This window comes from Cupressus sempervirens, chromosome 3, assembly GCF_028749045.1.
Source record: "Cupressus sempervirens isolate cs-2001-9-10 chromosome 3, ASM2874904v1, whole genome shotgun sequence".
Taxonomy (NCBI): domain Eukaryota; kingdom Viridiplantae; phylum Streptophyta; class Pinopsida; order Cupressales; family Cupressaceae; genus Cupressus; species Cupressus sempervirens.
This window is the reverse complement of record NC_143120.1, coordinates 724,115,020-724,403,377: the sequence shown is the minus strand read 5'-3', so window position 1 is coordinate 724,403,377 and position 288,358 is coordinate 724,115,020. Positions and strand designations below refer to the sequence as shown.

At 32.9% G+C, this 288,358-nt stretch overlaps 1 protein-coding gene and 1 pseudogene across 1 annotated transcript; both read right to left on the bottom strand.

Moving 5' to 3' along the window:
• Positions 1–84,754: 84,754 nt before the first annotated feature.
• LOC149568816 (floricaula/leafy-like protein) lies at positions 84,755–248,752 on the bottom strand (annotated as a pseudogene).
• Positions 248,753–258,345: 9,593 nt separating this feature from the next.
• LOC149568815 (protein IQ-DOMAIN 18-like) lies at positions 258,346–263,678 on the bottom strand. The gene is made up of 6 exons (XM_089821697.1): positions 262,541–263,678; positions 261,666–261,831; positions 261,019–261,351; positions 260,509–260,736; positions 260,070–260,183; positions 258,346–259,873 (listed from the first exon to the last, which is right to left on the bottom strand). Exons 2-6 carry the CDS (start codon positions 261,789–261,791, stop codon positions 259,088–259,090), a joined length of 1,587 nt encoding a protein of 528 aa, XP_089677823.1. The 5' UTR covers positions 261,792–261,831; positions 262,541–263,678; the 3' UTR covers positions 258,346–259,087.
• Positions 263,679–288,358: the final 24,680 nt, after the last annotated feature.

The following is a 288,358-nucleotide window of genomic DNA, read 5'->3' as shown; positions in this document are numbered from 1 at the left end:
GTTATTTGGCCTAGTCAAATTTAATTACAGGCCAAACAGAGTTCGTTTGTTGGGTTTTCAGAAAGAATTACTATTTTTAGTAAGCCAATAGGGGGATGTAGTGCCTTCAATTTTTAGTGACATGATGAGATGCATTTTGTTGGGCTCTTTCTGATGAGCTATTATATGTGGGATTTTGATTTTATTTGGTATATTATTTTAATGTTTGAAGTTACAACCGTAAAGTGACTATTTAAATTAAATATTATAATGTTTCATAAAGTCACTTTATAAAAAATCAAGAGTCCCCCTTTTGAGTACATACATGGAATTTGTATAAGGAAAAAGAGAAGAAGTTATATTAAAACTCATGTATTATATTAAAAATCATGTATTATCCCACATTGGCAAGACGGAAGTGTGGAGCAAGTGAGGAAGGGATTAAAAGAAAGAGGATAGCTCTCATTTATTCATGCTTGGAAATATCAAAGAAATTGGAAAATTTTCTGGAGATTATGTCTCAATAGTTTGGAGGATGAAATCCCTTCAAGCTAGAAATCTTAACCCGATTGAAAGATATGGTCTTGAGATTTAACATAGTAGCAGTTCGAAAAAGTGGAACAAAAAATGTAGGCTGAAAAAGTGGGTACGAAAAAGAAGTCTGAAAAAAGTGGAACCGAAAAAGCAGAACCGAAAAAAGTAGGCTGAAAAAGCAATTCAAAAAAAGAAAAGCAGAAGGGGCAGCATAGAAGGAAATTATTACAGCCATCTACAACCAGGTTCTTTTGTTTGTATTGTTTTTTAGGGTGTTATAAGCTTTCAGTTGTAAGTGTGCATTATACTAGCATTATCATTTTGTAATCCATGTAAATGCCAAAGTCTTGGCCATATTTCATGAGCATTGTAATTTTCATTGCAATTAAGAAGATAATAGTTGTTGGTGTCATTTAAGCAATTTAATATCATTATTTATCAGCTAGTTAGTTTGCATACCAACTATTTGTAAAAATGCCAGTTGGCTGTAGGTGTTCATTTCTCATGCTTAGATCATATATATATATATATGCACTAAATATTGTCAAAATTAGTAGCACACTCATTTTAGGTCATTGTGTACTCCATTGTAGTCTTCTAGCACAAGATTCTCATTGATGCAAATTGAAGAAAAAGTCATTTGAAGCTAGCTGAAATACTATATCAGTCACACGTCCCTTGCATGTGAATTGTTTGATGAAATTCCTTGAGCTTTCATCAGCATTTTTGAGGGCAGATTTGAGGAGGGTCATTATAGTGGTATCAGAGCTTGCTTGCAAAGTGTTTGACGAAATGTCAAACCACTGAAGTATAAAGATTTTTGGTGTTTGAAGAAGTTATAACCTATTGGGGTTATTACACAAGGAGATAAGTTCTTCTACATCATTGATGTCTCCTTGGATGATACTTGCTTGGGGTGGTAGTATGCTTTGCACTTCTAAAATTTGTAGAATTATCTTTTCTTGTTCAACCTTAATTTGTTGAATTAGGTGAAGGGTTGCCTAGGTCTTAGGTAAATACCCTGATACTATATTAGCTACATAATTGAACAAGGTTTGCATGAAGTGAATCTCCTATTGTGCTAGTTGTATTGTCTTCTCCAAGTCATGAGTGAATGAGCTTGGATCAAAATCCTTTTTGTAGTATAGATTCAATGTCCTTAAGTGTCCCAATAATTTAATATTTTATCTCTTGTAGTATTGTCTTTCTGAGCTCCACTAGGTTCACAAGCTTCTCAATTCTATTAGTTTCCACCTTCTTTTCCACTAAGTCCTCAATGTCTCTTAGTTTTTCTTTGATGTCTTGAACTAAAATCATAATTTAAATGATTAAATTTACATTAGGATCATAAGTGTCATTTGAGGTTATCTCTACAATGATGTCCCTGGTCTTGACTAGTATTTAGGCCCTTTTTTTGTCTCATGCTCATGACATTGAACTTCTCACACCTTTTCAAAATATTTGAGTATTCCTTAAGCTCTAAAAAATCTATGTTTAATCCTAAGCTTACATTCTAAAATGATTGTATCCAAAATTTTCTTATCTTCTATTTCTACATCTTGTTCAAAGGGTTTTCCTTCATCTTCAGAACTAGATGATGATGATGACGATATCAATTATCGACCTTTTTTCCTTTTCTTCTTGGATAGATCACCTTTTTCTCTTATTACACACTTCTTGCACTTCTCATGCTTTTATGTCCAAGGATTTTTCTTTCCAATATCTTAGACCTTGAAGATGCTTCTCCTATTGTTGTTGTTGTTGTCTTGACCTCTTTATGTTGTTCTTTCTCTATTGTAGAGTCAAACTTGATCTTTATCGATGACTTTGTTTTACTTTCTTCTTCTTTGGAGTTTTTTCCTTTGGGGGTTCTTCTTATTGTACATATGATTGTGTAATCTTAGATGTGTTCTCTTTTTCTATTTTCCTTTTTGGAGATGATTTATCTACTTGAGTTTCCACCCTGATAATTTCTTCAATCTCCTTTTGAGTGAAAGTATATGGTGACTTAACCTTGTTCTCACTTTATTTTATCCTTAGGGAGTTGGTAGCCTAAACATTATCATGTGTGACTAGTGTGGCATTGCCCCTTTTTTTGAATCCACAATTTGAATTGTTAGTGTATATTGTTTCTTTTGTAGTTCTAGGGAGTTCTCTTTAGATTCTTTTATTTATCTCTACGTGGTGTCCACCTCTTGTGGTACCTATTCTATCTCATAGCAAGATGTAACTTCAACATGACCTCTAAATATCATGCCTTGGCTTACTCCTTGTTCTTCTATATTTCTTTATTTTTCTTGAGCATCTTTATTTTCTTCCTTTCTTTTTGATCCTAATAGCTCCTTGATTCCCCATTGTTGTTTTTTGGGATGTACTCATCTATCTCATAAGCTACCTCAAGTCAGTGCTTATCTATGCTTTCTTAAGCCTCTTTAATCTGACCAATTATTATCTTGATCATATTTTCATGCATACAAAACCTATTCTTGTATACTTATATACATGTTTTCTTATATATGTATTCTATATTTGGCTTGAATTTGGATAGAGTTGTTAGATAACTAAGGGGTGGGGTGAATCAATTGGATCTAGTTATCATATAGTCCATTCAAACATTTATGTGCCAAAAAAATCATAGAATTCAACAATAATCATTCGTAGTCATTCAACTTAACACTTAACTCTTTCATTCACTTTTATTCCAAATTGTTAACTCACTATTCTTTGCACTATCAACTGTTAGTAATACTACTTAGTGATTATTATCAACCATAATTTTTTTTATTACCTAGTTATTATTGAGTTGTAGTAAATTGTAAAAACATGTAAAACAACTTGCAATGAAAATAACATTCATAGATTTGACACCATGAATTTAACGTTGAAACCTTGTGAAGTGAAAAATCACCTAGGACCAGGAACCCAAAATTTTTCACTCTTCTAAAGTGAGCTCTACTAGGAGCGAACCTTGTTAAAAGTTTCATACACATTGTTAATGTGACCTTGTTAGAGGATTTCACCAAAAGATCATCTAGACCTTATCACTCCTTGTTTTGGACCAAAGAGTGGCCTTATTTAAAGGACTTACAAACACCACTAATCAACATTACCATATAGGATTTTGTAGACTTGTTAGGTTCACTCAGTACTTCTAAGATTTTATACTAAAATGGTTAAAAAGTAATAATATATATGATTTTTTAATAATAACAACTACCTTTTCTTGTCCAAATCTCATTTCCTTTCTCTTTTTGCATATGATCTCTTTGTTGTATCTCCTTTCACTTTGTACTCTAACTTGGATGATTAACACCTTCTCGTTTTCCAACTCTTCTTGGTTCTCCTTGCTCAACAATCTTCTTCCAATTTCTTCAACTTTGTAATCACATCAACTTAATACTCTGACAATATGACCATCAATTAATTCAACTTCAAACCATCAACCTAAAACTGTCTTTGTCTCCTCCTTAAATAGCCATCTCTAAGCTTCCATATCCTTCAATATTTTTCCTCTTAATCACAATCATTGATCTTAGGTTCATGCAAAATTTCCAAATTCAAAAACTTCATACAATGAATCTAGACACTCCAAAAATATAACTTGTATATAACTTTGTGCACATCCTTGTCCTTCAATATCCATCATAATATCCTCATTGAATTTTTAGATTCATCGATCTTGCAATAAAATTTTTCCACCAAAAGTTGGCCTCAGATTCCAAGTTTCCAAACCTATTCATCCAACTGTTACTTGGTAAACATAAAATTTACTTGGGTAATATAGAACTTGGTTATTACTAACTCACTCAAGAAATACTATGTTTCTTTTTCTTTACCAATCACTTAAGAAATACCATAGTCTCTCGGTGAATACAACCTCCCTTCATTAAAATTGTCACTTAGTAAAGCTTGCATTCTTTAATACATTGCAAAAATACATGATTATAAAATAATCAAAACTAGTATTACATTAATAATATCCAACTCATTCAAGTACCCATTGAATACCTTACATATCACTTATCTTCATCATACTTTTCTTCAAATCCGCTTCATCAATCTAATGATATGGTGCCCTACTGAGTTAGCATAATGTCTATCCAACTAAGAATTTGAAATCAATGAAAATATAACAATTGATATGACTCCTTTACATGCATCTATAGCATTATTAGCTAGCAATCTCCCACTATTGATTACTTTATCAGTTGTGGATAACAATCTCCCCCTTTGGCATTGATGAAAACACATAACATAATATTTTACATTATAATGCATTACATAAGATAATCAAATGTATATATTTTCAATAATACAAATTTCTAGTTGAATATCTTCAATCTGGTACGTGGTCTATATCTTTAGCATCAACAACTTCTTCAATAGCTTCAAAATTTCTCACCCTTAGGATATGATCTCCTAGTGCAGGTTTAGTCTTTAATCTCATCTTTATCTCTATAGCAACTTTTCTCTCTTTAGTGTGTGCTCCCCCTTTGACAATATTTTCTCTTACTTATCTTCTCCCCTTAGTTACTCTCTCTCTCTCTCTCTCTCTAATTATTTTTACCTTATGATCATACTTCTCCCCCTTTATAGTGATCACCTCCCCATTTGACAACAATACCAAAGAATATTATAAATTTCATAATGAAACTTATAAAACCTTGTAGTTATCCTTGTACCTTGCATGTATTGATGATGTTAGTTTCATAACATTCAACTTCACAACTTCAAAAATGTTCCCAAAGTCTGAACACTTATGCATCAATTGTTGGAAACTACAATTGGAGCAATTGTTATGTTTTCATTGATATCAAACCTATTGGTAAGATAAAGTATCAAATCTACTAGAGAGATAATTTACTAATTTTGTAGACTTCCATATCATTTAATTGATGAAGAGAAATTGAAAAGAAGAGATATCAAGGTAATCTAGTGGTGTTGAAATAATGGGAAGTTAAGTATCATGAAAATAAAATGGTCACTTGATAAGTTAGTCCTTGACAATACAATGCATTGTTCAATCAATACATGCAATGAAGAAGATAGTTGGATTAAGCTTAGAGTTGAAACAAGTCAAAATAATAAAGTTGATTGAGTATTAGTACTAATCAGTCAATGAAGGAGCTGAAGTAGAAGATTAAGGAACTTGAGTAGAAGTTGAACAAAATACTTGAAGCTAAGTGTTAGTTAGTGTCAAGAAAATGTATAAAGAAGTCTTAGCAGTGATCAAGCATAGTAATGGCCAAATGATGTTTTTGATGCTGAGTGAGATAGTAATGGCCAAGTGATCTTATTAAAGGGCATGGAAGATAAAGATTGATGAGCTAGCATATTTAATGCACGAGAAGATTTTTTTAAGTGATCGAAGGAAAGAAATTTATCAAAAGTTTCTAGAAGAAGGAGAACACAAAGATGGAAGGATTTGATGAATTTGAACTAACCCTAAGATCAATAGTGATGTTTAAGTAGAAAAAAGATCAAAATTACGTATTTAAGGAGGCATAAGAGATATTTTTCAAGGTTAGTTCATTTTTGATTGGAAATCTTATGGAGAAGATGTGAAGAGACGAACAATAAAGGTGGAGTGTAAAGAGTTTGGTGAAGAAGTTATTTCTTGAGGAGATGCCAAGAAGATTAGTGATGGAGATATTAATGGAGTCTAGTCAGTAAACCAATAGATGAACGAATGGAGATCTAAATTTTCAAAGTGAGTTACACTTTATAGATCAAACCTACTATTACATTCTAACCATTATATTAGTCAAAATCCTTTAATCAAGGCTGATCTAATAGTCATTTTGTAAATCCTTTAATCAAGGTGATATTCTAATAAAATGATCTAAAGTCCTCTAACAAGGCCACTCCTAATAGGGTGATTAATCCTTTAACATGGTCACATTTAATAGTGTGTTGTATAACCTTTAATAGGGTTGCATCTTAACTGATCTCACTTCAAAAGAGTGAAAAATTGGTAGCATTTTACTTGGTGTTTTTACAAAATTGGGTTTCCACATTAAATCCTAGTGTCAAAGTTTTAGTTTAATGTGTGGAATTTATTGTTATGCATGTTATATTTTTAGTAGTTTATTTACTAATAGTTTACACATATAGAGATAGAGAGTTAAGATATTGCATGAAATGTTAAATTGCTAATGATATGCTATAGACCAAGTGGGTATCTGAGATTGATCAAGTATTTCAAAGTTGGTAAAAGTTGAATTGGTACCTAGGGATAACTAATCACTCCCTTCTTAGTTATTCAAAATTATAATAATGATTGATATAAGAGATTTGATGCTTATAAGGAAATTTTGAAGGAAACCAAGCCAAAGATCAAGATGTACAAGAGAGAGATACCTAAGATAAACAAGGAGAACTTCCCAATATGACAAAGATTGAGGAGATTTCACTTATTTGGTATTAGATATTCCACATCTTACTATTTGGAAAATGAATACATCGAGGTGTCTAGACCCATGAGAGTTGAGAAAATGAAAGAGAAGGAGCATAACCAAATGATGATTGAACTTGAAATAACCCTAAGTTATAGTGAATTCGATGATGTGAAGGAATGCACTACTACTAAGAAAATGTGGGACAAGTTGGAAAAAATCTATGGAGGAGACAAAAAATGTGTTGATTGCTAAGGCATAAAGCTTAAGAGGAAAGTTTGATGACATGAGAATGAAAGAAGGTGAGACTATTGCACAATATTATGGACAAATTAAAGAAGCGATGAATGCTATCAAAGGAGCTGAAGGAAAAATAAATAATGAGGCTATGATAAGTAAGGTATTGAGGACTTTACTTCCTATCTATGCAATTAGAGTATCTACAAGTCACGAAATGAGGTGTATGCTTGGTGATGATTTGACCTTGGATAGTTTAATTGGTAGACTTACATCATTTACATTATCAAATTTTGGGAATTATTCCCTTGCTAGTGTTGAATCTACATTCAGAACACAACTAACCCTTGATGGATCTAAGAAAAAGAAAAAGAGTAAGTATGTAGAAAGTGATAGTGGGTTTAATGATGACCTTGATGATCTTGTAGCATTATTGGCTAGAAGACTTCCTAGAGAAAAAGGAAAATATAAAGGTAAACTTCCTATTATCTATTTTACATGTAACAAAGTTGGCCATATTGCTACTAGATGTCTTGACAAAGATGAGAAAGAGGAAAGAAAAGACTTTAAGTACAAAGGAAGAAGATATGATAGAGGAAAAATAGATAGAAGAGACTACAAGGACAAAGGTAAGAAATTTTGTTATATTTCTAAAAAGAATGGTTTTGACAGTAATTTTGATAATCATGATGAAGAAGTTGTTTATGTTGCAATGAAAGATGATTCTAATGAAGATGAGAATGCTGCATTGATCTCACATGTGAGTAAGAATTATAGATGGATATTTGATAGTGGTTGCTCACATTACATGACTAGTGATATAGATAAGTTTGATAAGCTATAACATTATATAATGGAAGTAGTGTTAAGTTTGGTAATGATGCACCATGTTATGTGAAAGGTAAATGATCAATTAAACTGAATGATAAGATCAAGTGTGATAATGCATATTGGGTTAATGGTTTGAAATATAAATTGTTGAATGTGGAACAATTGATAAGTTTAGGCTACAGAGTTGATTTTGAGAAGAAGAAGGAAAAGATCTATGATGCTACTTGTGAACTAGTTCAAAGTGGAGAACAAACACAAGGTAACTTGTTCTATCTAGACCTATCAAAAGACACTTGTCTATTTGTACAATGTGAAGATGTCTGATTATGGAATAAGAGGTTATGTCATGTGAACTTTGATAATTTGGTAAGCATTAGTAAGATGAAAAGAGTGAGAGGATTACCAGGACTAAGAAAACTTGAGAAAGTGATGTGAAAACAATGTCAAATGGGTAAAATGACAAAGTCTAACTTCAAGAGCAATACCTATTATTTTAATGATATTTTGGAGTTAATTCATATTGACTTTTGTGGTCCTAGTGGAGTGCAAAAATATTATGGTGATAAATGTTTCAATTTGTTTGTTGATTACACCTTCTAGAATGATGACTATGATGTTTCTTAAGGAAAAATATGATGCATTTAAAATGTTTAAGTGGTACTTGGTTAGAGTTGACAAAGAAACATGATTTTTTTTGAAATATTTGAGATCAGATAGAGGTGGTGAATCTATTTTAAATGAGTTCAACATATTTTGCAATAATAAAGGAATAAAGAGGCAAATGAATACACCAAGGAATCAACCACATAATGGTATAGTTGAGAGAAGGAACATAGATCAATTATGGATTGTGTAAGAATAGTAAAGGTGGAGAAGGATGTCTCATAGAAATACTAGAGAGAGGCTATAAGTATTGGAGTCTTTACTATAACCAAGTTCAAGTAAAGAAAGGAACAAACAAAACACATTTTTAACTCTAGTATGGATATGCACCAAATGTGAATTATTTTAAAGTTTTTGGAAGAAAGTGTTACATATTGAAAGATGAAAGAAAAGGTAAACTTGATGCTAAAAGTGATGAAGAGATATTTCTAGTTTATTTTACTAAAATAAAAACTTATAAGTGTTTGAATTCTAATACTAACAAAATCGTGGAAAGTGAAAATGTTAGAGTTGGTGAATTTGCAGAGAAAAATGAAGAGGAATCCAAGAAAGAACCCAAATATGATAAAAAGTTTTCTATATCCATGAAGGTGAACCTAACACCTTACCTAAACAAGAAAATATGGTTGTCAAGCATTAGCAGCTAGACACTGCTAAGGTTCTACAATAGAGTTCTATTGAGCATCAACAAACTAAAAAGCATCATGCTACATGAGTTGAGTCATAAATAGATATTGTTGACCTATAGAGAGAGGAAGCTGAGTTGCAACCAAAGACAATTAAAGAAGTTAAACATGATGAATCTACTGAACAACAACAATAAGAACCAAGACTTGAACCTGTATTGGCTAAGTATGTGAGAAGACATCATGCATTAGGTCAAATTATTGGATACAAATATTCAAGAGTTATGAAAAGAATAAGATTGAAGAATGGTACATGCTTATTATGTGAGTTTGAGCCTAAATCTATCAAAGATGCTTTAGAGAATGAAGATTGGACCAAGGCAATGAGTGACAAAATTGAGAAAATTGAGAAGAACAAGACTTGGACATTGTTTCCCAGACCAAAGGATACAAATGTGGTTGGAACTAAGTGGGTTCTTAGAAACAAGTTGAATGAGAAAGGTGAAGTCATAGGAAACAAGGAAAGATTAGTTTGTAAGGGATATGCACAAGAGAAAGGATTTGACTATGATGAAACTTTCACTCCAATTTCAAGGTTAGAAGGAGTGATAAATTTTCTTCCATATGCTTCTTACAAAGGATTCAAAGTACATCAAATGGATGTAAAATCTACATTTTTGAATAAAATTTTGGAGGAAGAAGTCTACATTGAAAAACTTGAAGGATTTGTTGATTCAAACCAAAAGGAATATGGTATGTAAGCTACACAAAGCATTATATGGTTTAAAGAAAGCCCCTAGAGCATGGTATGAAAGGTTGCACAATTATTGGTGAAAATTGGTTTTGTAAGAACTAATGAAAATAGCAATATGTATCTGAAAGGTGAAGCCAAAAATAAGATATTTCTTATTGTTGTTAGAATGTTTATAATAACTGGGGGGGAGGGGGTTGAATCAGTTATCTAAGGTCTATATGTACCAATTGAACAATTAAACAGTTAAATTACTTTAGATCTTATCATCCATTAGCTTAACTTCTATAGCCAATTATTAATAACATCAACTAGTAATCCACTGTCCTAATAATAACAGACTCGTAGAGTGCAAAACATTAATAGTAAATCATCACAAATAACATCCACACAAATTGACACTAGGATTTAACATGGAAACCCAATTTGAAAAAAACCACCAATAACATGACACCAATCTTTCACTCTTCTAAAGTGAGCTCTTTTAGGAGCCAACCCTGTAAAAGGTTACAAAAAATATTGTTAAATATGAACTTGTTAAAGGATTTAATCACCCTATTAGGAGGGTCTTGTTAGAGGACTTTAGAACATTCTATTAGAATGCCACCTTGATTAAATGATTTACATAAGACCGTTAGGTCAACCTTGTTTAAATGATATAAATACTAATACAATTGTTAGGAAGTAATAGTAGATTTTGATTTGACAAATACAATTCACTTTGAAAATATAGATCACAATTTAGCTCGTAAGCTGATCCATTGAATGGCCTCCATTGTCCATCTCTATCTTTGATGTACTTGGAAACCCTTGAAGCAATCACTCCTCACCTCTTCAAAACAATTCAACCTCCTTCTCAAGTTTTCCAATCAATAGCATCAATAACTACTCCAACCTTGTTAGGTTAGCCCTTGTACCTCTTTAAATAAAAAATTGTAATCTTTTTCTGCTTAAACACCACTGTATATCTTAGGGAATGGTTAAATTAATTGAATCCTTTCAACATTTTGTCTCCTCTTTTCTCTTTTAGAAACTTCTCCAAAATTCTCCTTGAATCCTTGCATAGAAACACACAAACATAGTTTCCCTTGAATTAAATGATGCAACTTATCATCCTTATCTTCCACACACTTTACATATTCCAAGAAATTAGCTATGTTGGCTGGAAATCACAATTTCCTCATAAACTGTTAAATGTTATTCCTTGGCCAATACTAGGTTCTGATGCTTGGTTATCATTGAGTTACTTAGTCACTACTAACATTTCTATTTGGCATATATACTGATACTTGGTCAACACTAGCATCACTTGACATATACTTCAAGTTCTTTAATCTTCTATTCTTTTTCTTGGTCAAGCCTATGCATTTGGTCAATCTTTGATTACTTCTTCAAGGCTTTAATGTAACTATCTTCTTTACTTGTAGTATGATTTATACAATCACTTTATCTTTTCAAAGTCTAACTAATCAAGTGCCCATTGTAGGTTTCTCTCATAAGTCAACCTTTCCTCTAGGTACTTTTTTTTTGTCCATCTTCTCAAATCCTCTTCATCAATCATTTAGATATGACACTCAAATCAGATAGAAAATTGTCTTACCAATAAGGTTTGATATCAATGACAACATAATAATTATTCCAATTATAGTTTCCAAAAATTGTAAGATGAGATTTTTGTTGATGACATCATATTTGGAGGAAAATATTCATTGAGAAAGTCATTTGTTAATGAAATGAAAATGGAGTTTGAGATGTTAATATTTGGAGAGATTAAATTCTTTGTTGGATTACAAGTTTATCAAAGGAATAAATGTATTTTCATTACTCAATTCAAGTATATCAAATAAATTTTGAAGACTTTGGTAAGGAAAACTCAAGACTAGTTGGAACACCTATGGCAATTGGACATAAATTTTCAAAGAATGATGATTCTGTCAAGGTAAATCGAACATTATACAGGTCAATGATTGGAAAAATACAATATGTTTTACATAGTAGACCGATATTACATTAGTTTTTTGAATTGGTGCTATATTCTTTGCTAATCCCAGAGAAAATCATATGATTGCAATGAAGAGAATACTGAGATACCTAAAAGGAACAAAAGACTATGGTTTATGATATAAGAGAAGTGACAAATTTGAGTTTAAATTTTACATAGATGCTAATTGGGAAGGAAATGTTGATGATAGATAACATGCAAGTGGAGGAGCTTTTTTCAAGGAAGAATATTGATCTCATGGACAAGAAAGAAGCATAATTATATTTCACAATCTACAACAGAGGCTGAATATGTTGCTTCAACAATGAATTATTCAAACATTGTATGAATCAAGCAATTATTGAAAGAAATGAAGGAATATGTCACTGAAACCTATTGTACTATATAGTGATAACACAATGCTATAAACATATCAAATAATCTTGTGATTCATACAAATATTAAGCATATTGAGATCAAGTATTATTACTTGAGAGAGATGGTACAAGACAAAGAAGTGAGATTGGAATATGTGAACAAAAAAGAGCAATTAGCTTACATATTTATAAAGGAACTACCTAAGGATGCTTATGAGTATCTAAGAGATAAGTTAGGGATCATTTCTCTACTTGAATAAAACTAAGAAAAGATGCTACATTGCATCAATTACTTTAATCAAAAAACCATATACTTTTATGCAAGAGGTCACACTTTAGGAGCTACCTAAGGGTGTGAAAAGAAAGACACTAAACTATGAGTAGATGAAGCTACAAAGAGTTAATATTGAGATGAAATTTTTATATCAACCATTCGAATACAAGTTAATATTTTTGGAATTATTGTCAAAGAGGGAGAGATTAATATGATTGAGTTACCATACAAAATTAATCAGTTAAAGAGGGAGAGTAAGATTAGTTTACCATACAAGGATAGATACAAAGAGGGAGATGTATGATAGATACCATTCATATACCAAGGGGAAAATTTTATGTAGATACATATGTTGTTGAACTTGTGAGGTGTTGCTACAGAGGAAGAGTATGTACTGATCTCGTAGAGGGGGCATCCTAAGATTGCATGGATGAGAATCAAAATGAATCTAAGAAAGAGAGAACACAAGTTGACAATACAATATTGAAAATTTTGGATTGCATGGTAACTATTTAAGTGTGTAAAGTGTTTCCATCAATGAAAAAGAGGGAGATTGTTGGAAACTATAATTGGAGAAATTGTTATGTTGTCATTGATGTCAAACCTATTGCTAAGATAGAGTGTCAAACCTACTGCAAATACATTTTACTAATAGTGTAGAGTGCCATATCATTTCATTGATAAAGAGGATTTGAAAAGAAGATATAGCAAGCTGAGCTAGTGGTATTGAAGTCATGAGAATTTAAGTATCATGGAAATATAATGGGCACTTGATAAGTTAGTCCTTGACAAGATAATGTGTTGTTCAATCAATAAATGAAGTGAAGGAGATAGTTGGATGAAGCTTAGAGTTGAATAAGTCATAAGGATAAACTTGAATGAGTATCAGTACTAATCAATCAATGAAGAAGTTGAAGTAGAAGATTAAGGAACTTGAGTAGAAGCTGAAAAAAAAATTCAAGTTGAGTGTTAGTTATTGCCAAGAAAATGTACAAAGAAGTGTTAGTGGTGACTAAGAATAGTAATGGATGAATGAGCCTATTAATGCTGAGTGTGACAATATAGTTTATGCAAAGCTACAAAGTAATGACCGAGAAGAAGAACATAGTGATCGCCAAGTGATAGCAAAAGTTATAGTTTAAGAAAGAATTGAATTTGAGGCCGACATAGTTGGGATTTTGAATCACTCAAAGATAATGAAAGATAAGGATTGATGATATCACATATTTATGCATGGGGATATTTTGTCAAAAAATAAAAGGAAAGGATTTGATCAAAAGTTTCTAGAAGAAGGAGAACAAAAAGATGGAAGGATCCAATGAATCTGACCTAGCCCTAAGATCAACAATGATGTTTAAGAAGAAAAAGATTGAAATTACATATTTAAGGATGCATAAGAGATGCTTTCCAAGTTTGGTTTGTTGTCGATTGGAGATCTTAAGGAGAACATATGAAGAGAAGAACAAAAGAGGTGAAGTGTAAAGAGTTTGGTGAAGAAGTGATTGCTTGAGGAGATGCCAAGCATATTAGTGATGGAGATATAAATGGAGGCCAATTAATGAACCGACATATGAGAAAATGGAGATATGAATTTTTAAAGTGAGTTGTACTTCATAGATCAAACGTACTATTACATTCTAACCATTGTATTAGTCAAAATCCTTTAATCAATGTTGACCTAACAATCATTTTGTAAATCCTTTAATCTAGGTGGCATTCTATAAGAATGATCTAAATACCTCTAAAAAGGATACTCCTAAAAGGGTGGTTAAATTATTTAACATGGTCACATTTAATAGTGTGTTGTATAAATTTTAACAAGGTTGGCTCTTAACTGAGCTTACTTTAAAAAAGTGAAAAATTGGTAGCATGTTACATGGTGGTTTTTCCCAAATTGGGTTTCCACATTAAATCCTAGGGTCAAAGTATAATTTTCATGTGTGGATGTTATTGTTATTCATGCTATATTTTCATTAGTTTATTCTCTTTCTATCAACACATATAGAGATAGAGAGTTAAGATATTGCTTGAAATGTTAAATTGCTGATGATATGTTATATAGACCTAGTGGGTATGTGAGATTGATTGAGTTGTTTGAAGTTGGTAAAAGTTGAATTGGTATATTTGGACTTGAGTATAGATGATTCATCTCCCCTATGAGTTATTCTAAATCATTACAACATCAACTCCATAAAGATATTACAATTCATCCATGAATTGATGTGACATGCCTCTTCACCTAAAGAATTTTGGATAGGGGTAGGACCCCCAATTTACCTGTTAGACACTCAAAATAATCCTTAGGTAAGGGTTTAGTAAATATATCAAAAAATTGTTTCTTAGACTTCACATACTCAAGAGTCACTTATTTCTCTTGAACTTGTTCTCTTGAATAATGGTATTTGATTGATATTTGCTTTGTTTTTGCATACATAACTAGATTCTTTGAAATACTTATGCCACTAGTATTATCACAATAAATAGTAACATATTTGATTACCTCTTCTTGCATTCCTTCTAAAAATTTCTTAATCCATACAATATTTGAAAAATTGACTGCAACAATAGCATATTCAACTTCAATAGTAAATTTTGAAATACAACCCCATTTCTTGCTTATCCATGTAATCAACCTTTCTCCTAGAAAGAAAGCTCCACACTTGTGCTTTTTTTGTCATCAATATTTCCAACCCAATCAACATCTATGTAGACTTTAAGATTAAAGTCATCATCTTGTTTGTAACATAGGGCATAATCTTTAGTTCTTTTAATATATCTAAATATCCTTATCATAATAGTCATATAACTCTCTTTTGGATTAGATGGAAACCTTACAACAATTCTAACAACTAGTGCAATATCCAGTCTACTATGTACAACATACTATAATTTTATAATCATATATTTCTATAGTATTTCATTCACCTCACTAATTAAGTCTTCTTTTGATAATTTCACTCTAGTCACCATAGGTGTACTGATTAGTTTGGAGTCATCCACCCCAAATATTTTCAAGATTTCTGTCACTTACTTAAATTGAGTAACATAGATATCTTTCTTTTTTTGATAGAATTGTAATCCATTGAATTTTTTTATCTATAAAACATAGAAATTTTAAATTTAGTACACATTTGTTCAACAAATGTCTTACTCAACATGCCATTTCCTCCAAATATTATGCATCAACGCATATTTTAGAAATCAACACCATATCTTTAGATTCATTTTTAAAATACAAATTACTATTTTCACTTATTCTAGAAAATCCAAGCTTAATAAGATAAGAGTGTGATCTTTCATACAATACTCTAGGGTATTGTTTCAATCCATACAACACTTTGTTCAACTTCTAGACCATGTTCTTCTTTTTGTGCTCAATGAATCCTTCAGGCTGATAAATGTAGACTTCCTTTTCAAGTATTCCATTCATAAATGTAGATTTGAAATCCATTTGATGTACTTTGAACTTCTTATATGTGGCATAAGCCAACAATGTTCTTATTCCTTCCAATCTTTCCATAGGTGCAAAAGTTTCACCATAATCTATTCCTTCTTCTTGTGCATATCTTTTGCAAACCAATCTTACCTTGTTCCTTAGTCAGTTGGTCATGTGAGCTTAGAATGTTATAACTTCATAGGTGGAGATTCATCTTAGATATATTATCCTACCAAATGAGTTTCATTGTCATATCATATGTATAAGTGAAGTTACTGCAGTTTTTAGTATAAATTTTTGGTATAAAAATTTAGGCTCAATTTTGAAGGCCTAAATGATCCAAAGCGATATCAAACCTTGATTAGTGAATTCTTGCATCATCAACCTCTATAGAACACGAGCTATAATTTTTGAAAAGGGGTTATAATAGCAAATCATGCCAATGGTTTGTAAACTATGATCTCCAAAAGTTGGGCCATTCAAAAATGTAATTTGTCAATTGTCTTTAGCTGATTCTATGTAATAAAATAATATAAATTGAGGTTGGAAAACCTCAAGAGTTAGGGATAAGAGTCTAGAACCTTCATGGGTAGTGAAAAATGACTATATAAGGAAGCCTCATAGGTTATCTAGGGCATTTATGGGTGGTGGTTTGTAGCTTTTTCATGCTGAATATTGTAAGGAAGGTGCTCATGTCAATTTGCATATTATAGTTTTGAATTTTGTAATCCCACACTTGTGGAGATGATAAGAAGCCCATATTTTTTTCTTGCAAATTACTTTTTCTTCTCTATGTTTTTTAATGTGTTTTTGGTATTAAGAGGAGCACCCTTCATTAAGTGATATTAGAGCAAGAGTTCCTAAGTGTGTAGACAAACCATCGACTATGAGGTAGTTTATACCAAGACCATAGTTTGAGTTGAGTGTGTAGAGAAATTATTGATTGTGAGGTAGTTTTAACTACGGTTTCAATGATAAGGCTACATGAAGGGAACCTTGAAGAAGAGCCACATGTGTGATATCTAAGGGTTTTAGATCCCTCCAGAGACAAAAAAAAAAATTGCAAGAAAAAATGTGCAGAGGGATGAATCTTGTCATAAGAAATAAAAGTGAGGATGAAAGAGAAGAAGAATAAATTTTGAGAAAGACGAAGGAGAAGTTATGAACAAGGAGGAGGAAAGGATTTTAATGGATATTTTCAAGCTTGGGAAAAGACCCAAGATTGAATTTCCCACATTTTTGTGAAACCTTAACTCAAAGGAATTGATCGAATGGATAAAAAAAGTAGAAGCATATTTTGCGTATGAGGATTTTGAGGATCCTAATAGATTCAAGTTTGCAAAGGCTAGACTGAAGGGTCATGCAGAGATCTAGTGGCAGGAGATACAATCAGAGTGAAATATAAGAGGAAAATAAAAAAATACAAGATAGGATCTAATGATGGCTAAACTGAAGTGATAATTCATTCTCATTGATTATGAGCTTGACTCATTGAAGAAAATGTAAGGTTTGAAGAAAGTGGGAAAATCTTTTCAAGAGTATACAAAAGAATTCTACCAAGTTCTCATTAGAAAATTCCATTTAGAAGATGACAAGGAGAAAGTTTCTCAATACCTTAGTGGGTTGAGGCCAAGAATTTTGGAGGAATTGAGTTAGGTTTGAATGAATAGTATTGAAGGAACATACCAAATTTCCTTAAGAGTAGAGGAAAAGATGAATAAGAAGTTTGAGAAAAAGAAAAGAGGAAGAGGCTATGGTAGAAGTTCTAGTGGATGGTCTTATGGAGGCTAAAATGAAGATCAAAAGAAGAAGAATGATGAGGCAAATGGTAGCACTCAAAACTAGAGGGGAAATTTTTTTAATCATTTACATGATCAATATAATAGAGATTAGAGAGGAAGAGGAAGAGGGAAAGGATTTGGAAGAGGAGGTTTCCATGGAAAATGTTTTCATTACAAAGAAGAAGGGCATAGGGAATTTGAATGTCTCCAACATAAAGGAAAGATAGATAGGAGAACTAGAGACCATATCAGAGTTTCAAATGTGGATGAAGATTCCAAATCATCACATTTAGAAGATGTTGAAAGAGAAGACATCCTAGTTAATAGAAGAGTCACATTGAGTGGTGAGAATGAACCTGATTAAAGGAGGAGATCATTTTGTACTACCTATAAGTATGATGATAAATATTCTGATGTGATTATTGATGGTTGAAGAACTAACAATTTGGTATTAGAAAAGATGGTCATAAAGTTAAAGCTCAAGAGATATAAGCACTTGTATCCATATCAGATTGCCTAGATGCAAGATGACTACAAGGTCATGGTTAATGACCAATTACTAGTGAAGTTCAAGATTAGGGGCTACCATGATGAGGTAATATGTGATATCATACCCATGAATGTATGTCATAGGTTACTAGGTAGGCCATGAAAATTTGACAAGTGTATTGTACATGATGGTCATACAAATACCTACTCTCTAACAAAGGGTGAAGTGAAATATAAGCCAAAGTCATTAAAGGGCATAGAAGAAAAGGTATGCAGTAATGCCAGAATATGTTTTTTTGATGGAAGAAAGTTCTTAGAGAGTATGAGGCATGAGCATATACGCTTTTCTATAATTTAAAAGGAGGGTAAAGAAGAGGTAGAAGATGTACCTATAGAAGTTCTAGGTTTATTGGATGAGTTTCTAGATATTATATCCAATAAATTTTCCTAGTGGATTATCACCGGATTAGTCATCAGTTTGATTTGATTCTAGAATCCAATTTCCCAAGTAAAGCCGCAGAAAAAATAACACTAATAGAAAGTGAAGAGTTGAATATATAAGTGCATGAATTGTTCAAGAAGGGGTTGATTCAAGAGAGTTTGAGTCCATATGTTGTACTAGAATAATTAGAACCAAAGAAGAATGAAGAATATAGGATGTGTATATATCTTAGAATATCAACAAGATCATAATCAAGTACATGTTTTGACGTAGCAACATCCTTGGTTGGCTAGAAATCCTTCATGTTGGTATTGTTTGACCTTGGAGTTGGAGGACTCGGTCAAAGAAGGAAGTGTGACTCAGTCAATACTAAGTTGGTTTGGGTTGCTATGTTAACCAAGTGGCTCAATTAATGAAGATGTTTGATAAATCTTGGTGCACTCAGTAGATATTGGGAGCTCAGTTTTCACTAGGAGCTCGACAGTAGCGTTTCCTGAGTCATCTTGATCGATGAAGGGACTCAGTTGCTTCTGGAGGATTCGACACATACTAGTGCTTAGTTAGTGAAGGGAATTAGTTAGGTCTAGTGGAATGCTAACACTTAGCATGGTTTTCTCTAACACTTGGTTTGGTCTTGGTCCTTGTGGTGCCTGAGTTGTTCATGAGCTAACTTTTAGAATTTAATTTGTGTATGGGTATTTATTTTGTGTTATAGACAACTTGTGGCTTATGAAAAAATTTAATGTAAAAGTTTATTTTAATTTGTAATGGGATAAGCCAACTTTTTTCTTAGTTGGGTATAAGTAAGTGGTCTTGTAGAGTCTTTAGTGATGGGCATCTAGCTTGGAGAAGAGGATAAAGAGTAGGAGAAAACTTTGAGAAGGGCTAGTAGCTGAGGCTTAGAAAACTAGGAGATTTCTTCGAGGGCTTGCAAGAACAAGTTGAGATTTCCTTAGGGTTTTCTTCCAGAGTGTAGATTTGGACTAGCTAGGATTAATGTGGAGTTGGATCTTGCATAACTGTTTTGTAATTACTTTAAGTATTTGGCCCTAACTTAGAAGGCCTTACAACCAGGAACATTACATGCAAACAATTGTTTTATGAATAAAGTGTCAAATTTGGTATCATATTATGTATTTTGTGTTGTATTTCCACTGTGTGGTTATTTGAAAGAATTCAGATTACCTTTAGTAGGGGTTCCCTTGGATTCTTGCTACATCATGTTTCCATTACTAAGGATGGATGATATTATGGATTATTTGAGAGGAGTTGTGTATTTAACAAAGATAGATATGAAGAGTGGATATCATTAGATTTAGATTAGAGAAGGAGATGAATTGAATACTTTCTTCAAGAAAAAGGAAGGATTGTATGAGTGGTTAGTCATGTCTTTTAGGCTAACCAATGCACTAAGCACTTTCATGTGGCTCATGAATGAGGCACTAAAGGAATTTTTGGGTAAGTTTGTCATTATTTACCTTGATGATATTTTGATCTTCAATAAGAAATTTAAGGAACACATAATGCATATTATTAGGGTGTTTGAGAAGTCAAGAGAAGAAACATTGCTGAATAATTTGAAGACAATGTAGTTTTATAAAGAAAGAGTTAGTATATTTGGAATTTTTGTTTTCAACAGAAGATCTAAAAATAGACCAATATAAAGTGAATGCTATCCTTGAAGATCTACCCCAAGGAGTGCTACTGAGGCTATATCTTTTCATGAATTAGATAGATTTTATAGAAAATTTATTAGAAGTTTTAGCAATATTTGTAGACCCTTGATTGAAATAATGAGAGGGGATAGGAAAGGGTTTAAGTGGAGACACTATGTTCTTCCTATGGAGTATTTTTGTATACATATCATCAAGCTTTTTAGTATTTGAATAGTCAAGGAAAATTGAATTAGAGGCATTTGAAATGAGTCAAGTTTTTGTAGAATTACATATTTGTTTTGAAACATAGGAGTGGGAAGTCTAATAAGGTTGTAGATGCTCTTAGTCAGAGTCAAATTTTTCTAACAAAGATGTAGATTAAAGTGGTTGGGTTCAAGAAACTCACAAGTTTGTATCTAAAGGATCCTGATTTTGGTGAAGTTTGGAAAGTTTGTATAAACACTATTACACTTGACATGAAAAAGTGGTTGGATTTCATCATCCAAGATGGGATACTATTTAGAGGGAGTCAATTGTTTATTCTCAGGAGTTTAATGAGGGATGATTTAATCAAGGAAAAGCACAGTGGAGGATTATCTAAATATTTTGGTATGAATACAAACATTTCTTTGATTATTAAGAATTATTACTAGCCACAATTACAACAAGATGTCAAGATGTTTGTGCAGAGTTACAAATTATTTTAGATGAAAAAAGAGTGAATAAAAATAGAGGGTTGTATCATCCATTAATTGTACCATAGAAGCCATAAGAGGATTCAACATGGACTTTTTCTTGACTTTCGAAGGAATTAGTGAAGTCATGATTTAATTTTTGTAGTGGTTGATATATTTTTAAAGATGACACATTTCATTCCCTGTATGAAGAGTAACAATGTTGTTCATGAAGGAGAGTTATTTTTTAGAGAAGTGGTGAGACTACATGGTCTTCTAAAGAGAATATTTTTAGATCGAGACATTGTGTATTTGTAGCACACATTATGGAAGAAGTTGAAGACATATTTAAAGTTTATCTCATCACATCATCCATAGACTAATGGAAAAATAAAGGTTGTGAATAAGAGTTTGGGGAACTTACTGAGATGTTTGGTTAGAGATGGGAAAAAAGGATGGGATTTTATTTTACCATAGACAAAATTTGCATAAAATAGTTCTATCAATAGAATCATTGGTAAATCACCATTCCAAAAGGAACGAAGAAAAATATAGGGTTGTATTAGCCATTACTTATACCAAAGAAGCCATAAGAATATTAAAAATTAATTTTTTCTTTGCTTGCCAAGGACTCAATGAGGTCATGATTCAAATTTTGTAGTGGTTTATAAGTTTTCAAAGATGGCACATTTCATTCCCTGCATGAAGAGTAATGACGTTGCTAGTCTACCAAAGAGCATAGTTTTGGATCGAGACACCAAGTTTGTTGGGTATTTATGGCACATACTATGGAAGAAGTTGAAGAAAAATTTGAAGTTTAACTTATCACATCATCTAAAAAATTATGGAAAAATAAATGTTGTGAAAAGTGTTGGAATTTACAAGTGGGAAGATTTAGTTCTGAGAGAGGGGGGTAGGGGGGGGGGGGTGTGCGGGGGGCAGTGAATCAGAACTAACTAACTAAAACATTTTCAAAACCTTTTAGCTAGAAACATTCACATGCATATAATTCATCTAATAAACATAAAAGTAAAAACATGCATGAAAATAGATAACATAGGAATTTGGTAACCTAGAAACCCTCCAAAATGAGAAGGTAAAATTGGGGTGGGGATGACAACCACAGAGTATCACTACATCAATATGTAACTATTTAAGGTTACAAAGTTTGACCACTTCCAATGGTCTGCCCTGTAAAAGGCATACATCTTGTTAAAGACTTTACACTCTATTAAAAGTGACCTAGTTAAAGGATTTAGAAACATTCACTTCAAATGTTACCCTATTAAAGGATTTAACACCTTGTTTAAAGGCTTACAACATGGCTTTTAAACCAACCTATCTTCATAGGATTTTCATTCCTAATACATGTGATAGAGAGTATTAGAAAGTCTTGACCTGATGACTTGCAATCCTTAATTGCTGATTCTAGATCCTTGTTTTGCTCTAATTGTTCTGATCCTTGCTTGATCTGATATATCTCTTCTTGAAACTCTGATACTTTGTTCTCAATCAACTAAAATCTGCAATGTTGTTCTTCACTTTCTAAGTCTTTAAACACCCCTCTAAACTTCACTATAATTCATGAATACATTTCTCACATACATGCATATAATGGGGTTTCATTCTCCTTTTAAAGGCTTCAAAGACTTAGGGTTAGGTATGAATCTACGATCAACATTCATTCTTCATTTCCGACTCAATTCTTGCACTTTTCCTATTGGTTGCATGCCTTCTCCATTTTTCTTCTTAGCTGCATGCTAATTACATAGGTAATGTAAATGATTCAATCTTATCTTCAAGATCCTTTGAGATTCATCCTATGTCAGCTTAAAAGCAATTTACATCTAAGTTTGTGAAGATACAAACTCATATGCTGATTCTATGTTACTCAACACTTACTAATTGTTGATGCTTTACACATATAGGAATTTAGTCTCACTTGGCTCCTATAGTAATTTTGTTTCACTCGGCATCTATACTCTACTTGGCACCTATAGTGACTTGGCATCTATAGTGACTTGGCATCTATAGTGACTCAACATCACTTATCACATGGCACTTGAACTTTGTTCAGCACTTAAAGTTTACTCAACACTTGAAGTTCACTCGAAACACACTGTAGCTCAGCTTCTATATTATACTCGGCATTATTTTGAGAATTTTGTTAAGTGTGTTGACACTCAATTGTCAAAACCAATCTGAGACCAAAAAAAAGGAGTTTGGGGAACTTACTAAGATATTTGGTTGTAGATAAGTCAAAAGGATGATATTTGATTTCACCACAAGCAGAATTTGCATACAATAATTCTATCAATAGAAGCACCGGTAAATCACCATTCCATATTGTATATGGGAGTAGTATCATAAATTCTTTTGAATTGAGGAAGATGGACAAAGGAGAGATAAGTAGTGCTAAAGTTGAGGATATTGCAGAACACTTAAAGAATATCCATGAGGAGGTGAGGAAGCATATTACCAAGATTAATACAAAATACAAGGCTAAGGAAGATGAAAATATGAGGCATAAGGATTTCTAATTTTGGAATGAAGTCATGGTTCATTTGAGGAAGGAGAGATTTCTAGTAGGTATATATAACAAACTAAAAATGAAGAAGTTTTTTCCATTAAAGATACTTAAAACTATGATTCAAGAAATGCCTATGAAGTAGAGTTTCCCATTGAACTAAATATATAACTACTATTTAACATTTTAGATTTAATAGAGTATCATAAAGGAGGTAGTGAAGATGAGGTCATAGAAGTGTAGTGGAGTATTTTAGAAACTACTTCAGATATAAGAGAGATTGAAGATTTACTAGACAGTCCTGTTAGCAAAAAATTAAGGAATACGGTATATGGATAATATCTGGTCAAATGGAGAGGGCATCTAGTAGAAGATTCATCATGGCTAACAAGGGAGGAGGTTAACCATCTAGATTTTCCTATGAACATCTAAGATATGACAGGGACACTTATCAAATTACCTTGGATGTTTGATGCAAGAGCATCCTAGGTGTAAGGGAAATCTTACATCACCCAAAAATATTTCTATTTCTATTTCTATCTTTTTAATAAGGGCTATTTTAGTGCAAAGTTTCTATTTAAGAAAACTTTCTATTTTTAGTAAGTTGGTCATGTGACCCTAGAATGTCATAATTTTATAAGTAGAGGTCCATCTTAGATATATCCACCTGCTAGATGAGTTTCATTGCCATATCATATGTATCGGTGATTGCAAATTTTTTATATGAATTTTTGGTATAAAAACATTAAGCTTAGTTTTGAAGGTCTAAATGGCTCTAAAATGAGGTCAAACCTTGACTGATGGATTCTTGCACAATCAAATGCTATAGAATAGGAGCTTTCATTTCTAAAAAGGAGTTATAATAGCCAATCGAGTCAAAATTTTCTAAGTTATGGTTTTCAAAAGTTGGACCATTCAAAAATGTTATTTGTAAATTATCTTGAGCTGATTCTATGTAATAAAGTGTAATAAAATAAAATAATTTCAGCTTGGTAGGCTTCAAAAGTTAGGGCTAAGTGTCTCAAACCTTTTATGGTGGAAGAAACTACCTATATAAGAAAGGCTTGTAGGTTGTCTAGGGTAGTTCTCGGTGGTGGTTCGCAACATTGTCTTACTGAATATTGTAAGGAAAGTAGCCATTTGGGTTTACATAATGTATTTCTAAATTTTGTAATCTCACACTTGTGGCAACAATAAGAAGCCCATATTTTTTTCTCAAAAATTGTTCTTGTTTCTCTATTTTGGTGTAGTGTGTTTGTGGTATTAAGGGGAGTGCCCTTCATCACTTTCTTTATGCAATCTCACACAAAGTTTTCCACTATGACAAATATCATTCATTATTTCTAATTTTTAGTATTTTATGTTGGAAATATAAGAGGAGTAAATGAGAGTAGAGGGGTGAATCGATTACCACTAAATTAAATCCCAGATCCTTAGATGTCAGTACATAAAATAAACTCTACTAAAAATACTGATTCTTGGTAAACATACAGGCACTTGGTTAATACTAAAAATCTATTGTAACTCAGCAACTGCTTAACATGAAAATCTTAAGATATTATCTATGATTAACCTTACTTAAATTAGTTTCATACACAAAATAAATAGCATGAACACAAGTGACACCAAGATTTAACGTGGAAACCCAATTTGGGAAAAACCACAAATTGCAACTAGTTACTGATTTTCACTCTTCTGAAGTGAGTCCTATTAGGAACCAACTCTGCTAAAGGTTATAAAACACACTACTTGGTATGACCCTATTAGAGGATTTAATCACCTTGTTAGGAGTGGCCTTGTTAGAGGTCTTTAGACACTTCAATCTAGAAATGCCACCTTGTTAGAGGATTTACAAATAGATGTTAAGCCAACTCTATTAAGAGATTTAAATCACTACTACAATGGTTAGAGAGTAATTATGAGATGACCTAATTTATGATGCAACTAAATTGGTGATTATAGATCTCAATTTTGGCTTGTATACTTGATCCTTTCTAATCAAATGTATCTTTGTAGCTCCATAAGGATATTCTACTTATCCTTCTAATTCACTTCATCTAAGCATCTTCTATTCTTCAATTTACTTCCACAGATTTAATCTTCAACTTGACCTTATACTTATACCTTATGCATTATCAAGTCATCTTGAATACATGTTAGAATTATTAATATTCATTACCTCAGTTAGCTAGAACCAATAAATTTTTTTATTGAAATCAATAAGTCAAAACAAGAAAATCCTTTGTTAGTTGACCTTACTCAATAGACACTAACTTAGAAATGATTTTCCTATGTTAACCAAGTGAACTCAGTTAATACTACATTTTCACAAACTTTCTTTGGTAAACAAGTGAGCTTGGTTAACACTGGTTCCATTCAAATTTTCTTTCATTGATTGAGTGAGCTTGGTTAATACTCATCTTCTTTGAACTTCCGTTTGACACCCGAGTGAACTTGGTGGTCACTGACATATGAATTTGGAAAATTCTAGAATGTTCAGTGCTCGAGTGAGCTTGACATACACTAACTAGTAATGATATGAAATTTTGTGTAACATCAAAGACAATACACAATAAATCAATTGTTTTCAACAATCTCCCTCTTTGGCATTGATGGTAACACAACATGTCATAATAAAATAAATTTTTAGAGAAAAAAAATAGTAAGGAAACTATCCTTAGTTTCATTCTAATTCTCATCCATGAGAACTCCCTCTATTAGTGTGAAATCCCTCTGCCTTCAATTTGTCCCTCTATCAACAAACTCTATCTTCAACATGCTCTTCTAATAGAAAATTCAACCTCTTTGATATCAGACCAAGTTCTTCCACTTTGACATCTTCAAGCAAAATTTTTGTGTGATATGACACACAAAAATTTTGTTTCTTTGACATCTTATGCCAAAGACAATATTCTGTAAATATCAATGTACCTTATGTACTAATTCATATGTAATCTACCCTTTTTCAATGTTGCATCAACTGATTGATCTTCAACATGCTCTAGTTGATGCATCACTAAAATTTATTTAGTGAGCTTCAGATAGGGGAATGACCCCTAACTTATCTCTTAAATACAAAAATACATCCTTAGGTAATGGCTTAGTGAATATGTTTGCAATTTTTTCTTTACCATTTACATATTCCAATCTTACCTCTTTATCTTGCACTAATTTTTTCAAAAAATGATATTTTATAGAAATATGGTTGGTATTGGTATGCATCACATGATTCTTTGATATATTAATTGCACTGGTGTTATCACAAAAGATAACCACTGGATCCTTGATCTCTACCTTCATACTTGCCAATAGTTGTTTGCACTATTAGTGCCACATACTCTGCCTCTGCTATAGAGTGAGAAATACAATTTTGCTTCTTACTTGTCCAAGACACTAGTCTTTTACCAAGAAAGAACACTCCACCATTGGTGCTCTTCCTATCATCAACACTTTCTTCCCAATCAGCATTTGTGAATTCTTTCAAATCCAAATTGCCTCCTTGTTTATACCATAATCCATAGTCTTTAGTACCTTTCAGATACCTCATGATTCTCTTGATTGCCATCATATGGTTTTATTTAGGATTTTCTGAGAATATTGCCACCATACCAACTACTAATACAATATTAGGCCTTGTATGCACTACATATTTCAATTTTTCAATCATTGATCTATATGTGATCTAATCTACCTCCTTGGAATCATCATTTTTTGAAAGCTTATGTCCAGTAGACATAGGTGTTCCAACTAGTCTTGAATCTTCCATTCCAAACTTATTTAGTATCTCCTTGATATATTTGTATTGAGTAATGTAGATACCATCTTTCTTCTATTGAATATGGAATCCAACATTTTTTTTATCTCTTTAAACATGGGCATCTCAAATTCTTTACTAATCTATTCTAAAAAATCTTTGCATAAGTCATTATTTCTAGTAAATAATGTCTCATCCACATATATTTCTGCCAATAGAATCTTCTTGCCTAGTCCTTCTTTGATATACAGGCTGTTGTTATCATTTGTTCTTTGAAACCCAATCTTTATCAAGTAGTTATGAAGTCTTTCATACCAAGCTCTGGGAGATTTCTTGAGATCATACAATGATTTGTGCAATTTAAAAATCATATCCTTTTTACTAGGATCCACAAAACCTTCAAATTGTTCTATGTAGACTTCCTCTTCAAGAATTCCATTCAAGAATGTAGATTTCACATCCATTTGATAAAATTTAAATCCTCTATGTGTAGCATAAGCAAGTAAAGTTCTAACACCTTCTAATCTTGCAATAGAAGAAAAAGTTTCACCATAATCAATACCTTCTTGATTATAAGCTTTGCATACTAACCTTGCTTTGTTTTTGAAAACTTCTCCATCTTCATTCAACTTATTTCTGAAAACCCACTTTATGCCAATTACATTTTTATCCTTGGGTCTAGGAACATTAGTCCAAATTGTATTCCTCTCTATCTATTCTATTTCTTCATTCATAGCTTCAATCCAATTTTTTTATCCAAACCATCTTTCACTAATCTAGGTTCAAATTTAGTAAGAAAACATGTACCTTTCAATTTGTTTCTTGTCATTGTACCATCTAACTTGTCACCAATGATATGATTAGGTGCATGGTGACTTTTGACATATCTTTATAATATAGGTACTTTGGATTTAGAAATTGTACCACTAGTCTCTCCATGATCTTCTGTTTGAGATTCAGGTCCTTTAGACTCGATTTTCTCTGTTTGCAACTTGATAGCCTCTAATTGTGAGTTAGATCCTTTAGACTATGATTGGAGTTGCATTGGTTTCAACTCAGGTGCCTCTGGAGATTTTGGGGAGTTGGAAGGTGAGGCATCCTGACTTCCAATTAGATTTGGCAATGTATCAGTTCATAGTAAATAAACCTTATTTAATCCTTAGGTCCTTTACTACTCTCTTCTTCACTCCTTTTTAAAAACTCATCAATTCTCACATGTGTACCTTCTACGATCTTATGAGTGGATAAATTCAAACATTTATAAGATTTACTTCTACTAGAGTATCCTAGGAATATGCCTTCATCACCTTTGACATCAAATTGTTGAGATTATAGGTGGGAAGATTTACTTTTGAGAGGGGGGGGGTGGTGAATCAGAAGTCACACAATTTAACCTTTAAATTTTTTTGCTGAGATCATTTACCTGCATCTAACATATCTACTTAACATGAAAAATAAAGACATGCATGAAAATAGATAACACAATATTTTGGTCACCTAGAAACCTTCCAAAATGAAAAGGTAAAATTGGGGTGGGGATGAGACCCACAAATTATCATTTCTACAATATGTAACTGAAGGTTACAAAGTTTGACCACTTCCAATGGTCTGCTCTGTGAAAGGCCTACCTTGTTAAAGGCTTTACACCCTGCTAAAAGTGACCTAGTTAAAGTATTTATAAACACTCACTAGGAATGTTACCCTGTTAAAGGATGTAGCACATTGTTAAAGGTTTACAACATGGTTGTTAAACCAACCTATCATTATAGGATTTTCATTCCTAATACAATGGCTAGAAATCATTAGAATGTGTTGACTTGATGACTTACAATCTTATATTGCTGATTCCAAATCCTTGTTTTGCTCAATCTAATCTGATCCTTCCTTGATCTGGTATGTCTTTGCTTGTATTGTTGATACTCTTGTTTTGAACAACTTGATTCTACAGTGCTACTCTTCCTCTAAGTTCTTTCACTCTTCTAAACTTTGATAGTATTCTATCATGCATTCCATATACCTCTCTTACACACACAAACTATGGGGTATCAACTTCCTTATAAAGGCTTTGAAGACTTAGTGTTAGGTATGAATCTATGATCAATATTCATCCTTCTTTTTCCACTCAAATCTTTATACTTTTCCTATTGGTTGCATGCTTTCTCCATTTTTCTAATTGGCTACATGTTGATTACATAGGGAATCCAAAAGTTTCAATCTTATCTTTTAGATCCTTTGAGATTCATCTTGAGTAGGGTCAAAAATGGTTTACATCCGATTTTGTGAAGGCACAAACTCATATGCTGATCTTGTGTTACTCAAAATTTACTCATTGCTGATGCTCAACACATATAGGAATTCTATCTCACTTGGCTCCTATAGTAAATTTTTCTTGCTCGAAATCTATACTTTACTCGACACCTATAGTGACTTGGCACTTGAAACTTTCTTGGCACTTGAAGTTTACTTGGCACCTATTGAATCTCTGGCTGAACACATACTATACCTCAAAATCTATATCATACTCGGCATCAACTTTAGAAATTGGTTAAGTGTGTTGACACTCAATTGACATGAGTGTCAAAAACACTTAACTAAATATTATGAATCTAATCTCTATGAGTATAATACACATTCTATTTGGCATATGTACAAGACTTCAAAAACTTGTTCAAAATTTTGTATAAGACTATATACCTTAAAAACTTGGAACTCCCCCTGAGCTGATGTGCCAAATTTGTATCCAAAATGTCTTATGCTAAATTTGTCTCATGCCATTTCTATTTTATGCCTTATCATTCCTTTGCTTCTATTTTTTTCTTCTCTATTTTTGCTATGTTTGTACTCCCCCTTTATTTCTACTACCCCTTTCACACATCACCTTGCAGTTTTTGTATCCTTTTGGCTTTATTTCCTTATTTCTCCTCAAAATTTTATTATCTCCATCTCAAAAATTTATTTCTCCCCCATATCTACATAATGTATTATCTCCCCCTTTTGACATTGATGTCAAAGGGTCCTATGAATTAATTAAATATTTAGCCAAAAAAGATTTATTTACCTCCATAATAATTTTTAGAGAAGCATCCAAGTTGTCTAAGGAAATTTCTAGTGCTTTGAGCTAGATGGTTGTCTTTGCTACAAGGTATACTAGACCTTCTAATGTAGAAAGATTTGGATCTTTCTTTAAAACATTTTTTGCATAGGCCATCTCTTTGTGCAATACTTCCATGTGTGGGGTTATTCCAGACTACATCTATATCAATTTGGCCTTGATGTTAGCCTCTTTTTTTGTGAGTATAGCTAATTCCTTTTGAGTGTAAAGCATTGTGGAAAAATGCTTCTCACTTTGAGCTAGATCTTTCGGTAGCTATGTGCTTGATATCTTGAGGTTCCTCTCCAAACTCAACATTCTCTAGCTAGTCTCTTGTGTGAAATATGAGGAAACATACAATTTGGAGTACAATGAGAATATGTTCTTAAGTAATATTTTCACCTTCTCAATTTTCTTATTTTTTTCAACTTGAGATAATGCTATCTCACTAGATATTTTCTCATTTACCTTCATTTAAAATTTTTTCTCAGACCATTCTAGTAATTTGACATTGGTATCAAGGTCTTCATTTTGTACTTGGTCCACTATGTTGGATAGTTGCTCCATAATAGGCTTTGTTTCATCAAGTACTAGTAAGTTGAATGCATCAAAAAAGATGTCCTAAATTTCTATTAATGCTTGCCTTTGTCTATACTCATTTCTAAGTATCTCCTACTTTTTCTTCTTCTCTAGTGCCTCTTCCACTTCATTAATCTATGCTATGTTCATTATTTTGTAGTCATAACTTGGTATGACTATTTCTTCATCAATTGCAGGGTCTCCATAGTGAAGTACCCTTGCTACCTTGGTAGAGCTTGAGCTTGGTGCTGCTATTTGTAGTGGTACTGCATCAGTGCTTGGCTACTTAGTAGGAGTCCTTGTAGTAGGAAAATCAACTAGTGTTTGTATTGCCTCTTGTTCTCTCTCCTTAGGGGTTTTCTCCTTTTCCTTGTCTTCTTCTATTCTTACTTGATCAATTATAGTGATTAGAGGAGGTACACCTTAACTCTGTGCTATATGATCAAAGGCATCTTTCGGTCCTATCTTCTCATTTGTTTGCTCCTCGATAGTTACTATGACTATAGTGTCAACCTTGGCAAATGTGTCTTGTGCTACTTTCTCTTGTGGTTGACCACTTGTAGCTCTTGGAGTTTGTTAAGGTGGTTCTTATGTATTCACCTTCTCCTTGGTTATTTCAGCTACAACCTTTTGTAGTTCCTCTACACTCACCATAAGTAGATTAGTACACAATTGTGCTTGTAGTGAGGTCTGGTGAAGGATCTTTTTGAGATCCTTTGTAGTTAATGTGTTGATGTTCTAACCAGAGGTATTAGGAACATCCTTCACAATTATAGTTTCTATAGATGTAGGTGTTGCATGTGGAGGACTAGGTGGTGGCAATTGTGTGTCTTGGATACTCTGTTCCTATTGTTGCTTCTCAGCTATTGCCTCATCACCTTTTTGTGTCTCCTTCTCCACTATTACCTCTTTCTTTTCTTTCTCTCCTTCGTCCTCCTCATTTTCTTGTTCCTCTTCATCATTATTTTTTCCCTCAAAGGGATCTTCTTACCCTTCCTTCACTATAGTCAGCCCATAAATCAATTTCCACATTTGTGTGGACTTCTTCACAACATCTTCAATCTTATTTTATAAAATGTTGAAGGCTCTGCATTTGGGTGCAAATTTTCTCCCATGTTTCTTGCTAGCCTTGCTTATTTGACATTTAGTTAGGTTAGGCATTACATGAGCCAATGTTGACTCTCTTATTTCTTTCTCCATTTTTAGGCAATAATGCCATTTATTTTCAACAATGGAGTATAGATGGCATAGTATTGTCCAGTTCAAGTGGAGTAGTTTTGAACTTGGCCATCATAGTGTAGATTGATTCTTCCACTATGTTTTGTTCCTCTCTACTTATCTTATTAAAATCAATATCTTTTAACCCTAATAGATCTACATTATCCCTAATATTATCACAAACATTTTCTAGGTCAGATTTAGTGGTGTGACTTACTACTTTGAATTGTTCATTATTTGATTCTGTCCTCTCCTCATCTGACTCTAGGGGTGCAACATATTTTCTTCTCTTTTTCTCTACTAGTCCTCCTTGTTGTGTTTCTTTTTGCTTCTCCTATTCCTTTGCCACCTTTGATGTCCTTGTGTCTACCTTGGTAGTAGGCTTGGATGGCTTGGCTTAGCCATTTTCTTCTTTCCTTTAGGCTATGTAACCGGCTATTTCTATGATTTCCTCTTCTTGGGCTCTGCTTTTGGTGCTTCTTTCTCAGCATCTTCTTCTTCCTTAGCATCCTTACCCATGCCTTAGGTTAATGCTAGTGGCCCTTGCCCTTGTTCATCTTCATCATCATCTACCTCTTCATCTTCTTTTTCCTCCTTTGCCTTTGCTGTGCCTTCTCCAAAATTGGCCTTGAGCTTCTTCACCAACTTATCCCTTTTCTTTAATGTGGAATTAGTTTTCAACTCCATATCTACCTTTGATGTTACCACATCATAAGTCCCAAAATGTGGTGCACTCTTATCCACTTCCTCTACTAGCAATACTGTTATGGCTATTGATGCCTCTTTATTTCATATCCAAGAGGTCTATGCCATCTTACTCTTGGTATGGTTGGTTGAATGTAAGTATAATCAATATCTACAAGAAAACAAACATCATTTACATGTTTCTCAACTAATGAAATAGGTATCCTCAGTCTCTATTTCATGAATTTCTTGAAGTCTTCAAAATAACTTGTCATAAGTGTTTCAAAATTTGCCTCCATTTGTTCAATATATTCATTCACTTGGGCTACAATAGACCTTTTGCTTTTCCAACTAACTTTTCCAAAAGATGGAAATTCATTCTATACATAGAAAAATATGTGAATCAAAATTGCACCAAATTTACATTGTACTCCCTTAGTTCTCCTTATAGCTCCTAAGTTCTCATTGATTTGCTATAGTTGCAATTTTGCTAGGTCATATGTATGATCCTTATTAACCAATTTGTAGCCAACATCTACTGTAATGCAAGGAACACTATTGAGTTTTCTAGATTGAAAAAACTTGTGGGAAATGACTCTAACAACAAAGTCAACTAGAGGATCCTAAATAGTATGTATGGTCATGTCTCTCTTGTTCCATTTGGCTCCTATATTCTTCTCAATAGCTTCCTTGGAGTCACTTCTTAGGGTCTTGAGCCAATCTAGGGTTGGATACCCAATTATCCTATGAACAATCCTCTTTGATATCTTTATTGGGCCATCTTCTAACGATAAACTTACATCATGAATCCTACTCAGCACTATTCAGAACCATTTAGTTTTGAAAATAGTAGGGAAATCCAGGACACGAGTTAAACTCTTCATTTCAATGATTTGGAACTCTTGCTTCAAAACTCTATTTTCACACAACTTATCATAAGCATCTCCTATAGCACCTATCTTGTAGTTATAACATCTCCTAACATCTTGCACCATTACTACCTTAGTAGGAATTATGATAGGGCTTCGATTGGGTCATTTTTGGATGCAACCTCAATGATAGGTCAAAAATTTGGTTGTTTAACTTCATTTGACACTAGTTGGACTTCAAATGGCTCTTTCTCTTGACGTTTCTTGGAACTAGAGGCCATTTCTTCTATCTAGGGTTTAAACACAAAGAAATTTGAAACTACATAGCTCAACACTAGTATAAATACCTTGAAATTGATGAAATTATGTTGAATCTATGTAGAAATATTCTCAAATGCTTGGAATATTGCTTGAAATTCACTCAGCTCTCTTCTTTGTCTTTTCTTTTTGTTTACGATGAGGAAAAATGATTCAAAATGTGAACATATACCCTAATTTCATAGTCTTTAATGCTTAGTATGTTTATAGTTGTCCACTCAACTTCTTAAGCATTTTTGCATTACTTAGCTTCAATTGTGTTTCAACACTTGGCATACACTAGAGGTTCCCCTACTTGGCTTCAATTATAATTTCGCTTCACTCAGCTTCTACTACCAACTCAACTGCAACTAACCACTACTTCTACTGATTTAGGAAGATAACTCGCCATGTACTAGATCTTTATTTCGCATTCAAAGGCAACTCGATAATATTTGTAAAATCCTGAAATTTTAATTTTGCATCTCTATTCATGCCAATCTCTCCTTTTTAGTTCTTTCTTTTCTTGGAAATAATGAATGATAAAGCTTTGTATATTAGTCCCACATACTCTCTTTTGCTTAGTTGGATGAAGTGTAACCACTTGACCTTTTAGGTGAAGTGATCCCTTCATTGGATATGTTGCTTCCATCTTTCTTCTTCCATGTCTTATTCATTTCACCTCTAATGTGTTCAACATCTACTTTTCTTTTTCCTTTGTTGAACTCTAAGTTGGGTGCCTTTGACCTTTTTCAAAAAATTTTGCTGATATGACTAGTCTTCAAACAACTAAAGCATGTAGTTTGGCTCAACCATCTGTTATAGTTCTCACTGAAATGTGTTCTTATGCAATTTTTAGGGATGTGTCCACATTCCTGATAGTAGTGACAACTATACCTAGTGTTGTAGTCCCAATTATACTGATGTCCATGATTATTTCCCCTTGGTGGTTTATTAGGTGTCCACATAGGCTTTGATTTGCATTCAAAAGCTCTATGTTCATACTTCTTGCAATTGTAGCAGTGACCTTCAAATCTTGGTGTCCTGATGGTTCTAGTCTTGCAGTCATGTGCTTGATGTCCTTGCTTGTTGCACTTGTGACAGTGACCTATATTTTTAGGTTTGTCATGCTGATGGGTGTTCTTTCTTCTATACACATTAGAGGTATGTCCTTTTTTACCACAAAAATGACAAGTATGTTTAGTGTTCTTGCCTTTATCACTTCTTTCTTCTGCAGTCTTGGATGATTATCCTTTTTCAATGCTGGTGTATCCTAGTCCTGAAGTATCATTGCTAGCTCTTGGTGATTTCAGTAGTTGCTCAAAGTACTTGATGGCCTCATTAGGTTTGTTAAATTTTTTTTCAATTTCTTTTTATCTTTTTAGGTCATTTTATAGTTGTTTATTTTGCATCTTTAGTGTGGAGATCTCAATATCCTTAACATTTAGTTCATGATTTGCATTCATCATTTGACTTAGGGTGTCTAGCTACATGTTGAAAATTCTTGCAAGCTCAATTTAATTTTCTTCCAACCTATTAGGAAGGTTTATATTGTCCTCTTCTAGCATAGCCTTATCTTCAATGACTCTTTTCTTCTGTTCAGTCATTTCACAAAGCATCATGGCTTGAGATTCTTGTTCAATCTTGAGAGTTCTAATCTCTTCTACTTGAGCTCTATTCTTCTCTATCAAATCTACTATTGTTGCATCAAACTCTTTGGAATCTCCATTTGCAAACACTTTTGAGGTGTCAATGTCCTTATATTGTGTATCTTTCTCAGCTATGGCAATTTCTCTTCTTCTCTTTAAGGATTTTCTCAATTCTTCCCTAGCTTCTTCCAAAGTATGTAGAACAAGTTGTATATCAATCACCTAGTTTTCTATAACTTACCCAAGTTTTTAGAATTCCATTTCTAGATCTTTTCTCTAAGTTGTAAGGCTCCTCCTTGTGAGAACTTGGCTCTAATATAAATTGTTGAAATTATAGGTGGGAAGATTTACTTATAAGAGGGGGGTTGAATTAGAAGTAACAGACTTTAAACTTTAAAACTTTTTAGCTGAGATCATTTACATGCATCTAACATATCTACTTAACATGAAAAATAAAGGCATTCATGAAAATAGATAACACAAGATTTTGGTCATCCAAAAACCCTCCAAAATGAGTAGATAAAACTAGGGTGGGGATGAAACCCACAAATTATCATTGAAACAATATGTAACTAAAGGTTACAAAGTTTAATCACTTCCAGTGGTCTGCCCTATGAAAGGCCTACCCTATTAAAGGCTTTACACCCTATTAAAAGTGACCTAGTTAAAGGATTTAGCACCTTGTTAAAGGTTTACAACATGGCTATTAAACCAACCTATCATCATAGGATTTTCATTCCTAATATAATGGCTAGAAAATGTGTTGACCTGATGACTTACAATCTTATATTGCTAATTCTAGATCCTTTTTTTACTCAATATGATCTAATCCTTCCTTGATCTGATATGTCTTTGCTCATATTGCTGATACTCTTGTTTTGAACAACTTGATTCTATAGTGCTACTCTTCCTCTAAGTTCTTTCACCCTTCTAAACTTTGCTAGTATTCTATCATGCATTTCATACACTTTTCTTACACACACAAATTATGGGGTACCAACTTCCTTATAAAGGCTTCAAAGACTTAGGGTTAGGTATGAATCTACGATCAATATTCATCCTTCTTTTCCCACTCAAATATTTACACTTTTCTTATTAGTTGCATGCTTCCTCCATTTTTCTTATTGGCTACATGCTAATTACATAGGGAATCCAAAAGATTCAATCTTATCTTTTAGATCCTTTGAGATTCATCTTGAGTTGGCTCAAAAATGGATTAGATCTAAGTTTTTGAAGGCACAAACTCATATACTGATCCTATGTTACTTAGCACTAACTAATTGCTAATGCTTGGTACATATAGGAATTTTGTCTCACTCGACTCCTATAGTAACTTTGTCTCACTTGGCATCTATACTTTACTCAATAGCTATAGTGACTTGACACCTATAGTGACTCAGCACTTGAAACTTGCTTGACACTTAAAGTTTACTTGGCACCTATTGAATCTATGGCTTGACACATACTGTAGCTTAGCATCTATATCATACTCAGCATCAACTTTAGAAATTGGTTAAGTGTGTTGAGACTCAATCGTCAAAACCAATCTGAGACCAACACAAATTTACCTTTCCCAGTCTCTCTCAGAATTTAACATTTTCTACCAAATACTTTCAAGTAACTTATATTATGTTTTTAGCTATACCATATCTCATAAGGAGTTTGATTTGAGTCTTTCTTCAATTGTACTTTGTTCAAGGAATGCACTATAGTATTGATTGCTTCCTTCCAGTATTTGATTGCAACACTCTTTTCTATCATCAAAGTTCTTGCATAATCCATGATGGATCTATTCCTTCTTTCAACTATACCATTTTGTTGAGGTGTACCAGGGGCTAACACTTGTCTTTTAATTCTTATTTTAGTGTAGAACTCATTAAACTCATTAGAGATGAATTCACCACCTCTATCTAATCTCAAATACTTCAGTTTCTTTTTCCACTCTTGTCAGATACCATTTAAACTTTTAAAAATCTTCTAACTACTCTTTCAAATACATTACAAGCATCATTCTATAATAATCATCAACAAAAAGAATAAAATACTTATCTCCATTGTAGCTTTCTATTCCAATAGGTACACATAAGTATGTATGAACCAACTTCAAGATTTCTTCATAATGATAGTTCTTGTTTTTGAAACTTGTCTTGCCCATCTTACCAATTTGACAATTTTTGTATAGGCCCATATCAAGTTTCCTCAAGCTCGAAATACCTCTCACCCTTTTGCTTTTGCTTATCTTTATTAGATTATCAAAGTTCACATGATATAACCTTTTATGCCATAACTAGCTTTCTTAATATGAACTTTCATTAAGGTCTAGGTATAATAGATCACCTTTGGTTTGTTTACCAAACCCAACCAAATTTCCTTTTCCATCCAGTAGCTTGGCCTTCCCATTCATGAATTCTACCTTGAATATAATGTTATTCAACTATGCCACACTTAGTTGATTATGCTTTAATCCTTCAACCCAATAATCATTATGACATCTAAGTTCATTGGTTAGTGAGATACAATCTTTTCCCTTTATGCAACATGATTCATTGTTTCCAAATCTCACACTTCCACCATCATAATGTTCCATATGTTCAAACTTTGTTTTTCCACTAGTCATATGATGTGAGAAACTAATATGAATAATCCATGTATCATTTTTTCTAACATGAGAGATAAGTGCCATTTTATCTCCTTCATCATCAAATTCATCTTTTACAACAATACATACCATTTCATCATCTTCACTACTATTTGAATCTTTAGCCATAAAAAAAGATTTCTTACCTTTGTCCTTGTAGTCCTTGAAGTTCTTAAAATCATTCTTGCCTTTTTATTTGGTGTGCTTCTTCTTATCTTTGTCTTTTCTATTTGGGCATCTTGCAACAATGTGTCCAACTTCTTCACAAGAGAAACATATCAAAGGAAGTTTACCTTTGTACTTTCCTTTTCCTTTGGGATACCTTCTTGCAAGTAATGCTTCAATGACTTCATAATCATTGTGAGAATTATCTTCCTCTTTACTTTCAGATTGTTTACTATTTGACCTTTTTTCTTTCTTCTTCAGTGATATCTTGGCTTCATATGCAGACTCAAGATTTCTAGAACTAGGAGCATAATTCTCGTAGTTATCTAGTTCAAATACAATCAATCTTCCAACTAGAGAATCCAAAGTTATCTTATTATTTGGATCACATCCCATCTCTTGAATAAAATACACTCTAATTACATAGATAGGAAGAAGGGTTTTGAGTACCTTTCTTACCATTTTCACATCTTCAATTGTTCCTCCAGAGGCTTTAATAGCACTAACACTGGCTTTGATTCTCTCAATATATTTTATAATGTTTTCATCCTCTCTCATCTTTATCTAATCAAGCTGTCCTCTTAAGATTTTTACCTTGTCTCTTTTCACATTATCACCACCTCCATAAATATCCTTTAGTTTGGTCTACATGGCATGACTAGTAGCACATCCTTTGACCTCATCAAATTCAACATAGTTAAGAGCTGATGCTATGTCAATCATTATTGTGTTATGATTTTTCTTTTCAGTAATCTATTTTATAGTCAATGTTCTAGTAGGAGCTTTGTAAGAATTTTACAAATACTTCAAACCTAAATCACTGATGGTTTCTAAGTGCAACTTCATAAGTTCCTACAATGCCTCAAAGTTATATCTATTAAGCTTAGGAATCTCTCTTCTATAAGACATACTAATCTTTAGCCTAGGTCCTTGGAACCATCTCTACAAGCACCAAGAAGCTCTGATACCAATTGTTGGAAATATAAGAGGAGTAACTAAGAGGGGAGGGTTGAATCAATTACCACTAAAATAAATCCCAGATCTCTTAGATGTCAGTACATAACATAAACTCTACTAAAAATATTAATGCTTGGTAAACATATAGACACTCGGTTAATATTGAAAATTTGCGATAGCTCAAAAAATGCTTAACTTGAAAATATTAAGATATTATCTATGATTAATCTTACTTAACTTATTTGCATACACATAAAAGAAATAGCATGAACACAAGTGACACCAAGATTTAATGTGGAAACCCAATTTGGAAAAAACCACCAGTTGCAACTAGTTACTGATTTTCACTCTTCTAAAGTGAGCCCTATTAGGAGCCAACATTATTAAAGGTTACTAAATACACTCTTAGGTGTGACCCTTTTTGGCTTCCCAATTAGATCAATAATTTTTTTCTAAAAACACAACTCATAGATTGGACATCCAGAATGAGTAGTTATCTTTCTTACGGAGAAGAATCATTTAAATTGTCAATTCGGGGATGTAAATTTGAAACAAGTATGCAAAGTAAATGCTTTACAAAAATCTCTAAGTTATTCTATCATTGTAAAATATAAACTATAACAATGTTGAAGATAAATCTAAGCACATAGTAATGGGTACAAAAAACTGCAAGAAACTACACAGTAATGGCTGTAGGAATTGTATACTACAACTTTATATATCTATCTATCTCCATATACATGTTTTCATATAAAATACTTGATTAAAATTTCAAATAATAAGCTTATTTACTCTCTAACAACAATCTAACAAGTGTCTCATCATTCTTTTAAACAAAGAAGAGACTTATTACAAAACTAATGACTAAGTGTGCTGATTTTCTATTCCACATTTTTAGTAGTCCACTAAAACACATGATGCTCCTTTATTATTATGAATTAGATCAAACCCTTTTATTAGGTTATTCTCCTCCTTTTTAAATTTTTAGATAATTTTTGAAATCTTAATTCCATTGAGAAATTTAGAATTTATGATCATTTAATTGAAAGTGGTTTTTTGCTACCTGAAAACGTGCCACCTTTTACTCAATCAACTTCTGATCCATGGTGCTCATTAATTATTTTGAACCAACTCAAACACTCAAAAATTTTTGTGCACCTTTTTTTTATATTTATAAAACTATAATCTATTTTTAATTTCATTAAGAATTGAGTGAAATATGCTTGTTTTACTCAAGCTGTCTTTTTGACTTTTTCTGCATTTCCTACAACTATTGAATATTGAAAAATGTCAACTTGCTTCTCCTTCTTTCCAGCTACATGAAAGATTCAAATATCTCACAAGAAACATGTTAATCATCTTAAGATAATTATTATTCAATAATAACCATTTATCATAATAAATCATCACAATTTTGCATTAACTAGCTACACATACAAACATTAATCAATAAATCATTTATCATAGTTAATGCTTCATAAATCAAGTTCATGTATGGAAATGGCTTGGAAAAATATTGAAATCATGGGGTAAAGTGTTATAATAAATGGATATAAATATGATATTTTATAGGCTCATCAACCCTATTAGAGGATTTAATCACGTTGTTAGGAGTGGCCTTGTTAGAGGTCTTTAGACACTTCAATCTAGAAATGTCACCTTGTTAGAGGATTTACAAATAGCTATTAAGACAACTCTATTAAAAGATTTAGATCACTACTACTATGGTTAGAGAGTAACAATGAGATGACCCAATTTTTGATGCAACTAAATTGTTGATTGCAGATCTCAATTCTGGCTTGTATACTTCATCCTTTTTGATCAAATGTATCTTTGCAGCTCCACAAGGATATTCTTCTTATCCTTCTAATTCACTTCCTTTAAGCATATTCTATTCTTCAATTTACTTCTAAAATTTCAATCCTCAACTTGACCTTATACTTATACCTTATGCATTGTCAAGCTAGCTTGACTACATCTTAGAATAATTAATATTCATTACCCTAGTTGGCTAGAACTAACCGACAAATCTATTGAACTCAATATGTCAAAACAAGAAAATCCTTCATTAGCTGACCTTGCTTGATAGAAACTAACTCAAAAATAATATTCTTGTGTTAACCAAATGAATTCAGTTAACACTGCATCTTCAAAAACTTTCTTTGGTGACTAAGTGAGCTTAGTTAACAATAGTTCCATCCAACTTTTCTTTTATTGACCAAGTAAGCTAGGTTAGCACTCATCTTCTTTGAACTTCCCTTTAACACCCGAGTGAACTTGATAGTCACTGAATTCTGAATTTGGCAAACTCTAGAATGCTCAACTAACATAGGAAATTGTCTTCAATGCTTGAGTGAGCTCGACATACACTGACTAGTAAAAATATGACATTTTGGCTAACATCAAAGGCAATACACACTTAACCAATTATTTTCAACACTATGTTTGGGTTTTCTTATAATAGTTGGGTTTCTAGTTTTCTATTATATTTTAGAGTAGTTTGTATCTATTTTTTATTTATCATATCTAAGGTGTGAAATAATCTTGCATTCTTAAGGAAAATAGAGAAAGAGAATTGCATACTGATTCTTGGTGGGAGCAATACATGTTCCCAAAGCTTGTATTTGGAGTCCACATGGAGGTGGTCTCAAGGAGTCTATAATGGTTTTCAACATTAGAATGATCATTGCCTAAAATAAAACACACACCCAATTACTCACAAACTCAGAATAATTTTTTTTTGTACATAATCCAATTCAAGCTCCATGCTCAATTTTTTTTTGTTGTATAATGATATTTGGAAGTTTATTTATCATGAACTATAAAAAAGAAATATTTCTTTATGTTTTTAGTCATCTATTTAGTGGGAGGTCAATTTCTTAAGAAAGAGAACAACATAACCTTTATTGCATACCACTCCTTCAAATTAATTCTCTAATTCAATGAATGTGGATCTCAATATAGTTTCTTTTCTAATAATGACCCAAACTTTTTAAGATTTGGTTGTCACATAGAATGTAAAAATCAATCAAGATATTCTAAAATGAAAGAGCTTGAGTGGTGGCATTAACAACTTCCTAATACTCACAATTCACTAACAAATCTTTGTGTAGCTATTCGTGCCAATTTGTACACTCTCATCTTGAGCATCTTTGATATGAAAATGATTAGGATAGAGATATGTAACATTGAATCTAAGACTCCTATTCAAGCAAGTATATCAAATATTAATTCTTTTTGTTTTCTCTAATATTGTATAAGGAATGATGTGTTTGACTTCAATTCATTGAGGGAACACATCCTTTCTCTCTACTATACATATAGATTTTAATACCATTCATTAGTTAGTTGAAGCTGATGCCTAATATATTGCTGTGCCTCCTCCATATTCCTCTATTGTTCGACATGTGATTTTAACATATATTAAACTTTTGCTTACAATGTCTCAGTCTAATATGATCTCTTATTATTTAGGAAATTTATCAACAAGAAATGAATGAAACTTTATTATTTCAAATCAATAAATTATTTTTTGAAAATAAAATAACCCTCTTATGCCTCTGGCTTACTAAAGGGCACTTATTCACTAATTTTTAAAAAGGGACAAATAGGCACCTAAAAGGCACCTATCATGTTGTAGGAGGCATCTGCAAGTTTCCAAATTTAGATAATTCATTCCTAAAGTAATTTAGGTCTTCCAAGCTAAGACAATATGGTATCTAACACCATTCTAAGGAAGATAAAAAATAACTTAGCTAAGGGTCATAAGGAAAGACCTCACTTCTTAAGACTCACATCTTAAAAGACCAAATTGTAGACAATGTAGCCTATCATCTACTCTAAACTTGTATAACAACAAATAATTGTTCCCACAGAGATCAACTAGAACACACTTATGATGGTTCTATTAGAGTAATTAGATATTTCCTAATAACTCTAGTCTACATAAGCTAAACTTTAGGCATCTAATAATTAATTCTTTTATTAATTAGTATGATGTAACCTAGGTTAGACCTTTTTAGGGTTTCAATCTCCTTTATAAGGAAAATATCTCTTTGTAATTATTTATCAATCGATTCACTTTTGATAATAGAAATTTCTCTTTTTTCTCATCAAGAATGTCTCAACTATGGATCTGGGAATTCTAGCCTCCATAGATTTTTCTTCTCTCTTTCTATGACAAGTGATTCTTGGGAACTATGGGTTGATCTTTCATCAACTTCAACATGGTATCGAAGCTCTAGATCTTCATGCCCCTATTATGTTCTTAAGAGGTTTGGCTTGGTTTTTGGATACGTGTTTTTCTCTTTTAGAGGCTTTTAGTTTTTAGAAGTGTTTTGTATTAGATTTGGGGGGACCTAATTTTTTGAGAATAGTGAGCCCAAACATAAATCACCATTGAGCTCAAAGTGCTCAAAAACCCTCATTTCAATATAAAATAGATCTAGTTTGGATGTTGTCAAAATCTAAGGCAATTTTTTTTTTTGCACCCAGGCCATTTTAACTCGAGCATGCAAAATGAGGTGGCTATATTTTTTATTATTTAAAAAAATATATGTCAATTTTTTTTTTGTCTCCAAGCCATTTGACAGAGTGCATGTGAATTCTTTTGTCCTCTTGAGACAAATGGTAGGTTTTTTATGAGCAATGTTGTAGGATGACTTTGTCAAAATATTTCCTCTCTATGCTTCTAGCTTTATAGTTTTTTCTGACTGATTGTGTGGCCTCCTCAACTTCCATGTAGACACTTTTATTGGGTCTTTTGTGCCAATGTTTTTAGATTTCTGGCATTAACTGTGCATGTGATTGGTGCAAGACTTTGAAGAATTGGTCCCCTTTTAACATTGCATGGTATTGTGTACACATAGGTCTCTTGGTAGCATGTGTGGTTGGAGCCTGCACCACATTTTAGGATTCATCTGCTCCTAACCAAGGGTTGTGCACAATTTTTTTGGAAGAGTCACGTGTCTCACATGAATAGGCATAGACATTGGTGAATGATTTTGGCCTTTGGAGATTGTGTGGAGGGCACCTTACTTTTGTAGGTTTTATGGTATGATTTTTGCCAAAAAGTGGACTCGTGGCCCCATACTGGCCTCTCGGCACCCTAGTGGGAAAATTCTCTTCCCTATGACATGCGTTGATTGAGCTTGCTATTTCTTTGCCACGATACCAATTTTTTTGGCATGGCATTGACTATGCTTGGATTCTAGTTATTGCCTTGGTTAGCACCTTGATTCTAGTGATTGCTGTTAGGTTTACCTATCTACCAAGTCACGCTTCAAATTTTGCAATGTGGCCTTTGACCACTCAACCATCCACACTAAAAGTCACTTTTATTTTTGGTTGGCCCACCCTTCATGTTTAGCTACCTACACACTCTAACCAATGAGTGCTTTGACTACATTTGGCTTGAGCTATGTGTTAGGAAACATTAGAAGGGAGCATTGCCAATATTTTGGAGCTTATTTTTTGGCATGGAATGTGCCTTATTTTGTAATTTTTTTGGGGTCCACATCAATGACCTAAGACCCCATTGGCAGTGGTTAGACCAAGCTTGCACTATCATTCTTTACACTCCCTGTTGGAGTTTACACTGATGGTGTATATCTAAATGTGAATGATGATATGCCCTTTATTTGCAACCTTTTTTGGGAGACACCACTTGAATTTGGGAGATGCAATTTTAAAAAGTTGTGTAAGCCAAAGATGCAAGTTTTTGGAAAACTCACATATTTTTTGTGGAGACCTCCTACAATCCAAATGGCATGTGCTCCTCCTAAGAAATCTCACCATGTAACTCCCTATGGGCCTTTCTTTTTTTGGCATCATTTATGGGTAGTTTCCAAGTTTTCATTGCCACCTTTGTCCATGCTTTGGGATTTATTCACATCAGTGGAGTCAAAGCCATTTGTGCACTAGTCTTGTTTTCCTCTTTCCACACAGAAGTAGGAAAGTTGTTTTGGCAGTGCATTTTTTTGGAGGCATGTTATAAAATTGGGCTCAATTAGCACATTGGAATGCATGTTTTCCTTTCCCTATAGGCAACATTTTTTTTGGTCATCTTGTGATTGGACCCTATTCTTGGATATGACTCCACATGCATGTTTGGCAACTCAATTTTTTTCTTGCATTGACCCTTTGTCCGATGCATGCTTTTGGTAGCTAGATACTTTTTTCTAGTAGGGGTAATTTTTCAAGCATTTTTTGCCTCAACAACCATTTGACCATCAAATTTATGCTTGTCACTTGCTAACATTAGCACTGCATCAACATTTCTTGTCACCTCTTCAAGCTCTGTTTGGACTTAACTTTGTGTTGTTGGTCATATCTTGAACATACAAACTCTGATTTTTGCAAACGAGATATCACCAAAAAGATGGTTCTGAGCCTGTCACAGTGGTATAGGTGTTTTTTAGTTTTGATGCTTTGTTGATGGCTTTTTCTACTGTCAAAGGTAGGGGTATAGTTTTGCAATCTGGGAGACATATCTTGAGCATCTAATCTCTAGTTTATGAATTCTTTATATCATTGGAAAGGTCTTTTAGAGCTCTTTCTAGTGATGCTGGTTGTTTTTCTAGATTTTTCTCTAGGCACATTTTATTCAATCTTTTACATTTTTGCATTCTGGTGGATATCTTGGTTGTTTCAGGTCCAGAGATCAATTTCATTTCTTTAGATGATTCATCATGAAATGCACTATATATTTTATTAGTCTTATGTCTCTTCTAGTCTATTTAGAAATCATTGTATGCATTCTTTCAAATGCACTGAGATAAAACACCATATTGAATCTATATTTTTGTTTTAGTAGTTTTGCCTTGTTTTTCCTTCTAATTCAAGCACTACCATTTGAGGACACTCATGCAAATTATTATATTCTTAGGATTCATTGTATCTTGTGCCTTATTGTACATGCACTACTCTTGATTAAAGTGCCATGGGGGGTTGATGGTTTTCTTTTGTTTGCCATCTTCCCTTGTCTAGTGAGCTTCTCTTCTGTGACATCAACCTCATGATGTATTTGAGATTGATCACCTTTGTACACACATATGTACTATTTTGTGCATCTTGATCATGGTTCCTTTGACATTTATTTCTTTTGGCCCACATTTTTAGTTGCCTACACCTCACCCTTTTCTGCATTAGGGGGGTTCCATTGTTATTTCTCATGCTTCCTTTGTTTGATGGACTGAGCTATGTATTCATTTTTTGTTTCTATGTACTAGGCAGATGCAGTGGTTGGGTACTTATGCATTTTGGTGAGATGGACCATTTACCATATAGACTCTCTTCTTTGCATTCCTACTTTGGATGCAATCTTCCATGTTTGATTGATCAACTCGTAGGCTTCAATTTTTCATGACATTTTTATCTTTGAGTTTAGTTGTTTTCCTTTGTGTACCTCCTGATTCAATGTAGATTATAGTCTTCTATACCTGGTTAGGTTCTATTTCAATGGATGTTCTTTAGATCAGCAATTACTTTTGACAAAGCTTTGCAACTTCTACATTCTTCAGTGATGTTCTTCATGATCATCTTTTTGTTCCTATCTTCTAGGACATTCTCTACTTTTGAGGCTTCTTCATTCTTTCACTAGTTTCTTTTAGCATGTTTTCCATCTCTTTTTGGAGTAGGGTTTTTTCCATGCAGTTTTCTCCATTTCTCCTTTTTTTAGAGATTTTGTTGTGCTTGGGTACCTAATTAGGCTTTGTTGCTGGGACCCAAATCTAATTTTAGTAGTAGGTTCTAGGTTTTTAGCTACTCCCTAAGTTTATCTTATCGGGGGGGTTGCCAGAGTAGTTAGAAGTTTTCTAATTAACTCTAGTCTACTTAAGCTAAACTTTAGGCATCTAATAATTAATTCTTTTATTAATTATTATGATGAAACCTAGGTTAGAAATTTTTAGGGTTTTGATCTCCTTTATAAGGACAATCTCTCTTTGTAATTATTTACCAATTGATTCACTTTTGATAATAGAAATTTCTCTTTTTTCTCATCAAGAATGTCTCAACTATGGATTTGGGAATCCTAGCCACCATAGATCTTGTTTCTCTCTTTTTGTGATAGGTGTTTGCATGCAAGTGATTCTTGGGAGTTATGGGGTTGATCTTTCATCAACTTCAATAGGTTCAATACATATAACATTGACATGAAAAAAGGAAAAAGAATCAAGTACACAATCCCCATAATTTATCAACAAACATGGAAAGGTGAGAGAGTGCCTCATGTAAAGAAAATTCTATAGTATGCACCCCTAGACTACAATCCATAATATATTATTAAAAGAAAAAATAGAAATATACAAATAATATGGTATATTTATTCACCTACTAAATAGAAATCCAATATTTCCAACCTCTTTTCCAAATACAAGTCATTGGGCCTTTATAGAACAACCTTTTGTCAAGATGGCCTAAGAATGATTAGATTTTCTTATAACCAATTAGAAATGCTAATAAATCCAATATAGATTGCTTACTTTCATATGTTTCAATAAAATTATTGAATCTTATTATTTCACCACAAGAATGACTTCAAATTGGGTTCCAATTGCAAAGGTGTGATAGTTTGATTAGAGTTGCCATGATTGCATAGGCAAATATGAGCATTGGAAAGTGAATAGCCATATAGAGAGATATTACTTGTGAAGCTTTATCTATAATGGGAAATCCCTATGATGTATCATTATACCCTATTTAAATAAGGGATTTCATAAGGACATGTGGAAATCAATTAGATCTTGAAGGAAAGATTAAAAATGACTAATCTCACCCTATTAAAAATATGACCACTTGCACCCAACAAAGATCAAAGGTCAAGTATTTACTATTCCAAAGTGTTGTCTAGGGGTCTATATTTTGGAACATTTTAATGTGGTAGATAAATACCTCTAATTTTTCCCGTGGCATGTGAGCGAAGGACATCTCATCCTTATTAGTACAAGTATCAAATGTGAATTGTATGAAATCTAGATTGGATATCCCTACTTTTATGAAATTAATGCCATGAATTAAAAAAATTGAAAAAAATATATCCATGAAAAAATATAATTTAGAACATATACCTTGTAACACATTTCCTTTGGTGGAGTTGGCTATCTCAGCTATCTAGGGACTACAAGATGATCAATGGAAAAAATACACCTACTTCAACTTGTAATATGAAGGAAACAATGTTTTTAAATGATACGCATGAGGAAATATCCATATTCATGAGGATACATGTGACAAAATATAACAAAAAGGTTCCAAACCTAAAAAGTGATGTCATTTTCTCATCTTTTGGTGCATGTCATTTTCCCTTCGCATCCAAAATAATATTCTTCCACTTTGAATAGAGAATGCACGTGTAGTTGCATTCCATATGCATGGACAATAGGTGGAGCTAAAAAAATGCACCATGTTTACATTTATTTAATAGGTCTATTAATTTTTTAAAATCATAGACCATCATGAACATTAGAAATCTAGCTGCTATGGTTGAGAGAATGTCCTCTGCAAGCCAACACATCAAAAGTTTTGATTTTCTTGCATGTTGAGGACATTACACTCTCCTATAAGAGTCAAAGTTACAATGTTTGTGATGGTCTATAACTTAAAATACCTAATTAAAGACCTCTAACAAAAAATAAAATTTGTTACATTTTTCGGCTACACTTGATGTCCTATGCATATGAATTGAGATCACATATTAAATTATGGACTCCTTTCACATTGCCTGAAACCAAGAGATTGACATAGTTAACATCTAAAACTAGCACCATATTTATTACTACATTACTATTGAAATACAAGTAAAATTAGGTTTCCCTAAAACAATTAGTTGTCATGCAATCATAGTTTAATGTTGAGCTTCACTTGGTTTTAAGAATAGTTTAATATTCTCTACTAATTAGGGCCAACCATGTGAAGGTGGAAGCTCATTTGCCCCTCCCCCACCATCCCCTGCCTCAACAACTAAATTCCTTGTTAACATCTAAAATTGATTGATTCATTCATCTATTAATAAAATGTAACATTCATGAATTATCACATGATAAAATTCATTAACACATAAGATTCATTAGAACATTCACATGAACATTTGATAACACATAATTAAAATATTGAGACATAAATATTACTCATTATCAAATAATTTACATAAATTAGAATAATTAATTTTTTATCTTTATCTTTTTTTCTCCTTCCCTATATTGTTGCAGAGGCATATCCATGTCGTCATCGAAATTTCTTCTCATGCATGGACGTGATCTCACTATCTTTTGCAAAGGTGAATCCTTTGCAATAACAAATAAAAGGGTTAAATTAAAAAAATTATAGACTTTAAAGAACATAAATGTGGTGCTCTTTACCTTGTCCAACCAAATCACCTTGCCCGATGGCTTGAACCTCAATATGCTTATCAGGAACAACCTCTACATCCCTTGCAACTATAGTACACAATGTTTTCTTAATCCCAACACATATTATAGTTAAATTTGTATTACTACACCAATTTCAATTTAAAATGTTTACTTGTATTAATAATTCATAAATCAAAATTTGAATAAAAAATATATACCTTGAGTACTACAATGCACATTCAAATTGACACCTCCATGGTGCTTAGCTGGTGTATCAAAATTTGTAACCTACAATTCAATGTAAATAATGAGTGTATTTATCAACAATATATACATATAAATACAAGATAAATACTAAGAAATGTTAATCATTCATTTTAATACATATAAATATATCCACTTTTAAGTTTTAAACAAATATAATCACTTTATGTTGGAAATCAATATCAAATATAGTAATTGGTAAAGTATTCAATTTGAAATAAAAATCAACTAAATTTTTTACTTGATCAATAGATCCAACAGAAGAACCTTGCACACTCATTTTTCAAAGTCGTTCAACCATAATTGTATAACCTTGTTTGTAGGCTATTTTCTTGTCATCTTTAAAAATTATTTTGTTAAAATACAAGGCCTACATTTTTTCTTGGTATCATGAATTTTTGTTGTAGTTAATTTCATTCCAATTTATAAATATTTTCATATGGTTTTTCATTTACTAATACTTACAATTCATGCTAATAGTTTTGAATATCCACCTAAGCTGAGCTTGTGTTTCCCATGCTTTTGTTTTCTTGCTTCAATTTTCTTTGATGTGTTAGGTAATCTATGTGAATTTTGAAATATGTTAGATCACATAAGTATTAAGAGTAATTAGCACATAATTTAATTCTTAATATTATGACATACCTTCTTTCCTCTTGTGGTACTATTTTGTTATCATGTATTGCACTTTTCTCAGTGGCATCCTTTTTAAGATTCTTCGACTCATTAATAGGAATATAGGGGGGGCACTCATAATAAGGGTTTCATTCCATTTGGGTCATGTAGTTTTACCTAATATACTTGAAATCTTGGACCACTTTCTCAAGGAGCCTAAGTTTTTGAAAGATGTTGGGTTCAAAAAGTGTTGTCACAACATCAATGAGTTTATCCTTTAACTCTTTACCTTGTAAATTCCACCTTTAAAAAAAAAACTATTGGATGCATAAATGAATTGAAGCTACCTTTTAATAGACTTGAAGAAATGGATCAAAGGAAATCTGATCTAGCAATGAAATCAAAATATGATACCCTATGTGTATGGTCGACCCAAATATGTGTAAACATTCATCATTATGTTTTTCATAAAATAGATTATTCCCTACAAAATAATAATGGGATAGTTGTTAGTGCAAGGGATTGTATAGGAGGTTAGTGCATTTGATTATGAGTATAAGATTGTATAGTAAAAGAAAGGATCAATCTTTAAAGTACCTGGAAGTTCGGCTACTCTCAGTGGAAGTCTATCTTCATTGCTCACAAGCAATTGATCACAATTATTTATTGTTATCATAGATCTAACACGGGTACATCTAGGAACATTCTCATCACCTCCTACATAAAATGAATCCAATATTATAAAATTCCCCCCTAAGAAATAATAGTTCAAGTGAAAAAAACACATGAAAAGTGAGAGAAAAAAAGAGGAATCTACTTACCAATAGGCATTTCCATTGTAATCTGTGGCCATGCTATGTGTTACTGACATTTCAGTCAGCATTACCTTTGTAGTTTTTCTCATAGCAGGCAGTGTACTAAATATAGGATCAATGCTAGGCTTTGAAAAATAAGATTGTTAAAGCATAAAAAAGTATGGGGAACCATGGACAAGATTGTTAGATTTATTAAAAAATATTGTTTGAACAAAATAGAAGTGTAGGATAGAACAGGAAATGTACTAGATGCACTTGAAGTATCTACATCTAGGGCATGGCCCTTTAAAATATTTTTCATCCTCTATAAAATAACACATATGGATTTTATTTAATGGCATAAGTAAAAGAGTATATTATAAAAACCATTATTGAACTTTTCTTATAATTAAAAACTACATTAATACTTATAGTATAAGTTTAAACCAGGGGCATCAACTCATCCTTTATCATTTGTATTTGAGAATTCTGAGGTTGAATTGATGCCAATTGAGTTAACTCTCTTGATAGTTCACAAAGGACCTTTTACAATGGAGTGGCAAGATCAACAGCTAACACAAAATCAACAATGAATAGATCCTACTCATCTTGTGACTCCTCATGGACTACTTGTTCCTTTCCCTATTTTGATCAACACTCATTTGTGAGAATAATATTATTAGCACTATGTTTAAAATAAATCCAAAATAGTAGTGAAGAATAAAACATAATAAAAAATGAACATTAACATATTTCTTGTATCTAATTTGTACAACAACAATGAGTTTTGCTTGTCAGGAAGAAGAAGTCCCATGAGAACCATCATCGTCATGTGTATCGTGTGGCTGTTGATCCATACTATAGCCTTACATTTAAAAAAAAATCATTGAGACGTGTTAAAACACATGTCTTATTATTCTAAGCTAGCAATTTTTTTAAGTTGTGTGTTGGATTCATTGATTGGAGTCAATTTAAAATGTGCATAGTACGTACCACCTTGCCCATGATAGTGGCTTTGTTCGTATCTATGCAATTCAAATTGTAATCAATAATAAGCTCTTCACCTCCATGTATTGATTTTATTGAACATACAAATATAGAATTTCCCTTGTGTGCCTCAAATATGTAATTGGATTGATTCTTAGTTGATGCATGTCATGTACTATTTATAAAACATGCAATATTCCCTGATGCTTTTGGCCTTCCATCAATGAATATAGCTACTATTTTACTTTTTCACTAAATTTTTGTTGCATATAATTGTCTGTGAGTGCATACCTACACATGCTTTTCTTATATCTAATAATCTGCATCCAACTGCTATAAGCATACCAAGGTTTGACATACTCCATCAATTCAACAACTTTTTTGTAAGAGACCTTTATGCCATCCATGGATTATAGGCCCAAACCATGTAATGAAGATGGTGCTATGTGATATATCCTCTCTCTAACACAAAAATCAATTTTTATTGGAGGAAGTTCATCAAGGACTCATTATTTCTGTAGATGTTTATATCTAAAGGGCACATCAGGGTCACCTTTTCTCTCATCATCATAAGAACATGACCCCCCTTGAGAAAGGAAAAATTTCATGCACTTACTAAATTTTTTTTTGATCTTTTGACCTTGAGTCGATCTCCTTAATTTTGACATACTAAATGTCTCACTTTCTTCTTCCATTCCTACATTTTCCTTACTCGCGGAAGACAAATATGAAAAATACCTATTCAATGATACCTATAATCCACAAAATGAGAGAGATAGGTAGAAATGAGGGAGATATTTTACAAATAGTAAAAGACATTAATCTCTATGGGGTGTACTAACTTATACCTAATGATTCATAAGACTGTGTGGGATGCTAATGAAAGGGCTTTAGGTTTCTGCATATGTAAATTAATTGTCTTATGTTAGCTAAATAAATCATGATACATATACTCAAAATTATATTGAATATTAGAATCACATATTAATTATAAACATTAAAAGGTACATAACAAGTTAATCAGATTAATCATTGATCTATCAAGAACTCAATATTGAATAGCATAGGCACTAATCACATAACTGTACATTTCATTCATGTTATTGATAATCAAACCCCCATTCAATGTTAGCTAATAAAACCTCCTATCATTGATATTATTCTTTATCCATCTCATCATTAGGATCATCATTGTCCTTGACATCATCACCACCACTATCATGGTCTTCGTCATCATCATCATCATCATCATCAACCTCCTCCTCCTCCTCCTCATCATCATCATCATGATTAGTAGAAGCATTATCATTGTGATAAGTAGCAACATCATTTTCATCAAGAGCATCATCAACTTGCTCTCAATCGTGATCCACTTCTTTGTCTTCCTCAGTATCTTGTTCTTCCATCACATTATACTTTATCGGCCTTCTTCTTTGATCATGTATAACAAAAAATGACCAACCTAGTTTATGTGGAACCTTTGAGTAAAATACCTACTCACATTGGCTTGAAAGAACATAGGGCACATCCCCAAATGGCTCAAACAACCTTGTATTAATCATTGGAAATCCATTCTCATGTTCAATAACTTTTCCATTAGGATCATTTTGATTGAGTCATAGTCTATACTATTTGACAATGAAGAGAACTAATTTGAAGGAATTAAAGTCATAGTCAAGCATATTAACCAAAATTTCATAGTATCGATTTTGAGACTCTTGAGGATGTAAATCATTTTTAGATGAAATATTAGTCACCTAGAAGATTGCACTTATCCCAGAGTCACAAGTTCTCTTTGTTTTATCTAAATTTTGATGTAAAAGTTATAACCATTACATACCATAGCCTTGTGGTGTTTCACCTATAATAATATCAAATATGTATAAATTATTGCATCATGAGTTCAAAAACATACAGTTGATTAACAAATTTATAGGTACTTGAAGATCTCTTAAACCATATGATAAACCTATTTGCTTTTGTGTAACATTGGGATCTCAATTACAATGAGCTTGTATAACCAATGAAGAAGTGGATTCAAACTTTTAATCTATTACCAAAATGTTGACATCATTCAATCCATACCATCATCCAATCTTGATTGTTTGCAATAAATAAATGTATTGCATCCCACTCTTTAGCAACTATACAAAAGTAAATAGATGACTTAAAAAATATTTATTTTTAAGCTTAAGAATTAATTAACTACAACAATATCTCATAATTTATTCCCTTTTACTTTCTTAAATCTATCGTTCCCCACCAAGTACTCCCCTTCAAATTTTTTAATGGAGTCATGATTCCAAATACAATCTATATGAGTCTTTGCTGCAAGATTAGAAATATATTGAGTAACATACACCATTATCTGGTATACCATATATCCCTCAACCATAGAACCCTCGAGATGTGCTCTTTATTGAACCAAACCCTTCAAAAATTTCAAGTGTCTCTCAACCATCCATGTTGACCTAGGTTGTATAGGTCTACACAATTCAATCTCATCAACTTGGTGTATGAGGTAGTGTTCTTATGCATTGAAAAAAGTTGAAGGTAACCACTTTTTCATTTCACAAATTAGTCCACAAATTATTTTCTTCCAATATGTTATATCTTCTTTATAGATTTCTTTAGATGACAACCACCTACAAGGGATTTAAGACACAAAAATATATAAATATGAGACTTTATAATATATTACTTGTTTGATATATTGAACAAAATATCATTGCTAACCTCATGTATTTTCCAATATCATATATAATTTGTTTGATATTATTGTAGAAGTTCTCTAGGAGTGGTAGGGGTAGCACATACTACAACAATTGTCAACTGATCATTTCATTATTTTCTAACATAATACAATAAAAAAAGAATGTAGTTTCACAAATATTTTGTAAAGATAAAATATTGTGACCTAACTTGTTGAAGGTATGCCAATCATGCATTTTCAGCCTTGGCCCAAATTCACTTTTCTCTGATATGAGATTTCTTATATTTACAACAAATTCTATAGGAAATCAATTTTTTTGTATGAATTCTTTTATGGTATTTCTTTATTGTTCCATTAATAACTAAGGAAGGGCACTTGCGTTAATCCACTCTCCATTTCTATTTGATTCAATGATATTTTTCATTGCATGATTAGAATCATGAATGTCACTACAAATTTTGGCAATTTTTTCTTCGCCATGCCTTGCATCCAATATTTTCCATAGTGTCTCTATTACATTCTTTTCAATATGCATAGTATTAAACAAATGCGCAATTTTTAGCTTCTCGTAGTAGGGCAGCCTACTAAATTCTCTAGGATAATATTTTAGTTCCTTTGCAAGATGGCCAGTGATTCCTTGCCAACCTTAACAATCATTAATTACATAATTAGCCAAAAAAACATAATTAAAATATATAATTTCCAAATATAAACCATTAGGTGGAGTGATACTGTTGGAAATCTGATTGAAAAGCTCATTGTTGTTGAAAATCAAAGAGGGAGATTGTTGTAAAAGATTATTTTCAATCATTTTTTTGCCATTGTTGTCAAACTTGCTATATGTAGGGATGATATTCACTTAAAAGATTCATGCACTATCACTTAGTTGATTGATGAAGAGAATTTGATCAACAAGATGTAACAAGAGAACCTAAGGGAAAGGTTGAGTTATGATATTGTAATGAAGTACAAGAATCAGTTAAAACAATGGTCAAGTAATGTATTGATGACAAATTCAAAGACATAAAGGTTGGTCACACATAGATAAATTGGAGGAAGAAGTTGTAACAAGGTTGATTGAAAACCTTTAACTTTGATCATCAAAAGGCGTCGAGCAAGTTAGTTGAACCCGAGTAACAAAATTCTTAATGCTGAGTGATCTTCAAGTGTCGAGTAAAAGATTAGGTGCCGAGCATCAAAATTTTTTTTAGTATGTTCTGAGTAATCTTTAGATGCTGAGCATTAAGGAAACATAGTTAATACTGAGTAACATAGTCTGTGCTGAGCACTAGTATTTCAATAGTGCTGAGCTGTTGTATTATTTCAGATGATGAGTTGTTGGCACATAATCTTATGTGAACCATTTTTCAGAAAATTCTAAAGGATTATTCAAGAAGTTTCTAGAGGAAAAAAACTATGAAATAGATACAATGTATCCTACCTAAAACATGCGAATTGAAATTGAAAATTGGAAGAATTGAGTGGGAAATGAAACTCCAAGACTTCTATTTAAGAAGTCATAGACCAAGAAGCATAGAGCTATTGATCCTATTGCTACAGAAGTGCCAAAAACTTGTGAAGTGATTAAAAGGGTGTCAAGAAGGAGACATCTAAGAGAAGGAAGAGCATAAAGACTCTGCCTATAAGAGTGGTCATGAAGAAATGATTGCACTAGAGACTCAAAAGAAAAAGCTTGAAAGAAAAGGCAAGCAATTAAGAGTTGCAGAGATAGAAGGCCAGGCAAGGATATGAGCTGAGAAGTGATCTGAAATCTACAAGATAAGTTGTATGTTGTAGTCAAGTCAAAATTTTATAATACTCTCTAGCAATTGTATTAGATCTGAAAATCCTATGGACTTAGGTTGGCCTAACAGCCATTTGTAAATCTTTTAATAGGGTGACATTCCAAATGAATGTTCTAAAGTAATTTTACTAGGCCCACTTCTAGCAGAGTGGTTAAATCCTCTAACAAGGTCATACTTAATAGTGTGTGTTGTATGCCTTTAACAGGGTAGGCCTTTCACAGGGCATCACTTCAGAAGGGTGAGAATTGATTAGCATGTTACTGGTGGTTTTTTCCAAATTGGATTTCTACATAAATCATTGTATTATGTGTTGATTTCTTATGTGTCATGCTTGCATGTTAATTTACAGTAACTTGCTAATTAGTCAAGTTAAAGTTTGGAAGAGTGAATGCTTGGATTAGTTCACTATATTAAGAGAAAATTTTGAATAGGACATCTGGACCATGAAAAAATGATTCACCCCCCTCTTAGTTATTCTAAAGCAATTCTAACAATTGGTATTAGAGCTGTCTACTGATTTAGTTTTGAGGTACTAGAAGTAGGAAGATCAAGATGTCTAAGAGAGAAGTTCCCAATCTTAACAAAGACAAGTTTGTTGCATGGTACAGTTTGATGAAATTGCACCTTGGATCAATAGGTGACTATGCACAAACTTCCATTGGAATAGAGCAAGTAACTCTAGCAGGACCCCTTATTGCAGATGACTTAAACAAAAAGAAGGAACATAATCAAGCAATGTTGGAGATTGCCTTTGCACTTAGCTATGTTGAACATAATGATGTCAAAGACTATGATACTACATTCAAGATGTGGAAAACCCTATCAAAAATATATGGAGGAGATCAAAATGTCCAGAGAGAAAAAAGAGAAATTCTAAGAGGAAAGTTTGATGACATGAAGATGGAGGAAGGTGAGAATGCTACCCAATATGCTACAAGAATAAAAGAAGTGGCGAGTGCAATAATGAGTCTAGGTGGTCAATTGGAAGAAGAAACATCCATCAACAAATACTTGAGAACTTTGCTTCCTATCTATGTTATAAGAGTTTCAACCATTCAAGAGCTAAGGTGTGTACAAGGAAACACACTAACTTTTGAAGGAATAGTTGGAAGACTGATTGCATTTGAGCTATCCAATTTTGACAACTACAGACTTGAGAACCTTGAATCTTCTTTCATGGCCAAAATGACAATAAGAGATATTGAGGAGGACACATCAAGAAAAAGTAGAAGAAAAAGAAAACAAACATCTAGTGATAGCAACACAGATGAGGAAGATGTGGAATAGTTAGAAGCACTACTAGCTAGGAGATTTCATAGAGATAAAGGTAAATTCAAAGCTAAGCTTCCTATCATATGTTTCAATTGCAATGAAGTAGGTCATATAGCTCCAAGATTCTCTCAAAAGAAAAACTTCAAAGATGGAAGCAAGTTTAGGAACAAAAGAGAAGATGATAGCAAAGATTATAAGGAGAAAGGCAAGAGATGCTACATTGTTGAAGAAGATTTTGACGAAAATGATGATGAAGTAGTCTATGTAGCCATCAGGGATGAATCATACAAAGATGAAGATAAAGCAAAAACATTGGTTACCTATGTAAACAAGAATGACAAGTGGATAATAGACAGTGGATGCTCACATCACATGACAGGAGATAAAAGTAAGTTCATTACCTTCACTCAATATGATGGAAATAGTGTTAGATTCAGTAATGATCCCCCATGTCAAATCAAAGGAAAAGGCTCTATCAAACTCAAAGAGGAAATTTCATGTGGAAATGCATACTATGTTGAAGGTCTAGTGCCTGCCCCTAGGTCACATTTTTGTAAAACTCTTTTAGGGCTAGTTTTATGTTGATGGTTAGTAGCATTATTTTGAGATTATCAGATATTGTTTTATTTTTAGTTTTAGTTTATTATATGATGAGATTACTTAGACTTTACATTTCATGTACGTATGATGATTATTACAGTGTTTGCAATTATTGATGATGATTAGTTAGATAGTTTACTATCACATGTGTTTTCTTATGGATACTTACCCCATACTTGCATGTGTATGGTGTGTGTGTTTGTTTTCTTTATGTATGGCGTGTCTAATGTGGTTAAGGAAGGGAGTCGTAGTCACCTACTAGTTAGGATCTACACGATGCACCACTTCCTACCATTATCTGTTTAGATTAGTAGATATTGTGCTTGTACATGCATGGTTTTTATGCAGGTTGCAAGTATCGGGTATCGACTTCCCTAAATTGCCAGGATGAGCGTACCCTATCACATTATCTCAATGGTAAGAGAGGGGAGATAAATTTTCAAGTCCAAATCCCAACTCTTTAAGCCATTTGTCCTAATTGGGAATTAGGACAAGTATCTGAGTTGAGTACCCTCTGAATGCGTCAGATGACGTAATTCGTGATATTAACCCTTGGTTTGATTTTGTATGTATTTTGGCTATGATGGGTTTTCATATTTTACCTTGTGAGTCTTTGGAGTATTTTCTATTAATTAAGCCTAATTAAAAGATTTAATTAATGGTTTAATTTAATGAAAAATTAATATGATATTTTAATATTTATTTTATTTAATTAATTGGAAAATTAATTAAATAAAATAATTAAATTTGAAGATAAAAGTTATAATTTTAAAGTTGGAATGTGATAATATTTATTTAAGTTAATAAATATTTTAGCAATTAAGTTTCGAAAATGAATTTAAAAGTGGAAAAGATATTAAAATTATTAAAAGATTATAGGTTGCATGTGATTAAAATATAAATATATTAAGATTAAACAAGTGAAATTATTAAAGTTAGTGCTTGAGATTTAAAAAAATTAAAAAATTAAATTGAAAAGAGTAAAGTGAATATTAAATTAATTAATGTGCATTATTTTAATATTTGTTCACATAGGAGTTTGCGAATTCTCGAGAGTTGTCATGTATACAACACAAGAGTTTGCACTCTAATTAAGCACATGGTGTCTACAACCTTATGAATCATCTAGAAGGTTGGAAAAAACTCATGCTTAGTTCTCAACACCTTCTAGTTGTTTCTAGAGACATTCTAGATGCATCTTAGAGGCCTTTAAATATAGGCTCTCCTAGTGTGTTTGGACAAGCTTCAAAGCTTACATGCATTTGAGAAGTTCATATGCTTCTACGTGCTCATATGCTTCTACAAGCACTTCTAGTCATTTGGAGTTTTCGGTTGGCTTGGATCTTGGAGGAATTGTGAATGTTGGAGAAGGAAGGGATTTTTCTATGGACTTCTGAAGCATGAAAAATTAGCATCAGTGTCCAAGTGCACTCGTGATTTTTGCATATTCTATTGCATGCTTTCTCTTCCTGTCTTCATCGTGTTTGTTATATGTGTCTGAATATTCTCTGTGATTGAATCTGCAATTTTGAAATTGGAATATATATATATATATATATATATATATATATATATTTGGTTGCGAAGAAAATAATAGAAAACCCTAGTTTCAATTTAAGAAAGAATTAGATCTAAATCGAATTTGGGTTCGAATTGTAATAAAATCGAAGATTTGATTAGACAAGGGTTTGTATTTTAACAAGAGTTCTAAGTTAAAATTTATAGCCAAACCTGTTAGAAGAATTAATGGGTAAATTTAGAGAACAAATATGTTATAGAGAAATTCTTAAAATTGGGAGCTCTTTAAAAAATAAAAAAAATTATGTATACATTCTCTATAGAAATGTACTCATTTATATTTTCAAATCTGCATACTTATGTACATATACATATATATATATATATATATATAAACATTTATATATACATACATACATATATATATATATGTAATAAAAAATGTTGTACTACTTAATAAAACTCTGCATATATATATATACACATATACATATATATATATATATACACATATACATATATATATATACACATATACATACATACATACATATATATATATACACATATACATACATACATACATATATATATATATATATATATATATATATATATATATATATATATATATATATAAGAGTTGAATATTAAAAAGCGCAATGAAGAAATTATTTACAAAAAATTGGAATCGCGATTCGCAAAAAGCATTTGAAAATGTTATAAAAATTATATATGTATTGGAGGGGCGGGATATACCCCCACCCTCGATACCCCCACTTATCCTATCTCTGGTGGTGTCATACTATGCAGGTCTGCGAGTTCGGAGAGGACTTGCGACCCATAGATCACATATGTTATAAAGCCGGCAATGGATATATATAACATATGTTACACTTACCGCACCTCGATCACCCTTTTGAATGTTGGCAGACCTGCTCATACAGGGGGCCGCACGGCCATGGTTTAAGATAAGTATGGAAATTAAGCCAATGCGATTTGACATTGCTTGACATGAATGGGTCATTAAAAGGTCGCACAACTTATTAAGCCGGTGGCATTATATTATGATGCATCGATATTATAATCGCTTCAAGGACTGTTCTTTGTTACATTGTTTAAATGTTATGTGATATGAATTTTGGATTATTGGTAATGTTATAATATATGATGTTATCATTCAGTGGTAATGTTATATGTTATAATATTATCATATGAATTCAATGGTAAGGTTTATGTTATGTAAATTGATTATGAAATTATTAAATATTGATTACTATATATATATATATATATAATTAATAAAATTTTATTTAAGTAATTAATCAAGTCATTAAAATTTCAAATAAGTGATATAGTTAGAATTTATGAGTTTAAATATTTAAGTTACCAATTATTTTGAAGTTCTCGAAATTGTAAATCAACTTATTGGAAATGATAAATGATTTAAAAGTGTTAATAATAATTTTTCAATTATTATTAAAAGAGGAGAGATATTAATATAGTTAGAATTTAATAATTACCTTAATTAAATTTAGTTTAATTAAGGTTAATCATAGAACATATTATAAATCAAAGTTTTTGATTTATGCAATTATTTGAGTTCATTGGAGTTATTAATTGATTATTGGAATTCAATGGGTAAGTTATATATTGAAGATCAAAATTAAATACGGGATATCCATAGGGTAGCAGAGAGTCTTCTCGCTTGATAATAATCATTGAATGATTAGTTATGATATTAATAATTAAGTTATCCAATAGAGTCTTATTCAAAATGATTATTAATAATACAGATTTGTTAAAAAAAATTAGTATTCATTGAAAAGAATGACGAATGTGGTCATTATAGATTTATTAATAATATTTCCAATATAACTTGTTATTAAATAATAACAAGTCATTATTAAACTATTAATATTGGATGATGATGTACTTTATTTACATGGATGTTTATTCTTTCAAGCCTTTCATACCCTGTGGCATGTGCAGTGGATGTTTGAGCATTCAGAAATGTAATTTATGAACATTGGACTTTTCATTATTATTTTATGTGTATGAAAGATTAGATGGAATCATTAATAGTTAATTTAGATATGATTCAACGTTAAGGAATCCTTAAAGAATGTAACTTGTTATGTACATGTTATGTTACTTGAATTGATGCTAATGCTTCTGTTACTATGTATAAGTTGTGAATGGTTTATCTTTCATGTTTTAAAGAAAAAAAAATAAAAAAATAAAAAAATTGTTTGGCAAACTTAGTGAAATTTTAGATTAATTCTTTGGATCCTTTGGTGGGGCATTACATTTGGTATCAGAGCCTGAGTTTCAACATTGGGAGCTCTGGGTATATTGGAATGCCACTAGTTGTTAACTAGTTGAACAAAACAAAAACTTTGAACTATTATGTGTATCTCTTTCAAACTAAAACTTGAAACTAGGTGAACTGAAACAAAACTTAAAATTGTTACTTGCATATTTTTTCATACTTCAACACTTAGCTTTCAAAACTGGAATTATGTGTAAACCTAAACATGGGCAAAAACTAAAAATTGAAAGTTATTCTGTCTTCAAAACATGTATCTTTCGTCTATGATTTAAGGTAGTATGCCTTTGCGAGCATTATATTGTTCCTTTTTTTAGGTCTATTTTAGCAGTTCTTAAAAGAATGAATGTTGGAACAATATGGTTTTCGGTTTACTATTAAACCAGAATCATATTGCTCTATGTGTGTTGCAGTGTCCTCAGTGGAATCATATCCTCCTACAAGGGGAAAAGGTTCAATGGGACCCGCATAGTGAGTATCTTAGTTATTTCATTCTTGCAGGCTTCCATGAGTAAGCCTAATTCTAGGGGAGGTGGATGCAGTGTCTACCCCTAGGTTCCATTTTTGTCAAACTCTTTTAGGGCTAGTTTTATGTTGATGGTTAGTACCATTATTTTGAGATTATCAAATATTGTTTTAGTTTCAGTTTATTATATGATGAGATTACTTAGACTTTACATTTCATGTATGCATGATGATTATTATAGTGTTTGCAATTATTGATAATGATTAGTTAGATAGTTTACTATCACATGTGTTTTCTTATAGATACTTACCCCATACTTGCATGTGTATGGTGTGCGTGTTTATTTTCTTTATGTATGGCATGTTTGATGTGGTTAAGGAAGGGAGTCGTAGTCACCTGCTAGTCGGGATCTACACGATGCACCACTTCATGTCATTGCTTGTTTAGTTTAGTATATATTGTGCTTGTACATGTATAGTTTTTATGTAGGTTGCAGGTACCGAGTATCGACTTTCTTGAATTGCCAAGATGAGCGTACCCTATCGCATTATCTCAATGGTAAGAGAGGGTCCAGATAAATTCTCAAGTCCAAATCTCAACCCTTTAAGCCATTTGTCCTAATTGGAAATTAGGACAAGTATCTGAGTTGAGTACCTTCTGAATGTATCAGATGATGTAATTTTTGATATTAACCCTTGGTTTGATTTTGTATGTATTTTGGCTATGATGAATTTTCGTATTTTACCTTGTGAGTCTTTAGAGTATTTTCTATTAATTAAGCCTAATTAAAAGATTTAATTAATGGTTTAATTTAATAGAAAATTAATATGATATTTTAATATTTATTTTATTTAATTAATTGGAAAATTAATTAAATAAAATAATTAAATTTGAAGATAAAAGTTATAATTTTAAAGTTGGAATGTGATAATATTTATTTAAGTTAATAAATATTTTAGCAATTAAGTTTCGAAAATGAATTTAAAAGTGGAAAAGATATTAAAATTATTAAAAGATTATAAGTTGCATGATGTGTGCATGTGATTAAAATAGAAATATATTAAGATTAAACAAGTAGAATTATTAAAGTTAGAGCTTGAGATTTAAAAAAATTAAAAAATTAAATTGAAAAGAGTAAAGTGAATATTAAATTAATTAATGTGCATTATTTTAATATTTGTTCACATAGGAGTTTACGAATTCTCGAGAGTTGTCATTTAGACAACACAAGAGTTTGCACTCTAATTATGCACGTGTTGTCAACAACATAGGAGTTAATGCACAAATTAAGCACATGGTGTCTACAACCTTATGACTCATCTAGAAGGTTGGAAAAAACTCATGCTTAGTTGTCAACACCTTTTGGTTGTTTCTAGAGACATTCTAGATGCATCTTAGAGGCCTTTAAATAGAGGCTCTCCTAGTGTGTTTGGACAAGCTTCAAAGCTTACGTGCATTTGAGAAGTTCATATGCTTCTACATGCTCATATGCTTATACAAGCACTTCTAGTCATTTCGAATTTTTGGTTGGCTTGGATCTTGGAGGAATTGCGAATGTTGGAGAAGGAAGGAATTTTTCTATAGACTTCTGAGGCATGACAAATTAGCATCAGTGTCCAGGTGCACTTGTGATTTTTGCATATTCTATTGCACACTTTCTCTTCCTGTCTTCATCGTGTCTGTTATATGTGTTTGAATATTCTCTGTGATTGAATTTGCAATTTTGAAATTGAATTCTAGATATATATATATATATATATATATATATATATATATATATATATATATATATATATAGATATATATATATATATGTTAATTTTTATTTGGTTGCGAAGAAAACAATAGAAAACTCTAGTTTCAATTTAAGAAAGAATTAGATCTAAATTGGGTTTGGGTGTAATAGAATCGAAGATTTGATTAGACAAGGGTTTGTATTTTACCAAGAGTTCTAAGTTAAAATTTATAGCCAAACCTATTAGAAGAATTAATGGATAAATTTAGAGAACAAATATGTTATAGAGAAATTCTTAAAATTAGAAGCTCTTTAAAAAATTAAAAAAATTGTGTATATGTTCTCCGTAGAAATGTACCTATTTATATTTTCAAATCTGCATACTTATGTACATATACATATATGTATATATATACACATTTATATATACATATATATATATATACACATTTATATATACATATATATATATATATATACATTTATATATATATATATACATTTATATATACATATATATATACATATATATATATATATACATTTATATACATATATATATATATACATTTATATATACATATATATACATATATATATATATATACATATATATACATATATATATACATTTATATACATATATATATATATATACATTTATATACATATATATATATATAAATACATTTATATATACATATATATACATATATATATATATATATATATATATATTAAAAAGTCAAATATTAAAAAGCGTAATGAAGAAATTGTTTACAAAAAATTTGAATTGCGATTCACAAAAAGCATTTGAAAATGTTATAAAAATTATATATGTATTGGAGGGGTGGGATATACCCCCACCCCCCGTACTCCCACTTATCCTATCTCTGGTGGTGTCGTACTACGCAGGTCTGCAAGTTTGCAGAGGACCTGTGACCCACAGATCACATATGTTATAAAGCCGGTAGCAGATATATATAACATATGTTACACTCACCGCACCCCGATCACCTTTTTGAACGTTGACAGACCTGCTCACGCAGGGGGCCACACGACCATGGTTTAAGATAAGTATGGCAATTAAGCCAATGCAGTTTGACATCGCTTGACTTGAATGGGTCATTAAAAGGTCGTACGACTTTTTAAGCCGACGACATTATATTATGATGCAGCGATATTATAATCGCTTCAAGGACTATTCTTTGTTACAATTTTTAAATGTTATGCGCTATGAATTTTAGATTATTGGTAATGTTATAATATATGATGTTGTCATTCAGTGGTAATTTTATATGTTATAATATTATCATATGAATTCAATGGTAAGATTTATGTTATGTAAATCGATTTAAAAATTATTAAATGTTGATTACTATATATATATATATATATATATATGTATGTATATATATATATATATATATATATATATATATATATATATATATATAGATAGATATCTATGTATATGTATATATATAGATATAGATATATATGTATATGTATACATATATATCTATATCTATATATATACATATACATATACATATATATATACATATACATATATATATATATACATATACATATACATATATATATACATATACATATATATACATATACATATACATATATATACATATACATATATATACATATACATATATATACATATACATATATATACATATACATATATATATATATATACATATATATACATATACATATATATATATATATATATATATATATATATACATATACATATACATATATATATATATATATATACATATATATATATATATATATATGTATATTGTAATTCAATTTTTTAAGTGTGATGAAGTTATTGAATATTCATTATTATATATATGTAATTATGTATGTATGTATGTATGTATGTATATAATTAATAAAATTTTATTTAAGTAATTAATCAAGTCATTAAAATTTCAAATAAGTGATATAGTTAGAATTTATGAGTTTAAATATTTAAGTTACCAATTATTTTGGGGTTCTTAACATTGTAAATCGACTTATTGGAAATGATAAATGATTTAAAAGTGTTAATATAATTTATCAATTATTATTAAAAGAGGAGAGATATTAATATAATTTTATATAGTTAGAATTTAATAATTAACTTAATTAAATTTAGTTTAATTAAGGTTAATCATAGAACATATTATAAATCGAAGTTTTTGATTTATGCAATTATTTGAGTTTATTAGAATTACTAATTGATTATTGGAATTCAATGGGTAAGTTATTTATTGAAGATCGAAATTAAATATAGGATATTCATAGGGTAGTAGAGAGTCTTCTCGCTTGATAATAATCATTGAATGATTAGTTATGATATTAATAATTAAGTTATCTGATAGAGTCTTAATCGAAATGATTATCAATAATATAGATTTGTTAAGAAAATATTAGTATTCATTGAAAAGAATGACAAATGTGGTCATTATAGATTTATTAATAAGATTTCCAATATAACTTGTTATTAAATAATAACAAGTCATTATTGAACTATTAATATTGGATGATGATGTACTTTATTTACATGAATTTTTATTCTTTCAAGCCTTTCATACCCTGTGGCATGTGCAGTGAATGTTTGAGCATTCGAAAATGTAATTTATGAACATTGGACTTTTCATTATTATTTTATGTGGATGAAGGATTAGATGGAATCATTAATAGTTAATTTAGATGTGATTCAACGTTAAGGGATCCTTAAAGAATGTAACTTTTTATGTATGTTATGTTACTTGAATTGATGCTAATGCTTCTGTTACTATGTATAAGTTGTCAATGGTTTATCTCTCATGTTTTAAAGAAAAAAATAAAAAATAAAAAAAAATTGTTTGGCAAACTTAGTAAGAATTTAGGTTAATTCTTTTGGGTCCCTTGGCGGGGCATTACAGAAGGATTGAACTACAACTTTTTGAGTGTATCTCAATTAGGCAATGTAGGTTGCAAAGTGGGATTTGGAAACAAAACAACCAAGATCTATGATATTGATGGAAATCTGATAGGAAAAGGCAAACAAACTAGGAGTAATATGTTTTACCTAGACATGGAAGAAGCAACATGTCTTGTTGTTAGACTTGATGATGTGTGGTCATGTCATAAAAGGTTATGACATGTTAATTTTGATAATCTGATTAGTATTAGCAGAAAGAACAAAGTCAAAGGACTGCCCAAGTTAAAGAAACCTAAAAACACAATGTGTGAACAATGTCAACTAGCGAAGATGACTAAATTTAGTTTCAAAAGCAAAGCATACACCTCAGATGAAGTTCTAGAGTTAGTTCATACAGATTTATGTGGTCTAATAGAAGTACAAAGCTACCTAGGAGATAGATACATAATGCTATTTGTAGATGATTATTCCAAAATGATGACTGCTATATTCTTAAAACAAACATTTGATGCACTTCAAATGTTCAAGTGGTATTTGGCTAGAGTTGAGAAGGAAACAGGAAAGAACCTGAAATGCCTAAGGTCAGATGGAGGAGGTGAGTTCACATCAAGAGAATTTGAAATATTTTGTAATGACAGAGGTATCAAAAGGTGAATTTTAGCACCAAGAACTCCACCACAGAATGCTATTGCTGAAAGGAGAAATAGGTTAGTGATTGACTGTGCCAGAACCTTGATGATGGAGAAAAATGTTGCACTTAAGTACTGGAGGGAAGCTATAAGTCTATAGTCTATACACTAAATAGAGTTCAAGTCAAGAAAGGTACAAATGCAACACCCTTTGAATTATGATATGGTCATTCACCTAATGTTAAACATTTCAAAGTGTTTGATTGTAAATGCTATATTATAAAAGACATTAGAAATGACAAGTTTGATGCAAAAAGTAATGAAGGTATATTTCTTGTATAGTCCACTAGAAGTAAAGCATATAAATGTTTGAATACTAACACTAACAAAGTTGTGGAGAGTGCAAATGTAAATTTTGATGAGCATACAAAAGCTTAGACTGATGAGTCAAAGAAAATAGAGGATTATAGATCCTTTGTATACTCCTATGAAGGAATGACATTTGATGATAATACTACAAACCAAGTTGGGAATCAGCAACAAACTTCAGTATTTGCAGAGTCTCAATCAATGAATGCCAAGTTGCATTCAGAAGCTAAGCTAAAAAATATGGAACATGCACACTCTGATTTTGAAAATAGTATACATGAAAGAAATGATGAATTGCCTAATGAAGAAGAATGAAATGACTCTGAAGTTGAAGGATCAAATAAAGAAAGAAGGACTGAACCCAGATTAGCTAAGTATGTAAAAAGACATCACCTTGTAGATCAAATCATTAGTGATCAGGATGTTGGACCAATGACAAGGAGTAAATGAATCATGTCTGCTAAGTAAGGTTAAACCCAAAACAGTCAAAGATGCATTGCAAGATGACAACTAGTATAAGGCCATGAAAGAAGAGATAGATCAGATTGAGAAGAACAAAACTTGGTCTCTAGTCCCTAGACTAGATGATAAGAATGTAATTGGTACCAAGTGAATGTTCATAAACAAACTTGATGAGAACGATGAAATAACAAGAAACAAAGCTAGATTAGTTTGCAAAGGCTATGCACAAGAAGAAGGATTGGATTATGGAGAGACATTTGCTCCTATTGCAAGAATGGAAGGAGTAAGAACATTACTTGAATATGCTGCACATAAAGGTTTCAAAGTCTATCAGATGGATGTGAAGTTAGCTTTTCTAAATGGTATACTGGAGGAGGAAGCATATATAGAACAACCAGAGGATTTGTTGATGAAAAGAACAAGGACATGGTCTACAAGCTACATAAAGCACTTTATGGATTGAAGCAAGCACCCAGAGCATGGTATGAAAGGTTGCACAAATACCTTGTGAAGATAGGATTTGAAAGAATAGATGACAACAATAACTTGTACATTAAAGCTAAAGAAGGTAAAGACATTTTGATTTCAAAAATCTTTGTTGATGACAGAATATTTGGAGGAAAAGATGTTTTATGCAAAGATTTTGCTAACCAAAGGAAGCATGAATTTGAGATGTCAATGTTTGGAGAAATCAAATTCTTTGTTGGATTACAAGTACATAAGTTGAAGCATGGCATATTTGTGACCCAATCTAAATACATCAAGTAAGTACTCAAAACCCAATCTAAATACATCAAGTAAGTACTCAAAACATTTGGGCTAGAAGACTCAAAACCAATCAACACACCAATGACAACAAGTCATAAACTATCAAAGAATGATGAATCTGCCATAGTAAATCAAACATTGTATAGGTCAATAATTGGAAAATTTCAATATGTTGTACATAGTAGACCAGATATTGCATTAGCTATTGGAATAGTGGCTATATTTTCTGCCAATCCAAGAGAAAACCACTTAATGGCAGTAAAGAGAATATTGAGAAGGAACTGATGACTTTGGCTTGTACTACAAAAGGAATAAGAAATTTGAATTGAGAGCTTATACTGATGTAGATTGGGGAGGTAACATTGATGATAGAAAAAGCACCAGTGGAGGAGCACTTTTCTTAGGAAAGAGGTTGATCACATGGACAAGCAAAAAGCAAAGCTACACCTCACAATCTACTGCTGAAGCTTAATATGTGGCAGCTACTATAAATTGCACTAATATTGTGTGGATTAAAAACTTACTACAAGGTATGAAGGAAGAGTTAATTGAGCCAGTGACACTTTATTGTGATAATACAAGTGCTATCAATATATCAAAGAACCCAGTTATGTATGCTAAAACTAAGCACATTGCAATTTCAAGTATCATTATGTAAGAGAACTAGTGGAAGACAAACAAGTGAAGATGGAATATGTCAGCTCAAAGGAACAGATTGCTAATATCTTCACAAAAGCATTACCTAAAGATTCTTTTGAGTATCTTAGAGGTAAGTTAAGGGTGATAGCTCTAGCTAAAGCTACTTGAACCAAAAAGCAAGTATGCCCTGCATCAAATAAGCAGAATGTTGAAGATTTTACACATTGATGTTGAGGATGTTTACTTTGGGATTCATGTCTAAAGTAATAGAAGTAATAGAGGGAGAGACTAACTAAATTTGCGAAGAGCTACATCCGCATATTAAAGATGCTAATATATCTTTGGCATTGTTGTCAAAGAGTGAGAAGTGAACAACTAATCAACAAGATTGTTAAAGAAAAAAAAGGATCAAAGAAGTAGAGGGAGATTTTAGAGGTTGATCAGAATAGAAAAAGAGGAATAATACAGAGGAAGAAAGATAAAGATAAAGGATACATCAGCAAAGAGGGAGAAGTGAAATAAAGATGTGATGTTACAACTTACTTTTTGTCATTTAACTTTCTATTCTAACCTAGTAAGCTTTTGGTGGAATAGTTTAGTCTGATGGTTGATCAGTTTGGTTTTCCATCAATGCCAAAGAGGGAGATTGTTGGAAATCTGATTGAAAAGCTCATTTTTGTTGAAAATTGAAGAGGGTGATTGTTGTAAAAGATTATTTTAAATCATTTTTTTTCCATTGATGTCAAACCTATTATATGTAGGGATGATATTCGCTTAAAAGATTCATGCATTATCACTTAGTTGATTGATGAAGAGGATTTGATCAACAAGATTTAACAAGAGCATCTAAGGGAAAGGTTGAGTTATGATATTGTAATGAAGTGCAAGAATTAGTTAAGACAATGGTCAAGTAATGTATTGATGAAAAATTCAAAGACATAAAGGTTGGTCACACTTAGATAAATTGGAGGAAGAAGTTGTAACAAATCTGACTACAAAGCTTTAACTTTGATCATCAGAAGGTGCCGAGCAAGTCAGTTGAAGCTGAGTAACAAAATTCTTAATGCCAAGTGATCTTCAAGTGGAGAGTAAAAGATCAAGTGCCAAGCATCAAGATAATTTTTAGTATGTGTTGAGTAATCTTCAGGTGTCAAGCATTAGGAAAACATAGTTAATGCTAAGTAACATAGTATGTGTTGAGCACCAATATTTCAATAGTGTCAAGCTGCTACATTATTTCAAATGATGAAGATTCACCAAATCTGAGCCGAAATGGTGGTTGCATTGAATTTTGTGAACAAGTTGGAAGATAAGGATGATGAGTTGTTGGCACAAAATCTTATGTGAACCATTTTTGGGTGAATTCTAAAGGATTATTCAAGAAGTTTCTAGAGGAAATAGAATATGGAATAGATACAATGTATCCTACCTAATCCATATGAATTGGAATTAAAAATTGGAAGATTCGAGCAGGAAAAGGAACTTCAAGACTTCTATTTAAGAAGTCATAGACCAAGAAGCATAGAGCTTCTGATCCTGTTGCTACAAAAGTGCCAAAAACCTATGAAGTGATTAAAAGGGTGTCAATAAGGAGACATCTAGGAGAAGAAAGAGCATAGAGGCCTGCCTATAAGAGTGGTCATGAAGAGATGATTGCATTGGAGACTCAAAAGACAAAGCTTGAAAGAAAAGGCAAGCAGTTAAGAGTTGTAGAGATAGAAGGCTAGGCAAGGATATGAGCTGAGAAGTGATCTAAAATCTGCAAGATAAGTTGTATGTTGTAGTCAAGTCAAGATTTTCTAATAATCTCTTGCAATTGTATTAGATTTGAAAATCCTATGGACTTAGGTTGGCCTAACAGCCATTTGTAAATCCTTTAACAAGGTGACATTTCAAGTGAATGTTCTAAAGTCCTTTTACTAGGCCCACTTCTAATAGAGTGGTTAAATCCTCTAACAAGGTCACACTCAATAGTGTGTGTTGTATGCCTTTAATAGGGCAGGCCTTTCACAGGGCATCACTTCAAAAGGGTGAGAATTGAGTAGCATGTTACTGGTTGTTTTTCCCAAATTGGGTTTCCACGTAAATCACTATGTTATGTGTTGATTTCTTGTGTTGTGCTTGCATGTTAATTTACAATAACTTGCTAATTAGTCAAGTTAAAGTTTGGAAGAGTGAATTCTTGGATTAGTTTACTATATTAAGATAAAAGTTTGAATAGGACATCTGGACCTTGAATAGCCTATTCACACCCCCTCTTAGTTATTCTAAAGCAATTCTAACAGATACTACCTTGAATTATATTATATTCCAAGTTCCATAGGTGAGGTGTTATTCTTTGTGGCTTTAATGTAGTCTCTTCTTTCCCATTGAAAAGATTTTTTTTGGCTCTTTGATACTTATGATTTTTGTGGAGAAAGTGTCTATACTCATCAAACACCTACTTTCTTAAACTTTTGGAATGAAAAGATTTCATCTTGGGACCATACATTGGACATGCAAATTTTATCTTTGTTTGAAAACCTACAAGATAGTGATATAGTTGGATTAAATATGCTAATTTTTAGAATTAGAATTATCACATACAACTAGAATTCAATATGACATACCACAAAAATGTGTCAACCTTGGGGCATCCATGAATTCTCCACACAAGAATTACATGAAATTGAGAATTTATTTTTTCTAATTAGTCTAAAGAAATTATACATAGTGAAACTATTCCATAACACTAATAAATCATCAATAAGAGGCATAGTCTATACATTCATATCTTTCACTTGGTACTTACCTATTGAAGAACAAAAAAATCAGATAATTATTTTGGCCATTTCACTCCAAGACTTCTAATTACATGTAGATAACTATAAAATAATAAAATACTTAGAACAATCATTGCCAACATAATGTGCTCCCTCTTTATTGACATCCATGGAGGAAGGTTATTTTTTATAACAAAACTAGGCCACACCGAGTGTGAGGCCCCACCTGAATCATCATAGTATAGATGAGATAATTGCACTATGATGATTCTAATTCTATGATTTAATACACTTTTGAGACTGTAGGTTTATGTCATTTTGATGATCTACACTTACTTTTGCATAATATGACCTAATTGATGCATTTAATGATTCTATTTCATGTTCTAAATTATTGATATTGCTTTAATAGAAACTGAATGGTAGAAATGTTTGTAATGTAAGAATGTAATGTTTAAGTGGAAATTAGAGTTAAAGGATAGATTGAGTCATGCATTGAAACCTAACTCGCATACCTAGAGATTCAATAGTTGCGGATTCAACATCTTGTCACAATGATAAAAATAGATTACAAAGTTATTTAGAATATTAAATTGACCATGCTATGTTAATAAGAAAAGTTTGATGTTATAGTATTATTAGCATTTTATGTGGAAATTGTTAGAAAAAGTATTTTAATTGGAAAGGATGAAGTATGGAACCCAAATGTTGAATGTAATATGCAAGTTTTAATATTTTAATATTCCGAATGCTATATTTGAAATGACTAAGAAAGGGAAAGTTAATTTGAGATGATGAAATATATGCAAGCCTAATGTTGAATGATATAATGATTTATTTCATATATGTAGTTATTGCTTACATGATTTTCTTGGACTATTGATGCTCGAGTTTAGTGTGCAGGGATTTGACCATGGGTTTAATAGGGAACCAAGGCTCAAACTACTACAAACATGACATAGCCAAGGTTGAATCAGTGGAAAAGATTCAAACTTCATTGTAATGTGTTTTATTTCGTATATGTGAATTGTATGTGTGTAGTAGCCTAGTTCATGTATTATTGTAGACAAGTCATTTTTTTAAATTTAATGTGTTATTTTGTGTGTGTCACTTGACACTTGTGTTGTCCATGTGGAGATGCCATGTCATTTAGGGTTTGACAAGAAGTAACCTAACCTAAACCTAACCCCAATGTAGTGTCTAAGTTAACCTCACATAGAAAAATGCCACAAGGAGTCTCAATCAAAGGAAATTCGAATTTGGACTTAGTTAGGGTTTTTGAGGGGTCATTAGGTGGTCCCAAAGTGTCTTTTATGTGAAAATAAGCTTTCCATGTTATAGTATAACATGTTAGGGACCTAATTTTGACCATGATAGTGACTAGACAGCCTAGAGGGCCCCTTTATCCATGCATTCTTCCATCAATTCGAAAATGGACTTGTCACATGTGTTCTCTTCCATGTTTCCACTAAATCAAATATAGAAAAATCAGAGGAGACAAGTTTGTAAGGGCGGATGGCTTAGTGTTTTTGCTAAAAATGGTTAGTGAGAAGGCTTTATTAGAGGGTCTTGGACAAACTAGTGGGGTGTCTACCCACTCTCTAATTTTAGAGACTCTTAGGGTTTGTAAGCTTAGGAGGAGGAGCTCTTCTACAACAGTCATTACCATTTTTGCAAGAGATTGAAGGTTAGTTTCTCCTTGTCCACGTAATATTTTGTTCCTCAAATTTACATAATGGTATTGCATTCATGAACATGTAGGGGTGTGAGTTTGTATTGTGAATAGATTTCTTAGCATTGTATTGTGATGTAGTGTTCACATGAATGTTTGAATGGTGCTCTTCCATGTAGTTATTTTTCTTTCATTTTGAAGTTGAATCTTGAGATTTCATTCATGAGATTGTAGGTAGTGAGTATGACATTGTGAAGGAAATGTGTCTTACCATCTTGTAACTTGTTGTATTGTGTTGTGTTGTGTGGTGTTGAGCATGAAGTTTGGATTTCCCTTGTTTTGTTGTTTTTTGATCTTCCATGTTTGTGCATGAGTGTTGTTATGGGCATGGGACTTCACTCACCCTTTGCGAAGGGAAGAGAAATCTAGGGTGAATGGGCAATAGTTGGGTTGCATGATTGAGGACCTTGGAGTATGGGCTCCATTGTATGCCATTGTAATTCATATTTTGCCTTGGGGGTGATAAGGGAAAAATGGTGAGAAAGGAAATAAATGGAGTATGGGTTTGAAGGAAGTTAAAGTTGTTGGTAGTGTATGGTGCAGGATGTTTATGAAACCTCGAGAGGGCATGATATTGTTGAATTATGAAGCCCTGAAAGGGCATTATATTTTGTTGATTTAGCCCTCGAAAGGGCACGAAAGTTGTTTTATGGAAGATATGATATGAAATGACAAACCTCCTTGCATGCCCAACTTCACCCTATGTTCAAGGTTCCAATGGTGAACCTTTGTGAAATATCCTTGGGATGGGATTGTTGAAGTTTTGATATGTGATGTATATGTTTCTTACAAGTGTGTATGTGAATCTCACTTTGAGCCTTGTTCCCCTAGCATAGGGGTGGTCTCTTTGGAGGCCTATGGTTGGGTGGAAAGCACCCATGGTCCTTGTGGTTGTTTCCTTGTTGTTTTGTTTTGCAGGATTAGATGCTCAAGGGAGCAATGGAAAGAATGCTTAGAATGGTCTTCTTGTAGATGATGCTTAAAGGATAAAACTTGTCAATGAGTATGGAAATTGTAATAGAGGGCTCTTCATCTTGTACATGTCATTGTGATGCATGCTTGCATGTTTGAAATAAAGTGCATGATGGAAGATCATATGTAATTGTATCATTGTATGAATTGTATGTAAAGAAATTGAAGGGTTGGAGTAAGGACAAAAGTATCTACCTTGTAGGATTCAAAGTTATGCATATAGTTTGCATTTAAAAGAAAAGAAAAGGGTTACTTCAATATCATAGTTGTAAATGAAGAAGAGGAGGGAATCTCATTTCAAGGGATATTCTTATTATCGTAGCTTGATAAAATGTGTTTTTGGAAACATTTATTGTAAGTTTACATGGTATGATACTTGATGCAAGATGGAGAAACATGGAAATGAGACTCTTCTTCCTACAATTCATTTAGTGTAAAAACTTCATATTGGTTATAGTTGATTTAAATTCATGCATAAATGGTGGTGTATTAAATATAATGGAAGACAATTATTTAGCTCATAGAATTTGCAAGAATGGTGGTTCCCTTAGATTTCAACTCTAATTTAATCATTAGACAAGTTAACAATATCACTATAGTTCCATGGTAGAAAATAATAGAGTTGTTTGAGAGGAAGGAATGCATAAAAAAATTCTATGAGAAAACTTGCTATAAGCATACATTCTCTCTCTGGAAAATGTATGGGGAAGGGAACAAAATTCTCCCCTAGAATACAAAGTAATATTTTAATCAAGGAGAATATTCTAAAAATCTTACACATGGGATATTAATAAAATAATATAAATATTAAAAGATAGAACTTATTAGAATCATGTGATCCTTCTATCACCATACCTAAGAAATTAACTTTTGAAGTCAAATCCTAGTCCTAGGTATTCACTCACTTAGAACTTGTAAAACAAACAAGAAATTTATAAACAAACACAAATAGAATAATAAAATGAAAGAAAATTTAAGTTGGATTTTTTTCCCTAGTCAACCTCTTCTTTAGTGAGAAAACATGCCTAGCCTCACCTCCTAAGCGTGCATGCCTATAGGAGCATGTGATAATTCTCCAAGAAAACCTAGTCATAGTTCTAACAATAGTCAGAAAGTGTCCTCATGTCCTAGGTGCCTAAAAATGTTTGAATCAAAACATGGTAAACAAACATAATGTACACTCATCACTCCATGCCTAGGGAAGAGCAGACCAATGCTTGGTGATTGGAGTAGGAGCCATGTCTGATTTTCTCCTTTTTGCCTTGAGTTATATCACCTGGGAAATCAAGCTGCCACCTTGTGCATTGACTTCTAAGCATCAAGGGAAGGATGGGGCCATGACATTCCATTTTTTTTAAAAGAGAAAAAAAAAGGAAGAAAGGGCACGCAAGCCTAAGCTACTAGGAAATGTGAGGCATATAGAAAGGATTAAATTAATAAAGTTTATCATTTTATATTTGTCTTGCCTAATTCATGCCATAGGCATTAATAATGTAGTTAAGATTCTTGTGTGTGAATAATATGTTAGGTGGTTTAGTAAAGTAAGCATGTTTTATTCTAAATAAAGGAATAGTATTAGGATTAGTAGGTAGTGTGTTAGAAGTTATGTGCTAGTTTGTGATATGTAATTAGTAGCTTATGGTGAAAAGTAGCTAATAGGTAGATAGTGATGTGTAGTAAGGGGAAAGAAATTTAGAATAAAATTGTTAATTAATTTTCATTTTTTAAAAGTATTTAATATGTGGGACGAAGTTGTTGGTAGGAATTTTTATACTTGAATTTAAATTGAAATAATTTATTGGAACAATCTAAATGAAAAATTCATGATAAATGATAAGATGTGATATGGAAGGGGTTGCTCAGATAACTAGATAATTGTATGTAAAAGATGATTCGTGCGCCAACTTGACTAAATGGTAAGTAAATGTTTTCTTAGAGTTTTATTATTTTTTTGGAAACCGAGTATTATTAAAATATTAGGTTAACCTTAAAGTGTAGCTCCTCCAAAGGGATAGATCGAGTCTATTACAATACATGTATGGCATCGAATTAGAACATTGGTTAGAAATCATAGAATGATTTGGAAAAGGTTTAGATAGGCATAGAAAATGATTAAGCTCTAATAAGTTAGATTAGATAATGATTGTGGTTAGCATTAATATGCACATAGACTTAATAGGATTAAATTATTTGAATATTCAATGATGTGTATCAATCTTATATCATTGGTGTTATGAATAAGGATAAAAAAAATGTTACAAATATTGAAGGAGGACAAGTTATTAAGTTAAATAAGGATATTGTTAATTTGTACTCATTAAGGTCAAAATGACTTTTAAATATCATATTTGGCTATAGTGTGGGAATTAAAGGAGATATCTCATGTCCTCTATAATCTTAGACCCAATAGATCAGTATTGATGTTTAACTCTAGAACACTAATTGATGGAGTAAATAAAATAATAATAATTATAAAATAAGATTAAAAATTAAAAAATTAAAAATTAAAAATTTAGTTGTGTTTTTGCCCCTGAAATTTTGTGCATGACATCGAGTAAATAGATATCATCTCTCCAAATGGGTTGACACTGTTCCTCTATGTCCATTAATGTTGAACCATCTACATGCATTTGAATAATGCCATCTCGACTTCTATTGCATGCATGGTAATCCATAAATTGTGCCAAGCTAATGTACCTCAATAATCATTTAAGATGTGGAATAATGGGAATGTAATGAAGAATCTTGCAAGGTACCTTTTTTGTCACTTGATCATCTTGATATCTTCTCACATGACATTTGGGGCATTCTGTTGCATATTTGTAGTTTTATGATAAATAACATAATCTTTGAGACAAGCATTTATTGTTTGATAGTCCATTCCAATATGTTTCATAGTAGCATATAATTCTTGGTATGAGTGAGGGATAACATTTGATGGTGGTAACAAAAAAACAAATCCACATTAAAAAATATAAGTTCTTACTATAAAAAATCTTAATGGTACATGTTTCACCTTTTATAGACTATAATGATGTATATGAAAAACCCTATCATACATGAAATTGTTATGTCGGATAAACCATTCATAACCATGAAATCCACCAACAATAATACAAAAGAGAGAAGAGTTGATTGGGATCCTTCATAAAGGGTCATGTTTGTCTTCTCAAGTAGAGATATATCATGGATGACCTCAATGTCATCCTCATCATAATAATCATCATCATCATTAGTAGCAATAATACCAATACTACATGTCTCATGGATGAATGCATTCATACAATTATCTTCAAATGTATTTTATGGCACATGATCATCATCTTCCATGGGATCATGATCTTCTCCTTCAATATTCACACCTCCATGTTCCTCCAAGATGTGGTGGTCCATATCACATACTACCCTAGGGATGATAATCAAACCCCCTTCAATGTGATAATCAAACCCCACTTCCATGACTCATATGTATATTAATTGCAAAAACAATATAACAAACAACTTACTAATGGACGATAATCAAACCCCCCTTCAATGTGACTATTCTCCCTACAATGTCTCTTAGTTGTTTTGATTTTGAATCTTCTTGTCTTTAAGCTATTAAAACTCTTGCAAAGACAACCTTTATCATCGCATTCTCTTTGAAAGTTAGACAATAATGTAGCCTATTTTGATCAAATTCCCTTGTATTATCTAACATGATCCTTATTCATAGGAATAACTTATTCTTGTACCCTTATTGAATTGGTTGTGCTTGCTAGATGTATCATTTATAACCATTTCACCATACACACACTAGCAAACTTTGACCCATTTTTTGACAAAAATTGGTCACAATTTTGACCCATGTTGGTTGAATTTATGACCAAGTGGTGCATTGTAATTCTTGCCATCAAATTTTTGACCAAGTATTTGGTCAAAATAGGCTACATTTGATATGAGCATTATTGGTGGCCATTGGTCAAAATTTTGACCAATCTTCACCAAAAGTTCCACCAAACAATGGTCAAACTATTGGTCTAATTTTTGACCAATCTTGGTTGAAATGGACACCAAACAATAGTCCAAATATTGGTCAAAATTTTGACCAATATTATTTGAGATGGCCACCAAAGTGTGGTCAAAAGTTAGACGATTTTTGGTATATCAATGACTAGGATGCCAAACCCATGATCAATGGATTGGTCAAAATTTTGACCAATGTTGGTTGAATTTGTGACCAATTCTAGTCTTTGATTGACCACCATGCCATACTCATGACCAAAGAATTGGTCAAAATTTTGACCAATTTGATTTCTTTAAAAAAAAAATTAGTGTGAGATAAATGTCCAAAGTAATCACTAGCCTAGTTAGTGATTAGTTTGGATATTTATCTTCAGGTCTTTGGTTGGTCTACCTCCAACTTGGGATGAGATTTCACAAACCTATATTGATGGCACTACAAGTGGCTATAGATGGATGAGGTTCCACTTTTGTCTACATATACAAGTCCAAATGTGGTTGTACCTTGATTAATGTCTACATATGGAGTTGGGGGTGGAGTTATTAATTGAACATGTGTGAGGTTAGGAGTTTGCAATGAGGGAAGTCTCTAATAAGACAACCTTCCTTCTAAAAATATAAACAAGCATTAGAATTTTTGACATATATTATCCATTGAATGGACCCAAAACTAGGGCTTAAAATCTTGATGGAGTCAAGAAGCAGTTGGGTTAAATCCATTTCAATATAGACTATGGGGTGAACTTTCAAGCTAGCCCATTTGTTAAAGTTAGTGCTACACCAAATGACTCCCTAGATGGGAAACAACATTATGAATAAAGGGGTGAAATTCTGGTTTAAGTAGTCATAAATACACCCACATGAGATATTTAATTTACAAACTCCTTCTAGATGGAAATTGTCACGAGTCTTTGAAGATAAAAAATCTGGCCACAAATTATATCTATATTGTTGACTATATGTAAATATTAAATCAACAAAACCATAAGATCTCTATTAGGCTACTATTATCTATTTATGTGCACAAAACTAGTACATAAAAAGGGAAGTAAAATTTTATATGGATTTGAAAAAAATATCGATTAATTTAAGGTAGAGAGTCTCAATCATAAAGATTGTACTCATAAGCTTGGTCAACATCATTTAAGACATAATGAAGTAACTAAATATGCTCTAGAAATGATATAACTACTAGCTCTACCACAGTGACACATTCCTATACTCATGGCCTAAGGCTCTATAACTTCTACTAGTCCAACCACCCTTCTACTATGCTCCTAGTAGTACTACTTTTCTCATATTCATATAGATAGAGACATTTTTATCAATTTAGATGATAATCATTAAAGCACTTGTGGAATATTGATCACCTTGTCTTCATCATTCTCACAACATGAAAACTTTAGACCTTCATCTTTAAAAAAATCCATGCAAGCTCATGTTCACAACCAATGCTTAGATGATAACTCTGAGAAAATATAGGTGGCTGGACATTAGATGGTGAGTGTGAATCTCAGTTGCACATGGAAAGAATAAAGTTTTATGTCGAGGAAGGGAATGAGGATGGAATGAGTGTGAAGAAGTGAATCACTCTCATGAAGTATAGAGATTAGAGAAGAAAAGTATTATTTTAAAGAGTACCCCAAAAAAAATCAATGAAATGTGTGTTGCAGCCCTTTGGTATTTGTTTGCAATCGAGAGAAAAGTTGTAGCAAGCTATTAAGCTTGTGACATTGGAGAATAGGAACTCATGTAAGAGGATCAAAGAAAAGACATGGAGGATTTCACAACTAAATTATATCATTGTGAGGGTGCGACAAAGAGAAGATCAAGGTATGATGATATGAAATTAGTTTAAGGGCAGATTCAAAAAGAAGAATTCAATCCAATGAACAAGAAGACTACCAAAAGCTAGTTAATTCTAACAAAATTTAAGCATCTACCTAAAACAAAAGAACCGTTTGAGACTAAGAGTAGAAATAGTCAAATTACCTATTTTCTAGAACATTTAATATCATGAGTATTTGCTTCTTATTCTATTACTACTAAACCTAATCAAAAGAAGCCATAAAGTACCTAAAGCATATTGACAATGAAGGTCATAAAGCATGAAAAACTTAATTAATATCTATGTGTGCAACAGTCATAGTGGATAAGTGAAGAATAAAGAGATAACCATATGGTTGTTAACAACTTTTTGAGGTGATGCATAACAATGGTAGTAGAAGATCAAAAGGATATAGTTACATGAAATTAGTCTAAGGGTGGCTTCAAAAGGAAGAACTCAATCCAATGAATAGGAAAATGGTGTCAAATGATATTCAAAGCCTAATAGTTTAAGCATCTAACTAGAATGAAGGCAATGTTACATATATATTAAGACCACAATAACATTAAGCATGATAGACTTAATTTTATATGATACTTTACACATCTACCTAAATGAAAGACCTTTTATAGATCACAAATTAAGAGCATAGTTAGTGAATGGAATTTTGCATGAAATATTTCATAAAATGACTATTTGCTGCTTAATCTATTAAGACTCTGATTATTGGATCTAAAAAAGTCTTAAAGCAACTAAAGAATGTCAACAAGAGTAGTCATTAAGCATGACACAATTAAACGATAGAATTAATTTTTATGTGTTTCCTATATTAAAAGTCATAGTTGATAAATAAAGAGGTAGTCCCATGACTATCAACAATTTTTTTAAGTTATGCATAAAAGTGGTAGTCAAAGATCAAAAGGGAGGACAACTTGAAAAGGAAGAGTTCAATATAATGTAGAAGAAGATTCCCAGAAGATAGTCAAACTCATAATTAAAGCATCTCCCTATAATAAAAGCACTACTATAGATGTATTAAGAGTAGAATTAGTAAATGACCTTTAACTTGAAATATTTAATACCCTGACCATTTTCTTCTTAATCCATTTAGAATGCAATAACCTACTAAACCTTATGCAACTAGTACAAACATTATTTAATCATAGTGAATAAGTAAAGAGTAAAGTGATAGTCCTATGGATGTTGACAACTTTTTCAAGTGATGCATAACAATAGTGGTATAAGATAAAAAAGGTATGATGATATGAATTTAGTTTAAGGGTAGGTTAAAAAAGAAGAATTCAATCCAGTGAATAGGAAGACGACTAAAAGCTAGTTAAGTCTAACAAAATTTAAGCATCTACCTAAAAAAAAAGAACAGTTTGAGAATAAGAGCACAAATAGTCAAATGACCTCTATGAAAACTCATATTCTTTGATGAATTCTATTGTGTTTGATTCATTTATTGTGGCATCCATATTTTTTAACACTTATATATGAGTTGCATTGATGTAGTTTTTCAGGTTAAGTAATTTGTGAGGACATATTGTAATGATCTAGAGGGAATCATTTCAATAATAGCTTTCCTTTAGCATTGTCTGAAGTTCATGATATGTTAGGAAGAGTTATAGAATTTCCCTTTGCAGTCTTAAGGTAAGTGAGCTTAATTCTTAGGTTTTGCAAGAAAATTGTAATAGGTCTTGCATCTAATACTTGAGAATGTCTCTTGACTCTTGGATATATGCATGTATTGGTAGACAATATTTTGATTTATCATGACATATCTAACAAGATTTTTCTATCATGTTTAAATGTTGTCCAAAACAGGTCCATGTACCATTTGGAATGGTAAGTGTATGAAAGTTACAAACTATCACAAATAATTAGCCAAAATAAATCACAAATTAAAAATTTGGCGTACTTATAAAAAAAGCATGTGGTTTAAACTCGTTAAGGTGCATCATTTTCATTGAAAATTGGAACTATGCATAGCTCTAGCAAGGAACCTACAGTTTCACTCAATTGTTTTCTAAAATTTGTATCCTTGAATTCATTATCAGTTACAATAAGTTTGGATGATGCAACATCTAGTTGCATGATAGCAAGACATACTTTAATTTGTGTAATGTATTGAAATAAATTATATTTCCTATTTATCTCCTAAAAAAGTATATTGAGCATTGGAAATGTGGGAATCATAAATAAGATTAAGGCTATTGTAAACCTGACTAAACAAACTATCATATAGAGCCATGAGACCACTTTTCCCAACAACAACACATGATTTTCCATCAAGTTCCATATGTGGTTTTTGGAGATCTAAAAAACTATTCAATATTGTAGACATCAATGTCAATATAATAGAGTATTATCAAGTCATGGATAATAGGGATCCCAACACAGCCAAATTAAATATGAATATAAGCATTATATAGGAAAGAAAACCATGCTAAACAAGGTCAACCATGCATTTCAACATACATTCAAACATTTTTTTGAACATGTAAGAACAGTTACTACACTATTGATTGAAACATTTTTTCAACTAGGTAAATACACTTTGATCCATGTCACAAACAATATTACTCTCTCTTGATAAGTTATCTAAACTTATTTGAATAAAAGAACCAAGATTTGGTTTTAAATTCTATGCATTATCTTTTTGAGGTGATTGTAGAGCATTATAAACAAATACCTTTGTAGAACATTTCTCCCCTCTTTCTTTACTGATGTGCTAAACATCTAGTAGAAACTTGTCACATTGCTCATAGAGATCAAATAAATAGTCAAGTCCATTTTTTTTCCCTCTTGCAAGTTCTCCTAGTTCAATTACAATAAAAGGCTGTTCACTTTTCCTATCTTTTTCATCTTCTCTGGACTCTTTTGAGTACCTTCTCCTCTACTTTTTGCAAGCTTTGAGTTGTTGATCACTGCAATAGTTGTTATTATTAGGTAGTGTCATTAGCCCACTCACTGTAGTACTCAAATGACAGATATTTTGCAGTAGCAACACATGATCATTGGTCATATTTAGGTTCAATGGATAGTTATTTTGTAAAGGAATCATAGTGTTATCTCCATTAGGTTCTTCCATTGATAGACTTGTATCAACAACCAAGTTATCAACATATGATCTAATAAACCCTTATAATCCATATATAGTCCTTCTCTTCACCAAATATTATAAAGAACAAATAAATCAAAGAATACATTTCATATAGAAACAATGAATCTTAGAAGCTATTGAATATCATGCCCCTTCGCCACTAATCATTGTTCATGTTACATATGTATCAGATTTAATTACTAAAGAGTATAAGATTTCAACAATCTATACTAGATAATTATTTTCTCTTCTTGAATAGATTGTGAGATAGATTTTAGTATCAATGTTGATTCATAATTAGAATGCCTTTGCTCATGATGTATAAGACATCCTGGAGTATGATCCAAAATGTCAATGTTAAAAACTATCACAAAATTGATCCAAGAAGAGAAAATTACCATATTTGACACTATTAGAGAAGATAAGTTTTAAAACCCATTAAAGAGCTAAAGCATAAAAAAAATTGCATCTTTACAAATGATGCAACAATGGTACTTGGAATAATATGAACAATGAAATAGTTCTTAGTTCTCATTTTAATGGAAGAGTGATTACAAGAAATTGTTTCTACACAAAGGTATATACAATGCTACAAGTATTTACTATTTTTATAGCTTTAGAGGCTACCTACTAATATGATCTAAATTATGTGACTTTTTAAGGAGAATATCTAGAGGAAAACATGAGGAAAATGTAGACACTAGAGTATAAAATAGTGTTCTCAAAAGAACAAACTACAACTATCATATGCGACTGTATAGTTGATAAATTTCTCAAGAACAAATATGTCCCCCAAAGGAAAACAAGCACAAAATAGACTAAGAAAGCATATATATGTATAAAAAAAACCAAGTATAATGGTAACTCTTCCATTCAAACATCTGTAGCAATGGATAGGCACAAATTACATTCTTAAGACAATGTGTCTAAGGCATTCTCATCACTCTTGTGTTGTTTTCCATCCATGAAAACAAAGAGTTCCAAATGCTTCTTCCTCTCTACTTCATCAAGCCTTCTCCTTTCTACCCTAACTGTAGATTTAGTGTCATATTTCTCTCCAACAAGAAGATTAAGGTTATATATTTTAGCCATGATCCTAACAACATCGTCAAACTCTTGCTTAGTCAGATTGACTAATATGTTGGCAATGAAACCCATCTCAACCATCTTGCTTAGTGTTATGCATCTCAATCAATCAACTTGCCCCAAGGGATAATTTTTTGTTAATCAATCTCTCCCAGAATTGAGAGATGATAGAAAACTATAAATGTAATTTCTTTTGATAATAGAGGGGTCAGAAAATTTTGGTGTGAAATGCTCTTTTGTTGTAGAGACAAGAATATAAGTATTCGATACCATTTGTTTACTATTCCATGAATATGTTAGTGTATTTATTATGGGTTAGATTAAAAATCTAAAGACAAATGAAGCTTTGTTTCTCTTTTCAATTTAACAAACTGATAAAGTAATAAGAGAATTACTAAAGTTAGAAGGAATATTTTTGTCGTAACTTCATATCATTTCTTCCTACATTTTATTCATGCTACAAGTTTTCATAATTGCATGATCAATTACGTCGATTCATAAGATTTGTGAAATTTTGGAGTTGATCTCATTTCAAGACCAACCCATTGCTTGAGTTATTCCTGCCTAGGTCTAACATGGTTTACCTCTTCTATTCTCTAGTCAAGAACACACCATAGTAGGATTGAAAACAAAAAATTCTTTGAAAATAACCTACAAGGGAGCTACTCTTATAATTCAAAAGGAAATTAGTTATCAAGTAACATTTTCCCAACTGTTGTATTCAATTGTTCTTCAAACATTTGGGCATTTTGAGAGATATTATAGAAAGAACAATATGTTTACCAACATGATGGTAATATGTTTGGTAGGCTTCGAAGTATCCTAGTTATAGAGTTTGGTAATAAGAATGTATTAACTCCTCCTCCTTGGATCAAATGTCAAGGTAGGTTAAAAAGTGGTTACCAAAAAAATATGTTTCTTTTACCAAAAAAATATGTCTCTTTAAGAGATTGTAACTTTACTTTCCAAGTCTTGAGTCTATAAATTTTTGGGGCTGCCATCTCCAAGAGTGTAATGCAATACATTGTCACTAAGTTCCTTAATATAATTAATTGAAAGAAAGAATTGCATTTACAGTGCTTATTAGTTAGTTTCCTAGCTCTCACAAGCATCAAAATATTAAAATTTTGTGCTTGGAGAAAAAGGGATTTCTTAACAAAAACAAAAATCTTACCAAAGGTTTTTTGTATGTATGAAGCTAGTATAGAAGCCAATACATTGTATAGACAATATCAATCCATCAATAGAAAATTCTCACCTAGTTCCCTATAGGAAGGTTGGTATAACAATGTGTTGGACATGATTTTATTTTTTAAGAAAAATATTGTGAGTTTTAAATTTAATGCTATAATGAATTTAGATTTGTATTATAGGTGGTGAATTCAATGTTGTAGTGAATCCTAGAGAAAAATAGTGGAGAATCACCAAATAATCTCAATAAAAATTGATTTCAATATGCTATCTTGGCCCATATCCTCCCTCATTCTAGTTCAAACCACTTTGTAGTTTAGCTGAATATCATTGAGGATTCACTCCCAAACAATGTCCTTTCAACTTTGAAAAAATGTGGGTGAGGGATGAAAACCTAATGAATACAATAGAATAGTAGTTGAAGGAAGCAAAGGTATCAGGATCAAAATTATATTGCTTGGTAACTAAGCTAAAGATGATCAAGAATAAATTGCTACTTTGGTAATAGTTTTGAAGCAAAAGAAAGAATAGAGTAGGAAATCAAGGAGCCTTAAAGGGTATTGATTGATAAAGGAATGGACATGGAAGTCCATCTCAAAGAAAAGAAACTATTAGTTGGTTAGGAAGATATCCTTGGTATGTTAGTTTGAGCTTCACTTGGTTTCAAGAATACTTTAACATTCTCTACTTAACAAGGTCAACCACATGAAGGTGGAAGCTCATTTGGCCTCATCCCACCTCCCCATAACATCAATCCAAATTCTCCATTATCATATAATTACATACTTTATTCATTCATGCATTCATCCATTTATGAACTATAACATTCAATCAACACAATCACCTAACATTCAATAATATGATATAAAATTCATTAATGCACAATACTAATCAAGACTTCATTAACACATAACAATATTCATTAACATGAAATAAAAATAAATATTAATATGCAACATTCATAGATAATTACTTAAAACAATGTTATTTTATTATCCAAAAAATTTTATCAAACAAGGTTTATCAAAGAGCATTTAAAAAAAAATCATTTCTTCTTTTTGTTTTTCTTAGCTTTCTTAAGAAAAAGGTTGATAGGAGCATGAATATCTTCCTCATTCTCCTCCTCTTGTGGCACATGTAATGTAAAATTATGATGCCTCCTCTTGTGTTGAGAAGTAGGAGGCTACTGCACTAAAGGGGGCTATGTTGCAAGAACAAGTAAATGGGTTAAATTGGCATATTCTTTTTCTTTTTTTAACTATTACAAGTATTTAATTAACTAGTACAACATAACATGCATTTTTCTTACTTGAAAATTCCACATCATGTACATTAACATTTTGATCCACCACCATGTCAACATGTTGAACACTTGGAACATGCTCCACTCCTTCACCATGATGTTCAACATGCTCTAAAATATTCAAAAAAGGGTTACATGTGAAATTAAAATTGAAGATGTTAAATTGTATTTATAATTGCATAATTAATTTACAATAGCAAATTAATACCTCCACCACTATGATGTACATCATGGCCTTCATCATGCATAGGTTTTGTGATAGGATATGAAGGCTATAGTGAAATGTTATGCATATTGTTATGCAGCCAATTTATATTCGAAACTAACACCAAATTTATTTTTTCTCAACTATTCAATTTGATTTACTTTTATTTTGACCAATTTACTTGTGTCTCATTTGGTGCACCAAATTCTTGGGTATGGCTTTCAAATTCTTGGCATAGGTGTGCAACCATGACTTTATAGCCTTCCTTCAAGGCAATTTTTTTAATCTTCATTTGTGGGCTCTACATTGAATTTTGTGCCTTGTATTTTTTGCTTAATATCATCAATTTTGAATCTATGATGTGATTAAACAAAATTGTTTGCAACATTATATAATTTTTTTAATATGAAATTCCAATGCTACTACTTACAAGTCAAGACTGGAGATTCATATAGCCACCAGAACTAAGTTTGTGTTGGCCAACCTTTTCTACTCTTGCTTTTGTATGTTCTGTAGTCTATGAATAGTTTGAAACATGTTAGATTATATATTTACAAAGATCACTAATTAGTGCATGATTATATTCTACTTAATAATATCATGGCATACCTTCTTTTTCCCTCTTCTAGTTCATTTCCTTTATCATGTATCCTTTTCTCTTTTGCATCTTCTATTATTTCATTCCTCTTCATCAGTGGAATCATAGGAGGCTGGTCATACTTTGGGTTCTCCTTTAGACCCTATTGAGCTGTCATTTTGCACAATGCTTAATGATAGAAATCCTTTCAAACTCCTCTCTTGAAAAGCTAATTTGAGAATAAAAATCCAAGGTTCTGGGAGATCTTACAACCTACTGGAATCTGCTCAATTGAAGATAAATGTGAATATTCATGAGGAGGCCTTTGCTGGTTTGACAACTTTGGATAAGATGTAGAATCTACTTACTAGTCAAAAAGAATAAAGTACACATAGAAAGAACTATGTTTTTCTATTTTTTATTTTTTAATGAATGCAATCTAATAATGCAACTATATGAATTCCTAACTTAACCAAGTGTTTGTAAAAGAAAATAACGAAGATAGGGTGGTAAGAAGTTTAGGAAAATAACATGAAAAGTAAATTCTAACAAACATAAACTAGGAAAACAATGTATCTGTGAGGTAAGCTTTGGAAAAGATTGACATGTAACTAATTAAAGTAGGAGCAATGCTTCCTTAATTCCATTGATGCAATTATCGATGGGGAATTCAATAACCATATGATGTTTCACTTTTCATCAAATTGTGTGGGCATGGAAAGTGCACTCATGTGAGACAAAAAGCTATGAAGGAACAAAATGGGTGATCTCTTCTCAAACTAAATATGTTAGCAGAATTTATAGATTTGTAGAAAACAATAGAATTAAAAGATCGCACAACCAAAAACAATGCAATAAACTTTTGGCTTAATTAGACTCCATGAACACACATTGACAAAGTATAACACACTTATGCAAGAATCACTACACTCCAAATGTGAGCACCAAAAGCATATATTATTGCAAAATAATGATGGCTTGGAATACATGTTAAATTCTTGAATGTATAAGAAACCTTCTCCTCAATTTGTGTTGAGAGTGAGATATATCTTTATGCAATCATATGCCTCTAAAATAATAAAATAAATCTATTTATGTACAAAATAACTATCAAATTGGTGCTAAGTAGGACTCCATCCATTATTTATATCATTAATTGGATGCATGAGCTTTTACATGTCATAAAACAAAGAAAGAATGAAAGAATAAGAAAGAGATAGCCTTCAAATGATTTATAAGTGACTAGAAGTGCCAAAAATAGGAGCTCCATCTTTACTAGGTGTCCATAGGAGTTAAATTACCATCATAATGCATTTCCAATGCATGGAAAGCTCTAAATTTAGAACTAGTAGTTAACTGTCAATGCACCTCTAAACTCTCAAAATCTTCCAAAACACTGCTGAAAAGTGCACCAATGCACCAGCGCACCTAGTGCACCTAGCGTAGTAGCACACCTTGGAAGAAGACTCCAAAAAATGAAAAATTTCACTAAGTATCAAAATTGAAATTCTGGCTTTTGGGTTTTGTTCCCTTTTATACCAAAGTTATGTCTGGGTATTTGCACTTGAATTTCTTGATTATCTTAGTGACTTGAGCCGCATCTAGAAAATCTAAGGTGTTATATTTTTCTTTCACTTTCTGCTTGTAGTTGCCCACTTTTATACAAGTTTCTACAAAATCTCTAAGTTTCCCATCAAGCTCCAATAAAGCTTCTTTTGATCTAAATGCCTGCCTAATATCCTCATCATTAGAAACTTCTTCAAAAGTCTTTCAAAATTTCTCAACTACTACCTCTACTAGTATTAACTTATCCCATATATAATCCTCAAAAATGTCCAAACATGCATCACTATAATATTTCTTTGCTTCCAAAATTTTTTCTTGGGCTTGGTCCTTGAGCCTGTGAATCTTTGCATGTAATGACTCCATTGCTTTATTGCCATCCACAATATTTTCTATCCAATCATCTATTTTATCCAACTCCTTAGCTATATATACATACATCAACATTCAATACCTTTTGCCTTTGATTTCTTGTAATGCCTGTAAGTCTTTGCCCTAGGTATGTACTTCGTCCATCAAACCAAAATCTCAATTCAAAATTGCTACTAGCTTATCCATATTCTCCTACATGATGTGTAATAACTTCAAATTTCCTTGGATAATCAATACACCTTTCTCCTCAAAACTATCCTTCTACTGTTGACAAGCTCTCAAAAATGGATCCAATTGGGTTGTACCCTTGTCTCTTCTCTCAATTTCTACATTCAAAGTATCTTTTGAATTTTTAGGATCCAAGGGACCAATAAATTTTCTTAGATATTCCTTTAGGATTTCATTTTGTTGGTGAAGTGTTATTAATTCTACCCCTTCCTACTCCAAGCTTCTAAATACCTCCTTAATTCATGTTGTAACCATTAGCTTAGCAATCTCCAAGGTATATTTTCTAAGCATAATGTCCTTGATCTAATAATCCCTTAGAGTCAATTCTTCAATCTTTGACTATGGAGGAGGGATAACTATGTGAGAAAACAAGTCCTAGCCCTGATCACTCATAATGAAGGCTAATGCCCTTGCATCCTTAGGGGGTGATTTAGGTTTCCTCGGAACTTCTATTAATTCCATCCTATCTTCCTCCTCTATAGTGAATTATTGCTTCTTATTCCTTATTATTTCTTTTCTAAGCCACCTTGGGATATGTTGTACTGGGGATTTACCCTTAGACGATGAAGGAGTTTTCTCAGCAATACCCCTTCCCTTATCTCCCCTCTTTGGAGTTCTCTCCTTTTGCAAGAGATCCCACAATTCTCTCTTCTATGTCTTGAGAAGTTTTCTAAGGTTTTTCACTCATCTTCCCTTCTTCTGACACTTCGTTGATGGATATTTTTTCTATCTCTCCCTCTTGTAATTGCTCTTCTTCATTGTTTAGAGGTAGAGGTGTAGTTGATCCCTTGCCAACACAAAATCTAACTTGTAATTGGGATGATGGCTCTACCTCGAGACCTTGTGGTTCAGGTGGCTACTGAATCCAATCCTCCTATTGTGTTGGAGTATCTCTTATTTTATCCTTGACTGATTCGATACCCATAGGCAAAAAATCAAAATAAAAAATCTAAAAGACATCAGTGCCCTCTACATCCTACTCATCTATCCACAGCTACATCTCATCTTCTCATGTGGTAGTTTGGATGGCCTGTTCAAGGATAGGTGGTGTTGTGATTGTGGAGTTTCTTCTCTATGGCTCTAGCAAGCCAAATCCTCTAGTTAAAAGGTAAATTATCTTCTTCATCCTCATCATCCTCTTCTTTTGCTTCTTTTGGAATAGGTTTAGAGACTGATGGGAAAGGAATTACTTTCTTGATCACCTTTTTCCTCCTCTTTACTAGAGTCTTAATCTTCCTTTTCTTAGGCATGGAGGGGGATGCTTGTACCTACTACTGAGTTATTTCCCAGACTTCCATTTTATCTCCTCCTTGTCCTTCTTCTGTAGGTGGCACTTGTATATTGTCTTGTGTCTCTGCAACTTCCACATTTTTTGACCCTTGCACATTTTCTTCCCTAGTCTATGTGGGTGCCTAAATTTCTCCCTCTTCTAGCTTGACTTGTTGAGGAGAATTCCTCTTCCTTTTGCCTTTAGCTTTACCCTTCTAAGCCCAATAATACCCAACTATTCTATCAACTTGGTGTATAGTTTTTGGTCTTATGGGTGATTGAGCTATAAATGTAGGTACTATGACCTTTGCTCCTTTACCTTTGGTTGGGTGGGCTTGAGCATGGAAAATGATTGTCTCAAGAATTGGCTCAAGTTTGAAAGGCCTTTTGATCTAATCATTATTCAACTTGATGATGTGCCTTTCCATGTGGTTAATGTTTGAGTTCTCTTCTTTGTCAACCTTGGAATTAATGATAGGTCGATCACCAATCTTATCCTTGTTGAACAATGGAGCAAGTAACTCTTCCATGTCTTGCTACACAATCTTCAATGGAACCTTTATCTTCAAAGCCTTCTCTTCCATATACAAAGTCATCCTACAATAATTCCCTATTCGGACATTGTAGTCATTTTTTACATTCATCTAGTGATCTCCAAGGGCATCTTCATGCTAAAATGCTTTGCCAGCTAAGTGTTGTAGTCTTCTAATGTTATCAAAATATGGTCAAGGAGAGTTATAATCACTAAGGGAGACTAATCCCATTCACACTCAAACACTAGAATATTTTTCCTTCAATCCACTTGGAAAGGTCCTATAGTCATAGGCCATGTCAAACATATCTTATGTTTCTTTCTAACTCTGTCATATGCAGACAAGAGTTGTCGAGAAATATCTAAGAGAATAAGTCTATCACTGGGATACCTAGGGAGATTCTTAGGGTTAATAGTTGTACCTCCTACCCTCAAATATGTGAATGTCTGGAACTAGATATAATAAGCTTTGATTAGTGATATCTATGTAGCTGCCTACTCTGATATTCTCTTTGCATAATCCCCTTCTATGAACTGGATTATTGCGAAAATGAAAGCATCATTTACAACTCTATATTATTTGCTTTTCTCTGAAAGCCTCTTCTTCACTAGCTGAGGATATACAATGTAGGGCCATGCATTCACATCCTGTATGCTACCCCTCTTATAGAACCCAGGATAATCTATTGCTCTTGCGGCTAAAAAGTACACCAAGTATGATGTCATGTATAATTTTTTGTTGTTCTTCATTGCCACCAATTGCTCACCCAAGTTCTCACTATGAGTAGAAGCCCAATCAAGTGGCATATCTACTTTCTTTATTGTCTCTATAAAATGCACCGTGAAAATGTTTAGATGTGTAGCTACTAAAAAACCCATAACTCTACTTAATAGTATGATTGAATATCCAATATCCTCCTTCATGTATCCTCATGTTATGTCTACTTTGCCTGCTTTCTTTCCTAGAGGAGTCTTCTCTATTAGGTGTGAAGACTAGATGATCTCAAAAGCTTCATTAATGTATTCCTAATGCCATCTCTCCACTTGCTCATAGGTTAATCTAATGAATTGATCCACCCTCAGGAGACGAAACACTTTCTCAATATTCTTAGGTCAGAGATCCAAGACAATCTCTCTAGTTATGCTTTTCATGACCCTTTCTTCAGGAACATAATGCTCTATAAGTGTCATTATCAACTTTGAGGATTCTATTGACACCAAGTATGTTGTTGTGCTAACAAGCCCTAATTTGATCAATGTAGATATCATCTGAGATATCTCTGTAGGCTAGTTTCACAATGTTAAGAAGGCACCCAAATCCATGTCACCTAAATCTACATCTTGAATCTCTGAGTATTCATCTTGAAACTATGATTTTGTAGGAACACCCTGGAACTTGAATACTATTGGTTTTGGTACCATCTTCTTAGAAATGGAGGATGGTGAAGATGCCATTGTATCTACATAAAAGCACGTTCATTAGTTCAAAGTCAATGATTAAAAATGATAAAGTAAAACCCTAAAACTAACTCAAACAAAAACCCAAAAACCTGACTAACTGAAAACACAAAAAAAAACCTTAATTTAAACCCTAAAATAAAAATTGGTGCACCAAGTGTTCCGGATGTGCCCTTTCTTATTTTTTGCAAATTTCATTATGTGTTGTGCATCAATGCACCTCATGGGGTGCGCTAATGTGAAACCCATGTTTAAACTTAGGTACAAAGGTTTTAAAGGTTTTAAGGTGCACATCAGTACACCTAGTTAGGTGTGCTGATGCACACCTTAATTAGGTTTTTGTTTGTTTATTTTAAATTTCTTAGAGTTTTTTATGTATTTTCAAAAGGAGGATGTGTGTAGTAGTGCACCTAATTAGGTGCCCTTCTGCACACCTCAATTTAGCTTCAACACTTGTTTGTTTGTTCTTATGTGTAAGTTATGGAGGGCAGATGCATACCTTCTTGGTGTGGGGGATGCGCAGTGAAAATTATGGAGAAGAACCAAGTTAAGAAATAATGAAGGAGAAGGGGGGGTGGGATTTATATAGGCCTCGGCCAACTTTGGTGTTGCATAGGTGTGTAGGTGCACTATTGTGCATCTTCACATCACAAAAGGTGATATGCCTCCTCTAATGTAGTTTAGCACACAAGCATACCAATTGAGGTACACTAGTGTGCCTCTCTTAGGCCTATTTCCTCAAAAACTTTGATTTTTGTCAAATTGGTTTTTTAGTCAAGACCTAGATGTGAACTAGGACACTAGATAAAAACCTCAAAAGGACTTAGACCCCAAACTAGGGATCTGAAAAGCCAAAAATAAAGTATGGGGTCCCCGTTTCTAGATGAAATGGGGCGTGCATTGTGAAACCACAACAGACCCCTTCTATATTGGTCCCTCATAGTCTTTATATGTTTTGATGCTCTTTTGAGAAGTAGGGTAGTGTCAAAAATGTTGTTTACAAAAAGGTCCTCAAAAGATGTAATGAGCTGATTTTTTAATTTAGGACCTTGGTCATTCCACCTTTTAAAATAAAATAAAATTGTTAGATCAATAACTTTAATATAGTACAATAGATGGAAGAAAACAAAAATATTGTAGCAATGATATGAAACTGTGTACCTTTTATGTATGGTGGGTCCAAATAGCCTCAATGTCATATCAAAAAAATGATCAAAGAAACTATTATTTATTACAAAAATGTCATGGGATTATCAGTCCAAAATGAGTTATGTATAAGTAAATTAAAATTACACTATAAATAATAACAATTTTAAAGCACCTAGAAGCTTTCAAAACTTTAACGGAAACATATTTTTCTTGTTCAGCAACAATGTCCCCACAAATGAACTAGTACTAGTCACATGAGCTATTCTAGGAAATGGATTAGCTTCAATAGTACTGGTCTCTATTGCTCTATCAACTGAAAGTCTATCTATTAGTGCACAAAATAGGTACATGAGTATTAAATACACCCAACAAAAAAAATAATGCATGATTAGCACATTACAAAATATAGCAAAACAAGGTTTTACTAGTTGTACTTGGCATAGTTGAGGATGTTTGGATGCTCCTTGTTGCTACAATACACTTGGCAATATCAGAGTGACAATCGAAGGAGGCATCCACACTTCATCACGAGTTGAAGAATATAATATTGTTAGCAAAGACATTTTAAATGGATAAATATCAAATTGGATACTAGCTAGAAGCATCCAAAAATAAAAGTTCAGTGTGATAATGTTGGTGAAAATAAACAATGTTGCACCAGTTTCAATTTCAACATTAGATGTCCTATTTGAACACTGAGTAGGATGGGCAAAAAAAAAAACAAATATACCCATAATAGTCATAACGTTACTAACACAAACACAAGGACCAAGTTAGGTAAGATGGCCAAGTGAAATCCATGTCATTATTCTCTACATACCTTTCATTTGTGAAATGGTTGTAAATTTCTCACCCACTTAATTTAAACATTTCTTGTATCTACTTAGTACATAACAAATTCTTAAGAGAACGATAAATTAGTAATTACCCAATATTATAAGATTCACTTTTAATAGTCATATTTCATTTGAATATAGTAAACATAGAATTAATCATTTATTTAAACATGATGGAGAAGGAAAAATAGGTTAACCTATAGTGTAATTTTGTTGTTAATTTGTTGAAAAAGGCACCAAATGTACTAGTTATTAGTAGAGGAAACATAAGATTAACATCAATTTATTTTCCACTACATTCAAAATGGTCGACCTATTGATTCCAACACACATAATTGACCTTGCTCATGTGCCTAACTTTTGAAACACATTAGTGCATTAAATAATTTTTGTTAATCTTAATATATTATTGGTACCTACCTCTAATGTTACTTTTATATTATAATTTAAAACTTTTATGAGACATCTTATACCTCTAATATTACTTCTATATTAGAATTACAAACTTTTATGAGACATCTTAAACCTCTATTTCTTTACTTATGGTCACTTGCAATATTGTTGTAGATATATTGAAATTCTAAGGAATTCAAATTTAGGTCACTTGGTTGACTCTATTTATTTTTACTCTAAATGAATTATTTTATTAAAATTAATAGAATAGGTGAAATGGTATTTTTCAAAAAAAAAAACATTGATTGTTTTTGCAACAACAATCTAGATGTATTTAGAATTGGTTAAAATGTGTGCATTATTCTTGTGAATTTTGAAGAATATTCTAAAGAGGGTTGAAAGAAGATAATATGTGATATGATATTAATTTCAATAGTGTAACATCTTTTTTAAAATAGTGGGAGTTTTCAATTAGTGAATTATAAATTAAGATAATTATATTCTTTTGAAAAAGGAGGATTTAGATAGTGATGCTTTAATCCTCTTTTTATCCCATGTGAATCTTGTGTTGCCACATTTTAAGAAATCAAACATACCATGAATCAACAACCATGAATATCTAATTAAATATTAGACTTTTTCGAGGAACTTGAATGTGCAAAGGCATATTACAATGTTTGGAAACCCTATGTCTAATTTAGTAGATTATCATTGATTTAACTAGTGTAATCTTGTTGTTACATGGATTTGTCAATAGTAAATAAGTTAATAGTTGAACTCGGTGGTCATAACATTCTCACATTTCATAGTCAAGCACAACCTAAACTAGTTCAAATAGAGACCCAAGTATAGGATATCACTCAGTCATAACTGAATCTACCTTAAAAAAACTACAATGTAATAAAACTATAATTTTCAATAATGTTGTAAAGAGAAAGTGTTACTTACATGAAGGTTGTGCGCTACAACCCTCACCATGTTCACCATGTAGTCTTGTAGGTGTCACAAATTGTTGTAGAAGAACACATAATATTTTAGATCATGATCCATAATACACTATAAAATATAAACATCTATAGAACTTCTATTATTGCTTGAGATTATTATTGCTTACCTTCAAAGATTTGATTCTATGTATTAATTCTTCTTTTAGTGCCTTTGTCTCCTTGCTTGTGTCACCCTCGAGGATAATGTTAAGAATTTCATCACTGTACCTTTGTATGAGTTGGTGGGCCATAAATATGGGGTCAGCACTAAGGGCGATATCTTCTAGAAATGATGCCTGTGCTTCAAATTGCATTTTATCTATTGTCATTTTAGCTTTTCCCTATCAATAAGTATCAAGTTGTGACATCAATATCATTAAAATTCCATCAAAATAACTCCAAAGCCATAAAGAAAAGAACATAATAATATGACATTTATTTCTATATAATTTGAACAATTACAATATTTATGGTTTACCTTTGCTAGAGAAGGTGTGTGAGTTGGTGCACCCCACTTGTAGGTGGTGGTCTATCCATGTCGCCCTGTGAAAAAGCTTAATAATTCTTTGAAATCGGCAACAAAATGAAAGTAATAGACTTACCAAAAAAATCATTAATAAAATAACATATTGTATATTGGAGTCAATATTAATTAGAGGCAATTGGTTTAAATGTTATACTTACTAGTCCCATGGTAGGGATTTTTTTTGTATCTACATGATTCGAATTGTAATCTATCAAAAGATCTTCCCCTGTACTTATTGATTTTATTGCACATACAAAAACATGATTTCCCTCGTGTGCCTCAAATATACAATTAGACCACTTATTAGTTGACACAGGTCAAGAACTATTTATAAAACTTGCAATTTTCCCTATTTCTTTTGGCCTTCCATCAATATACATAGAGAACCTTTTACTTTGATCATTTTCTTTTCATTGTATATAATTTGGTGACAATGCATATCTATGCATAATTTTTAATATTGCACAATTTGCATCCAATTGTTATAATTGTAATAAGGTCCTACATACTCCATCAATTCAATAACTTTATTGTACCATACCTTTATGTCATCCATGCACAATAGGCCTGAACCATGTAATGAAGATGGAGCTATGCGATATATCCTTTCATTAACAGAAAAATTAGTGTTAACTGGAGGTAGTTCCTTGGGTATCCATTCTTTCTAAAGATGTGTGTACCTTAAGGGAACCTTCCTATTGCCTTCGCTCTCATTATCATAAGAACATTACCTCCCCCCCCTCCCCCCCAACAAGAGAAAATTGAATTCATTTATTGAATTTTCTTCTAGTCTTTTGACCTCTAGTTGATCTCCCTATTTTAGACCTACTAGATGTCTCACTTTTGTCTTCTATTCTCGCATTTTCATCACTCAAGGAAGATAGATAAGAAAAATACCTATTTGGTGATACTTACAATCCATAAAATGAGATACATACTAGGACTAAAGTTGATGTTGATGGTAAAGAGAAGATATGAAAATAAAAAATTGTATCTATAGGGTCTATTGACTTATACCTGTCAATCTATGTGACTATGCAAGATCCTAGTCAAAGGCATTGAATAGCCTACGTATATAAATCATTTATCTTAAGTTAGCCAAAAATTTTGTCTAATTAATGTGTATATCTACAAAAATATTGGACATGTTGTACTTAATGTTTATATGTACACATATGGTTTTTAAAGAAAAATTTGGTCATCTCGCTCATCAAATTCACCCATATTATAATGAATGAAAATTTGTCCACTTACAATGCTCTATATACTAAAAATTACATAGAAGAAACAAATTACATGATGCATTCATTGAAATCATTGTGTAGCTATGCAATATAATTGTATATACTCCATGATAGTAGAGTTTAACGCATAATAACTTAATTATAAAAACATAATAACTTAATTATTAAAATATAGAAGTCAAACAAATTTCTATAAATAAATCATGACCCCATCATACTTCACATTGATCGTACGTCAAGAGACATTCCATTGATCATTATGTTCATCCATGTCATCATCATCATCACCATCATTGTACTTGTCACTTTGATCATTTTCGTCACCACCATCATCTTCATCACCATTATCATGACCATCATTGCCTTGATCATCATCATCTTCATTGACATGATCATGATCATCACCATCATCTTCATCATCATGTAACAGTTGTTCATGATCATAATTTACTTCATCTTTTGATTCTTTAGTATCTTCTTCTTCCATCACATTATACTTTACTGACCTTCCTCTTGGATCATGTCTAACAACAAATGACTGACTCGGTTTTTGTGGAATGCAAAAGTAAAACACTTGCTCGCATTGGCTTGGAAGAACATAGGGCTCATCTCCAACTAACTTAAACGACCTTGTATTAATCATTGTAAATCCATTACCATACTCAATAAAAGTCCTATCAAGATCATTTTGGTTTAGCCATAGCCTATACCATTTGACATAAAATAATGTAGGAGCATCCTACATGTAAGAGCAATCTTGCATCACTCAAAAATATATTTTCATTTCAGTTTTTTCTATTTTAATAAGGACTAGTAGATAGGGTGGTTACTATTTCTAGGAACTTGTTATATTTAGTAAGTTTGTCATATGATTTTGTAATGTTATCCTTTTCTACATGAAGGTTCATTTTAGAATTATAAGCCTACCATAAAAATCTCATTGCTCTAGCTTAAGTATTGGAGAAGTTATTGCAGATTTTCGGTGGAAAAAATTGCAAAAAATTCTTTAGGCTCATCATTGGAGGCCTTAGAGTGGCTAGATGAGGTTTGAAAACTCAAGTAAAGGGGGCTTACACCATTCAAGGCCTGTAGATAAGGAGCTAGTGTTTTTGAAAAGTGGTTATAATAGCCAATTAGAGGAATAGTTCGAGAGTTATGACCTTTCAAAGTTGGGCTACCTAAAATTTCTAAAATAATTTGTTAAAGATGTATTTAGTTGACTCTATATCTATTGTTAGGGTTTGTTAGCTATAGGTATTAAGTTTGAGCATCTAGAACCTTCCTAGGAAGCATAAAATTGCCTATTTAAGAAAGGCCTGAACATTGTCTAGAATAACTTTGGGTGTAGTTCAAAGTTTTTTCTTGCAGATTACTGTAATGAAGGCATCCATGTAGGTTACCATATTATACTTGTGAATTTTGTAATTTAGCATTTGCAGTGATAATAAGAAATCCATATTTTGTTCTCATTTTCTATTGTTTCTGTATTTTTGTTATGGGTTTATGCTATTAAAGGGAGCATCCCTCATCAAGTGGTATTAAAGATAGAGTGCTTGAGTGTGTGGACATATCACTGACTATGAGGCAGTTCACACCAGGACCATGGTGTGGGTTGAGTGTGTAGATAGATTGCCAATTGTGAGGTAGTTGCACTAGGGTTTCAATGAAAGCATGAAAATGCCTCCATGAAGAGAGTGTGGTGGAAGATTTGTAGCTGTTACACCTAAGGGTTTTAGAGCCCTCTAAAGAAAAATGAAAGAATTATAAGAAAAAATACATAGAGGAATAAATCTTCCCATAAGAGATGAAAGTGAGGATGAGGACAATGTATAAGAAAATGCCAAAGTAGAGGCAGTTCTAAACCTAGAGGAAGAGAGGCTTTTTAGGGCCATCTCCAAGATTGGAAAAAGACTGAAGTTTGAGGTTCCCACATTTTGAAGAAATCTTAACACAGAGGAGCTAATCAATTGGATCAATGAACTAGAGGAGTACTTTGATTATGAAGCTATTGATGATTTTGATAGGGTCAAGTTTGTGAAGGTGAAATTGAAGGGACATGCAAAGACTTGGTGGCAAGAGATTTAGTTGGAGTGAATTAGAAACGGAAAGGACAAAATCATCAGGGGATTGGATGATAGCTAAACTGAAGCAACAATTCATTCCTATGGATTATGAGCTTGATTTGTTGAATAAAATGCAAGGGTTAAAGCAAGCAAGAAAATCTGTTCAAGAGTATACCAACGAGTTCTACCAAGTTCTCATTAGAATTAGCCATGTAGGAGCTAATAAGAGGAAAGTGGCCCATTATCTTGATGGGTTAAGGCCAAGTATTTAGGACTAGCTAAGTCTAGTTCAAATGAATAGTATTGAGGAGGCATATTAGTTTTCCTTAAGAGTTGAGAAAAAACTAAGCAAGAATTTTGACAACAAGAATAGTAGAAGAGGTTGTGATGGAAGATCTAGCAGATGATCTTATGGAGGTCATCATGATGATCAAAAGAACAAGGATGAGGCTAGAAGTAGTAGTCATAACCAAAGGGGAAACAATTACAATCATTTCCATGATTAAAAAAATAGAGATCAGAGAGGAGAAGGCAAAGGACAAGGATCTGGAAGAGGAGGCTTCTGTGGGAAATTTTTTCACTATGCAGAAGAAGGGCATAGAGCATTTGAATGTTCCTAGTGCCAAGGAAGGACAGATCAAAGAATAGAGGGCCAGCCTAGAATTGTACATGTTGATGAACATGCTAGATCCTCACATTCTGAAGATGCTGAAAGAGAAGTCCTAGTTAATAGAAGAGTCCTACTGAATGGTGAGAATGAACCTGATCAAAGAAGGAGCTTATTTTGTGCAAGGTGTAGATGTGAAGATAAGTGTTGTGATGTGATCATTGATGGTGGAAGTACTAACAATATAGTGTCAGAAATGATGGTCACAAAGTTGAAGTTGAAGAAATAGAAACACTCACATCCATACCATATTGTTTGGGTGCAAGATGACCACAAGGTCATGGTCAATGAGCAATGCATAGTGAAGTTCAAATTTGGAATTTACTAGGATGAGGTACTTTGTGATATCATACCTATGGACATATATCATATGTTGATGGGTAGGCCATGCAGTTTGACATGCATGTTGTACACTATGGGCAAGCAAATACCCACACTTTGACCAAGGATGAAGTGAAACATAAGCTAAAGCCATTGAAGGAGAAAGAAGAAAAGGTATATAGTGTTGTTAGAATATATTTTATTGATGGAAAAGAGTTTCTTAAAGGTATGAAGCATGAGCATATGTATTTTTCTATAATTTGAAAAGATAGTAAAGAAGAAGTAGAGGAGGTACATGTAGAAGTCGCAGATATGTTGGGAGAGTTTTTTGATATTGTATCATATAATGTACCTAATGAATTTCCCCCAATGAGAAAGATCATTCACTAGATGGATTTGGTTCTAGGAGCCAGTTTTCCAAACAAGGCAGTGCACAGAATGACACCAACAAAAAGTGAAGAGTTGAATAGACAAGTTCATGAGTTGTTGTAGAAGGGCTTGATTTGAGAGAGTCTGAGTCTATGTGTTGTACCAGCTATATTAGCACCAAAGAAGAATGGAGAATGGAGGATGTGCATATATTCTCACACTATCAACAAGATCACAATCAAATATAAATTTCCATTGCCAAGGAAGGATGATATTATGGACTATTTGAGTGGAGTTGAGTATTTCACATAGATAGATCTGAAGAGTGGGTACCATTAGATTCATATCAAAGAAGGTGATGAGTGGAAGACTAATTTCAAGATAAAAGAAGGACTGTACGAGTGGTTAGTGATGCCTTTTGGGCTAACCAATGCACCAAGCACTTTCATACGACTCATGAATGAGGTACTGAAGGAGTTTCTGGGTAAGTTTGTTATTGTTTACCTAGATGATATTTTTATTTTTAGTAAGACATTAGAGGATCATTTGATTCATACTCACAAGGTGTTTGATAAGTTGAGGGAAAAAAGTTGTTGATAAACCTGAAGAAGTGCAATTTTGTGAAGAAGGAGTTTGTGTACTCAGGATTTGTAGTCTTAGTAGAAGGTTTTAAAATAGACCTAGAGAAAGTGAAGGCTATCCTTGAATGGCATACTCCAAGGAGTGTGACAGAGGTAAGATCTTTTCATGGACTAGCTAGTTTTTGACAAAAAATTCATAAGATATTTTAGTAGTATTTGTGGACCCTTGACTGAAACAATAAGAGGGGATAGGGAAGAATTTAAGTGGACTATATGAGAAGATAAGAGTTTAAATCTATTGTTATAAAAAATTTACTAAGCAACCTATTTTAGCACTTCCTAATTTTAACAAGGCATTTCAAGTAGACTGTGATGCTAGTGGTACTAAAATAGGAGTTGTTTTGAGCCAAGAAGGTAGACCTATTCTTATTCTAGTGAAAAGTTGAATGATGCAAAAAAAAAATATTCTGTTTATGATTAGGAATTTTATGCTATAGTTCAAGCATTGAAGAAGTGGAGACATTTTCTTCTTCCTAAGGATTTTTTTTTTGTATAATGATCATCAAGATTTTCAATATTTAAATAGTCAAGGAAAATTAAATCAAAGGCATTTGAAGTGGGTTGAGTTTTTGCAGAGTTATACATTTTTTTTGAAACATAGGAATGGAAAGTCTAACAAAGCTGTAGATGCTCTTAGTAGAAGACAACTTTTACTAATAGAAATGTAGATAGAGGTGGTTGGGTTCAAGGAACTTAGCACTTTGTATCCAAATGATCCTAATTTTTGTGAAGCATGGAAGGCTTGTACATAACTTGTTACACTTGATAGGACAAAGTGGTCGGATTTCATGATCCAGGATGGTATGTTGTTCAAAGGAAGCCAATTGTGCATTCCCAGAAGTTCAATGAGAGAGAATATCAAGAAGAAGCATAGTGGAGGATTGGCTAGACATTTTGGTAGAGATAAAACTATAGCTTTGGTTGTTGATTACTAGCCATAGTTGCAACAAGATGTGAAGAAGTTTGTATAGAGTTGTAGAGTATGTCAGATAGTGAAAGGAGTAAAGTAGAATATAGGGATGTATCAAACATTACCTATACTAGAGAAGCCATGGAAGGATGTTAGTATGGATTTTGTTCTTGGATTATTGAGGACACAATGTGGGCATGATTCTATTTTTGTGGTGGTTGACAAGTTTTTATAGATGATACATTTTATTCCTTGCAAGAAGACTAGTGATGGTGTTCATGTGGCAGAGTTGTTTTTGAGAGAAGTGGTAAGAATACATGGTCTACCAAAGAGTATATTTTTAGATGGAGATACCAAATTTTTTGGATATTTCTGGCATACATTATGGAAGAAGTTGAAGACATATTTGAAGTTTACTTTATCACATCATCCATAGACTAATGGATAGACAAAAGTTGTGAATCGCAGTTTGGGAAACTTGTTGAGATGTTTGGTTGGAGACAAGCCAAAAGGATGGGATATGATTTTACCATAGGTGGAATTTGCATATAATAATTCTATTAATATGAGTACTGGTAAATCACCATTCCAGATTGTATATGGGAGTAGTCTTAGAAATGCTTCTGAATTGAGGCAATTGGAAAAAAGGAGAGATAAGTAGTGCTGAAGTAGAAGAATTTTCTAAACATTTGAACAACATCCATGAGGAGGTGAGGAAGAACATCATAAAGATGAATACATAGTATTAGGCTAAGGAAGATGCAAAAAGGAGGTATAATAAATTTTGGATTGGAGATGAAGTCATGGTTCATTTGAGAAAGGAGCATTTTCCAATGGGTACATATAATAAGCTAAAGATGAAGAAGTTTGGACCATGCAAGATAGTGAAAAGACATGATTATGAAAATTCTTATGAAGTAGAATTGTCTGTTAAATTGAATATTTCACCAATATTTAATATTTCAAATTTGATAGAGTATTATGAAGAAGGTGATGGAGATGAAGTTGCAGAAGCACTGTGGAGTATTCCAGCAGCTAGTTCGGCTACAAAGGAGATTGGGGAGATACTAGATAGTCATGTTGGAAAAATTACAATGAGCATAACTTATGAGGAATACTTGGTCAAATGGAAAGGGAGTCCAGTAGAGGATTCATCATGGATAGCAAGGGAGCAAGTTAACTATATTGATTTTCCTCTGAACACCTAAGACATGATGGAGTCACTTCTCAAATTACTCCGGGTATCTGATGCAAAAGCATCTTGGGTGTAAGGCCAATCTTGCATCACCCAAACTAATATTTTCTTTTTAGTCTTTTCTATTTTAATAGAAACTAGTAGATAGGATGGCTACTATTTCTAGTAACTTTCTATTTTTAGTAAGTTTTTCATATGAGCTCAAAATGTTCTCATTTTCTTTATGAAGCTTCATTTCAGAATCATAAGCCTACCATAAAAATCTCATTGCCCCATCTTAAGTATCAGAGAATTTATTGTGGATTTTTGGTGGAAAAATTTGCAGAGAAATCTTTAGGTTCATTGTTGGAGGCCTTAGAGTTCCTAGATGAGGTTCTAAAACTTGACAAAAGGGTGCTTTCACCATTTCAAGCCTATAGATCAGAAGTTGGCATTTTTGAAAAGTGGTTATAAAAGCTAATCGGAGCAACGGTTCAAGAGTTATGGTCTTTTGAAGTTGAGATACCTAAAATTTCTAAAATAATTTGTCAAAGATGATTTGGCCAACTCTATATCTATTGTTAGGGTCTATCGGCCTTAGGTATTAAGTTTGAGCATCTATAACCTTCTCAAGTAGCATAAAATTGCCTATTAAGAAAGGCCTGAACATTGTCTAGAACAACTCTAGGTGTAGTTCACAGTTTTGTCTTGCAGTTTACTATAATGAAGGCGCCCATGTCAGTTGGCATATTGTACTTGTGAATTCTATAATTTTGCATTTTGGGCAATAATAAGAGGTCCATATTTTGTTCTTGCATTTTCTATTGTTTCTTTATTTTTTTTATGGGTTGATGGTAGTAAGGAGAGCACCCTTCATCAACAAATAGAACTAATTTGAATGAATAAGTTGCACTCAAGTATATCATCCAAAGTGCCATAGTATCAACTTTCAGATTGTTGAGGATGTATGTCATTTCTAAATAAAATATTGTTGACCTCAAAGGCTGTGCTTATCCTGGAATCACAAGTTTTTTTCATTTTGTTTGACTTTTTAATGCAAAATTTACGACCATTGTAGTACATAGATTTGTGGTGTTTGATTTTCAATTATTCAAACATGTCAAGATTACTTGTATCAATCTATGAGTTGATATTAAACATATGGGTCATGATTAATAATCTTCTACATACTTTTCTATCTATTAAGCTATATGCTATATCAAGTACCATTGGTGTAGCATTGGGATCTCCATTATGATGAGCTTCTTTAACCAACGATGCAACACCATCCCATGTTAATGAGCGATCATTTTTTTTGAGACTTTTGAATCCATACCATCATTCTATCAAAAATTATTTGCAATATACAAATGTAGTACATACTACTTACAACCAACTATAAAGAAAACAACTTATATTGATGATGGATATGAATTAATTAACTACAATAAACATCTTATAATTATCTCTCACTCTCCTCAATCTACCTTTCTTTGTTAGGTACTCCCCTTTAAATGTTTAAATAGATTTGAAATCCCAAATGTGATCTACATGAATATTTGCTACAAACTTTGGAAGATATTCACTAATATAAAACATGGGCTGGTATACCATATATCCCTCTACTATAGAACCCTTAGGATGTGCTCTTTGTTGAACTAAGTCCTTCATAAATTTTAAGTGCATCTCAACCATTGACATTGACCTAGTTTGTATAGGTCCACACAATTCAATCTCCTCAACTTGATGTATGAGGTAGTGTTCTTGCACATTGAAAAAAGTTGAAGGTAAACACTTTTTCATTTCACATATAAGGTGTGGAATTTTTCTCTTCCAATATTTTGTATCTTTTTTATCGATTTCTTTAGATGATATCCACCTAAAAGAGATTCAACATGCAAGAACATATAAATGAGATTTCAGATAAAATTATATAATATATTATATTAGAAGTAAAGTAAGTCATAAATATAATATATGTGCAATAAATCTAAGAAATGACACTTCTAACCTCATGTATTTTCCAAGATCATATATAATTTGTTTAATACTATTGTCAAATTGGTGTTGGAGGGATAGAGGTAGGACATGCTAAAATCATTAAAAAATTATCATTTCAATATATTATGAAATAATACAATAGGTAGTACATGTAATTTTACAAATATATTATAAATAGAAAACACGACTTACCTTGATGAAGGCATTCCAATCATGTGTTTTCAAACCTAGCCCAAAATCACCTTTCTTTGATACAAGAGTGCTTATCTTTGCAGCAAATCTTGTGAAATTTATTTTTTATGACTTCTTTTAATGCATCCCTTTGTTGCTCCATTAATAACCAAGGAAGGGCACTCATATTTATATAGTCTCCATTGCTATTTGATTCAATGAAATCTTTTAGTGCATGATTGGCTTCATGAATGTCGGTATGAATTTTGGAATTTTTTTCTCTATTGCACCTTCCATCCAATATTTTCCATAATGTGTCTATTACATTCTTTCCAATCTACATAACATCAAACAAATACACAATTAGGAGATCCTTGTAGTATAGTAACCTGCTAAATTGAGTAGAAAAACTTGTTATTCCTTTAGGAAGTTGGTCATTGATGCCTTGACGACCTTCATGAGTATCAATTACATCATTTCTAAATAAAAGACAATATCAAAATATAAATTTCAAACTTCAGACCACAAATTGGACATCACCTTGACAATTTAGTTGATCGTATTCTAACTTCCATAGATGAGGTGTCATTCTTTGTGACCTTGATGTCGTCTCTTCTTTCCAATTAAAAAGATCTTTTTTAGTAATTCAATACTTATAACTATTATGGAGAAAATGCCTAAACTCATCGAACACCTGCTTCTTAAACTTCTTGAATAATGAGATTTCATCTTTCGACCACAAACTGGACATGCAAATTTTCCCTTTGTTTGAAGACCAAAAAAATCATGTACAATTATCATACACAACTTAAGCATACAAAAATAATCTGTAAGTAGTATAATAGATTAAAAAATATGTGATCTTAACAATATACATACAACAAAAATGAGTTAGCCTAGGGGCATCATATATTGTCCATACAAGCATTGCATGGAATTGAAATTGTCTTTGTCTTATTGGTCTAGAGATATCATACACAGTGACCCCATTCTATAACTTCAACAACTCATCAATAAGGGGCTCAATACATATGTTCATATCTTTAACTTGGTACTTACCTAGTAATTGAATGAACATTAATATTACATAATTATTATGACCATTTTCATGCACTATTTATAAATTAATTTAGATAACTATTAAATGAAAAAATACTTGGTATAATCATTGAAAACATTATGTGCTCCTTCTTTATGGAAATCCAAAGAGGAAAGTTATTGTTAATAAAAAAAATAGGCCACATCAAGTAAATAGATCTCATATCTCCAAATGGATTGACACCATCTACTGCCAATGAAAGCTTGAGATTACAAGGTTCTTCTTTAAAGTGTGGCCATGTTTCTTCTAGGCATTCACATAATATCATCTTGACATCTATTGGGTGCATCATAATTCATAAATTGTGCCAAGTTAGTGCACCAGAATAGTTGTTGAAGATGTGGAATAATAAGAATGTACCAAAGAACCTTGTGAGGCACCTTTTTTGTTATTTGATTTGACTGATATCTACTAATATGAAAATCAGAGAATTCTGTTGCAAACTCATATTGTTTATGATATCGAATGTGATCATTGGGATATGTATGTATTGTTTGATGCTTCATTCCAATTTGATTCATAATGGTAGATAATTCTGGGTATGAACAAGGCAGAATGTTTGATGGTGGTAATAAAAACTCACCTATCAACCTACAACAATAAATATGAATTTTTAATATAATGAATAGTAATGGTATGTTAATATTGAAGATGACAAATATAACATACCTTAGCATACGTGACATTGCTATATTGGATAAATCATTCATAACCTTCAAGTTCACCAACAAAATTATAGCAAAGAGAAGATTTGTTTGGGAGCCTTCATATAGGGGCTCATGTGCCTTCTCAAGTATAGGTATATGAAGACCATCTTCATCAACATTGTCAGATGTGCTAGTACCATCATCGTGAGAATCTTCGCCAGTTGCACCAATACCATCTTCTTCCATGGGAGTGTTATCCTTTGCTTGGATATTCACACCTCCTTGTTTGTCTAGTTGGAAATTCACATTTAGCAATTGACAAAAATTGTGGCCCCCTTCAACACGACCATGTTTCCTATAATTACAATGGGTTGTTGTGATTAGAATTATTTGATTCTTTAAGCCCTTACACTTTTTGCAAGGAAAATTACATTTATCAACTTTTCTTCAAAACTCAAACCACAATCTAGCAATTCTCTCATTATTTTGTTATAGGTTCATGTTGTCAATCATGGTCTTTCTTCATAGGAAAATATATCTGCAAAATTATTGGACATGTTGTACTTAATTTTTAAATCTACACATATAGTTTTGAAAGGAAATTTTGGTGTAATTAATGTGTATATTTGCAAAAATATTAGACATGTTTACTTAATGTTTATATCTGCACATATGGTTTTGAAAGAAAAAGTTGGTCTAATTAATGTGTATATCTACAAAAATATTGGACATGTTGTACTTAAGGTTTATATTTGCACATATGGTTTTGAAAGAAAACTTTGGTCACCTTGCTCAAATTCACCTATATTATAATATCAACAACTTTTGTTGATATAAGTTCAACAACTTTCGCTGAGCCTTTCTATTACTCCTTGTTTGTCATGAGTTGGGTCATTTAATAGGGAAAGTTTGTATTTAATATAGAGTATGCACATATTAGATTTGTGATTGTTTATGTCAATAGTTTGGTATGATTCATTCTGGCAGTTGTTTGGCTTTCCTTGTGTACATGTATAGCTTTGTGTTCAAGCACCTATAGTTAGATATTAACCCAAACATATTACTATTCTATTGATCAAATGTGGCGGTATCAATTTTTACATAAAATATGGACAAATCAGATGTTTTCCCCCATGTTTTAGATAGTGTCTATCATGAAATACATAAATATTATGGTGGTAATTTTTGGACAATAAACAACTCCACCTTACGTTGACCTACTCCTCATAAATCCAAGCAATAGGAGTAAAGATTAGAGCTCTTAAGGAAAGCCTTGTCATAGAAGAATCCTATAGTGCACATGGAAGATGTGATCTTGAAAACAATAAAAGGAACATCATCAATGTCGAAGGCTATAAATATGATGTGCAACAAGATTGTGCCCTCTACAGGATTGATGATAAGAGATATTGACATCAAATTATTCATGACTTCCCACACAAAGTGAGAATGCATTAATCTTTGTGGAAATTCTAGCCATTATTGTATGACTAGGAAAAAATACATTTTCTAACTAGTTAATAGTTGATAATGATTGTGATTCTTATCTTCAAAATCTCTTGAATCCTTAAATAGTTACACATAATAGTTCTCATTAGTTTAGCAAGATGCTTGACACCTACTTGTTTGCTAGATATCTCTCTTTTTGTTTAAATCTTATGATGGAAATATTCTTTTACCTTTTTAGCAAACTGTCATAGACCAAATTTTATAATCCATTTTGTTCAAACTTTTGTGATTCCTTCATTTTCTAAATTTTTGTTGTCAGAATTGATACTAGAAGACACTATTCTATGGGCATTGCCTTGCTTTCTCATATTCTTCTTTTTATCGATCTAATGGTGTTTCTTACTTCAAAGAGAAAATGGAGATTGAGTTTTAGTTGTCTCATAGATTAACTATTCCAATTTCAAATGTTTGAACTTGAAGATACTCAAACAATAGTACTTTTTGGGTTCATGGATTTTTAGACCTAAAACAAATTCACAAGTCATCCTATGGCTATAACTTCCATATCCAATTCAGAATCCATCATAAAGCACCTTTTCCCTAATCTAGTTGTGTCATCCCCTATTTGATTTGTTAACACAAAGACATAAATTATGGGAGACATAAATTGTATGAAAAAATAACTTATTTACTATTATTTTAATCGTGTTCATATATACATCAAATATCTACTGACTACTACATCCTACCCAACCAAAAATGATATAGGGACTTGAAGACTAGTTTTCAAAGGCAAGTGAAATAGGGGGAAGTTGACTTCTAGAATATGTTTCTCTGTCTTAAACTTATAAGGAATCTTAAATAAAATATTTCATTTTTAGAACAAGGAAAAGAATTGAGAACTTGGAATACACTGACTACAGGTTGATGAAGAAGTGATCAACAAATAAGTCTAGAGTTAGTACACCCCCACCTTTTCCAACTTCTTGCAAACATAAGGTTACATATATTAGCCATTATTCCAATAAGATGTGTCATCAAAAAAATAAAACTAGTTGGAAAAGATTGTAAGTGAAATTTTCATAGAATAAATTGACAAAATAACAAATTATGATTTTCAAGTGCCTCAATCTTCAATAGAGATGTTGTGGGTGCATATCTATCAATTACATTTCCATTGTTGTTAACCAAAAACTTAGTGAAGTTCCATTTTATGCTATCACCAAAAAATCCACCTTTGATTGATTTCAAGAACTTGTAAATAGGGGCTACATTACTACCATTGACCTCAACCTAAATCATTAAAGTGCAATACAAACACAAAAGATAAAATGTAATAACTTTTTTGTACTAGTTAAATGAAACTTCAAAAAAAAAATCAATTATTTTACAATAAAATTTCCCCTAAAATATCTAGTAAATATATCTAATAAGAAATCAAAATATAGCTAATATGCTAACCTTGCCAAAAATGGGGAACTCTACTATAAAGAGAGTACATGCTACCTCTACAATCTCCACGTTATCACCGAGTTCCTGTACATGATTTTGATCTTGTACTATATTTATTTTTTATATTCACTTTAAGGATACATAAGTTTAGTTCTATCTTCCATTATTCTATAGCAGTATATAGATCAGTGTAGTTTCAAAGCATTATATGGATCAGCATCCATAGTAGGTTCCAGCTTCCATTACTCTGTAGTCAACTAGATTCACTTAATATTTTTTATTTCTACTTTAATTTGATGTCTAGAAATATTTGATTATGTTCCTTTCTAATACTTGTTCCACTTTTCATGATTATTATTAAGTCTATTTAGAATTTCAAAAGATCTTTAAGAAATGACAATAGAGCAAATAATATTTTGAACATTTATGTTGATCAATGGGATCTAACTACTAGATGGCTTATAGTGATTCCTTATCTAGTTCTCATTGTTAACAAGATATCATTACTCATTATTTTGATAGGAAATACTATATAGTTTCAGAGGGCAGTGTCATTTTGTTTGCATATTTTCCTTTATTATTATTTTATTTCCATTTTTTTGGTCCACACCATAACCTTGTTCTATACCTTAGAGTTGGTCAAGAATCAACAAGTTTTCCTAGAATGACTTTGTGAGTGGTGAATAGGTACTTTCCAAGATGAATAGACATTTACATTGAAAATGTAGGAGGGAAAATCCTAGAGGCCATTCTCAACCACATCAATATGAATGCCAGGATTCCCTTGTGTTGAATGATTTGTCAATATAACCAAGTAAGAAAAATTTATTTCTCTGATCTCTAGAGTTGTTCTAGTCTATGGAGAGTGCAAATGGGATTGAATTAAACATAACATACTTAAGAATGGTCATACTAATACCATGTACAAAAGTAAATTTAGGATTGGAAGGAATGTTATGGAGTGAGAAATCTGTTCAACTTGGTAGGGAAATGTGGGAAAATGAAAGGCTTTCTTGTACTTTAGTATATACATCATATGGAGGAATTTATTGTCGACGTGGGAGGATATATGAAACAAGGTAAACTCAAATTTAGAGAAGATATGATAGAGGGAATATAAAACTTCTTGGAAGCATTCAATTCTCTTTTCACTAGGGGAAATACAGGAAAAGCTCCTATTCACCTCACACCTGATTCATAAGCACACTATGTTTTATTTTTCTCATCTAGAAATGTGATTAGAACATTCTGAAAAGCCTCTATCACACTAAAAATTCTCATGCTAAAAAATATTATTCTCTAGTAGATTATAGCTACGAAGAATGCAACTTCTTGTGTGTTGTAGAAGTTTATAGAACTATGTAATAATTTATGTGTTTTTATAAATATAGATATTTTATATTACTTTATGTAATTTTTTTAAGGAAAAGTACTTTGCTTTGTTTTAGGAAGCTAAGAACTTGAGGAAGAACAATTTGTACTGGAGGAACAACCAAAACATTAATGTGGACACATTCTTTTCTATGAACCAAAATGACATGTATTGCTATGAACTGGTCAAGTGCACTAGAAACCAAGCTAGGATCAAATAGAGGCTAATACATTTTTCCATACAGAACACTAATTCTATCAACAAGAAATTGTGATTCTCATTGTTAAGCATGAATTTAGAAAATTTTATGAAACTACCAATAGAAATAAAACCATCTTCAAGTCTATTACAATTAGTCAAATGATGATGATCTTGCATTTTAACTAATCTTGTTTTATATTTCTCTACAATATGATATTCATAAACATGACTAGTATATTTTCCTCTACAATATTTATATTAAAAAAAGTTTCCTTATTAAGTGTCAGTTTGTTTTTGCTAATATAATGAGATATCATTGCTAGTATTGAAATGGATGGTTCTTTTTTATTAGTACTAGGAATTGGAGATTCAAAAAAATATCACATCCATTAAAATCACCAAGTTGTGATTTCCAAGGAACTTTCTTCATATTGAAACCCATGGAGCTTTTGCACTAGATGCAAATACAAATCATAATTCTTGTTCATAGTTTACTTATTCTACCATTTCAAATTCAAAAGGAAAGTTGAATAGCCATGTATAGAAACAACACTTCCATGCTCATACATTACGATTCAAAGGAGGAAGTAACAAAGTCAGTTCTTTATTATCAACCAAAAGCAACAACCTAGTGTACAAATGTAGTTGCACTATATGATAGGAAATAGAAGTCTGCAACTGTAGATTACTAGCATTAGATTACTCTCAATGACTACTTTGAAGGCCATGTAGTGTCTATGTGAAGACTAGTTATATATACTTGTAAATACTATATATCTCTTGTGTGAGTGTACATTTAGAAAAATTATGGATCTCATGAAAATATGAATATGAGTTTTGCAGTGTGCATACAATAGCTAGTAGTGGAAAAGAACATTTCATGTCACTTTTCCACCACTACCACTAGGGGAAATGTTTCTAATAGGTAAATCCAAGACAAAATAAAGAACTTGGGGATTCTTCAATTGGTAAGATAGACTTGATAGCTCATGTTTTTCAAGACATAAATTATAGATATGAATACCTTACAAGAAACTCTAATCCACATAAAATGTCAACTGGTGTTTGATCTAGTGAATATTTTCTATTGAAGAAGTTGGTAGCTGATGATGAAAATGATCCTCTTGAAATCATTTTTATTATGTAAAAAGTATATAACCATTATCAATAAAACTTGCACTATGTACAAAGCATCAATTAACCTATCTTTGGGTGAAACTAGAGGAAGAGAAAAGTAGCTCTGGAAGGTTAGATACCAAAGTGAAAAAGTATAAACCTCCCAGACTTGATGAATGATACAAACCAATCCTACAATTAGACTACTTTATTGTAGTTGGAATTAGCCTTTTTGACAATGAACCTAAGAATTTACCTATGGCACAGTTGACAAAAGTGCCTACTTTCCTCTTAGCTTATCATTATATGGTTGTGGAAGAGTTTAAAGAAAAACTAAGACATTCATTTGAAAATTGTGACACTGGGAACTACTAGAAACAAAATTTGGAAATTTGAAAAACAAAAGAAATTGAAAGAAATACCTCCACCTGCATTCTCGATGACGAATTCCAATTCTTTGATAGCTAAATTTTCTTTGATCCTCGCTACAAGGTAGATAAATGAAATATTTTTACTTTTTATCTTCAAAAATATTTCATTAGGCATGTGTGCAAAATGGAATAACATTAATTTTTTTTATAAATGTTAATAATTTTTTTGTGCTCACAAATTGACTAATTTCAAATGAACCCACTAAAAATGAAATTTTGTTGAATGTGAAGACTCTGAACTACATTTCAAAGTGATGACTAAAAGGGTTAGCAAAGAAGAAGAAACAACAATCAAATTGTAAAGAATATTTAAAGTGTGTGATGTATCTAAGTTGTTGGTCTCCTTCATAAAATGTTTATATTGTCAATACATAACTATATCCCCTCTCCATAATTGTAAATTATCTTTTCAGAACCCGTTGGAAGCAGATATGTAAGGGCATACATACAAATTGCCATATTCCAATTCAATCACCCCCAATTTTATAAAACTAAATAAATTGTTCTTTTAATGAATAGATTATCAAATTAGTAGAGCAAATATTCCCTTAGATTTCACAAATCAAAGAAATAAGATGAAAATGATGAGAAATCTACAACTTAGGTCTTGGTTTATTAAAAAGATTGCAACTCAAAAGAATTTTCTCAAGAAAGGATGTGGGAAAGAATGTGCCTTTGCATCTATTAAAAATGCCAGGTGTCCATGAGTTTTTGGATCGATTGGATAAGGATTATAACATTGTAATTTTCGTTGATTTCCAAAGAGGTTGTGGAGACTTGATCCTAAACAAGCTTGATGTAAACCTTCATATAAGACAATAGATTCTCATGGATTCTCATAAGAGACCTTCTCATGATATGTTTGTAAAGGATCTTTCAAAAGCTTTTCTTGATTTTAGTTTGAAGGATTTCATTTTAGTGGACCATAATCCTATTGTGTTTCAATGTTAGCATGAAAATGGGATTTTAATGAAGAGATTCCAAGGTGATTTAAACAACAAAGAGCTTTACAAGTTACTAGACTTTTGTCATGTTTCAGCCATGTGCAAGGATGCAAGAAAAGCTATTTCTACCTTCTTGAGTTCACCATCAGCATCGAAAAAGAGTGAAAAATTGAAAGCAAAGGGTAAATGATACCATTATTTCTGACGAAGCTAAGATTATTTCTTTTTCACCTTGGCTACATTTCTTGTAAATAACACCCAAGTTCCTCCTTTGTACACATTTTACAAAACAAATTACTTATCAATTTGATGAAACCCTTGCCAAATTAATTATGTGATAAGAAAAGTTGTATATTTCTACCACTTAGTGATATCGCTTGAAAGGGCCAAAGTTTTAATCCCAAGCAAGTTTTTCGGTTGAACAATGAAGAAAGCAACTCAAACCTGTCAAACGTTTGCAATGGAAACTCAAACTACAAAACATATGAGAAATTTCATACAAATATAAATTCCTTCAAAATGTGGACACCAAATCTCCAATGGCAACTCAAAATGCAAACGTAAAAAACCATATAAGGGGATTGATGAATGGAAAATGCCACTTCTTACCTCAAATGGCTCTTGTGCATGCAAAGCACATCCAACCACCTCCTCTAGCCAAAAAAGAAAATGTGATGTTGCTTTTTTTATTTTTTTCTATTGAACACAATTTGGTCAAAATTTTGACCAAATTGGGAAACCTTACTTTGGTCAAAATTTTGGCCAAATCGGGATAAAAACAAAAAAAAAAAAAGAACTCATAGGTCAATATGGCCTTTGGTCAAAAATTCAATTTTTTAAAATAAGGGGAAATGTACTAGTTACATTAACATTAGAGAGAAAACCTTGAAAAAAATTGGACACATTGTACTTAATGTTTATATCTGAACATATGGTTTTGAAAGAATTATTTTGGTGTACTTAGTGTGTATATCAGCAAAAATAATGGACATATTGTACTTCATGTTTATATCTGCAGATGGTTTTGAAAGAAAATATTGGTGTAATTAATGTGTATATCTGAAAAAATATTGGAAATGTTGTACTTAATGTTTACATCTGCACATATGGTTTTGAAGATGGTAGAATTATTGAACAAGGTAGTCTTCTAGAACCTACTTTGCATCTAGTAATTAATGCATATATCTACAAAAATATTGGACATGTTGTACTTCATGGTTATATCTGCACATATGGTTTTGAAGATGGTAAAATTATTGAACAAGGTAGTCTTTTAGAGCCTACTTTACATCGAGTAATTAACGTGTATATCTACACAAATATTGGACATGTTGTACTTAATGTTTATATCTACACATATGGTTTTGAAGATGGTAGAATTATTGAACAAGTTAGGCTTTTAGAACGTACTTTGCATCTAGTAATTACTATAATATAATTACTATTATAACTAGGTTTAGAGTATCCAATATTGAACACTCTTCCCTAAACACTGAAGAAATATAAAATAATAATCAGTTATTTCAAATGGTCTTCCACTATTAAGCTTCACTTATATGACACTCATATGTCATTGTTATCAATCTCTCAACAATGTTGCCCCAGTCTAGAATTTCTTGGCATTAAGAGTAATGAGCAACTAGTATAGATCAAAACCTTACCAATATCAGTAAAGGACTTGGAGTTGTTAACCTATAAAAAGCCGAAGGATGTGGATGTTTTATCGGGCATGGTAAACCTGGAGAGCTTGTCCATGAAGTATTGTGGGGGTGACCTACATGATTTGTTTGTTCATGATGTCCATGATGTCCATATAATTACTATACATAATTACATAACTCACTTCAATCTAATTTTTACAATAATAAAAATTAGTTGAATTTTAATATTCATAAATCAACTAATCAATCTATAAAATCATTCCAATAAATCCTTGTTCTAAGAAAAATACAACTTCAAATATATTAATAGGAATCCAATTTTAAGCCAAATAGTTTTCTTTTCATGCCAATGTTTGCACCTTTTTTATATGTGTCTAACATGAGGAACCAAGAAGGTGAGTGGAATGAGGCGTTAGACTTGCCTATTGCATCTACATTTTTTAGCTCCTAGTATTTGATAATATGCTTTCTATGATTTAGTCAACCTTAATGAAAAGTCACATTCTTCCAAATTTTTAGGAATAATACATTTTTAAAATGTCTTTGAGGAACATAAATAGATTGAAATGGAAAATGACACAATAATGACATTTACATATCTTGGATAGAATGTAGAGACTTCAACTTAAAGAACATACAATCCCTAGCTCAAAATGGTTTAAGTGAGAGGAATCTCCTCATCAATAGCCAAATTTGAAGTTTTTTTTATTTTCTTGATCTTTCTTTCATCTAGTTCAACATCTCTATTTTCAAAATATCCATCTTTTGGAACCCCTAAAACATCTCATATGCTTTTAAAGACAGTTTGCAAATATTTCGTCCTTGGAGAGTTGTTTGAATAGAATAGCTTTTGAGTGAGAGCTATGCAACCATCAATGATGTAGATGTAGAAGTAGGAAAAAATTGGTTGAGTTCCTATAGATATTGTGTGACACTGGTTAGAAGAGAAAAGGAAAAAAATTATGAGGTAGAGAAACAATTGAAGAAAGTAGAGGCTTCATAAAGGAGCACACAAAAATCATAAAGGGTTGGTAATGCTCAATAGGTGTTAAAGCAATCAAGAAAATTCTAGGTACTGATTCTATGAGAAAGGAAAAATAAGACAATTTATAAAGAAGACAAGCTATGCATAGAGAGGGATGAGAAGGAATATGAAAAGTATACACTAAAGAATTGATCTAAATTTTCTAAAACAAAGCATCTTGTATTTTTCATGTTTGTTTTTATTTTTTTTATTGTTTTTGTTGTTTAAAAAATAGAGCACTCTCCTTCATAGTTATAATTTATTAAGATAGTGGTGTTATAGGTTTCACATTAAGGTGATTATTAATTGAAAATAAATATTGATATGTGTGGGAAAATACCATCAATAAATTTCCTCATCACAAGGAGTTACACTTTTGTAGTCTAGTGATATTTGGATGACCCATGTACTGAGTATCATTAACATTGGTGGTCAAATCAAAAGATAACCTCTTAACTAGATGTGTCTCATTCTATATTAATTTTTGTTTCAAACATCGTCAAGTATTGTCAAGCATCTATTTTTCACTACAAGTAATAATTTCCATTAGGATTTAAAGAGGGTTACTTCAAGGATAACACTTGTAGGGACAATGCTTGTTAGTATTTAAGAGATAAATCAAAGTACTACATATATGGATTAGTAACTGGCTTATGATAATTAGTTTGAAAGTTTCATAAGTCTTTTCAACAACTATATTTCATTATATAGAGCAGTAATTGCATTGTGGGGGATGATATCTCTTTGAGGGATTCTGTCAAGCATTTGTTGTGCATTTTCCATGCTTCCACATTTTTCATACATGTGCACTAGAACACTATACTATGAGACAAAATTCCTCTTTTTGTTATCCTTTGATGGATATTCATACCCTGTTCCAAAGATTATTATTTGAAACAAATAGGTAGTGGTTGTACAGTTTGTCTTTCTACCTAGAAACTGCATTTTTTTGGAAGTTTCCAAAGCCTTTTCAATAGATCCAATTTATATATATCCTGTAATCATTTCAATCCATCATACCACATATCTTTGAGGAATTTCGTCAAACAATTCAAGTGCCTTATTCATAACTCCAAATTTTTCACATGAGTCTACAAGGTTGCAATTACAATGTCTCTTAAAATTCATCTATCTTATAGGCTTTAATGAGTGCCCATTCCCTATTTCAAAGCTCCCATTTTAGCAAGTGCATTTGAGATGATGGTAAATTTGTGGAGTATGGCTATACTATTGGCAATTGCATTTGATTGAAAATTTCTAAAACCTTCTCATAAATTTCAAACTTGTTCATAGAAATCATTGTGATCCCCATAAGACCACATTGTTTCGAGGAATTTCATCAAATAGTCCACATTCCTCATCTATATTTCCACATCTTACATACATTTCTACAAATACTCTTGCCACCATGAAATCTGACACAATTTTTGTATCCTTTATGCTTTAGTGGTTGTCCATACGCTATTCCAAAACTCCCATTTTGGATCCTAAAATTATGGATTCCATATTAAAACATTTTTTTCTAGGTATTTGATCAAATACTTTATGCACATATTATGTATTCAAGTATCTTGAATAGATGTCTATAAAAATATTGGACTACAATCTACTCTTAATCACATACTTATGAATGTGGTTGCCCTACCATAAAAAAATTAAGTCAGCACAAGCATTACCAACATCTAAAATGGTTACTATGGGGTTCACACTTGCCAAAAACATTTGATAAGTATGCTTCAAGTATTGAGAGCTTAAATCAAGAAAATATTCAGATGATCCTATGAATTGAAATGGGCATATGAGTAGAAACAAACTAGAAAGACATTTTGTACAGATGAAGATATGAAACTCATTACTAAAATTGTAGACTATTGTTGATGAAAACCTACTATTGCATGCTAAAGGAGGATGAATCAACTAAATGGAATGAAAATAATGTTAAATTAGAAAAATGTTAAGAATAAAATGAAATAAATGGTAGGGCATGAAAAGAAACACAAAATTACCCAATGCAACAAGGCAAGGGCATAGGCATGGTAAGGAAATGGTAGAGCAAGAGCATGATGTAGATCACAATGGCATGGAGAGACCTTCAAGGATATGAGCTTGGAAAACTTAGCATCGACATTGGCATCTTAGCTTATCTTCACACTCTTTCAACTCGCTTCACATTTCTCCAATATCTCAATCAATCACATGGGAAATAATTAATGGTGTATTTTTTTATTTTTTTATAATCACACAAGTGTCACAATTATGATGCTAACATTGGTATTACAACATCATCAAGGACATTTACAAAAAAACATTAAAATCACACTTCTATCACAATTTGACCCCAAATGTTGTAATGTTAACTAGTTTTCTTGGCTTTGCTTCTTCAAGTGTTGACTTTCTCTTTATTGCACTTGATACTGGTTTTAGGCCTGGTGATTTTGACAATGCCTTTCTTTAATGGCTTAGAAGTTATAGGACTAACATCCTTGGATCTTTATCTTTTGACCCTTAATGGTGTGGTTGTAGGCTTAGCAGCTACCATCCTCAAATCTTTCTTTATTTTAGGTTCCACCACAACAATCTATTTACCTTTGGTTTCCTTGGGCTTGGAAATAGCCAACTCTACCATTTCCTTCTTGTTTTTCACCATCATCACCTTTATCTTTATGCTTACTACTATAGTCTTCACCTTTTCCTTCTATAATTTGTTATGGTGCTTCACCAAATGTACCTTCTAAATTCTTGATCATCTTCTTTCTTTTCCTATCCAAGTTTGGAACCTTAGTTTGCATCATCATCTTGATATTAGCTATCTCATAGGTATTGGAAACTAAAATTGGAACAATTGTTATGTTGTTATTGATGTCAAACCTTATTGGTGAGACAATTTGCTATCTAATTTGAGTGTCATGTCTATTTGATTGATGAAGAGGATTTGAGAAGTTGGTCATAATAAAAGAACCTAGAGGAAAGGTTGAGTTATAAAGAAAAAACTACAAGTATACACTTGATCAATTAGACTTTGACAAGATAAAGTGATAGTTTAATCAAACTAGAAGAGAAGAAGAAAGTTGTATTGAAGCCTTAAAGAAGTGATCAAAGATTGACCAAATGAATAGGCTTTACTGAGCAATAGAGTAGAATATTAAAGAACTAATAATACATGTCAAGTGATGCTAGTCTCAATTGAGCTATAATAGGTGTTGAGTAGAAATAGTGTTGACCAAGCATCAGTATTAACTGAGTGACAATTTATGTGTTGAAAGATAAAATTAGTAGCGACTGGGTGATCCAATGATGACCAACCATTAGAATGAAATGTTGGCCAAGGGACATCATTTTTATAGTTGAGGAGAAAATTTAATTTCTAGATGACAAAGTTAATTTCTTGGAATATGTAAAGTGTGTTGAAGATACAGATGGATAACCTGGAACATTTGGTCAAGAGAAACTATGATTGTGCATTTTTATGCATGGATTCAAGGAGAAGTTTGGAGAATTTTCTAGAATAGAAAAGAGGAGACAAAATATTGGAAGGATTCAATGGATCTAACCTAGACCTAAGATCTACGGTGGTGTTTAAGTGGAAAAAGATCAAAACTACCTATTTAAGGAAGTACAAGAGATAACCTAAAAGAGGTTCGAGCAGTTTTTGATGCTATTGATTGGAGAAATTAAGAAGAATGCTAAGAAGAATTGAGAAGAGGTGAAGAGTAATTTCTTGAAGGGTTGCCAAGAGAATCATGGATTGTGATGAAAATGAAGGTCAATTAGTGGATCAACATTTGAGCTAAACTAAGATTTGTAATTGCAAAGTGAGTTGTATTTTCCTAATCAAACTTGTTGTTACTTTCTAGCCATTCTATCAATTTGAAATCCTTTAATCAAGGTTGACCTAACAGTCATATGTAAATCCTTTAATCAAGGTGACATTCCAATGAAATATTCTAAAGTCCTCTAACAAGGTGACTCCTAACATGGTGATTAAATCCTTTAACATGACATATTTAACAGTGTGTTTTGCAACCTTTAATAGGATTGGCTCCTAACAAACCTCACTTTAGAAGAGTGAAAATATTGTTGACATGTTACTGGTAGTTTTTCTCAAATTGTGTTTCCATGTTAGATCCTAGTGTCAAACTTGTGTGGATATTATATTTGATGATTTACTATTAATGCTTACATTCTACAAGTCTATTATATTTAGGACAGTGGAGTGCTAGTTGATGCTACTAAAAGTTTACTATAGAGGCTGAGCTAATGAATGTAAAGATCTAAAGTATTTTAACTATTTTTTTGTTCAATTGGTACATCTAGACCTTGGATAAATGATTCACCTCCCTCTCAGTTATTCTATAGAGAAAATTTAGAAGGTGCTTGAAGTTAAAGATCACGATGTACAAAAAAAATGTGCCAAGATTGAACAAAGAGAACTTCCCTACATGGAAAAGTTTGATGAGACTACATTTGGAAGAAATTGGTGATGGTGCAATACATTTTGTGGACAATACATATGTGGAGATAACAACAATCCTTCTAACAACTCAACATCTAAAAGAGAAGCAAGAACACAATCAAGCTATGTTGGAGATTGCATTAGGCCTAAGATATGTTGAGTTTGATGGCATAAATGATTGCAAGACTTCTAAAGAAATGTGGTACACACTAAATAACATCTATGGAGGAGACAAGAATGTGCTGAGAGAAAAATCAGAAAGCTTAAGAGATAGGTTTTATGAAATGAGAATGGTAGAAGGTGAGAAATTTTTCTAGTACTATGGAATAATAAAAGAGGTTGTGAGGAGCAAATGGAAATATTGATGATGAAATTGTGATCAGAAAGGTATTGAGAACTCTACTTCCTATTTATGATGTTAGGGTCTCTACAATACAAGAACTAAGATGTATTCCAGGTAACGATCTAACTCTAGAAGGTGTGATTGGTAGGCTTATTGGTTTTGATATGTAAAATTTTGAGAACTTCACTACTAATATTGTTGAATCTAATTTTAAATAACAATTGGTTCTTAGCAAGAAAGGAAAAGGAAAACATGTGAAAAGTGATAGTGATACTTCTAATGATGAACTTGATGAGCTTGACACATTGAAGGCTAGAATATTTCCAAGAGGCAGATGGAAATACAAAGGTAAACTTCCTAAAATTTTATTTTCATGTAACAAAGTTGGTCATATTGTTGCAAGATGTCCTAACAAAGAAGACAAAGATGAAAGAAAGGAAAAAAAGGTATAAAAGAAGAAGAGATGATTGAGACAATAGGAGAAACAAAGACTACAAAGACAAAGGTAAGAAATCTTTTTACATTTTTGAAGAAGAAAATGATAATGAATTTGAAATCAATGATGAAGAAGTTGTCTATGGTGCTATGAAAGAAGATTCTAATGAAGATGAGAAAACACCATTAATCTCTTATGTGAAAAAAAGTGATAGATGGATAATTGATATTGGTTGTTCAAATCACATGACTGGGGATAGAAGTAAATTTGAGACCAATGGACCATACAAGGGTAGTTGTGTTAAGTTTGGCAATGATGTACCATGTCTTGTGAAAGTTAAAGGTTCAATACAATTGACTAACAAGATCAAATATGATAATGTTTATTGGGTTGAAGGCCTTAACTATAACTTGCTGAGTGTTTCATAGATGAACAAGTTAGGTTAAAAAATTGAATTCCATTAAATAATGGCCAAGATATTTGATGTTGATGGTGAACTGATTAGAAGTGGTGATCAAACAAGAGGTAACTCCTTTTATCTAGACTTACTTGATGAGACATGTTTGTTTGCATAATATGAAGATATTTGGTTATGACACAAGAGGTAATGTCATGTAAATTTTGACAATTTGGTTAGCATTATTAAGATGAAAAATTTAAGAGGTTTGCCAAAAATAAATAAACTTGACAATGCTATGTGTAAATAATGTTAATGACAGTTTGGTTTCAAGAGAAATACATATTCATCTAATGATATTTTGTAATTGGTTCATACGGACCTTTTTGGACCTATTGGTGTTCAAAGTTATAGTGGAGATAAATATTTCATTCTATTTGTTGATGACTATGTTGGAAACTAACACTTGGAACAACTATTATGTTCTCATTGATGTGAAACCTACTAATGAGACATTTTTCTATATGATCTAAATGTCATATCTATTTGATTGATGAAGAGGATTTGAGAAGTTACTGATGCAGGAGCATCCTAGGCTGCATTGCTATCTTGCATGTTTGTCAAGTTCACAATTTTTGTCAAGTCAGAGTGATTTATTGAGTTCCTTTGGTTGCTAAGTTTCTTTGGTTGTCAAGTTATCTTTGGGTTGTCAAATTCATTTGGTTGTCAAGTTCCTTGGGTTTTTGAGTTGCTTTCATTTTTGAGTTCCTTTGGTTCCCAAGTTCCTTTAGTTTCTGAGTTCACCGAGTTGCGACATTTTGTTTGGTCCTTTGTTTGTTGAGTTTTTTATGTATGGTTTCTTGTTGGAGTAGACCTTTACATTTAATTTTGTGTTAGGTATCTACTAAGAGATAACTTGTAGCTTATCTTAGCATTTAATAGATGGTTTTTTTTTTTTTTTTTTTTTTTTGTATTAGGCCAAATTTTTTCTATCCATGTATTTAAGAAGTTTTTTGGGTAGATTCTTAGGGTATCAAAGTAAGGATAAAATAGCATAGGAAGAGTAGAATTAAGTTAAGAATGTAAATTTTGATCATTATGGATGGAATCAAAATTGTAATGTTGGTGGTAACCAAGAATACCTGACAGTTGGTCATGTATTTGATATTTTGATAAATTTATGAAAGAATTTGTTCCTTGAAATGTCCCTTTACTGATTTTATATGATATTTCACACCTCTAATAAGATTTTCAAAATCAAACAACTAATATCACAAAGATTCACCAAATTTCTCAAGAAACCCCAAATCGGGTATGTCGAAAATAGTGCCAAAAGCTTCACAGCTTCACCTATTATTAATAAATCTGAAAGTGGAAATTTTTACAGAAATTTGAGCAGAATAACAGCCTATAAAATGAAATTTCCAAATCTATATAACATGCACACAATAGCTCCCAAACGGAAGACAAAAACAATGCTCATCGGGCTCCTGAAAATAGCACAAAATAGCCCGGAATCACCACAAAAACTTAATAATCTAACACAGAAGTATAATCATATCAAAATACATATTGTTAGATCTATTTTAACATTTAAAAGTCTAATATACAGCAGCAACCCAAACTGATATGAAATACTCAACCGGAAACACCAAACTCTTACAAAAAATACACCCGAAAACTCACAAATCTGCACTGTTCAGCACAAAGGCAAACTTTGCATGAGCATGCACATGGAATGGCTTGAAACTCCCTTCCTTAGTCTTCTTGGAAACCTGAAAACTCCTATTCTTGGGTCTCCCTAGAAACCTGCAAACTCCCATTCTTGGGTCTCCTTCTCCACAGGTTTGGTAGCCTCTGAAGAATAACAAAGAAATGAGCAAAAATCAAGTTCTGGAATGAGCCCAGAATGCCTCCAAACCCCTTAAAAGAGGGCATAACCCTAACTCATGTCCAAGAGGGGTTAATAAAACATATTTTAATAATAATTTTTATTTATTAGTCCATTCACTTCCAAATATTATCCCCTTTTGCTGAAACTTCGCCTTTTTGGGCCTGCCTGCCTTAGAAAATATTATTATTTTTTAATTATTTGAAAAGGGGACATGACAAGTCCTCCCCTTCCAAATATTGCTTGTCCTCAAGCAATGGCTGAACAATAAACCAATCAATCCACCTGGATCCCAAATATAGTCATGAACTATACTACTGCCAAATAACATAGGCTCCTGCAATACCCTCTGCAATATGACCAAGAGGAATCCATAATCAAATTGACAATTACAGCTCAACCAAACTCCAAAATCACCACTACCACAATCAAAAACCCATGAGACACAAACTCTTAGAACATCAGAACCCAAGTAAAGTGGACAAATCAAACTGCCAACATAATAAATACCATCAACACATCCCACTGGCCTATACGGAATGTACAATCCAACTCTACAACAATGGTGAACGCTCTCAAATGAAACTACACCAAGTATGGAGAATCCACACATTGTAAAACTCCTACAGTCAACATAAATCTATAGATCATCGGCCATTGTCTCATAACCATAACTCCCATGCACCCCTAATGGTGAAAAGCCATCACAAGATAAACAGCAAGAATTGGAACCCAAACCAAATTTTCCTGCGATCAACTCCTAAACACAAGGATCAGATGCTAATTGATGTAGATACCCTGCAATATAATGTTGATTAAAAAAACTAACCTCAGTCAACAGCTCACCATGAACAAGTGATACAACCCACTATGACTGATCACTAGCTAAGTCAGGAGATGTCATAGCCAAAGGAGTAGAATTAATAACAACACCCACTGAAGCATCACTCCCAAACTCCTACTCTAAGTCACATATTATCAAGCGGTCAATTGTAGAACCTATCACCATGTCATGCCCATCACAACTCTCATCTTGAGGCATCAAACTGTCCAATAACTGATGATAAGCACTAGGAACCAAAGTACATCTCTGTATCATCATCTCATCAACATGGTCATCAAAGGTAGATTGATGAGCATACCTCACAGTGTAATGCTGATAGAATGCACCAATCTCAGTTAGTGGCTCAGACTGCAATCTAGATGTAACTAAGTGCAATCGATCACTAACCAAGTTGGAACTGACTACTACCTCTGAAGACATCGCCAAGGGAGTAGTATTACTAGCAGGAACCATGCCAACTATCAACTCACCAACATCACACATGGTCTTTGATACAACATCTCTAGTCTTCGTGCCATTAGTACTAGAGGTCACCACCATGTCAGGCATACCACAACAATCTACTGCAGCACCCAACTCAACTAAACTTGACTCTAGTGGGGATGAACTTGATATGCCAATGTTAGTATCAAGGATGGATGCATCCCCATCTCCACTATCTTTGACAATCTCGACCATGGACATCCTTGGATCATCATACACCACTGCTTGTGACTATACAAAATCTGGTAAAGACTGTAGTTGCTCTAACTCCATGGTCACCTTAGCCAAATGAAATTGTGACTCCTTGAAAGTCAACTGTGTACTCTCAAGAATCTCAGAAGTCACCTCAAGCTGCTGAGTAAGCTCACTCACCTCATCTTCCTTGGCCAACAATGCATCATATGTTGTACTGCCCCACTCCACAAGATAATCTCTATCAGCTACCAACTGCATATAATCCTATCTCAAAATTTGGATAGCCTCCCATAAAGAGTGGAACTCTATCAAGGAAAGATAACTACCTCCCTGCTCATCACTAGTAAGAGAACCCCATCCATAAATTGATAACAACTAACGAGCAGCATCAAAATGCTGGCGAGTGATAGCAATGTCTCGGTCACTAACTCTCAACTGATTAGACACATGATGGCACTGGCTTGATTGTCTCCTACAAATGTCCTCTAATGCATTGTCTAAAGGAGTATCCTCAAAGTTACTAGTCTCTAGAGTATTACCATCCATATCCTGTGAATCAACTCTAAAGCTCATATCAACATACGGAGTATCAAAAACTATAGCACTACTATCCAACTCCTCTGTTCCCAAGGAAACTAAGTCTTCAAAACTACCCACTGCATCCTCCTGGATGTCATCAATGCCAATATGATCCTGGGACTCATCTGTACACACTGCCAAATATGAAAGATCATCAACACATTCTAGCAAGTATGGTCGACTGGATATATGAACAAAGCCCAACAGCAGTGTATAAAAACTAATACCAACATCGGATAAGCTCCTGGCACAAGAAAAGACAACACCATGCAATCTACTAATCAAATCCATGATAGCACCCAAACAATCACTGCTACCAAAAAGTGTTAAAGATTTACATTCAACTGAATCCCAAATGCCAATATAACAATCTCGAGTCCATATCTGTAAACTAGAATCAGCTGGTAACTCAAGAAAAATCCTCACTTGAGTAATATGACCAATACCAACTAACTCCACATACCTATCATGATGAGATAATGTAGTCACAATACTGTCTTCACTCACCTTCAACTAGCGGAATAAATCATGTGAAGTACTACTAGCCTCAACCTCATGTGAGGAAGCATCTAATTGTGCCTGGTACTCTCTCTCAAAAAAGTCATGAATGCTCAATGTTTGCTCATCTCTACCAGGTATCTCACCATCATGCACAACAATATCATCATAATCATCATCTGAACCCACTACACTATAGTCACTACCTGTTGTAACTATACCATCCTAAATACCTGTGATATCACCCTTTAACGACTTGTATACAATTGTCTCAATTTGAGTATCAAGTTGACCATTACTATCAATCTGTGTAATATCCTTTCTCACTACCTCCTGTGGTGGAGTAGAATTTGAGACCTCTTCTTGGCTATAAGCTAGTTTCTCAGAATCCTCATGAAAATTCTTGGTAATTGTGTCATCTACCCTGTGAGAAAATTTTCCAAATAGAAATCTAGTCAACTTATCCACCTTAGCTAGGTTGGACAACATGTCATTCATTATACGGTGGTGCTCAACCAGCTATTTAGACATGTCATGGCTTATTTTCCTAAGTTTATCTTGAATGTCTAAATAACCATCCTTTCTACTATTCTGACTCTGGATATCAATTGTCCAAGATCATGTCCTCTGAGACTCTGTACTATACCTGTCCATTCTGGATAAAGTAGAGTGTAACCCCAATAGGTTATAACTTCTTCAAACACCAAGAACTAACATGCAATTGATTAGAAGTAGCATGAAACCATATATTTTGACATGCAGCTGATTAGAAGCAACATGAAACCATAAATTATGACATGCAAGATCTGGGTAGTTGTCAAAACTGACATGCAAGATCTAGGTAGTTGTCAAAACTGACATGCAAACTTCTACAAACCCTTAGGCTGGCAAGATCATTGATCTAATATCACTAAAATTTCCCTTTACTGATTTTATATGATATTTCATGCCTCTAATCATATTTTCAAAATCAAACAACTAATATCACAAAGATCCACCAAATTTCTCAAGAAACCCCAAATCGGGTATGCCAAAAATAGTGCCAAAAGCTTCACAGCTTCACCTATTATTAATAAATCTGAAAGTGGAAATTTTTACAGAAATTTGAGTAGCATAACAACCTATAAAATGAAATTTCCAAATCTGTATAACATGCACACAATAGCTCCCAAACGGAGGACAAAAACAATGCTCATCGGGCTCCCAAAAATAGCACAAAATAGCCTGGAATCACCAAAAAAAATTAATAATCTAACACAGAAGTATAATCATATCCAAATACATATTTTCAGCTCTATTTTAACATTTAAAAGTATGATATACAGCAGCAACCCAAACTGATATGAAATACTCAACCGGAAACACCAAACTCTTACAAAAAATACACCCGAAAACTCACAAATCTGCACTGTTCAGCACAAAGGCAAACTCTACATGAGCATGCACATGGAATGACTTCAAAATCCCTTCCTTAGCCTTCTTGGAAACTTTCAAACTCCCATTCTTGGGTCTCCCTGGAAACCTGCAAACTCTCGTTCTTGGGTCTCCTTCTCCACAGGTTTGGTAGCCTCTGAAGAATAACAAAGAAATGAGCAAAAATCAAGTTCTAGAATGAGCCCAGAATGCCTCCAAACCCCTTAAAATAGGGCATAACCCTAACTTATTTCCAAGAGGGGTTAATCAAACATATTTTAATAATAATTTGTATTTATTAGTCCATTCACTTCCAAAGATTATCCCCTTTTGTTGAAACTTCGCCTTTTTGGGCCTGCCTGCCTTAGAAAATATTATTATTTTTTAATTATTTGAAAAGGGGACATGACATTCCTCTATCTCTTGTGTTGGTTGTTATTATGTGATGTCTTCCATTGTGTTTACTCTCATAGGTAGTTTGGAATAGCTGGGTGTGTTTTTGGCCTTAGTTATCTCATCCCTCCCCACATCAAGTGGTAACAGAGATTGAGGTTCACCCTTGTGGAGATTGGATCATGTAGAACCCTAAGTGAATTTGGTTGTAGGGTTGCAGATTTATGGATTTGACCTATAACTTGCAGAGGGTTACAATCTTGTAGCAACCTGATTGTAAAGATGGTTCAAGGTAGAGGAAATGTTGACAATGTCATATTGGATACACTAAGACAAATTGCAACTTGATTAGATGTTGTAGAGATATCCCAAAGGAGAGGAGAACATCTTGATGATGTGAGTGATGATGAAGCAACAACACCAAACTCTAATCTAAAACCTAAAGAAGATCAAGATGAGGCAAGGTTGTTGAGGGTATTATCTAGGGCATAATCAAAACCTATTGTAGAATTTGTTCCTTATGATGGAAAATTTGATACCAATGTTGTGTTGGATTAGATCTCTGAAATGGATAAGTTCTTTGAGTATGAAAACACTCCTAACAATAATATGGTGAAGATTGGAGTTGCTAGGTTGAAAGGACATGCCTCCCTATAGTGGGAGCATTTGCAAATAGATAGAAAAAGGAGAGGAAAGGAGAAGATTAAGAATTGGCCAAAAATGGTGAACAAGGTAAATAAAAAATTCCTTTCTATTGATTACCATGTTAGCTTGTTGAGAAAGATGCAAAATTTGAGATAAAAAGACATGACTATGAAGGAGTATATTGAGGAATTATATAGATTCGACATTAGATCTGGACATGTGGATGATGATGTTGAGAAAATTGTAAGGTACATAAATAGATTGAGTTCTTGGATTCAAGATGAGATAAGTTTTGTGAAATTGGAAAGTGTGGAAGAAGCATATCAATATGCCTTGAAAGCTTAGGAGATCTTGAAAAAGAAGCATGAACAAAGACAAAGAGGTAGAGTTGGAGATTCCAGAGAGACAAAGGTAGATCTTATGGACAAGGTGGAAGATCTAATAGTTCTATGCAAGATAAGGGAAAATTTGAATGGAAGAATGATGATAAAGGCAATATCGAGTGGAAAGGTGGTGATTCCTATCAAGGAGGTACTAGTTATTATCAAGGAAGATGTAATTATTATTCTAGAGGTGGTTTTCATGGTAATTGTTTTAGATGTGGTAAATAAGGGCATAGATCTTTTGAATGCAGATCTTCTGAAAGTAGGCAAGGTAATAGAAATATTGTGGTTCAAGGAGACATTGAGAGTTCACCAAGTAGACCTGAGTCTGGAGAAAATCTGATGGTGAGAAGAACCTTATGTAATAAGGGAAGGGTTGAGGAACTTATCCTAAGGAGAAGTCTTTTCAAGACCAGATGTAAGATGGCTAGAAAATATTGCAAGGTGATCATTGAGAATGGAATTTCTACAAATCTAGCATCAAAAGAATTGGTTACAAATTTGTAGTTGCAAAGGTTGGAGCACTCTAAACCCTATCATTTTTCATGGATTGGGGATGAGTATAACATATTGGTGAGTGAACAATGCATTGTGAAGTTCAAGATTGGACATTATTTTGATGAAGTTCTATGCGATATTATGCTTATGGATTGTTGTCATATTCTATTGGGTAGACCTTGGCAATATGATAGATATGATATACATGATGGAAGATTGAATCAATATACTCTTTGGGTGAATGGGAAAAATAAAATATTGTTTCCTTTGATTGAAAGTCCAAATGAGGTTAAATGTACTATTGTGAGAATTTACATGGTTAATGGAAAGCAATTTGAAAAGGAAATGAAGAATAATCAAATTTGTTTTTCTATAATTCCTAGAAGACCAAGTTGTGCCAGTAGTAACAAAGTATCATAAAACAATGTTAATCAAGTGCCAGTTAGTAGTGACCAAGTGACAGAAGGTAGTGGTAGCCAAGTGACAACAAAAACTAGTAGTATTGACCAAGTGTCAAAGGAAATTACGAAATTGTCAAATGAATATAAGGATATTGTTGTAGAGGATATACCTAATTGTTTATATCCAATGAGAAGTATAAGTCATTGCATGGATCTGATTCCTAGAGCTAGTTTTCCAAACAAAGCACCATATAGATTGACACCTAATGAAAATGAAGAACTTAATAGACAAGTGCATGAGTTATTGCATAAAGGATTGATTAGAGAAATTTTGAGTCCATGTGTTATACCTATTATATTAGCACCTAAGAAGAATGGAAAATGGAGAATGTGTATTGATTCTAGAGCTATTAACAAGATCAAAGTGAAATACAGGTTTCCTATGCCAAGGATGGATGACATAATGGATTTTTTGAGTGGAGCTAATTATTTTACCAAGATTGATTTGAAGAGTGGTTATCATTAGATCACAATGAAAGAAGGTGATGAATGAAAGATTGCTTTCAACACAAAAGATGGTTTGTATGAATGGTTGGTAATGCCTTTTGGTTTGACTAATACACCTAGTACTTTTATGAGGTTGATGAATGAAGCTCTCAAAAGATTCTTGGATAAGTCTATGATTGTTTATTTGGATGATATTTTGATATTCAATAAGACTAAGAAAGAACATCTTGAGAATGTTAGACAAGTATTTCAGAGATTGAAAGAGGAAAAGTTGATGATTAATTCGAAGAAGTGTTCTTTTATGAAAGAGGATATTGTGTATTTGGGGTTTGTGATTTCAGCTGATGGTTTGAAGATGGACCATGAGAAGGTTAAATTTTTTTTGGAAAGGCCTACACTTGAGAATGTGGGTGAGGTAAGATCATTTCATGGTTTGGCTAGTTTTTACAAGAAGTTTATAAGGAATTTTAGTTTTTTTTGTAATGTTATGATTAAGACAATGAGAGGAGATAAAAAAGAATTAGTGGACACATGGAGTTGAATAACAATTTTGAGACTTTGAAAAAAAATGTTGTTGAGTTTCCTGTATTAGCTTTGCCTAATTTCAATAAGGTATTCCAAGTTAAATGTGATGCAAGTGGTAGTGCAATAGGAGTTGTATTAAGTTAAGAAGGTCAACTTGTTTCTTTATTTAGTGAGAAGTTGAATGATGTTAAAAGGAAGTATTATGTGTATGATCAAGAGTTTTATGCTATTGTTCAAGCCTTGAAGAAGTGGAGAGATTATTTGATTCCTAAGGAGTTTTTGTTATATATTGATCATAAAGCTTTACAATAAATGGGAAGTCAACATAGGTTGAATCAAAGACAAATGAAGTGGGTTGAGTACTAGCAGAATTTTACATTTGTGATTAAGCATAATAGTGGAGTCACTAATCAAGTTGCTAATGATTCAGTAGAAGACATTCTTTGCTAATCAAGATGAAGGTTGAATTTCTTGGTTTTGATGAGATGAATGAGTTTTATGATACTGATCCCAATTTTTCTAAGATGTGGAGAGAGTGCAGAGCACCTAGTTTGATAGAACTACCAAGTAAGTTTGATGAGTATTTTATTCAAGAAGTTATGCTATTTAAGGGTATTCAATTGTGTATTCCTAAGATTTGTATGAGGTTGAATTTGATTAAGGAAGAGCATAGTGGTGGATTGGCTGGACATTTTGAAATTGATAAGAGATTGAGTCTATTGAAGGATAAGTATTATTGGCCTCAAATGTATAAGGATATTCATAAGTTTGTAAAGAGTTATGGAGCTTGTCAACTTGCAAAGGAGTAAGTTAAAATATTGGTTTGTATACACCCATTTCTTTTCTAGAGAAACCTTGGAGTGACATCACTATGGATTTTGTTCTTGGATTTCCTAAGACAGTGAAGAGGTATGATTCTATATTTGTTATGGTGGATAGATTTTCTAAAATGGCTCATTTTATACCTTGTAAGAAGAAATCGGATGCTGAGCATGTTGCTAAGATTTTCTTTAAAGAGATTGTTAGATTGCATGGATTACCAAGAAGTACTATTTTTGATAGAGATAGTAAGTTTGTTGATTACTTTTGGAAGACTTTGTGGAAGAAGATGGGTACTAAGTTGAAGTTTAGTTCTACATTCCATCCACAGATAGATGGACAAACAAATCTTGTGAATAGAAGCTTGGGTAATTTGTTGAGATGCTTGGTTGGGAAAGAATCACACAATTGGGAGATGATATTGGTACAAGATGAGTTTGCATGTAAAAATTCATGAATAGGAGTACATGGAAAACACCTTTTGAGATTGTTACTAGAATGCATCCTAGAGGAGTATCAAATTTAAGGGATATTGTTGGTGAAGAGAAGAGACATGATGCAGGAGAAGATTTTTCTGATTTTATGGAGTCTTTGCATAAGGAAGTAAAGCTGAAGTTGGTACAAAGTAATCTTAAGTATAAGGAGAATGTTAATAAGTCTAGAAGACATCATATTTTTGAAGTTGGTGATGAGGTGATGGTTCATATGAAGAAAGGAAGATTTCCTATTAGAACATATAGTAAGTTGAAGATGAAGAAGTTTCGGCCATGTAAGCTCTTAAGAAAGTTTTATAGTGGTAATTCTTATGAAGTTGAGTTGCTTAATGACATGGATATATCTCCTATATTCAATGTTATTGATTTGTAAAAATATCATGAGTGGGATGATGAAATTCCTATATCAGATAATTATCATAAGAAGCAAATTGAAGAGGTTGAATAGATACTAGATCAGAGAGTTAGTAAGAGCACAAGAGGAAAAGGTTACTATGACTATTTGGTAAAGTGGAAAAATAGACCAGTTGAAGATGCGACATGGATTTCCTAATCCAAGTTGGATTTAGCTCAGGTTGTGACATCTTAATGATTTAGGAGAATCATTTCTTTCAACCTCAGTTGTCTAATGCAGGAGCATCTTGGGTTGCATTATTATCCTGCATGTTTTTTGAGTTCATAGTTGTTGTCGAGTTATTCTTTGGTTTTCAAGTTAGAGTGGTTGCTAAGTTCCTTTGGTTGTCAAATTCCTTTGGTTTTTGAGTTCTCTTTGGTTGTTGAGTTGTCTTTGGTAGTCGATTTATCTTTGGGTTGTCGAGTTCCTTTGGTTGTTGAGTTCATTGAGTTGTAGCATATTGTTTGGTCCTTCATTTGTCGAGTTGTCTGTGTGTGGTTTCTTATTGGAGCCAACCTTTGCATTCAATTTTGTGCTAGGTATCTGATGAGAGCTGACTTGTGGCTTATTCTAGCATTAATATAGGGGTTTATTTTGTTGTATTTGTATTAGGCCAACTTGTGGCTATGCATTTATTTAAGAAGGTTTTGGGGTAGAGTCTTAGGGGATTGAAATAAGGAGAAAATAATGTAGGAAGAGAAAAAGTAAGTGAAGAGTGCAAAGTTTGATCATTGTGGATCGAATTTGAATTGTATTGTTGGTTGTAACCCAAAAGGCACCTTATACCTGGGCATGTATTTGATATTTTGATGAATCTATGAAACAATTTGTTCCTTTATCTCCTATGTTGTTATTGTGTGTTTTTTTCTACTGTGTTTACTTTTGTAGGCGGTTTGGAATAATTGGGTGTGTCTTTGGTCCTAGCTATCTCATCCCTCCCTAAGTCAGTTACTCATATCAAAAACATTAAGAGGAAAGGTTAGACTTTGATAAGACAAAGTAATTTTTCATATCATGTTGATACTCAAGTTTTTAAATTTTAAGTCAAGATATATCATTAATGTAAAGCTTGTTTGAGAAATATAGTAAAAGATTAAGGAATGCCAAGTGATGCTTATGTTAACTGAGCCACAATACAAACCTAGAAAATTTAGTGTTGACTGAGAATCAATATCAGCTGAGCACGTTAGTTGATGTGGGGCCAAGATTTCTATAGAGACCAAGTAATTTAGTGATGACTGAAAGTCAAAAATTAGTAATGGCTGAGTGACAATTTTTGAATGTATATCAGGGATCATGATTTCTTGCCAACTTAGTTGATTTCCTGGGATATGGAAAGTGTGTTGAAGATAAGATTGATTAGTTGGATTATTTAATTCAAGGAGAGGATTAGGTATCATGCCTAAGATTGAATTTGATGAATGAGAAGTTTCTAGAAAAGAAGGAAGATGGACAGATACAATGAACCTGATGAATTAGATAATAAACCCTAAGATCTACAATCATCATGAAAAATGGAAAAGCCAGAATTACCTATTTAAGGAGGTATAAAGCATAATTTTAAATACACACACAAAGAAAGGTGGAATAGAGGCACACAAGTGTGAATACACAAATGTGTGAGAGCGAAGCAAGAGAAAGGAATGCTTGCATAGATGCTACTGAGAGTTGATAAGTAAATTTGAGAAGAAGGCTTAATTTTGGAGAAGATTGATTGCTTGAAGAGTTTCCAAGTGAGTAAAAGTGTCATGCCCAAAATATAAGGGGGGCAGAACACACAACAACAAATTTTTTTTTTGAAATTTTAATTAATGAAATAGAACTATGATGCAAAGATAATATGGTCGACAAAGGTTTAGATGCTAACTTCAAAGGAGTTAGTAGTCTGAAGGGTTTAAGATACAGAAAGCCATGGTTACTATAGAGTTAGATGCAAGATCACCAAAGATAAATAACAGGGTTACGACTCAGCTTGATCATTTCGTAAACAGATCTTTAGGGTGGACTGATAGTCTCTTAGTAAATCCCTTAAATTAAACTATATCCTAAAACTAAATCATTTAAAGTTTAAGAATCTTTCTAGAGTGATACTAACATTAGTTCATAACTAAAATTTGAATGAGAGAAATCTAAACTAAAACAAAAAAAGAACTAGTGGAGGTGCATTGTTTCTAGGAAAAAGATTGGTGTCATGGACAAGCAAGAAATAGAATTGTACTTCCCAATCAATAACTAAGGATGAGTATGTGACAACTGCAATGAACTGTTCAAACATTATGTGGATCAAGAAATTGCTAAAAGGAATGAAAGAAGAAATTATAGATTCAATGGTTATCCATTGTGATAACACAAGTGCTTTGAACATTTCAAAGAATCCAGTGATGCACACAAAAACAAAGCATATTTCTATCAAGTATCACTACTTGAGAAAACTAGTTCAAGACAAAGAAGTGAAGTCAGAATATGTGCACACCAAAGAACAAATTGTAGAAATATTCACTAAATCCTTACTTAAATATGTTCATGAGAATCTTATTTGTAAATTAGGGGTGATTCCCCTAAGCAAATAAACATAAGGAGAAAAGGTGCATTGCATTAAATTTGTTAATCAAAATACCTTACACATTGATGCCAAAAAGTTCTACTTTGGGAGATGCCTAATGTAGTCATGTCAAGTTAAGAAGTAGACCAACATAATAGATCAGTCATAGACATAATGTTAGAATTCAGCCAGACATGCAAATATCTACATAAGCTAGATGTATGAAGTATATGATGCCAAAAATGCTAAGTGTCTTTGGCATTGTTGTCAAAGAGGGAGAGATTGTATAATCAAAGAGGGAGATAATTACCAAAAAGAGAAAAGAGGGAGAGAATTACCAGAGAGAGAGAGAGAGAGAGAGAGAGCTTCAAAGGGAGAAAATCATGAAAGAGAGAAGAGAGATATATTATAGAGGGGGTTTTCTTAAATTGTATTAATGAGAATCATAATGAAACTAAGGATATTGGTCACTTATGGATATGAAATCTTTTAGATCACATGGTAATAAAGAGGGAGATTATTTCCTACAAAAATATATATTGTATGACTTATTGAGGTGTTTCCATCAATGCCAAAGATGGAGATTGTTGCAAACTAACACTTGGAACAATAATTGTGTTGTCATTGATGTCAAATCTATAGATGAGACATTTTTCTATATGATCTAAATTTCATATCTATTTGATTGATGATGAGGATTTGAGAAGTTTCTCATAAGAAAATCACCTAGAGGAAAGGTTGAGTTATGAAAAGGAAGCTACAATGGACATTTGATTAGTTAGGCTTTGATAATATAAAGTAATTGTTCATATCATGTTTATGCTCAAGTCTTTATAGTTTAAGTCAAGATATATCATTCATGTAAAGCTTGATCAATCAATACAGTAGAATATTAATGAATGCTAAGTGATACTAGTGCCAATAGACCCACTGTACAAATTGAGCAAATATAGTGTTAACTGAGCATTAGTCTCAATCGAGCAAGCTAGTTGATGCTGAGCTAAGAGTTCTATAGTGACCAAGTAACTCATTGATGACCAAGTGTTAGAAATTAGTAATGCTTGAGTGAAAATATTTTGAATATATATGATGAATCATAATTTCCAACTGACTCAATTGATTTCTTGGGATATGAAAAGCATGTTGAAGATAAGATTGATGAGTTGGATCATTTAATTCAAGGAGAGGATTAGGTATCATACCTAGATCAAACTCAACAGATGAGAAGTTTCTAAAAAAGAAGGAAGATTGAAATATATAATGAACTTGATGAATTAGATTGTAAACCCTAAGATCTACGGTGATCATGAAAAATTTCTAAGCCAAAATTACCTATTTAAGGAGGTATAGAGCCAAATTTTAAATACACAAACAAAGAAAGTTGGAACAAAGGCACACAAGGGTGAATACACAAGTGTTTCAAAGTGAAGCAAGAGAAATGAATGCTTGCATAGATTCTATTGAGAGTTGATAAATAAATATGAGAAGAAGGCTTAAGTTTGGAGATGATTTTCTACTTGAAGAGTTTTCAAATGAGTAAAGGACTGAGATGAAAAAGGGGGAACTTATTAGAGAATCAACACATGAATTGAACAATGATCTAAACTTGCAAAAGTGAGTTGTAATCATACGTATTAAATCCTAATATTTTCTTTCTAATCATTGTAAACTGTTTGTATTGAAATCCTTTTAATCAAAGGTTGACCTAATTGTTATTGAGGGACTTAATATTGTTTTTAAATACTTTTGTAAGGTGATATTTTAAATGGAATGATCAAAGTCCTCTAACAAGGCCACTCCTAGTAGGGTGATTAAATTTTCTAACCAAGTCACATTTAGTAGTGTGTATTTTAACCTTTAACAAGGTTGGCTCCTAACAAAGCTCACTTCAAAAGAGCGAAAAAGTGGTGACATGTTATTGATAGTTTTTCCCAAATTGGGTTTTCACATTAAATCCTAGTGTAAAACTTGTGTTGAATGTTTTTTGTTCTAAATTTACATGTTTTAGATTTAGAAAAGTTTATTATCTTAGGATAGTGAACTACTAGTAATTTTTTTATCAATATACAGTAGAGATCAAGACACAATAGGATAAGAAGAATAGTGAATGTTTAATGTTTGATTGTTCAAATGGTACCTATGGACCTTGAGTAATTGATTCACCCCCCTCTCAAATATTCTAAACATTTCTAAAAATTGGTATCAGAGGTTAGTGCTTATAAAATAAGTTTCAAGGTACTCAAAGGTAAAGATCATGAATCATAAAAGGGAGGTCCAAAGCTAAACAAGAACTTTAATGGATGGAAAACATTGATCAGGCTACACATATCCAGTATCAGTGATTCTGCTATAAACTTTGTGGATAATGAATATGTTAAGATAACAAATAATCCTCTGACTACTGAACAATTGAAAGAAAAGCAAGAACATAATCATGCAATGTTGAAGTTTGTGTCAACTCTAAGTTATGCCAAGTTTGATGTCATAAAAGAATCTGGCAATGCAAAAAAAATGTGGGACACAATGAAGACCATATATGGAGGAGATGACAATGTCTTAAGAGACAAATTAGAGAGCCTAAGAGGTAAATTTGATGACATGAGAATGATGGAAGGTGAGAACATAGTATAGTACTACACAGGGATCAAGGAATTTGTCAATGCTATTTGAGGAGGAAATGGAACAATTGAATATGAACCAATAATAAGAAAGGTATTGAGGACTCTACTTCCTATACATGCCTTTAGATTTTCTACAATACAAGAGTTAAGATGTACTCTAGGTAACACTTTCACTTTAGAGGGTGTAATTGGTAGACTTAGTGCTTTTGAGATGTCTAACTTTGATAACTACACACCTGCTAATATTGAATCTTCTTTTAAGTTACAATTGGTTCTTACTAAAAGAAAAGAAAAACATGTGATCAAGAGTAGTAGTGAGAGTTCTAATGATGAGCTTGATGAACTTGAAGCACTTATTGCAAAAAGATTTGGAAGAGGCAGAGGTAAATACAAAGTTAAATCACCTATTATTTATTTTTATTGCAACCAGGTTGGTCATATTATTGCAAGGTGTCCTAATAGAGAAGACAAGGATGAGAGAAAGGAAAGAAAGTACAAAGGAAGAAGAGATGACTAAGACTACAAGAAGAACAAGGACAAAAAATGTAAGAAATCTTGTTATATTGCTGAAGATGAAATTGGCACTAAAATTGAAAGTAATGATGAAGAAGTTGTCTATGTTGTTATGAAACTAGATTATGATGAAGATGAGATAACACCATTAATCGCATATTTAAACAAAAGTGATAGATGGATAATTGACAGTGAATGCTCAAATCATATGACTGATGATAGAAATAAACTTGAGGATATTGGACCTTACAAAGGTGGATGTGTTAAGTTTGGTAATGATATTCCATGTGTTTTGAAAGGTAAACATGCAATTCAATTGACTGAAAAGATCAAGTGTGACAATATTTACTGGGTTGAAGTACTTAACTATAATCTATTGAGTGTTTCAAAGATTAAAAAAAATTAGGATATAGAGTTGAATTCCATAATAGAAAGGAAAACATATATGATATTGATGGTAAGCTGATTGGAAGTGTTGATCAGACAATAGGTAACTTATTCTATCTAGATTTATCTAATGAGACATGTTTGTTTGCACAACAAGAAAATTTTTGGTTGTGACACAAGAGGCTATGTTATGTGAATTTTTACAATTTGGTGAACATTAGTAAAATGAATAAAGTAAGAGGGTTTCCAAAACTAAAGAGGCTTGACAATGTTATGTGTAAACAATGTCAATTGGGAAAAATGACCAAACCGAGTTTTAAGAGAAAAACATATACATCAAGTGATATTTTGGAATTGGTTCATTCTAACCTATGTAGACCTATTGATGTTCAAATATATTGTGGGGATAAGTATTTTATTATATATATATTGATTAATATTCTAGGATGATGACAGTTATGCTTCTTAAAGCTAAATCTGATGCTTTTTAGTTATTTAAGTGGTGTTTGGCCAAAGTTGAAAAAGAAACAGGGAAGAGTCTAAAGTGTTTGAGATCTGACAAAGGTAGTGAAGTCATTTCCAATGAGTTCAATAAATTTTGTAATGATAGAGGAATTGACAAAAAAATGTCAACATCGAGGACCCCTCCTTAGAATGGGATAGCTGAAAGGAGAAATAGATCAATAATGGACTGTGTAAGAACATTGATGGTGGAGAAGAATGTATCATAGAAGTATTGGAGAGAAGTTGTTAGTACTATTGTCTATACCTTAAATAGAGTACAAGTAAAAAAAGGTACAAATACTATACCTTTTGAACTATGGTATGGATATGCTCCTAATGTGAAATATTTCAAAATATTTTGAAGTAAATTCTATGTATTTAAAGATAATATGAATGGAAAAGGCATATTTCTAAGACATTCCACTAAGAGTAAAGCTTGTGCACATGCTTAAACTTTCACACTAACAAAGTTGTGGAAAGTGAAAATGTGAAAGTTGATGAATTTACAGAGAGAAAAAATGTTGAATATAATAGAAAACCTAAACATTATAGTACATTCATATATGTAGATGATAGTGTTCCCAACAATCCAACTGAACAAGCAAACCAAGTTGTAGTTTCCTAACAGATAGGAAATGACAAAGTGTAACAATAGGTCGTTAAACAATAGATAGTGGGTACGAAGCAACATATAGAAGAAGTCAAGTCATAGATAGGCAATACTAACCATCAAATAGACAATTTTGAGCATGCATAACCTAGACTAGAACTTGAACAAGAAAGAGAAAATGAGCTTGAGATTATTTTTCAAGATGAACCTATTGAAGAATAGAGAAGAAGACCACTTCCTAGCTAAGTATGTACAAAGACACCATAAACCTAAACAAATCATTAGAGATGCAGAATCTAGTGTTATGACAAGAAAGAAACTTAGAGATGATACATGCTTACTTTGTGAATTTGAGCCCAAATTAGTAAAAGATACTCTAGCCAATGAAGATTAGATTTAGGTAATGAATGAGGAAATTGAACAAATTGAGAAAAATAATACTTGGAACCTAGTACCAAGACCAAAAGACAAAAAAAATATTACAACAAAATGGGTTTTCAAGAACATAATCAATGAAAATGGTGAAGATACAAGAAACAAGGCAAAATTAGTATGCAAAGGATATGCTCAAGAAGGAGTTGATAATGGAGAAATGTTTTCTCTTGTTGCAAGGTTGGAAGGAGTCAAAACTCTGCTTGCATACTCAATCTACAAGGTATATTAGATGGATGTAAAATCCACATTTCTAAATGGTATACTTGAGGAGGAAGTGTACATAGAACAACCTGAAGGATTTTTGGGACCCAGAAAAGAAAAATATGGTATGTAAATTGAACAAAGCTCTTTATGGATTGAAACAAGCCCCAAGATGGTGGTATATTATACTACACAATTATTTGGTAAAGATTGGTTTTAAAAGGACAAATGATAAAAGTAACCTATATTTGAAGACCGGTAAGAACATTGAAGTACAACTATCTAAAACTTTAATTGATGATATTATATTTGGAGGAAAAAAGCATTATGAGAATCATTTGCTGATGAAATGAAGAAGGAATTTGAAATTTCTATGTTTAGTGAAATCAAATATTTTATTGGTTTCCAAGTATATCAAGTGAAGTGTGGTATTTTCATTACTCGGTCCAAATCTACCAAGGAGATACTAAAGACCTTTTGAATGGAAGAATCAAGACTAGTGAGAACACCTATGTCTCCATGACATAAGCTATCTAAAAATGATGAAACTATTGATGCAAACCAAACACTATACAAGTTAATGATTGGAAAATTGCAATTTGTTGTTCATAGTAGACCTAATATTGCATTAGCTATTGGGATAGTTGCTAGATTTTTAGTAAATCCTAAAGAAAATCACATGATGGAAGTGAAAATAATATTGAGATACTTGAAAGATACATAAGAATATGGATTGTATCATAAGAGAAGTTATAGATTTGAACTAAAGGTATTCACTAACTCTAATTGGGCAAGAAATATCGATGATAGAAAAAGTACAAGTAGAGGTGCCTTCTTTCTATGAAAAAGATTGGTGTCATGGACAAGAAAAAAACAAAATTGTATTTTCATTACTTAGTCCAAATATATCAAGGAGATGCTAAATACCTTTAGAATGGAAGAATCAAGACTGGTGAGCACACCTATGTCTATAGGACATAAGTTATCCAAAAATGATGAAACTGCTAATGTGAAGTAGACACTATTGTGTGCTAAAATGTTGTCACACTTCTATGAATCATTACATGTAAGAAAACTCAAGAATGAGCCCTCACAAATCGATCCATAGCTCTCTACTCATAGAGTGCAAGGGTTTGCAATGGAGGCCCTCAGTTTGACCTATTTTTGTGCCCATGCAAGTACACCATGAGATGAGAGATTCAAAGAGGAAAAGCAAGAATGCTAGTCTCCATGATCTTCAAATATGCATGATAATAAGATCTAATCTATGAAATAAAAATCTAATCTATAAATGCAAGATTTAAGCTAAAAGCCCATGATGGGTGCAAGAGAGAAAAAGAGAAGAAAATAGAAGTTCTCCACAAAAAGCTTTTGTATTCAAACTCCTTCAAAAATTGGTCTTCAAACCTGCAGCATAACGATAGCATAATCATGGGTGTCTAACATGAGGAGAGGGCTCTCCCTTATAAAGGAAATTATGGAGGTGAGAGGATTCTCACAACCAATATGGGATAATAGAGCTTGATCCATGTGAGACAAAATCCCACCAATGAGAAAAGAGGAGTGGTTGAGAAGAAAGTGGTGATCCATGTGAGACAAGATTCCACCAATTAGAAAAGAGGAGTGGTTGAGGAGAAAGTAGAAAGATAAATCCCAGTTAGATCACATTTTTAAGTGTAGAGAAATTAAATAAAAAGAATTTATTTTATTTCCTTTTTTCATCAAAAGAGATATTTAAGTGGGATTTTTATTTAATTAAAAAGGGAGCAAGTTCTTTTTAATTGAATAGAAGATATTTAATTAAATTAAAAGAGAGGTTTTTCTCTTAATTAATTAAATGTGGATGAATTGTTTAATTAAAAGAGAGGTTTTCTTTTAATTAAATGAGGATTTTATTTTATTTAATTAAAAGAGAAGATTTTATTTTAATTAAATAAAACTTGGAATAAAATGATCAATCTTAGAAATGAAATAAATCAAATTTGATTAAGGAAATTGATTTGAATTGATTTAATAAAATATTACAAACCATTGATTCAAAAAATTTGATAAATTGATAAATTGAATAATGGGGGCCCATTGTCTAGGCGACCATTTTTGGGTGCATACAACTATATAGATCAATAATTGCAATAATGTGTTCATAGTAGGCCTAGTATTGTATTAGTTGTTGGGATAGTTACTAGATTTTAAGAAAATCATAAAGAAAATCACATGATGTTAGTGAAAAGAGTATTGAGATACCTGAAAGGTACAAAAGACTATGGATTGTATTAGAAGAGAAGTGATAGATTTGAATTGAAGGTATTCATTGACTCTAATTGGGAAGGAAATATTGATGACAAAAAAAGTACTAGTGGAAGTGTATTCTTTTTAGGAAAAATCTTGGTGTCATGCGCAAGCAAGAAATAGAACTATATTTCATAATCAAGAACTGAGGCCATGTATATAGCAGTTGCAATGAACTATTCAAACATTATGTGGATCAAGCAATTGCTAAAAGGAATGAACGAAGAAATTATAGACCCAATGGTTATCTATTCTGACAACACAAGTTCTATTAACATTTCAAAGAATCTAGTAATGCAAAAAAAAAAAGCACATTTCTATCAAGTATTAATACTTGAGAGAGCTAGTTCAAGACAAAGAGGAAAAGTTAGAATATGTGTGCACCAAATAAAAAATTGCAAACATATTAATAAAAGCCTTCACTAAATATGCTCATGAAGATCTTAGAGGTAAATTATGGGTGTTTCCTCTAAGAAAAGAAAAATAAGGAGAAAAGGTGCATTGCATCAAATGTGCTAATCGTAATACCATACACATTGATGCCAAACAATTCTACTTTGGGAGATGCCTAAGGTAGTCAAGAAAAGTTAAGAATTAGACCAGCATAATAGATCAATCATAGATAGATGATAGATGTCATCCATACATGAAAATATCTACATAATCCAAATGTATGAAGTATATGAAGCCAAGAATGCTAAGTGTCTTTGGTATTATTGTCAAAGATGAAGAGATTATATAATCAAAGAGGAAGAGAATTACCAAAGAGAGAGAGATAACCCTAGAGGAGAAAATCATGAAAAAGAGAAGACATATATACTAGAGAGGGAGTTTTTTAAAATTGCATAGATGAGAATCATAATGAAAATAAGGATATTGGTCACTTATGGAGGTGAAATATTTTGGATTGCATGGTTAAAAAGAGGGATATTGTATTCCTGCAAAGATATATATTGTATGATATATTGAGGTGTTTCCATCAATGCCAAAGAGGGAGATTATTGGAAACTAACACTTGGAACAATTCTTGTGTTGGCATTGATGTCAAATCTGTTGATGGGACATTTTTCTATTTGATCTAACTGTCATATCTATTTGATTGATAAAGAGGATTTGCGAAGTTACTCATAACAACAACACCTAGAGGAAAGGTTGAGTTATGAAAATGAAGAGCTAAAATGGACATTTGATAAGTTAGACTTTGATATAAGACAAATTAATTGTTCATCTCATGTTAATGCTCAAGTCTTTACATTATAAGTCAAGATATATCTTTGATCTAAAGCTTGACCAAGCAATAGAGTAAAAGATTAATGAATGGCAAGTGATGCCAATGTCAACTAGGCCATGGTACAAACTGAGCATATCTAGTGTTAACTGAGCACTAGTATCAATTGAGAAAGCTAGTTGATGTCAAGACAAGAGTTCTACAATAACTGAATAATTCAGTGATGACCAAGTGTTAGAACTTAGTAATGGTTGAGTGACAGTAGTTTGAATATATATGAGGAATTATAATTTCTAGCCTACTTAGTTAATTTCTTTGGATATGGAAAGTGTATTGAAGATAAGATTGATGAGTTGGATCATTTAATTCAAGGAGAGGATTAGGTATCATACTTAAGATTGAATTTGATGGATGAGAAGTTACTAGAAAATAAGTAAGATGGACATATATAATGAACCTAATGAATCAGATAGTAAAGCCTAAGATCTATGGTGATCATGAAAAATGACAAAGCTAGAACTACCTATTTAAGGAGGTATAGAGCCAAATTTTAAATAAACACATAGAGAAAGGTGGAACAAAGGAACAAAAGTGTGTGAGAGTGAAGCAAGAGAAAAGAATGCCTACACAGATGTTGCTGAGAGTTGATAAGTAAATCTGAGTAGAACGCTTAAGTTTGGAGAAGATTGACTACTTGAAGAGTTTCCAAGCAAGTAAAGGACATTGATGAGAAAGGTGGAACTCATTAGAGAATCAACACATGAACCAAATAGTGATTTGAACCTACAAAAGTGAGTTGTAATCATACAGATTAAACCCTATTGTTTTCTTTCTAATCATTGAAAATAGTTTGTATTAAAATCCTTTTAATAAAAGGTTGACATAACAGTCTTTAAGGGACTTAATAGTTTATGTAAATCCTTTTGTAAGGTGACATTCTAAATAGATTGATCAAAGTCCTCTGACAAGGCCACTCCTAGAAGGGTGATTAAATCCTCTAAATAGGTCACATTTAATAGTGTGTATTGTGATCTTTAATTTTTATTTCCACATAAAATCCTAGTATGAATCTTGTGTTGAATGTTTTATGGTGTTTCACATCTACATGTTTTACATTTAGCTAAGTTTGTTATCTTAAGGACAATGAACTACTAGTAATTTTGTTTATCAATAATTAGTAGAGACCAAGTTACAGCAGGATAAGGATAACAATGAATGTTTAATTTTTAATTTTTCAAATGGTACTTATGGACCTTGAGTAATTGATTCACTCTCCCCCCCTCTTGGTTATTATAAACATTTCTAACAATTTCTAGAATAATGTATGTGATGTTTCTTAAAGAAAAATATGATGTTTTAAAATTATTTTTGTGGTATTTGGCTAGAGTTAAAAAGGGGACAAGAAAGAATCTAAAATGCTTGAGATCTGATACAAGCAGAGAATTAATTTTCAATGAATTTAATATATTCTGCAATGATAGAGGAATCAAAAGATAGATCTCAACACCTATGACCCTTCCTCAACATGGAATAGTTAAAAGGAGAAATAGACCAATCATAGATTGTGCTAGAACACTAATGATGAAGAGGAATGTGTCATATAAATATTGGAGAGAAGCTATAAGTACAACTATTTATACTTTGAACATAGTGCAAGTCAAGAAAGGTACAAATGTTACACCTTTTGAATTATGGTATGGATATGTATGTAATGTAAATTATTTTAAAGTTTTTGGAAGAAAATGTTATGTACTAAATGATAATAGAAATGGAAAACTTGATGCTAAAAGTGATTAAGGCATATTCCTAAGATATTCCACTACGAGAAAAGCTTATAAGTGTTTGAACTCCAACACTAACAAAGTTGTGGAAAGTATAAATGTGAAAGTTGATGAATATGTAGAAAAGAATGAAGATGAATGCAAGATAGAACTTGAAGACTACAATACATTCATATATGTGAATGAAGGTGCTCCCTACACCCCATCTAAATAAGAGAACAAAGCTACAAATCAACAATAAAATGGGAAAACTGAGTTGCAATAAATAGTTGCTGAGTAGCAGATCATGGGTGTCGAGCAACAATAAAATGATGTCAATTCATAGATAGAAAGAACCAAACATCAGGAAGACATTGTCGAGCAAGCCAAACATATGTGACAAGAAATCTAGTGCTATGACAAGGAAAAGAATCAAAAGTGAGACATGTTTACTTTGTGAGTTTGAGCCCAAATCAGTGAAAGATGCTTTGGAGAATGAAAATTGGATTCAAGAAATGAATGAATATATTGATTAGATAGAGAAGAATAAAACATGGACACTATTACCTAGACCTAAAGACAAAAATGTTATTGGAACAAAGTGGGTATTTAGGAACAAGTTGAATGAAAAAGGTGAAGTCACAAGGAACAAGGCTAGACGGGTATGCAAAGGATATGTGCAAGAAGAAGGTATTGACTATGGGGAGACATTTTCCCCTATTGAAAGACTTGAAGGAGTTAGAACACTACTTGCATATTCTTCCTAAAAATAATTTAAAGTATATTAGATGAATTTCAAATCTACATTTTTGAATGAGACACTTGAAGAAGAAGTGTACACAGAGAAGCCTAAAGTATTTTTTGACCCCGACAAGAAGAATATGGTATGTAATCTACACATGGATTTATATGGTTTGAAGAAATCCCCTAGAGAATGGTATGAAAGACTACACAATTATTTGGTGAAGATTTATTTTGCAAGAACTAATGATAACAAAAATCTATACTTGAAAACTGATTATAAAAATGAGGTATTGTTATTCAAAATATTTGTTGATGACATCATATTTGGAGGAAAGTAAGCATTATAAAAATAATTTTATGATGAGATGAAGAAGGAATTTGAAATGCCTATGTTTAGCAAGATCAAATTCTTTTTTGGTTTACAATTATATCAAAAGAAGTAAGGTTATTCATTACTCAATCCAAATACATTAAGGAGATACTAAAAACATTTTGAATGAAAGATTCAAGACTAGTTAGTAAACCTATGTCTACTAGACATAGGTTATCTAAGAATGATGATTCTACTAATGTGAACTAGATATTATATAGATTAATGATTGGAAAACTTCAATATCTTATTCACAATGGAGCTAATATTGCATTAGTAGTTGAGATAGTTGCAAGATTTTTTGAAAGTCCTAAAGAGAATCACACGATGGCAGTGAAAATAATATTGAGATATCTAAAATTAATGAAAGACTATGGATTGTATTAAAAGATGAATGATAAGTTTGATCTGAAGGTTTTCACTAATTTAGATTGGACATGAAATATTTATAATAAAAAGAGAACAAGTGGACGTACATTATTTCTAGGAAAGAGACTAATTTCATGGACAAGAAAGAAGCATAACTACATTTCTTAATCAATAGATGAAGTTGAATATGTGGTAGAAACAATAAATTATTAAAATATCATATGGATCAAGCAATTGTTGAAAGCTATAAAGGAAGAGATCACTGATCCAATTGTTATCTATTGTGATAACACTAGTGCTATTAACATATCAAATAACCCTATGATGCACACAAAGACTAAGCATATTGCTATCAAGTATCATTACTTGAGAGAGCTAGTTCAAGACAAAGAAGTGATATTGGAGTATTTAAACACTAAGTAGAAAATAGTTGATATGTTCACCAAAGCTTTACCTAAGGATGCTCATGAATATCTAAGAGATAAATTAGGGGTGATTCCCCTAGACAAGTATACTTAAGTTGAAATGGTGCTCTGTATCAAATGGGTTGATCATAATATTTTACAAGTTGATATATATAGTTCTACTTTAGGAGATTTCCTAAGGTAGAAGTGGAGAAAGAAGGAAAAACTATTATATTAGTCAAGTACAGATGATAGAGGATGAATTTAGTACTGACATGAAGATGCCTACATGGAAGAGATGCATGGGATAGATAAATTATCTTTGTCATTGTTTTCGAAGAGAGAGAAGATGAAAGATAACACCCATGTAGTAAGAGGAAGATATCATAGCAAGAAGAAAAACATGTAATCAGTAAGAGGGAGAATTAGAATTGCATGAATGATAATTAGAATGAAACTAAGGATATTAATGAAGATATGATACTATACATAAGTTTATGCAGTAAGAAGAAGATATCATAGCAAGAAGGAGAACATATAATCAATAAGAGAGAGAATCAGAATTGCATGAATAAAAATTAGAATGAAACTAAGGAAATTAATGAAGATATGATACTATACATAGAAGGATTTTTCTTGATCCAACATAAGTTTTGGATTGCATGGTAACTAGAGGTGTTGTCATCAATGCCAAAGAGGGATATTGTTAGAAACTACAATTGGGAAAATTGTTATGTTTTCATTGATGTCAAACCTTATTGCTTTTCTATGTGATTTGAGTGTCATATCTATTTTATTAACAAAGAGGACTTGAGAAGTTGGTCATAACAAAAACACCTAGAGAAAAGGTTGATTTATGAAGAATAAACTATGCATGGACACTTGATTAGTTAGACTTTGACAAGATAAAGTGATTGTTTGATCAAACTAGAAGAGAAGAAGATAGTTGTACTAAAGCCTTGAAGAAGTGATCAAATATTTACCAAATGAATAGGCTTGACTGAGAAACTGAGAAGAAGATTAAGGAACTTGCAATACATGTTGAGTGATGCTAGTGTCAACCAAGCCACAGTATGTGTCAGGAAAAATAGTGTTAACCTAGCATCAATATTGACCAAGTGATAGTATATGTGTCAGATAAGAAAATTAGTAGTGATTGAGTAATCTAGTGATGATCGAGCATCATAACATAGTGTTGGACAAGGGACAACATTTTAAGAGTTTATGAGGAATCATAATTTTTAGTTGACAAAGTTAATTTCTTGGAATATGTAAAGCATGTTGAAGATAAGGATGGATGACCTAGAACATTTAAATAAAGAGAAATTGTATTTATGCATTTTTATGCATGCATTTAAGAAGTTTGGAGAAGTTTCTAGAAAAAAAAAGAGGAGACAAAATATTGGAATGATTTGGTGGATCAGACCTAAACCTAAGATCTACAATGGTGTTTAAGTGGAAAAAGATCAAAACTACCTATTTAAGGAGGTACAAGGGAAAACCTAAAAGAGGTTGGAGCACTTGTTGATGCTATTGATTCGAAAACTTAAGCAAAAGGCTGAGAAGAGTTGAGAAGAGGTGAAGGGTGATTGCTTGAAGGGTTGCCAAGTGAATCAAAGATTGAGATGAAAATGAAGGACAGTTAGTGGATTAGCATTTGAGCTAAACTAAGATAATTGAAAAGTCAGTTATATTTTTTGTATCAAACTTGTTGTTACTTTCTAACCATTGTATCAGTTTGACATCCTTTAATCAAGGTGGCATTCTAATGAAATGTTCTAAAGTTCTCTAACAAGGCCACTCGTAACAGAGTGACTAAATCCTTTAATAAGGCCACTAGTAAAAGGGTGACTAAATCATTTAACAAAGCCACATTTAACATTGTGTTTTGGAACCTTTAACAAGGTTGGCTCCTAGGAGAGCTCACTTCAAAAGAGTGAAGAGATTGGTGACATGTTATTGGTGGTTTTTCCCAAAATGGGTTTCCATATTAAATCCTAGTGTCAAACATGCATGGATGTTATATGTGATGAACTATTAATGTTTACATTTTAAAAGTCTTCTATATTTAGGAAAATGGACTACTAGTTGATGTTACTGAAATTTTACTATAGAGGCCAAGCTAATGAATGTAAAGGTCTAAAGTAGTTTAAGTGTTTGTTTGTTCAATTGGTACATTTGGACATTGGATAAAAAATTCATTCCCCCTCTTAGTTATTCTAAATATTCTAACAATAGGTACCAAAAGGTTCAAAATTCTTGTCTATCTCCTCATCCAATAATGTGATAATGGCTACTAAAACTTCAACAATGTTTACCTCATAATGAAGAGGTCTTAACTATGCAACTCTTGAAATAACAACTTGGACATATGTATAGTTAGTATCCACTAAGAAATATATATCATCATAATATTAATCAAAAACCAACTTAGGGATCCTAAACCTATTCTTCTTCTTTTTCTTAAAATTTTCTAAGTACTCATCCATAACTGACTCAAAGTTATCACCTATTTGACTCATAAACTTGTTGATCTACTCGAGGACAGGTTTCTTCTTATCCCATACCACATCTCCTATTGTGGGGAATGAATTTTCTATATAAAATAATATACAAATAATAAGAGAATAAAACTTACATTATTTTTCTTTGCCTTCCTTTTGGGTCCTAGGTTCTCTTCCAATTGAGTGAGTTGTAGCTCTACCAGATCATAAGTATGATCTTTCTTAACAAGTTTGTAACCCATGTCCACAACAACACATGATGCCCTATTAAGTTGGCTTGACTAGTAGAACTTGTGTTCTATGACCCTAATTGAAAATTCAATCTCTTGATCCTTAATGGTGGTGAATGAAATACCTTTTACATTCCATTTCACCTTAGTATTATTCTTAGATACGTCTCTTCCTTGATAGAGAATAGTCTTTACTTGATCTAGAATAGGGTAACCCATGATATGATGAATGATTGACTTCATGATCTTTAATGATTTTTCCTCCAACTAGAATTTCATGTCACAAATGTAGCTTAATATAATTTTGATCCACTCTACCTTGAAAATATTTGGGAAATTTAGGGCAAGAGTTAACCCTTTCTTGGCTACGACCGTGTGTTCATCTTTTAGCCTTCCATTCTTGGACAACTTGTCATACACACTCCTCAACTCAAAGTCTCCAATATCTCCAATATTACACATGTAACATGATCTAGCATCATGAACCATAATAAGCCTTGGTGGAATCATTGATAATTCTCTAGAAGAATCTCCAATTAATTCAATATTTGGGTATGTCTTGAATTTTGGTGGAGGACAAGCTTCATTTCGAATAGTTTCAGCATTACAATCCTTCAACACATCCTTCTTCTCACTTTCAGATATGGTTGATACCATCTCTTTATATTAGGGATTAAATTGAAAATAACTTCACAATTTGGTCTTAACTCCACTACACACAACTGCTCACAACTTACTTGAGATGTTGATGACATGCACTAGATCTTCAACAATTCCACACAGATTCGCTCTATAATCACCTTCACAATTTTCTCTATAAATTCTCAAAAGCCATGTAAGTTAAAATGAGATTTTAAATCCATTATATAAGTTCACATGGCTGAATTAGGTCTCCATAAATGCTCTATACATGTAATAGGTGCATACTAGTTATCTTGGCCAACATAATAAAATTTGGGAAACAGATTTCCCTCAGCTTTTTTCAGTCAATATCATAACTTGATAGTACATACTCCAACTCAATCTTGACTAGAGTCCAATATTAGCACTCCATCTTTACCATATTTTCAAATCATCACCAAAAAAAATAATTTTCTTTTCAAACCTTAGATTTTTCCTTGTATATCTACAATTATGTTGATTTGGACTTGCATTCATATAGTATTATGAACTAATATATGATTTTATCAATTTTTACCATAGCTTGATACATACATTATCATCTTAGTTTGAAGTGATGGAATTACCTAATCCATTGGATTCGGTGATCACAACTTCATCATTTGTACTATTACCTCCATCAGTTTCCTTCTTTCAAGTTTGATTCATCTGGGTTCTCACTTCCTCAGTATTGACCTTTATCTTTCTATTGTTCTCCTCAATATTGGGTGTTGATGCTCAATTCATACAATCCCTTCTTAAATGGCTAACCTTATCAAAATTGAAACATACTGATCCAAAATTTCTTGAGTTTCTAGATGTTTCTTTGAGATGTATTCTAGCATGATTTACTATAATATGTATATATTGTCCACAATATTGACAACTCAACCAAGTATTGTAATCCTAATTTATGATATTACCTTGCTTATCTGATTTTCCTTGACCTTTAGGCATCCAATTATTCTTTATTTTAGATTTTTAATCTTGTGCCTTATGACCATATTTATGACATGTATAACAACAATCTTCAAATCTAGAATTAGTTAGTGTCTTATTGACCTTTGATCTACACTCATGTGCTTGATGACCTTTATTATTGTAAGTGAAAAAATACCCACTGAATTTGGGTTTACGATTTGAGTTACCAACTTTCCTCTTGAAAACAATTTTTGTATAGCCTAGTTTTTCATAATGATAACATGTATGCTTCTTGTTCTTTGGGTTTGTAGTCACATTCCTCTATTGTCCTTATTTTGATGATTCTCCTTTCTTAACACCTGCAAAGAACTTGACATAGCCTAGTCCCAAGGTGTCATGAGGTCTCCTTGGTGTATTCATTTGTTCATTAAGAAATATCATGGCCTCTAAAGGTTTTTTCAACCTCGCCATGAATTCCATTTCATCCTTCAACTCAGTCACCAATCTTCCATTCTCAACTTTCAAATTTGCAATCTCCAACTCGTTTCTTGCAATCTCATGATTTATACTTAGTAACTGATTGATCATGTCAAACTAATTGTGGGTCAGCTTCTATACTTCTTTTATCCTTTCATCAAGTCTTGCAGTCATCTATCTTTTTTCTCCATTTTTCATTGTCCTTTCTTCTTCAACCTTTTCTTTTTCTTCCTTGACCTTTTTCTTTTGTTTAGTTACTTCACATAATATTACTGCTCATATCTCATGTTCTCTTTTCAATTCTCTAACTTCTTCATTCAGAACATTGTTCCTCTCCAATAGATCTTCTATAATTCACTAGAACATCCTTCATCAAATAGTTCTTCAATAATCTCTTTGATGCAGGAGCATCCAAAGGTATAAGGGCAATCCTGTGTCACCCAAAAAAAAGTACTTAGACTTAGTTTTTGTTTCATGTGTTTTCATTTTTGGATACCCATTTGGGTCAAATAAAGATTCCAAATCTCATAGTTCCATTATTAGTGTTCTAGGATAGAGTATTTGAACACCTTGGGATACGTGTAAATGTCAAAAAAATAGGAGTATGTAATTGAGCCATCATTTTGGTGAACTAGGAGGTTTAAATTGGCCAGATGAATGTAATTGCAATTTAGAGCATTCCAAATAAAGAATCAGGTCAAAAGGCCCCACGGTTTGAAAGTTATCTCAGCTTTTCAATTTTTGGAGACCTCTTAAGAATGCTTCAAAGTCAGGTTAGGGGCATTAAATGACCTCAAAAAGGGCCAAAAAATGGGGGACAAGTGCAGCTGGTCCATAGGGCTATAGAGCACTTCGAGAGCTTTCTAGAAATGTAAACGGTTCATCAATCAGAGCTATGGTTCAAAAGTTATGCCTCCCGAAAGTTCGGTTACCATTTTTGGATTCTTCTAGATTTGCACCAACTTCTAATGCAGCTTCTGGAGCCTTCTATTTGGTCGGTGGATGCCTAATAGCACTTTCTAGAATGTACTCCTAGTCCTTAACCCTCTGGGGTCTATTTAAGGACATTTTTGGCATTGTAAAAGGCAGTTCGGAGTGGAATTTGAGAGGAGGTACCAAAAGGAGAAATTATCTCTAGTTTTGTGCTATTGTAAGCCCTTAGGGCATGTTTTGAAGTCTATTTTCTCTATACTGAATGTACTAGCTTATTTTCATAGTTAATAGAATTTCCCTTTTTTTTTTGTGTCCATTCTGTGCTTGGGTAGTGTTCCCATCACTCTTCTTTTTAAGTGTCATTTTGTTGAATTTCCATCACTCTCCTTCTCTTCATGGATTGCCTCAATATCTCCTTTGTAGTCTTGACTTGTTCAAATGCAAGTTGAACATCAATCTTCTAGTTCTCAATGATCTTTCCTAATTTGTAGGCTTCCATCTTCACTATATCTAAATCCTAATTGATTAGACTTCTGCCAATAGTAAGCTACTCTGATACCATATTTTGGAAATTGAATAGGGAAAGTGAGATACCAAGAGGAGGGAGGTGAGTCAAGATCTATAAAATTTTTCACACTTAAAACATGAAACATATTTGGTGTTATCACAAAAACTCATTTGAACATTAACCTCATAACATAGCAATCATTTACTACTGCATAACATCACATCTAACTTCTAATTGCATGAATGAAAACTCATAAACACATAACAGATTAATATACATATTTTCTAATGCAAAAACCCTCCAAGTTGAAGGTAGAACTATGGTGGGGGAGACACCCACAAAATCTTCACTAGTATTTCAATAAAGTGTTCCTATTAAGGTTGTAATGTTTGATCACTTCTAATGATCTACACTGTGAGGGGTCTTCTCTATCAAAGGCTAAAATAATTATTAAGTCCTACCTTGATCAAAGGATTTTACATCATAGCTAAGTTATTAATCTATTAAGATATTTAAAAAATCCTATTAAAGCTACTCTATTAAGATATTTAAACCCTAAAACACCTACTAGAATGTTCAGTACTTGATCCTTCAAGTTGCACTAGAATATTGATAGTAGATCTCCTCTGAGCAATATATTATCAACTTACTATGATTGATCTTCATTATCTCTGCACAAAACTATTCACTACATTTCTCAGTCTCTATTACCTAATCCTCCTCCATAAATTCACATGCAACCAAAAACATAATCATATATACTCTATACACACACACACACACACAAAAAAAAAAAAAACTAGGTCATAAGCCCTCCTTAAATAGTGATTTGGGTGAACCTTCTAGATCCCAACCAATGATCTAGATTTAATCTTTCTTCTACTTAGTCCTTGCAATTTTCTAATTGGTGGATTTCCTTACATAGGGATCAAAGATCCTAATTTGGACATGTTATCAACTCCTTGATTACCTCCTCTATCTGTAAAAACATGCTTTCAACTTGATAAAAATGGTTAAACTTAAAGTTTGTGCAATTCCAAAAAAATATGTAAAAATGTGTTATTCACCACTTATACCATATTGGTGCTTGACATAAACTATTTTATCCTATTGTCCCTTGGCCTTAACTATGCTCAACATTTATTGAATTTCTTGGCCTTTGTAACACTTTGCTTCTATTGCTATCCATGATAAACTCGACAATCACTAGAGTACTTGACAACCTCTAGCTTACTTAGCAATAACTACTGCTCGACACATGACTTGAAATATGTACAAGCCTTAAATACACAACTTGATCTATATAGGATGTTTCAATTGAAGTGATGGATGATCAACCCTGCCTTGTGAATGACTAAGTGCTTGACACTACTATACAACTTTGTCTTAGTGATCAACAATAGGAACTTGTGAATGTGCTACTAAAATATTTAAGCACATTTTAGGAACTTGGAGATGCATTGTAGGAATTTGTTGATGCGTTATAGGATTTTGTAGATGCACTACATAAATATTCAAACATACTACAAGAACTTGCAGATGCATTGAAACAAAGTGCAGAAGTGCTAAAATCCTACACAAAAGCATTGGTTCATCTATAAATGCTAAATTGCTTTAAAAATGTGATAAATATGAAAGTGTGGAGTTGAAAATTGGTTCCATCCCCATGGTGGATTTCATTCATGTATGTGTAAACATGGGTTATTATACACAGTTCAACATGGTTTTTGTATGCTAGGTTCATCTAGGGATGAATATGAGATAATTCATCTATAAGGATCTAGAAAAGGTGACATGTTTCCTTCTATCTAGTAGGGGTTTAAATGTCATCTCTCAAAACTGAGAGCTCAATGACAATAGACCTAGCTAGAACAAAGGATTTGAAAGTATGGATGCAAGACTAATCTATATTTTTGTAGTTTTGTATGCAAATAAAGAAACTAGCCTAGAATGAATTACAAGAACTAAGATATGAAAATAAATTACAATCTAATCTAGCATGGATGTAAATATTAATCTATAATGAACATGAAAAAATAGAAAAAATTAAATAGTAATGGTTCACAACAAGCAAGAATGGCTCTAGCACTAATTCTACAGCATGCCAATACTCAATTCTTGTATCCATGAAATGAGAGATAAGAGCTAACTTTATAGAAAACTGTAATGAGTTAATGATGGAGATCAAAGTAGATAGATGGTTGAGATCAAATGAGATTTTAGTTTGAATACAAAGTTTCCATGTGAGAAGGTGTTAATTTTTTTCTTTTAAAGTGAATGGGGTAGTTAACTTTCTTTGTTCCCTTTTTTGATTCAACTTAACTCAATGTTTCTATTTTTTAACTTAACTCAATGTTTCTATTTTTTAACTCAATGTTTCTATTTTTTAACTCCTTAATGGTGCATAACTGAACTTATCATGCATGCAATTTTAATATTGAAACTACTATGGAAATTAAACATACATCACACCATAACACTAAGAATTTGATAACCCAAAAACCCTCCAGGAATAAGAAGGTAAAACTGGAGTGGGGATGATACCCACAAAATAATTGCACATTTGATTTCAACCACTTCTAATGGTCTACCCTGTTAAAAGCCTGCCCTATTAAAGGCTACAACACATTGTTAAATGTGACCTTGTTAGAGGATTTCACCATACTATTAGGAATGGGCCTGGTTAAAGGACTTTGGAACATTCACTTGGAATGTCACCTTGTTAAAGGATTTATAACATGGCTATTAAACCAACCTAAGTCCATAAGATTTATCTTAACTGTTACAATTGCTAGAGAGTAACAACAATGGCTTTTGATCTGTTACAACTTACAACATATCTTGCAGATTATAGATCACACTTCAGTTCAATCCTTTACTTGGCTTTTAATCACTTTAGTTCTGACAGCTTGACTTCCTCTCAAGCTTTGTCTCCTTAAGTCTTCTTACTCATCATACCAATGCAATCATATCTGTGTTCATCTAGTGAAACAGAGTATCTGTGCTCTCTTTTTCCTTAGCACCTTCTTCAGCACTTCATGCTTTCATGCCTTTTCACCACACACTTGTTTTGTGACCTTATGACTTCTTAAATAGAAATTTGAAATACCTTTCCCGCTCGATTCACCCTCTCCAACTTTAGGGTTTCAATGTATTAGGTAAGATACAATGTATCTATTCCATATTTTGCTCTTATCTAGAAACTTCATCTAGAATCTAGTTGTATTCGCCAAAAATATTTTACATGGTGTTCTATACCACCAGCTCATCACTCTTACATTCTATCTGGTTCACAAAATTCTAGTTAACAACCTTGTCGGCTCGGATCTGGTGAATCTTCAATTTTCAAAATAATGCAGCAACTTGACATTATTGGTTTACTGATGCACGGCTTCTTCTATGTTACTTAGCACTTTGTATCCTGCTTGGCATCTGTATCTTCACTCGGCACATGTTTCTTGCTCAGCACCAATTATTTACTCGGCACTTGATATTTACTTAGCACTTGAAGATCACTTGGCACACTCTAAAGATGAACATGCTCGGCTTCAACTAAGAATCTGTTCAGCACTAACTAGCTTTCTCAGCTCTCTCTCTTTAATGAACTTAGTTAGGCTTTACAAATAACTTAGCTAAACCCTTACATCTTTGATATGTTTTAGTGTGTCCATTCTTTGTGTCTTAGAGTATGTCAACAATACACTGTTTCATCAATGGCTTAGCTGATCCTTGTACTTCATTACAACATCATTACTTCAACCTTTCTCTAGGTACTCTAGTTACATCTTATTGATTGCCTACTACTTGTCAATAAACCAATGGATAGTATTTGGATCACTAAAACAATTGTCATTCCTGCAAGTAGCAAGTTTGACATCAATGACAAAAAAATGGTTGAAAACATTCTTTGCCAGTTTCATCACTCTTCATTCATGATCTTATTCAATCATTTCCAACATATTTGATATTTTAAATAAATATTACCTCATATCTAGTGATTTTCTCAACTAATAAATAATTAAATTCAATAGTTGAAATTTGGAGATATTATTTAATTAAAATGTATTTAATTCCTTTTCTATGTGGTATTTAGCTTAAACGGGTGATTTAATTTAATCAAGTGTACTAGGGCCTTCAATTAAATTAATTAAATTAGGTGGTTTTTTAGCTAAATTAAGTTAAATTTTAGGAATCAAACAAGAGTATATGATTATTGCAAATTTAGGTTTTTTTATAATTGATTCTTATATCAAGTAGAGAAATAGAACCAAAAATGCCTAATAAATTAGGACTTTGTTGATTGATTAGAGATTAAGAGAAAATTGGTTTATTAAACCAATTTTGTGGTATTATAATAATCACACTAGAGGGTTCTTACCAGATTCTACACCTTCTAGTTTGAGGACTAATGGTTAGACCATGTGTCAACCATTCCATAGAGGATATCAACAGAGATTTGAGTATTGCATGAGGATACCATATATTGAGTGAGGGAGGCTTGATTAGGTTGTCCTTAAAGGCATTTTATGAGGATCATCTCCTATGCTTAGAAGGGTCATGCTTTATATGATAGCCATGATAGTGGTGTCTGATACAAAGGGTATCATGTTCTCTAATCCTCTAGCACATATTGTTAGATATGTGGAAATATACTTGAGGGCTTATGCATGGGGATGAAGAATTATTTTGCACCTATACTAAGATATTGGGAGGTTCATGATCTATTAGAGACAAAACTTGAACATGTACATACTCCTACATGTGTAGGCCTTTGATCTCTTTACATGTACAAGACCTACAGGATGTCTAGTGGACATACCAACAATCTCACCTAGGGTATTCACATACGCACTAAGATAGATATGGAAGTTTGGTGATATGCTATATTGGAGAGTTGGATTCAATTAACTACCAATTATATATGTGGTGTGGAGACCTTATTATCACATGATACCATGGCCTCACTTAGCAGTGTAATTAAGATGGATGCAGAGACAACTATTTCTAGAGGGAAGATATGACTATATAGTAGTGCCCTACTATTATAATAGGTAATCTAATAGTTCAATTTTTAATAGGGTCCTCCAACATCTATCCTCTAATATGCATATGAGAGGAGGTACAAGGAGAGCCCTGGAACTAGACCCCAACTTATTGTGGATGACATTGAGATGAAAAATACAAAGAGTCTAAATGACATAGAGGTGCCCTTATAATGGAGGATATAGGAGTACCAAGGGACTATCTATGTTATATTAGTGTATAGGGTGTGAGACCCTTATTCCCAAATGACTATCCTACTAGTGATTTGGGTCTATACTTCAGAGCATAATGGATAGATGAGGAAATATATGAGGAAGATGGGAAACCTCTACTAGATGCAAATCTGATGGAGGAATAGGGAAAGGATGATATACTAATATTAGGAGAGGTATTAGATGAGAATCCACCAAAACTAGGCCTCTACAACCCTATACAATATGAGATCAAACTGAGATGCCCCCATCCCAAAAAAAACATGTAGAGCATGGAGAGTCTAGTTCTCCACCACCCATAGCACATCTATAAGAAATATATCTCAGGTTCAAGGAGGGAGATCTAGGTATGGATATGATGTAAAATATCAATTGATTAATTATGAATGATATGTGATTATTAAAAAAAGTGTTATACATGTAGCTAGTATAGAGGAATGGAGATCCTTTGTGAGGGATGTTGTGAAGGACATGGAAATAGAGGTGAGGATTCATTCCACTTCCCATATTTTTTATGTGAGGAGGTGAGAGCTTGGAAGACACTTAGACATATTTATACCCATAGTAGTGGAGCTATAGTTGATGAGAGAGAGAGAGGCTAGAGAAGCCAGATCACAAACTACAAGAGGCTAGATTCATTGGTTTTATTGTTCTTACTTCAGGGACTATAGGAGTTCTAGGTGTAATATGTATTAGAATTTGATAATATGAGACTAGATCTAAGATATGAGGCTTAGAAAGAGGATTCTTAGAAAATTAGACCCAACCTTGGCCAATGTGTGAGAAAAATAGACATCAAGGAGGACTTATTAGGTCCTACCTATATTTCACATAGGAGAAAGATAAGAAAGAAAGGAAAGTTTTTGCTCAAAGTGTAATTGTGAAATTAAAATATACTAAAGAGGAGCTAAAAGGTCATAATTTAAAGCAATTATAACTTAATATGGTACAATACTTACTACTTCCTCTACAAAACCTCCTAGAAAGCAATACTTAATATTCATTAGACTAATATGTCACAACATAAGAGTTATTAGAAATTTCCTTTCCTTTTCTTTTCAAAGCAAGAGTCATAGATGAATTGAATGCAACTTCAATCTTAGGCATACTATTATCAAAGTTCTATTAATTCATCAAGAGTAACAACACCAGTACCTAAAGATCTAAATTCTTGAATGGCTAAAACACTAATAACATATGGAGATAAAAAGGTTCTAGATATTTTTCTTTCAACACCCTCTTCTTCAAGAGTTCCACCAACATCTTAGATAGAAGCAACCACATCTTTGAATATTCTATTATATTGTTCAATGTTATCATTCTCGATCACCCTCATCCTATATCATTCTCCTTTCAGGCTACCCACCTTAGCCTTATGTACATGTGAGTCTCCACCATAAACTCTATTTATTTTCTCCCACGTCATTAGCACTCTCTAGATCTTGGACATTTATCTACTCTACATCAAACAGAGTTCTAGCTATAGCCTCCATAGTAGCTATATGCTCCTTTTGTATCCTCAACCGATCTATATCAAGATTTCCTACATGGACTACATATCTTATAACCATGTGATTTAAATAATTATCACCCATAATATGAGATAAAGCTTCATTTTACCACAACACATTGGGTAGTTCTCCCTTGTGAACTTAGGATCTTCTTTCTCATCTTCTTTGGATCTTTTTATCAAGTCATTAGGATTCACCACAATAGAGGAACATAGATTTGATTCCAATTATTAGACCTAGGGGATCAAATTACAATTAGGATGAATAATTAATTAACTGATTAAATAAATTTTCAATATTTAAATCCTATTCACAAGAATAATGTAATAGAAGAAAATGGAAACTTCAAACACAAAAAAATCCACAAGATTGACATAGATATTTGTTATCATAGAAGTCCAGCTTCGGTAAAAATTGTCACTAGGATTACTATCCACAAATTGTACACTCTATTAAAGTACACCCTTTGAGGAGATCAACCCTATTGGGAGTTACAAACACATAGTTAGGTGCCACTCAATCAAAGGATTTTCCTCTAGCTCTATTATGAGTAGTTTAGTTAAAGACTTTAAACACTAATAAAAATGCCACCTTATTAAAGGATTTATAATAAAGGATATTTTATGATCCACCTAATTAAGGCATTTTATTGATGCAATTGTTAGGGAACAATTTTTTTTAATCTATAGAACATAACTTAATCTACTTGATTAGATCCACTAAAGCTCAAACTCACTACACAACATAATCAACTCTACCCTAGATTGATCACAAATTTCACCCTTCACTGCACTTGTCCAAACATGATCAATTATTTTTATTTATTTAGCTTCTATAGTATATATTGGAATTTCAAATCTACTACTTTAATCAAGCCCCAAATTCAAAATAAATATCTTTCTTAGATCTAGCACACCATAAGACAATATTAAACCACAAAATAAGTCCAAGACCATGCTATTATATTGATTATATAGAACTCTATTTTTGGAGGTTAAACATGTTTTGAACAAATAGTTTCTTCCTTTAGAATCTTCTATACATGCTATCATTGATCAATGTAATTCTAGATCATCACCTCTAATCATAAAGACACATCACCAAATCATTATTGAATTAATTGAATCCATCTCAACCTCGACACCAATCTTTGACATTAATTTACTAACAATAACTCAAGAATACAGTACATTTTAACCTAATGAGTTATGGTAATAACTATATCTTTGAATACTATTTTTTATCATCTCCTATGATCACTTTGTTGGACTAGCCACCGGCCTTCTCCTTTGGGATTCATGACATGGCTTAACCGCCTCCTATTTTGTATAAGTCTAGTGGTTATATTAGGCATTAACATGTCAATCTTTTGGTGCAACAACTCTAGCTTGTAGTAAGTGGTATCAGAGCTTGGTCATAGGTTCGAATCTCATTGAGTAATGATAAGGGGGGAATTGTTGGACTAACCACCAACCTTCCCCTTTGGGATTTGTGACATGGCTTAACCACCTCCTTTGTTGTATAAGTCTAGTAGTTGTATCAAGCATTAACAGGTGAATCTTTTAGTGCAACAACAACTCTGGCTTGTAACACACTTCACTTAGCACATCATATATTTGATAAACCAATAAAATCACATATCACCTATCATTGACTTCTCTAGAAATTGCACTATCAATTCACCCTATCACACCTTTCTTCATTTCAATAGTAGTAGTCATACCATGGAAATTAAGAAACATTACCAATTCTCTCCTAATGATCACTACCACTAGAACTCGCTACAACACCTTGTTAAATCATGTTTATGATTGACAACATACTGGGAATAGTAAGTTGATAGTTGACATTACTGACAACACAATAACTAATCATCATGCAATCAAATATGGAAAATGGCATTACTAGCATCACATGCCATCACAACATTGGTTATACCAACAATGTTTACCCTCAAGATTTAACATGAAAATAAAGGAACTTTAGTTTTCCAATCTCAACTAATGTTTATCTTTAGGCTTAGAATTATCGTTACTTTAAAAGAGATATATCTTCAAGTTACTTTACTTTGATACACAATGGATTAGTTTTTATTTTCTCTATCTTGACCTATACCCTTCATTTAATTCTACCATTGGCTAAGAGGGCACACATGATATACAATTGATTTGTTTTTCTCTCTCAATCCTTTTTTTATTCTACAATATACATTAATATATGTACATATATAGTTGTATTTATACACATGTATACTACCATCATTTTGGGATATATATATATATATATATATATATATATATATATATATATTTACACACACACACACATACATACATACACATACATGCATGCATACACACACACGCATGCATCCATGCACACACACACACACACACACACACACACACACGTGTGCTTCCAAGCTCTAATTGACACATACCCATATACATGTATTTATATGTTTTCAAGCTCCTTCCTCCCCCGTCCCCCTACACACACACAAACAGTAACATTTAATATTTTCATACATGGAAACATGTGTGCAGATATAACCTTGATTATATTTCTCCCTCTTGATCTTGTATAATTTTTATATCTCTTTCTAAGAACTTTGTAGAGCAATAATTTCTTCTTTTCATCACCTCTTGATTATAATGGTTTTGTCATCCTTATTTCCCAACTACATTATGTATTTATTTTTAATATTGTTTGGTCTTGTTATTGTTTATTTCTCTCCACAATTGTGTATCATTTATTTCTCTCTTAACATAGGTGACTTCTAGTTGTTCTTAGAAAGTTCTATCACTCTTGAGTGTCCCTCTTCCATTAATGTTTTTTGGAGTTACTACTTCTAGAGATAAAGATTCATGTAGGCTCTATAGGCCCAAGGATTCTCAACTATTTTTTTTCTTGATTTTCATTAGCTACTCATAATAGAAGCAAACTTCCATGTCTTTCATGTATCTAAGCATAGACAAATAAATTTGTGTGGTTCCATAAATCTTTAAGAATAGAACCAAACCATAAAATAATTTGATTATTTTCCAAGGTGAGCTGTGGAATTAGTCATGGGTGACAAATAATTTGATTATGAGTTTACTTTTAGATTGAACAAGAAGGATCCTTCATGGATTTAATGCTAATCTCTAAAATTCATATGAAAGAGATATCTCCCTATAAAAGATGATCTTTATTCAATAACTTCTTGGAGGGCTAGAGGAAGTACTCTTTAGTGTAAATAATATGTTTGAAATCTCTTACTAGGAGGTTTACATGAAGATGAAATAGGTACTCTTGTAGAAAATAAAAATGTTGCAAGGAGGTTAGTTTTAGTATTCAAGTATAGGAGTGATTTTGAAGCCCATTGGTAGGAAATGGGAAGCAATATCCATTTCCTACTAAAATGTATTCAAATCATCTCAAACACAAATACAACATGGTTGAAAGACTATATGTGGGAGGAGGATTTGAAGTACCATTTATTAGAAATAGGAAATATTGAGGGCAGGGGGGGCGGGGTGAATCATTTTTTTCCCAACTATGGATATCAATAATAATTTATAAATCTACTTATGCAATCAATCTAAAAAGTAAGCACAATAATAACACAATACTGTAACTCATAATAGCATTATTGCTAACTAGAGAAACCTTGGCCAAGGAAATGTTAGAAATTTGGCTAGGGTAGATGATATAAAGTTGTCATTTATGGAAAGATATATTCAAGATTAAATAAGAAAAACATAAAGATGAAGTTTTGATAGGACTTAGAAAATTTTCTAAGTGTCACAAAGTTTATTTGTCAACACACTTACTATTTTGATTGGTGTAGTTTATAGAGACATTATTGGCATGTGCACTCTCAAGTACAACAACTATACTATGTTAGGATACCACAAGTATGTATGGGGAGGTTGTATAGATAGTACATACAAACTTATTGCATTTTTTCTAGTTGAAGTAATGAGCCAATAAAACAAGTTAAAGACAAGGAATTGAGTATTTTATGTTACGAAATTTTTTTTTTTCTCAAAATAATTACTTGACCAATTAGGGATGACATCCTAGATGTTACCCTAAGTGAGAAAGATATATATTTTTATTTTGGCAAGTATATAAAGGTATGAAGGTAAAAAGTGAAAATTATTATAAAATAATAGGGTATAAAGGAAAAGTTTTTGAATGCATAGAATTATGTGGCTATTTTGATAAGTATATTATTGTTTTGTAGTGTGAAATTGGTAGTAAAACACTAAAAGGGAAGAGTATGCAAAGTTGATGCAATGAGATACAAAGGTCATCTTAGATATTGAAGATACCAAAAAATGTAAAGAGGTTTATGTATCTACTCTTTTGTATACTAAATATCATTGTATATTGCATGTTTGGATAGTGGGGTCAACTTGCATGCATTTTGTAATTTTAATAAAAAATCCTAATAGGGTTGAAGCTTCTAACAAGGCCTAGTCCTCTAACAAGGGCTAAGACACTATACAGATGTAATAGACTCCTAACGGGGTCAATATCTTTCACAATACACTTTTGATTAGTGGATCATTTTGTGGGTACCATCCCCACCAGGGCTTTCTCTTGGTGAGGGTTTCCCTAGTTAACAAAACATGGTTTTATGTGTTACTTTAATTTAAGGTTGTGTTTACTATTCAACTTAATCAGTTTAATTTCATATGCAAGTTATACAATTGTTAATGATATCCATAATTGGAAAAAAAATTGTGGAATACTATTTCACCTCCCCACCCCCTCTCCTCTCTCAATATTTCCTATTTCTAATAGTTGGTATCAAAGAACACTTGATTAGAGAAGGCATGACAACTTGAGTAAGATATCTATGGATATGGATCAGTTATAGAAGAGTCTAGAGGAAGCTCTTAACTAGCTTAATGTACTTACAAAAGAAATAGATAATTTAAAAGACAAGTATGAAGATGCTAAAGATTATATTGAGAAGGTGAAGGGAAAAAATGAACATATTAGATCTAAGAAAGAGTGTAAAGATCAGACCGAGGATTACAATGAAGTTTCAAGGCTTAAGAAAGAGAATGAAATTCTAAAACATGGGGTAAAGATTACAAATCTAAAGTTGATCTTGAATGATGTGATGGTCTAATTTTTCATAGTGCAGAGAAATTTCAAAAATATATGTGAAAAATCATATGATCCTTGTTTTGTGTAGATTAGGGTTTCTTTTCTTATCATTTTTCAAAAATCTTATGTTGCCCTAGTCATGCCCTGATCTCTATGTTGTCTAAATTTTTATTAAATTCTCAAGGTTTGTCATCAACATAGTCATTAAAATTCCCTAAGTATGTTAAAACCCTAGATTTATCTTCAATTTTTTGAAAGGATTTGCAAAATTCCTAAGTTCCACTCATTTATGGTGTTACGGTGTTAGGTTTTCTCATAGGTGCATTAAGCTCTCTTACTTTTGTTTTCATGTTCACGCTTCACTAAATGGCATTAAGGCATAAAGGAACTTTGGTTTACAAATATACAGTTGTGTATCTCATAACAGAAAAGTGGTGCACTTTAGAGTTCCCCAATCATATGATGGATCCTATACTGAAGGTGCGTAAAAGTTTTTCATTGTTTGAAAGTTTTCCTTACAATTCCATGGTGATGAGTTAACCTGAATGAGTGAAAGCAATTCATTAAGGAGCCTCTAGTCATACATTTCTCTTTTAAGTGTATGAGTGTAATAAGTTTTAAAATGGTTATGTCTATTAATTAATGGGGTTACGAGTAACAAGATAAGTAGATGAGCAGAAGGATGGAGTAGTCTAGTTCATGCCCTTACATTTTGTTGAATGGTGTAAGAGTGTAATGCCTTATAATGGTGTATAGGGTGTATTATGGAAACATCAAATGGATTTATGGTTTTATGATTTTACGTGCAAGGGAAGCTCATAAGAGTGAAGCAAGTTTTGATTTCTTCTATAAGCCTTCACTATTCTAGCTTGCAGACAACTGTAAAGAAATATCATACAGAAGAATGCATTGTGTGGGATCTGTTAAATTACCAGTTGGGTCCTGAGAAGAATGAATCAAATTATGACACATCATAGATGTCAGATGGGCCCAACTCATGTGGAAAATAACTTAAATCATTCTTTTTGTATGTGCCTAAATCAATGGTGATGTTTTTTCTGAGATTTGATATGGGTCATTGATTTGTTGAAAAGAAAAATTTTCCTTATACTCTTGTGATTGCAAGGATACCATATGGACAAAGAGGTGCTTCATCTCTTTCTCTGTGGATACAAGATTAGTTTAAGCATATGAGAATAAAAGGTAAAATGGGGAACAAAATGAGTAATTTGCATTGCTACGAAGGGGATGAAACATAAGAGTAGGAGGTAGATTGTAAAGGCTTCTCGATGCTTTGGGAGATGCTTGTAGCATATGGTCGGGAGTAATTTTTCAAAGGGTCTTGATGCTATGAAAAATGAAGTAACCCATATGGGCATAAAGAAAAATAAAGAAATTTTCAAAGGGCTCCAGTCTTATTTGAGTGTAAAAATGTAAAGAAAGATTTGGAGGGTTGCGATGCTATGCTTTCACTGCAAGGGCATAAAACATTTTTTTAAGGCTCCGATGGTACACTAGTGTGTGTAAGGGCATAAAGAAAATTTCAAAGAGTGTAGGACCATATAAGGAATTGCAAATCCATGCTTAAAGAACCCTAATACTTCTACACTTGGGATTTTTTGAAGCATCATTGGACAAACGTAAGGGTTTGCTAGTTGTATCTCTGGAGTTACGAAGATTGAAGGGTTTAGATTCAATGTATGAGTGAAAGACTAAATTTGAGAAAGGCAGCCGGCTAAGGTGTCATTCCAGTTAAGGAAAAAGAACAAATTCACCATAGTCAAGTAGAAACAAAAGCAAAAAGTACTCCAAGATTGAATTACACACTTGATATTCTTTCTTGACAACCTACAAGGGTGGTATTAAAGCCCATGCATGTATAATTTATTAAAGTTGGTAGATTGCATGATTAAACTATAAAGATTTTATTGAAAATTCAAAGTATTTTCCATTTCTAAGAGCTTGTGTTTTCCATTCTAAAAATTCTCCACACATCCATAGCTTTGTGTTCTCTATATCATTGTTGCAAGAGTTTGAAATATATTTGCATAAAAAATGGCTGATATGGATATTAAGGAGGTTTCTGTTGATGAAGTAGAAGTTGAAGATGAAGGTGATGATGTCATAGAGGTCATAGCTAAAGGAAAGAAGAAAAAGGGGACAATTAAAGCTAAAAAGAAAACCAAGGTCCAAAAGTTAAACAAACATGCAGATGACTAGTTAAAAATACTCCTAGGGTCATCCAATTCAATTTCAGCTAATGACCATGTTTTCAAAGACCCTTACTTCTTGTGTAGGGATGCAAAATGCCCTAAGATTGATGAGTTTAATTTGTTCATGTATTTCTATTAGAACATAATAGAAAATGTGCCAGTGTTCAACCCGTGGAACAAGAATATGGCAAAATTGATATTCCCTAAGGTATTTGTTGATGTGGACTTGTTAAAGGCATTGATAAATTCTTATAATATAGTTACAAGGTCATTCCATAGGCACAATGGGACTATTATATGCACACTTGACAGGACTTCTTTCATAGAAGCTTTTGGTTTGGAGGGGTAGATGGATGTGCCCATTGATATTGAAGATTTACAGGGAAAATTTGGGAGGAATAAGACTCATTATCTGAATAATGTGATGCTGCCCCACATCCCCTACAATGTCAAAAAGGTAGGGAAAATACCAAGGAAAGTAGAGGATCACTTGCCTTTGAGTATATTTAAAAACTACTTTAAGAATATAGTGTATGAATTACATAAAGTTCTGGGAAGTGATGGGGTAGAAGACTGTGTGTATGGCTCATTTTTTTTGATAGCATGTGACATATAGGACCCTTTCCACATCAGGGAATATGATTATGTGGGTTTCATTATGGATAGCATGCACCATTAGATTGTGAATGCCAAGAAGGGAGAGATGAAGGATTTTAAATTCCACCATTATGCACCTGACCCTGTACAAGAACATTAGCTACATCAGTCATGATTTCATTGATCAAACTTCTAATGAATTTGGTGAGTTGCCTATGCAATTATGGACTCACATTTGGGATAAGAATTTTCATTATTCAAATGCAATTTTATTTTACAATTTTTTTAGTTTTGTGATCATGAGGACGGTAGACCATACGTTCTTTAGGGCCCCCAATGTTTTGAAAACATTACTCAAACCTTCCTTTTTAGATGAAAAAGTGAAATTGGATCATAATTGGGGTGATATTTTTTTTTTTTAAGGAGTGCACATTGATGAGAGTTTATGCATGCCCATAGCCACCCCATATATTATCTAAATATCTTCCAAGTTTTCTATTATTGAATTCTTTTGGCAATTTTTATTGATGAACAAAGAGATGATTCCTCCTTCCTTGCACAAACCTACATTTGTTTGTAGAAGTTTTAAGGTAGGAGATTTTATAATTGGTAAGAATGCCTTTGAAGAATTAAGTGAGTATCTAGGTCAGTATAAGTTTGCTACTAGACCTTATAGAATGTATGACCTAGAGAAATATATTAAAAATGAGGTAAAAGCCATTAGGGGTTACATTCTGCCTCCCAGCAAACCAATCCCTGTAGAAGATTTAATTGATAATATAGTAGCAATAGGGGAGGTTGATGAGTTGCTAGGAAAGTATTGTGAAATTAGGAAAGTGGAGGATGCCTTGAAGAGGACTAGCCCATATTTCAAGGGTTTTTACACTAATATCCCTTATCCTGGCAATTTGAGGAAAATGGTTGAAAACTTTGATCATATCATGGCCCAAATGCCAAATGAGCTAGAAAGAGAGGAGGCAACAGTGAATAGAGAATCCCTTAAGCATGATGTTCAATTAGATGTTAATGTTGAAGAGGAGGAGCAACCATCATCTTCCACATAGGTGGTAAAAGGAAACAAAAGATAGAAAAACCATGCATATCCCAGAGAGGGTGGTGAGCAGAACCTTGCAAGTCATACTAGGCAATGATCAGTATTTTGCTGATATCAAGAAGAACTACTTGTTGGAAAGGGTAATAGAGGTAGGAAGAGCCTCAAATGATCTACAAATTGCAACCTCCAGATTGAATGATAGACTCATCCAATCTAAGAAATTCATGGAAGATGATGATTTTATTAAATCATCTAAATTTAAAAGTTTTTTATATAAAATTAAGAAAAATGAGCTCACATTGAGCCTTATACCAAGAGAAGATCCTAAAAAGAACAAATAATTGGTGGATAAACTGTTGGCATATGATCTAGACAGTGAGACTATGACCCCTATAGAAGCCAGGGAGTTGGTGCACAGAAGTGGCGTGATTTTAGTGCTAGGATGGGACATTGAAAGGGCCTTTGTACTTGACCAAATTAGAAGGCAAGACAAGGAAATTAGCTATAAATCCAATAGTAGTGAAGGATTTAAGAGAGGGTCAAGTTTTAGTATAGATACTAAGACCCTAGTTGTATGGAGTGTTGCACCTAACAGTAAGAAACCTAAAATGATGGATATAGAGGAGACTACTTAGGGCAATATGATTATTTGGATATTAGAGAACACCACAAGTAAGAAGATTTCCAGCCTGGTTAAACACTTTTCACTCATGAATGAGGCAAAGGTGGATCAAATTGAGGATAGGCTTGATGCTGCCTATTATGAATGTCTAGATGTTAGAAAGTTGTGTGAGGAAGAGCTTAAAAAAGCTATGTGCAAAAGCAAAGAATAGAAGAGTTGGAGGGGAAAGTATAGAGCCTATAAGAAGAAATTACATGTTTGAAGGACCAACTTAGAACTATAGTAGAGGTAGAACATGCACAAGGAGTGCAGAAGAGGATAGGCACACAGTTGAAGCAGAGGCCCAAATAGAAGATATACCCATAGGGGTAATAGTAACAATGCTAGTGCTAGTGGTAAGTGTGGAAGGTGAGGTTTCTCAATCTAATAGTTCAACAAAGAAGGGTGTAATGATGAATATGCTAAATCATAGGGTAAGCATCTTGAAGAGGATATCTCAAGATGCATATAATGCATTCACCAACTTGCAAGCTATAGAGAAAATGTGAAAAGAAGCAATAGGTTGGCTTGACACTATTGTTCAGCAATGGAGACCTTACATGAAATTTTTTGATAGATTAATACCTCTGTTAGCTAAGAAGCCAGACCTTCCTGATAAGGTCATTGTTGTCAAAGAGGGTATGGACAAAGTAAAGGATTTTTTGTAATTCTTTATAGGGAAATTAACAATCATTCAAAATAAGATGAAAGAGTTGATCAATGGGTTTTATTCCTTAATCCTTTCTATTCTTAATTCTGATAACCAAATAAAGGATTTGAATGAATGGTCTAGTTCTTTTGACCATGTTATAAACTTACCACAAGTGACATCCATTTTCGGAGGTGACACTGATGAGTTTTCTTTCAATGAACTCATTGATACTTTGTTCAAAATTGAAACTAAAATGAATAGGTTCACAGTAGAGGGAAAAGTAATCATAGCTGCCAGGTGGCAAAAGTTTGTTGGTGAATTAACAACAGTCAAGACATGTGGGTGGCCAACCAAAAGAGAAGTAATTCTATGGGAGCAATTATAGAAATAAAGGCTTTACCAATAGAGGGTAGTTGAAGAAGAAGACAAAATTGAAGATTTCATGCTCCAGCTATCATGTTGCAACTATTTCTATTATTGCTTTTTTGTGTTAAGGTTGCAAAGATACTTTGAAAAGCTTGTTGTATTCCTCATTGTAAAAGGACATTTCTCAGTCACATTTTCCCTTTGCTTATTGCAACTCATGTTTATATAAATGAGTTTTCAAGGCATTTTGATGGGTTTTAAGGCTTGCATAATTTTTGCTTCTTTCAAGAAAAGTACAGCCAATCCAGTTGTATGTAGTTGTTTTGAGTTTACTTTCAATTGTGTATTCTCTAATCATATTTATAAATGATAGAATCAACAAGATATATTGGGCTTTTCATTGAGTTTCTATTGGTCATTGTATTAGTCATCTAAAAGGATAATACAAAGGGGTACTTACATTATATCTATGTCATGAATTTCTATCTCCATTTTATGAGTTTGTTAACCTTTAAGTCTTTTGAATAAGGGTTAATTGATTAAATGTAGTCTAGATGGATTGTATATCGATTCTATTATTTCTTTTAATTCAAGGAATTAAGTGAATACTTCAGTAGATTAGTAGAGTTTATGATTTTATGAAATGGATAGTTCATAAGAATGGAAATGGGTGATTACAATTGATAGATTCATTTACAAGTTATTTGAATTAGATCTACCACCAATAGTTAATCTTTTTCCCAATGGATAAGGCACTGGTCACATAAATTAGAAGTGAGTAAGGGTAAATTCTGCCACTACATATCAGATCAATTATAAAATCAAAATCATTTTTATTCCATTTTATTCAAAGTTATAAATACTGGTCACCACTTGTTTATATCTAGTTTTTGAGTCTTAGGTAGCTTCTATTTCCAGAGATATTTATAAACCCTAGGAGAATTATGACCAGATCTGCTTATGAGGGATGTATATAAATCTGAAAATATTAAAGAATTAGATGAACTATGTATGTGTCTAAAGATAGAAGATGAGACTCGGAATGAAACTAAGATAATTTTCATACAATAGTTTGCATTTGAATCATCCCTTAGGTATACCCACCTTGGTTTTATAGAGCCTAAAGAGTAGAAAACCATCCTTGGTTTTGTTGAAGTTGGGTCCAAGTGGTTTGCACATGTAATTGTTAATATGAAATGGCTAATCCTTAGGTTAAGTGAGCATTTATCACTTTGGTATTGAGCATTTTGTTGTTCAGTAGTTTTAAACACCAACAGGGTGATGATAAGAAGATTGAATTAGATTTGAGATATGAGAATGTGGATATGAGATCCAAACTCACAAAGATGACATCTGAATTTCAATCATCAAAGTTGTAGTATGAAGAACTTGAGAAGTATAATGCAATTGTGAAATTAAGGAGAGCTAACACAGTCTAAGCAACATCTTGAGAATTATACTCTAGCATTGAGAACATTGATAAGAAAATATATATAGAGACCTTTTTATGATGAGATTGGTCTTGGATATTTGGAAGGAGAATCATCTAAGAAAAATGAGGATACAAAGGAATCAGATACTCTAATTAATTAGCCCATCCATGTTAAAGAAGATCTAAACAAGGTTAAGTCAAATCAATCTAAAGATGTACATATTAGCCATTTTTGTCCCCCATTTAGCCCATCATTGATAACTAGTCTAAGAGACCTTCAATGGGCTAGATTCTTTGTTTTGGGTTAACACACACTTTGGTTCATGACTAACATTTTGTCTTGGCTCAATTTCTTTAGACCGAGTGAGTTGCAGTTTCTTCTTTTGCCAAGTTAACTCAGTTTGCTCTTGCTTGAGTTGGTTTATGCCATGTTGATCCAATGAATCTCATGCTTTCATGATACATCTATCCATCCTCATGAAAATATGAGATGTTTCCACATATCCAATATTGGGTTGGTTGATTGATGCTATTTGTGTGGGTGGTTGACTCGACATGTTGTCTTATACAATGCTGTCACATGTCCCCATCCTAGTGTTTCCTCATACAGTAGTGCTTCCTCAAGACTCCAAAGCCTGAAATTGTATGAGATTTTGCCACACATATCCATTCCAACATTTCTTCATGTCATAGTGTTTCTTCAATGCTCTAGAACCCAGAATTTTGCCACTTGGTGGGGGTCCCCACCTTTCATGCTATTTGCTTCCTTCTTTGATGAGATTGCCAAATCTAATAGCTCTCATATTTTTGCATGATACCTACTCATCCTCACAAAAATGAAATATTGTGCCACATATGATGAGTACTCCAAATGATTTGGCTCTGGTGGGTCCATAGTGACAATTTTTTAATCTGTAATTGGTTCACGTACTTCCAACATCACATGGCCACATGTCTTCATTCTGACATTTCTTTAGGTTGTAATGTTTCTTCGATGCTCCAGAACTTGGAATTGTGCCATGTAGTGGAGGGTCCCATTTCCCATGACATCTTAGTCATTCATTTCAAAGGAAGGATCTTGATCAATGGTTGTGACTTAATCCTTTGTTGGGAGGAGTTTCCTCGCTGCATTTGGGTCATTCATCTTGAGGGGAAGATCTACATTAATGGTGGTAACTTAATCTCTTGTTGGGGAGATTCCCTTGCCATCTAGGCCATCCATTTCAAAGGGAATCTCTACATGAACAAACATTATTTATTTTCAAGAAAGCCAAACTCTCCTCCTGTGGTCAACCCTATATTTTGCAGGTGGATAACACATCCTATTCTCCCTCTTCACGATTTTTTCTATCATTAGCATGAATCATCTTCTTGCAACCATTTCGCACTATCATGGCCTGTTCTTCAATGATGAGTGAATTCTTGGACCTTATTTTCAAGACATCAATGCCCTACATACCTCTTTAATGCATGTAATGATCAAATATTTGGTGATTTGATCCCTTTTATGGGTGGGTGCATTTGTTTTGATCTTTCCTATCACTTCCAACAGTAATTGCACTTCAGGATCAAATCTCATTATGACATTCAATTATTGCTTCCTTTACAACTCAACTCCACCTTGGTTGGGGCTTGAACTTCAAGTTAGATTTGATTTATGCCTAAACTCTTTAAAAGGTAGTTGTAGATATTTCCTAAGGGTTCTTCTCTATCTGTATTTTGTAGCAACATTATGCTCTATAACTTTTTCCTTCCATTAATGAAATAGCTCTATTTCTTACCTCTTCTTGCCATTTATTATTTGTGAATGTATGTGCCTTGTAGTAAATGTTTTATTTCTATTTTCTTAGGTTTATAAGTTGTGTTTAATCTGTTGACAATTGTTGCATAGTGAGAATTAATATCTTTCCTTTTAGCATTTCACAGTTTCAAACCTACATGTCATTTTGGAAGATATATTGAAGTTAAGTTTAGTATATTTTGGGTTTTCATTGATGTTTTGTGTAGTTGTAGGTAGAGTTGTAACCACAATTTCAATCTTGGTGCATCACCCCCTTTCCATTCAACATTTTATTTTATGCATTCCTTCTCCCTTTTCCCTCAAAGTGGTAGTGTAGGTGCACCCTAATAGTAAGGAAGTTGACCTTCTTTGGAGATTTAGCCTCAGAGTGCAAGTCCCATACTTAGAGGTTGTTTCCATGTTACACAAGGTCTCTTAAGGGTCATACCTCAAGAAAGGGTGTAGAATTTTGTGTCAAACTTTTTTTGGCACACTTGGTGGGACAAATATTTTCAGCTACTTAAGTCTACTAGAAGCCAATCCAATCTTCATTCATTGAGAAATTTGGTGTTATTCTCAGTAAAATCAGCCTTTAGAGGAATTTCATCTAACACCATGGAAAATCTATGCAATTATTGGTTTCAATAGACCACGTGCTGATATGTGTAAAGACCTTTTGATCTTTTGTGTTTCTTCAAAAAAAATTATCAAGTCTTTTGTTTTAATGCTTCAACATGGAGTTACTTCATGGAGATGATTTTTTTTCCCTCCATACTATGAAAACGAAGGTGATTTTTTGGCCCTCATTTACTCTCCAAAGTGGGAGGTGCTTAAGGCTCGATTAAAGGAGGATCTTGACAGAAGGTTTGTTGTAGACTAGTGGGAGACAAGGCTCATGCTTGCCCAATTGCAAGTAGCTAAAGTCAAAAATCCTCCAAAGCATAAATTTTCTCACTTTAGATAGAGCACTCCTCCCCTTTTGTAGTAGGTGGAGACACACACACACTAACAACCATACCATCCAAGCCAACCCTGGTAGCCAAGAGGATTTGAGTTTTGTGGAGCACAAAAATGTGGTTAGGGATATTTCCTTGGACCAAGTGCCATCAAGAGGATGCCCCATTAGGCATCTAGCTCTGCAACAATGCAATTTTCCCTTAGTCATGCTCATTTTAGAGCATGAGGAAGATTTTCACAAGAAGGAGAAAGCAAGTCTTGCTCAACAAGATAATGCTCCAGTGCTAGGAAGCTTCATTATTTTTAGCATTGGGAAGAAGGTATTATATGCAACAATATACTTGTCCTACTTGTTGATCTATCTAGCTACCCATGTGCACAAGAAAATGAATCAACATGTGAGGAAAGGTAGCTACAACAATCCATTAAATGACTTAGTTTCTTTTTGTAATTATAAATACATGTACATAGTAGAGTAGGTATTTTCCAAAGCTTTCTAAGAAGTACATGAGCACAACTATTCACTCCTAAATATAGCATTTTTTGTAAGTTTTTTGGTTGCAAAGGTGGATTTTTATGAAGTTGCAGGTGGAATGGTTTCTTGTTCTTTTTGGTGACTCCATGCCCAATGGATTTCTTAAGGCCACTGATCTATGCTTAGCAGGAAAGCATCCCCTCTGAATCGAAAAGAATGTTGGCCATTTTTCCCCCCCATTCAGCCCATCATTGATAATTGACCAAAGAGACCTTCAATGGGTTGGATTCTTTGTTTTGTGTTAACATGCACTTTGGTTGGTAGCTAATATTTTGTGTTGGCCCAGTTTCTTCATTGACCGAGATGGCTTACTTTTTTCATTGGTTAAATGAGTTGCAATTTCTTCTTTTGTTGAGTTAACTTGGTTTTCTCTTCTTCAAGTTGGCTCATGTTGCATTGATCCAATGACTCTCATATTTTTGTGATACCTTTTCCCATCCTTACGAAAACATGAGATGCTACCATGTATCCAATCTTGAGTTGGTTGATCGATTTTTGTGTGTAGGTGTTTGACTAGGCATGTTTTCCTATGTCATGCTGCCACACATCCCATTCTAGTGTTTCCTCATATTGCAGTGCTTCCTCAAGGTTCTAAAGCCTAAAATTATACAAGATGTTGCCACGCATCTCCATTCTAGCATTTCTTCATGCCAGAGTCTTTCTTTGATTCTTTAGAACCTAGAATTATGCCATTTGGTGAAGGGTCCCATTTCCAATGAAATATCAATCATCCATTTTTAAGAAAGGATCTTGATTGATGGTTATGTCATTATCCTTCATTGGGAGGAGTTTCCTTATCGCATATGGGTCATTCATCTTGAGGGGAAGATTTGCATCAACGATGGTGACTTAATCTCTTGTTGGGGAGATTCCCTCACCATTTAGGTCATCCATTTCAAAAGAAAGATCTACATTGATGACCAACATTTTTTTTTGGGAAAATCAGATCCCCCCCCAGTGCAATCATTAACCCTGCATTTTGTGAGTGAATTAAACTTTGGATTGTCCCTCCCCATGGTCTTTTTTGTCAGTGGTGCAAATAAACTTCTTTTGGCCATTTCACCCTATTAGGCCTTGTTCTTTAATGATTAATGACTTCTTGGGCCTTGTTTGCACAATGTCAATGCCCTCCATGCCTCCTTAATACATGTAAGGATAAATTCTTTGGTGATTTGATCCCTTTTATTGTTGGGTGCATTTATTTTGTTCTTTCATGTTACTTCTAAAAACAATTGCACTTCATGGTTAGATCTCATTCTAATATTTAGTTATTGCTTCCTCTACAACTATACTCCACATTGGTTGGGGTTTGAACTTCAAGTTAGATTTGAGTTATGTATGAACTCTTTAAAAGTCAGTTGTAAATATTTACTTAGGGTTCTTCTCTGTCTATATTTTGCATTAGTGTTATGCTCTGCAGCTTTTTCCTTCTACTAATAACATAGCTCTATTTCTTACCTCTTCTTTCCATTCATTATTTGTTCATGTATGTGACTTGTAGTAAATGTTTTCTTTCTATTTTATTAGGTTTATATGTTGTGTCTAATCTATTGAAAATTTTTACATAGTGAAAATTATATTTCCTTTCAACATTTCACCATTTTTGAACCTGCATGTCATTTTGGGAGATAGAATGAAGTCAAGTTTACTATATTTTGGGTTTTCATTGATGTTTTGTGCAGTTATAGGGAGATTTGTAACCACGATTTCAATCTTGGTACATCACCCCGTTTCCCTTCAACATTTTATTTTATGCATTCCTTCTCTTATTCCCCTCAAAGTGGTAGTGTAGGTACACCCCAATAGTAAGAAAGAAAGACTTCTCTAGATATTTGACCTCAAAATGAAAGTCCCACCATTAAGGTTATTTCCATGTTACACAAGGTCTCCTGAGGGTCATACCTCAACCAAGGGTGTAGACTTTTGCGTCAACAATGCCTAAGCAACCTAAACAAGATGAACCACCCAAAGAAGTAAGGAACCAATTCAAAGGAAGATTTTATGCATGTAATGAATTTGGTCACATAAAGGACTATACATGTAACTCATTTAAACCCCTTTCTAGTTATTGTTATAATTTTCATTGATTCAGTCATAGAGCTATTGAATGTAAGAAAACTAAACTCAACAATGATAATTGTAGAATATTTAGAGGTACTAACACTACAACTGATATATACCTATTGGAGAAACCAATATTATAAGGAATAAAATTATGTGTTATAAGTGAAACATTTTTGGGCATATAGATAGAGATTGAAGAGCAGAGATTAATCAGTCAGGACCTAGATATGGAAACACTGTTATAGTTTGCTAGACTTGTAACAACTTGGGTCATACAACAAGATTTTTTAGGATGAATAATGTGAGAATGTCTAACAACATGAGGAACAACATGAGAAACCTTAATCCTAGAAGAAATATGAACAAAAATAGAAGGAATGAAAATACCAACAACAATCAGAAAGAGAATGTGAAAGATCTAGTAGGAAACCTTGATGAATCATTTGTTAAGGCTAAGGAACCAAAAAGTTCATATCTATTGTTGGAAAGTCAATCAAGTGAAGTACCTAAAAATAGATTGAAGTTAGTGATAGTTACCATTCAATCACAATCTAATTGAGAAGTTTATTTCATCAATTAATATAATAGAATTAACATCATAATAGTAAATAAAACCTTAGGAAAGGAATTGAGACTTGCAAATTTAGTATGAGGTAGAGAAGGAAATTAGGAAGCTATAATTAAGAGCTCATGATATTTAGAGTTTTTATATGAGTGTGCAAAGTAAATGAAGTTCATGGGTAAACAAAAACAACTTTTTGTTACCTATGTACTTGCATAGTTAATGTTGAATTTAATTGAAAGAGATTTAAAAGTTGAGATCAGATCTTTTAGTACCATTTGATCATGCAAGAAGTTCAGGAGTCCTTGGAGTGAATTTAAGATCAAAGTGTTTGAAGAATATTTGATAGAAAATTTAGCAATCCCTAAGTTTTACAAATTTGAGGTATTTATAACTTGTGCAGTCCTACTTTGAAGTTTAATTTAAAAATAATGGCAACCCCAACTATTTGTGATGTGAGTGAAAGACCTAGATATAAATTAAGAAGCATCCATATATTCAGCTAGGAGATGACCCATCAAGAGAATTTTCACAAGTTCCTAGTAGGGTTTTGCATGTAGAAGATATTCGTGCTTACATACACTACAAGTTTGAGTCAATTAGAGACAATGACATTCACAAAGACATGAATCTAGTATACAATAATGACCTAAAATTGAAACAAGGGTTTGAACATTTGGTAGACCTAAAAATCACTAAGTATATGATTTATTTAGAATTTGATAACCATGAGTGGGCATGGATAATTTTGAGTCATAGACATGAAGATATGTTCTAGGTAAGAGACATACATGTTATGATAGATAATGACATGATTATGAAATTAACTAGATTAATAAATGAGGGTAGCAACCCTGTAACTATTACGAATGTTAAGAAGTTAGTGGAAACTAACCTAGAAAATAGTATGAAATGAAAGAAACATGAATGAATTAAAGTTCCAGATTGAAATTTGTACCTGTAGGATACATCCATCCAACATATATGATGATTGTGAAAAGAGAGAAAGTTAACATGTGTGAAATTTTGAGACAACATTGACATAATAAAGAAGACCATGCATGCAACATTTAGATTTTAATCTTTATCAACACATTTATTTTCCCAAGTGGTAAGAAAGTTTCCTAGTATGGTGAGTTATAAATGGAACTCCAATAGATGTACAATGGACCTAATTATACACTACTTTAGAAAGAACCCAGATGATTCAATGATAGAAGATATCACTAGGATGATGAAGAGTTTTCAAGTAGAAATGAAACAAAGATTTAGGATTCCACCATCCCTAGTTGAGAAGTAAAAACATGAAATCTAATTTATGGTTGAAACTAATGTTACATGCATGAAGTCACTAGAACCAAGAGTCAAGTTTATTGACCCTATGCGATATGAAATGTTAGAGGAGTTAATTGAAGAATATTGTTAGAAATGTTTTAGAATAACTGAGAGGGGGGGTGAATTAGTTATTCAAGGTCCAAATGTCCAATTCAAACTTTTCATCAAGTAAAATGTGCCCATCAAACTATTCATTCATCTAGACTTAAACTTTTCTACTTGGCAAGTTATTGTAAATTAACATGCAAGCATAAAACCCAATTTGGGAAAAACCACCAGTAACATACTACTCAATTTTCACTCTTTTGAAGTGATGCCCTATTAGAGGCTACAACACACCATTAAATGTGACCTAGTTAAAGGATTTAACCACCCTGTTAGAAGTGGGTCTGGTTAGAGGACTTTAGAACATTCACTTGGAATGTCACCCTGTTAAAGGATTTACATATGGTTGTTAAACCAATCTAAGTCCATAGGATTTTTACCCTAACTAATACAATTTCTAGAGAGTAACAATAAGGGCTTTTGACCTAATTACAACATATAATTTATCTTGTAGATTTTAGATCACCATTCAGCTCATAACATTGACTGGCTTTCAATCTCTATAGCTCTGATAGCTTGCCCTCCTTTCAAGCTTTGTCTCCTTGAGTCTTCATACTCAATATACTAGTGCAATCCTCTCTTTCTAACCACTTATCAAAGTAGAATCTTTGTACTCTAGTCTTCTTTCTCCTAGATGCCTTCTCTTTAACACCCTTCAACCACTTTGCAATTTGGTACACCAATAGCTCTTGCTTCTTGGTCTATGACTCCTTAAATAGAAGTCTAGAATTTCTTTTCCCGCTTGATTCTTTCCTCCTTTAATTTTTAGTTCAAATGGATTAGGTAGGATTCATTGAATCTAACCTATATTTGGTTCCTTCTAGAAACATCATGAAGAATCCTCTTGAATTCACTCAAAAATAGTTTATATAGAATTTTGTGCCACCAATTCATCATCTTTATCCTCCAACTGGTTCACAAAATTCAAGGTAACAACTTTGTCACCTCAGATCTAGCAAATCTTTGACATTTCCAATTATGCAGCAGCTCAACACTATTGAAATTCTAGTGCTTGGCACATATTGTGTTACTTAGCATCAACTACATTTTACTAATGCTTGACACCTACTATGAGTTCACTCAGCATCCACTAAGATTTTTTGATGCTAAGAAACTATTAATTTGCTCGAAACTTGAACACGCTCAACTCCTTCTTTATCACTCGGCACACACTAGATTTTCCATTTTCTCAGCACCGACTAAAAATTTTCTTGTCTTGAACTAGCTTGCTCAGCACTCACTGATCAACTTAGTTAAGCTTTGCAATAAACCTTATTCCAACTTATTCTTCTAAATTTTCTAAGTGTGACCAACCTTTGTATCTTCAAGTATGTTATCAATACATCATTTAACCATTGTCTTAGTTGATCCTTGCACTTCATTACAAAACCATAACTCAACCTTTCCCTTTTGGTGCTCTTGTTACATCTTGTTGATTAAGTCCTCTTCATCAATCAACTAAGTGATAGTACTTGGATCTTATAAGAAATTTTCATTCCTACAAATAGCAGGTTTGACATCAATGACAAAATAATGATTGAAAACATTCTTTATCAACCAACTTCCTTCTTTGCAACAATCTTCTTCTCATAATGATCTTTTTAATTAGATTTCCAACAATCTCCCTCTTTGGCATTGCTGGCAAACCAAAATGATCAACCATCAGACCAAACTATTCAACCATGTTATCAAAGTGCTAACTAGGTTAGAATAGTAAGTCAAATGCCAAAAAGAAATTGTGTTACCATCAATTCTCACATCTCAACAATCTCCCTCGTAGCTGTTGTATCCTTTTTCCTTTCCTTTCTAATCAACCATTCTATTTCTCCCTCTTATCTTGTGGCTTACCACTATTCACTTTGATCTTGTGCTACTCCTGACTTCCTCTTTACACTATTTCTCCTTCTGCATGCATTTGATCATGTTTTTCCATTTTGGTGTCAACCAATTCTCTCTCTATCCATAAATCTAATCAGTTTCTTCATTCTTCTCCCTCAATCTTTATTCTTTTTCATTCTTCTCCCTCAACTGCTATTGATTAGTTTTCTTCATTCTTCTCCCTCTTTAACAATAATGCCAAAGACATATTTTCTTAGCATCTTAGCATGTAAGTGTAGCATTTGTAGGTTCTTTCAATTTCTCCCTCTATCACCTTGCTTATGACTGATTTGAAACTTTGGCACTTTGATTACTTTAGGCAAAATCCTAAAGTAAGTATCCTTTGCATCAATGTGTAATGTTTCAACAATCAACTCATTTGATACAAGGCAATCTTTATTTTACCATAAGTGGCCTTGGCTAGGGGTATTACCCCTAACTTACCTCTAAGATACTCAAAAGTGTCTTTAGGTAGAGCTTTTGTGAAAATGTCAGCAATCTATTCCTTTGAGCTGACATATTCCATCCTTGCTTGTCTTCCACCAATTCTCTTACATAGTGATACTTGATTGCAATATCCTTTGTTTTGGCATGCATTATAGGATTCTTTGATATGTTGATGGCACTTGTATTATCACAATAAAGTATCATAGGATCATTTACCTCTTCCTTCATGCCTTGAAAAAAATGTTTGATCCATATAATATTGGTGCAATTGATAGCAGGGCTGCAACATATTCAGCTTCTGCTATTGACTATGAGGTACAACTTTTTTTTTTGCTGGTCCAAGTAATCAGTCTTTTACCTAAGAAAAGTGCTCCTCCACAAGTGCTTTTTTTGTCATCAATGTTACCTCCCCAATCTACATCAGTGTAGGCTCTCAACTTAAACTTTTCACTTCTCTTGTAGTACAAACCAAAGTCATCAGTTTCTTTTAAGTACCTTAGTATTCTTTTTACTGCCATCAAATGATTTTCTCTTGGATTTACAAAAAATCTTGCAACTATTCCAATAGCTAATGCAATGTCTGGTCTACTATGTACAACATACTACAACTTTCCAATCATTGATCTATACAATGTCTGATTTACTTCGACCGACTCATCATTCTTGGATAACTTATGTCCTATTACCATTGGTGTGCTAATTGGTTTTGAATCTTCTAATCCAAATGTCTTAATTATCTCCTTCATGTATTTTTATTGGGTCACAAATATGCCATTCTTCAATTGATGTACTTGCAATCCAACAAAGAATTTGATTTCTCCAAACATTGACATTTCAAACTCATGTTTCATCTGATTAGCAAAGTCTTTGCATAGAATATCTTTTCCTCCAAATATTATATCATCTACAAAGATTTTAGATATCAAAATGTCTTTACCTTTTTCTTCCTTGATATACAAGTTGTTATTGTCATTTGTTCTCTCAAATCCTATCTTCACAAGATATTTGTGTAGTCTCTCATACTATGCTCTAGGTTCTTGCTTCAAGTCATAGAGTGCCTTATGCAATTTGCAAACAATATCCTTGTTGTTGTCATCAAAAAATCCCTATGGTTGTTCTATGTAGACTTCCTCTTCTAGTATACCATTCAAAAAAGCATACTTCACATCCATTTGGTAGACGTTGAATCCTTTGTAGGCAGCATATGCAAGTAATGTCCTTACTCCTTCCATTCTTGCTATAGGGGAAAATATTTTCATGATTGAGTACTTCTTCTTGTGCATAACCTTTGTAGATTAATCTAGCCTTGTTTTTTGTTATCTCACCATTCTCATCAAGTTTGTTCCTAAACACCCATTTGGTACAAATTACATTCTTGTCAGCTAGTCTAGGAACTAGGGTCCAGGTTTTGTTCTTCTCAATCTTATCTATCTCCTCTTCCATAGTTTTATACCACTCATCATCTTGGAGTGCATCTCTTACTATTTTAGGCTCAGCCATGCTCAACAGACATGATTCATTCCTTAGTATATTTCTTATCTTTGGTCTAGCATCCTTGACACCAATGATTTGATCTATAGGGTGATGTCTTCTCACATACTTGGCTAACCTTAGTTCTTTCCTTCTTTCCATTTTTGATCCTTCAGCTTCAGAGTCATTTTGCACATCATCATCTGGTATTTCATCATCTCTTTCATGTGTACTATTTTTAGAATCAGAATGTGTATTTTCTTCATTCTATAACTTGACTTCTAAATGTAGCTTGGCATTCACTGGTTGTGACTTGGCTGATACTGAGATTTGTTGTTGATTTCCAACTTGATTCACAACTTCATCTTCAATAGTCATTCCTTTATATAAGTATACAAAGGATCTATAATCTTTTGAATTCTTGGATTCATCAGCTTGGATTTCTGTATGCTCATCAAAATTTACATTTTCACACTCCATAATATTGTTAGTATTAGTGTTCTAACACTTATATGCTTTGCTTCTAGTAGAGTATCCAAGGAATATGCCTTCATCACTTTTTGCATCAAACTTTCCATTTCTAGTATCTTTAAGAATATAGCATTTACAACCAAATACTTTGAAATGTTTTACATTAGGTGAGTGACCATACTATAGTTCAAAAGGTGTTGTATTCGTACCTTTCTTAATTTGGACTCTGCTTAGGGTGTAAATAGAAGCACTGATAGCTTCTCTCCAGTACTTTAGAGCAACATTTTTCTCCATCATTAAGGTTCTAGCACAGTCTATCATTGATATTTTCCTTCTCTTAGCAATGCCATTCTAAGGTGGAGTTCTTGGTGCTGATGTTTGCCTTTTGATACCTTTGTCATTACAGAATATTTCAAATTCTTTTGATGTAAACTCTCCTCCTTTGTCTGACCTAAAGCACTTCAGAGTCTTTCCTATTTCCTTCTCAACTCTAGCTAAATACCACTTAAACATTTGAAATGCATCAGATTTTTGCTTCAAAATCATGGCAGACATCATCCTGGAATAGTCATCTACAAATAGCATTATGTATCTATCTCCTTGGTAGTTTTGTACCTCTATTGGACCACATAAGTGAGTATGGACTAACACTAGTACTTCTTTGGAAGTGTAGGTTTTTCTTTTAAAACTTGACTTGGTCATCTTTCCTAGTTGACATTGTTTGAATATTGTGTTTTTAGGTTTCCTTAGTTTGGGTAAACCTCTAACTTTCTTCTTTTTTCTAATGCTAATCAGATTTTCAAAGTTAACATGACACTATCTTTTATGCCATAACCACACATCATCAAGTCTAACAACAAGATAGGTTGCATCTTCTATATTTAGGTAAAACAAATTACTCCTAGTTTTTTCACCTTTTCCTATCAAGTTTCCATCAGTGTCATATAATTTGGCAGTTTTGTTTCCAAATTCTACTTTGCAACCTACATTGCCTAACTATGATACACTCAATAAATTGTAGTTCAACCCTTCAACATAGTATGCATTACCATATGAAATTTTTTATGTAAGTTTAATGGAACCTTTTCCTTTGATTTGACATGAAGGATCATATCCAAATCTAACACTATTTCCATCATATTGAGTAAAGGTAATAAACTTAATTTTATCTCTGATCATGTGATGTGAGCATCCATTTTCTATGAGCCACTTGTAATTCTTATTCACATAGGTTACTAGTGTTGTTTCTTCATCTTCATCTGATTCATCTTTAATTGCCACAGAGACTACTTCATCATCATTCTCATCAAAATCTTCTTCAACAATGTAGAATCTTTTTCCTTTGTCCTTGTGATCTCTATTATCATCTTCTCTTTTGTTCTTGTACTTGTTTCTATCCTTTTAGTTCTTCTTCTATGTACACCTTGCAGTAATATGTCCTACTTCATTGCAATTAAAACAAATGATGAATTTACCTTTGCCTCTATGAAATCTTCTAACCAGTAGTGCTTCCAACTATTCTACATCTTCCTCATCCATGCTACTATCACTAGATGCATGTTTTCCTTTTCTACTCTTCTTCTTTGATTTCACTTCCTCAGTATCTTTCAATGTTATCTTTTCCTTGAAAGAAGATTCAAGATTCTCAAGTCTGTAGTTATCAAAGTTGGACAATTCAAATGCAGTAAGTCTTCCTACTATTCCTTCAAAGCTTAGTGTGTTTCCTTGTACACACCTTAGCTCTTGAATGGCTAAAACTCTAATACCATAGATGGGGAGTAGGGTTCTCATGTTTTTGCTATTGATAGTGTCTTCTCCCAATTGATCACCCAGACTTCTTATTGTACTTACCACTTCTTTCATTCTAGAACCATATTGAGCAACATTCTCACCTTCCTCCATTTTCATGTCATCAAACTTTCCTCTGAGGCTTTCTCTCTTTGCTTTTTGAACATTCTGATCTCCTCCATAGATGTCTGACATAGCTTTCCATATCTTGAATGTAGTATCACAACCTTTGATTTCATCAAATTTAGCATAACTGAGTACAGAGGCAATCTCCAGCATTGCCCAATTGTGCTCCTTCCTTTTGTTCAAATCATCTACAAAGAGGGGTCTAGCTAGATCGACATGTTCCACTCCTATTGAGGTTTTTTCATAATCACCTATTGATCCAAGGTGAAATTTCATTAGACTCTACCATGCAACAAAGTTATCTTTGTTGAGTTTGGAAACTTCTCTCTTGGACATCTTGATCTTCTTGCTTCTAGTACTTTGAAACTAAATCAGCAGATGGCTCTGATACCAATTGTTAGAAATGTTTTAGAATAACTGAGAGGGGGGGTGAATCAGTTACTCAAGGTCCAAATGTCCAATTCAAACTTTTCATCAAGTAAAATATGCCCATCAAATGATTCATTCATCCAGACTTAAACTTTTCTACTCAACAATTTACTGTAAATCAACATGCAAGCATAACGCATGAAAAGATCAACACATAACATAGTGATTTACATGGAAACACAATTTGGGAAAAATTGCTAGTAACATGCTACTCAATTTTCACTCTTTTGAAGTGATGCCCTGTGAAAGGCCTACCCTATTAAAGGCTACAACACACTATTAAATGTGACTCGGTTAAAGGATTTAACCACCCTATTAGAAGTGGGCCTAGTTAGAGAACTTTAAAACATTCACTTGGAATGTCACCTTGTTAAAGGATTTACATATGTTTGTTAAACCAATCTAAGTTCATAGGATTTTTACCCTAACTGATATAATTTCTAGAGAGTAACAATAAGATTTTTTTACCTGATTACATCATACAACTTATCTTTCAAATTTTAGATAACCATTTAGCTCATAACATTGCATGGCTTTCAATCTCTACAACTTTGATAGCTTGCCCTCCTTTCAAGCTTTATCTCCTTGAGTTTTTATACTCAATATACTAGTGCAATCCTCTCTTTCTAACCACTTACCAAAGTAGAATCTCTATACTCTAGTCTTCCTTCTCCTAGATGCCTTCTCTTTGATACCCTTTAGCCACTTCACAATTTGGCACACCAACAGCTCTTGCTTCTTGGTCTATAATCAAGTAACAAGGAACAAAAAATTCTAGAGTATATTAATTGGGGGGAGATTCGAAGAGAAAACAAGGAACAAAACATAGAATCATTTATCATATATACTTCTGCTATCATCAATCAACACAAAAATCCAAAGGATAATGATAGGGAATATAATCAACCTCGTATCTCTCATACCAACACAAACAAAGGACACATGAAAGATAAAAAACATAATTGACAAATCTATAAAGGCTATCAAATGATAGAACAATCAAATGAAGGACAAAATAGAAACACCACAATGAAGAGTTGGCAATCATAGTACATTGCCAAGTAGAGAAGACCAAAACTATCCATCATGAGAATCAGTTATCAAGGAATCAGAATTTCTAATTTGAAGCATCTAAAAATACAATAAGATAATGCTACCAAGAAATTTATTTGTATTCACTATTTATAGAAATATTAAGAAAATTTTGAATTACAAATTCCATTTGTATTATCCATATTTGACAACAGAAGGGAGTAGAACAAACACCCATCAATTGGAAAATACCATCAAATAGTTAACAAGACAAGAACATAAGTCTTTGCCATGAAATAAAAGTACTAGGAGCGGAGATAGTGGATAGACATGTGAGCATGACATATAAAGTATCAAGCCAATCACAGAGATGGAGCACAACAAATAGAAGTAATTCATCAACATACTCTCATAAGAATCATACCATGTTGATATATATATATATATATATATATATATATATATATATATATCACTTAGGAATGATAAAAAAATTGTGTTGAACATGATAACTCTAAGTTCTCATAGATACCAAAGAGATCATTAACTACAAACATCCACTCTTGGATGTTGAGTTTTCCTAAAAGAGGAACTCAGAGACTAGAGGGCATTCAAAAATGAATCTTGGGATTATGATCCTAGAGAGAGATTTATAGAGAATCTCTTAGAGGCAATATATATTGTAGTGGTCAAACATATGCATATGTCAGAGATAAGAGACTTGGTAGAGGTGGGATCTCTACTTAGTAATGTTTTAGAGATCCCAAAGAGGCCTAAGGAAGATGCTATTTTAATGATAATCATCTAATTGAGATATAGTTCTCATCATAGGATTAGGTGGTTGAGAAACATGTCTTCCAAAGGATTAGGATGTTGGAATTACAATAGGAAAGGTAAACTTCTGAGAGGGGGGGTGAATCAATAGTTAAAACATGAACCCATAAAACTTTCACCACACATCCATCTCATGCATTCAATAGATAAACTAAAATAACATGTAAAGCACATACATCTAAATCATATGAACATGTAAGCAATCACACATATAACACCAGATATGATTACCTAGAAACCCTTCAAGTGAGAAGGTAAAATTGGGGTGGGGATGACACCCACAAATCTTCACTATTGCAGTTGTAAAGCGTATCTAATTAAGGTTAAAATATTTTGATCATGAATCATGATCTACCCTATGAAAGGTCTACCTTGTTAAAGGCTTACAAATATTGTTAGGTCTCACCTTGTTAGAGGATTTCAACACCCTATTAGAAGTGTGCCTTGTTAGAGGACTTTAATTTACAACTAAGTAAGCACTCTATTAAAGGATTTCATATAGCCTACTAGGACTACTCTATTAAGATATTTGACTAAAATCACCTATTAAAATGTCTCAGCATAGATCTTGTGATTGGCACTTGCTTTCCTGATAATAGATCACCTCTAAACTATATCTTCTTGATCCTTCTCAATCAAATGTCTCAATGTTGTATCCTTCTCTCTATCCTCTATTCTTCTCTAACTGATTCTACAATTCACTCTTTCTTCATAACTTCTAAGTCTCAATGAATGCTTTGTTTGTGCATGCAAACTTCTCCCTTCACTCTCGTACACTCATTCAATCCTTTACACTCATAGATAGTTTAGGGTTTTGTCCTCCTTAAGAAGACTAGGAGACTTAGGGTTAGGTATGAATCTATGGTTGAGATTCATCCATATTTCTGCTTAAACCTTCCCATATTTAGATTGGTTGCATGTAATTGTATAGGAAATCCAAATAAAAATTCGTCCTTATCTCCAAAAGATTTTAATCTAACCTTAAGTTGGCTCAAAAATAATTTACATAGTTGTTTGTGCCATTACAAATAAATATGTCCAAATTATGTCACTCGATATATGAAGTCCCTAATGCTCGACATGCACTATATTTATGTTATGACTTAGCACCTGCACTCCTTAGCACCCACTTTTTACTCAACACCTAAATCACTTGGCATGGTCTATCTACTTGGCACTTGAGTGACTCTACACATGAGTGGCATGGCACTCATTATAACTCAGCATGGTTTGATATTTACATGTTGTGCTCAACATGTATTACTAGTTTGCCATGAACTAAGTAAATGGCTTAAGTGTGTTGACAATCACTTATCAAAACCAATCTGAGATCAACATTAGGAGGGGTAGCCTAGGTAGAATTTTAGATTAATATTTACGAATTCAATATTTCTAATATGTTTTACATGCAAATTTTGATATTGTACTAACAATTTATTGCAAGATATAGCATTTGATCCTAATCCAGAAGTGGGGACATTACAAAAATAAAGAAAAATCAAAAGTATCTATTAGGGAAAGGAAGAAATGGAAACCAAAAGTTGAGAGATTGAATTATATGATAATTAATGATGGACACTGTGCAATTGAACAAATATTACCACATGTATGATAACCTTGACAAATTTTAGTTGGAAAATGCAGTCATTAGACACATGATCTTGTCTAATAAGAGATTTCAAGATATTTAAGGGAAAATTCCCAAAGATTTGTACAAGAAATAAGTTAATCAAAAGAAGATAGTTGTTGAAGAGGATGAGAGTAAAAGGGAAAGATTGATAATAAAAATGTGTGTTATAAAATGATAAGCACCTTGAAAGTATAATGAAGAGTATTGAGACTTAACTGATAAATAAGAAAAGAGATATATTGATAATGAGAGGAAATCATGAAGAAGTCAATAAAGAAATTGAAGTCAGTAAAGGCTATCATTCTATACAAGAAAGCTTAATAAAGGAAAGTAAAGTGATAAGGGGAGAAATCCCTACTCACTCTACAATAGAGGTACAAGTAGAGTAACAAAATAGATCAGTACCTACACCAAAAATAATAGAAGAAGAAAAATATATAGAAATGAAAGAGGCAACAGAGATATTAGAAATACCACAAGTAATAATTGTCATAGATATAATGCACGCAAATAGCACAATCATTATAATGGACACAACAAAATATCCTTTTAAGGATTTTGGCCCCTCTATTGTTCACAATTTGGTAGATTACAAAAGATTTGAAGATGAAGGGAAGGAGGAAGAAGAAAGGAAGAAGAGAGAAGAAGAAAGGAAGAAAGAAGAAGAAGAGAAGAAGAAAGAAGAAGATAAGGAAGAAAGGTTTAAGAAAGTGGTTGAGAAAATGAAAGATAGTTTAAAAATAATAGCTCAAAAAACTTCCAACTTCAAACATCATCTAAAACATATTGAAAAAAAAGAAGCACCCAGCAAATAGAGGTGAGAAGGAAAGAAGCATAATTCAGTACACCTAATCAATAGACTCCTCAAAGGTAAAGTGAATTGAGTTCTTCAAGGTCACCACTTGAATCAGCTTTGGAAACTCTTATCTTGAGAGGATGATGATCAAATTAAATTGATAACATCTATGAGAAATATATTTGAGAAGAAAAAAGGAGTAAATAATCTACAAAATTCATTGATGGAAGTCACTCAGAAATTATAGAGTATCATATCAATTAGAGTTACTGAATTAGACCCTTGGACAAGAGAAAATAAAGTGATCAAAGATTTTAATAATGAGTTCACATAGTTATTATAAATTGAATCTACAAAGGCTCAAACCCTTCATGATACTGAAATGTTCAGAAAGGTTTGTGAGAACATTAGAGAAGACTTGAAGAGTCTTGATGTATGCATCAATAAATTAAGGAGATGGTTGGCTGAAGTAAAAATATTATATGGAAAATGTATTTTGTCACATGATTTTGTTAAAAATGTCTCAAACAAGCTAACAATCAAATTGATAGAGTTGAGACCTTTGTTATTAAGGTACAAAGTCCTAATGTATAGATTATGGACTTAGAGAGTAGAATTAGCTAAATTCATGATGACATTGGGTTGGTAGAGATAAAAAGGGAAAGGATATTAAAAATATTCTCTCCATTGAGAGAGCACCTTACCTTACAAATTAACTATATGCATTAGCAGTTGGATGAATGTATTTTGGATAAAGCATCACATGAAAAGTTTGTGTATTAAGATTTTAATGTAGTAGAGATTGCATCATATGGGTTATGTGCATTAATCAAAATATTTGAAGTAGTCAAGGAAAGGTTTGACAAGGAATTCTCTATCTTAAAGAAGAATTTTGCGGATTGCATCACACTGATATCCACTCAACAATCTTAAAGGTAGAAGTTCAAATTTTGATTTGTAGATAAGTTTTGACACCATCTTTGTCAATGAGGGAGTATAGTAAGAAAAATTGTATAAGGGAATGTAGTAAAAAAATTCTATAAGGAAGTTATAAGTAAGAGCTGGTCAAAGGGGGAGTATCCTTATGTAAAGATGGTATAACTAAGATAATGATCCACAATTTTTGTCTATTTTCCAATGGGAATGTGAAGATTCACAAGTTTTGTAATTTTCCTTTTGGGACTTGGCCAATTTACCATATGCTTCCATCAATTCCAAAGGGAGATATTGTTGTAAATTTTTCTAGGGTAGATGATATAAGGTTATCATTTATGGAAACATATATTTAGAATTAAGTGAGAAAATCATGAAGATGAAGTTTTTATAGGAGTTAGAAAATTGTCTAAGTATGATAAAATTTATCTATCAACATAGATACTATTTTGATTGATGCAATTCATAAAGGTATTATTGGCATGTTCTCTCTTAGGTACACCAAGTTTTTCCAGTTGTAGTAATGAGCTGACAAAATAGGATAAAGACAAGGAATCAAGTATTTTATGTTAAGGAATTATTTTGTTTATCAAAATAATTAATTGACCAATTAGGGATGACATACTAGATGTTAATCCTAAGTGAGTAAGATATAGTTTTGTATTTTGGCAAGCATGTAAAGGTATGAAGATTGGTAATACAAGTTATTATGAAATAATAGGGTATAAAGGAAAAAAAAATTGAATGCAAAGAGTTGTGTGGTTATTGTGATAAGTATGTGATTGTTTTGTAATGTGAACGTGGTAGTAAAGTAGTAAAAGGGTAGAGTATGCAAAGTTGATATAGCGAGCTACAAAGGTCATATCAGATATTGAAGATATTAGCAGATGTAAAGAAGTTTATGTATCTACACTTTTGTATATCAAATATCATTGTATATTTCATGTTTCGATAGTGGGCTCAACTTTGATACTTTCTTTAATTGTAATAACAAATCCTAATAGGGTTGAGGCTTCTAACAAGGACTGAGAAACTATATAGATGTAATGGACTCCTAACAGGGTCAATATCTTTCACAAGATACTTTTGATTAGTGGATCATTTTGTGGGTACCATCCCCACTGGCCTTTTCCCTTGGCCAGGGTTTCCCTGGTTAACAAAATATAGTATTATGTTTTTCTTTACTTTATGATTGTGTTTACTATTTAGCTTAATCAATTTACTTTTATATGCAAGTTATAAGATAGTTAATGATATCCATAACTGGGAAAAAGTTTGTGGAATACTGATTCACCCCCCACCCCCCCTCAAAATTTTCTCTTTCTAATAAGGAAAAGCCTAGTGGGGATAGTACCCACAAAATGATCCACTAATCAAAAGTATCGTGTGAAAGATATTGACCCTTTGAAGAGTTTATTACATCTATTTACTGAATATTTCCTTATTAGAATCCTCAACCCTATTAGGAGTTGGTATTCTAATTACAAAAGTAGCAAGATTATCCCACTCCTCAAACATGCAAATACAATGATATATTCTATACACAAAAGTGTAGATACAAAAATCGCTTGACACTGTTAATATCTTCAATATTTGATTTTTCCTTTATAGCTCTCTTCACAAAAAAAATCATATACTTTCTTTAACCTACTATAACATAAGGTTTGCATCATATATTTGTCCCAACACAATGTCATAGTCATCACATAACTTTGCATCTAAAACTCTTTCCTTTATACCCATCTATTTTGTCCTGACAACCTTCAAGTCCTTACACATGTCTCAAAATACAAAATTAACTTTTGACCACTTAGATTTAACATCTAGGATGTCATCCCATAATAGTTAAGTAATTATTTTGGTGAACCAAAATAATTCCTTTACACAATTTACTATTTCCTTTCCTCTATTTTGTTCATCATGTACATGAGTGTAACTGGTAAATCATTAATATCTCTGTCCATATAGTTCATTAGGACATGTGCTCTAAGTTATAGAATCCTCATAATTTGTACTATATTTTCTTAAGTGCACACATGCAAATTAATTCTCTATGAATCTCTCCAATCAAAAAGGTATCTCTACTAATAGTTATTCTTTGTTACACTTAATTTTTTGAGCTATCTCCTCCAAAATATAACTCCAAAATCTTCTCACTAAATATAGCATATATGTTTCCATAAATGAAAACCTCAATGTATCTTCATACTCTTCTCTTAGCAAAATTTGCAACAATCTCCCCCTTTGGTGTTGATGGAAACATATGGGAAATTAGCTAAGTCCCAAATTTTCAAAATTAAAAAATGTGAAGTTCTTCACATGGCCATACAAAATTGTCAATATGTGGATCATTTCTATTTATATACCATATTTTATATTATACATAATCCTTCTTACTTTATACCTTATATTTACTTTTTACAATAAATACTACTCTCACTTACATCTTACATTATACAACTTTATACTACCACTACTCCCCCTTTGACATCAATGACAAAGGTGAGTGTCAAAAACTATTTACAAGAAAAAATTTGAATTCTAACTTCTTGTCTTTAATATGAATAGTTTGATAGGCATGAGATACAATAACAAAATTTTTTCTTCAAATTCATAAATTCCTTATCCCATGAACCTTGGAATTCCTCAGATACACTAATTAATGTGCATAGTCCATAGGATGTCTACCACATTCAAATTTGAGTATACAATTTTTCATATGATGCCTTGTCTTTTTGTCATTCATCTAACTACTTCTAAATATGACTTACTTTTAGAGTGAGATGTTCCCTCAACAATGAGAATCTCTTCATTATCTTGTCCCTCTTTAGCTCTAACAAGATAATGTCATCATTTACTTTCTCATTTATGCTTTCTAAATCTTCAATCTACACATTAGATAATTGTATCTCGTTCACAATATCTTGAAATTCTTCTTGTTTTCTCTTTAGTGCTTGAGTGATGTCTCTAATAAAGTTATGTGACAAGGCACATTGTCCATACAACGTTTTTCCTTCTGTTAGACATCTTCTTAACTCTTTGACATAGGAGTCAAGATTCACTAAGTCTCTTCAAATGTTGTTTCATATTGTGCCAAATAATTTTGCATCATGATAGAATTGTGCTTTTATTGATGCAACTTCCAAGAGAGTGGTAAACTGATTATGAAATGCATTCATTACCCCTTTGTGCTCTCTTCTCTAGATCTGATTCATTAACCTTGACTAAGATTATGCCTTGCAACTTATTAGTCACCTTCTCAAGATTTTCTTGAGTCCTTTTGATGCCCTTTTCTCAGTGATTTTATTTGTGGAAAATGTTGAGCTAACTAAAAATCCCAATTTCCACTTCTCCTGTGGTTTCCAAAGTTATGCTTCTTAGCATGCTTGTCAAGAATGATTCTAAGGGAGATTTGGATAAATTTTCTTGATTCTTTGGTTGGTGTAACCAATTTAACTTGAAAAATCTTATTGTCAACCTTTTTAGTTTCCTATATAGGTTGAGGTGCCAAGCTAGCTTTTTAAGTGTCATTTTATTGTTTTGGTTCATCTTGTTATTGGCTAACCATGGTTTCTTGCCCTGTCTCAACATGTATTAGTCGTTTTATGAAGTGGGATGTTTCTATTATAATTTTCTTCTATTTTTTATTCAATTCATCATCTTACTTCTCTTCCTCTTCTTCTATCTCTTTAATTTTATCCTTCTCTTCATCCGAGCTAGGATAATCAACTAAGTTTTTAGTAGCCAAATTATCAACATTTTTGTCTTGATCTTTAACCGAATCCTCTATCTCATCAACAATAATATGTGTGCTATCAATCTTCATGGAATTATCATCAATGGTGATTTGTGGTGGTTCAAAAACTATTCCTTCAACATTTTCTTTTGCTCCCTTGTTGACTTCTTCTGCATTCATATTAGTGGCAATGTTTCATATTCTCTCTATTGTTGTTGAAGTATCTATCTCTGATGAATTAGATATATATATCAATGAGCATGTGATTACTTCATTACCAAATTCTTAAATATATGCTCTGCTCATTAGATCACTTAATACCCGATTAACAAGTTGTTCAATATCCTTTGTGATCAAATTCAGAGGTTAATTTTTCCCCACTTCATTTGGTGTAGTTTCCCCCCATATTTTACTACAAGGATTTGGGGGTAGCACCCCCAAGCTATATGGCTCAAGGTGAAATGCCCCTTGTGGGTTCCTAGGGAAACACCCTAAGAGGGGTCAAGGGGCAAAGCCCTTTGCAGAGTCCTATGGTCAGTGACACTAGGAGTTAAATTTTTCTATTGGTCATCTTATTCTAGCCCTAATTTTTCTAGTGACAAAATCTTGTATTAAAAGGCTCAGGGTTAGGAATTTTATAATGAATGATGAGATTGTAGCTTCTTGTGGTGATATTGAGTTATAAGGGATTACAGATTGTAACCAGGTTGTAATCACTGGATAATAAGAATATTGAACTCTTTGTTTGTTGGATGTAGCCCATAGATTGGGTGAACCACATTCAATATTTATGTCTTTTGTTCTCTTCTATGTGATTTATTATTTTTTGATATTGGTTATATTTTCATGTAATTGTTATTTATGTCTCATTAATCCTAACACCATGAGTCTTATAAATCTTAGCCTATCTTGTACAAATGGGTCAATCCTATGCATGATGCTTTCCATCTACATAAATTTCTTTACATCAAAGCATTTTCTAACAACCTCTTATATCATATTTCCCTCTTACTTCTTTTTTTTCAATCTAACTTTATTCAATCTTTCATATAATTATTTTGAAAGTTCTCCATGAATAGTGAGTAATCACTTCTTGAACTTGATCATGTATTGGATATCTTTTCTTTTCTCATTTACTAGATATCTATCACAATATTATAACAATTTCTTAATATTAGCTTCATTCAAGATCAAGTCATTCATGTTCTCAATATTAGGTTTTAAATGTGTCTTCCTTTTGTTGTTTCTCTCTTCTTCTCATTGTTGTTGTAGTTGTTTTTGTTGCATTTGGACTTCATGTGGAGTAACTTTTCCTCTCATTTTATTTCTTTTAGATGTAGTTATTAAATTCTACCTTTTACCTGGTCCAATGGTCATCTCTTTAATTCTTTTGGCCTTGGACACTTCTTCTTGATCTTGTTTTACCACAACCAATGTGGTTTATTTCTTTGTACTAGCAAGTGTGGATGATTGCACATGAATTATATTGACTTCCTCTCCCATAGGTTGATCAAGTGTAACTAATGGTGGTGACTCAAACTATAGTGCAGGTGTAGTTATTGGTGCTAGTGATGATGGTGCAAGGCTAGGGCTTGCCAATATTGACAATGGTGGAACAAATAAAACATCCTTCTATCCAATATACCTCATCTCAGATACAATTTTCTTAACCTAAGAAAAATCTTGGGGTGGCATCTTTGTTTCTTCCATGATCTTCATTTCACTGTCAACCTTCCTCCTTGCATATTTTTTAAGTTAGGTTTGATACGTCATCTTCATGTTCTCTTCAAAAGTTCCAAATCTTGAACTACTTTCCTTTTGCACACTCATATATGAAATAAAAAATGCATGGAAAATTAACCATAACTTCCTCTCATCCATATAAAATTACTCTAAACTTCACAAGTCTTGATTCAACATAGTAGGGGTTAAATAAATTTCTGATGTCATTTCCCCTTTAGCCTTTAATGAATAGATAACTTAGATTGATAAGGGTTTGTTAGAAACTATCACTGGCTTCAACTTATTTCAAGATGAGTCATTTGTCTTCTTTTCTACCTATATTTGTGTTCTTCTAGGTGTCTTTTCCTTAACAAATGTTTCATTGAAGCTTTCTATTTGTTCTTTCACATTCTCTTTTTATCTATCATTTTTATTTTCATTCCTTCTTATATAACTTCTTATATTCCTTCTATAGTTAGGTGTCTTTTCATTCTATGATCTCATGTTATTTAACCTCATATTGTTTCAAAAAAAATTAAATCTAAAAAATCTTGATGTATGCCCTAGGTTATTGCAATTATAATAGGCTATGACATTGTTTCCATATCTGGGTCCAGATTGACTGATTTGTAACCTACAATCTCTAGCAATATGTCCGAATTTGTTACACTTGTAACACATGACTCTGTTTCTTATGACATTAGTTTCACAAATAGGTCTACTAGTTGTAGGGTTAGTACCTTGATACATATTTATTAAATCTAGGTTCTCTACATTAATTATCTCTATGTCCATAAGAATAACAATTATAAAAATAACCTTAAATAAGGTTAGCATACTTACCTATAGAGTCCTTCTTCATGTGACCAATTTCATTATATGTAAAGAATATTTCACCAGATTGTTTCCTCACTTCTTTAGGTTGTTCAAATTATTTAGGTACTTCCTTGTTAAGATCTTCTTGTTGTTGTTCAAGTTGTTGGATTATTATTTCTAATTTCTTAGTAACCTCAGATCTTTTAAATGATTCTCCTTCAACATATCCAATACCACTCATGTTGCCTTTACGTCTTTGTGCCATGATCTTCTCATCTAGATTTTTAGTGTTGGTATAAAACTTCTCAAGATGTTGTTTTGTCTATGTAAGCTCTCCTTTTGCAATAGTGTTGTACTTCTCAAGCTCTATAAATCATATCTTTGCATATTCAAGTTCAAATGTTACCTTGGTAAGTTTAGATTTTAGATCTACATTCTCATAGCCCAAATATGATTGAATTTTCTTCTCATCTTCCATCAAACTCATCTTAAGATTGGTAATTTCAAGCTCATTCTCTTTCTTTAGCTTAGAAATTGCATTACTATCCTTGGTTTAATCATTTGGCTCTTTCTTCTTGGAATTAGTAGATTCAGTCTTCTCATTCAACTTCTCAATGAAATCTATTTCCTCTTTAATTTTGATCTTCATATTCTCACTTTCTTCTGTGATTAGATCAAGTTCCTTAAGAGCTTTTTCCATGTTTTTCTATAATAGATTCATATCCATAGTGACCTTACTCAAGATGTTAGGCCTCCTCTGAGTAACTAGGCTCCGATACCAATTGTTAGAAATTGGAAATACTGAGAAGGGGGAGGGGGAGTGGGGTGAATCACTATTCACTAACTTTTTCCCAACTATGGATATATTTAGCAATATTTAAACATGCATATGTAATCAAACTTAAAAGAAAAAATAATAGTAACATAATGTAACTCATAAAACCATTATTTGTGAACTAGGGAAACCTTGCCCAAGGGAAAACCACAGTGGGAATGGTACCCACAAAATGATCAACTAATCAAAAGTATCTTGAGATGATATTGACCATGTTAGGAGCCTATTAAATATGTATAGTGTATGTTGGAATTAAGTTATGTTTGTCATTATTGACAACACTTATTCATAATTCTATATGGTTAGCAAGTTCATCATTCAGTCTCTAGTATTTGCCAAGCAATTCAATGGTTACCAAGTTACATAGTTCACACTGAGCATTCCAGAGGTTACTGAGTGAAAACAAGCAATGTGAAGTCTAGTAGTTATCATCGAGTAGTTAGTGGTTATTGAGCTTTGTATTATTTATCGAGTCATCGATTCCTATGATGTGAAGGTAGTGTCAGTCGAGTAATGGATGAGTAGTGTTTATCAAGTGCAAGCAAGGTAAACACGATATTTAGTTTCTACCAAGTTACACTATATCTACTGAGTCTCTAATGTTCACCAAGTTCAAAGCTATGTTGAGGGATTAGTATGAACTGAGCCTCTACTTCTATCAAATACATGACAATACTGAGTAATGCAGTGGATGCCAAGTATCAAAAGGTCACCAAGTCAGCTTTCAGAACCTGACTTTCTATATTTGGGTTAACTCAATAATATTGGTTTTAACTTGTATTTTGGCCAACCTTGTGATTATGACAATTGGGATGGTATATATGTAATATATTGTATCATACCCAAGCATGATGATGATGAATAAGGAAGTAGTAAGGTTTTGAGAAGAGCGAAAGTGAATGTAATGATCAGCATGTGAATATGAATTAGCAGCAGAGCAAGGTATTCAACAAGGTCAATTCAGAAGTAGTCAAGTCTTATCTATCACAAAGAGGTGATCAACATTTCAAGGATCTAATCAACAATTAAGTTGTAAGTCATACCTACTATTTCATCCTAATAGGTGAATCAGATTTAAATCCTTTAATAGGGTAGACTTAATAGTCTCTTTTCTAAATCTCTTAACATAGTGCATACTTCATTGTATGTTTATAAAACCTCTAATAAGGTGGACCTAGCAATCCTAATTACTCCTAATAGGGCAGATCATCAAAAGTGATCATTATAAGCCTTAACAGGCCAACTTTATACTACAGTATTGAAGTTTTGTGGGTATCATCCCCACCCCAATTTTACATTCTATTTGGAAGGTTTGTAGGTCACCAAATATTGTGTTCATGTGCCATGAATGTTTATCTTTCAATTTCTCATGTATGTAGTAGATTAGATCAATTAATGGTGAATGGATTATGTTGTTAAGTGCTAAATTTGTTAAAAGTTTTTAGGTTACTGATTCACCCCTCCCCTCTCAGTAACCTAGCTAGTCTTGATTATTTCCAACAATTGGTATCATAGCTTTGAGGTTCTCAAGATAAAGTTTGATAGTTTGAGCAAAGATCAAGGATAATGGAGATATTCATATTTGAACAAGCTATTGACAATAAGAAACTAGATCTGGAGATGGCCATAGCTCAGCTAAAGGAAGCAAAAGAGCATCTTTCCCAATCCCTAAAAAGAAGGAAGGAACTTGCAAAATAGATGAATGATCACCAATATGTTGAAGAAAAGATTGAAGACTTTTTCCCTTCAAGTAGTTCAAATGAAGCAAATGAAAAGAATGACTCCCTACAAGAATGGTTCCCTACAAGAAGAGGTAAGAAAATTGAAAAGAGAACAAGAAATTCAGTCAATAAGATTGTGTGAAATTTTGGAATAGAGAAATAAGGCAAGTGAAGACTTGGAGGCAAGGAACAATGAAACTCAAAATCAATCCCTTCAGCAAGATAGTCTTATCAATCAACCCTCCAATGCAAGTGAGGAAATCATGAGTCTGAGATTTGAAAATGAAAGGTTAAAGAATGATTTAAGCATTGAAGGACAAATCAATGAAAGATTGAAGGTTGATCTAAATTTTGAGAAGCAACTCAATGAAATAATAATGAAATCCCAAGTAGACATGGATCAATTGAATCAGCAAAAGTCAACAAAATCTTTATAGGCAAAACGGTAAAATAGGACTTTGATACAAAGAAGAAGGTAAACCCTCCAAACAAGGTGCTCAAAGGAATCAAAGACATACTTGCAATCATTGTGGTAAGATAGGTCATATATCAAACAAATTTTGGAGCAATTAAAAATGCTACAATTGCAGTCAACATGGTCATAAAGCTAATGAATGCAAGGAGAAACCAAATTTTGAAGGCAAATGTCACAAATGCAAGAAACAAGGTCATAAGAAATCTAAATGTAGATCTAAACTATTCAATCCAACTGAACAATTTGTAAAAGAAATATTTGGTTGGGACTACAATACTTGGTGCAAATGTCATTACTATGGAGAATATGGACACATTGGCATAAACTATGCAAGGCATCACCTGAGAAAGAAGGATACTAAAATAAGATGTTACACATGCACTGAACTTGGTCATATAGCTAAGAATTGTATGAATATAGGTAGATTTGAAGATTAAAAGAAAACTAAAGTTGATAACATCAAGAAGCAGATGAGACAGCAGTGGATTCCCAAATCTACCGAGCAAGCTAGTTCAAATAATGGTCATATCACTCAAGAAGTGGGTGACTCCACCATTTCCAATTAAGTTCTTAAGGAAGGAATGGAACTGTATTTAAAAGTCACATCTTAAATAGTTCCAATGGAAGAAAGCAAAAGATCCAAATCAGTATTTTAGATATAGAAGGATCACAGAAGTTTAACATCAATATTCACCGAGCGAGGTTGAGAATAACAAAGTTTTGTTTGATCATCGAGTTACAAGGTTCTACCAAGTTATCTGTAGAGATAGTGGATGATAGCCTATCAAGCACTATGTCATTATGGCTCTCATCATACCGAGTATTAATAGGAAATTTTCATCAAAAAGGTAGAATTTTGACTTCATTTTCATCGTGAATTTAGTATATCCAGAGTAGATTGATCTACAGATCATCCAAGCGATCTTGAGCATAATTTGCAGTGAAGTTTTTGAAGAATTTTTTCTTAGTCTACCGAGCAATCATGGCATCCACCAGTAGTAGCAACAAGGTGAAGAAAGGTTCTGAGATGTTGGTGTGATGTGTCGAATGGAAGGCTCCAAATTTCAAACTGGTACCAACAATTGTGGAATCACTCAACCCTAATGGAGCTCAGTCACAAATCCCACAAAAGGTACTCCTTATAAATGATATTTGTACTCATTTCAAATGTTCTACGCAAGAAATTGGAACCCTGGAAATGGATAGTTCCCTAGGAGAATTGTGTGTGGATGGAACCCTCAAGCTTGAGCATAAACGTCTAAAGGAGAAAGGCCTGACCCACATTCTACACCTGCCAAGAAACTTCCGAATCAAATGGATTAGATATATATCGAGCCAAGTGCATAATGGTTAGTTGTGGTTAGAGCAACTAGTCTTAATAAAAAAAGAAGATGATTCATAGAATCACGAGTCTCCCTATGCTCAATAAGATCAAAGTTACCAAAACCCTAGGTCGAGATGAGCTACAAAAGAAAACCCTAGCTAAGTGGGATTGCAGAGGTCTGAAAATCAGTAATGTATCTAATGTGGAACTTAGGTTTGGTATTCATATCATTGCACATAAGATATACAACACCAGTTGACTAAATAGGGTGTTGTGTGAGGCTATGCACCTAGCTTACAAGGTAGTAAAGAAGAATTTGGAATATGATTTGGTAGATTTAATGTTTAAACAAATGAACAAGAATAGGGAAAGTATTAGGACCTCAAAGAATAATCTGTGCAAATTTGATTCTTTGTTAACTTGTTTGTTCTTTTATGTTCAAAAAATTTTCCCCTCCAAAGGATCAGTGGTATGGAGAAAGGATACTCTAGTTTTGTACCAAATTAATGAGTTTATTGCAAAAATGGGTGAGATTTTTGACAGTATAATGGATAACTATTTTGAAGCCTTTAAGGAGAAGATGAATAATAGATTTTGAATTCCACCAAAATTAAATGAAGTCTACAAGGATAATTTTTGTTTCATGGTTGACTTTGATAGAGTTTACATTCAGGTAGTAAGGACTAGAATAGTATGGGTGAAACCTTTTCCTTATGAGGTTAATATTGATGAAACAAAGGAGATAATTGAAGCCCTGGTAAATGAGCCTATAGATCCAAAGGTACCCATCTTTGGAACTCATGATGAAACAAAGGCCAAAATAGAGCTTGAGATTAAGCTCCCATAGGCAGTAAACAAAGGTTAGAGGAGGATATCTAAACTAAAAATTGCAAGTGCCCCTCTCATGCTTACTGAGGGAAAAGGAGAAGATGAAGAAGAATCTAAAGATGAAGAGAAAAAAGAGGAAAAAGAGGAAAAGCCTATGAGAAAGAAAGGAAAGGTGATTATCACCAATCCACCCAAGGCCTCTATAGCTATGTTTACAAGAAGATCCAGGAAGAAAGGAGGTAGTGAGATTGTGTTTAGTAAGCCCACACTCACCTTCCAAGAAAGATTGAAGCAATTAGAAGAAGGTGCAGGTATAAAATTTCAAAGCTTTAAAGTATGAAACAAGAACTGATGTAGAAAAGATCACTAGTACATTTGGACCCACTTTTTAACCTTTATTAGTTGAAATTTTGACCCAAATTTTGACCAAACTTGACCAGTCCATTGGTCAAAAAATTTCTAGTCAAAATTCTTACCAATCTCTAGTTGGTCAAATTTTTTACCAATATATTGGTCAAAAATCATCCGAAGTCATGGGTCAAGATAAACTAGGAAGTGGTTGAACTTTCAACCAATGAAGGTAGAAATTTTGACAAATAGAAGTGGAAACTTTTGACCAATAAAGGTAGAAATTTCAACTAATGGAAGTCAAAAATTTTGAATAATAAAGGTAGAACTTTCGACCAATTTATGTGGAAATTTTTGACCAATAAAGGTAAAAAATTTTGACAAATTGTAGAGAAAACTTTCAACGAATAAAGGTAGAAAATTTGATCATTGCTACAAGAAAATTTTGACTAGAGAAGGTAGAAAACTTGACCAATGAAGGTAGAAAGTCATGACCACTAAAGGTAGAAATTTGGACCAATGAAGGTAGAAATTTTGACCAACACTTAGTTGTAAAAAAATTTCAAGCATTCTATAAAATAGTTCACATGCCTTGCGTATGATATGACATTTTGCATGCATCTTGAACTCTCTCATCTAGCCAATGATGGATTATAGAGAGTGATCTAAAATGATGATGCTAAAAAATGCACACAATCAAATCCAAAATGAACTTGCATTAAAAATGGATTGTGGGAATCTGATATTGTTAATTTTGCATGCATGTCCACCAGGACAATCAAAACTTAAACATTCAAAACATGTCATCTATGTTGTATTTCTTATCTTCATCTTAACCATCACCATTTGTAGCCAATTGGCTTGTTATTTAATCTACATAGACACTTTAATCTATCAGGTTAACGATGCCTTAAACTTTCTTGCATTCTAATTGTGAAACTTATAGAAATGCATTATAATATACAAAATTGTGCATTATCTCCTATTTTTAATATTTTTGATATTTATGCTTTCAAAACCCCTATTGTTGATGATATTGCAGGTACAAGTGTTTCCCAAGGTGTTGATGTTCAAGCAGACCTCACACAACTACCAAACCATACCCCACCTCAAATTGAATGCATACTTGACAGGAAGGTTACCAAGCAGACTAGGAGGGGCACTTATTATTCCTATTTGGTTAAATGGAAGGATACACCATGAGAGGATGCTACATGGTTGACTAAAGTAGAAATTTTGAAAGCTGGGTACACTCATAATTCCATCCCAACTCACAGCCTAAATTAAGAGAGTTTGAACAATCAACTAGTACAATTAGAGTTATGAGATGTTCCTAGAGTAATCCTAACAACAACATCTTATCTATGCACCCATTTTGTTATAGCTTCTTTATCATCAAGCCTAATTAGGCCTGTTAGTTCTGCATAGACATAGGACTATCACATTGTGCTAGAGTAGGTTTGTTTGTTGATTGTTAGGAAGTTGTTTTAGATGTTTGAGACACATTGTATTGAAACCTTCTATCTGGTCAAAGACTTGGTGTTTTGTGTTTTCTAACAAAGTCAGTAAACGCAAAGTTTGGTAAGACTGTCACATACAACAATGACTATTTTGGTGCAACTTGAGTGTGGCAATAAGTAGTATACAATTGTTGTCTATGAGTTCAGAGTACAATTAGGCAAAGTTGGTAATCATTGGGATTTGAAAGGGTAATAGGTCAGTGAAGTGAAGAGACACTTTACAAGAGTCATTGAAGTAGGGTGAGTTTGGGAATACCTCTCTAAAGTACGAAGCCAAATCAGAGTCAATCCTTTTTTTTAGTGCTATTAGGAGAATATAAGGTTATTGAATACTTGTAGATTCCTTGAAGAACAAAAGGCATCATGAGACTAGCAATTATTCCAATGATCCAAGATTCTTTATGCATTTTTCATAATTTTTTTTAATGGTTGGGTTATGTATTAGTTTTAAAATGATTTTTTTAATTATATAATCAGGGGGACAAACATTAGTGTCGTTGATACAATAATGAGCTATTTAGAAATTAGGGTTAGTTGAGGAGCCGGTTATGGGAAGTTATTGGGTCTATTCAGTCTTTGCAAAGTTATATATATATATATATATATATATATATATAATGCTATATGTCAAATATGTCATAGGTTATCATTTAATTTAATTAAGGAAAGAAACTTAGCTATATCTATATTTTAAAATATCACAAGTACAACATCTTACTAATATACAACAAAATTTTACCATCTTATATATCTCCTAGTAAAGCATCTTTTTTCATAAAATGGTTTTTATGGGAGAAATATACGTTGAATTGGTCCTTGATTTAGTGCTCATTACAAAATATAGGAAAACAAGGTTTTACCAATTATAGTGGGCATAGACGAGGACATTTGCATGTTCCTTGTTGACGACAATGCACCAGGCAATACTAGACCGCCAACTGAAGGAGGAGTCCACACTTCATCATGAGTTGAAGAATACAATATTTTTAGCAAAGACATTTGCAATGGATAAAGATCAAATGGGATACTATCTAGAAATGTCCACAAAAAAAAAGGTAAGTGTTATGATGTTGATGAAAAAAAATAGTGTTACTTACACGAAGGTTGTGCGCAACAACCCTCACCATGTTCACCATGTGATGTCGCAACTAGCACATATGTCTATACAAGAACACATAAAATTAAAGATCATGATCCATAAGATACTATAAAATATTAATATCTATTGAACTTCTATTATTTCTTTAGTCGAATTATTGCTTACTTTCAAAGATTGGATTCTACGATCCAATTTTGTTCTTAGTGCCTCTTTCTCCTCGATTCTATCACCCTCAATGATAATGTTAACAAGTTCATCAGTGTATCTTTGCTTAATTTTTTGTGTGATGAACATAGGGTCAGCACTAAGGACGATGTCATATAGATATGATGCCCATATCTTAGATCACATTTGATCAGCGGTCATTCTAGCTTTTTCCTATCATTTGTGACATTAAATATCAATTAAATTTCATCAAAATAACTCCAAAGCCATAAGGAAAAGAACATAATAATACAAAATTTGTTTCTATATTAACATTAAAATTTACAATAAATAATTTTTACCTTTTCTGAAAGCATTTGACATGGTGGATCCATATTGCCCTGTGAAAAAAAAATAGTAAGTCTTAGAAATCAGTAGTAAAATTAAAGTAATAGACTTACCAAAAAAAATATTAATAATAAAGTAGATTTTATATGTAAATCATTTTTCTTAAGTTAAAAATTTAGTGTAACTAATGTGTATATCTAAAAAAATATTTGACATTGATCCTACCTAGACATTTCATTGATCATCATGATCTTCATCCATGTTGTCATCATCGTCATCATCATCTTCATCACCATCATCATCATGACCATCATCGCCATGATCATCACCATCTTCATCACCATGATCATGATCATCATTACCATCATCATCATCATTATCACCATTATCGTTCGCATGACCAAAATCATCACCATCTTCTTCTTCTTCATCACTGGGTAACTGTCATTCCTGATATTCATTTACTTCCTCTTGTGCTTCTTCAATATCTTCTTCTTCGATCACATTATACTTTATCAGCCTTCCTCTTGGGTCATGTCTAACAACAAATGACCAACTTGGTTTGTGTGGAACACCAACGTAAAACACTTGCTCCCATTGGCTTGGAAGAACATAGGGCTGATTGGCTCAAATAAACTTGTATTAATCATAGTAAATCCACTATCATGTTCAATAACAATCCTATCAAGATCATTTTGATTCAGTCATAACCTAAACCATTTGATGAAAAATAGCACTATTTTGAATGAATTAAAGTCACACTCAAGTATATCATCCAAAATGCCATAGTATCGATTTTCAGACTATTGAGGATGTATATCAGTTCTAGACGAAATATTGGTGACCCTGAAGACAAAACTTATCCTGGAATCAAACATTTTCTTTGTTTTGTCTAAATTTTTCATACGAAATTTATAGCCATGGTAGTACATAGCTTTGTGGTGTTTGACCTGCAATTATTCAAACATGTCAAGATTATTTGCATCGATCTGTGAGTTGATATTAAACTTATGTCTCATGATTAGAAATCTTATGTGTACCTTTGTATCTCTTAAGCCATGTATTAGATCAAGTACCATTGGCATAACATTGGGATCTCCATTATGATGAGCTTCTTTAACCACCGATGTAACACCATCCCATGTTGATGAGCGACCATTTGCTTGAGACTATTCAATCCATACCGTCATCCAATCAAGATTGTTTGCAATATAAAAATGTAGTGCATCCCACTCACGACCAACTATAAAGAAGACAATTACAATAGTTAGAAACAACTTATATATATATATTGATGATGGATAAGAATTATTAAACTAAAAAAAAAAACTTATAATTACCTCTCACCCTCCTCAATCTACCTTTCCCCGTCAGGTACTCCCCTTCAAATTTGTCATTACAGTTGGGATCCCAAATACGATCTACATTAATATTTGTTGCAAACTTTGGAAGATATTCACTAATGTACACCATGGTCTGGTATATCATATATCCCTCTATTATGGAACTCTCAAGATGTGCTCTTTGTCAAACCAAGCCCTTCATAAATTTCAAGTGCCTCTCAATGATCCACATTGATCTAGCTTGTACAAGTCCACACAATTCAATCTCCTCAACTTGATGTATGAGGTACTGTTTGTGAGCATTGAACAATGTTGGAGGTAAATATTTTGCATTTCACACATAAGCTATGGAATTTTTCTCTTTCAATAGTTTATATCTTTTTTATCAATTTCTTTAGATGATAACCACCTAAAAGAGATTCAACACATAAATGAGATTTCAAATGAAATTATACAATAGATTTCAGATAAAAAGCTACAAATCTAAGAAAAAACACTCCTAACCTCATGTATTTTCCAAAATCATATATAACTTATTTAATGCTATTGTCAAACTGTTGTGGAAGGGATAAAGGTAGGATGAACTGTAATCATTAAAAAATTATCATATCAATATTTTATAAATAATGCAATAGGTACTACATCCAATCTTACAAATATACTGTAAACAAAGAACATGACTTACCTTGACGAAGGTATGCCAATCATGTATTTTCAACCCTGGCCCAAAATCAGCTTTCTTTGATAGAAGAGTGCTTATATTTGTAGCAAATCTTGTTGAAATTTTTTCTTTTTTTATGACTTCTTTTAATGCATCACTTTGTTGCTCTATTAATAACCAAGGAAGGGCACTTGTATTTATGTAGTCTCCATTTCTATTTGATTCAATGAAAGCTTTTAGTGCATGATTGGATTCATGAATGTCAGTATAAATTTTTATATTTTTTTCTCTATCATGCCTTCCATCCAACATTTTCTATAGTGTCACTATTGCATTCTTTCCAATATGCATAGCATCAAAAAAATGCACGATTGGGAGATCCTTGTAATGGTAATCTACTAAATTGAGTAGGATAACTTTTCATTCCTCTAGGAAGTTGGTCATTGATGCCTTAATGACCTTTACGAGAATCAATTACAACATTAGTAAATATAAGACAATATCAAAATATAAATTTTAAACTTTGCATGAAAAATTAGACATTACCTCGACAATTTAGTCGATCGTATTCCAACTTCCATAGATGAGGTGTCATTCTTCATGGCCTTGTCTCTTCTTTCCCATTGAAAAGATGTTTTTCAGCAATTCAATACTTATGATTATCGTGGAGAAAGTGTCTAAACTCATCAAACACCTGCTTTGCTAAACTTCTTGAATGATGAGATTTCATCTTCAGACCACAAACTGGACATGCAAATTTTTCTTTTGTCTGAAGACCTAAAAGATTATGTATAATTGGATCATGTACAACTATCATGTACAACTTAAGCATTTGATAGTAATGTGTAAGCACTATAACAAACCAAAAATATGTGATCTTAACAATATAACATACCGCAAAAATGAGTTAGCCCAGGGGCGTCATGTATTGTCCATACAAGCATTGCATGGAATTGAAATTGTTGATTCCCTATCAGTCTAGAGATGTCATACATAGTGATGCCATTCCATAACTTCAAAAACTCATCAATTAGAGGCTCAATATACACGTTCATATCTTTAACTTGGTATTTACCTAGTAATTGAATGAACATAAACACTACATAATTATTATGACCATTTTCATGCACTATTTATAAATTAATTTAGATAACTATAAAATAAAAAAATACCTGGCACAATCATTGACAACATTATGTGCTCCCTCTTTATGGACATCCAAGGAGGAATGTTATTGTTAATAACAAAAAAAGGCCACACTGAATAAACAGATCTCATATCTCAATATGGATTGACACCATCTGCTACCAATGCAAGCTTCATATTACAAGGTTCTTTAAAGTGTGACCATTTTTCTTCAAACTCTTTAAATGCAAAACCATTAGCAGGCATTCGCATAATGTCATCTTGACTTTTATTGCATGCATGGTAATCCATAAATTGTGCCAAGCTAGCACACCTGAATAATCATTAAAGACGTGGAATAATGGGAATGTACTAAAGAACCTTGTGGGGCACTTTTTTTGTTATTTGATCTGACTAATATCTACTAATATGACAATTAGGGCATTCTGTTGCAAATTCGTGTTGTTTATGATATAGAATGTGATCATTGGGACATGCATGTATTTTTTGATACTTCATTCCAATCTAATTCATAATGTTAGATAATTCTTAGTACAAATGAGGCAAAATGTTTGATGGTGGTAAGAAAAACTCACTAATCAACCTACAATAAAAAAATATGCATTGTTAATATAATGAATAGTAATTGTATTCTAATATTGAAGATGACAAAAATGACATACCTTAGCATATGTGACATTGCTACATTGGATATACCATTCATAACCTTTAAGTTCACCAACAACACTATAGCCGAGAGTAGAGTTGTTTGGGAGCCTTCATATAAGGGCTCGTGTGCCTTCTCAAGTAAAGGTATATCAAGACCACCTTCATCATCATTATCAAATTCCCTAGTACCATCATTGTGAATATCTTCATCACCTACCCCAATACCATCTTCTTCAATCATGTCCTCTAGCACATTATCATCCTCTTCCATGGAAGTGTTATCCTTAGATTGGATATTCACACCTCCATGTTCCTCTAGTAGGAAATCCAAATTCAGAAATGGACAAAAATCATGGCCTCCTTCAACATGACCATGTTTCCTACAATGACTTTGGGCTGTTGTGATTAGAATTCTTTGATTCTTTAAGCCCTTACACTTTTTGCAAGGACAATAACATTTATCAGGTTTTCTTTGGAACTAAGCCCACAATGCAGCCATTGTCTCATTACTATTTTCTAGGTTCATATTGTCAAGCATGGTCTTTCTTCACAGCAAAATATATTTGCAAATAAATTGGACATGTTGTAGTTAATGTTTATATCTACACATATGAAAATTGTTGATTAATTTTTTCAAATGTAACTAAAATGATCCTATAATTTCTAGAAGGCCTAAATGTTTGCAAAATGTGGAGTCATGTCACTTTATCAAATCACTTTATTAGATATGGCTTGAATACAAATTGGAACCCACACACGCCCAACAAACACATTGTTCAGCTCTATTAGATACTATATGACTTGATTTTTAAATAATATGATGTGAATTCTACTAAATTTAATTGTTTTTCTAAATTCACTAATACAATTCAATTGTACTCTTTCTATTAAGGTGGCCCATTTTTTAGGTTTTCTTCCAATGTGATTATACTATTTTTTAGCAATTTAATTATTTAATATTTTAAAAAATAATTATTTATAATTTTGTATTTCTATTATCTTGTTAGAACATTCGACATTTTTCACAAATGGGGAACCTCATCCCGATTTAACAAATTTGAGGCCTAGACTCGCAAGCAGATTTGACCACCAAAGGTAACCACACACAAACATTTAAAACCACAAATTTATTCAAATTTGCAGTAGATATTAAGTTCAAAATATCACATAAGTACTAATTAAATTCAAAATACCACACAACATCTTAAAATTAACTAAACTACCATAAATATTTAAAATATTGTAATGCAAATGAGTTAAATGTCATGAAAAATGTCTAGCTCTACAATGTCAATTTAAAGACTCTCCAATAGTTAGAGGGAAATGTTCTAACTTCATTATTAAAATTAAAAATAATAATGTCAATAAGCACCCAAAAGCCTCAACATCATATGTCTTCAAAAATCTCATCATCATCATCAATACTATGTTATGTTCTTTCTCCCTATTCAATTTTTTCCTTCTTTCTATTGGGTTTTTCCTTATTTATCTCTATCTTTGGTTAAATCTAAACCCAAAGAAGGGGTCCCTTTATAGAAAATTTTTAGTTATTTGTTTATAAAATTCCTATTTGGGTCTCACCTCTTAGTCAAGTCTGACCCCCTTACTAGTGATCACCTAGTGAAGCATAACACTTCCTCTATATCCAAAAACAATTTAGCTGCTAAAGCATAAGAGCAAAAGTATCTGCCAACATTTGATAACCATTTCATTACCTGATAAAAGTGAGAGGAGCAATGTTTATTACAAAAGAAAAAGGTATGAATGAATGCAGAAATCCAATCTCTAAAAAGGCATAGTTCCATCATTATTTTATTGTTTCTTGTATGGCTGAACCAAATCAAGATCAATATGAATCCTAAAATGAAGAGAATGTTAGATTAGGAGAATTAAATAGGAAAAATTATTTGGGGAATATGAAAGGAGATGTTTCAACTTTCAAATGTTGAGATATCTCAAGAAATATCTACTGCAAATTTGGAAATGTTTGTTATACCCTAGGGCCTTAAATCAAGTTTTCGAGCTTCATCCTTTTAGATTTACAACGAACACTAGGATTGAGGTATAAGACCAAGGTTGAGGTATAAGACTATCAAATAAAGTATAACACTTGAAGTGAAGACCTAGAGAAAGAATACTATTTTATTCTATCTATAATAATCTTCATATGAAGATAGCTACAAAGGAAGAAAATCAATATAAACAGGTATAATCCAATGGCTACAGATCCCCTCAAGAAAGGTCCAAATATCCATGCTCTAGTCATTTTAAAGCCTCATAGATACAAAAGTAACTCTAGCTAATTAGGCTATTTGTTACTTCCATAGATAATTGAATAACCCTGTAATCAAGCCTCAGATTTTATCTCTAGTAAAAAAATTTTAAGATCCTAATCTTTATAGAAATAACACTAACCCCTTTGAAATCTAAATCTCTTTTCACCAACAAATTTTAGAATCCTAGTTTCAACCAAACAAACTTAGAGGTAAAGTAGATATAGATTAATAATCACAAAATTTATAATAAACTCACATTCAACAAATGGGAACTTACTTGTTAAATGCAATAAACACACCACTGAGAACAAATGCTCCTGTCACAAGAAACCATCCAATAATGACCAACCTTCCATAAATAGTAAATCTTATCAAGATGGCAAAAAATAAAAACCTACTTTTCATGAAGCATATTAAAATTTTGAAGAAATCAAAATAAGGCTTACCCACATATAATATGCTTGAAGCCAAGAATAGTCAATACTGTCAGTCAGTCACCCTCAAAAGCATCAGTATAGATATGATATATTTTACCTATAGTAGAATAGAGGAACCAATAACAAAAACACTAGAGTCTAGAACCACTAAAGCTGGAACATTGTGTTTTAATGTTTGTAGGAAATTATGCACGAAGAGATAGACAGGGATAGAGGGATAGAGGTACATGCAAAAACCAAGGTGGGAGATTAAGAATTTGACAAAGAAAAGATGAATCTGTGCAGCCCTTGTACAAAGTGTTATTTATGTGTGTCTTCTCATTTATATGTTTGCAAAAGAAATCTGAAGGCCTTCTAAAATTCTCGAAAGGGTAAGTAGTGTGTGGATTACCTGAGTAGCAAGTGCATGAAGTGTTAGAGTATTGAAGATACAAAGAAACTACCTTGCAAAGTTGTTCATCAAAATAATAGACGTAAGCTATGTCCAAAGGACCCTAAGAAAATATTAGAAATTAGTGAAAAAATAATCAATTTCATACCTCAAAATTAGATGTACATAGGCAAGCATATGATTCTTAAGATAACACGAATTATATCCAAATTGCCACTGCATTGATTAAAGACAATAAAAAGTGATTACAAAGATATCTTAAAATAATTTTACAATAGATAATGTAGAAAACTTTCTGGTAATATATAATAAAAAAATAGGAGCTCTTATAGATATGTGTATTCTAATCCATACCCAAAACCAAAAGAATGAAGCCAACTCAAATGCATTCTCCAAAATCACACACCAAAGAGAACACATTGTTATCCCAACCCAATTCAATGCCATAGGGACTAAGAGTAAACACAAAAGAAATCTATAGTATTGCATACCTAGAAAAGTATGAAATCAATCAGAGAAAGAAGCAACTCTGGCTTGTTAAACCAAAACAATTCATCCTGTGGCTTGATCTTTGAACTAGATAAATGCCCACTTCTAGTCACATTCTCTAGTACAAGTATTGCAATAACATGCTGCAGCAATGTCCCCACAACAAGAACAAGCTAAAATAGACACATAATATGTGGGAAAAGAATTAATTCTATCAAGAAGCAATATTTAAAAATTAATTTAGATAAGGAGAGAAATCATTAGTGAAAATAAGAAATAAATTTAATCTCCTTTTATCCTCTCTTCCTTTTCTATTATGAAGATAATTGTAAGCCATATGAAGATAAGTCTTTCTAGTCCCTTTCTCATCCTCATAGAAAATGAACAGAGGGTATGGGAGATAGAGGGGACAAAGGGCGGGCATAGATGGATAGAAAACATATTAAATTTTGGCATCCAATATAATTGAAGCAACTACAATTTATGAAATTAGAGCATTGCTATAGTTCAATAGATGGAAGAACTACACTGAACAACTAGATTAATCAAATGCATGAGCTATCCTTTTGTGAAATTTATCATTGAAGGATGAGAAAGGATTACCTTGATCCTTTCTCATGACTTAGTAATTATGGTGTCTATCATTGCCATAAGTTCATTATTTGGAGTAGGATGATTATTATTTTTAGAATGATGTGAAGGTTTTGTGTATTTTCCTATTTTGTTTTGTTATTTTTTATTTTCATATTGCGAAAGAGATAGGAGAATATATGCTTGGACACAGTAGTTAGACTTTAAAAACATATAGAAAAGTATCATAAAGAGCATTGTTAACAAAGGGAGTAAGTGACAAAGATAAGATTTTATCATGAAAGGACAGTCATAACTTGTGTGTAAGAGGGATCCTACACTATCAACCATGAAAGCATCCTAAAAAAGGAACAAGAAGAGACAATGCCAGAGTATGTGCTTTCAAGATGATAGTCAAAAAGGACTTTCAATGCATAGTATATTAGCTCGTGTGACACTTTAAGGAGGAGGTATCTATGGGAGCAAAGACAAGGAAGAAAAATTATCTTTCAATGGTCTTTAAGAGTGTCCATGCAAACAATAATTCTTGAAAAGGCATGTGAAATATTGTACTTTCAATGCATAGTATATTAGCTCGTATGACACCTTTAAGGAGGAGGTATCTATGGGAGCAAAGACAAGGAAGAAAAACTATCTTTCAATGTTCTTTAAGAGTGTCCATGCAAACAATAATTCTTGAAAAGGCATGTGAAATATTGTTGAAGGAATGAATAAAAGGACAGTGATGGAATTTCAACACGATCGATCACATAAAGTTTCAAGAGAAGTGATAAGAGGTAGAGCCCCATAGAAAATGGGATAGTCATGAATATATAGTCCCCAAGAGAACTATGATGACAAGTGAAAAATGAGACTGAACTAGCATTAAGACCTTACCACAACTTTCAATAGTCCAAGACAACAATATAAGGTATTTTTGATGATTGAACATCAAATAGGTTGTGTAATGGATAAACTACCATGGCTGAAGCATGGAATACAAACATAGACCTAATATCCATCTTTCTATTAGAGACTACAAATTTAGATGTTCTTAATGGAAATAGCTACAATATTGGCAAGGTTGATGGAGGAACTAGTGTTTCTATAGCAAGATCTAAGGGTTATATCATGACGCCTCCATTTCAAAATTTTCACATTATAGATTGGGAGAAGGAAATGGTTTGGCATTTAATAAAGTTAAATGATTGCAAATCTTGTTACCTAAATTGGATGATGTGATAAACTCCCAAATCTAAGATGCTAATATGAATATGGTCAAATGGACCTCACTACCTACTATGGGGAATAATTTTCTAATAACATTATTTGTACAACATTATTAGCTATGGATATACACTTAGTTTTGTACATGCACAATAGCACACTAAAGATTGGAGATTTCAAAGTGTTATTGTTGGCATTTAATCCTTAAGTTTTGAAGAGCAGCAATACTCAATTATTCATCACTCATTTCAATGGTAGTGGGGTTTCATTATTTTGCTTGGCCTTCATGACTTGACCACCAATAGTTTCTAGTTTCTGATGAAACCCTCTAAATCCTTATTCTATTCACCTTCCTTTTATAAAGGTTGAAAAGCCAAGGATTCCACTCCATGTTTGGATGTTTCATTCACATAAATGCATAACATAAAATGTTGCATCAGTCTTACTTGTATGTTGTCTATCCAAATACTTACAGCTACTTATGAAGGTGAATTGAGGTTCTTCTTTTCTCTGCATCTACAATTCTTTTATCCTAATATACATGGAATGAACAGTCTACATCAATCTAGGAGAATTGTGTATTTGCAAAGCAAATAATATGTGTCGTGAATTTCACAATTTCAACAATCAAACTTATTCCAATTATAATTATAATGGAAAGAAAACAGATTGCATTTGAGGCATAATTCATTAATATTATTAGCAATATTGGAATAGTACGGTCTGTCTTTCTTAATAGAAAATGCTCATTATTAGTTATCCATCTCTCTCTGATATCAACAAAGAAAATTGTTAGTCATTTTTCAAATACATAAAATAAAATTGCCAATACCAATTAAATAAAAATTTATAGTATCCATCTCATTAAAGTCCCTACCTTGGCAAAGGCTATCATATGCACCACTACTGGATATATTTTATGAAAACCATCCAAAGCTAAAAATAATTATTCATCTTTCTGTTGTTCTAGAAGTTTAGAAAAGTGTATTGATTTCTGATTTATTTCTAAGTACATTTCAAGAAAAACAAGGACAAGTTAGTTTCTCTCCCTTGTAAGAAGGCTCAATGTTGTGTTATATTTAGTAATTGCACTAAACTAACTAATTAGAGGGGCTTACTTTTTTTCTATTATTTGTGCATTAGTGAATGGGTTGCCACAAGCCCCTGTGCTTCAAAGAAACCCCCAAATCTTGTTCATCAACACAGAAAACTAGGGTTGCACAAAACCAAAATCCTTTTCATCTATATCACAAATTCATGAAGCAAATTTTCAAAAACTCAAGGCTAGGGTTTAATGGGCATGACAAAAATGCCAACATGAGTTGATACAATTGATGGAACATTGTGAAGATTCCTTCCTTATCATGAAATTCAGTCAATGTTGGCAAGGAAAAAGGAAAAAATATACAATGTTGAAAACCTATCTTGAAATCCTATCTCTAGCAATACACGGCACACAAGGACCCAATTCAACCTACCAAGAAAAGTGTTATAGATGTACTATTGTCTTTGATGGAGAATAGTTGAAACCCTTCTGCAGCCATGTTATAGTACCACCAATGTACTAACCACTATCACTAACACACTTTACCTTCAGTATCCCCCTACACAGCAATGCCAACCACCATTTGGCTCTTTTGCCAACAACCCTAGCCCTACACCTCAACACTCCCCACCTTGACCCACTGCCTAAAATTATAGGGCACTCCCAAAGATATAGTAGACTACCACAAAGAATAGTCAGAACCCTTCTACAGCTGTGTTATGAGTCTTTCTCTTTAGACTGGTAATTAGCACTAAAATTATAGGGCACTCCCAAAGATACAACAGACTGCCACAAAGAATAGTTGGAACCCTTCTACAACCATGAGTAATGAAGATGGCAATACAATAGTGACTAATTCAAGGTGTTGACACGAGTGACTAAAGTGGAGAATAGTGGTCATCTAATGTTTTTCAAGAGGTTGTATGCCACTTACATTTGTACAATTCATTTAATGGTGCCCAAAATTGAAATTTTGAGGTATATATCAAGATTTTGAAATTATTATGGGCGCAATGCATTTAATTTTTTAGAAAACAAAGTAGAATTGAGAATTTGTATCACTTTTAGTAGTGATTAGAAGAATGATTGAAGGTGTATCATTGATAACTCTTAAAATATTGTGAAGAGTTATTTCTATTGAGTTAAATAGAGTGCATTTTTAAACCCTAATTTTTAGAAATGGAAATAAGTTCATCATCAGGCATGAAGAAATAGGGATTAGAGGTAAGAAATGTTTAAATTGTTAGGTTTGATGCTTGTCCACCTCTTAAATTCAAGGCTATACAAAAAATTGTGATGAAGGGTGGTCCATTGGGTGGCATGTCAACAGTTCTACATAAGGCTTTCAATATCGATGATGTTAACTCATGTTACATGTGTAAAGTAAATGAAATAGGAGATTAAAAATTAAGGGTAGCTTATGAGAAGTTATGTGTGGGTGGAATAATGAAGAGTAACATAAGAATATTGCCAACAAAGGGTTAATTTGAACACTAAATTTCCCTAGAAATTACAAAATTGAGTAGAAAAAGGTGGTTGTGATCATAATTTATGACATACATTTATGGTTGGAAAATGGACAAATCAAAATCACCAAGGATATCATTCATTGTGTAATTGGATACCCTACTATTACTCAAAATAAAATGATGTGATGCTAGAGCAAAGAAGTGATCAAATCAAATATATTGGCTTTATGAATAAGAGAGGGATGACAATTTAAACCATAACCAATCTAGAAATTGATTTTTGAGTGAGTGATTGCTCATAAGTTTTACCAATCAAAAAGATTGGATAATGGCTTGTGTATTACAGTTGATCAATCTTGGGAAATTGTGATGAAAGAGCATTATTATGATCATATTGTGCTTCAGTTGACCTAGTTGGAAGAGAATTTATCATCAATAAAGAAGGAAAATAACACAATATATAAGTTTGGATCTTTTGTATATTTTTCTATGTGCAAATTGTTTTTCCTATAACTGTAGTGTTGTCTAAGAGCAAGGAAAACTAGTGATGTAGAAAATTAATAAGTTCATTCACCAATTACGAGAAAACTTAGATAACATAATGGATAGTTATTTTGAGTACTTCAAATAGAAGATGAGAAAGAGGACTAGCTATGAGTCTTCCTCTTTAGACTAGTAATTAGTCACTTTCATTGAATGCAATATAAATATAATATATAGTTAATGTCATATTTAATACAATATAAATTTCATTTTATTATATCAACATAATTACTATATTTATTATTATATGTTATATTATATTTATTAAATATAATATAATTGTTTAATATAATAAATGTTAAATATATAAGATGCAACTGTTATATATATTAAATATGTTGAAATATGCAATGAAAATATGTTTTTCTTTAAATCCACCTAGTGTTGGTCAAAATTTTTGCCAACAGCTAGATGTTGCTCAAAATTTTGACCAAAACTTAGTGTTGGTCAAAATTTTGACCAACACGGGCATGGATTTTTAAAAAAACATATTTTTCATTGCATATTTTGACCAATTTGACCCCATTTTAATAATAGTCAAAAATTTTGGTCTAAAAATGGGGTCAAATGTACTAGTGGATGCAAATTGAGGAGCTAGTGCTGACAAAGATGGGAAAATGGAAATATTCCCCAGATCAAATTGCCCCTCAAATTTCCAATGAATTATTAACAAGGTTAAAACCTAGATGGGAAGTAGCTATGTAGACATCAAAGGATATATATGAGCAATCTTTGAGACAATTGCTATCAAATCTTACCAATGCTAAGATTAAGGAAGCAATGAAGGTAAATGAAGGTAAGATGATTATTAGATTTCATAATTGTTTGATTTTGGTGAAAGATATTGAGCATGTAGTAAAGGATGCTACATCCATGTGGGAAAATGTTTATCATATGCATAATCCAAGTGAGGATCTAGTGGAAATAAATGATGATGATAGTGACAAGGATGAAGATAATGAAGAAGATAATACACCTTGTATCACTATAGATGCTGAGGATTATCAGGCGTTGATGAAGGATGGTGAAGAAGAGAAAGAGGAAGAAGCTGATGAGGAAGATGGGGAAGGAGAAGAAGAAAATGATCTAGTTAGGATAGCAGTAGAAGTTATAGCCTCCCTTCCTCACTCTCCACCAATAACTGCTACATCATCTAGCATGGAGACAGCTTCAGCAAGTGTGATTGCAACCACAATAGATGCATCATCTGCTCAATCACTATTTCCTCCCTCTCTGCTCCAAGTATCACTAATGGAAGTTTCTTCCACTTCATCCACCAAGTTGTAGCCCTCCTCTTCTTCAGCTCTCAAGTTAGGGACATCAGCATTAAGTACAGCATCCAGTTCTACAATCTTGTCTACTTCAATTTTGCATGCTCTTGTAAGTACTTCATTTGTAAATACTTTTATCAGTGCTCCTATTGTATGTACTCCTTTAATTACTTCAATTTTGAGTAGCACATCAATTTTGGATTCTTTTAGAAATCCAGTTAGTATTTCCTCAAAAGGCCCTATACAAGTTTTCATAGTAAGCCCTACTGTTTCTACCATTGTTTCTATCTCAAAGTCCAAAGCAGTAATGTCAGAAGTTGAACCAAGGACACCCCTTAAACTTTTGATTACTGGAAAAGAAATTGATGAAGATATTGACTTGGACAAGGAAATTGAAATTCCTAAGTTGGATTCTAATAATGCTATTGTTGATCAAATGAGATTGGTAAGCCAACTTCTTGAACAGAAGGCTAAATAGAAGCAATTAAGAGAGGAAAGGGATAGAGAATTCAAGATCATAGAAAGTGCAAAGAATATCTTGACTAAGGCCATAGGCATGGATGTTGATTCATCTCAACATATTTTTGTATAGTTAGAAGAAGTAGTAAATAAATTCAATGAGGACTCTACTGATCAAGAAAAGTTGATAGAAAAAGCTGAGAAAAAGTTTGACAATAAGGTGCTTGAGCACATTGCTATTCATCAGGTAGAGCTTTCCTCAATTTTGGCTAATCTTGAAAATTCTTTTGCAAATGTAACATCTCTTTTTTCCAAGCTATGTGATGTTACCGAGTACACTAAGGAAATAAAAGGAAAAATGAATTAGATAAATGATGATTTGAAGACTAGTGCTCAAAAGTTGTAGCTTGACCCGAACTCAAGCTCAGCACATCACATGAAGGTTAGATTTCTATCAGACATGTAGGCTAAGTTGTTGAGAGAGGAAGCAAGGATCAGATCTACACTTATAGACATCCAAAACATGATCCTTCCAATCATGGATACAATGCAGAAGCACATTGCTTATTCAAAAACATTGACCCATGATAACAATTTTTCAATTGCAGATCATATGATTGAACTCTTAGTAGAAGTTCAAGTGGCACTTCAAACCTGCAAAATTTTGCAAGAAATTGGGATAAGACATTAGCTCTTATTCTTAAGGTACAATCTGAGTTTCTCTCACATTTTAGAGTCTTTGTATAAGTGTGTTGTGTATAAATCTTTGGCATTATTGTCAAAAAGGGGGAGAAAGATCTATTTTTGGAGAGAAATGTGTACAAAATAAAAGAGGAGAGACTTGTAATGAAGAAGAAATACTTGTATATACACTTAGTATGATATTACTTTCTATTTGGAAGGTTTTTGGGTCACCAAATATTGTGTTCATGTGCCATGAATGTTTATCTTTTAGTTTCTCATGTATGTAGTAGATTAGATCAATTAATGGTGAATGGATCATGTTGTTAAGTGCTGAATTTGTTAAAAATTTTGAGGTTACTGATTCACCCCTCCCCTCTGAGTAACCTAGCTAGTCTTGATTATTTCCAACAGGTTTATACATCCTTGTTAGAGGATCGAGCCTTGTTAGAAGCCTCAAAACTATTAGGAGTTAGTATTATAATTAAAAAATTAACAAGATGGTCCCACTACTTAAACATGCACATACAATGATATATTTTGTATACAAAAGTGTAGATACAAAAAACCTCTTCACAGTGTTGATATCTTCAATATCTTATTTGTCCTTTGTAGCTGTCTTCACAAAAATTCATATATACTTCCTATGATCTACTATAACATAAGGTTCATATCATATAATTATCACAATACAATGACAGAGTCATCACATAACTTCACATCCAAAATGCTTTCCTTTATACCCATTAGTTTTGTCATGTCAGTCTTCAAGTTTTCAGACATGTCTCAAAGTACAAAATTGACCTTTGCCCACTCAAGGTTAACATCTAGGATGTCATCCCATAGTAGTTAAGTAATTATTTTGGTGAACCAAAATAATTCCTTAACAAAATTTACCATTTCCTTGCCTTTTTTTAGTTCTACATGTACATTACTATAACTCGTAAATTGTTGATATTTATATCTGTACAACCCATTGTGACATGCACTCTGAGATATAGAATCCTCATACTCTATACTATTTTCCCTCAATTGTGCACATGCCAATTAACTCTGTAAATCTCTCCAATCAAATAAGTGTCTCTATTGACAGTTATTCTTTGTTACACTTAGACAATTTTTTGAGTTATCTCCTCCAAAACATAACCCCAAAATCTGCTCATTAAATATAGAATATATGTTTCCATAAATGACAACCTCGTTGTATCTTCATACTCTTCTCTTAGCCAAATTTCTAACACCTTCTTCCTTTGACAATGTGGATTTGGATAGGATTCAAATAATTCCCTTGGTACTAATTAAGTTTAGTTGGGTTTTTTGATCCCCCTACAAAAAAAATTTGAAAAGGATAATAGAGATGGTTATAAAGGATTTGATTGAAGAGGATTTGGGGTTTGATGAAGACCTAATTATCTCCAGACATAAGGGGTAGAAAAAAATTTCTTTAAATGATATGTTTAGGTAATTGTGTTAGATTTTGATAAATATAACTATTATATTTTTTTTTGAATAAACTGCACTCTTCTACTCTATTAATATATAACCCATATAATTGATACATTAAGAGTGTGGTAACATATTCAGTATATGTGGATGTTGACTAGTTGTATGAATGAGAAGGTAACATTTAAGGTGTATTACATATTCTCATTAATATAAAAAAGAATGTAATGATAACATCAAGAGAAAACCAAGTTAAACATTAAGAAGATAATAAAATAAGATTTTAGATTTATTATCTCTGATGTGTGTGTATGAATCTAATGGTTGACTTCTCACCTCCGATATCAAAGAAAAAATAATGAATCACAACATCTAATAGGTCACAACCTTTGAATAATCGTATCATTCATGTTGAATTATTTTCTCACATTAATTGAAGCCGCATTTTAACCCAATTCTCAGATTGCTTTTTCAATCATGATTAGGAATAGGGGTAAATTTTTGAATCTATCATGAAATATTCTTCGATTTCTCTCTTTTTAGAGTTTCCAAAAGGTTGTGGATGGGATTATGTTCCAGATTGCGGAGAAAACATTACTTTGAGACATGGATGGACATTGTTGAAATATTTTAGAATAAAACCCCCCATGTGAAAATTCTTATTGCAATCATTGATTATTAATCTCCTATCATAAATGATTATTAAACTACTAAAAATAAATTCCTAACTAATATCAAAAAATAACAAAACTACAATTTCACTTATAAAATACAGAAAGAACACAATATTTTTGGACAAATCATCCCTAGAAAAACCCTTGAGGGAAAACTAGTTCTACTGATGAGGAAATTATATTAACTTCAACAAATCAAGAGATACAAAATTCCTTGTCTCTCACTAGCAAAACTCATACAACCTCCTAATTTCTCCTATTCATATTCCTCTATTGTTATCCCCAACGCTATCATTACACCCTTGTTTCGTACTGCAATACATGACATATGGTTATTGTTGGAAATTAAATTTGAAACAATTGTTATGTTGTCATTGATGTCAAACCTTATTGGTAAGATATTTGCTAACAATGTAGAGTGTCATATCAATTGATTGATGAAGAGGATTTGAAAAGAAATATAACAAGGTGAACTAGTGAAGTTGTTGAGAAAAGAGGATTATGTTGGAATTATAATGGGCACTTGATCAATTAGTCTTTGACAAGATAAATTATTGTTTGATTTTTATATAAAGTGAAGAAGATAAGTTGTGTAAAAAATAAGCTTGACTGAGTGACAATTTTGCAAGGTCAATGAAGAAGTTGAAGCAAAAGGTTAAGGAACTTAAGAGATAGTTGAGAAAAAAGTGTAAGTTGAGTGTTTGTTATGGCCAAACAAGATAAATAAGGAAAATTTAGAAGAAACCAAGCATAGTGAAGACCAAGTGAGCTAGTGTTAGCTAAGTAAGATAGAACAATAGAGAATGAGCTACCTAATGTTGACCAAACTGAAAAACATAGTGATGATTGAGTGCTAGCAAAATAATAATTTATAAGAGAATCAAGTTTTGAGGCTGACATAGTTGAATTTTTGGATTGGTCAAAAAATTTGAAAGGTGAGGATTGATGAGCTGGTGTATTTAATGCATGAATTGAATTTGTTAAGTGAACTAAGCCATGGATTCAAGGAGAAGATTCTAGAAGTTTTAAGAAAGGAGAAGAAGGACAAAATGATGGACAGTTTCAATGAACTTGATCAAACCCTAAGATCTATGGTGATGTTTAAGTGCTAAAAGATCAAAGATACCTATTTAAGGAGGCACAAGAGATGTTTTAACAGTTGGTTTTTTGTTGATTGGTGACTTTGTGAAGAACAAAGTAGCAGAAGAAAAGTGAGCATCTCGTGAAGAGTGATTACTTGAAGTGTTTCCAAGAAGATTAGAGATGGAGAATATGATGAAGTCCATTCTATGAACCAATAATGAGCTGAATGGAGATCTAAATTTGCAAATCAAGATGTATTTTATCAGATCAAACCTAGTTGTTACTTTCTAACCATTTTGGTAGTAAAATAATTTAATCAAGGTTGACCTAACAATCATATTATAAATCGTTTAATCAAGATGACATTCTAATGGAATGACCCAAATTCCTCTAACAAGGCTAGTCCTAACAGGGTGATTAAATCCTTTAATATGATCACACCTAATAGTGTGTTTTGCAATCCTTAATAGGATTGTCTCTTAACTGAGCTCACTTTAGAAGAGTGAAAAGTGGTAGTATGCTACTTGGTGGTTTTTCCCAAATTGGGTTTCCACATTAAATCCTGGTGTCATACATGTGTGAATGTTATTTTTATGATGTATGCTATTTATTGTTTCATATTTATGTTAGTAGACATATACTAAACAAAGAGCTAAGTAATGAATGAATAAGTTAAGTTCTTGATGAGTGGCTATATTAGCTGAGTGGATTTATGAGATTTTTTTAGTTGTTAAAAGTAGAATTGGTACATCTGGACCTGAGGATAATTAATTCACCCCACTCTCAATTATTCTAAATATTCTAACAATTGATATCAGAGCATTGGTGCTTGTAAGGAAAGTTTTAAGGGACTTAAGATAAATATCAAGATATACAAGGGATAGGTACCCAAGTTGAATAAAGAGAACTTCTTAGCATGGCAATGACTGATGAGACTTCATCTATCTAGAGTTGGAGATTCTTCATTGTACTACTTGGATGATGAATACATTGAAGTAAGAAGACCCATGACTAATGAGAAAATCACAAAGAAGGAACATAATCAAATGATGATAGATATGGCATCTTCCCTAAGTTATGTTTAATTTGATGATGTGAAGGACTATAGTATGCAAAGAAAATGTGGGATAACTTGGCACAAATTCATGGAGGAAAAAATGAGTTAAGGGGTAAAACTAAAAGTTTAAGAGGCAATTTTGATGAAATGAGAATGAAAGAAGGAGAAGCTATTACATAGTATTGTGGCCAAATTAAAGAGGTTTTAAATACAATTAGAGGAGTTGGAAGATACATATATGATGAGACTATGATTAGAAAGTTATTAAGGACTTTACTTCCTATATATGCAATTAGAGTATATGTAATACAAGAACTGAGATGTACACTTGGTAACGATTAGACCTTGGATAGTCTAATTGGTAGACTACTAAGTTTAATTCCAAAACAAGAAGGCAAAAACTATGATTTTACTGGTGAACTAATTGGAAGTGGAGAGAAAACAAGAGGTAACTTGTTCTATCTAGACCTATCTGAAGATACTTGTCTATTTGCACAATTTGAGGATGTTTGGCTATGTCATAAGAGGCTATGTCATGTGAACTTTGATAATTTGGTAAGCATTATTAAGATGAAGATATTAAGAGGATTACCAAGATTGAAAAAATCTGATAAAGTGATGTGTAAACAATGTCAAATGGAGAAAATGATAAAGTCTAGTTTCAAAAGAAAGACCTATCCTTCTTATGTTATTTTGGATTTGGTTCATACTAATTTATGTGGTCCTATTGGAGCAAAAATTTACTATGATGACAAGTAATTTATTCTATTTGTTGATGATTTCTCTAGAATTATAAGTATGATGTTTTTTAAAGAAAAATCTGATGCTTTTCAAAAGTTTAAGTGGTATAATTTGGCTAGAGTTGAAAAGGATATAGGTAAGATTCTGAAGTGCTTGAGATCAAATAGAGGAGGTGAATTAAAATCACAAGAATTTAGTATATTATGTACTAACAAAAGAATCAAAAGACAAGTGAGTTCACCAAGGACTCGACTACAAAATGGGATAGATGAAAGAAGGACTAGATCAATCATGGATTGTGCAATAACACTGATGATGGAAAAGAATGTTTCACAAAAGTATTGGAGAGAAGTTGTAAGTACTACTATTTATACACTAAACCATGTTCAAGTTAAGAAAGCTACTAACTAAACCCCTTTTGAACTTTGGTATGGCTATGCACCTAATGCAAATTATTTCAAAGTCTTTGGAAGAAAATGTTACATATATAAATATGCAAGGAAATGAGAACTTGACACAAAGAGTGATGAAGGTATATTCTTAGGATATTCCACTAAAAGCAAGCATACAAGTGTTTGAGTTCTAACACTAACAAAGTTATGGAAAGTACAAATATAAGAGTTGATGAATTTACAAAAAAAAATGAAGAAGAATGCAAGAAGGAACCTAAAATTTTCAAAAAACAAATGTATACATTTATGAAGGAGAACCAAGTACCTTAGCTAAACTAGAGAAGGAGACTACCAACCTATTGATCTCATATTGGTTTTGACTAATGAGTGTCTACACACTTAATTCATTTACTTAGTTCATGCCAAACAATTAATACAAGTTGAGCACAACATGTATATATTAGAGCATGTCAAGTCCATAGTGAGTGTCAAGCTACTCATGCGCCGAGTCACTCAAGTGTCGAGTAGATAGTGTGTGCCAAGTGATTCAAGAGCCAAGTAAGCAGTGCATGCCAAGTGATATAGATGTTGAGTCACAGTATAGAAGATACTATATGCTAAGCATCAGAGACTTCAAATGCTGAGTAAGATAGCTTTTTAAACCATTTTTGAGCAAACTTAAAGATTAATTTATGATATTTTGGAGATAAGGATGAATCTTAAGTTGGAATCCTAATGAAATTACATGCAACCAATCAGATAAATGGAAGGTTAAAGAGGAAAAAAATTGATGAATCATAGTTTTTGATTCATACCTAACCCTAAGTCACCTATGTCTTCTTAAGGAGGACAAATGCTAAACTTCATATGAGTGTGCAAGGATTGAAGAGAGAAGTTTGAATGTGCAAACAGAGCATTCATGGTGACTAAAGAGTTATGATCTAAAATTGCATTTTAGAATTAGTTAAAAAAGAATAAAGGAAGAGAAGAAATTACAACAAAGATACATCTAATCAAGAAGGATTAAGAGTACATCAGTTTAGAGGTGATCTATTATAAAGAAACCAAGTGCTAACCACAAGATCAATGCTAAGACATTCTGACAGGTGATTTTAGTCAAAATCTCTTAACAGAGTAGTCCTAACAGGCTGTATTGAAATCTTTTAACAAGTTGCTTGCTTAATTGTGAGTTGAAGTCCTTTAGCAAGGCACACTTCTAACAGGGTGTTGAAATCCTTTTATAGGGTGAGACCTAACAGTCTTTGTAAGCCTTTAACAAGGCAGGCCTTTCACAGGGTAGATCATGTCTCGTGATCAAAACATTTTAACCTTAATTGGATACACTTTATTACTATAGTAGTGAAGATTTGTGGGTTTCACCCCCACCCTAGTTTTACCTTCTCATTGGAGGGTTTCTAGGTAATCATATATAGTGTCATATGTGTGTGAATGTTTATATATTTATATAATTTAGATGTACATGCTTTACATGGTATTTTAGTTTACTTAATGAATGTATGAGATGGATGTGTGGTGAATGTTTTTATGGATCCAAGTTTAAAGTACTAATTCATTCCCCCCCTTAGAAATTTACCTTTCCTATTGTAATTCCAACACAACCATTAGTAAACTGGCATTGGCGAGCATCAATAGACAAGCTTTACCAAGTCTCGCCATGCTTCTAAGCATCAAGCTATAAGAGTTAAGCCACAAAGAGAGGAGGTTGAACACCAGAAAGACAATGTCGAGTTATAACCAAAGATACTTAAAGAGGATGAGAGAATTGGACCAAGTGACTTACCATAAGAAGAAAGAAGATTCAAACTTGTCTTAGAAAAATATGTAAGAAGACACCATACACCTGATCAAATCATTGGGTAAAAAGATTCAAGAGTTATGACAAGAAACAAGTTGAAGAATGATACATGTTTACTATGTGAGTTTGAGCCAAGAATAGTTAAAGATGTATTGGAGAATGAAGATTGGGTTAAAGAAATGAATGGGGAGATTGATCAAATTGAGAAGAAAAAGGCATGGACATTGGTACCAAGGCCAAAGGATAAGAATGTGATTAGAACTAACTGGGTATTCAAAAACAAGATGAATGAGAAATGTGAAGTCACGAGAAATAAAGAAAGACTAGTTTGTAAGGGATATGCACAAAAGGAAGTAATTGACTTTTCCCTAGTTGCAAGGTTAGAAGGAGTAAGAATTTTATTTGCACACATTTCTTACAAAGGTTTCAAGGTTTACCAAATGGATGTCAAATCTACATTTTTGAATAAAGTCTTGGAAGAAGAAGTTTATCTTGAACAATTTGAAGGATTGGTTGATCCTAAAAAGAAGAGCATGGTATGTAAACTGCACAAAGCCTTATATGGTTTGAAACAAGCCCCTAGATCATAGTATGAAAGGTTACATACTTATTTGGTGAAAATTGATTTTGCAAGAACTAATGATAATAGTAATATGTACTTGAAAAGTCAATCTGAGAGTATGATATTACTCACTGAAATTTCTGTTGATGATATCATATTTGGAGGATATAACATGTTGTGCAAATCATTTTCTAATGAGATTAAGAAATAATCTGAGATGTCAATGTTTGGCGAGTTTAAATTCTTTGTTGGTTTGCAAGTTTATCAAATGAAGAGAGGTATTTGCATTACTTAATCAAAGCATATCAAGGAGATATTGAAAACCTTTAAAATGGAAGATTCAAGACTAGTTGGAACACATATAGTGACTGCACATAAACTTTTAAAGAAAGATGGATTTGCTAAAGTAAATTAGACATTGTATAGGTTAGTGATTGGAAAGTTGCAATATGTTGTATATAGTAGACCTAGAATTGCATTAGTAGTTGGTAGTGCTATGAATTTTTTATCTAATCCTAAGAAAACTCACTTGATGGTTGTGAAAAGAATACTAAGATATCTAAAAGATACATAAGAGCATGGTTTATGGCATAAGAAGAATGACAAGTTTGAGCTGAAAGTTTATACAAATTTTGACTAGAGTGGAAACATTGATGACATGAAGAGTACAAGTGGAGGTACTTTCTTTCTAAGTAGAAGATTGATTTCATAGACAAGAAAGAAGAAAATTGTATTTCCCAGTCTACAGTAGAGGCTAAATATGTTGCAACAATAGTTACTTGTTCAACATTATGTGGATTATTTAATTGTTGAAAGGTATGAAGGAATATATTACTTAATCTCTGGTGATATATTGTGATAACACAATTACTATAAACATATTGAAGAATCTTGTGATGCACAGAAAGACAAAATACATTGTATTCAAGTATCATTACTTAAGAGAATTAGTGCAAGACAAAGAGGTGAGACTAGAGTATGTGATCGCTAATTAGTAGATAGCTGATATATTCACTAAGGCATTACCTAAGGATACATTTGAGTATCTAACATGTAACTTATGGGTCATTCCCCTATCTGAAGAAAACTAAGAAGAGATGCAACATTGCATCAGTTATTATGATCAAAATATCTTACACATTGATGCAAGAGGTCACACTTTAGAAATTGCCTAAAGATGGGAAAAGATGAACAGAGGTATGAGTCGATAAAGCTACAAGAAAGAGCTAAAAGAGGGGTTGATTATTAAGATTAGGTAAAAATTGACAAGAGGATGATATGCATAGAGTGGATGATATGAGTGGATGATATCTTTGGCATTGTTTTCAAAGAGGGAAAAATGTATACAGTTACCATCCAATATTAAGAGGGAGCCAATACAATTCTTATTCCAATTAGTTGCCTATTAGCAATATGTATGGATGTATAGATGAGAATCAGATAGAAACTAAGGATATTAATGGAGATTTGTATCAAATTATAGAGAGAGCTGACAGAGTAAAAATCATGAAGATGCTTTTGCATTGGATGGTAACAAGAGGTGTTTTCATCAATGTCAAAGAGGGAGATTGTTGAAAACTATAATTGGAACAATTTTTATGTTTTCATTGATGTTAAACCTTACTATTAAGAATTTTTCCAACACTGTAGATTTCCATATCAATTAATTGATGAAGATTATTTGAAAAGAAAGACAACAAGGTGAACTAGTTGAGAAAAGAGGAGTAAGTTGTTGAAATTACAATGGATGCTTGATCAGTTAGTCTTTGACAGGATAATGTGTTGTTTGATTATTATATAAAGTGAAGAACATAAGAAATTGAGTAAATCATTAAGCTTGATTGAGTGACATTTTTACGAGTTCAATGAAGAAGTTGAAGCAGGAACATAAGAGATAGTCGAGAAAAGAGTATTAGCCAAGTGTTAGTTATGGTCGAGAAAGATGTAGAAGGAAAATATAGAAGCACCCAAGCATATTGAAGACCAAGTGAGCTAGTGTAAGTCGAGTGAGACAAAATAGTAGAGACTGAGCTACCCAAAATTGACCAAACTAAAGAACATAGTAATGACCGAGTGTCAGCAAAATAACAATTTGTAAGAAAATCAAGTTTTGAGGTCGACATAGTTGAATCTTTGGATTGGTCAAAATGTGTGAAAGATAAGGATTAATGAGCTGGCATATTTAAGGCATGAATTGAGTTTATTAAGAGATCTAAGGTGTGGATTCAAGGAGAAGTTTTAGGAAGTTTCAAGAAAGAAGAAGAAGGACAAAATGTTGGATAAATTCAATGAACTTGATCAAACCCTAAGATCCACGGTGATGTTTAAGTAGTACAAGATCAAAGATACCTATTTAAGGAGGGACAAGAGATGTTGTAATAGTTGGTTTTTTGTTGATTGGAAAATTTGTGAAGAACATAGTAGCAGAGGAAAAGTGAGAAGTTGGTGAAGAGTGATTGCTTGAAGGGTTGCCAAGAAAATCAAAGATGAGGAATGTGATGAAGTCCAATAATTGAACTAGCAATGAGACAAGTGAAGATCTAAATTTGCAAAGTGAGTTTTATTTTATCAGATCAAACCTAGTTATTACTTTCTAACCATTGTGGTAGTAAAATCTTTTAATCAAGGTTGACCTAACAGTCAAATTGTAAATCCTTTAATCAAGGTGAAATTCTAATGGAATGGTCCAAAGTCCTCTAAAAAGGCCACTTCTAACAAGGTGATTAAATCCTTTAATAGGGTCACACCTAATAGTGTATTTTGTAACCTTTAGCAGGGTTGGATCTTAACCAAGCTCACTTCCGAAGACTGTAAAGTGGTAGCATGTTACTTGATGGTTGTTCCCAAACTATGTTTCCACATTAAATCCCAGTGTCATAAATGTGTGAATGTTATTTTTATGATACATGCCATTTGTATGCACCCTAAAATGGTCACCTAGACTATGGGCCCCCGTTATTCAATTTATCAATTTATCAAATTTCCTGAATCAATGGTGTGTAATATTTTATTAAATCAATTTCCTTGATCAAATTCAATTATTCTATTTTTCTAAGGCTGATCATTTTATCCTAAGTTTTATTTAATTAAAAGAAAATCTCCCTTTTAATTAAATAAAATAAGTCCCCATTTAATGAAAAGAAAACTTCTCTTTTAATTAAATAATTCATCCACATTTAATTAATTAAAAGAAAAAACCCTCTTTTAATTTAATTAAATATCTCCTATTTAATTAAACGAACTTGCTCCCTTTTAATTAGATGAAAATTCCACTTAAATATCTCTTTTTGATGAAAAAGGAAATAAAATAAATAATTATTTTTTCTCTACACTTAAATGCACATATTTCTAAGTGGGAATTATCTTTCCACTTTCTTCTCAACCACTCCTCTTTTCTCATTGGTGGATCCTTATTTCACATGGATCATTATTTCTCCACCCTTGATTAAATCTTTTTCCTCTCAATCTAGATCGTCCAATCTTCTTTATAAGGGAGAGCCCTCTCCTCATTTTGGATACCCATGATTATGCTATTGTTATGCTGCAGGATTGGAGAGCAAATTTTGAAGGAGTTTTGAATGCTAAAGCTTTTGTGGAGAACTTCTATCTTCTTGTCTCATTCTCTCTTGCACCCATGGCTTTCATCATGGGATTTTATCATTGCATTTGCATATTAGTTTAGAGTCATATTTGTTTTCATAGATTAGATATTGCATTTTTTTGCATTGTTATCATTTAGATTAGCTTGCATCTCCATTTGCATGCATATTGAATCCTTGAATCTCTTGTTTCATGGTGTACTTGAATGAGCATGAACTAGATCAAACTGAGGGCCTCCATTGCAAACCCTTGCACTCCATGAATAGAGAGCTATGAGTCACCATTCGAGACCTCACTTTTGAGAAATCTTGGATATAATGACCCATAGTAGTGTGCCCACATTTTAGGCATATATTTGTGGCGACCACCGTGGGACAACCCACCTTTGCTTGCTAAGTTAGATCTATTTGGAGACTCAAAAAAACTCTAGAATTAAAAGATTTGATCATATCTTTCAAACGGCTAGGTATTTTGATCTCTTTTTTTTTTTGGCAAGGTGGTGCTATATCAAATAAGATTCAATCCAATTTTCAAATTTTTTCGAAATAGTTTCAATTTTTTATGATTTTTCCTTGATTTTTCATAAAAAAACTATTTTTGGGAGTAAATTAGCACATTTGTTGAAAATATTTATAGTTTTGGAAAGCTCTTTGAATTTTAAATAGAGTTGGTTCTTTGTGTTTTGATTTTAGAGGTCATATTAGGGGTCAATAATTTGATTTATAAAAAATGGTCTATTTTGATAAAATGACTCCCTAGGGCACAAATTAAAAGATCTTTTCAAAATTCTTGCATTTTTAAAAATCTCTCTAATTTTTTATAGGGGTTACTTTTTTTTATTTTGATTTTTGGATCCTAATTCATATCATGTAGATCCAATCTTTATGACTAGGTCAAAAATCAATTGAAAAAAAAAAGCATTTAATGAATAGTTTGTATTTTATTTTTACAATGAATCAATGCATGATATGGGCTTTCATTTGAGTTATTTATTGATTATTATCAGTCTTAAAATTTAAATTTTTAGAGCTAACCCTAGTTTTGCATGAGTTGGACATATATTGCATATCTTGTGTTTGCTTATTTTGTTTGTGGCTTTGTTTGTTGTGAGCGAGCATTGAAACGTAAACAAAAGGTACAACAAAGAAAAGACGCATTGCAAAGATTACCAAATATTTTATTTGAACTCTAAAAAAATTGGATTTGGAACTAAAATGAACATCTCATGTGTTTAGCTTGAGTGTTTTTACATTCTTTCATAGATTCACACTTCAATTGGGGCTTTAAAATTGAATCTAGATTTGCTTTCACGCATTTGTGTTTCACGTAGTAATTAGGCCCTATGAACACTATTTGAGAGATCTTGAGAGACTGAGCTTCATTCGCTTGCTTTACATGCAAAGCTCCTCTTGATGACGGATCCTCTTGTAGGTAGGGAAGGATATTTGTTATTATTTTGCTATTCTACTTGGATTTGTCCTCAACATCCATTAGTCTTCTCTCTTTTGAGATTGGTGATTTTTTTGTTGAATTTTCCAAAAAGTTGGTGAGGTAATTTCAAATTAGCATGTCAAAAAATCTTGTTTGCTATGTTTGGATAAGGTGAAGAGGCTAGAGGAGTATGCTCTGTTCCCTTTTGGGCACATCAGAAACTTGGAACCCTTGAATCCAAATCAAGTCCCCATGTGGTACAACTTTATGAGTCTACCTTGATTGGAGAGGGTTAAACCAGAGTGGACATTCTTTTTATTGGGTCAACCACATTGACGATACCTCAAGTGGTAATAGCCATTTTTGACGTGGTAGTAGTGACCGCTATATAAATGTCCTTATAGGGGAAATCCTCACAGGTGTAGTCTTTTTTTGGACTGTTATATCTCCTCAATATCTCTGATTGATTAAATTCTCAAAATATGTCAAAACCCTAGTGTGCCAGGATTGAATTTTGCCCACTCTAGATTGCAAAAGTTGCAGAGTTGAACATGACCAAGAACCTCAGTGCTACCAAATTTTCTTTTCTAGGACTATGTGTATGATTGAAAAACATTTTGAGAACATACACGGTAGTGATTTTAGGGATTAGATTGATATTACGACACTATTTTGATTCATGTGCGAGGTTGCTTGGTCCCTTGCTCATTGTTTGAAGACCTTTTCTTGAAATCTCTGATTGTTGTCTTGCATGCTTGGTTTATGATTAAAAATCTATCGATACATCTAGTTGGACATTTAAAATAAACAAAATTTGAGTTCTTGAGTTGAGACTTTATGATCAAATAACTTTGTTATCCCATTATTTCTAGTCTCCCTAGGTTGATCCTATTTGGATTAGGCTACTTTCCCCATTGTTAGAAGTCTTTTTGCACCTTAGGTTATTGTGCTTTAACCTCTTGAATTAGAAATCATTGATTTCACAATAGACCTTGTTTAGAGTTGGTAAATTAGAGACTGTCCTTGTTGAGAAAGATATACCTTTGGATCTTTTGATATTACGCTTGGAGAGTCTTAGTAATCTCTTGTCCATCCACTTTCATCAAAAATGAATTTTAATTAATTAAAATTTGCATAAATCATCCTTCTAGTCCATATGTGCTAGGGTATTCACCCAAAGTTGTGGGCACCTCTGTGGCAGTGTTGGTTTATGCGTATTGCAATATTTTATCTTATCATTTTTTTTTTGGACAAGTTGGTGCTTTTACTATCCTAGTTTGGTACCAACATTTCTTAGGGTTATCCCATCAACTAGTACCTTTTCTTTCATGTTAGTTACAAGTGCTATTGTATGTTGCTCAACATTCAAATGAACTCAAATGGTATCAAATTTCACAAAATGACTCTTGGTCTTCTTTCTTCTTCATCTTTCATATCTTTCTAGTCTTCCATTTTCATTCTTCCTCTTCTTCATGTCTTCTTGATTCTTTTCCTCCTATTATCATATATTCTACCTCCTTCTATTCACCCTTTCTCTTCTTCCATACTTGATTCTTCTTCTTCTAGAACCATGGATCTCGACTATCTTGCTATGGACCCTCACTTGAGAGAAGATGATCTTGATCTTCTTGCTGAATTTGAAAATTTTTGTCGCTCCAATAGATACATGGATGCTAACATTGCAACAAAAATGGTTTAAAAAATGGATAAATCATACACCTTTTCTAGGATCATGTGCAAGATCAAATCACAATATCCTTCTTCCAAATATTCCTTATCTTCCAAGTCTCACTATGATTCTTCTAAATATCATTCAATTTCTTCATCTTCCAAGTCTTATCATGATTCTTCTAAATATCCTTCACATTCTTCATCTTCTAAGGTTTATCATGATTCTTCTAAATATTGTTCAGATTCTTCATCTTCTAAGTCTTATGATGATTCTTCTAAATATCATTCATATTCTTAATCTTCTAAGTCTTATCATGATTCTTCTAAATATCGTTCAAATTCTTCATCTTCTAAGTCTTATCATGATTCTTCTAAATATCGTTCAAATTCTTCATCTTCTAAGTCATGATTCTTCTAAATATCATTCACATTTTTCATCTTCTAAGTCTTATGATGATTTTTCAAAATATCATTCACGTTCTTCATCTTCTAATTCTTACCATGATTCTTCTAAATATCATTCATCTAGGTCTTCACCTACTTCTTCTTCATGATATCATTCTTCTTCTAGTTCTACCAAGAGTCATATTCCTCTTACTAAGACATATGATAATGAACAACATGAAAAGTCTTGTGACATGCCTATCTATAATGACTGTAGTGACAATGATTATGATGATGATGACTATTATATTCCTATGCATCCTAAAATTCCTTCCAGTTCTATGTTTATGCTTAAAGGGGATGAGTCACAGAAAGATACTGAGGGGAATCCATATGACTCAAATTTTGAAAATAATATTGATAACTTTTGTGAAAAATACCTAAATGATAAATCTGCATTTTTTGGGGAAGAGAAAGCATTTTTTTGTGCTGAAATACAACATCAATGGGATAAGAGTTCCTCTTCTAAGAACCCTCATGCTGAAAATAAAGATTACACTCTTGAGCAAGATCATGTTAATGTTGAACCTTTTTCTTCTGATGCTCCCTTTCCATCTTCTACTTCCACCATTATCCATACATCCCCTAAAGATTCTAAGTCTCTCAAATCTTCTACAAATCCTTCATCCAACAAAGATTCTGATGATTTTCATGCAGTTCCCTATAGTTATCCTCAAGGGCTACCTCTTAGAGAAACTCAAGCTAAACTTCACTTGGCTACAAATACTTTTGATAATGATAAACCTAAAGAGCCTAAGCCTTCATGCACTATAATGCCTACTTCAGCTAGTCCTTCATCATCTATTCTAAAGTCTTCCATACAATTACAACATGCTTCCTTCTCCTTAGGAGTGGTTTTATGTCAAGAGGACTCTGAAAATGATAAAGAAAAGAATATAAAGAAAGATCAAGATCAAGAACCCTCAATGTCATCCAATTATTTTCACAATGTCTCTAATACATTTCATGGTTCTTTTGATCCCTTGCGCCCTTTCTCATTCAGTCCACCATGTCTTAAGTCTTCTCCTAAGCAAGATCAAGATACTACTTAAACCGCCGAGCTTATTGACAATAAAAATGACCTTGGTACATGTGCTCCTTCCAAAGATGATACTTCCATTATTTTTATTAAAAATAATGTTGTTACTTCCAATGATGAGCCCATTGAAAATCAAGAGAACAATTATATGCTTATGTTATCCAAAGATCCTTGTCAAGATCAAAGTCTTCCATCCTCTTGTTCTACCACTCCATGTTCCCTTCCACTTTCTACTCTTCCCAAGTCTTCTCAAGCTTCAAGTACTCCTATCAAAGAAGTTGCTCCTATTCAAGTTGTTCATGATCCTATTGAAAATCCTAATGCTCGCTCTAAAGATGTTGATGTCCTTGATTGTCATATAGATGTTGATGAACTTATTGATTACACTTTTGCATCTTCCACATCCATCCTTGGACCTCCCCCACCAATAGTAAATGCTTCACATATTCCTTCCATTTTGGGTCCTTATGTCTCTTCACTTTCCTCTCCCGAATCTCCTAATTCATCATCCATCTTGGGTCCTTATGTCCATCCCTTTCCTATCTTTCCTCAAGATCAACGTAGATGCATGTCCTTGAATCCTTTTCATCCACTGGGCACTTACCTAAACCAATCATATCATCCTTCTTCTTCCACAAGTCCCAAGTCTTTTGGAACTAACATGAATTTTCAATACAATAAAAAGAAGCAATTCAAGAATTAATATAAAAAAGAAGACCACCATGTCTCCTCTAATCGACATGGGGGCATAAAGTCAAAAGAGATATCTAAGAAAAAAATTATAAGACAATTATGGGTTCCAAAATCCATCATTGAAGATATTATCTCTACATCGTCAAAAATAAATGAAAAGAGGCCTATGGCTATATGGATTCCAAAGTCTCTCTTGAGAGAGTCTAATGTTGAACAACAATTGAAGTTGACATTCAAGCTTTCAAAGAATTCCACTTCATCTTCTTCCAAAAGAATTCTTCCATTCCATGCACCTAAGCCACAACCTTTTCTATTTACTCACCATATTCCTTCATTCAAATTTTCTCCATTATCTCACCACCCTTCAAGTTGTGTGTTGATGTTGATCTTGCCTTCATTTTCATTTTCCAATCTCACTCATTTTGCATAAAGCCATATCCTCCATTTTTGTTTTCTGTCTTCCTTTCCCTATCAACATCTTTGAGCATATCATTTAAACTCCTTTACATGTCATGGTTTAAAATTTCAAGGAGCATTTATCTAAAAAATTTGACTTCTTCCAAAAAATTCAAACTGAAAAAAATTGAAAAAAAAAAAAGAAAAAATTGAAAATGTGCCTTGGTGAAAACCTATTAAGCAGGCACCTTGGTAGCAAAAGTAAAGAGAAATAAATTCATCCTATGGTGAAAACCACTCCCTTGTGGCACCTTAGATAAGTACCATGATGAAAACTTAGCAATCAAGCATCATGTGTAGTTCTTCTACATCTTTCATCCATTTCGTCTTCTCTCTTTGATCTTGGCAAAGTTGACTTATACACAACAAATTGGCTATATTGTGAGATATCTTATGATGATCTTGTTTTCATTCCTTTCATATTTAACCTTCATATCTATTTTCCTCCATTAATTCTAGTATTTCACTATCCTTTTCCCAGTTACCCCTTTGGTCTTGATCTAATAAAAAAGAGTAAAATATGATGATATGAAGCCTCTTGACATATCTACTCCTTTACATTATGCTTTCATGAATTATCCTATTTTGGCCTTTCATATCTTGTCCAAATGTACTTTACATGACAATTTTTCCCTAGCTTGGGTACTCTTGAGGAGTCAGTCCTTGAAGATCACTTTCACTTGCTTCATACACTCCTTTCTTATCCATCATATCCACCAACTTGTTGCTCCATCATGTCCTCTAGCTTGCTAGACATTGGGACTAAACGATGTGATCTTGTTTGAGAGTTTGATGCCCATTCTGTCTAGAGGCATCTTTGTACATATTTATTGATCCTGAAAAAAATTCAAAAAAATGAAATATTTCAAAAAATATAAAAAAATTGATATATTTCAAAAATTCAAAAAATGATATATTGTGAAAATTCTAAACATTGAAAAATGTCCTGAAAATTTGATCTTAGTGAAAACCTAGCAATAGGCACTTTGATGTATTTCCAAAAAAATTATATATTCCAAAAAAACAAAAAATTCAAAAAATAAATAAATAAAGAATCCAAGTGGTGAAAACCTAGAAATAGGTGCTACTTGAGGCCTTTGCACCCCTATTTCTTAGCACGTGTCCTAGACACTTAGCCTTTCTCCATAATGCCTTGTCCTTGTTGTCTTGGTTTGGAATTGGTCTTTGTCTCGGGGGCATCACTATGTTAGCTTTGGTCTCTTGGATGTGTTAGTCTTTAGGGCACCTCGCAAACAGTGTTTTTCAACACTATCCCAACTGCATTTTTAATACAACCCCTGACATAGAGTGTTTTTTAGTACTTATTGATTTGGTCTTACCCAGTTTTGTCATGTGATCTTCCCTTCTTTCAAGCATTTGATCCTTATCCTTGGAACTCAATATCAGTTAACACACTTAAATTTTTAAACACAAACACTTAATGTTTGAACTATGTAATGATTTTTTCTTTCTGTGCTGACTGTTATTGCTTTTTGCTGAGTGTCTTTGTTTGATAAGTCTCTCTGGGATGCATAGCTAGAGGACTTGGGGCATGGGGCATATTTTTATTTGTTTTCTGCTTGTGGGTGTGGTCTTGAAACTCTAGAGTGCCTCTTGTTGTCTCCTTGAAACACTTAGGAGATTTGAGGCATCATCCTTGACTATTTTTGCACAACTATTCTTCTGGTCATCCTAGCATCTATGCCTTGATACGAGCATGGTTTTGCTATATTAAATTGGGTAAGCTAACATCGAAGGCATCTTGACCTCTATGTCTTTGATGCTTATGTTAGAATCTTTCCACATTCCAATCCGATATAAATCACATTCATATCTTCATAGTTGCACTTGTGACTAGTGAAGATTGTGTGATTTTTTGATGTCCATTAATAATGGCCCAACGATGAAAATAAGTTCTTTTACATTCTCTAATGAATGATGAACACAAAATCCTATGTTAAAGTTTCTCTTTGCAAGTACACATTTGCATTTTCATGTAGCTTGCATTCTTAGACTTCATGTTAGTTTTCATTTTTAGGCTGCATTATGAGTTTGAGAGGGTTCTCTCTTCATCTTTATTATGGACTTTTAATCAACCATGGTCACATTTTGATCTTCATTTCCTTATCTTCTTTCGTGATCTCAATAAAAATTTTTATCTTGAATAGTTGATTGATTTTGGAGCATTTTCTTTCTTATAGAACATTTTATTATCTCCTTTCTGTTTCTTTCCATATCTTCCAAACTTCTATCATCCATTTTCTTTTACCCCACTTCTTTTCCTCTAATTCACCTTTGGGGCATCATATTTCATGCTTGATGATCTACCTTGGTTCTGTGATTCTTATATCTTTCATCTTACATCAAGAACTTTATCTTTTGTTCGATTTGATCAATTATCAAATTCAATCTTTGATTAAGTTTTATCAATTTTATCCTTGACTTTTTCAAGTCAAAATTTATTTGTATTCTTTTTCCTGATGTGTTCCTGATTCAACTACACATCTAGGTTGTTTTGTGATCCCAAATCGACCTCACACTTCAATTTCTTTCTTTGACTACATGTGTTCCCAAATTGATCACACATTAGTCAAAGAGGGGCAAATGTATTGACCCTAAAATGGTCACCTATATGGGCCCCCATTATTCAATTTATCAATTTATCAAATTTCTTGAATCAATGGTGTGTAATATTTTATTAAATCAATTTCCTTGGTCAATTTCAATTATTCTATTTTTCTAAGGTTGATCATTTTATCCTAAGTTTTATTTAATTAAAAGAAAATCTCTATTTTAATTAAATAAAATAAGTTCCCATTTAATTAAAAGAATACCTCTCTTTTAATTAAATAATTCATCCACATTTAATTAATTAAGAGAAAAACCCATGTTTTAATTTAATTAAATATCTCCTATTTAATTAAAGAACTTGCTCCCTTTTAATTAAATGAAAATCCCACTTAAATATCTCTTTTTGATGAAAAAGGAAATAAAATAAATTCTTTTATTTAATTTCTCTACACTTAAATGCACATATTTCTAAGTGGGAATTATCTTTCCACTTTCTTCTCAACCACTCCTCTTTTCTCATTGGTGGATCCTTATTTCACATGGATCATTATTTCTCCACCCTTGATTAAATCTTTTTCCTCTCAATCTAGATCGTCCAATCTTCTTTATAAGGGAGAGCCCTCTCCTCATTTTGGATACCCATGATTATGTTATTCTTATGCTGCAGGATTGGAGAGCAAATTTTGAAGGAGTTTTGAATGCTAAAGCTTTTGTGGAGAACTTCTATCTTCTTGTCTCATTCTCTCTTGCACACATGGCTTTCATCATGGGCTTTTATCATTGCATTTGCATATTAGTTTAGAGTCATATTTGTTTTCATAGATTAGATATTGCATTGTTTTGCATTGTTATCATTTAGATTAGCTTGCATCTCCATTTGCATGCATATTGAATCCTTGAATCTCTTGTTTCATGGTGTACTTGCATGAGCATGAACTAGGTCAAACTGAGGGCCTCCATTGCAAACCCTTGCACTCCATGAATAGAGAGCTATGAGTTGCCATTCAAGACCTCACTTTTGAGAAATCTTGGATATAATGACCCATAGTAGTGTGCCCACATTTTAGGCATACACTATTTACTATTTTTGTTAGTCGACATATATTGAATAGAGAGCTAAGTGATGAATGATTAAGTTAAGTTGTTGATGAGTGGCTATCTTGGCTGAGTGGATTTATGAGATTGTTTAAGTTGTTTTAAGTTGTTAAAAGTAGAATTGGTACATCTAGGCCTGAGGATAATAGATTCATTCATGTTGGGCGTTCGTTTTGCACGAGGTCAACGGCAGGAATCCATAGTGTAATTCCTCTCTTGAAAAGCAAATCTTTTTAAGGATCCACTCCAAGGTTTAGTGTTTGTCTTGCGATGTATCAAAATCCGCTTAGTAGAAGATAAATGTGAATGTTCATGAGGAGGCCTTTGCTGGTTCCAAAAACTCTTTTACCTTGGAATCAAGTAAAATCTGTTCGCTATCTCAAAATATCACACCAAAAGAAAAATATTTTTGTATTTTCATTTTTCAATGAATGCAACTCTAACAATGCAGCTACTATTAGGTCCTATTCTAATAGGGGGGTTAGCAAAGAAAATAACAAAACTAAAAGAAAATAACATGAAATCAAATAGCTTGAAATTGAAATTTCTAAACGAACATAAGCTACAGAACACAACACGCTGCGAGTTAAACCTTTGAAGAAATCGATAGGAAACCAATGAAAACAGGAGTAGCGCTTCCTAGAATCCACTGATGCAATCGTCGGTGAGAATCTTTAACAAATAAGATGATGTTTCACTCTTTATCAAATTGCAAGGCCATGGAAAGTGCACTCATGCAAGACAAAAAAGCTATGTAGACACAATCGGGTGATCTCTTCTCAAGCTCGTTACGTCAATGGAATTCATATATCTATAGAAAACACCAGAACTAAAAGATCGCACAACCAAAAACAACGCAATAAACCTTAGGTTCAATCACAATTTCATGAATAAATCCACAAAACAATGACACATTCAGGCAAGAATAACTACACTCCAAATGCTAGCACCAAAAGCATAACTTTATTGCATAATAACGATGGCCCTTTTTACATTTTACAATTGGGTATTTATAAGAAATCATCTCCTCAATTTTTGTTGAGAGTGAGAGATATCTTAATGCATTAAAATGCTTTTAAAACATTAAAACAAACTAAATATATACAAACTAGTAATCTATCTGGTGCTTAGAGGGACTCCATCCATATTTTATTCATTAATTGGATGCATGAGCCATTTACATGTTGAAAATAATGAAAGCATGACAGACAAAGTAGGAGGAAGCCATCAGTTGAAGTGGAAGTGCATGGAGACACCAAAAATAGAAATTGCCCCTTTACTAGGCATGTGTCAGTGTTAAACTTGCCATCAGAATGTGCTCCCAATGCATGGAAAGTGTTATTTTTGGAACTGGCAGTCAACTGTTGGCGCACCTCTGAATTGTGGAGCTACATGAAAATGCAGAGCTGCAAACCTGTGTACGTACGGAGCTGTGGACCTGCGGATCTACGAAGCTAAATTCGCCAAAAAATCAAAGTTCTCAATTTTGAAAACGGTTTCTGGGTTTTGCTCAAATGAGGTTTTAGATCACTTTTTGTATACGCTCCATGCGCCTTTCTGATGATTTACACCCTTTTATAGCCAATTACTTTCATAAACTTACACTCTCTCTGCTTCTTCAATCGAAAATCTCAAGGCACCTGCATTGAATCTTGTCCCCAATAGCTGCATAAGATTAGGAACCTGATTTGCTTTATGTGTCCAACCTCTGTATCTTTGACCTTTATCTTCTCTCCACCTATCCAATCCTTCCTAGTGAAAAACCAAGTGATCCAGATTATCCAAGGCGATCAAATGTTTGCAACTTTTCATATTTTTTCACAAATTTTCTAGGCATTTTTAAATGACCTTTTTGGAGGTCTTTTTCTCAAAATTTCAAGTCGAAACTTTTATCACTCCCTAAAATTGAGCAGTTGAAGACTCACTATTTTAGAGATTGAAATTAGATCTTCAGTTCTTCTTTCTAACGGTGTAAGTGGTTCTGAATTTCGAGGCTCGAGTCAAAAGTTATGACCTCGACAAGTTGAGGACGCCATTTTTACCTACAAAAGAAGCAAACATTAGTCCGTAGAGTTAACAATGCATAGTAAAGATACACTAGCCATTCAAACAAAATTGGAGATGAATCCTAAAATTTGGCTAAGTCTGAAATCTTGAAGCTCTAAAATTTGGCTAAGTTTGGATTCTTGAAGCCCTGAAATTTGGCTAAGTTTGGATTTTTGAAGCCCTGAAATTTTCTAAAATCTTTACCTTATCTCCAGGAGGTTTGAAACCTATCTCAAAAGATTCGTCGCATCTATTAAAATATATCTTAAGTATATAAAAAATTAAATATACGTCAACTTATACTTAAATGATATATTTTAAACCCCTCTCATTGGCTATTCAAGCAAAATTGGAGGTGAAAGGGCAGCTTGGCAAGGGCACATGATCCTTGGGAGCACGACGGTGCGAACACGCACTAGGCGCCTTCATCATGAGCACACGGGTGCACATGGGTGTGAGGCACGACGTGGCATAGTGCATGCGGACGCACGTGGGTGCGAGGTGCGATGCGGTGCAGCGCACGCGGGTGCGAGGCACGACGCGGTGCAGCACACGCAGGTGTGCGGAGCGGCCAACCCGAGCACAGCGTGGAGCACGCGAGCGCGAGGTGCAACGTGCACGGGCATCGGGCGCAAGGTGCGGCGCGACGTGGCGCACGTGGGCATGCGGAGCGGTGCGCGAGCGCGCAGGCACACGACACATGGTGTCGTGGGCGCGCGAGTTGCACAAGCGCGCAACACTTTTTTTCAACTCTTTTTTCTTTTTCTTCTTTTTGTATTTTTCAATTTTTGATTTTTTTGTATTTTTTCAATTTTTGATTTTTTTGTGATTTTTGGACTCTAAACAAAAATTCTTCTCCTGACTCTCGAATTGTGAGTCCGAGAGTCAAAAAAAGTAGGGGGTCCCCATTCCTAGTGAGGAATGGGGCATGTGTTGTGGACACCACAACAATTCCCCGCTCCAAGTAATTCTAAATATTCTAATAGTTTATATGTGTATGTATATATATCCATGGGGCTTTTGGGTTAAATAATCCTATGACATGGCATGCTAACAACTTCATATGTTGTTTATGATTTTGTCCATATTTAGTATACTATTTTTCTATTTTCCTTATTGGTGTTTGAATTAAGTTTGTAGATCATTTCCTTTATTTAAAAAAGAAGCACTTTCAATGCCCCAATCTAGAAATTTGTTGCACAATTGGATTTATTTTATTGGGTTACATATTAGCCATGTAAGGTTGCTTTCTTTGTATAGTTTTAACAACATTTTCTCATTGTAGATAATTTTTTTTTTCCTTTTTTGTATAGATTATTAGTTGTCACATATATGTATTTACATACATACATATTGGTTTTTGTCAGTATGCATATGCGCGCGCGCGCACACACACACATGTATGTATATGTATGCATATGTACTCTCTCTCTCTCTCTCTCTCTCTCTCTCTCTCACACACACACACACACACACATCAACATTCTTGTTGATCCCTTTGTTGTTTTTTCTTCCTCGCATTTGTTGGCATTGGGTATATGTGATTTCTTTGTTATAAAACTTAATCTTAGTAGCATGCTCTTTATCCATGTAATTGTTGGCATGAATTCATTATGGATATTGTCAATATTATTTGGGAGATGTTTGAGTCCTTATGTGTTTCATTCATGACTTGGTTTTCATTGATATCAACATATCAATTGTCTAGATAGTTTTGGCAGAGTAGCAAAGACAATTTTGTTTGGTGAGGTTTCCAAATATTGAGTTTCTTTCAATGGGATCAGAAGTATGTTTTAGGATGTGTATAGATGTTATGGTTAAGTGAGAGGAAAGAATTATGAAGTTTTTCATGAGTTACATGAGTTTTCTTGAAGACTCGTTGCAGGACAGTTTGCAGAATATTGTATGCTATTGTTTGTGTTGTATCTTTTTGGTGAGGTTGAAGCTTGTTCAATGGGCTTGAATTTGGTTAGAGATATGTTAGTAATGCTATGTTTGAGGTGGTAATTTATTTTTTATTATGTGAAGCCTTGTGAAGGATAATGTGTGGGTTATTCATCGAAGGCTGATTGTGTTGTACTATTAATGTAATATGCTTTGTAACATGTTGAACCTAAATGTAATATATTATGATGGTCTCATATTATTCATTGTACATTGGGAAAGCCTCAAGGCTAACTCAACTAGTTATTAGGACTTGGACGTATAAAGGAAATATATTTCCTTGGTTGTAAGTATAATTTTTTGGTTAGTGAGATCATATGAAGTCATACGTTATTGATGTAATGTTATATGAGATTTGGATACAAATTTGTAAGGGTCGAAGAAGTGTTTGATGATGAGGATAAGTGTGGACTTCAAATGAACTGTATTGGTAAAGATAAGTTTTTATTTTTGTCAGTTCATTTATCTTGGATAGGTTATCCTATCCTAAATTGTTTAGTGAGAAAAGTTCATAAGAAATTTGAATAGTAGATTTAGTTGTCTTTCTTTCAATTCCCAACAAGGTTGCCACAACTCCTAATAGGGTTGGAATCTTTTGACAGAGATTCAAAGTCTCATAATAGGGACTCATATGTACTAATTATATTTATTTGACTCCTAATAGGGTCACATCCTTTCACAAGGAACATTTAGATCAGTAAGTCATCTTGTGGGCATCATTCCCTCAAATCAAGGGTTTCCCTAGTTAACATATCTTGTATCACATTGCACGGTTGTTATCTTGTGGTTTCTATATCTTTTGATTACATGTTTTAGATTTTTAAAAGTTGAAAAAAGTTTTTTTTATAGCATATAACTAATTCACACCCTCCCCACCCCTCTTAGTTATATTGGTGGACTTTACTTTCTAATAGTAGCCAATTTGAATCTATTGAGCTAGTAGGTATAATTGTATTTCATGGTCTTCCATGGCTGGTAGATTTCACATTGCTAATAAAATACTCATCACTAGCCATGTGTACATTTCATCTTGTTGGACACCATTAAAAAAAAATTATAATCAGTCAACTCAACTAATCCATAATTTCCCTTGGGAAAGGTGGGGAAAGAAAAAAGGGCCAACACACTACATCATGGACTCATTGTATTCAACCAAAAGGTAAAGGAGGTTTAGGAATTATTGATCCCTATATCCAAGTTATTTGTCTAACTACCAAATGGATTATAAGGGTCTTAGATGGTGATGCTCCATGGGAGCATCTTGTTCACTAACATATTCAAACTACTTCAGCTAACATATCTTGGAATTTAGTGGATTGGATGGACAAATTTTTACTTGCTCTTGGCTCAAAATGCATAGTTCACCCCGCTTCGATTCTATTTAAAAAGATTAGAAGACAACTTATAAAAAAATTGTCCTAGTATGATCAATCTTTGAGTAACGACCTAACTTTTCCATCTTCCTTTATTTGGCGGAACCATCTTGTTCAACTTGCCAATGACCTACTTGCTTTGAATAAATGTCTTAAAGGTAGAAATTTATTTTTAAAGCATTCAAGTTTTTTGGGGATTTTGGGATCAAGTTGAATTCAATTGGAAAACACATAAGAAATTAAGGTTACAACATAAGTAATCCCCTAGAGATAAGTCTCGTCTACTTCAAGTTCAAAGACTTATCCAACCTGAACTATTCTATATGTTTTCAACACTCTACCATGCTAAATTTATTACAGAATGAAAATGACCTAACAATCAAAACATTCATTCCTTCCCACTTAAGATAGTTTATAGAATACTCCTTCCAACATGCCCCCTCTTGGCCCATCTTAATTCTAAACAATGTTGTAGGCATAGTCATATAATAGAACAAATTAAGTGCTATTATTTAGTCATCCAAAGCTAAAGCTCAAGCTCAATTGAAAACCTTGAAGATACTTTATGTCAAAGTCCCTATTGGTGATCATCTCTCTTTCATATCTCCTTCTCCTTCATGGCCTTTCTTTGGTAAAAATTAAATCATTAAACATGCTTTGTTCTCATACTTAAATTTTGTGGAAACACCTTTTCATTGATCTCCCTTCTCTTTTTTGTCCTCTCTATACATGTAAAGTTGCATTTCTTGGGTTTACAAGCACCTAAATTTCATATTTCAAACCTCTGAACATGTTATTTTGAAAAGAAAAAAAAAGGGAATTTTGGTGCTTAGTAACCTTTTCTCACAAATTTTTATATAGTTTTCCTAGAAGTCATGATCATATGCATGAATCTCTCTCCTCCTCTTACTCTTTTACAAACCTCTATTCATCCCATTCCTACTGTACGGAACCATTTGAGTACAAATTCAATTCGATAATTTAGAAACAAAAATGATATGTGATGACGATAGAAACAATGATATGTTTCCAAATTGTTGATTTTATGGGGCATGAAAGAGATAGAAAATTCCTTCTTCCATGTGTTCAAGGTGGGAGAAAGAGTACAAACAAATGCTCTTCATACTTAGCAAAAAGTCTTGCTTCCAAGCAACGATGGCTCTATTTGTCTCTGGAAGGATTAAGGATAAAAGTTTGCATTCATCAATGAATGGTTTGGACTTCTATTTTTTTTCCAACCATTAGTATATGTTGCTTGTTTTCATTGGGCTAAAGAGATGCTCTCCTAGTTCAAGAGCAATATTCTTTCTCCAAGTATACAATTACACAAAAACAATACTCTACAATTTTCTTAAATGAATTATATCTTTTATGTATAGTCAATATTTATATTTTGTCTCCATAGTTATTCCAAACTGTCAATTTATGTTCTCTAGTTAAGTGTTGTATTCTATCTTGTTGTTCCTCAATATTGTTTTCTTGTATGATATTTTTACAATGTTGGTATATGTAGATGGTCTATTTTGGTAATAATGATGGATTAGTCTAGCATAATGTTTTTTGTTCATTTATATTAGTGCAACAATGCTTTGGTATTTTTTTGCCTTTGTGCTAACTCAAACTCTCTAATTCTTTTTAGTAGTGAAACAAAATTCAATTAAACAAATAAAGTTATGCTTTGCTAAAGTAACAAACATTTTATTTTTTTTGTTAAGTATAAAAAAAAGAAATAGTAAAATTTATTTAGAATTTTTCATAAATAATTTGTTAGAATTATTATATGTTTATAATTTACAAACAATTTTTAAGAATCACTAGTTCACATCATCTTCCAACTACTAACAATTTAGTTACTATAGGGTCAATAAATTAGAAACTTTGGTGAAAATGTTGGTTCCAATATGTTATTTTGACAAGAAGGATTACACTTTTGTAGGGTTACCCTACACATGAATGAAGTAACTTAGTCATTTTTATAGGTTAAAGCATATATATTGGTGAAAATGTTGATTCTAATATGTTATTTTGACAAGAAGGATTACACTTTTGTAGGGTTACCCTATACATGAATGAAGTAACTTAGTCATTTTTATAGGTTAAAGCATATATATTGTCATCAAGTATAGTGACATAAGAATCAACTTTAGTAAAAACAAATGAAATGGTATCCACAATGAAACAATGTGTATGGAATAGGGAGAAAATTCTATGTCAACAAAATAAGATGCATATGAAATCTTTAAAAAGCAGATGGTGTAAGCCCTAATGCTAATCCAAGTGTGGGCAGGAAAGGTGTAAGGAAAACTATGTAAATGTAATCATGAAATCCTACGAGAAAGATTAGTCATTGACAAAGAAGAATATAAAAGGATTATGAAGCATTAAAGTAATTTGTATACTACATCACAAATTTGAAAGCCCTAATATTGGTTTAGAAATCCTTACAATTTTAGATGACTTATATAGAATCAATCCCCCAAAAAAGATGGAAAATGATCTTTCCTTAAGCTAAATCTATGCTAACTCAATTAAATGCATACACATAAGTACAAATACCCTAGATTAAATAATAATAAGTTGGATATTGTATTTTGATAATTTGTAGTAAATTAGATATGAGTATGCAAATAGAAATAAATATATGTAGTACAATGTTTGAAGATAGTGCTAAACAAAGAATTTTTTGGGATTCACCTAATTGTCTAGCTTATAAACATGAAATTATTTTTCTTTCAAATGGGTTAGTTATAGATTCCAAGAAAAAGCCCACTTTTAGATTCATGAAAGAGGTAGATCTGATGATCTTGCAATGCTTCTAAGAAAAGAAACCCTCAAAATGGAGGAGGAGTTTGCTTAATCTATTCGCAGATACCATGTTGGATTTTGCAACACAAGCTCTTGCAAAATCAAGCAACAAACAAAGAACACTTTCCATAAACAAGACCAACAAGAAAGAAACAATATATCCCTCAAAATAAAAATATATAGAATGAGAATTGTGATGCACAAATAGTTGCTTTATCGAAAGCAAATACTCTAAAATTAGGGCAAAAAAGCTAGAAAAGCTAGAAAAGAAAACTAAGACTCAACTAGGCTAAATTAGGCTTAACTAAAGCTCCACTAAGTAACTTTAAACTGTGTGCATTTGTGCATGGGAAAGTGCACAAATATGTAATGCAACAATATGCATACATGCACGATGCAACAAATATGCATGCTTTGATAATGTCTATATTATATATTTATACAATCTAGCTAAGTTTGTGGAGTAAGCACAAATTTAGTCATAGATTTATACTTTGTGACCAAAGTCATATGTGCACATAATGATGTACTACTTCGTGATTTCACTTTATGTATGACAATATACTTCACTCGTCTTGAATGTCTGGGAATTTGGTGATAGTTCAAAAAAATAAAGAAGTATTGGTTAGTCACAAGGAGACAAATCCTTCCTAATCAACATCAAAATAATGATTAAAAAATCTTGAGTGTGCTTTTATGATGACCATGTACAATTGGATTCATTTTTGTGTGGGAAGTGAAGTGCACAAAGGGAATTATTTCTCTATATGGTCCAATTGCTACAATGAACACATTGAATGCTTTTAAATAAATGGGTTTACCAACATATCACATAAACTTGTGTTTAGCCAACCTAAGGTGAGAAGGGTAAAGGTGGATATATAATCACGTTCAAATTTAAATGTTTGATCAAGGCAAGATGGAACTACAACCACATAGATGATCCTACAATTGCAAATCTATCATAGGATAAATGAGGGGTTAAATATCATAGTCTAATGTATGCATGGAAATATGTGAAAGCGTAGTTGTAAATGAGTGGATCATAATCATGTGAATATGGATGTACACATAGTAAGCATATATATGTATTCCTTTCATGAGGGACTACACTAAGACATACATGTATACAAAAATCTCGGTGCCTACTAAAATTTAAAACTTTAGACAAGACAAACAACCACAAATTACACCATTTATTAATATATTAATATGTATCAATATGTCAAGATTTCTATATATACATATATAGCTTAAGTTGGCCTAGTACTAGAGAATTTGTGATCTTGAAGAAAGGTCACAAATTCAAATTATACGAGTTTAATGTATGCATGTCTCATTTATAATCCCTCACTCAAGAAATACAAGGTAGTCCCATATTTAAGTCACCATATATAGACCCAACAATAAATGGCTAATAAACTCATTTGCTTTCTCATATTCTTATATCAAATATAGATCAAAGACAAATGACTAGTACATTAGAACATAAAAGCTCCTTTACTATATTCTTCTTGTCACCAACTCTCCCCATATCAAACCGTTTATTAATATATCAAGACAAACACCTCTAATTTTAATCATTTCTTAAAAAAATATTCTTCGTGTCCCAAAAACCCTCCCCAAATTACAGCATTTATTAACATATTAATACACCAAGATTGCTAAAATAGAATTCTAGAGCCCACCTTCCCCTAACTAGAGATAGGAAGTCTCTTTTTTCGAAGTAGGGTTGTCACCGGCCTTCCTTCTTTCCTTCAAACTCAAATTTGGATGCATGATCCCATTAGTGCGCAAAAGCCGTGCCCACTCTCTGGGTTTGAAAACGCATGGAAGACTGGTAAGCATCAACGAAACATGCTGCCCACAAATCAACGTCGAAAGGGATATATACGCATGCATTTCCTCAATACATTTCCTCAATAGAATCGAGGTATGAGTCTGTGAAAGGTATTTTCAAGAATGTGGACTACCTTGACAAAACTCCTTACCCCACGTTATAACGATTGGAATTCAAAGAGAAGTTGAATGAAATACACATCTCAACTACTTTCATTTTGGCGGAAACCAATCCAAGCACTTGACCAGCCCTAAATTTTGTAGTAATTAGCTGTTGGAAGGTATGGTTGAAGACACCATGGCCATTCAAACAAGAGGGTTTGGCATTCCCAGTCCTTTTCATTAGGTCGGCAAAGGGATTTCAATTCAACATCCCGATTACTAATTTGAGTGTAGAAAACACTGACCACACAACCACCCTATTCTAATGGAAAGACTTTATGGTGAGGGCCGGCTTGTTTCATTTGATTTAACGCATTATGAATGAGTACTCTGCCACCTGGTAAGCAAAGGAGCTTACAATTAAGGAAATATCAACTGCTACAATGCAAAGGGGTCCATTGAACAGTAGGAGCGTTGGTGTGGTGTTATTAGCGGATATGGTAATTTAATGACACCACTTTTCGTAGGAATTTACTGTACTCAACTGAATATGAAATTTGTTTGTTGTGATGGAATGATTGATGGATCGTTGAAAAGGTGCGCATGTTTCGAAGTCACCCGTGATATAGGTAGCAACTACTTGAAAGGTTTCATGTGTTAAAAACTTAAAAATATGGGATAGTCACAATGGCCCAAAGAAAGATCAGGGTTATCTGCATTTCAGTAGAATATTTTTTTGGGTCAATTCTGAAGGTGACTTAGAAAATATGCGCATGATGCTAGCAAAGTTTTGACCTGTATAGCAGTAAAATTAGATAAAGTAGGACCCCCTTCAGGCAGGCCATCCATACTGCTTCCCAAGTGTGTGTGTGTGTGTGTATATATATATATATATATATATAGGAGGGGCCAGTGTGCTAAAACCCAACAGTGTAGCATGAGCTGTATAGAGATTTTGTCAGTTTTGATGTTGATTTTTATGATATAAAAGTGTTTGAGAACAGAGTAATCTCATGATCACAATGTCTATATTGATCATAATTGATATCCTTACAACCTTCATGACATTCTCTTGTTATGTGATGTATTTTTTTCAGGATTCACCTGCTTAAAACACCAGCTATTCTCTTGTTTTACAAAATGCTAAATGCCATTTGCTATTCCATAGTTTTCCTTCTTCTTTTTCTGTATTTTTCCTTCTTTGACCTTTCATTTTGGCTATCCCATAGTTTTTATTCATGCAGAATATGCAAGATTAGGATCATACAAATTGAAGAGTTGAATAAGAGTAATGCACAGTCTTTAAATAATTGTAGTATGGTTGTTAGATAATCCCTTAATTATTATCACCTACCCAAGAGTCAATAGATTTCATGGATTGTTGGACCCTACAAATAAATAGCTTAATTCAATGACATTTCTAAGCGGGCAATGAGACTGATATTAGAAATAAGTTGGATGCATCCAATAGAGACACCAAGGATTCAAAAATCTGGCAGGCAGGTGCTCTTGTTAATGTAGCTGGCTGAACAAGGCATTTTAAATGGAGGGAGCCCCACACCAGATTTGATTAGTTGTAATTCTGAGAGGACTGCAGCATGCACTGTATAGAATACGCCCATCTGGGATTAAAAAAAGGTCCCTTACATTATGAGCTGTCTTGCAATCCAAGCACTGTTAGGTTAACCGAGGGCAGGGCATCAAGGGCCTTGAGTGGCCAATGAAAAATTCTCTATGTATGTAATCAACATAACAATTATAGAAGAGGAAACTTAATGTTTAAAACTTCAAACTTAATTTGATGTTCCTATTTTCAAACCATTCCCTACCGTAAGAATGTTTTGGCAAGATGACTGTCAAAATTTAGTCTACTATGTATTGAAAATTTTTAGTGATCAGATACCAAGGAAAGTAAGTCTTAAAGATGCAGCCTGAGAAACTATCAAAAACAAAATTTAGAGTTAAAAGGTACAGTTTTTTAAAATGTGACTTAAATGGCATACACAAATCAACTTCATGAATCAAGAAAAGGCATCCTTTGTCAACACATACAATGTAGAAAAGAAAGGGATCAGTATTTCTTCTAGCTATTTTATGGCGGAGATTGCCATATCATATCTCAATGATTGCATGTTATGTCAGATAGCAAATACCGTATAAAACAAATGGCGGCAATAAATTGTTCATTTACCATGCACCAATACCAACATCACTATTAAAAACTCAATGATATGTTCAAAAAGTTTGTCCATTGATATTATGATTTTGTTCACAAAAGTGTGAATCCTTTTTTAATAGTTGTTTGGATCAGTACAACAAAACACAGAATGTGAAGGAGAAGAGCATTCATGGACCAGAAAAGACTTGGTCACCAGGTGAATGAATACAGTCGAACTCTTCATAGAGAGACATTTAGCCTACATGCATGGTATAGAAACTACAACACCAGCTAGGCTTCTACAATTAGCTTTAATAAGAAAACCATTTACAGAACAGAGGTCCAGGAATTATCATTCCTTGGTTTTTGTTAAGAACGTGATCACCCTCTCTGCTACTCTGAAATGAACAATAGTCCCCATCTGATCAACCACTTGTAATCTTTATGCCACACCATTTAGTGAGTCTGGAATTATCAGAAGGCATCAGCCCATGTCGCTTAGGAGTCTAGGACCAAGCTTCAATTCAAGGTGATAACAATAATAGCAACTAGAAAATCAACATATAAAAGTTGCAACTTTTTTTATGAACCCAAAACTGTTTTGTTCTATTATACAGATCAATTATGATGATATTCTCCTGCTTTGGAAAATCCTCGGGGTTATAGGTTAAAAAGGGAATTGTATTACTGCTGTGAAATAGCTTGGAGCACCTAGTACACAATAAGCGAAAATGACACTCAACTAGATTTGCATAGCATCAATCTGGATACATTTTGTTAATTTGTACAGAAAACAAATTACTCCAAGTTAAAAATTTAATAGCGACCGCTTGCCATGGAAGCTACATCAAATTCACCATGTCTTAGAGACACTGTGGATCCGTCCAGACTAAGAGGATCAGGATACTGAGATCCGTTGCGCATTGATGGAGCCACAGAAGATGATCTTTGCATCTGTGCACTACTTAGGTATGACTTGTTATCCAGTGCAGTGTGCAAAGACATTCTCCTTTTCGACAGTACTGCATTTCGGTCATGAGTACTTGGTCTTTGCTTTGGAGCACTCTGCGAACGAACCTTGGCTCTCGAAGATTGAGTGTTGGCCATGTAGTTAGGAAAAGCAGAATAACCATCAATGTAACTCTCAGCATATCCACTTCTAGGAGTAAATGGACCTCTTTTCCATCCACCTGAGGCAGCTGAGCTTGCAAATTGAGGACTGCTCTGTGCTGTTGAAAGCACACTATCTTCAACATATCCATAATCTGTATACATGGTTTGAAGGCTGATATCTCGAGAAACTAATACATCTGATGTTGGCCTGGGAATGGACAGTCGAGATATTGGAGGGATTGACTCGAGCGAAGCTTGTGTATGATTCGAGTATTTTGAATTTGGCGAAGGGTGAACTCGTTGTGAAATATGAGGAATGTGGTTAGCACGTGGAGGATAATGAAGTGCAGGAGGAGTGGACGATATGCTTGGCTCTGTTGAAATGGAATCTGATATTGATGCCATCCATTTCTTTGAGCTTAATTTTGTTCTGGCAGTATCCATCTCAACAATCTTTGCACTTCCATCTAAGCTGCTACTCTCCATATCCTGTTCACCCAGGCAAGAGACATTAAAATTTTATCTGCACAGGCAGCCGTCCAACAAACTACCGAAGTTGTGATCAAAGGCAAACTTCTACATAAATCCTGTTTCCTTCAACTTAAAAGAAGCAGAAGGAAAATATGTAACTGGACAGGAAAGGAAAATTCTAAGGAGCCAATTAAAGTAATACAGTAATACTTACTTGTCGAGTGTATGCAGAATGTAATCCTCTATCATTTTTTCCTGTAGCAGTTTGTCTGCTTTTCACTCTGCCCTCCAATTCATCAAAACCAGCAGTATTCAGATTCCTTCCTTCCTGTGCATGGAAATACACATTTGATGGTATTGTAAGACACAAAGTAACTGTATTCACTCTCTAAAACCTGTTATGAAGTAAGAATGATAAAAGCCCTTGCCTATGGAAGAAAATTTGTTCACACCCACATGATTACATATTGTGGTTGTTTTAAGACTCAGGGTGAAAATTCACAATATCTAGGGTTAATAAAGTAAGGTTTGCTTCAACCATATTGCCAGTTTAGAAAGAAGACATGTTCATTTGGAGATGATGCAGAAGATGAAATCCAAAAATGTGTCTTTGAGAGGTTAAAAATCAAAGGACTTGACTTGCAAGAGTTTACCATAGATTTCCTTGAATAAGACTCCATTTGACGCCTTTGCAGAAGCTTTGTCTGAACTGCCTGTCCTTCCTCAGACATTCTAACTCGACGAGCACGAACTCGAGCCTGAACCCTTACAAGGGCTTGCATGCATTGCAGTGTTTCGGCTGCCTGCTTTCTCACTATATTCCCACGAACTAATGCTTGCAATTTAACCAGAGCCTTCAGGGCACATAGTGCTTTCCTTGCCTGCAAGTTTCAGTTGCAAACATGTCATCTTGTTATGCAATAACAACATGCACCCTATTATTGAGATGCATTTCTGGATTTGATTGTGTGCCAATTTTTTGCATCAACATTTTGAATCACACTCAGTGATCCATCATGTTTCTCCTCCAACTATTCTCATCCTGATGATGGATCATTGAGTGTGATTGGAAACGTTGATGCAAAAAAATTGGCACACAATCAAATCCAGAAATGCATCACGTTAACATGCACCCTAGATCAATAGCAGGAATTTTTTCATACCAGGTATCCTCGGAATGCTGATTGAATCCTAATGGCTGCAAATTCCTCAATGTCGGTGCCTCCATAGGCATAAGAATATCCAGTGCTTGTTAGCCGGACAACAGCTGCTGCTGCCTGGGCAGCTGCAACTGCTGCATCTGCAGCAGCTGCTGTTGCAGCAGCCACAGCTATGGCATGTTTGTTTTGCTCATGCTCTCCATGATTCTCATTGCTCAAACTGAAAGCCTTGGGTTCTGCAACAAGTTCAGAACCATGTTCTGAACTTGTATCTGCATTTCTAACAGATCTTCCACCAAAACTCCATCGCCGTCTGTCCTTTGATTTTGATTTCGTCTGTCCCGTAAACAAATGAAATCAGCTCGCAACTAACAAAAACTTTAGAATCCCCTAACAAATAATATATACAAAACGATTCATACTACAGTTTTAAGTATGTAAATGCAAAGTGATGCATTCCTCTGCAACATAGTACATGAACCGGCACATTACTGGACAAACGCAAAACAGAAAAAAAGATCTTGTAACTCCAATTTAACTAACAAACATATGTATGTGTCTATCTCTGCATCAAAAGAAAAGAAATAGGAAAATATCCTATAAACACAAACAAATCGAGCTTGAGAAAGTTGGAGCTTTAATGTACTCACAGACACATCTGATCCTGATCTTAATTCATGTCTATCGTCTTGAATAAGAGGTAGGCTTTGACGGGGTTGCTTAGCCTCTTTTTTCATTCCAAGAACGCTTCTAATCCATCTCATTGCCTTCCCCATTGTGCGAATTTCCCCTTACCAATAATCACAATTCAATGACCTACACAAACAAAAATGAAAGATCCGTCCAGAATCAATTCGCATTCCAACTACAACATAAACAAATGGTTCAGGGTTCGCTTTGCATTGCCTGTTTTCACAACAATGTAATCAATCCCAACATGGCCAGAAAAACCCCAAACCCAAGCTTTAGTCCGTACAGTAATCAAAACAACATCCGCCGACCCTCAATTTTCACAAAACGGACAAAACCCATATGAGCAGCATTCATTATATTACTTCAATCAAAAACAATATCTGAAAATCTATTGAAACTTCGAAACCGGCACAAACACAATTCATTCTGCATTGAACCCAATAATGCCACATTAATAAAGGGCATGTTTACCAAACCTTTGACCAGATAATAATTCAAGACGACCTGATAATTCAAGCCTCTTAAACTTTAGTTCATATACTAATCTAAAAACCATTCCTTCCACCCTCAATTCGCACTCCGCGTAAAAGACAAATAGAACCGACATGTCTGACATTCATTTTATTTACTCTAAACATACTCATATATTTGATTAAACTATGGAAAACCAAAATGTGCAGTTCATTCTGCTTTGTACATGGTAATCCTACATTTTTCATAAAGTTCCCAAACCTTAATCCGTATATCAATTGAAAACAGCCAACTGAAAAAATCTCGAGTCCCCACAAAATCAAAATAGCCCATGTACCAATGGCCTAGAAAGAACTGATACCTGTACTAGTAGATGCAGAACGAAATCATGCTGTTTTGCTGTAGCCCAGGCTGTTATCCTTCAATGCATTATTTGGGATCCCTGCAAAGAACTGATGAGAACTCCGGATTTCTGAAAGTGGGTCTGACTTAGGAACAAATTCATTATTCTTAAACAAGGTCTGTAAGCAAGATCTAGGCTTAGGAAAAGTCAAGCCAATTAAGGAAGCCCGAAATTTCCGAAGGTCAGAGCTCTGGTCACATGCAGACGAAGTACCAAACCAGAGGATCCCCACTATGACCAGATGCGCACCATTAAAGAAGCCTCCTAGTTCTTGACCGTGACTTGTACTGAAGGAGAAATAAAAAAGGACAATGTACCAAGTTTCTCACAAGGAGATGCAAAGCATATTACAACAACAGCAGCGCATCATGGCCTTTGCAGAAATGTCAGAAACGGGATTGAACAATTCACACGGTATACCTGGAACTCAAACAAAACAGAAATGAAATGAAAAAGACGAGCAAGAAACAAATACAACATCCAACAAATGACGTTTTGCAAGCTCCCCTGATTTTGCATGTGATCTTGTGTACTCCATACAAGCATATTGGGAAGACCAACCGACCACATTATGTATATACATTGCATATATAAATCATTATTTTTAAGCTTAGTAGACTGTGTCAAATTCCAAAGTCCTGATATGGATCATGGGCCAAGGCGAATTAGGCTTAATTTTCTCTCTTTTGGGTTTGTCTGAAATGTACTAACATCTGGGGATCTGCTACTGACCAATATTTTTGCGTTATGATCTTGTGCAGGTTGACGTGTAATCCGTGAGATTCCACATTCCTAACTTTGGTGGGTTTTTTTATATAAATCTGATCTTGAGCTTGGAAAGGCTTTGGACTTGGGATTTATTTTATTAAGCTATGATTTGACCGGGCAAGTGAACTGTTTCGTTATGTGAGCTTCTGGATTATAATCGGATTAAGGGTCTGGGCAGGCCCCTAATGTGAGCTTTGTGAAGACAGATGGCATGGTTTTTGGAGGATTGAGTTGGCGTACAGTTTGATTTAGTCTTTTCCCATTTGGTTTTTATGATTTCTAGGATTATATTTTCATCACGGAACAGACACTGAGAATCTTGTCTTGTGTTTTGACATTCTTCAAGGAGTCTCTTTTAAAAGGTTGGATTTTTTATGGGGAGAGGATGAGGAATGAGTGTTTTATGATTGGTGAAAAGGATGTTAGGAAGGGATAAAGAAGGGACCCTTTTCAAGAAAAAGGCTATTTTTAATGGAGAAAAAGAAGTTTGGTGGCAAAAAAAGCTATAGCCCCATATCTTTGACTTCCAAATTTGTTTAAATATATCATACCACCAAATCCCTCACCAACTCGAAACATCATTACATGTTATAATTTAAACATAAAAAATAATAAATAATTACGACAATTAAGAGGATCAAAGGGTATAGAATTGAATTTTGTAGTTCTTTCAAAATGATCCTTTCTTATTAGAGTACTTAAATAGTCTTATGATATTTGTTTTTAAAATATGTTTTTTCCTTAAATTTAAAAAGCAAAAAGATTGTGATGATACATCATATATTAATCAATTATGATTTGATGCATAATAATCATTCTTATTATTATTTTTGGAACTTTTTTACATCTCAACCGAAAACAAGTTGATGTGGCATTAGATTTGAACATGTAGATCCAAAGTCAAATTTCTATGAAAGAGGATCCGTGTAAGTTGTACCAAATGGAAGGGTAATACCCACATGAAGTTTAATAGACTTGAAGTTAAGGTGCCCCGCTCTTATAAGATCCTATCCTCTAAAGAACACCTCTCTCTATCATATGACATTTTTAGAGCAGTTTAATTTACCAACAATTTTATATGAAGTATTTTATATTTAAATATATTTATCTTTCAACCAATAGTACATATTAGAAATTAAAAAAATATCTTAAACATCATCCAAGATAAAAAGAATAGTCTAATCTAATAATGTATCTAAAAAGGAAACATAAATTTACCAACTTTCTAAATTCATATTAAAAATCTTGTTACAATCATATTTTATTTTGAATTATATTTTAACTAACATGAATTACATGTTAATATTAAATTATAACTACTTTAAAATTTCTAATAATAAAGTCATGTTTCTCTCTAATAACTTTTTTAGGACATGTTTGTAGAGTTAGGGCTATGAATTTTTATTTTTATACTTATCTTAAAAGAAAGATTTTTAAAATGCCCTTTTATTCATTCTTATAAATTTCCATGAGAAGACTTAATTATAATTGCTTAAACTTAAATTTACATGAGTGATTGTCCAAATATAAAATTTTATCTTTTAGACAAGTTTCCAAATTGGTATTAAAAAAAAGTATCTTAAGTCTTATATTTAAATACTTTGAAAATTAGCAAAAATTATATACTATTATCTTAAAATATATGTTTTTTTGTTGTTGTTGAAGGTTTAGACTTGTGTTTGGTCTCTTTGGTTAAGAACAAGGACTAAGGGGTATCTATTTCGTCAAATTCACTTGGGTCACAAGCCCGACCTCATCCCTTTTAGAATAAATTGGTATTTTTATAACTGTTCTTAAATATTATATATTAATATTAGAAATTAGAATTGTATGCTATCTATAAAAAAAAATTATGTGTTTTATTTGCAAGAATTCTTTTGAATTCAAGGCACACACAATAGTTTCATGATGGTGAACTTCATTGACAATTTATGCTTATTGCACAAGAAAGCACACCTATAAAATTACTTTATCCCCTATCAAGGACTTAGGAATGCATATCTTGCAAATGAGAATGACACATTCAAGTAAGGTAATGCCTTTCCTGTTTTGGCCCACAATGCTCATCTCCCATCAAGACGGCATGGGGTCTATTGTGTCAAACAAAGGCACGGTTATATTACCTAGGGCTCTGATAGTAGAGGGGCAAAAAATCATAGTCTAAGGAAGAATGTAGGCCTAAATCCATACAAAAACAATGCAAATATAAACAAGATGGTCTTCAAGAAACCTAGGTCATGAGAGGAACAAGAAAAGAAAAACTTAATTATTATGCCTTAATCACATAAAGATGCAAAAATAAAATGAAAACTTTATCAAGAAAAGGGTTTGGGTTACAAATTCAAAGTGGGAAACAATTACAAATAATAAAGCTAGGAGGGAAAAAAGGAGAACTTTGATAGGTAGAAAGTTGGAGGAACTAACAATTGGACATCTAAGCACTAGTAAATTTTGGCAAATATGTGACACATTGTAATGTCCTCATCTTTTTAGCATCTTAGTGGAGTTCTTAGCCTTTACATTCTCCGAAGGCTAAGTGGAGAAATAAGGAGAAATTGATTAAATTACTTTCTTATAAAGTCATTAAATTAAAAAAGAAAAAAGAAAAAAAAAAGTGACTTTATATTTAATTAATTTAATTTATTAGAGAGTGCATTAATTATTGGAAAGGGTGAAGCATCTAGTAATTTAATTTTTCTAAGAGCACAATTAATTATTGTATTGCAAGGGAGAAGCTTCTAGAGAGTGCATTAATTATTGGAAAGAGTGAAGCCTCTAGTAATTTAATTTTTCTAGAAGCACAATTAATTATTGTATTGCAAGGGAGAAGCTTCTAGCAAGTGCATTATTTATTAGAAGGGGGAAACTTCTAGTAATTTAATTTCCTAAAAGCACATTAATTATTAGAAAGGGAGAAACTTCTAGAGAATGCAATTATTAAATATTTTATAGAAAGGTGAAGGAAAAGTATAAATAGAGGTGAGAGCTTCATTGTTTATCATCTAATTATTGTGAATTGCTTTTAATACTAAGTTGGGAGAAGAAACTAAGGTTTCCAATTTCAGTCAGCCATTGAAGAATGTCAACTCTTCAGTGTTGCAACCATTTGAGGTGGTGAAATATTCATTAAATTTGGTATTCAGGAGAGCTTCAATTTAGGAGTTTTATTTGTGCTTAAATTGGAGAATAGATTTTGGCTGCTACAATAAGAATGCATGATGTCACACTGCAATATTTATGTTTGATTCATTTCTATTCTTGGGCTTCACTATTATTAGGTTCCTCTTGTAACTATGAGTAGTTATCATTGTACTTCATAAGCATATGATTTTGCTGTGATAATTCAGAATCAAATTTTGGCATTACTATAGTCATTATTGTATGTCAATTGTTTTGCATTTCATTTCTAGTTTCCATGTATTTGCATTGAAAATGTAAGAGGATATTACATTGGTATCAGAGCTTGTTTGAAAAGTGTTGGACAAAATGTCGAACAACTGAACTAGAGTAGATTTTGGTGTTTGAAGAAGTTATAACCTACTGGGGTTATTACATTGGTATCAAAGCTAAATCCTATCATCTTGAGGGTTTAGCAATCACATGCACTCACCCGAGGTTGGCTCTCATAGATTGTCCACTCATAGGCAAGCTTTATTTAATAGGGAACAAGATTTTTGCAGGCAACCAGACAACATGGGTGATAGGCAAGAGCGTAGCCCACCAAGAGACAATAGGAATGAGGATCCAAAAACAAGAAAAATTTTCAAAGCAATGGTTACAGGACAAGAGCGAATGACACAAGCTTTGCAGGCACTCATCACCATGGTTAAGCACATGAACTCATAGGACAAACATAGGAGGGCTAACAGTTCTAGAAGTCGGTGGAGTAGTGAGGAAGTTAGCACAAAGATGAATGCTCTATAGGAGAGTATGGAGAAACTTAAGTTTCATCAACAAAGATTGAGGGAGAGCTTGTCGGATCCAAAGACACTTGATAGGCTAGCAAGGTGCATGGTTTCCGCCTTTAGAAGGCCAACATCAAGGTTGCAAAAAAGGAAGCTTAAGTTTTTCCCGACAAGAGTCCTTGATGCAGATGTACCTATATTTAGTACAACACTTGCTAGTCCTATCTACATAGTTAACGATGGACTTAGCAACACTAAGCTTCAACAAGTTGAGGCTCCCACAACTATTGCTACAGATAGGGAAGAGACAATTGATGCAGTTGTTATCACCGATACTTTCGGCTCTCTCGAGGACAGAATTATTATTGGAGATTTGTATGTGAGATCTCATGGTGTTGCTACAGTGCAGGAGGTAGTTGCTTCCTTGGGTGGGATAGAGGAATGTATAGAGTCACTCAGCTATGATGTTGGTGATGTGGGTGTTTTAGCAAAGTTAGTAGATGTGGGTTTATGCTCCAGTATCACTGATTCATAGCCTGGTGTTGAGTCATGTGTGTAGAGTCAGGAGTCTGCAATTGAGTCTTTATCAGGAGATGTTGATGCAGATAGTATGGACACATTTGATGATCCATTTGATGACACTATGAGATGTACTAGGTATGACACCCCTTATCAGATATTAGGTGACGACTTTGAGGAGGTTTTGGATGGGTCCCAGGATCAATGCTTATAGGATCTTACTATTAAGGTGGAAGTTGAGACATGCGACGAGATTGATATGACAAGGGCTTCCATTTCTTTGGATGAGGAGTGTGTTGAGGCACATGGAAGTTGTATGTTGGATGCAGAATTGTGCAAGAAAGATAGCACACGTATGAGCAATCTTGTGGTGGAGAGGCTTGATTCAGTTTTCTATCCTAGTACAGTTAGTGAGACAGAGAGGTTGCATAGGATTCAAGGATTACCGAGGCATCATGTGAATTGTCAGCTAAAGGTGAGTGATAGTAATATTTATTTAGCCCTTGAGCATTATGACGCTATCAATCATATGTTAGCTACATCTGGTTGGGGTGCTCCTATGTTTGATGAGCAAGGTGATAGTACTCTTTCTCTAGTAGAGGTGCATGCACTTCAAGAGGCTGTTAGGATCTTGAAGCATAGTTACTCTTAGTTAGTTGCTGATAGGGATTACCTTCTAGAGTGGGGTAGCACCTGCTATGAGATGTTGTTTGGGAAAGAGGAGGAGGTGGTTGAGCTCACCCAAGAGATTGAAGTGGCTATGGACTCTCTCCAGTATACTCAATTGGCTCTTCAGGAGTCACAATCACAGTTGGATAAGGTTACCATGGAGTTAGAACAAGTGCAATCGACACCAACCCCAGATCCTGTTCAATTACATATTGTGGTTGGTGGTGAGTTTGCTTCTTTGGTTGAGGACGAGGAACATGATGATGTGGAAAACACATTCATCTAGGATATGAGTGTAGTATGTACAAAGGAGGTGAAAGCATTAGTGGAGACGGGCTCCCATGGTGATTTGCTTCCTTCTACTAGATGTGAATCTATTTCTTCTTTTCATACATCTGGTAGCATTGGATAGTTGGCATTGTCGCATTTTTAGAGGGATCAACTGTGGATTGTGGGGAAGCACATTGATGCTTCCACATATAATTTCTATTGTACTGAGTCATTCATGGATTATTTGCTTGAGAGCTTGGATTTGTTGGAGGTTTCATACAGTATATCTGAGGGTACTCTCATTCGAGGCTCTCATGCTATACGATGATTGGTGAGGAAGATTGTAAAGACCTTGGCTACAATGCTTCCCAATAGAGATTTTATGGTTGGTTTTGCTGAGAGGGTTTCCAAAGATCTTGCCCGACCAATAGTTCAGAGTCAAAGAGTGGAGCCACCTTCTAATTCCCAATTTGATGATGATGAGATTGGGATTTTTTATCGGCATTACACTGTAATGAGTTCTCATCAAATTTATTTTGACCCACAGCTAGAGGACTTGGTTTTCAGTGTTATGGATAGTGATAGAAGGTTTGACTATAACCGTAGAGGGCATACTTCTTCGCCAAGGGTTGAAGATTCTAAGATATAGGGTATTGTGAAATAGTTGGATGTGCTAGTGAATGAGATGAATCAAAATAAAAAATGGATGACAAAACTAATTTTGAATCCCAAATTTGAGCAGAGCATGATATCGCTTTTTCGAAGAGTGAAATGTGATGACACAATTGCGGCTTCATATTTGTGAGACATTTTTTATGAGATACTGCATGAATTTGGCACAATTAAGGTGGAAGGAGATGAGAATTAATGTTCAGTTAAGTTAAATGATGCATTTGTTGGCATGAGTTCCCCGGATTATGTATTTGATGGTGATGTAGTAATAGTTGGAATAGGAGCATGTGAGGATACTGTCATATTAGTAGCCACTTCTGTGTCAGTTGAACCACCCAACAAGGAGTTTAGCAACATGCATGCAGCTGTTGATATGTGTTCTGATAATGGCGCACATGTTGATGATTATGAGTTTTCATCAACTATAGATTCAATTCAGCTTTATGTTGTGGCAGTTAGTATTGTTCCTGTGTCCATACATTTTGATGTGGCTACACCTATTGTTGATACAGTTGGCATGAGTGCATATGGTTTGCCTATAGCTACATCTTTTTCAACGCATGTTGGTGATGATCAGGATTCTAGTCCAATATATATTATGTGGGTGGATACAATAGAGGAGAGGTTTCATAGATCTTCTACGGAATCGCCTTCTGGTGATGTTTTGAATTCTACATCATCAAAAAAAGTTTTGGGTGCTAGGCTACAGGACATGTGGTTGGTCTTGATGATGTTCGGTTGCAATTGGTTTAGTGTCCACAGGGATGTCACATACTACTTCATTTGGGATCCAAGTTGAGGTTGGAGTTCATTGTGTTGCTAGATTGCTTGAGGACAAGCAATTTCAGGGAGGGTGGATTGTAATGTCCCCATCTTTTTAACATCTTAGTAGAGTTCTTAGCCTTTACATTCTCTGAAGGCTAATTGGAGAAATAAGGAGAAATTGATTAAATTAATTTCTTATAAAGTCAGTAAATAAAAAAGAAAAAGAAAAGAAAAAGAAAGGTGACTTTATATTTAATTAATTTAATTTATTAGACAGTGCATTAATTATTGGAAAGGGTGAAGCCTTTAGTAATTTAATTTTTCTAGGAGCACAATTAATTATTGTATTGCAAGGGAGAAGCTTCTAGAGAGTGCATTAATTATTGGAAAGGGTGAAGCCTCTAGTAATTTAATTTTTCTAGAAGCACAATTAATTATTGTATTGCAAGGGAGAAGCCTCGAGCGAGTGCATTAATTATTGGAAGGGGGAAACTTCTAGTAATTTAATTACCTAAAAGAACATTAATTATTGGAAAGGGAGAAACTTCTAGAGAATGCAATTATTAAATATTTTATTTCCTTCTAGAAGGGTGAAGGAAAAGTATAAATAGAGGTGAGAGCTTCATTGTTTATCATCTGATTATTGTATCCAATTATTGTGAATTTCTTTTGATACTAAGTTGGGAGAAGAAACTAAGGTTTCCACTTTCAATCAACCACTGGAGAACATCAACTCTTTAGTGTTGCAACCATTTGAAGTGGTGAAATATCCATTGAATTTGGTATTCAGGAGAGCTTCAATTTAGGAGTTTTATTTGTGCTAAAATTGGAGAATAGATTTTGGCTGCTACAGTACGCATGCATGATGTCGAACTGTAGTATTTATGTTTGATTCATTTCCATTCTTGGGCATCACTATTATCAAGTTCCTCTTGTAACTATGAGTAGTTATCATTGTACTTCATAAGCATATGATTTTGATGTGATAATTCAAAATCAAATTTTGGCATTACTGTAGTCATTATTGTATGCCAATTGTTTTACATTTCATATCTAGTTTCCATGTATTTGCATTGAAAATGTAAAAAGATATTACATTGGTATTAGAGCTTGCTTGAAAGGTGTTTGACAAAATGTTGAACAATTGAACTAGAGCAGATTTTGGTGTTTGAAGAAGTTATAACCTATTGGGGTTATTACATGGCTAAAATAAGTTGTATTCTTCTATTTCTTTGCAATTTACAGCCATATGTGACTAATTTGGTCATCGGGTAAAATAACAAGAGTTCAACTAAATAAAAATGATTAAATAAACTACTAAATAAATGACTAAATAATTAGTCACTAATACTTACTCACCTAACAAAAATGACTAAATAAAGGACCACATAAATGAGTAAATAGTTAGTCACTAATAATCAGTCACCCAAACAAAAATGATAAAATAAATTATTGTTACTTAGTTTTAATTATGACATTTGATAATATAATCATAAAATAATATAGATAGATGAATTTATCTTAATTTTCATAAACTATATTAAAATAAAAATATAGATAGATGAATTTATCTTAATATTCATCAGCCCAAATTAGAGAGAATGCAATTATGAGTAATGAAACTCTATCAAATTGAGCATTCAATACCTTGCATTCAACAAATATTTTATTGCATTTAGTTTCTTTCATTTTTGTTTAATATTACAATCATGCCAGATTAGTTGTTCTTTACTTTCATAGTTTAAATATGCACATCATCTAACTTAAATTCATTTACTTTGTATAAGAAAATTCTTAAAAATCTAGATTAATTTGCATACATTCTAGCTTAAATCCGTCATTCTAGTTTATCGGGTAACTGAACTCTCAATTCTGAGAGCACAATTTGAAACCTTGTCTGGATAGAAGGCACCAAGTCGATATGATTGGGTGCTTTGGGATGAACAATCTAATGTTCATTCTTGGATGAATCCATCATGGAATGACCAAGTTGAAGTGTGTTGCTGAGTCTTGAGGCCCGCATTTAGCAATCACATTAGGAAGGTTGTTGGGCTCCATCCTCTCTATAATTGTGCCACAATATAAATTACAAGATTTATTAATGATAGGTCACTCTTTAGTAATGGAGTTAGATTAAGTATAAAGTTTTACTCAACTCTTTTAAGAAATCAACTCACCATAGGAATAAGTGAGAATTAGCTATGAAATAACCACTTGCTTAACTTTGTTACCATCTTGTGGAAAATGAGATCCCATGGGAATTTATTCTTGTTTTATTAGAACCTTAGAAATTCTATTGTTGTTGGGAAAAACAAAATTGGACTAAGAATAATCTTAGGATCCATTGTGAGTATTTGTACAATTTCTTACATCCATCCATCCATCCATTGTTAGTCTTTACTACCTTAGAAGCTTTCCTAGAGGTTAATTTTTATTTGTTTACTATATAATTAGGACTAAATAATGTATTGCATATGTTTAGATTGATAATATGTTGCACGCAACACATATCACCTACTTGTATGTAATTTAGTTCCCTAAAATTACGAGAGAGGTCAATATCCACCAAAAATTTACATTTCATTTTCAATGAATATAATTTTTTAGATTCAACACATACAAACCTCCCAAGGGAAGAAGTAATGTGTTAAAGGAAGGGCCAACAAGGTAGGGGTGACCCAAGAAATTCAATCCAAGTAGACATTTAATAGTTTACTAGCTGGACATGATGAAATCCCTTATTAAGGGGGAGAGAGAAAAGATGCATATCTCTATTCATTTAGTAGGGTCCATGATGGAGAACTAAATACATATTATTGACTTCCATAGAGTGAGACATGGAACTTTAGTTGTATTGGAAATTTGGCTAGGGTAGATAGTATGAGGTTGTCGTTTATGGCAAGATATACGTAGTATGAAATGAGAAGATCATAAAGATACAAATTTTGTTGAAGGACTTCAAAAATTGCCTAAATATCATGGAGATTATCTGTCAACATAGGCACTATTTTGGTTAGAAAGCTTCATAGAGACATTATTGGCATGTGCACACTTGCATGGAGGTAGAACAGAGTGTCAGGATTTTGTACCTATTTGCATGAGTCATTTAGACTAGTATGGATAGAGTTATTGAGGTTTTACCAATTGTAGTTATGTTAGATAGAACAAGACAACGATAAGGAATCAGATATTTTATGTTAAGGAATTATTTTGTTTATTAAAATAATTGCTTGACTAATTAGGCATGACATCCTAGATGTTAATCCTGATTGGAAAAAGAATAATTTTGCATTTTGGGACACATATGAGAGCATGAAGGCCGATAGGACAAAATAATGTGGTATAAAGAACAATTTTTGGAATATGAAGTTAAGAAAGTTTTTGGATATTATGATGTACATGTTTTGTGATGTGAACTTGATTATAAAGATGAATAAAGGCTGAGTATGTGAAGATAGTATAGTGAACTACAAAGGTTATATCAGATATTGAAGATATCAATAGTTGTAAAAAAATTATTATATTTATACTTTTGTATACCAAATATCATTGTATATGGCATGTTTGGGTGATGGGCTCATCTTGCATTCATTCTTTAATTGTAATATCAACTCCTAACATGGTTGAGGCTTCTAACAAGACTTGGTCCTCTAACAAGGAACAAGACACTATATGGATGTAATAGACTTGTAACAAGGTCAATATCTTTTACAAGATACTTTTGATTAGTGGATCATTTTTTGGGTACCATCCCCACTAAGGTTTTCCCTTGGCTAGGGTTTCCCTAGTTAAAAAATAATGGTGCTATGTGTTGCTTTTCTTTCTAGTTGTGTTTATTTTTCAACTTAGTTAATTTACTTACTTATGCCAGTTATAAGAATGTTGATGATGTCCATAGTTGGGCAAAAGTTTGTGGAATATTGATTCACCCCCCCGGAGGCCTAATAGCATGAGTAAGATCTCTATGGATATGGATCAGTTACATACGAACTTGGATGAAGAACTTGAGCAACTTGATGTATTTACAAAAGAAAGAGATACTCTAAAGGGAAAGGATGAAAATGTGAAGGACTGCATTGAGAAGCTAAAAGACAAGATAGACTATATCAAATCCAAGAAAGATTCTAAAGATCAAAACAAGGATTGCAATACAGTTTCAAGACTTAATAAATAGAAAGAGATCCTAAAGCATGAGCTAGAGATTACAAATATGAAGTTGAGCTTGAAGGATGATGATGAAGAAACTAAATTAGATATGAGATTAGAGAATGTAGAATTGAGATCAAAACTCGTGAAAGTGACATTTGAACTTGAATCATCAAAGTTACAATATGTAGAACTTGAGAAGTATAGTGTGATTATAAAAGGAAAACTTACATAGTCTAAGAAACATCTTGAAAGGTTGTATTCAAGCAGTGAAATAATTGATGATCAAATTTTGGCATAGAGACCTTCTTATATAAGACTGGTCTTGGATACTTTGGAGGAGAATTATCAAAGAGCTCTGAAGCTACTAAGGAACCAAATCTTGTGATCTAATAGCCTAAACCACAACAAGATGATCTAAACAAGGTTGAGTCAAGTTACTCTGAAGATGTACCTAAACAAGTTGAACCACCTAAAGAAGTAAGGAGGCAATTTATTAGAAATTTTTATGCATGGAATGAAGTTGGTCATAAAAAGAAGGATTGTACAAGTATACTAACCCTATTTCTAGTTATTGCTATAGCTGTTATGGTTTTGGATACAATTCTAGTGAATGGTTGAAACCTAGATTTAACAATAATAATGGTAGAATATTTAGAGCTACTAATCTTATAGAAAGTAGACCTATTGGTGGAACTAATGTTGTAAGAAATAATATCATGTGTTCTAAGTGCAACAACTTTGGGCATATTGCTAGAGATTGCATATTATAGATAAATTGAACAAGACCTAGATATGGAAGTAATGTGATAGCATGTCAAATTTGCAAAAATATGAGACATACACCAAGATTTTGTAGAACAAACAATGTAATAATTCCAAATAACATGAGGAACAACATGAGAAACCCAAAATTTAGAATGAATGTGAACAATGCTAGAAGGAAAGAGAATATTAATGAAAGCCAAAAGGAGAATTTGAAAGAACATGTAGGAGATCTTAATGAGACATTTGTTAGAGCCAAGAATCCAGCAAGTCACAAGTTTTGGTACAAAAGAATAAAATTTAATCTCCTAAAAACAAGTTGAAGTTAGTGATAGCAGCTAACCAACCCTTATCTATTTGAGAAATTTATGCCATGTTAAATAAAGGGAAATTAGCATTAGTAAATTATTTGAGCCCTTAGGAAATGAGTTAAGACTTGCATAGTTAATGTAAGGTAGACATGGATGTAAGGAAGCTATGGTTAAGTGTGACTAAGATTTTGAGTTCATATGTGAGTGTGTGAAGAGAAAGAAATCCTTTGGTTAACATTAACAACTTTTTGATGCCTATGTACTTGTGCAATTAATGCAATAGTTAATTTGAAAGGATTTAAATATCAAAATCAGATTTATGTGTACCAATTGATTGTGTGAAGAGTCAAGGAGAAACCCAAGGTGAATTTAAAGAGAGAATTTAAGTGATTTGAACAATTTTGAAAGTATTTTGAACAAGCCCTAGTTTCATATTTTCAAAGGTATTTATGATCTTGCCTAGTTAAAATTGTGAAGAAGTGTTGATAAAATTGTTGGTTGAGATGGAAGGAACTATGATTCATAATGTTGAGGACATACCTAGACCCAATATGAAATTAAACCCTATTCCACCACTGGAAGATGACCCTACAACCACATTTTCACAAACCCTAGATGACATGTTGTATTTGGAAGAAATTGGTAGTTACACTAGGTACAAATTTGAGACAGTAGGAGAAGGAAACATTTAAAAGGAATTTGACAACTATTAAAAGAAATATATAACACTCAAGGAAGGATATAAATATTTAGGTTAGAATGACTTAGTAAAATACCTATTTTACTCTGAGTTTGACAAGCACAAATGGATTAAGATTATCTTGAGCAGAATTCAGGAGGGACGTTTTGGATGGGAGATAATATAGTTGAGATATCAAAAAGCCTAATCCATGAAGTCACTGGTCTAAGAAATGAAGGATCCATCTCACTAAATGAGAAGAATGTGAAGAAAATTTTCATTGAGAACACCAAATAAATCTACAATGGAAGAGGCATAGCTCTTAGTAAGATTAGTCAAGATGATGTAAGATTTGTCAATAAGACCATGAAAACCAAGATATGTTCCAATTCTAGAGATGATGACATTGAAAATAGATTATTCCATGCAGCTTACATGGTGTGCATTGAGAGATCAAAAGTTAATTTATGTGAAATTTTGAGAGCATAGTTGATAGAGAACTTGGAGAGAATCAAGAAAGTCAGAAATGGACAATTTAGGTTTCAATCTTTGATTACCTATATATTTTTTTCCACTTGTTAAGAAGATTCCCTATTATGCCACTTTATGAGTTGAACAAAAGTGATAAGTGTACTATGGAAAAGATCATTGATTTGTATAAAAGACACCTAATTGACAAAATTGAGAGCAGTGTAGAGCTACTTATTAAGACATTTCAGACTGAGATGAAATAGAGATTCAGAATTCCACCCTCTATTGTGAGAAAATTGAAGGAAGAGATATGTTTCATGGTTAATATAGATTTCACCCATATTGAGGAAATTGAGCCTAGAATCTTATATCTTTAACCACTTGGAGATGAGGTAACTAGGGAGGAAGTCGAGGGATATGTGAAGACCATTATGAAATCAGAGAAATATATCAAGTTTAAGATATTAGGAACTTTTGAGGAGAACATGCAACTAACTTATCAAGCTAAGATTAAGAAGTTTTCCAAACAAAAAGTTGAGATCACAATGAAGAAGATTATGGAGGAATCTCAGATGACTCTATAGGAGTTTATGGGAGTTTAAAAATATATATATATGATGAACCAGATTGGACAAGAGAAAATTTTATTTGTTCCACCATTGATAGAAACACCATAAGAGTTGGCACCATAATTAGCTAAAGGAGTCACAGTTGTTGAACCATGAGAAAAAGTATCTTTGACATCGTATGTAGTAGTTGCACCAATGCAACCACAAGTTATTCCACCTTTACCAAATCAGCCTAGCATAGAGGAAGAATAAGAAGTAAGAATAATAGAAGTTAAATCTCTTGAAGGCACAAGGAGATCAACAAGGTTAGCAAAAGTTAAGCAAGAACTAGTAGAGTCCCCTAGACCTAAGAGAGATAAGAAAATGACTACTGGACTAGGAAAGAAACAAAGATATGATCAGCTATGAAGGAAAGAAAATGAGAGGGCAGGTTGTCACTACCAAGGTCACATGACAAGAAGAATAGGAAGAGATTATGGAAATTTTGTACAGTTGATCAAATTATATCACTTGTATGAGAACATTGACAAATTACAATTGGAGAATGAAATTATTAGAAACATGATCTTGTCTAATAAGAAATTTGCAGATATTCAAGATCAAATACCAAAGGACTTATATCAAATATTAGTGAATATGAAGATAAGAGTATCAGAAGAGGACAAGGCTATAAGAGAGAGGTTAGTCAGAAAATTATGTGAAGTAGAAAGTGATGATCACCTTTAGATGATAATGAAGATAATTGAGCCATTGTTATGAAATAAGACAAGAGTTGTCCTTATAATAGGAGGAAACTAAAAAAAAGTTAACATAGAGATTGATAAGCTATTGTACAAGTTATAATTGAAGTACTTAATACTTTAGAAAACAAAGAATGTCTTCATTTGAACCTAGTAAAGAAGAAGCAAGCATAGTGGTAGGAGGAGCAATCCCTACTCATGTCACAATAATAGTACCAACATAAAAGAAGGATGAAGTAGTCCCTTCACAAGCAACAATAGTAGTCATAGAGGATACAAAAATGAAGGAGGCAGAGGATAATAGAGCAACAAATCTACCAATATCATAAGCCCTCAAATTATAATTGGTAAAGATACAAGTGAATGTTGATGCCACAAGTATAACTATTGATATGAAAAAATATCCCTTTAAAGACTATGGCCCTATTGATGACAATTTGGTAGGGTATACCAACATTGAGAATGAAGAAGCAGACAAAGGAGAAAAATGAGAGCTAGAAGAAGAAAGGAAGGATGAAGGAAAAGAAAAGAAAAATGATAAAGTGGAAGGAAAAAAGAAAGATGAACAAGAAAAGAAAGATGAGGAAGAAATAAATAAGGAGAAAGACCAAACAATAGGAGAGAAAGAGAACAATGAACAAGAAAATAGTCAAAACTTAGAGTTGTAACTAGTCACTCCTATTAGAGACACAAGAAAAGAAGCATTTTTTTTTCAAACCCACCCCTTGATACTTTCATTGTAAACATAATGAGATCTACACCACAGACCCTTGTAGAAGATCCAAGGATGGAAATACTTAGCAAGATTTTAGCAATGACCACTTCCAGGATGGTAGAGAAAAGAAAAGGGATAAAGGAGACATTGGAAATTCTTGAGAAGATGACTGGTAAAATAGAAATTTTAGTTAATGTCTAGATTAATGAGGAAAAATAAAGTTGCTAAAGTATTAGAGGAATTTGACAGTCACTTCAAGACTATGACTAAAGTTGCTACAGTTAAGGCGCAAGTAGAGCATGATGCAAACTTGTTCAGGAAGGATTTCTAGAATATGAAAGATGGCTTGGTTAATTTAGATATTTGCATTAAAGGAATTGAGGAAATGTGTACATGAAGGAAAGGAAATTTATGAGAAATGTGCACTAGCACATGAGTACATGAACACCTTCACTATACAAATCAAGATAAAAGAAGATGAGATGAAGAAATTAACTAGTGAGCTAAAGAGGACAAATGTTCAAGTAATCCACTTGGAACAAAGGATCAACAAGCTCTATGATGAGAGAAATATACTAGAGAGCAATAAAGAGAAAACATTGCAGAGGTTCTCTTTGTTGAGAGAACACTTATCTTTGAAGATTGATACAGTTTAGAGGCATCTTGTAGATTCTTTAAAAGTGAAGACATCTTATGAACATTTCAACTATCCAGATTTTCAAGCCAAGGAGTTAGCATCTTATGGACTATATGCACTTTTAACAGATTCAGATTTAGTAAAAGAAGCATGGACTGAAAGTCTAACTAGCTTAAAGACCAAATTTTCTAACTACATTGCACTGTTAAATAATCCATCAACATAAAGAAGAGGAAGGTAATAGAAAAAGTTTGTTTTGTATATAGTTTTTTTACTCATCTTTGTCATTGATGTCAGAGGGGGAGTGAAGTAAGGAAAATTGAATGTATATGTAAGGGGGAGTGTAGCATGTATATGTAAAGGGAGATATAAGATGTAAGATGGTTTATATAGGAAATGATCCACATTTTGATAAGTTTGTAAAGCCCATGTGAAGATTCACAATTTTTTTGAGACTTAGTTGATTTCCCCATATGTTTGCATTAATGCCAAAGGTGGAGATTGTTGGAAATTTGAATAGGGTAGATAGTATGAGGTTTTCATTTATGGAAACATTTAGTTAGTATGAAGTGATTAGATCATAAAGATACAATTTTTGTTAAAGGACTTAGAAAATTGTCTAAGTATCATGGAGATTATCTATCAGCACATGCGCAAACTTCGTACAGACATTATTGGCACATGTGTACTTTCTTGGAGGTATTATAGAGTTTCAAGATTCTATACCTATGAAAATGAGTCATTTGGATCACTATAGATAGAGTTATTGAGGGTTTACAAGTTGCGGTTATGCACAAACATAACAAGACAAAGATAAGGAATATGATATTTTTATGTTAAGAAATTATTTGGTTTATCAAAATAGTTACTTGAATAATTAGGGATGACATTTTGGATGTTAGCCTTAAGTGGGAAAATTATAATTTTGCATTATGGAACACATGTGAAAGCATGAAGGCTGACATGACAAAATAACGTGGTATAAAGAATTGTTTTTGGAATGTGAAGTTTGGAATATTTTTGGATATCGTGATGTAGATTTTGTGTGATGTCAACTTGATAACAAAGTAGAGTAAACGTAGAATATGTGAAGATGGTACAATGAGATGCAAAGATCGTATCACATAATAAAGATATCAGTAGTTCCACAGAGGTTATTGTATCTATACTTTTGTATACTAAATATCATTGTATATTGCATGTTTGGGCAGTGGGCTCATCTTGCATACATTTTGTAATTGTAATATCAACTCCTAATAGGGTTGAGGCTTCTAACAAGGCCTAGTCCTCTAACAAGGACCAAGACATTATAGAGATGTAATAGACTCCTAATAGGATCAATATCTTTTACAAGATACTTTTGATTAGTGGATCATTTTGTGGGTACCATCCTCACTGAGGTTTTCCCTTGGCCAAGGTTTCCCTAGTTAACAAATAATGGTGTTATGTGTTTCATTTCTTTGTGGTTGTGTTTACTATACAACTTAATCAGTTTTCTTACTTATGCAAGTTATAAGATTGTTGATGATATCCATAGTTAGGCAAAAATTTGTGGAATGTTGATTTACACCCCCACTCCCCTCTTAGAATTTCTTATTTCTAACAAGTTGAACTTTGGATGACATCTAGAAAAAATCCATGGGGAACACATGTAGATTTTATCCAATTTCAAAGCATGCTTTAAGATGGAACATAACTTAAATTACCAAAAAAAAAAAGTGGCACATAACTTACACTAAAATTATAATATTTAGTGGCTTAATAGAAGCCACCTCATGGACGAGTTAGGATACAAATTTGTGAGGCTTCTTTATTAATTCCAATGGTTGTTCCAATTTATAATACTTTAAAATAGCCCAATAAAAAATTTGACATTATTAAAATAGTTGGTTGCCTAAACATTAAGAAACTTTAAAAGTCACAATAATAAATACAATGTTCAAGTTCCAAACAATGCTACAACATAACCTCATGGACGAGTTAGGATAAAAATTTGTGAGGCTTCTTTATTAATTAATTTTATAATTACAATTCATATTATACTTTAGCATTAATATTCAAAGAAAAAAAATGATCTTATTGAAATAATTGGTTTCCTAAACATTATGAAATCTTTAAAGTTATAACAATAAATACAATGTTGAAGTTTTGTTGTGAAATGCTACAACATAACATAATGAGCAATGCAATAAAACACATAGACATACAAACCAAATAGTCATTTATTCAAAATTGTTAAAATTGTTGGTCCCAACCCATACTGAGAGTGGGTGGTGAATTAGTACTCGCTTCAAAACTGATTACTCCTTTAACAACTCTAACCAAACTTAGTGTAAGCCACTTCATAGCTAAAACCAAGATAAGTATAGTAAAGTAGAAGAAATTACGTTCACACACAAAAACATTAATCAAGTTGAAATAGGGATTTTAATATGTGGAAACTCTTGATTGGAGGGTGAAAACCACAATGGAGATAATATACCCACTAGCCCTTATAATGCATATAAATGTTATCTTGTTAGGAGCTACAAGTGTTTCTTATGTAAACACATCTAGTTAGGAATGCCTATAACCTATCAGGGTTATTCAAGCCTATAAAAGATACCTTGTTAGAGAATTTACAAATCTCCTTCTGAGAGACACCTTATTAGAGGATTTTACACTAAGCTTACTAATGAAGCTTGTCCTGACAAGAGCTACAGATAGATGCAATAGTAAGAAAGATTACTAATTTATTTAGACCTTAGATGTGGCACTAACTTTCCATGAAGATATTTTCTTTGTATCTTTGAAGATGCATTGATCTCCTTGTTTGTCTGGTGAGTTCTCTAGTCTTACTTCTCCCCTTAGTTGTCTATAACAGATTTTCGTTGTGTCTTCTTTCTTGACAACTTTTTTTTTATTGGTGTTCTCTCCTCTTTGTCTTCTTTTGCACACTCTTCTCCCTCTCCATTCTCTTCTCTTTGACAACCAATCTCTTCAGCAATAAAAACCCCTAAAATCTTTTTGTTTTGGTCTCTTATATTGATTCTGCAATGTTAGTGCATAGTTACCCATAACCAAATTATCTTTCTCATTTTTTGAATTCAAATTTTGAATCCCATGCCTAGCCCAATCATAGGAAGCATGTGAGTGCTACACCTAGGGTTTATATTTGTAGCCCTATTAGTCTATCTATGAACTAGAGGTAGCCTTTGTCCTTTGTTGCATGTGTCATTTCTCTCTTTGCATCTATCACATCCACTATGTCCATTACACTCATGTCACATCCATGGTGACTCACTTTGTCAATGGCATGAATCAACCAACTTACATATTGTTCTTCCTGCATTGGTGTGATGCATATAAGTGCATATCAATATTCTCTTCTACTTGTAATAAAAAAATCCCTATGTCTTCTTCCTTCTTTGACTGGTTGTTAGAGAATTTTCCAATTAATGAAAAAAATCCTTATAACCTTTATGCCAATGGGACTTGTAAGGTCAATAATCTCCCCCTTTGGAGTTAAAGGAAAAAATCATTTACCAATAATATCCTTTTCACTTTGTGAATTTTCCTTAATGGAAAAATTCTCCTTCTTATGTCTACCATTCCTTCACCTACACTGGTGAAGACTATATCATTGGTAGATGAACTTAGCATTCATTTGTTGGATCTCCCCCTAACAAAGTGCTTGTCTCACTTCTTTGCTTTATTATTTTGTCATTCCCCTATCTTTGTTTGCCTCTTTCATACATTCTCACCCTTTTTTTCTCTTTCTTTGTATTATGATCCTTTTGTTATCCTCTCTCCCTTTCTATGTTATACTATTCTTCCCCCTTTCTTTATTTCTCCCCTATTTGTATATTCTCCTCAGTTATCATACCTTTATGCTCCATCTTCTTTAAATATATTCTTTAAATATTCTCCCCCTTTTTGTCATCAATGACAAAGGGTTCTACAAGTTGTAGAATACATCTTTGTATATGCCTTATGTGCTAGAATGATGGGTATCCCATGATGCCTTCAAGTTGGTGAGAGAAATGGTCTCACTTTTTATGTTAGCCTAGATTGTATCAAATTTAGTCCTTGTATTTCCTAATGCTCTAGTGACTAGTGCGTCTATATCTGCAATATGTCCTTGTATGATGCCTATCATTAGGGATAGAATGTACTAAACTTTCATCAATCTAATTTCTATATTCTCCTATTCTCCTTTGATCTGATGAATTAAACATAATGTCCCTTTTGTCTTGGATAGATAGCTAGCTACATAATTAGTGACTATATTGTAATTTATTTACAGTGCATGTAGCTTCTATTGAGGTTGATGTAGCTTTCACTCTAAGTCTAGTGAGAGTGCACTTAGATCAAATGTCTTTTTCATGATCGGTAACAAGGCTTGCAATACTTCAATCATTTTGTTCTTAGCCTCCTATAGGATGGATTTCTTATGATCTACCATAGTCATCAATGTATCCAACCTTTTGGCTTTCATCTTCTTTTCCACAAGCTCTTTGATACTCCATTTATTATCTTTGATATTATCGACTAAAGTAGTGAGTTGGTTGATGAAATCCATATTAGGATCATATGTAGCATTTGAAGCCAATTCAACAATAATATTTTTTATTATTACCAGTGTATTTTCTCTCTATTGCTTCTTGAGTTCTCCTTGTCTTTTAAAGTTTCCTATATTTATTGATTTCATCTAGATCCATGTTTTTGATTATAGACTTCTTCTCTACAATGATGGCATCTAGTTTCTCCTTTTCTTCTATCATTATAGCATCCTTCTCCTTGCTACTCTTCCTCCTCCTTGTGTGGTTCCTCTTCTTGTTTTTTTCTTCTTCTTTCTCCATTTCTAGAGACTTTTCTTTTGGGGGCTCCTCATTTGCTATCTGGACAAGTTCTGGTGGTTCTTCCTTTTTTCCTTTGTCCTTCTCTGGTGATAAATCAACAATGATGTGGATTGTCTCATAAATTTATTTTTGAGTCATACCTTTGGATGAATTGACTCATTCGTATATAGTCTATTCATCAACTTGTGTAACCAATGGGGCATTTACCAGTTGATCACCCTTTTCTCATTCGGCTGTAGTTATTTTTCCTTTAGCTTGAGGTGCACTTGAATTTTCTTGAGTCACATTTGTTTTCTCATTATTTTCTTCATGTTGGGTTTCTTCCTCTCTTTGAGGACTAGGAATTTTATGTCTACTTTCTTCAGCTCCTCTATCTTTCTCAACTCTTGTGCTTGGTTCTTCCTCGGCTTGCTTTGGATTAATTATCTCTCTAACCTTGGAACTATATGGTTCCTTGGTGCCTACTTGAGTTTTATTTCTTGGAGTCATCTCTTTTAGATGTTGGGCAATGCTCACATGTGCTTGGTTGGTTCTACCAATTATAATGTCTATAACACCCTTTTTCTTAAACATACCTTTGTATACTTCTATGCATAATGTCTTCTAATACTCATAAAATTTGGTCTCATTTTGGTTAGATCTATCATCTTCTCATAACCCTTCATTATCGTACTCCATTTCTCATTTAATATTTTTCTCAGTTCCTTGGGTATCAACGACCCAATATCATATGGTTTTGTTTTTATTTCTCTCATAATAGTGAGTACAACATTTATGGCTTGACCTTATTTTCCTTACAAAACCTTGAAAATCCATTCTTTAAAATAGAATAATCATGCTCCTTAATAATTATATTTACAATTTCTCCAATGGAGACCAGTTTAGATTTCTTTTGGAATTTCTTTGGTGCCCTTGATGCTTCTTCTTCAACCTCCTTGGTTGCCTTAGTGATTATAGCTACTCTAGTTGCATCATCTTTGAATTCAATCTCATCTGCCTTTGGTTGGCTCAGTGGAGATTCTTCTTCCTAAGCTTGAGTTGCACGAGGGCGACTCAAAGATAATCTTCTTCCATTTCTTCTATTCTAGTCATTTTGAATTATTTTTTCTTGAATGGTTACCCTCTAATGTTAATAATGCTTATATTTAGGATTGTGCCTCTTCCTCTTTTACTTCATAACTATATAGTACCAATCACCGAGTTCTTGGTTGAATTGTACACACAATGCACTTGTTTATGCTTGCCAAGAAAAAAACATGGTCTTTTAAGCTCTCCACTAAGCTGGTGATATTCTATCTCTTTGATTCATTTCCTTATGGAAACCCTTAAAATATTCCTATAACATGGTATTTTCTTTTCCTTCCAATTTCCTATGCAGTTCAATAATTTGTGCCATGACAGGTTGGTTTTCACTCCATTTGATGAATGAGAATCCAAGAAATTCTCCTCTTATATAGTGTAATGCCCTGCCTAGAGATCCTTGGAACAAGTATTCAATACAAGCCAAGATTTAAAAAAAATTACAAGTATGAATGCACATGACAACATCATATAGGGATCACACAGATCACAATGGAAGACTTTACGAACAATCCAAGCAACCAACGAATCTCCAAATGCCACTACTGACCAAAATGATCGATGTTTAAGAACACATAATTGAATTCGAATCGAACACATTTCAAATTCAAAATGCAACACCAAAGGACTAAAGAATGCCTAAGAGGGTACCCCAAGCAACTCCCAAAAAGTTCGGCTCAAACCGAATAGTGCCCGTTGCCCACCCGCATAGTTTTTTGCAAAAATCCAGGCGATACTTTAATATAGCACTGGAAAGTACAACGCGACATTCCTAAAGAAGGAAGGCAACATTTTCAGGGGCTAGGTGATACTACTCTCGAAGGTGTGTGATACTTGAAGGGTATCATACAACAGTTCTTACAAGGAGGTGTGATATTAGAAAGTATTGCATGATATTTCTCCAAGAGGCATGCGATAGAATTAGGGGATGCACGAAAGATCTCCATTGGGTGTGCAACACAATATTCTATCGCCCCATGCTGACACATAGTCATCCAAGAAAAGAGAGAAAACTACTCTAAGGGTCAAAATGAGGAATGAAATGGGAAAACAACCTCCACACCGGGGAGTACCAGATCCACATAGATCAAGGAGCGAACATTCAAGGGCATAATCAACAATATGCCAAGGAACAAGAAAGAGGAACATCTATCCATCTATACCAAGCAGTAAAGAACGTACTAAAAACAACATCGCAGTGAACATAAGCAACATCACAATGTATGAAAATAACATCACAATAACTAAACAATCAAACTAAGTATGCAGTTAATCCCAACTGTCAATAGGATCATAAGACCATCGTGGGCCCTAGCCATCCCCCGCGCGTAACATACCAAGCCACCGATTAGAATGTCGGTACTATCATAATAGGGAGGTCACTACTAAACACATGCTACAATATAAGCATAAGAAAAATTAACATGCTAGTAGTAAAACATAAGATAATCCTACAAGTAGATAACATCACCTATCACATGCTAATCATCATAATAAGGAAATCTAACGTGCTAACCCAATAAGCAATAGATAATCCAATATCACATCATCTAGTCATATTCTAAACATCATAACATAGGAATACATCAAATAAACTAACATCATCTAAACATGATATACAAGCATTCTAATGAAAGCATAAATCACAAGAAAGCATACTCCAAAACTCGAAGCATCAAGTGAAAACATCCAGCAATGGTCACACTAGGATAAGAGATCATCTCTGTACACCGATCCCTAGCAATGGTGAAGGTAGCCACACATCCCAACCACATGGCACCTGTAGGTCCACACCCTCCATGCTAATGGAGATAATAATCCAACCAAAAACACTCAAAGAAAACATCCAAGGCTATCACTCAAGCCAAACAGTAATGATGATTGTAACCAAGAACCTATGATAATGCAAGAAGTACAATTCCTAGTCAAACACTCAATAGGCTACTAAGTAGGGGTTGACATCATGGAGAGTCACTTGGCATCCAAAAGCCCAAGCTTGTATCACATGTGGAAACAATCTCAAGGTACTCCATTGGAGGGCATCACATGAATGTGGACACTCTGACGCAATGTAAGGCAAGAGAATCCCCAGAGGAGATGTCCTAGCCCCCAACTATAAACCACATAGCAGAAACACAATAACAAGGAGAAAAAATGAAAGATCTAATACCAAATCATAATAATATATTCCTAAAATATAACTGATTACATGCAATGTGTCGGGCTGTAAGGCCTTCCCGGTTACGGCCAAATACAAAGCAAGTAATAGTTCTGCAAGATCCCTCAAGATCTAATCCCAAACCTTGGCTACTAGCCCTTCTCAAAATTTGCTCTTCCAAGCTCCTCTACTTCTCCTTCATGGATCATAAAAAATGCCTAAAGACTTCCCCACAACCCCTACTTATACCAATCTAAGCCACGGGTCAGCCCAGAACACAAATTAAATACAAATACATAAATTAAATGCCAAAGTTGGCCTCTTACAACAATTAAATTCCCAAAATCGATGTCTTAGTAAAATTGTGATATCTCCTGGCTCCAAATGAATTAAAACTCGAGCTTCAAACCATAGTTAGAAATCTAGGCTCTCTTCCATCCTTGAAATTTTCATCCTCTAACTCATTGAATAAAATTAGATACATGGCCTACAATAGGCACCAAATTCCTAAGCAAAGTCGAGCTCCTTCCAGACCATGCCGAGTAACCAAAGACCATGTCAAGTGACTTAAGACCATGCCGAGTCCCAAGACCATGCCGAGCAACTAAGGACCATGTCGAGCTCCCAGACCATGCCAAGAAACCATAGACCTTGCCGAGCTCCCAAGACCATGCCAAGTTCCCAGACCATGTCGAGCAACCATAGACCATGCCAAGCTCCCAAGACCATGCCAAGCTCCGAAAGCATGTTGAGCACCTGTATTTACCAAGTTCCATAACCCTTAACCAAAATCCCTCTCAAACATGCAGGATTGCAAGGGAACCAAAGATGCTCCTGCATCAGACACCCCAAGTTTGAAAAGATGTTCTAGTAACTGGAAGAACATCTTCTGGGATTCAACACATAAATCCCAAACTAGTTCTTCACATACATATCCTCTGAGTCTTTAACTTGTACACTCTGTCCCTTGTTTTTCTTCTTCACATCCACCACAGGTTTTCCCCAAGTCTAATTTCCATGCTGATCCCCAAGTTTCTCAAAATTTTCCAATTCAACTCGACTACTAATACTCAGGTTCCTCCTACTAAGCTCTTCA

Excerpts from the sequence above, each read along its gene's own strand:
- LOC149568815 (XM_089821697.1), bottom strand. The coding sequence starts at position 261,791 with ATGGGGAAGGCAATGAGATGGATTAGAAGCGTTCTTGGAATGAAAAAA. Across the intron at positions 260,184-260,508 it reads CTTATTCAAGGAAATCTATG|GAAGGAAGGAATCTGAATAC; the intron begins GTAAACTCTTGC and ends TTCCATGCACAG. Across the intron at positions 259,874-260,069 it reads ATTCTGCATACACTCGACAA|GATATGGAGAGTAGCAGCTT; the intron begins GTAAGTATTACT and ends CTGGGTGAACAG.